The sequence below is a fragment of the Lissotriton helveticus genome, chromosome 9 (assembly GCF_964261635.1).
Source record: "Lissotriton helveticus chromosome 9, aLisHel1.1, whole genome shotgun sequence".
Classification (NCBI taxonomy): domain Eukaryota; kingdom Metazoa; phylum Chordata; class Amphibia; order Caudata; family Salamandridae; genus Lissotriton; species Lissotriton helveticus.
In genome coordinates, this window is record NC_136070.1 from 548154975 (window position 1) to 548410256 (window position 255282).

Here is a 255282-nt window from a genome sequence, read left to right on the forward strand (position 1 = left end):
TCGGTAATATGTTACCTACTCGAAAAATAGGATTTGTACATGGGGCAGACTAATTTTGCGGTCGCAAACGGGCCGATTGCCCGTTTGCAACCGCAAAATATAGTCGTACATCTAGCCCTTAGTGATAAAATGTGCACCACTGCAACTGTTTGTGAGGCCCAGTTGACGGTGTGAGCCGAAACGCATTGGGTGTTCTTATTAAATTGGGTAATCCAAATTCTTCTTGAAACCTTCTTATCTATAACAAGATCATTCCATATCAATTGCCAATTTCTGCTCAGGATGTCCCTTTCTGCATTATGCACAGTGTTATAATCGGTAATGAATCTACCTACTCCTTGTTTGCGAGAATTCTATTTTTATTTTTGACACTTTGAGCTTAGCAGACCTCAGCATCTGTTCTTTCTAACCTTGTTTTTTAAACATCTGTATTATCTCTTTGTCTACCTACTGTTAACTATAGAGTCTCCTGTCCATAAAAAGCTCCCCATAAAGTATACTAGATTTAAGGGACTCAGGATGGAAACTGCTTGCGTGTAGGATGCAAAGTCTTGAGACCCTCATGGGTGATATGTTATCTTTAAAAATCCTTAATTGATTGATTCATTAAGGGTACTATTTCCTGTATTGGGTTTTCTATGTAATGTGCTTCCTCTACCAGGAGTTTCACATCCAGAAATTCATGCTCTTTATTCCCTACTTTGCTGGTAAAATTCAAGTTAAGGTAATTTTTAATTAATTTATTTTTTTTAAACTATATTTTTTCTGGTTTTTACACAGAGACAAAACAGCAATGATACAATGCAGTTGGAAATGCATAGCAATGGTGGAGCGTCATCATGGTAGATCAGGCAAAACACATACACATAGAATAGCAGCCGTAAGTAATGCAATGTGGTCAAAGATTAAAAATGCACCAAGCACACAAACGCACCATAATAATTAAAGAATGAAGTTGCAGCACCCAAACTCCAGTGAGAGGGGTCATGTCGGACAACAGGATGGCTCGGGACACCGTGAGTACACAATATGTAGATCTCCACTCACATATAGAGAGGCCCTCAGCCCACTCCTTCCGGGGTAATGCCAGCCACCACCTGTGAGTCCTGTGCCGCCCTACACCGGGATATGTATTCCTTATATGGGCCCCAGATATCCACTGGCCTGGATGAGCTGGGAAGCAGAGTACTGAATTCCTCACAATTGACATTGCAAAACCCCAGGCTTTTCAACCAGGATTGAAGGGTGGTGGACCATCTGCTACCCCATAAAAGTGCAATCTCACGTTTAGCCAAAAGGAATCCCAGTGCGGCCAGTTTACGAACCTTCCTGGGGAAATTGACAACATAACCCAGTAGTGCAATCTCGGGTGTCGGCAAAAGCTGCATGGACAATATGTCCCCTAACGTAGAGTGCACACTTGTCCAGTACTGATGAATTTTAGGACATGTCCATGTAGACGGGCAAAGTCTGCAAAGGGTGACAAGCATTTCTGACAGTGGTGTGGTCTGGAGTTGTCAATTCGATGGGAGTGGGCGGGGGTAAAGTACATCCTGTGGAGAAACTAAAAATGGAGTAATTTGTGTCTGCTGTTCAAGGAGATGTCACCGGTGGCCCTGCAACACTGCTCCCACTGGTCGTCATTGATAAGCTTGCCCAAGTCAGCCTTCAATGCCGCCCGCACCCTGGAATCATCCACAGGCCTAATCGCGCCACACTGCTTATATAATTTGGAAATCAAATGTGCCCCAGCCGGGCTCTGTATCAGCAGTGTCAGGCTGAAATGCCAGAAACCGGTCCTCGGAAGCTTGTTTCCGGTCCAGCCAGCCCGAACCGCCACTATGTAGCCCCCACACCTGTCCCCCACCCGCGACCCGGATCCTCCCGCAGACCCACCCTCCTAAGCCCGCCGGCCCCAGCAATCCAGGCCCTGGCTCCGGAGCACGCACCAGGCCGCGGAGGCCCGAAACCCGCCCGAGGCCCAGGGACCCGACCGGAGAGGGCGGCGGTCAGGGAGCAAGCAGTGGGAGGGAGACCGGACGGGAAGAAACAGGCAGCGAGGCCGCAAACAGGGCAGCAATGGGCGCGGACTCACCCCACCCTCGGCCGCGCCGCAAGTTTACGATGTAGGCCGCAGCTCCGTCCCGGCCACAGCAGGCATCGGTGCTCCTCCCGGGCAAATCACGCCTCCCTCTCGGACCTCAGATCGTGCTCCACATGGTCCCGGGCACTGAAGGACGGTGCCCGGTTGCTGTAGATCGGTCCTACATCGGGCGTAGAGAAAGCATACACCCCCGACCGGCGGAGCTTCAGGCAGATGTGGCCATCTTGGTCGCCTCCGTGGCCATGCCTCCCCATTTTTCAATAATTTCTGACACAAATTTCTGTGTTAATTCCATGCTTCCTTTCCATACCACAAAGATATAATCTATGGAATGAACTCAAAGAAATGATCACATTTTGCCTTGAGAATAATTTCTTCTTATTTGAGAACAAGTTATTTTTCCAGAGACAGGGAATGTGAAGGGTACCTATTTTGCTCCCAGTTATGCGTGTCTCTTCATGGGATGGTGGGAGCGGCAGGTAGCTGGAGCACTGGAAGTGTTCAATTCTAAGATAATGACATGGTCAAGCTATATTGGTGACCTCTTTATAATCTAAATAGGTACCAAAAGAGAGGCAGAAGCATTTGTCAAACAACTTAATGACAACCTGTACAATATTACTTTTACAGCACATATAGATATCAGGTCTGTTTAATTTTTTGATGCTACTGTGGAGGTGATCAATAAAAGATTAAGTACCAAACGGCACAAAAAATCTCCACACTGGCAAAACACTGCTTCATGCGTCTAGCAGTGATCCTAGGAGCCTGAATAAAAGTATCCCCTGTGGCGAGCCTCTGAGAGCCCATAGGAATTGAAGCAGTGATGCAATTTTTGAGAAAGAGTGTGAAATTATGCTGCAGCACTTCAGACAAAGAGGCTATAAACCAGCTATTCTGGAAACTGCAGTCACTAAAGCATGCATCACCAAAAGGTAGGATATTCTGATCCCCAAAAATCTCAACCTGAAGAATAAGGTTTATCACAATGTATAATAACAGAGATGGCGAGATTAAGAAGATACTGTGCAGACACTGGCCAGTGCTTTTAATTGAACACAGCCTCACAGATTTTTTGGATGTAAATCCTAGAGTCAAATTAAAAAAAGGCAATACACTCAAGGACAGACTGTGCATGAGTGATTTGTGTCTGAATAACAATTAATCTAGGAACGTGAAATGTTTCTTCTTCTGTTTCAAATGTAAGGCATGCAAATATAGCAGATCCGTCACTAAATTTACATCACCACTTAACTTAATTGCACTACTATCAATATAAAATCTCACTTTTCCTGCTCCTCTGATTTCTCCATTTATGTCCTTGAGTGCCTGTTTAAACTCTGATACATAGGAAGCACCACACATCCTACTAAGGAAAGAGTGCTTAAACATATCAGAGCAATTACACACATTAACCATCACTACCGTGTAGCAAGGCACTTTAACACACATCATAACAGGGATGTTTCCAAGTTTACGTTTTTCATAATTGACAGAATACCGGACAATAAAAGAGGTGGGGAGAGAGTGAAAGCACTTAGGGAGCTTGAGTCCCAATATATAGTTGAACTGAACACTAAGACCCTAACGGGTTGAATATGGTTGAAGAACTTGCTGTCCATCTGGGATAAGACACACATCAGATCCTCTGTTCTGTCTAGCTTCACTCTATTTCCTTTCTAGCCTTTAGAGGTTTGTGCCTATTCTCACTGGAACATTTCTTAAATACCGTTGTTTTCCACAGCTGTTTCGTACTAGAGAAGGTGGACGATATGATGACCGACCTGAACGGGTTCAACCTTCAGACTATTGCTCAACAAGATTATACTCTGAAGATCCTAGATTTCGACAGTGTATTCCATATATATTTCACCTTTTGTTTGAAAGTGATCTGTCTTCTCTGTCCTATGCAGTAAACCACATACTGAAAACTGGAGTTCATCAATCAGTTCTTACAGCGAAAGAATTTGTGGAGAAAGTTCAACAAACAGATGAAAATTTAGATGCACAGTTAAATAATTTGATGGCATGTCAACGAGGAACAAATTAGTATTGGTATCATCGTCATGGAGAACTGAAGTGTATGTTATGGAACTTAAGTATAGCAACATGGTCTGTGACACTTAGCTGTGCGGAGTTTGCATAGGAAGATTTGCTTGAATTTTTTCGAGAAGCAAATTCCAATATAACATTTTTTTTAAATGAAGACACCTGGAGAACTGTGTTCTTTGGTTCCTGTAAATGTGTGCAGATATTTTAATCATAGGTTTCAAGCTGTGATGTCTTTTATCTGCAATAAAAAACAAGCATTTGCAATGCAATAGGTCTCGCAGCATTCAAGTTTGAGTTATTGGCATTGTATATGACAATGTGTTGCATGAATTCTTTTGCAAACTCTGTATTGGCTGGTGGTGTTTGTGCCCGGTGAAAGCGTGCACTGACGGATGGTGGTGTTTGTGCCCGGTGAAAGCGTGCACGAACAACTTATGGTGTCTGTGCCTGGTGAAAGTGTGCACTGACGGCTGGTGGTGTTTGTGCCTGGTGAAAGGGTGCACTGGTGGCTGGTGGTGTTTGTGCCCGGTGAAAGCGTGCACTGACGGCTGTTGGTGTTTGTGCCTGGTGAAAGGGTGCACTGGCGGCTGGTGGTGTTTGTGCCCGGTGAAAGCGTGCACTGACGGCTGGTGGTGTTTGTGCCTGGTGAAAGCGTGCACTGATGACTTATGGTGTCTGTGCCTGTTGAAAGTGTGTACTGACGGCCGGTGGTGTGTATGCCTGATGAAACCATATACTGATGGCTAGTGGTGTGTGTGTGCCTGTTGAAAGTGTGCACTGATGGCTGATGGTGTGTGTGCATGGTGGAAAAGCGTGCACTGACATGTTTAGAAGTAAAGTGCGCCATACTGCGATTGCTACAATAGTTAATTGTGGATGTGCTAACCATTGATGCGTGCACTGATGGCTGGTGGTGTGTGTGTGCTTGTAGAAAATGTGCACTGATGGCTAATGGTGTGTGTGCCTGGTGGAAGTGTGCACTGCCAGCTAGTGGCGTGTGTGCCCGGTGAAAGCGTGCATTGACGGCTGATGGGGTGTGCCTGGTGAAAGTGTGCACTGACGGTTGGTGGTGTGTGTGTGCGCCTGGTGAAAGCGTGCACCGACGTCTGGTTCTGTGTGCGTGTGGTGGAAGCGTGCATTGATCGCTGGTGTTGTTTAAATAGCAACATACTTGGGTCCAGCATAAAGAGCACTCTTTTTAAACAGGCATTAAGAGTGAGACAGCACACAATGATCCAATGGTAATTACTAGTTGAAGGCAAATCGCATATAGAACATTAGGAACACTGCAATTCTTTACATTGATTCAGACGGTCCTTGCTGCATTCAGGACATTATCAAAAATCAGTCTGTTTCATGAGAAGTAATACCTTACATCCTAAACAGCTGTTTTAACAGAATGTTCCCGACTTTAAAAAGAGAGATGCCTAAAACGTTGGCAGGGAGGCAGCATCCTGAATTTAGGTTGTATGAATGTCACTTTATTGTTTAACTGAAAGAAAAAAGCTCAACTATAATAAACTCCTAGCCAACGCTGCAACACCATTCTGCCAGCTAAGCAAGCCGAGTAAGAAGGGATGTGCGGACTTCACCCGAAGGTGTCAGAGCGAATTCACAATAGAAACAGAACTGATACATGAGAACATTACTAGTGAACAAAATACAAAAGCAAACGTTACATTACATGAGGCAAAAGTGATAATGATAACAAACCGTGCCTTACACAGTGTGTAAGGCACCTTTTTGTTATCTTAGTCGAAGCCCGCCTGATTCTATGAAATGGCGGCGGGACGCGGGACAGGCCTTTATCCTTTTCTTTCACTTTCCGTTCCGCACTTCCGCCGCCGCGTATGCGCGTGCCGCGTGCGTGGGGGGCGTGGGCAGCAGGGCTGGCTGCTGCTGAGTGGTGGTGAGCAATGCCAGGCAGCCCCAGGGCACGCACAACATCATGCGGGCCAATAAGCAGTAAGCCCCTGTGCATGGCATATGGGGCGCGGCAGGTGGCGCGCATAGCCAAAGAAGAAGACAAGAGAAGAACAACGAAAACTACGAACTTAACTGCCTTCCAAGTCCAAGACAAAGCAGCCAGGCGGCCAGGCCCGCCCACGCTGAGCTGCCCTGTCCGATTTCCGAATCCGAGTCCGAAGACCAAAGTAAGTCACTCAGAGTCTGTCACTCCGTCTCCGTCACCGACCGGCGGGGCAGGGCTGCTGCTGGCTGCCTGCCTCCAGGCCTGCTGCGTGCACTAATTAGTTGCTTTCCTGTCGCGCATTTGCCTGCTTCTTATTTATGTCCCAACTTGTCACTCGTGTTTGTCCCTCCTATAGAACATGCTTTCTCGCTTCTGTACTTCTTTGCTCCCGGGGCCGCACTCAGTGTTGCTCTCTGTTCTTGCCTGTGTGCCGCTTCCCTCCATATTGGGTTCGTCCTTGCACTCAACCAGCCCCCCAACCCCTGTTGCTTCCTCGCCTGCTCCATTTGCCCTCGGCTGCTGCAGAAGCAGGCAAGCCTATATTATAATAGTTACAGTGCGCAACGCACGCCAGGGACGGATGGTAACGGGCCCCGGCCTATAAACATTAATTATGGTGCCGTGGTGCGCACGCCCTACCGGCCTGGCCTGAGCCTTTTTAAAATGAATTAAATAGTTGGTAGTGGTACGCACTGGAGGCGGGCCGGGTCTTCATAATTAAAATGGTGCACGGGAGTGGCGGCGCGCAGAGTAGTGCTATTTTTATTTTGTATAGTGGTCATTTTCCTGCAGTTTTGCTCTTTTAGACTACTGTAAATAAAATGCGCTTTTATCAGCCAACGTAACGGTGTTCAATGCATTGGTCTTGTTAAGATGAATAGCTAAAATACTAGATTGTTATTCCATCATGTTTTTAAATGTTCAGCATCACATGCTTACTTTCGTGAGCTTTCTATGTACTTATGACATATGCATCATCGTTATAGTTGCTTCAGTCAAGGAAAAAATGCGTGTCTCTGCATCAGATGTTTGGTGATTAGCAGCTGTCCTAAGCAGGTGTTACAAAAGGAACCTTACATTATTAATCTAGTATGTTTGCACTCCGGAATTTTTCAAGCTAGCTCAGTTGGTTGATGCACCTGTTACAATGATGCAACTGCAACCTAATGGCCACTAGTTTGGAATCAAAGCAAGTTCGGCTCAGCATTTCATCCTTCTCATGCTGAGAAGATGAGCACCATGCCTCGAAATTGTTTGAACACCTTCTGGGGCCTAATCCATTTTTAAAATAAAACGTGCTCTAGCATCACTTCGTAATGGACATACACAGGTGATATTCACGTGGCTCCTTGCTCGTAGTGGGGAGTAGAATCAGGCCAAGCCCCTCTCCTGTGATAACAAAAACAACACTCGCAGGCAACAAAATACACATAAATGAGAGAGCTGGACCAAAAGCAGCAGAGTGCGGATCATCCTTCTCTTGCTCTGTCAGGGTAAGCTGCTGTCTGCTGAGCTACAAATGGGATCACATCTGAAAAGAACCCACCCGAGAGAGGAAGTGTAAACAAACACAGCGCGGTGTAATTTAGATTGATTATTGCAGTGGATTCTCGTGGATCGAAGCGCTCTCTTGTAGTGGGCTCAGGTGCACCAATTATCCCTAGACACCCGCGACTGACCTCTGTCTTTTGGGGTCATGAGACGATGAGAGAGAGGCAATGTGACCTGTCATCACTCAAAGATCTCTAAGCAGTTGCAAGACCTGGCATCCTTGACGTGTTTTCCTCTGTCTTTTTGCTCTACCACCTGTATTTTTGATGTTATGCTGGACTTCTTTTTTGCTGTTTTATGTACTCCGTACACTTTACCACTGCTAATCAGTGCTCAAGTGCAAATGCTACCTCTGTCATTTTTAATTCTGCTGGGTTCTCCATAATTTGCATATTTGATTTACTGGTAAGTCCCTAGTAAAGTGCACTGTGTGTGCCCAAGGCCTGTAAATCAAATGCATCTAGTGCGCCTGCAGCAGTGATTGTGCCAACCATATAAGCACCCCTGTAAACGTGTCTCCAGCCTACCATTGCAGTGCCTTTGAGTACAGTTTTAAACTGCCAAGTCGACCTGGCAAGTGCAGTCTCTTGCCAGGCCCTAAGCCTCCCTATTACTACATGTTGGACACCCCTAAGGTAAGCCCAAGACACTCCCAGGGGCAGGGTGCAGTGTATGTTAAAGGTGGGACATGTGTAGGTATGTATTACATGTCATGATAGTGAAATACTGCTAATTTCGTTCTTCACTATTGCCAGGACTAGCTCGCCAATAGGATATTATTGGAGCTGCCTTGTATGTTTGCTGACTGGGAACACATTTTAAACCTAGATTGAGGACAGATTCCTCATCCCTTGTCAATACTTTCGTGGATAAATTGACTACTGTCGATGGTGGGATTTCTATGATTTGTAAAAGTTTCTGCGCGCGGGGCGCTGTAGAGTGCGGGGCGCTGTAGAGTGCGGGGCGCTGTAGAGTGCGGGGCGCTGTAGAGTGTGGGGCGCTGCGTTGCGCTGTAGAGTGCGGGGCGCTGCGTTGCACTGTAGAGTGCGGGGCGCTGCGGTGCGCTGTAGAGTGCGGGGCGCTGTAGAGTGCGGGGCACTGCGGGGCGCTGTAGAGTGCGGGGCGCTGTAGAGTGCGTGGCGCTGTAGAGTGCGGGGCGCTGTAGAGTGCGGGGCGCTGTAGAGTGCGGGGCGCTGTAGAGTGCGTGGCGCTGTAGAGCGCGGGGCGCTGTAGAGCGCGGGGCTCTGTAGAGTGCATGGCGCTGCGGGGCGCTGAGAGCGTGGTGCGCTGTAGAGCGCAGGGCGCTGTAGAGTGCGTTGCGCTGTAGAGTGCAGGGCGCTGTAGAGTATGGGGCGCTGCGGTGCGCTGTAGAGTGCGGTGCGCTGCGGGCCGCTGTAGAGTGCGGGGCGCTGTAGAGTGCGGGGCGCTGTGGAGTGCGGGGCGCTGTGGAGTGCGGGGCGCTGTGGAGTGCGGGGCGCTGTGGAGTGCGGGGCGCTGTAGAGTGCGGGGCGCTGTAGAGTGCGGGGCGCTGTAGAGTGCGCTGTAGAGTGCGCTGTAGAGTGCGGTGCGCTGTAGAGTGCGGTGCGCTGTAGAATGCGGGGCGCTGTAGAGTGCGGGGCGCTGTAGAGTGCGTTGCGCTGTAGAGTGCGGGCGCTGTAGAGTATGGGACGCCGCGGTGCGCTGTAGAGTGCGGTGCGCTGCGGTGCTCTGCGGGCGCTGTAGAGTGCAGTGCGCTGTAGAGCGCGGTGTAGAGTGCGGAGCTCTGTAGAGTGCGGGCGCTGTAGAGTGCGGGGCGCTGTAGAGTGCGGGGCGCTGTAGAGTGCGGGGCGCTGTAGAGTGCGGGGCGCTGTAGAGTGTGGGGCACTGTAGAGTGCGGGGCGCTGTAGAGTGCGGGCCGCTGTAGAGCGCGGGGCGCTGTAGAGCGCTGTCGAGTGCGGGGCGCTGTAGAATGCGGGGCGCTGTCGAGTGCGAGGCGCTGTAGAGTGCGGGGCGCTGTAGAGTGCGGGGCGCTGTAGAGTGCGGGGCGCTGTAGAGTGCGGGGCGCTGTGGAGTGCGGGGCGCTGTAGAGTGCGGGGCGCTGTCGAGCCCGGGGCGCTGTAGAGTGCAGGGCGCTGCGGGGCGCTGTAGAGTGTGGGGCGCTGTAGAGCGCGGTGCGCTGCAGTGCGCTGTAGAGTGCGGGGCATTGTAGAGTGCGGGGCGTTGTAGAGTGCGGGGCGCTGTAGAGTGCGGGCGCTGTAGAGTGCGGGGCGCTGCGGGGCGCTGTAGAGTGCGGGGCGATGTAGAGTGCGGGGCGCTGTAGAGTGCTGTAGAGTGCGTTGCGCTGTAGAGTGTGTTGCGCTGTAGAGCGCGGTGCGCTGTAGAGTGCGGGGCGCTGTAGAGTATGGGGCGCTGTGGTGCGCTGTAGGCTGCGGTGCGGGCGCTGTAGAGTGCAGTGCGCTGTGGAGCGCTGTAGAGTGCGGGGCGCTGTAGAGTGCGGGGCGCTGTAGAGTGCGGGGTGCTGTAGAGTGCGGGGTGCTGTAGAGTGCGGGGCGCTGTAGAGTGCGGGGCGCTGTAGAGTGCGGGGCGCTGTAGAGCGCTGTCGAGTGCGGGGCGCTGTAGAATGCGGGGCGCTGTAGAGTGCGGGGCGCTGTAGAGTGCGGGGCGCTGTAGAGTGCGGGGCGCTGTGGGGCGCTGTAGAGCGCGGGGCGCTGTAGAGCGCGGGGCGCTGTCGAGCCCGGGGCGCTGTAGAGTGCAGGGCGCTGCGGGGCGCTGTAGTGCGCGGGGCGCTGTAGAGCGCGGTGCCCTGCGGGTCGCTGTAGAGTGCGGGGCGCTGTAGAGTGCGGGGCGCTGTAGAGTGTGGGGCGCTGTAGAGTGCGGGGCGCTGTAGAGTGCGGGGCGCTGTAGAGTGCGGGGCGCTGTGCGCTGTAGAGCGCGGGGCGCTGTAGAGCACGGGGCGCTGTAGAGTGCGGTGCGCTGTAGAGTGCGGTGCGCTGCGGTGCGCTGTAGAGTGCGGTGCGCTGTAGAGTGCGGGGCGCTGTAGAGTGCGGGGCGCTGTAGAGTGCGGGGCGCTGTAGAGTGCGGGGCGCTGTAGAGTGCGGGGCGCTGTGGGGCGCTGTAGAGCGCGGGGCGCTGTAGAGCCCGGGGCGCTGCGGGGCGCTGTAGAGTGCGGGGCGCTGTAGAGTGCGGGGCGCTGTAGAGTGCGGGGCGCTGTAGAGTGCGGGGCACTGTAGAGTGCGGGGCGCTGTAGAGTGCGGGGCGCTGTAGAGTGCGGTGCGCTGTAGAGTGCGGGCGCTGTAGAGTGCAGGGCGCTGCGGGGCGCTGTAGAGCGCGGGGCGCTGTAGAGCGCGGGGCGCTATCGAGCCCGGGGCGCTGTAGAGTGCAGGGCGCTGCGGGGCGCTGTAGAGTGCGGGGCGCTGTAGAGTGCGGTGCGCTGTAGAGTGCTGTAGAGTGCGGTGCGCTGTAGAGTGCGGTGCGCTGTAGAGTGCGGGGGGCTGTAGAGTGCGGGGCGCTGTAGAGTGCGGGGCGCTGTAGAGTGCGGGGCGCTGTAGAGTGCAGTGCTATGTGATGTAGAATACTGTGTGCTGTAGATTGGTGTACATTGTTGAGTGCTGTATGCCGCAGAGTGTTGTGTGCTGCAGAATGGTGTGTGCTGTAGAATGGTGTGTGTTGTAAAATAGTATGTGCTGCACTGCCCCTGAACCAGTAAGAACAAAAACGAAACTTTAAAACTGCAACAAAGTAGCACACTGTAGAAGCCTGTGTAAAACTGAAACTGACGAGGCAGGAGATGGGCTGTGCGCGCTCACGAGGTCAAATCTCGGCCTGAAGCGCGTGGCACTTTGCAGTCCTCATTCCCCTGAAAGTAACAACATTAGTTGTCTCGCCTTAGACAGCAAAGCTTCGCTTTGCTTTCGTCTAGGCGAGACCTAAAAAGAGTCCACATCTGGGAGAAGTTACTGATTTCTTTTGGAGAAAGGAGTACCAAGCGTTGGGTTCCTCATGTACATATTCTATTATGGATCAAGGATGCACCTAAATTTGGAACTGATTCAGATGAAATAGTATTGTCTTTCATTGAACAGTATATGACATGTGAGGTTCCAAGAGAAGGAGGAGATAGAAGCTTGAGGCAGCAAGTTTTACGTTTCCAAAGTCACCGTTGTGGAAAGTACTGCCGACGAAAATACAAGTCTAAAGGAAAACTTTATACCAAATGTTGGTTTGGATTTCCACGTCCAGTAATTTCTAAATATTGATATTATTATTATTTCAAAACAACAAGAGCGACCCATACGTCCTTGTGAACTGTGTTTGTACTTATGCAAGGGAACAATGTTCACAAGGAACTCATTTCTTTAAAATTAATCTACTATATACAAGCTGAAGTTTACTTGCTTAGATTTTGGCTTAAACATACATTTCCAATAACCACCTCTTAGTGGGTTTATTGTAAAAAATACCTAAGAACATGATAATGTAGAATACAAAACTGTTTTACAGGGACACCTAACATGCCAGAAGGACCCTGGTAGTTACATACAAATTCATACATGATATACACTAACATCTAGACTTTTACTGCACAATGTATAAAGCTGAATCATGTATACTGAATAATGCTACTGGCTCACCAATGTTTTCTTTAATATAAATATGATGCAGAATATATATTGGTATGCACCACTCCACTATTTTGATCCTGGAAAATGAATAACTGAATCACATGGATTTATAACATAAGATCCTATTAGCAACATGTTGATATATGCCATGTATATATTAAGTTCCTTAGACAATGGGGAGAATATTTACAGGTTCTGCCCTAGGGAGGCATTGCTGGAACCCAAAACTAAAAAAACACAAGACCGGCTGGTCTGTGTTACCACCTTTTCGCCAGCATCCAATTCCGTGACGAAGAGTATAAAGAAACACTGGCCAGTGTTAAACGCGGGAGTATTGCAATTGGACAAACCCTTGTTTGCGTTCAAGAAATCAAAAAATTTGAAAGACCACTTAGTGCGCGCTGCATTACCAGTCCCTGATCAGATGTCCACAATTGACACGCTGTGGGGACTCCCTAGGCTTACTGGGCACGCTAAATGCGGCCATTGTTCTATGTGTGACAATACCATTGAAGGCAAAGAATTTATACACCAGAATATTAAATACGCACGCAGGGAGTTTTCCAATTGCAACACTACAAACGTAATTTATGCTATTTTCTGTCCATGCTCTATGATTTACATAGGTCAAACGACACAGAAGGTACGCACACGAATGAGCCAACATAGGAGCAGAATTCGCTGCAGTACCCCCAATGCTCCTCTTGTGCAACACTTCACTGAACTGTCACACACTGAACTTGACTTCACTTGGACTGTGATTACAGTGATCAAACCTCCTATCCGTGGTGGCAATCTACAGCAGCTACTCAATAAAGAAGAACTGCGCTGGATACTGAAGACCAAGAGCCTACACACTGGCTTGAACCGCACTGAGGACTGGACCTCTTTGATCTAGACTATTGTACTTTTAACTATGGTATAACTGCACGATGATACTTGCTAACTTTCGGCCCCTTGCATAAGAACTGTTGTCGGACTCCTCCTTGTCCTTGTAATTATATGTGCCAAACGTGTACCACACAACTCCTCCGAATGCATGCGAGAACCAATCAGTGTTCACTTGTACCCTGACTGCGCACTTATTTACTTTTAATTGTGGTATAACTACACGATGATACTTGCTAACTTTCGGCCCCTTGCATAAGAACTGTTGTCGGACTCTTCCTTGTCCTTGCAATTATATGTGCCAACGTGTACTACACAACTTCTCCGAATGCATGCGAGAACCAATCAGTGTTCACTTGCACCCTGACTGTGCACTTATTTACAATTTCACCTTTACCCATTGCATGCGTGCAATTTTAATCACCATCACTTCTAACACACGGCCCCCACTATGAGCACTTTTGAAATCCTTCATCCTCCGTTCGTTTCCCATTCCAACATGGCCGATCCCTTCTGGCGCTCCCCCATTGGATCCTTTGCCATATCCGACTTAGACGCCGCCAGAGCTAGTGGTGTAGGAATCTTTCCTCCGTGTAAGGACCCCCATTGAGGACCTACGCAATTACATTCCGGTAAGCCCGCTGCGGTCTCCGCATTACCTTGCCCGCCTAGACGCTGTGATCGCATTTATTTCAATTTTTTCCCCCCTGTTTTCTTCCCCCCGCAGATCGCATTCCCTGGGCACCGACCCAGACGGTAAGCATACTGCTTGCTGCATGTCAAGTAATTTGGTTACTTTTAGCCCGGACACCCCTAACCACTCTCCCCTTTTACTCGCAGATTCATTTTTATAACTTGTGCGCTTGTCACGCGGCAAGCCCTCCGGTCACTTATCAATTGTCGACTGGAAATCTCGAAGGACAAATATTCCCTCCTTCTATAATTATCGACTCCGAGCTAAATATACTATTAGCTCTGCCCCATTGGTAAGCCGGACCTCGGTGGGTTGCTTGAGGTCATTTATTGCAAGACAATGCTGATGTCACTGTTCATCTCTGCACAATCCTCATTGTATCGTCTCACCGTGTTGCATGGTCGTCTCCCGAATTACGACTCCTTGTAGGATTATTATCATGGGTTGACGTAGGCCCTCTCACTCCTAGTCTCTCACTTACCGGTACACTGCGTTGCAAAGTGATAATTTCGAGCACTATGTATTCAATTTGCGCGTGTATCACTCCCAGCCTCTCACTTGTCTGATTACTGCGACAAAAACAAACAATTTCGTGCACAATGTATGAATCTGACGTGCACACCACAAAGCCACCTTGGTTACTATGGCATGTTATAGCATGATTTTGACACAACACAACTAGGTTGGCACTACAAAATGAGTCTGGCACTATTGAAAAGTTCTAGGAAGTTATAATTAAGTGTTCATCCAACTGACATGTTTTATCCCCTTTTTAGGTCGAGCTGACGTTAGCATTCATGCGAAGCATGAATGCTGTCAGCTCGACAACTAATGTGATCCGTTTTTAGGAGAGTGGACACCAAAGTGTTACGAGCGTTTTCAGTGCCGGATTTCACCTCGGGAGCGCGCAGCATTGTCTGCAGTGGCAGTGTCAGTTTCGCTTTTTTATTACTTTCGTTTTTCCCGAGGCTGGCTGAGGCTGGCTTGGAATGAACAGGCTTGCCCCCGCGCATGCGCAGAGTAACTCACAGCCCTTGCTTTTACAGACGCAGGCAGGCAGCCCCCACCCCTCTGCATGCACGCACGCACGCACACACAGGCGAGCGCATGCACACGCAGGCACACACATACAGGCACACAGACACTCGCTCACACACACACACCCCCCTCCCCCACAGTCACACGCACGCACACATACATACAAAGCCCGCCCGCCCGCACATGCTTTCCCCGCGCCCCCCCCCTTCCCCGCGCCCCCCGCCTCCCCCTTCCCCGCTCAGCAACGCACTCACCGGCTTCCTTCGTGCGGCGGCTCTCCTCAGCTGCAGGGCCCGGCAGCAGGACTCTTCTTACCTCCTTCTGCACCGGGGCGCAGGGTAGGCTCCTGCCTGCTCCGGTGCTCCAAACACGGCGGCTCCGTCCAATCGCGGCTCTTCCGTGGGAGGCGGGGTAGGCTCCCGCCCTCCTACTTCCTGTTTCCTGTTGACGCGCCGGCCTGCCTGACTTCCTGGTCGCAGGCCGGCAGAGTGACGGCAGTGATTTGCGGTATGTATTTAGTTAGTTATTTATGCATTTTTATATAGCGCGGACTTTACCCGAAGGCGCTATTTATTTATTTATTTTTTTGGGACGCTACCTTTTTATTTAGTTTTAAACATTGATGGCTGAATTTTATGGCACTGTACTTCTGAAGTCCCCTCGAGTTTGGTTACAATACTTTCTATCCAAGCCGATAGCGTAAGGCGTTTGGATATGTACTGATCCTGGACCCCATATCTGAACCGAGTCATCACATAATTCATAAACCGATCGAGCACTCGAAATCAAGACACGGCCCTTTTTTACACCCTTTTTAGTTGAAGTCATTTACTTTGTCCATTACCTCATAAACCGGCTTTAATAATGTTACCGCTCTTTAGGGGCTAACATGCAGAAACCCTGCAGCCTTTCGGGGGGATCCTATTCAGCCCAAGCTCATTACATATCTGCGAGGCATGCTTTATACTCAAGAGCCTCGGGGCCTCTTCGCATTCTGCAGGGGGGGCATCATTTTGCGCTCCGCCACAGCAGGCTGCCTCTCTGTGCCCGTTCTGCATTGGCGAAGGCTTGTACCCCAGCTCTCAGGCAATTCACGGGTGCTCGGACAACGGCTTTTTAACTAATTTAAATGATAAGGTTTGCGGCTATCACTTGTTTGTTTAATATTACGGGCATGTGGGTTGTGTGATGCTGCATAAACAGATGCGTTTGGAGTTTATTTACCGATCCGCTATGGAGGGGCTTTTCTTTAATCTGTTGGTGGCTGTTTTTTTTTTTTAATTTATATTGCGTCTTCATGTACACATGATGTTTGACTTTTTTGAGCAATTCGTTACGTTGGGCTTTTGTATAATTTGATACTAGCTGTTATTTTATTTATATTGCGTCTCCCGATGGTTGTGTGATGCTGCATAAACAGATGCGTTTGGAGTTTATTTACCGATCCGCTATGGAGGGGCTTTTCTTTAATCTGTTGGTGGCTGTTTTTTTTTTTTAATTTATATTGCGTCTTCATGTACACATGATGTTTGACTTTTTTGAGCAATTCGTTACGTTGGGCTTTTGTATAATTTGATACTAGCTGTTATTTTATTTATATTGCGTCTCCCGATGCTGTGTTTGCCTGCCCCGCCAGCTCTCCAAGGTTGCTATTTGTTTCTTTCCCATCTGCGTACATCACTTGCGGGATACAGGTAAATCTGCATTCTAGAGTTGCCTTTATTGTTTTGAGGCCGGGCGCAGGGGCTGCTCCGATGTTATCAAGGCTGCTATCCCACTGCTAAGGCGGTGCTGCACTCACTGCCTTGTTTATATTTGTTTTAGTTCCGTGATGCTCCGATCTTTGCCCCTTCCGAGTGGAGCTTCCGAGTGGAGCTTCCGAGTGGAGCTTCCGAGTGGAGCTTCCGAGTGGAGCTTCAGAGTGGAGCTTCCGAGTGGAGCTTCAGAGTGCAGAGTGGAGCTTCAGAGTGGAGCTTCAGAGTGGAGCTTCAGAGTGCAGAGTGGAGCTTCAGAGTGGAGCTTCAGAGTGGAGCTTCAGAGTGGAGCTTCAGAGTGGAGCTTCAGAGTGGAGCTTCAGAGTGCAGAGTGGAGCTTCAGAGTGGAGCTTCAGAGTGGAGCTTCAGAGTGGAGCTTCAGAGTGGAGCTTCAGAGTGCAGAGTGGAGCTTCAGAGTGGAGCTTCAGAGTGGAGCTTCAGAGTGCAGAGTGGAGCTTCAGAGTGGAGCTTCAGAGTGGAGCTTCAGAGTGGAGCTTCAGAGTGGAGCTTCAGAGTGGAGCTTCAGAGTGCAGAGTGGAGCTTCAGAGTGGAGCTTCAGAGTGGAGCTTCAGAGTGCAGAGTGGAGCTTCAGAGTGGAGCTTCAGAGTGGAGCTTCAGAGTGGAGCTTCAGAGTGGAGCTTCAGAGTGGAGCTTCAGAGTGCAGAGTGAAGCTTCAGAGTGGAGCTTCAGAGTGGAGCTTCAGAGTGGAGCTTCAGAGTGGAGCTTCAGAGTGGAGCTTCAGAGTGGAGCTTCAGAGTGCAGAGTGGAGCTTCAGAGTGCAGAGTGGAGCTTCAGAGTGCAGAGTGGAGCTTCAGAGTGCAGAGTGGAGCTTCAGAGTGGAGCTTCAGAGTGGAGCTTCAGAGTGGAGCTTCAGAGTGCAGAGTGGAGCTTCAGAGTGGAGCTTCAGAGTGGAGCTTCAGAGTGGAGCTTCAGAGTGGAGCTTCAGAGTGCAGAGTGGAGCTTCAGAGTGCAGAGTGGAGCTTCAGAGTGGAGCTTCAGAGTGGAGCTTCAGAGTGCAGAGTGGAGCTTCAGAGTGCAGAGTGGAGCTTCAGAGTGGAGCTTCAGAGTGGAGCTTCAGAGTGCAGAGTGGAGCTTCAGAGTGGAGCTTCAGAGTGGAGCTTCAGAGTGGAGCTTCAGAGTGGAGCTTCAGAGTGGAGCTTCAGAGTGGAGCTTCAGAGTGCAGAGTGGAGCTTCAGAGTGGAGCTTCAGAGTGGAGCTTCAGAGTGGAGCTTCAGAGTGGAGCTTCAGAGTGAAGAGTGAAGCTTCAGAGTGGAGCTTCAGAGTGGAGCTTCAGAGTGGAGCTTCAGAGTGGAGCTTCAGAGTGGAGCTTCAGAGTGCAGAGTGGAGCTTCAGAGTGCAGAGTGGAGCTTCAGAGTGCAGAGTGGAGCTTCAGAGTGCAGAGTGGAGCTTCAGAGTGGAGCTTCAGAGTGGAGCTTCAGAGTGGAGCTTCAGAGTGCAGAGTGGAGCTTCAGAGTGGAGCTTCAGAGTGGAGCTTCAGAGTGCAGAGTGGAGCTTCAGAGTGCAGAGTGGAGCTTCAGAGTGGAGCTTCAGAGTGGAGCTTCAGAGTGCAGAGTGGAGCTTCAGAGCGGAGCTTCAGAGCGGAGCTTCAGAGCGGAGCTTCAGAGTGGAGCTTCAGAGTGCAGAGTGGAGCTTCAGAGTGCAGCTTCAGAGTGGAGCTTCAGAGTGGAGCTTCAGAGTGGAGCTTCAGAGTGGAGCTTCAGAGTGGAGCTTCGGAGTGGAGCTTCAGAGTGGAGCTTCAGAGTGGAGCTTCAGAGTGGAGCTTCAGAGTGGAGCTTCGGAGTGGAGCTTCGGAGTGGAGCTTCGGAGTGGAGCTTCAGAGTGGAGTGGAGCTTCAGAGTGGAGCTTCAGAGTGCAGAGTGGAGCTTCAGAGTGCAGAGTGGAGCTTCAGAGTGGAGCTTCAGAGTGCAGCTTCAGAGTGGAGCTTCAGAGTGGAGCTTCAGAGTGGAGCTTCAGAGTGGAGCTTCAGAGTGGAGCTTCGGAGTGGAGCTTCGGAGTGGAGCTTCAGAGTGCAGAGTGGAGCTTCAGAGTGGAGCTTCAGAGTGCAGAGTGGAGCTTCAGAGTGCAGAGTGGAGCTTCAGAGTGGAGCTTCAGAGTGCAGAGTGGAGCTTCAGAGTGGAGCTTCAGAGTGGAGCTTCAGAGTGGAGCTTCAGAGTGGAGCTTCAGAGTGGAGCTTCGGAGTGGAGCTTCGGAGTGGAGCTTCAGAGTGCAGAGTGCAGATTCAGAGTGCAGATTCGGAGTGGAGCTTCAGAGTGGAGCTTCAGAGTGGAGAGTGGAGATTCAGAGTGGAGATTCAGAGTGGAGAGTGGAGCTTCAGAGTGGAGCTTCAGAGTGGAGCTTCAGAGTGGAGCTTCAGAGTGGAGCTTCAGAGTGGAGCTTCAGAGTGGAGCTTCAGAGTGCAGAGTGGAGCTTCAGAGTGCAGAGTGGAGCTTCAGAGTGTCAAGAGCAATGCCAATAGCTCTAACTTTAACAAAGGCAAAACCATTGCATTGTAAATGCTTGTTATTTTACCGAATCACATGCTCATGCTGCTGCCTGGTTTGTCTACATGCACACAGGCAGAATCACTCGGTACAAAATGGCTCCTGTTCACTCGTCAGTACGGTCTTGCGCCGCCCCACCTTCCCCCTGCCAAATACATTCATTCCAAATACTGCTTATTTTCATATCAGACTGACTTCTCACATCTGGGATAGCAGGGGCACCTTCCACAGTGATTAGTGCTTCACAAAAAATAATTCTCGGCTAGCGCTCAGAAGCCTTGAAGCTTTGATTGAATGACACTGCAGTTTGATGCCCCGCTCGTTTTTTGATGCTATGCGTTCCAGACACTGATTTTATTAAGACTCACTTGGAGCTCTAAACTGTCACTTGATCTTTCTTTGGGTCATTTCGTTTGCCCGGAAGGACTAACATATCTGTGAAACCCTCTTCTTTTATAGTTTGAGCATCGTCTTCGTTTAGCAGGATAACATTATACATTTGAAAATACAAATATCCGGGAAGAGCAGAGAGCAAATCTCCGCGATGTTGGGCATTCTCCTATCATAAAGGAAGCGTGTTGGTGGGACCTGTGGCATCTAACGCATCATTTAACCCTATATGCGTGGGCACCTACCACAATAATGTATAGGATGAGTTTGTTCCGTTCCCGTTTTTAATTTGATGTAAAACTCAAATCACTGCACACTCTCTACTACACACTCTCTACTACACACTCTCTACTACAGTCACTACTCTCTACTACACACTCCCTACTACAGTCACTACTCTCTACTACACATTCTGCTACACACTCTCTACTACAGTCACTACTCTCTGCTACGCACTCTACTCTCTACTACACTCTACTACACACTCTCTACTACACACTCTACACACTCTCTACTACAGTCACTACTCTCTGCTACGCACTCTACTCTCTACTACACACTCTACTACACACTCTCTACTACACACTCTACTACACACTCTCTACTACAGTCGCTACTCTCTACTACACACTGTACTACACACTCTACTACAGTCACTACTCTCTACTACACACTACTACCCACTCTCTACTACAGTCACTACTCTCTACTACACACTCACTACACACTCACTACTACAGCCACTACTCTCTTCGACACACTCTATACTAGACACTCTCTACTACACACTATCTACTACAGTCACTACTTACTACACTCTCTACTACACACTCTACTACACACTCTACTACACACTCTACTACACACTCTACTACACACTCTACTACACACTCTACTACACACTCTACATTACACACTCTACATTACACACTCTACATTACACACTCTACATTACATACTCTACATTACACACTCTCTACTACACACTCTCTACTACACACTCTACACTACACACTCTACTACACTCTACTACACACTCTGCTACACACACGCTCTACTACACACTCTACTACACACCCTCTACTACTCTCTACTACTCTACTACACATTCTCTACTACTCTACTACACACTCACTACTTTCTACTACACTCTACTACAGACTCTCCACTCTCTACTCCACACTCTCTACTCCACACTCTCTACTTCAATCTCTCTACCTCAATCTCTCTAATTCAATCTCTCTACCTCAATCTCTCTACTTCAATCTCTCTACTTCAATCTCTCTACTTCAATCTCTCTACTTCAATCTCTCTACTTCACATTCTGTATTACACACTCTCTACTACACACTCACTACTCTCTACTACACACTCTCTACTACACACTCTACTACACTCCCTACTACACATTCTCCTACACACTCTACTACACACTCTACTACACACTCACCACTCTACTACACACTCACCACTCTACTACACACTCACTAGTCTCTACTGCTCACTCTCTACTACACACTCTACTACACACTCTCTACTACACACTCTCTACTACACACTCTCTACTACACACTCTCTACTACACACTCTCTACTACACACTCACTAGTCTCTACTACACACTCACTACTCTCTACTACACACTCACTACTCTCTACTACACACTCTACTACTCACTTACTACTCTCTACTCACTCTCTACTACTCACTACTACTCTCTCTACTACTCACTATTACTCTCTACTACTCTCTCTACTACTCACTCTCTACTACTCACTCTCTACTGCTCATGACAATGCCATTTATTTATCTGTTTCCAAAACCAACACATAAATAAAACATTTGTCATTTACAATGCCAAAAGCGCTAACTTTTGCAAAGGCGAGACCGTTGCATTGTAAATGCTTGTTTTGTCTCCCTTTTATTTCTGTCATCATTTCTGTTTTGTATGACACAAATACCTTATGTGGTACATGAATATTTTTATAGTGTGACATGATTTGGATTGTCACTTCTTTAGGCAATAATTGTCTGTCCTGAGGATGAACCAAAACGTTGTACGGTTCGAAACGTCGTCGACCTTAAATGCACTAACTGCATAGTTGACAAACAATTGCTCATGCATATGTGTGTACTGTGGATCATCTGTTTATAATTTATGATATTTGGATGACCTTCTTTTGCCTATTATTTGTGTATGTTATGTTTGTGTGTCCATTGGGTTAGTCGGACATCGGCTGGTGTCCCACTTCCACCTTGTGTAAATTTCTTGACGATTAATTTTATTATGATATTAAAACTGTCCGGCTGGATATGTTTCCTAATAATATAGTTCTATTGAGTCTATATTTATTCCTGTAAATATTCTCCCCATTGTCTAAGGACCACTGTTCCTCTTGAATAAATACCTTCCCAAGGTCCTTAGCTTATTGCGCCCTGGGTTCCCTTGTTCCATTTATACAATGTATATATTAAGGACACGCTTTTTGTATTGTCAATAATTGATACACTACTATCCAGACTGCTATCACACAATGTATCTACCAGCACCACATACACTAAATGATGCTACTGATATCCTTTGCTAATTTGTTCCGTGATGAGAACTGATTAACATATTGATTAACATGTACTGTTAACATGCCAAAGATCCCAGTAGTTACATTTGGATATACGCACTGTATATATTAGGGCACAATATTTGCATTACTAATAATTAATTGTCAATTTTTGATACAGCAGAGGAACATGAGTGATATTATTCAGAGTATACATGCTCTAGTTGGTTAGGAGCATTATAAATACTATATTCAAATGTTAGCCACAATGTGTGTGGCTATGATATTAGAGTTATCACTGGTATGCATCAAGTAAAACACAAGCCTCTATACTTAAACACAATAAAAAAAATGTTTTAATGTGCCAGCTGTCGCTTATTAGAATTGAACACCTGATTATATTGTTTTATGACATGTGTCGATAATTGTGGCGGCGAATCAGTTTGAATATGCAGAATACTCACATAGATCCTTGCTTAAAACGTATATAAACCTCGTTTTACTATATTCATGTTTACAGTATGGCACCATGTTTAAATATAGATAGAACCCATTAATACTGGAAAGAGCGCATTGAAGATAGAACTCCTATCCCTATGTAATACGAGTAACTCATGTCCATCATTAACTCCCTGATCACTACAAGATGGCCGCCATTGCCACGTGTAGAACTAGCCCATTATCGCGCATGCTGATGTGACCAATTCCGGTTACACACTTCCACTAGCAGACTACTAAATAACCCTTGCAATACAGGTAGTATTCATGTAGTGCCCCAATCAGCCTGCCATTCTCTGTCCAGTCCTGCAATCATCTTAACAGAACTGTGTCTTTATGTAATCACTGTCCCAAAACCTAGGGATTTATAAATTCAGCATTCTCTTTTGTTGCAGTACTCTAATCATTCAGACAGTATTGATGTAGTTATGCAATGACTCTGGTAGTAATACATCGATATTACAAACACCTATCCAGTATTCATGTAGGCCTCTAAACACATAAACACTACTTATTTTGTCCTTCATTTTTCAAACTACTAACTTTATATTGCAGACAATGGGTTGTGATTTCTAAACAAAGCATAAAAATATTTTTTTATGTAGACGATATTTGTTTAATAATACAATACATTATTTTATAGATTTGTTTTAATAATATATATATTTTTTCAAAAACAGATAGTGTTCATCATCATTACAGAAAAAAGTCACCATGACTAAAAAAACACAAAGAAGGAAACAAAAAAAAGGAGTATTATTTGAAGAAAACAGACCAGCAACATTTAGATGAAGAACATGTGGGAAAATAAAGAAATCTTGCGGTAAGAGAACCAAAGAATTTATTAAAAGACTTTCACAGCCTAGAAACAGTGTGCACAATGTGGAAACTAGAAACAATGCCTCAAGAAGAAAGAACAATAATAAGAAAAAAGGAGAAATTAATGGGAAATTAAGGGGCATTTTATCAACAACTAGCGATATTTATCGCTAAATAAGCTTAGCGACAATTTTTCTATTGCCGTGCATCGCCGGATTTTATCGCAGAGATAACGTGCTATTAGCAACGTTCATCTCATATGCGATAAAATATCCAGTGATAACGGCTTAATGCGTGAATATCGCTGGAAATCCAGCGATATTCAGGCATTAACGCCAATAGGGTCTTAACCTGAATATCCAACTCCCATTGGATATACAGGTTAAGAAGAGTTCTGAGCAAGCGTTAGTTTTCAGCGATATTCGCGCTTAGCGCATATTTTTTCATCGCTACGCCTGCGTTGCTGACTGAAAGCAGACTGAAAGGTTGGGTACGCCCACTTTGCATGTCATTAGCGATAAATATCGCTGACATGCAAAGTGGGCCCCAAACCGCTCGCTATCACCTAAAAGCTGTCCGCTAACTGATGTTAGCGACAGCTTGCTAATAGGGCTATGAATTATCGCCCCTTTGCGGCCGCAAAAGCGGCAAAAATATCATATCGCCCGCCTTGCCCCTAAGTTTTCAAGAAAACATATATGGCAAAAGGAGAGAGAATCAATTTACTGAAATAAGAAAAAGAAAGTTTTATCATTGACTTATTTTTAATTTGTTGAAAGATTGAAACTGTTGTTGAAAAGGCTTTTGTACTGAAAAGGAAATTATTCATTTTAATATTAAATAGAATTAGATCATTAGATAAGCCAATATCTTTTATGAAGGCCGAAAGTAAAAGGAAGGGATTAATTAACAGAAGTAACTTTTGGGATTTTTTTTGGGGTGAATGGAAACACAGTTCAAGTTCAGAGCCTTTTTTTAATGAAGAGAGTTATTTTCAAACCAATACATTGTTGCATGCAGTTGACACCAGTGGTCGTGCTTGTGAGGTTAAAATCGGTTGTCCAATTGAAAAAGAAACAAGTATTAGAAATGCAATCGGGCTCGGATTTATTTGAGTTTGAGCTAATGGCATTGTAAATGGTAATGTATTTTTGGTAAGTGTTATGGAGTGTGTTAATGTGGTGGTGGTAGTGGTAGTACTGGTGGTGGTGGTACTGGTAGTACTGGCGGTGGTGGTAGTACTGTTGGTGGTGGTAGTGGTAGTACTGGTGGATGTAGTAGTGTTAGTACTGGTGGCTGTAGCAGTGGTAGTACTGGTGGTGGTAGTACTGGTAGTACTGATGGTGGTAGTACTGGTAGTACTGGTGGTGGTGGTGGTACTGGTAGTGGTAGTACTGGTGGTGGTGGTACTGGTAGTACTGGTGGTGGTGGTGGTACTGGTAGTGGTAGTAGTGGTAGTACTGGAGGTGGTGGTACTGGTAGTGGTAGTACTGGTGGTGGTAGTACTGGTGGTGGTAGTACTGGTAGTGGTGGTACTGGTGGTGGTGGTACTGGGAGTACTGGTGGTGGTGGTACTGGTAGCAGTAACATTGGTGTTGGTGGTACTGCTGCCCGTAATACTGGTAGTGGTAGTACTTGTGGTGGTGGTACTGGTGGTGGTAGTACTGGTGGTGGTAGTGGTACTGGTTGTGGTAGTACTGGTACTGGGAGTACTGGTGGTGGTGGTAGTACTGTTGGTGGTGGTAGTGGGAGTACTGGTAGCTGTAGTAGTGGTAGTACTGGTGGCTGTAGTAGTGGTAGTACTGGTGGTGGTAGTACTGGTAGTACTGATGCTGGTAGTACTGGTAGTACTGGTGGTGGTGGTGGTACTGGTAGTGGTAGTACTGTTGGTGGTGGTAGTGGTAGTACTGGTGGCTGTAGTAGTGGTAGTACTGGTGCCTGTGGTAGTGGTAGTACTGGTGGTGGTAGTACTGGTAGTACTGATGGTGGTAGTACTGGTAGTACTGGTGGTGGTGGTGGTACTGGTAGTGGTAGTACTGGTGGTGGTGGTACTGGTAGTACTGGTGGTGGTGGTACTGGTAGTGGTAGTAGTGGTAGTACTGGAGGTGGTGGTACTGGTAGTGGAAGTACTGTTGGTGGTAGTACTGGTGGTGGTAGTACTGGTAGTGGTGGTACTGGTGGTGGCACTGGTAGCGGGAGAACTGGTGGTGGTGGTACTGGTAGCAGTAGCATTGGTGGTGGTGGTACTGCTGCCCGTAATACTGGTAGTGGTAGTACTGGTGGTGGTGGTACTGGTGGTGGTAGTACTGGTGGTGGTAGTGGTACTGGTTGTGGTAGTACTGGTACTGGTAGTACTGGTGGTGGTGGTAGTACTGTTGGTGGTGGTAGTGGGAGTACTGGTGGCTGTAGTAGTGGTAGTAGTGGTGGCTGTAGTAGTGGTAGTACTGGTAGTGGTAGTACTGGTAGTACTGATGGTGGTAGTACTGGTGGTGGTGGTGGTACTGGTAGTGGTAGTACTGGTGGTGGTGGTGGTACTGGTAGTGGTAGTAGTGGTAGTACTGGAGGTGGTGGTACTGGTAGTGGTAGTACTGTTGGTGGTAGTACTGGTGGTGGTACTGGTAGTGGTGGTACTGGTGGTGATGGTACTGGTAGCGGGAGTACTGGTGGTGGTGGTACTGGTAGCAGTAGCATTGGTGGTGGTGGTACTGCTGCCCGTAATACTGGTAGTGGTAGTACTGGTGGTGGTGGTACTGGTGGTGGTAGTACTGGTGGTGGTAGTGGTACTGGTTATGGTAGTACTGGTACTGGTAGTACTGGTGGTGGTGGTAGTACTGTTGGTGGTGGTAGTGGTAGTACTGGTGGCTGTAGTAGTGGTAGTACTGAAGGTGGTGGTACTGGTAGTGGTAGTACTGTTGGTGGTAGTACTGGTGGTGGTAGTAATGGTAGTGGTGGTACTGGTGGTGGTGGTACTGGTAGCGGGAGTACTGGTGGTGGTGATACTGGTAGCAGTAGCATTGGTGGTGGTGGTACTGCTGCCCGTAATACTGGTAGTGGTAGTACTGGTGGTGGTGGTACTGGTGGTGGTAGTACTGGTGGTGGTAGTGGTACTGGTTGTGGTAGTACTGGTACTGGTAGTGGTGGTAGTACTGTTGGTGGTGGTAGTTGTAGTACTGGTGGCTGTAGTAGTGGTAATACTGGTGGCTGTAGTACTGGCAGTACTGGTGGTGGTGGTACTGGTAGTACTGGTGGTGGTGGTACTGGTAGTGGTAGTAGTGGTAGTACTGGAGGTGGTGGTACTGGTAGTGGTAGTACTGGTGGTGGTGGTACTGGTAGTACTGGTGGTGGTGGTACTGGTAGTGGTAGTACTGGAGGTGGTGGTACTGGTAGTGGTAGTACTGTTGGTGGTAGTACTGGTGGTGGTAGTACTGGTAGTGGTGGTACTGGTGGTGGTGGTACGGGTAGCGGGAGTACTGGTGGTGGTGGTACTGGTAGCTGTAGCATTGGTGGTGGTGGTACTGCTGCCCGTAATACTGGTAGTGGTAGTACTGGTGGTGGTGGTACTGGTGGTGGCAGTACTGGTGGTGGTAGTGGTACTGGTTATGGTAGTACTGGTACTGGTAGTACTGGTGGTGGTGGTAGTACTGTTGGTGGTGGTAGTGGTAGTACTGGTGGCTGTAGTAGTGGTAGTACTGGTGGCTGTAGTAGTGGTAGTACTGATGGTGGTAGTACTGGTAGTACTGATGGTGGTAGTACTGATAGTACTGGTGATGGTGGTGGTACTGGTAGTGGTAGTACTGGTGGTGGTGGTACTGGTAGTGGAAGAACTGGTGGTGGTGGTACTGGTAGTACTGGTGGTGGTGGTACTGGTAGTGGTGGTAGTGGTAGTACTGGAGGTGGTGGTAGTGGTAGTACTGTTGGTGGTAGTACTGGTGGTGGTAGTACTGGTAGTGGTGGTACTGGTGGTGGTGGTACTGGTAGCGGGAGTACTGGTGGTGGTGGTACTGGTAGCAGTAGCATTGGTGGTGGTGGTACTGCTGCCCGTAATACTGGTAGTGGTAGTACTGGTGGTGGTGGTACTGGTGGTGGTAGTACTGGTAGTACTGATGGTGGTAGTACTGGTAGTACTGGTGGTGGTGGTGGTACTGGTAGTGGTAGTACTGGTGGTGGTGGTACTGGTAGTACTGGTGGTGGTGGTACTGGTAGTGGTAGTAGTGGTAGTACTGGAGGTGGTGGTACTGGTAGTGGTAGTACTGTTGGTGGTAGTACTGGTGGTGGTAGTACTGGTACTGGTAGTACTGGTGGTGGTAGTACTGTTGGTGGTGGTAGTGGTAGTACTGGTGGCTGTAGTAGGGGTAGTACTGGAGGTGGTGATACTGGTAGTGGTAGTACTGTTGGTGGTAGTACTGGTGGTGGTAGTACTGGTAGTGGTGGTACTGGTAGTGGTGGTACTGGTAGCGGGAGTACTGGTGGTGGTGGTACTGGTAGCAGTAGCATTGGTGGTGGTGGTACTGCTGCCCGTAATACTGGTAGTGGTAGTACTGGTGGTGGTGGTACTGGTGGTGGTAGTACTGGTGGTGGTAGTGGTACTGGTTGTGGTAGTACTGGTACTTATAGTACTGGTGGTGGTGGTAGTACTGTTGGTGGTGGTAGCGGGAGTACTGGTGGTGGTGGTACTGGTAGCAGTAGCATTGGGTGTGGTGGTACTGCTGCCCGTAATACTAGTAGTGGTAGTACTGGTGGTGGTGGTACTGGTGGTGGTAGTACTGGTGGTGGTAGTGGTACTGGTTGTGGTAGTACTGGTACTGGTAGTACTGGTGGTGGTGGTAGTACTGTTGGTGGTGGTAGTGGGAGTACTGGTGGCTGTAGTAGTGGTAGTACTGGTGCCTGTGGTAGTGGTAGTACTGGTGGTGGTAGTACTGGTAGTACTGATGGTGGTAGTACTGGTAGTACTGGTGGTGGTGGTGGTACTGGTAGTGGTAGTACTGGTGGTGGTGGTACTGGTAGTACTGGTGGTGGTGGTACTGGTAGTGGTAGTAGTGGTAGTACTGGAGGTGGTGGTACTGGTAGTGGTAGTACTGTTGGTGGTAGTACTGGTGGTGGTAGTACTGGTAGTGGTGGTACTGGTGGTGGTGGTACTGGTAGCGGGAGTACTGGTGGTGGTGGTACTGGTAGCAGTAGCATTGGTGGTGGTGGTACTGCTGCCCGTAATACTGGTAGTGGTAGTACTGGTGGTGGTGGTACTGGTGGTGGTAGTACTGGTGGTGGTAGTGGTACTGGTTATGGTAGTACTGGTACTGGTAGTACTGGTGGTGGTGGTAGTACTGTTGGTGGTGGTAGTGGTAGTACTGGTGGCTGTAGTAGTGGTAGTACTGGAGGTGGTGGTACTGGTAGTGGTAGTACTGTTGGTGGTAGTACTGGTGGTGGTAGTACTGGTAGTGGTGGTACTGGTGGTGGTGGTACTGGTAGCGGGAGTACTGGTGGTGGTGGTACTGGTAGCAGTAGCATTGGTGGTGGTGGTACTGCTGCCCGTAATACTGGTAGTGGTAGTACTGGTGGTGGTGGTACTGGTGGTGGTAGTGCTGGTGGTGGTAGTAGTACTGGTTGTGGTAGTACTGGTACTGGTAGTACTGGTGGTGGTGGTAGTACTGTTGGTGGTGGTAGTTGTAGTACTGGTGGCTGTAGTAGTGGTAGTACTGGTGGCTGTAGTACTGGCAGTACTGGTGGTGGTAGTACTGGTAGTACTGATGGTGGTAGTACTGGTGGTGGTGGTACTGGTAGTAATGGTGTTGGTGGTACTGGTAGTAGTAGTAGTGGTAGTACTGGAGGTGGTGGTACTGGTAGTGGTGGTACTGGTGGTGGTGGTACTGGGAGTACTGGTGGTGGTGGTACTGGTAGCAGTAGCATTGGTGGTGGTGGTACTGCTGCCCGTAATACTGGTAGTGGTAGTACTTGTGGTGGTGGTACTGGTGGTGGTAGTACTGGTGGTGGTAGTGGTACTGGTTGTGGTAGTACTGGTACTCGGAGTACTGGTGGTGGTGGTAGTACTGTTGGTGGTGGTAGTGGGAGTACTGGTAGCTGTAGTAGTGGTAGTACTGGTGGCTGTAGTAGTGGTAGTACTGGTGGTGGTAGTACTGGTAGTACTGATGCTGGTAGTACTGGTAGTACTGGTGGTGGTGGTGGTACTGGTAGTGGTAGTACTGTTGGTGGTGGTAGTGGTAGTACTGGTGGCTGTAGTAGTGGTAGTACTGGAGGTGGTGGTACTGGTAGTGGAAGTACTGTTGGTGGTAGTACTGGTGGTGGTAGTACTGGTAGTGGTGGTACTGGTGGTGGTGGCACTGGTAGCGGGAGAACTGGTGGTGGTGGTACTGGTAGCAGTAGCATTGGTGGTGGTGGTACTGCTGCCCGTAATACTGGTAGTGGTAGTACTGGTGGTGGTGGTACTGGTGGTGGTAGTACTGGTGGTGGTAGTGGTACTGGTTGTGGTAGTACTGGTACTGGTAGTACTGGTGGTGGTGGTAGTACTGTTGGTGGTGGTAGCGGGATTACTGGTGGTGGTGGTACTGGTAGCAGTAGCATTGGTGGTGGTGGTACTGCTGCCCGTAATACTGGTAGTGGTAGTACTGGTGGTGGTGATACTGGTGGTGGTAGTACTGGTGGTGGTAGTGGTACTGGTTGTGGTAGTACTGGTACTGGTAGTACTGGTGGTGGTGGTAGTACTGTTGGTGGTGGTAGTGGGAGTACTGGTGGCTGTAGTAGTGGTAGTAGTGGTGGCTGTAGTAGTGGTAGTACTGGTAGTGGTAGTACTGGTAGTACTGATGGTGGTAGTACTGGTGGTGGTGGTGGTACTGGTAGTGGTAGTACTGGTGGTGGTGGTGGTACTGGTAGTGGTAGTAGTGGTAGTACTGGAGGTGGTGGTACTGGTAGTGGTAGTACTGTTGGTGGTAGTACTGGTGGTGGTACTGGTAGTGGTGGTACTGGTGGTGATGGTACTGGTAGCGGGAGTACTGGTGGTGGTGGTACTGGTAGCAGTAGCATTGGTGGTACTGCTGCCCGTAATACTGGTAGTGGTAGTACTGGTGGTGGTGGTACTGGTGGTGGTAGTACTGGTGGTGGTAGTGGTACTGGTTATGGTTGTACTGGTACTGGTAGTACTGGTGGTGGTGGTAGTACTGTTGGTGGTGGTAGTGGTAGTACTGGTGGCTGTAGTAGTGGTAGTACTGGAGGTGGTGGTACTGGTAGTGGTAGTACTGTTGGTGGTAGTACTGGTGGTGGTAGTAATGGTAGTGGTGGTACTGGTGGTGGTGGTACTGGTAGCGGGAGTACTGGTGGTGGTGATACTGGTAGCAGTAGCATTGGTGGTGGTGGTACTGCTGCCCGTAATACTGGTAGTGGTAGTACTGGTGGTGGTGGTACTGGTAGTACTGGTGGCTGTAGTAGTGGTAGTACTGGAGGTGGTGGTACTGGTAGTGGTAGTACTGTTGGTGGTAGTACTGGTGGTGGTAGTACTGGTAGTGGTGGTACTGGTGGTGGTGGTACTGGTAGCGGGAGTACTGGTGGTGGTGGTACTGGTAGCAGTAGCATTGGTGGTGGTGGTACTGCTGCCCGTAATACTGGTAGTGGTAGTACTGGTGGTGGTGGTACTGGTGGTGGTAGTGCTGGTGGTGGTAGTAGTACTGGTTGTGGTAGTACTGGTACTGGTAGTACTGGTGGTGGTGGTAGTACTGTTGGTGGTGGTAGTTGTAGTACTGGTGGCTGTAGTAGTGGTAGTACTGGTGGCTGTAGTACTGGCAGTACTGGTGGTGGTAGTACTGGTAGTACTGATGGTGGTAGTACTGGTGGTGGTGGTACTGGTAGTAATGGTGTTGGTGGTACTGGTAGTAGTAGTAGTGGTAGTACTGGAGGTGGTGGTACTGGTAGTGGTAGTACTGTTGGTGGTAGTACTGGTGGTGGTAGTACTGGTAGTGGTGGTACTGGTGGTGGTGGTACTGGTAGCGGGAGTACTGGTGGTGGTGGTACTGGTAGCAGTATCATTGGTGGTGGTGGTACTGCTGCCCGTAATACTGGTAGTGGTAGTACTGGTGGTGGTGGTACTGGTGGTGGCAGTACTGGTGGTGGTAGTGGTACTGGTTATGGTAGTACTGGTACTGGTAGTACTGGTGGTGGTGGGTGTACTGTTGGTGGTGGTAGTGGTAGTACTGGTGGCTGTAGTAGTGGTAGTACTGGTGGCTGTAGTACTGGTAGTACTGGTGGCTGTAGTACTGGTAGTACTGATGGTGGTAGTACTGGTAGTACTGGTGATGGTGGTGGTACTGGTAGTGGTAGTACTGGTGGTGGTGGTACTGGTAGTGGAAGAACTGGTGGTGGTGGTACTGGTAGTACTGGTGGCGGTGGTACTGGTAGTGGTAGTAGTGGTAGTACTGGAGGTGGTGGTACTGGTAGTGGTAGTACTGTTGGTGGTAGTACTGGTGGTGGTAGTACTGGTAGTGGTGGTACTGGTGGTGGTGGTACTGGTAGCGGGAGTGCTGGTGGTGGTGGTACTGGTAGCAGTAGCATTGGTGGTGGTGGTACTGCTGCCGTAATACTGGTAGTGGTAGTACTGGTGGTGGTGGTACTGGTGGTGGTAGTACTGGTGGTGGTAGTGGTACTGGTTATGGTAGTACTGGTACTGGTAGTACTGGTGGTGGTGGTAGTACTGTTGGTGGTGGTAGTGGTAGTACTGGTGGCTGTAGTAGTGGTAGTACTCGAGGTGGTGGTACTGGTGGTGGTAGTACTGTTGGTGGTAGTACTGGTGGTGGTAGTACTGGTAGTGGTGGTACTGGTAGTGGTGGTACTGGTAGCGGGAGTACTGGTGGTGGTGGTACTGGTAGCAGTAGCATTGGTGGTGGTGGTACTGCTGCCCATAATACTGGTAGTGGTAGTACTGGTGGTGGTGGTACTGGTGGTGGTAGTACTGGTGGTGGTAGTACTGGTGGTGGTAGTGGTACTGGTTGTGGTAGTACTGGTACTGGTAGTACTGGTGGTGGTGGTAGTACTGTTGGTGGTGGTAGCGGGAGTACTAGTTGTGGTGGTACTGGTAGCAGTAGCATTGGTGGCGGTGGTACTGCTGCCCGTAATACTGGTAGTGGTAGTACTGGTGGTGGTGGTACTGGTGGTGGTAGTACTGGTGGTGGTAGTGGTACTGGTTATGGTAGTACTGGTACTGGTAGTACTGGTGGTGGTGGTAGTACTGTTGGTGGTGGTAGTGGGAGTACTGGTGGCTGTAGTAGTGGTAGTACTGGTGGCTGTAGTAGTGGTAGTACTGGTGGTGGTAGTACTGGTAGTACTGATGGTGGTAGTACTGGTGGTGGTGGTGGTACTGGTAGTGGTAGTACTGGTGGTGTTGGTACTGGTAGTACTGGTGGTGGTGGTACTGGTAGTGGTAGTAGTGGTAGTACTGGAGGTGGTGGTACTGGTAGTGGTAGTACTGTTGGTGGTAGTACTGCTGGTGGTAGTACTGGTAGTGGTGGTACTGGTGGTGGTGGTACTGGTAGCAGTAGCATTGGTGGTGGTGGTACTGCTGCCCGTAATACTGGTAGTGGTAGTACTGGTGGTGGTGGTACTGGTGGTGGTAGTACTGGTGGTGGTAGTGGTACTGGTTGTGGTAGTACTGGTACTGGTAGTACTGGTGGTGGTGGTAGTACTGTTGGTGGTGGTAGTGGTAGTACTGGTGGCTGTAGTAGTGGTAGTACTGGTGGCTGTAGTACTGGCAGTACTGGTGGTGGTAGTACTAGTAGTACTGATGGTGGTAGTCCTGGTAGTACTGGTGGTGGTGGTGGTACTAGTAGTGGTAGTACTGGTGGTGGTGGTACTGGTATTAATGGTGTTGGTGGTACTGGTAGTAGTAGTAGTGGTAGTACTGGAGGTGGTGGTACTGGTAGTGGTAGTACTGTTGGTGGTAATACTGGTGGTGGTAGTACTGGTAGTGGTGGTACTGGTGGTGGTGGTACTGGTAGCGGGAGTACTGGTGGTGGTGGTACTGGTGGTGGTAGTACTGGTGGTGGTAGTGGTACTGGTTATAGTAGTACTGGTACTGGTAGTACTGGTGGCGGTGGTAGTACTGTTGGTGGTGGTAGTTGTAGTACTGGTGGCTGTAGTACTGGCAGTAAAGGTGGTGGTAGTACTGGTAGTACTGATGGTGGTAGTCCTGGTAGTACTGGTGGTGGTGGTGGTACTGGTAGTGGTAGTACTGGTGGTGGTGGTACTGGTAGTGGTAGTAGTGGTAGTACTGGAGGTGGTGGTACTGGTAGTGGTAGTACTGTTGGTGGTAGTACTGGTGGTGGTAGTACTGGTAGTGGTGGTACTGGTGGTGGTACTGGTAGCGGGAGTACTGGTGGTGGTGGTACTGGTAGTGGTAGTACTGGTGGTGGTGGTACTGGTAGTGGTAGTAGTGGTAGTACTGGAGGTGGTGGTACTGGTAGTGGTAGTACTGGTGGTGGTAGTACTGGTGGTGGTAGTACTGGTAGTGGTGGTACTGGTGGTGGTGGTACTGGTAGCGGGAGTACTGGTGGTGGTGGTACTGGTAGCAGTAGCATTGGTGGTGGGGGTACTGGTAGCAGTAGCATTGGTGGTGGTGGTACTGCTGCCCGTAATACTGGTAGTGGTAGTACTGGTGGTGGTGGTACTGGTGGTGGCAGTACTGGTGGTGGTAGTGGTACTGGTTATGGTAGTACTGGTACTGGTAGTACTGGTGGTGGTGGTAGTACTGTTGGTGGTGGTAGTGGTAGTACTGGTGGCTGTTGTAGTGGTAGTACTGGTGGCTGTAGTAGTGGTATTACTGGTGGTGGTAGTACTGATGGTGGTAGTACTGGTGATGGTGGTGGTACTGGTAGTGGTAGTACTAGTGGTGGTGGTACTAGTAGTGGGAGTACTGGTGGTGGTGGTACTGGTAGTACTGGTGGTGGTGGTACTGGTAGTGGTAGTAGTGGTAGTACTGTAGGTGGTGGTACTGGTAGTGGTAGTACTGGTGGTGGTGGTACTGGTGGTGGCAGTACTGGTGGTGGTAGTGGTACTGGTTATGGTAGTACTGGTACTGGTAGTACTGGTGGTGGTGGTAGTACTGTTGGTGGTGGTAGTGGTAGTACTAGTGGCTGTAGTAGTGGTAGTACTGGTGGCTGTAGTAGTGGTAGTACTGGTGGTGGTAGTACTGGTAGTACTGATGGTGGTAGTACTGGTAGTACTGGTGATGGTGGTGGTACTGGTAGTGGTAGTACTGGTGGTGGTGGTACTGGTAGTGGAAGAACTGGTGGTGGTGGTACTGGTAGTACTGGTGGTGGTGGTACTGGTAGTGGTGGTAGTGGTAGTACTGGAGGTGGTGGTAGTGGTAGTACTGTTGGTGGTAGTACTGGTGGTGGTAGTACTGGTAGTGGTGGTACTGGTGGTGGTGGTACTGGTAGCGGTAGTACTGGTGGTGGTGGTACTGGTAGCAGTAGCATTGGTGGTGGTGGTACTGCTGCCCGTAATACTGGTAGTGGTAGTACTGGTGGTGGTGGTACTGGTGTTGGTAGTACTGGTGGTGGTAGTGGTACTGGTTGTGGTAGTACTGGTACTTATAGTACTGGTGGTGGTGGTAGTACTGTTGGTGGTGGTAGCGGGAGTACTGGTGGTGGTGGTACTGGTGGTGGTAGTACTGGTAGTACTGATGGTGGTAGTACTGGTAGTACTGGTGGTGGTGGTGGTACTGGTAGTGGTAGTACTGGTGGTGGTGGTACTGGTAGTACTGGTGGTGGTGGTACTGGTAGTGGTAGTAGTGGTAGTACTGGAGGTGGTGGTACTGGTAGTGGTAGTACTGTTGGTGGTAGTACTGGTGGTGGTAGTACTGGTACTGGTAGTACTGGTGGTGGTGGTAGTACTGTTGGTGGTGGTAGTGGTAGTACTGGTGGCTGTAGTAGGGGTAGTACTGGAGGTGGTGATACTGGTAGTGGTAGTACTGTTGGTGGTAGTACTGGTGGTGGTAGTACTGGTAGTGGTGGTACTGGTAGTGGTGGTACTGGTAGCGGGAGTACTGGTGGTGGTGGTACTGGTAGCAGTAGCATTGGTGGTGGTGGTACTGCTGCCCGTAATACTGGTAGTGGTAGTACTGGTGGTGGTGGTACTGGTGGTGGTAGTACTGGTGGTGGTAGTGGTACTGGTTGTGGTAGTACTGGTACTTATAGTACTGGTGGTGGTGGTAGTACTGTTGGTGGTGGTAGCGGGAGTACTGGTGGTGGTGGTACTGGTAGCAGTAGCATTGGGTGTGGTGGTACTGCTGCCCGTAATACTAGTAGTGGTAGTACTGGTGGTGGTGGTACTGGTGGTGGTAGTACTGGTGGTGGTAGTGGTACTGGTTGTGGTAGTACTGGTACTGGTAGTACTGGTGGTGGTGGTAGTACTGTTGGTGGTGGTAGTGGGAGTACTGGTGGCTGTAGTAGTGGTAGTACTGGTGCCTGTGGTAGTGGTAGTACTGGTGGTGGTAGTACTGGTAGTACTGATGGTGGTAGTACTGGTAGTACTGGTGGTGGTGGTGGTACTGGTAGTGGTAGTACTGGTGGTGGTGGTACTGGTAGTACTGGTGGTGGTGGTAATGGTAGTGGTAGTAGTGGTAGTACTGGAGGTGGTGGTACTGGTAGTGGTAGTACTGTTGGTGGTAGTACTGGTGGTGGTAGTACTGGTAGTGGTGGTACTGGTGGTGGTGGTACTGGTAGCGGGCGTACTGGTGGTGGTGATACTGGTAGCAGTAGCATTGGTGGTGGTGGTACTGCTGCCTGTAATACTGGTAGTGGTAGTACTGGTGGTGGTGGTACTGGTGGTGGTAGTACTGGTGGTGGTAGAGGTACTGGTTATGGTAGTACTGGTACTGGTAGTACTGGTGGTGGTGGTAGTACTGGTGGTGGTGGTAGTGGTAGTACTGGTGGCTGTAGTAGTGGTAGTACTGGAGGTGGTGGTACTGGTAGTGGTAGTACTGTTGGTGGTAGTACTGGTGGTGGTAGTACTGGTAGTGGTGGTACTGGTGGTGGTGGTACTGGTAGCGGGAGTACTGGTGGTGGTGGCACTGGTAGCAGTAGCATTGGTGGTGGTGGTACTGCTGCCCGTAATACTGGTAGTGGTAGTACTGGTGGTGGTGGTACTGGTGGTGGTAGTACTGGTGGTGGTAGTAGTACTGGTTGTGGTAGTACTGGTACTGGTAGTACTGGTGGTGGTGGTAGTACTGTTGGTGGTGGTAGTTGTAGTACTGGTGGCTGTAGTAGTGGTAGTACTGGTGGCTGTAGTACTGGCAGTACTGGTGGTGGTAGTACTGGTAGTACTGATGGTGGTAGTACTGGTGGTGGTGGTACTGGTAGTAATGGTGTTGGTGGTACTGGTAGTAGTAGAAGTGGTAGTACGGGAGGTGGTGGTACTGGTAGTGGTAGTACTGTTGGTGGTAGTACTGGTGGTGGTAGTACTGGTAGTGGTGGTACTGGTGGTGGTGGTACTGGTAGCGGGAGTACTGGTGGTGGTGGTACTGGTAGCAGTATCATTGGTGGTGGTGGTACTGCTGCCCGTAATACTGGTAGTGGTAGTACTGGTGGTGGTGGTACTGGTGGTGGCAGTACTGGTGGTGGTAGTGGTACTGGTTATGGTAGTACTGGTACTGGTAGTACTGGTGGTGGTGGGTGTACTGTTGGTGGTGGTAGTGGTAGTACTGGTGGCTGTAGTAGTGGTAGTACTGGTGGCTGTAGTAGTGGTAGTACTGGTGGCTGTAGTACTGGTAGTACTGATGGTGGTAGTACTGGTAGTACTGGTGATGGTGGTGGTACTGGTAGTGGTAGTACTGGTGGTGGTGGTACTGGTAGTGGAAGAACTGGTGGCGGTGGTACTGGTAGTACTGGTGGCGGTGGTACTGGTAGTGGTAGTAGTGGTAGTACTGGAGGTGGTGGTACTGGTAGTGGTAGTACTGTTGGTGGTAGTACTGGTGGTGGTAGTACTGGTAGTGGTGGTACTGGTGGTGGTGGTACTGGTAGCGGGATTGCTGGTGGTGGTGGTACTGGTAGCAGTAGCATTGGTGGTGGTGGTACTGCTGCCCGTAATACTGGTAGTGGTAGTACTGGTGGTGGTACTGATGGTGGTAGTACTGGTGGTGGTAGTGGTACTTGTTATGGTAGTACTGGTACTGGTAGTACTGGTGGTGGTGGTAGTACTGTTGGTGGTGGTAGTGGTAGTACTGGTGGCTGTAGTAGTGGTAGTACTCGAGGTGGTGGTACTGGTAGTGGTAGTACTGTTGGTGGTAGTACTGGTGGTGGTAGTACTGGTAGTGGTGGTACTGGTAGTGGTGGTACTGGTAGCGGGAGTACTGGTGGTGGTGGTACTGGTAGCAGTAGCATTGGTGGTGGTGGTACTGCTGCCCATAATACTGGTAGTGGTAGTACTGGTGGTGGTGGTACTGGTGGTGGTAGTACTGGTGGTGGTAGTACTGGTGGTGGTAGTGGTACTGGTGGTGGTAGTACTGGTACTGGTAGTACTGGTGGTGGTGGTAGTACTGTTGGTGGTGGTAGCGGGAGTACTAGTGGTGGTGGTACTGGTAGCAGTAGCATTGGTGGCGGTGGTACTGCTGCCCATAATACTGGTAGTGGTAGTACTGGTGGTGGTGGTACTGGTGGTGGTAGTACTGGTGGTGGTAGTGGTACTGGTTATGGTAGTACTGGTACTGGTAGTACTGGTGGTGGTGGTAGTACTGTTGGTGGTGGTAGTGGGAGTACTGGTGGCTGTAGTAGTGGTAGTACTGGTGGCTGTAGTAGTGGTAGTACTGGTGGTGGTAGTACTGGTAGTACTGATGGTGGTAGTACTGGTGGTGGTGGTGGTACTGGTAGTACTGGTGGTGGTGGTACTGGTAGTACTGGTGGTGGTGGTACTGGTAGTGGTAGTAGTGGTAGTACTGGAGGTGGTGGTACTGGTAGTGGTAGTACTGTTGGTGGTAGTACTGCTGGTGGTAGTACTGGTAGTGGTGGTACTGGTGGTGGTGGTACTGGTAGCAGTAGCATTGGTGGTGGTGGTACTGCTGCCTGTAATACTGGTAGAGGTAGTACTGGTGGTGGTGGTACTGGTGGTGGTAGTACTGGTGGTGGTAGTGGTACTGGTTGTGGTAGTACTGGTACTGGTAGTACTGGTGGTGGTGGTAGTACTGTTGGTGGTGGTAGTGGTAGTACTGGTGGCTGTAGTAGTGGTAGTACTGGTGGCTGTAGTACTGGCAGTACTGGTGGTGGTAGTACTAGTAGTACTGATGGTGGTAGTCCTGGTAGTACTGGTGGTGGTGGTGGTACTGGTAGTGGTAGTACTGGTGGTGGTGGTACTGGTAGTAATGGTGTTGGTGGTACTGGTAGTAGTAGTAGTGGTAGTACTGGAGGTGGTGGTACTGGTAGTGGTAGTACTGTTGGTGGTAGTACTGGTGGTGGTAGTACTGGTAGTGGTGGTACTGGTGGTGGTGGTACTGGTGGTGGTAGTGGTACTGGTTGTAGTAGTACTGGTACTGGTAGTACTGGTGGCGGTGGTAGTACTGTTGGTGGTGGTAGTTGTAGTACTGGTGGTTGTAGTAGTGGTAGTACTGGTGGCTGTAGTACTGGCAGTAAAGGTGGTGGTAGTACTGGTAGTACTGATGGTGGTAGTCCTGGTAGTACTGGTGGTGGTGGTGGTGGTACTGGTAGTGGTAGTACTGGTGGTGGTGGTACTGGTAGTGGTAGTAGTGGTAATACTGGAGGTGGTGGTACTGGTAGTGGTAGTACTGTTGGTGGTAGTACTGGTGGTGGTAGTACTGGTAGTGGTGGTACTGGTGGTGGTGGTACTGGTAGCGGGAGTACTGGTGGTGGTGGTACTGGTAGTGGTAGTACTGGTGGTGGTGGTACTGGTAGTGGTATTACTGGTGGTGGTAGTGGTACTGGTTATGGTAGTACTGGTACTGGTAGTACTGGTGGTGGTGGTAGTACTGTTGGTGGTGGTAGTGGTAGTACTGGTGGCTGTAGTAGTGGTAGTACTGGAGGTGGTGGTACTGGTAGTGGTAGTACTGTTGGTGGTAGTACTGGTGGTGGTAGTACTGGTAGTGGTGGTACTGGTGGTGGTGGTACTGGTAGCGGGAGTACTGGTGGTGGTGGTACTGGTAGCAGTAGCATTGGTGGTGGTGGTACTGCTGCCCGTAATACTGGTAGTGGTAGTACTGGTACTGGTAGTACTGGTGGTGGTGGTAGTACTGTTGGTGGTGGTAGTGGTAGTACTGGTGGCTGTAGTAGTGGTAGTACTGGTGGCTGTAGTAGTGGTAGTACTGATGGTGGTAGTACTGGTAGTACTGATGGTGGTAGTACTGGTAGTACTGGTGATGGTGGTGGTACTGGTAGTGGTAGTACTGGTGGTGGTGGTACTGGTAGTGGAAGAACTGGTGGTGGTGGTACTGGTAGTACTGGTGGTGGTGGTACTGGTAGTTGTGGTAGTGGTAGTACTGGAGGTGGTGGTAGTGGTAGTACTGTTGGTGGTAGTACTGGTGGTGGTAGTACTGGTAGTGGTGGTACTGGTGGTGGTGGTACTGGTAGCGGGAGTACTGGTGGTGGTGGTACTGGTAGCAGTAGCATTGGTGGTGGTGGTACTGCTGCCCGTAATACTGGTAGTGGTAGTACTGGTGGTGGTGGTACTGGTGGTGGTAGTACTGGTAGTACTGATGGTGGTAGTACTGGTAGTACTGGTGGTGGTGGTGGTACTGGTAGTGGTAGTACTGGTGGTGGTGGTACTGGTCTTACTGGTGGTGGTGGTACTGGTAGTGGTAGTAGTGGTAGTACTGGAGGTGGTGGTACTGGTAGTGGTAGTACTGTTGGTGGTAGTACTGGTGGTGGTAGTACTGGTACTGGTAGTACTGGTGGTGGTAGTACTGTTGGTGGTGGTAGTGGTAGTACTGGTGGCTGTAGTAGGGGTAGTACTGGAGGTGGTGATACTGGTAGTGGTAGTACTGTTGGTGGTAGTACTGGTGGTGGTAGTACTGGTAGTGGTGGTACTGGTAGTGGTGGTACTGGTAGCGGGAGTACTGGTGGTGGTGGTACTGGTAGCAGTAGCATTGGTGGTGGTGGTACTGCTGCCCGTAATACTGGTAGTGGTAGTACTGGTGGTGGTGGTACTGGTGGTGGTAGTACTGGTGGTGGTAGTGGTACTGGTTGTGGTAGTACTGGTACTTATAGTACTGGTGGTGGTGGTAGTACTGTTGGTGGTGGTAGCGGGAGTACTGGTGGTGGTGGTACTGGTAGCAGTAGCATTGGGTGTGGTGGTACTGCTGCCCGTAATACTAGTAGTGGTAGTACTGGTGGTGGTGGTACTGGTGGTGGTAGTACTGGTGGTGGTAGTGGTACTGGTTGTGGTAGTACTGGTACTGGTAGTACTGGTGGTGGTGGTAGTACTGTTGGTGGTGGTAGTGGGAGTACTGGTGGCTGTAGTAGTGGTAGTACTGGTGCCTGTGGTAGTGGTAGTACTGGTGGTGGTAGTACTGGTAGTACTGATGGTGGTAGTACTGGTAGTACTGGTGGTGGTGGTGGTACTGGTAGTGGTAGTACTGGTGGTGGTGGTACTGGTAGTACTGGTGGTGGTGGTACTGGTAGTGGTAGTAGTGGTAGTACTGGAGGTGGTGGTACTGGTAGTGGTAGTACTGTTGGTGGTAGTACTGGTGGTGGTAGTACTGGTAGTGGTGGTACTGGTGGTGGTGGTACTGGTAGCGGGAGTACTGGTGGTGGTGGTACTGGTAGCAGTAGCATTGGTGGTGGTGGTACTGCTGCCCGTAATACTGGTAGTGGTAGTACTGGTGGTGGTGGTACTGGTGGTGGTAGTACTGGTGGTGGTAGTGGTACTGGTTATGGTAGTACTGGTACTGGTAGTACTGGTGGTGGTGGTAGTACTGTTGGTGGTGGTAGTGGTAGTACTGGTGGCTGTAGTAGTGGTAGTACTGGAGGTGGTGGTACTGGTAGTGGTAGTACTGTTGGTGGTAGTACTGGTGGTGGTAGTACTGGTAGTGGTGGTACTGGTGGTGGTGGTACTGGTAGCGGGAGTACTGGTGGTGGTGGTACTGGTAGCAGTAGCATTGGTGGTGGTGGTACTGCTGCCCGTAATACTGGTAGTGGTAGTACTGGTGGTGGTGGTACTGGTGGTGGTAGTGCTGGTGGTGGTAGTAGTACTGGTTGTGGTAGTACTGGTACTGGTAGTACTGGTGGTGGTGGTAGTACTGTTGGTGGTGGTAGTTGTAGTACTGGTGGCTGTAGTAGTGGTAGTACTGGTGGCTGTAGTACTGGCAGTACTGGTGGTGGTAGTACTGGTAGTACTGATGGTGGTAGTACTGGTGGTGGTGGTACTGGTAGTAATGGTGTTGGTGGTACTGGTAGTAGTAGTAGTGGTAGTACTGGAGGTGGTGGTACTGGTAGTGGTAGTACTGTTGGTGGTAGTACTGGTGGTGGTAGTACTGGTAGTGGTGGTACTGGTGGTGGTGGTACTGGTAGCGGGAGTACTGGTGGTGGTGGTACTGGTAGCAGTGTCATTGGTGGTGGTGGTACTGCTGCCCGTAATACTGGTAGTGGTAGTACTGGTGGTGGTGGTACTGGTGGTGGCAGTACTGGTGGTGGTAGTGGTACTGGTTATGGTAGTACTGGTACTGGTAGTACTGGTGGTGGTGGGTGTACTGTTGGTGGTGGTAGTGGTAGTACTGGTGGCTGTAGTAGTGGTAGTACTGGTGGCTGTAGTAGTGGTAGTACTGGTGGCTGTAGTACTGGTAGTACTGATGGTGGTAGTACTGGTAGTACTGGTGATGGTGGTGGTACTGGTAGTGGTAGTACTGGTGGTGGTGGTACTGGTAGTGGAAGAACTGGTGGTGGTGGTACTGGTAGTACTGGTGGCGGTGGTACTGGTAGTGGTAGTAGTGGTAGTACTGGAGGTGGTGGTACTGGTAGTGGTAGTACTGTTGGTGGTAGTACTGGTGGTGGTAGTACTGCTAGTGGTGGTACTGGTGGTGGTGGTACTGGTAGCGGGAGTGCTGGTGGTGGTGGTACTGGTAGCAGTAGCATTGGTGGTGGTGGTACTGCTTCCCGTAATACTGGTAGTGGTAGTACTGGTGGTGGTGGTACTGGTGGTGGTAGTACTGGTGGTGGTAGTGGTACTGGTTATGGTAGTACTGGTACTGGTAGTACTGGTGGTGGATGAAGTACTGTTGGTGGTGGTAGTGGTAGTACTGGTGGCTGTAGTAGTGGTAGTACTCGAGGTGGTGGTACTGGTAGTGGTAGTACTGTTGGTGGTAGTACTGGTGGTGGTAGTACTGGTAGTGGTGGTACTGGTAGTGGTGGTACTGGTAGCGGGAGTACTGGTGGTGGTGGTACTGGTAGCAGTAGCATTGGTGGTGGTGGTACTGCTGCCCATAATACTGGTAGTGGTAGTACTGGTGGTGGTGGTACTGGTGGTGGTAGTACTGGTGGTGGTAGTACTGGTGGTGGTAGTGGTACTGGTTGTGGTAGTACTGGTACTGGTAGTACTGGTGGTGGTGGTAGTACTGTTGGTGGTGGTAGCGGGAGTACTAGTGGTGGTGGTACTGGTAGCAGTAGCATTGGTGGCGGTGGTACTGCTGCCCGTAATACTGGTAGTGGTAGTACTGGTGGTGGTGGTACTGGTGGTGGTAGTACTGGTGGTGGTAGTGGTACTGGTTATGGTAGTACTGGTACTGGTAGTACTGGTGGTGGTGGTAGTACTGTTGGTGGTGGTAGTGGGAGTACTGGTGGCTGTAGTAGTGGTAGTACTGGTGGCTGTAGTAGTGGTAGTACTGGTGGTGGTAGTACTGGTAGTACTGATGGTGGTAGTACTGGTGGTGGTGGTGGTACTGGTAGTGGTAGTACTGGTGGTGTTGGTACTGGTAGTACTGGTGGTGGTGGTACTGGTAGTGGTAGTAGTGGTAGTACTGGAGGTGGTGGTACTGGTAGTGGTAGTACTGTTGGTGGTAGTACTGCTGGTGGTAGTACTGGTAGTGGTGGTACTGGTGGTGGTGGTACTGGTAGCAGTAGCATTGGTGGTGGTGGTACTGCTGCCCGTAATACTGGTAGTGGTAGTACTGGTGGTGGTGGTACTGGTGGTGGTAGTACTGGTGGTGGTAGTGGTACTGGTTGTGGTAGTACTGGTACTGGTAGTACTGGTGGTGGTGGTAGTACTGTTGGTGGTGGTAGTGGTAGTACTGGTGGCTGTAGTAGTGGTAGTACTGGTGGCTGTAGTACTGGCAGTACTGGTGGTGGTAGTACTAGTAGTACTGATGGTGGTAGTCCTGGTAGTACTGGTGGTGGTGTTGGTACTAGTAGTGGTAGTACTGGTGGTGGTGGTACTGGTATTAATGGTGTTGGTGGTACTGGTAGTAGTAGTAGTGGTAGTACTGGAGGTGGTGGTACTGGTAGTGGTAGTACTGTTGGTGGTAGTACTGGTGGTGGTAGTACTGGTAGTGGTGGTACTGGTGGTGGTGGTACTGGTAGCGGGAGTACTGGTGGTGGTGGTACTGGTGGTGGTAGTACTGGTGGTGGTAGTGGTACTGGTTATAGTAGTACTGGTACTGGTAGTACTGGTGGCGGTGGTAGTACTGTTGGTGGTGGTAGTTGTAGTACTGGTGGCTGTAGTACTGGCAGTAAAGGTGGTGGTAGTACTGGTAGTACTGATGGTGGTAGTCCTGGTAGTACTGGTGGTGGTGGTGGTACTGGTAGTGGTAGTACTGGTGGTGGTGGTACTGGTAGTGGTAGTAGTGGTAGTACTGGAGGTGGTGGTACTGGTAGTGGTAGTACTGTTGGTGGTAGTACTGGTGGTGGTAGTACTGGTAGTGGTGGTACTGGTGGTGGTACTGGTAGCGGGAGTACTGGTGGTGGTGGTACTGGTAGTGGTAGTACTGGTGGTGGTGGTACTGGTAGTGGTAGTAGTGGTAGTACTGGAGGTGGTGGTACTGGTAGTGGTAGTACTGGTGGTGGTAGTACTGGTGGTGGTAGTACTGGTAGTGGTGGTACTGGTGGTGGTGGTACTGGTAGCGGGAGTACTGGTGGTGGTGGTACTGGTAGCAGTAGCATTGGTGGTGGTGGTACTGCTGCCCGTAATACTGGTAGTGGTAGTACTGGTGGTGGTGGTACTGGTGGTGGCAGTACTGGTGGTGGTAGTGGTACTGGTTATGGTAGTACTGGTACTGGTAGTACTGGTGGTGGTGGTAGTACTGTTGGTGGTGGTACTGGTGGTGGTAGTACTGGTAGTGGTGGTACTGGTGGTGGTGGTACTGGTGGTGGTAGTGGTACTGGTTGTAGTAGTACTGGTACTGGTAGTACTGGTGGCGGTGGTAGTACTGTTGGTGGTGGTAGTTGTAGTACTGGTGGTTGTAGTAGTGGTAGTACTGGTGGCTGTAGTACTGGCAGTAAAGGTGGTGGTAGTACTGGTAGTACTGATGGTGGTAGTCCTGGTAGTACTGGTGGTGGTGGTGGTGGTACTGGTAGTGGTAGTACTGGTGGTGGTGGTACTGGTAGTGGTAGTAGTGGTAATACTGGAGGTGGTGGTACTGGTAGTGGTAGTACTGTTGGTGGTAGTACTGGTGGTGGTAGTACTGGTAGTGGTGGTACTGGTGGTGGTGGTACTGGTAGCGGGAGTACTGGTGGTGGTGGTACTGGTAGTGGTAGTACTGGTGGTGGTGGTACTGGTAGTGGTATTACTGGTGGTGGTAGTGGTACTGGTTATGGTAGTACTGGTACTGGTAGTACTGGTGGTGGTGGTAGTACTGTTGGTGGTGGTAGTGGTAGTACTGGTGGCTGTAGTAGTGGTAGTACTGGAGGTGGTGGTACTGGTAGTGGTAGTACTGTTGGTGGTAGTACTGGTGGTGGTAGTACTGGTAGTGGTGGTACTGGTGGTGGTGGTACTGGTAGCGGGAGTACTGGTGGTGGTGGTACTGGTAGCAGTAGCATTGGTGGTGGTGGTACTGCTGCCCGTAATACTGGTAGTGGTAGTACTGGTACTGGTAGTACTGGTGGTGGTGGTAGTACTGTTGGTGGTGGTAGTGGTAGTACTGGTGGCTGTAGTAGTGGTAGTACTGGTGGCTGTAGTAGTGGTAGTACTGATGGTGGTAGTACTGGTAGTACTGATGGTGGTAGTACTGGTAGTACTGGTGATGGTGGTGGTACTGGTAGTGGTAGTACTGGTGGTGGTGGTACTGGTAGTGGAAGAACTGGTGGTGGTGGTACTGGTAGTACTGGTGGTGGTGGTACTGGTAGTTGTGGTAGTGGTAGTACTGGAGGTGGTGGTAGTGGTAGTACTGTTGGTGGTAGTACTGGTGGTGGTAGTACTGGTAGTGGTGGTACTGGTGGTGGTGGTACTGGTAGCGGGAGTACTGGTGGTGGTGGTACTGGTAGCAGTAGCATTGGTGGTGGTGGTACTGCTGCCCGTAATACTGGTAGTGGTAGTACTGGTGGTGGTGGTACTGGTGGTGGTAGTACTGGTAGTACTGATGGTGGTAGTACTGGTAGTACTGGTGGTGGTGGTGGTACTGGTAGTGGTAGTACTGGTGGTGGTGGTACTGGTCTTACTGGTGGTGGTGGTACTGGTAGTGGTAGTAGTGGTAGTACTGGAGGTGGTGGTACTGGTAGTGGTAGTACTGTTGGTGGTAGTACTGGTGGTGGTAGTACTGGTACTGGTAGTACTGGTGGTGGTAGTACTGTTGGTGGTGGTAGTGGTAGTACTGGTGGCTGTAGTAGGGGTAGTACTGGAGGTGGTGATACTGGTAGTGGTAGTACTGTTGGTGGTAGTACTGGTGGTGGTAGTACTGGTAGTGGTGGTACTGGTAGTGGTGGTACTGGTAGCGGGAGTACTGGTGGTGGTGGTACTGGTAGCAGTAGCATTGGTGGTGGTGGTACTGCTGCCCGTAATACTGGTAGTGGTAGTACTGGTGGTGGGCGTACTGGTGGTGGTAGTACTGGTGGTGGTAGTGGTACTGGTTGTGGTAGTACTGGTACTTATAGTACTGGTGGTGGTGGTAGTACTGTTGGTGGTGGTAGCGGGAGTACTGGTGGTGGTGGTACTGGTAGCAGTAGCATTGGGTGTGGTGGTACTGCTGCCCGTAATACTAGTAGTGGTAGTACTGGTGGTGGTGGTACTGGTGGTGGTAGTACTGGTGGTGGTAGTGGTACTGGTTGTGGTAGTACTGGTACTGGTAGTACTGGTGGTGGTGGTAGTACTGTTGGTGGTGGTAGTGGGAGTACTGGTGGCTGTAGTAGTGGTAGTACTGGTGCCTGTGGTAGTGGTAGTACTGGTGGTGGTAGTACTGGTAGTACTGATGGTGGTAGTACTGGTAGTACTGGTGGTGGTGGTGGTACTGGTAGTGGTAGTACTGGTGGTGGTGGTACTGGTAGTACTGGTGGTGGTGGTACTGGTAGTGGTAGTAGTGGTAGTACTGGAGGTGGTGGTACTGGTAGTGGTAGTACTGTTGGTGGTAGTACTGGTGGTGGTAGTACTGGTAGTGGTGGTACTGGTGGTGGTGGTACTGGTAGCGGGAGTACTGGTGGTGGTGGTACTGGTAGCAGTAGCATTGGTGGTGGTGGTACTGCTGCCCGTAATACTGGTAGTGGTAGTACTGGTGGTGGTGGTACTGGTGGTGGTAGTACTGGTGGTGGTAGTGGTACTGGTTATGGTAGTACTGGTACTGGTAGTACTGGTGGTGGTGGTAGTACTGTTGGTGGTGGTAGTGGTAGTACTGGTGGCTGTAGTAGTGGTAGTACTGGAGGTGGTGGTACTGGTAGTGGTAGTACTGTTGGTGGTAGTACTGGTGGTGGTAGTACTGGTAGTGGTGGTACTGGTGGTGGTGGTACTGGTAGCGGGAGTACTGGTGGTGGTGGTACTGGTAGCAGTAGCATTGGTGGTGGTGGTACTGCTGCCCGTAATACTGGTAGTGGTAGTACTGGTGGTGGTGGTACTGGTGGTGGTAGTGCTGGTGGTGGTAGTAGTACTGGTTGTGGTAGTACTGGTACTGGTAGTACTGGTGGTGGTGGTAGTACTGTTGGTGGTGGTAGTTGTAGTACTGGTGGCTGTAGTAGTGGTAGTACTGGTGGCTGTAGTACTGGCAGTACTGGTGGTGGTAGTACTGGTAGTACTGATGGTGGTAGTACTGGTGGTGGTGGTACTGGTAGTAATGGTGTTGGTGGTACTGGTAGTAGTAGTAGTGGTAGTACTGGAGGTGGTGGTACTGGTAGTGGTAGTACTGTTGGTGGTAGTACTGGTGGTGGTAGTACTGGTAGTGGTGGTACTGGTGGTGGTGGTACTGGTAGCGGGAGTACTGGTGGTGGTGGTACTGGTAGCAGTGTCATTGGTGGTGGTGGTACTGCTGCCCGTAATACTGGTAGTGGTAGTACTGGTGGTGGTGGTACTGGTGGTGGCAGTACTGGTGGTGGTAGTGGTACTGGTTATGGTAGTACTGGTACTGGTAGTACTGGTGGTGGTGGGTGTACTGTTGGTGGTGGTAGTGGTAGTACTGGTGGCTGTAGTAGTGGTAGTACTGGTGGCTGTAGTAGTGGTAGTACTGGTGGCTGTAGTACTGGTAGTACTGATGGTGGTAGTACTGGTAGTACTGGTGATGGTGGTGGTACTGGTAGTGGTAGTACTGGTGGTGGTGGTACTGGTAGTGGAAGAACTGGTGGTGGTGGTACTGGTAGTACTGGTGGCGGTGGTACTGGTAGTGGTAGTAGTGGTAGTACTGGAGGTGGTGGTACTGGTAGTGGTAGTACTGTTGGTGGTAGTACTGGTGGTGGTAGTACTGCTAGTGGTGGTACTGGTGGTGGTGGTACTGGTAGCGGGAGTGCTGGTGGTGGTGGTACTGGTAGCAGTAGCATTGGTGGTGGTGGTACTGCTTCCCGTAATACTGGTAGTGGTAGTACTGGTGGTGGTGGTACTGGTGGTGGTAGTACTGGTGGTGGTAGTGGTACTGGTTATGGTAGTACTGGTACTGGTAGTACTGGTGGTGGATGAAGTACTGTTGGTGGTGGTAGTGGTAGTACTGGTGGCTGTAGTAGTGGTAGTACTCGAGGTGGTGGTACTGGTAGTGGTAGTACTGTTGGTGGTAGTACTGGTGGTGGTAGTACTGGTAGTGGTGGTACTGGTAGTGGTGGTACTGGTAGCGGGAGTACTGGTGGTGGTGGTACTGGTAGCAGTAGCATTGGTGGTGGTGGTACTGCTGCCCATAATACTGGTAGTGGTAGTACTGGTGGTGGTGGTACTGGTGGTGGTAGTACTGGTGGTGGTAGTACTGGTGGTGGTAGTGGTACTGGTTGTGGTAGTACTGGTACTGGTAGTACTGGTGGTGGTGGTAGTACTGTTGGTGGTGGTAGCGGGAGTACTAGTGGTGGTGGTACTGGTAGCAGTAGCATTGGTGGCGGTGGTACTGCTGCCCGTAATACTGGTAGTGGTAGTACTGGTGGTGGTGGTACTGGTGGTGGTAGTACTGGTGGTGGTAGTGGTACTGGTTATGGTAGTACTGGTACTGGTAGTACTGGTGGTGGTGGTAGTACTGTTGGTGGTGGTAGTGGGAGTACTGGTGGCTGTAGTAGTGGTAGTACTGGTGGCTGTAGTAGTGGTAGTACTGGTGGTGGTAGTACTGGTAGTACTGATGGTGGTAGTACTGGTGGTGGTGGTGGTACTGGTAGTGGTAGTACTGGTGGTGTTGGTACTGGTAGTACTGGTGGTGGTGGTACTGGTAGTGGTAGTAGTGGTAGTACTGGAGGTGGTGGTACTGGTAGTGGTAGTACTGTTGGTGGTAGTACTGCTGGTGGTAGTACTGGTAGTGGTGGTACTGGTGGTGGTGGTACTGGTAGCAGTAGCATTGGTGGTGGTGGTACTGCTGCCCGTAATACTGGTAGTGGTAGTACTGGTGGTGGTGGTACTGGTGGTGGTAGTACTGGTGGTGGTAGTGGTACTGGTTGTGGTAGTACTGGTACTGGTAGTACTGGTGGTGGTGGTAGTACTGTTGGTGGTGGTAGTGGTAGTACTGGTGGCTGTAGTAGTGGTAGTACTGGTGGCTGTAGTACTGGCAGTACTGGTGGTGGTAGTACTAGTAGTACTGATGGTGGTAGTCCTGGTAGTACTGGTGGTGGTGTTGGTACTAGTAGTGGTAGTACTGGTGGTGGTGGTACTGGTATTAATGGTGTTGGTGGTACTGGTAGTAGTAGTAGTGGTAGTACTGGAGGTGGTGGTACTGGTAGTGGTAGTACTGTTGGTGGTAGTACTGGTGGTGGTAGTACTGGTAGTGGTGGTACTGGTGGTGGTGGTACTGGTAGCGGGAGTACTGGTGGTGGTGGTACTGGTGGTGGTAGTACTGGTGGTGGTAGTGGTACTGGTTATAGTAGTACTGGTACTGGTAGTACTGGTGGCGGTGGTAGTACTGTTGGTGGTGGTAGTTGTAGTACTGGTGGCTGTAGTACTGGCAGTAAAGGTGGTGGTAGTACTGGTAGTACTGATGGTGGTAGTCCTGGTAGTACTGGTGGTGGTGGTGGTACTGGTAGTGGTAGTACTGGTGGTGGTGGTACTGGTAGTGGTAGTAGTGGTAGTACTGGAGGTGGTGGTACTGGTAGTGGTAGTACTGTTGGTGGTAGTACTGGTGGTGGTAGTACTGGTAGTGGTGGTACTGGTGGTGGTACTGGTAGCGGGAGTACTGGTGGTGGTGGTACTGGTAGTGGTAGTACTGGTGGTGGTGGTACTGGTAGTGGTAGTAGTGGTAGTACTGGAGGTGGTGGTACTGGTAGTGGTAGTACTGGTGGTGGTAGTACTGGTGGTGGTAGTACTGGTAGTGGTGGTACTGGTGGTGGTGGTACTGGTAGCGGGAGTACTGGTGGTGGTGGTACTGGTAGCAGTAGCATTGGTGGTGGTGGTACTGCTGCCCGTAATACTGGTAGTGGTAGTACTGGTGGTGGTGGTACTGGTGGTGGCAGTACTGGTGGTGGTAGTGGTACTGGTTATGGTAGTACTGGTACTGGTAGTACTGGTGGTGGTGGTAGTACTGTTGGTGGTGGTAGTGGTAGTACTGGTGGCTGTTGTAGTGGTAGTACTGGTGGCTGTAGTAGTGGTAGTACTGGTGGTGGTAGTACTGATGGTGGTAGTACTGGTGATGGTGGTGGTACTGGTAGTGGTAGTACTAGTGGTGGTGGTACTAGTAGTGGGAGTACTGGTGGTGGTGGTACTGGTAGTACTGGTGGTGGTGGTACTGGTAGTGGTAGTAGTGGTAGTACTGTAGGTGGTGGTACTGGTAGTGGTAGTACTGGTGGTGGTGGTACTGGTGGTGGCAGTACTGGTGGTGGTAGTGGTACTGGTTATGGTAGTACTGGTACTGGTAGTACTGGTGGTGGTGGTAGTACTGTTGGTGGTGGTAGTGGTAGTACTGGTGGCTGTAGTAGTGGTAGTACTGGTGGCTGTAGTAGTGGTAGTACTGGTGGTGGTAGTACTGGTAGTACTGATGGTGGTAGTACTGGTAGTACTGGTGATGGTGGTGGTACTGGTAGTGGTAGTACTGGTGGTGGTGGTACTGGTAGTGGAAGAACTGGTGGTGGTGGTACTGGTAGTACTGGTGGTGGTGGTACTGGTAGTGGTGGTAGTGGTAGTACTGGAGGTGGTGGTAGTGGTAGTACTGTTGGTGGTAGTACTGGTGGTGGTAGTACTGGTAGTGGTGGTACTGGTGGTGGTGGTACTGGTAGCGGGAGTACTGGTGGTGGTGGTACTGGTAGCAGTAGCATTGGTGGTGGTGGTACTGCTGCCCGTAATACTGGTAGTGGTAGTACTGGTGGTGGTGGTACTGGTGGTGGTAGTACTGGTGGTGGTAGTGGTACTGGTTGTGGTAGTACTGGTACTTATAGTACTGGTGGTGGTGGTAGTACTGTTGGTGGTGGTAGCGGGAGTACTGGTGGTGGTGGTACTGGTGGTGGTAGTACTGGTAGTACTGATGGTGGTAGTACTGGTAGTACTGGTGGTGGTGGTGGTACTGGTAGTGGTAGTACTGGTGGTGGTGGTACTGGTAGTACTGGTGGTGGTGGTGGTGGTACTGGTAGTGGTAGTAGTGGTAGTACTGGAGGTGGTGGTACTGGTAGTGGTAGTACTGTTGGTGGTAGTACTGGTGGTGGTAGTACTGGTACTGGTAGTACTGGTGGTGGTGGTAGTACTGTTGGTGGTGGTAGTACTGGTGGCTGTAGTAGGGGTAGTACTGGAGGTGGTGATACTGGTAGTGGTAGTACTGTTGGTGGTAGTACTGGTGGTGGTAGTACTGGTAGTGGTGGTACTGGTAGTGGTGGTACAGGTAGCGGGAGTACTGGTGGTGGTGGTACTGGTAGCAGTAGCATTGGTGGTGGTGGTACTGCTGCCCGTAATACTGGTAGTGGTAGTACTGGTGGTGGTGGTACTGGTGGTGGTAGTACTGGTGGTGGTAGTGGTACTGGTTGTGGTAGTACTGGTACTTATAGTACTGGTGGTGGTGGTAGTACTGTTGGTGGTGGTAGCGGGAGTACTGGTGGTGGTGGTACTGGTAGCAGTAGCATTGGGTGTGGTGGTACTGCTGCCCGTAATACTAGTAGTGGTAGTACTGGTGGTGGTGGTACTGGTGGTGGTAGTACTGGTGGTGGTAGTGGTACTGGTTGTGGTAGTACTGGTACTGGTAGTACTGGTGGTGGTGGTAGTACTGTTGGTGGTGGTAGTGGGAGTACTGGTGGCTGTAGTAGTGGTAGTACTGGTGCCTGTGGTAGTGGTAGTACTGGTGGTGGTAGTACTGGTAGTACTGATGGTGGTAGTACTGGTAGTACTGGTGGTGGTGGTGGTACTGGTAGTGGTAGTACTGGTGGTGGTGGTACTGGTAGTACTGGTGGTGGTGGTAATGGTAGTGGTAGTAGTGGTAGTACTGGAGGTGGTGGTACTGGTAGTGGTAGTACTGTTGGTGGTAGTACTGGTGGTGGTAGTACTGGTAGTGGTGGTACTGGTGGTGGTGGTACTGGTAGCGGGAGTACTGGTGGTGGTGGTACTGGTAGCAGTAGCATTGGTGGTGGTGGTACTGCTGCCCGTAATACTGGTAGTGGTAGTACTGGTGGTGGTGGTACTGGTGGTGGTAGTACTGGTGGTGGTAGTGGTACTGGTTATGGTAGTACTGGTACTGGTAGTACTGGTGGTGGTGGTAGTACTGGTGGTGGTGGTAGTGGTAGTACTGGTGGCTGTAGTAGTGGTAGTACTGGAGGTGGTGGTACTGGTAGTGGTAGTACTGGTGGTGGTAGTACTGGTAGTGGTGGTACTGGTGGTGGTGGTACTGGTAGTGGTAGTACTGGTGGTGGTGGTACTGGTAGTGGAAGAACTGGTGGTGGTGGTACTGGTAGTACTGGTGGTGGTGGTACTGGTAGTGGTGGTAGTGGTAGTACTGGAGGTGGTGGTAGTGGTAGTACTGTTGGTGGTAGTACTGGTGGTGGTAGTACTGGTAGTGGTGGTACTGGTAGTGGTGGTACTGGTAGCGGGAGTACTGGTGGTGGTGGTACTGGTAGCAGTAGCATTGGTGGTGGTGGTACTGCTGCCCGTAATACTGGTAGTGGTAGTACTGGTGGTGGTGGTACTGGTGGTGGTAGTGCTGGTGGTGGTAGTAGTACTGGTTGTGGTAGTACTGGTACTGGTAGTACTGGTGGTGGTGGTAGTACTGTTGGTGGTGGTAGTTGTAGTACTGGTGGCTGTAGTAGTGGTAGTACTGGTGGCTGTAGTACTGGCAGTACTGGTGGTGGTAGTACTGGTAGTACTGATGGTGGTAGTACTGGTGGTGGTGGTACTGGTAGTAATGGTGTTGGTGGTACTGGTAGTAGTAGTAGTGGTAGTACTGGAGGTGGTGGTACTGGTAGTGGTGGTACTGGTGGTGGTGGTACTGGGAGTACTGGTGGTGGTGGTACTGGTAGCAGTAGCATTGGTGGTGGTGGTACTGCTGCCCGTAATACTGGTAGTGGTAGTACTTGTGGTGGTGGTACTGGTGGTGGTAGTACTGGTGGTGGTAGTGGTACTGGTTGTGGTAGTACTGGTACTCGGAGTACTGGTGGTGGTGGTAGTACTGTTGGTGGTGGTAGTGGGAGTACTGGTAGCTGTAGTAGTGGTAGTACTGGTGGCTGTAGTAGTGGTAGTACTGGTGGTGGTAGTACTGGTAGTACTGATGCTGGTAGTACTGGTAGTACTGGTGGTGGTGGTGGTACTGGTAGTGGTAGTACTGTTGGTGGTGGTAGTGGTAGTACTGGTGGCTGTAGTAGTGGTAGTACTGGAGGTGGTGGTACTGGTAGTGGAAGTACTGTTGGTGGTAGTACTGGTGGTGGTAGTACTGGTAGTGGTGGTACTGGTGGTGGTGGCACTGGTAGCGGGAGAACTGGTGGTGGTGGTACTGGTAGCAGTAGCATTGGTGGTGGTGGTACTGCTGCCCGTAATACTGGTAGTGGTAGTACTGGTGGTGGTGGTACTGGTGGTGGTAGTACTGGTGGTGGTAGTGGTACTGGTTGTGGTAGTACTGGTACTGGTAGTACTGGTGGTGGTGGTAGTACTGTTGGTGGTGGTAGCGGGATTACTGGTGGTGGTGGTACTGGTAGCAGTAGCATTGGTGGTGGTGGTACTGCTGCCCGTAATACTGGTAGTGGTAGTACTGGTGGTGGTGATACTGGTGGTGGTAGTACTGGTGGTGGTAGTGGTACTGGTTGTGGTAGTACTGGTACTGGTAGTACTGGTGGTGGTGGTAGTACTGTTGGTGGTGGTAGTGGGAGTACTGGTGGCTGTAGTAGTGGTAGTAGTGGTGGCTGTAGTAGTGGTAGTACTGGTAGTGGTAGTACTGGTAGTACTGATGGTGGTAGTACTGGTGGTGGTGGTGGTACTGGTAGTGGTAGTACTGGTGGTGGTGGTGGTACTGGTAGTGGTAGTAGTGGTAGTACTGGAGGTGGTGGTACTGGTAGTGGTAGTACTGTTGGTGGTAGTACTGGTGGTGGTACTGGTAGTGGTGGTACTGGTGGTGATGGTACTGGTAGCGGGAGTACTGGTGGTGGTGGTACTGGTAGCAGTAGCATTGGTGGTACTGCTGCCCGTAATACTGGTAGTGGTAGTACTGGTGGTGGTGGTACTGGTGGTGGTAGTACTGGTGGTGGTAGTGGTACTGGTTATGGTTGTACTGGTACTGGTAGTACTGGTGGTGGTGGTAGTACTGTTGGTGGTGGTAGTGGTAGTACTGGTGGCTGTAGTAGTGGTAGTACTGGAGGTGGTGGTACTGGTAGTGGTAGTACTGTTGGTGGTAGTACTGGTGGTGGTAGTAATGGTAGTGGTGGTACTGGTGGTGGTGGTACTGGTAGCGGGAGTACTGGTGGTGGTGATACTGGTAGCAGTAGCATTGGTGGTGGTGGTACTGCTGCCCGTAATACTGGTAGTGGTAGTACTGGTGGTGGTGGTACTGGTAGTACTGGTGGCTGTAGTAGTGGTAGTACTGGAGGTGGTGGTACTGGTAGTGGTAGTACTGTTGGTGGTAGTACTGGTGGTGGTAGTACTGGTAGTGGTGGTACTGGTGGTGGTGGTACTGGTAGCGGGAGTACTGGTGGTGGTGGTACTGGTAGCAGTAGCATTGGTGGTGGTGGTACTGCTGCCCGTAATACTGGTAGTGGTAGTACTGGTGGTGGTGGTACTGGTGGTGGTAGTGCTGGTGGTGGTAGTAGTACTGGTTGTGGTAGTACTGGTACTGGTAGTACTGGTGGTGGTGGTAGTACTGTTGGTGGTGGTAGTTGTAGTACTGGTGGCTGTAGTAGTGGTAGTACTGGTGGCTGTAGTACTGGCAGTACTGGTGGTGGTAGTACTGGTAGTACTGATGGTGGTAGTACTGGTGGTGGTGGTACTGGTAGTAATGGTGTTGGTGGTACTGGTAGTAGTAGTAGTGGTAGTACTGGAGGTGGTGGTACTGGTAGTGGTAGTACTGTTGGTGGTAGTACTGGTGGTGGTAGTACTGGTAGTGGTGGTACTGGTGGTGGTGTTACTGGTAGCGGGAGTACTGGTGGTGGTGGTACTGGTAGCAGTATCATTGGTGGTGGTGGTACTGCTGCCCGTAATACTGGTAGTGGTAGTACTGGTGGTGGTGGTACTGGTGGTGGCAGTACTGGTGGTGGTAGTGGTACTGGTTATGGTAGTACTGGTACTGGTAGTACTGGTGGTGGTGGGTGTACTGTTGGTGGTGGTAGTGGTAGTACTGGTGGCTGTAGTAGTGGTAGTACTGGTGGCTGTAGTACTGGTAGTACTGGTGGCTGTAGTACTGGTAGTACTGATGGTGGTAGTACTGGTAGTACTGGTGATGGTGGTGGTACTGGTAGTGGTAGTACTGGTGGTGGTGGTACTGGTAGTGGAAGAACTGGTGGTGGTGGTACTGGTAGTACTGGTGGCGGTGGTACTGGTAGTGGTAGTAGTGGTAGTACTGGAGGTGGTGGTACTGGTAGTGGTAGTACTGTTGGTGGTAGTACTGGTGGTGGTAGTACTGGTAGTGGTGGTACTGGTGGTGGTGGTACTGGTAGCGGGAGTGCTGGTGGTGGTGGTACTGGTAGCAGTAGCATTGGTGGTGGTGGTACTGCTGCCGTAATACTGGTAGTGGTAGTACTGGTGGTGGTGGTACTGGTGGTGGTAGTACTGGTGGTGGTAGTGGTACTGGTTATGGTAGTACTGGTACTGGTAGTACTGGTGGTGGTGGTAGTACTGTTGGTGGTGGTAGTGGTAGTACTGGTGGCTGTAGTAGTGGTAGTACTCGAGGTGGTGGTACTGGTAGTGGTAGTACTGTTGGTGGTAGTACTGGTGGTGGTAGTACTGGTAGTGGTGGTACTGGTAGTGGTGGTACTGGTAGCGGGAGTACTGGTGGTGGTGGTACTGGTAGCAGTAGCATTGGTGGTGGTGGTACTGCTGCCCATAATACTGGTAGTGGTAGTACTGGTGGTGGTGGTACTGGTGGTGGTAGTACTGGTGGTGGTAGTACTGGTGGTGGTAGTGGTACTGGTTGTGGTAGTACTGGTACTGGTAGTACTGGTGGTGGTGGTAGTACTGTTGGTGGTGGTAGCGGGAGTACTAGTTGTGGTGGTACTGGTAGCAGTAGCATTGGTGGCGGTGGTACTGCTGCCCGTAATACTGGTAGTGGTAGTACTGGTGGTGGTGGTACTGGTGGTGGTAGTACTGGTGGTGGTAGTGGTACTGGTTATGGTAGTACTGGTACTGGTAGTACTGGTGGTGGTGGTAGTACTGTTGGTGGTGGTAGTGGGAGTACTGGTGGCTGTAGTAGTGGTAGTACTGGTGGCTGTAGTAGTGGTAGTACTGGTGGTGGTAGTACTGGTAGTACTGATGGTGGTAGTACTGGTGGTGGTGGTGGTACTGGTAGTGGTAGTACTGGTGGTGTTGGTACTGGTAGTACTGGTGGTGGTGGTACTGGTAGTGGTAGTAGTGGTAGTACTGGAGGTGGTGGTACTGGTAGTGGTAGTACTGTTGGTGGTAGTACTGCTGGTGGTAGTACTGGTAGTGGTGGTACTGGTGGTGGTGGTACTGGTAGCAGTAGCATTGGTGGTGGTGGTACTGCTGCCCGTAATACTGGTAGTGGTAGTACTGGTGGTGGTGGTACTGGTGGTGGTAGTACTGGTGGTGGTAGTGGTACTGGTTGTGGTAGTACTGGTACTGGTAGTACTGGTGGTGGTGGTAGTACTGTTGGTGGTGGTAGTGGTAGTACTGGTGGCTGTAGTAGTGGTAGTACTGGTGGCTGTAGTACTGGCAGTACTGGTGGTGGTAGTACTAGTAGTACTGATGGTGGTAGTCCTGGTAGTACTGGTGGTGGTGGTGGTACTAGTAGTGGTAGTACTGGTGGTGGTGGTACTGGTATTAATGGTGTTGGTGGTACTGGTAGTAGTAGTAGTGGTAGTACTGGAGGTGGTGGTACTGGTAGTGGTAGTACTGTTGGTGGTAATACTGGTGGTGGTAGTACTGGTAGTGGTGGTACTGGTGGTGGTGGTACTGGTAGCGGGAGTACTGGTGGTGGTGGTACTGGTGGTGGTAGTACTGGTGGTGGTAGTGGTACTGGTTATAGTAGTACTGGTACTGGTAGTACTGGTGGCGGTGGTAGTACTGTTGGTGGTGGTAGTTGTAGTACTGGTGGCTGTAGTACTGGCAGTAAAGGTGGTGGTAGTACTGGTAGTACTGATGGTGGTAGTCCTGGTAGTACTGGTGGTGGTGGTGGTACTGGTAGTGGTAGTACTGGTGGTGGTGGTACTGGTAGTGGTAGTAGTGGTAGTACTGGAGGTGGTGGTACTGGTAGTGGTAGTACTGTTGGTGGTAGTACTGGTGGTGGTAGTACTGGTAGTGGTGGTACTGGTGGTGGTACTGGTAGCGGGAGTACTGGTGGTGGTGGTACTGGTAGTGGTAGTACTGGTGGTGGTGGTACTGGTAGTGGTAGTAGTGGTAGTACTGGAGGTGGTGGTACTGGTAGTGGTAGTACTGGTGGTGGTAGTACTGGTGGTGGTAGTACTGGTAGTGGTGGTACTGGTGGTGGTGGTACTGGTAGCGGGAGTACTGGTGGTGGTGGTACTGGTAGCAGTAGCATTGGTGGTGGGGGTACTGGTAGCAGTAGCATTGGTGGTGGTGGTACTGCTGCCCGTAATACTGGTAGTGGTAGTACTGGTGGTGGTGGTACTGGTGGTGGCAGTACTGGTGGTGGTAGTGGTACTGGTTATGGTAGTACTGGTACTGGTAGTACTGGTGGTGGTGGTAGTACTGTTGGTGGTGGTAGTGGTAGTACTGGTGGCTGTTGTAGTGGTAGTACTGGTGGCTGTAGTAGTGGTATTACTGGTGGTGGTAGTACTGATGGTGGTAGTACTGGTGATGGTGGTGGTACTGGTAGTGGTAGTACTAGTGGTGGTGGTACTAGTAGTGGGAGTACTGGTGGTGGTGGTACTGGTAGTACTGGTGGTGGTGGTACTGGTAGTGGTAGTAGTGGTAGTACTGTAGGTGGTGGTACTGGTAGTGGTAGTACTGGTGGTGGTGGTACTGGTGGTGGCAGTACTGGTGGTGGTAGTGGTACTGGTTATGGTAGTACTGGTACTGGTAGTACTGGTGGTGGTGGTAGTACTGTTGGTGGTGGTAGTGGTAGTACTAGTGGCTGTAGTAGTGGTAGTACTGGTGGCTGTAGTAGTGGTAGTACTGGTGGTGGTAGTACTGGTAGTACTGATGGTGGTAGTACTGGTAGTACTGGTGATGGTGGTGGTACTGGTAGTGGTAGTACTGGTGGTGGTGGTACTGGTAGTGGAAGAACTGGTGGTGGTGGTACTGGTAGTACTGGTGGTGGTGGTACTGGTAGTGGTGGTAGTGGTAGTACTGGAGGTGGTGGTAGTGGTAGTACTGTTGGTGGTAGTACTGGTGGTGGTAGTACTGGTAGTGGTGGTACTGGTGGTGGTGGTACTGGTAGCGGTAGTACTGGTGGTGGTGGTACTGGTAGCAGTAGCATTGGTGGTGGTGGTACTGCTGCCCGTAATACTGGTAGTGGTAGTACTGGTGGTGGTGGTACTGGTGTTGGTAGTACTGGTGGTGGTAGTGGTACTGGTTGTGGTAGTACTGGTACTTATAGTACTGGTGGTGGTGGTAGTACTGTTGGTGGTGGTAGCGGGAGTACTGGTGGTGGTGGTACTGGTGGTGGTAGTACTGGTAGTACTGATGGTGGTAGTACTGGTAGTACTGGTGGTGGTGGTGGTACTGGTAGTGGTAGTACTGGTGGTGGTGGTACTGGTAGTACTGGTGGTGGTGGTACTGGTAGTGGTAGTAGTGGTAGTACTGGAGGTGGTGGTACTGGTAGTGGTAGTACTGTTGGTGGTAGTACTGGTGGTGGTAGTACTGGTACTGGTAGTACTGGTGGTGGTGGTAGTACTGTTGGTGGTGGTAGTGGTAGTACTGGTGGCTGTAGTAGGGGTAGTACTGGAGGTGGTGATACTGGTAGTGGTAGTACTGTTGGTGGTAGTACTGGTGGTGGTAGTACTGGTAGTGGTGGTACTGGTAGTGGTGGTACTGGTAGCGGGAGTACTGGTGGTGGTGGTACTGGTAGCAGTAGCATTGGTGGTGGTGGTACTGCTGCCCGTAATACTGGTAGTGGTAGTACTGGTGGTGGTGGTACTGGTGGTGGTAGTACTGGTGGTGGTAGTGGTACTGGTTGTGGTAGTACTGGTACTTATAGTACTGGTGGTGGTGGTAGTACTGTTGGTGGTGGTAGCGGGAGTACTGGTGGTGGTGGTACTGGTAGCAGTAGCATTGGGTGTGGTGGTACTGCTGCCCGTAATACTAGTAGTGGTAGTACTGGTGGTGGTGGTACTGGTGGTGGTAGTACTGGTGGTGGTAGTGGTACTGGTTGTGGTAGTACTGGTACTGGTAGTACTGGTGGTGGTGGTAGTACTGTTGGTGGTGGTAGTGGGAGTACTGGTGGCTGTAGTAGTGGTAGTACTGGTGCCTGTGGTAGTGGTAGTACTGGTGGTGGTAGTACTGGTAGTACTGATGGTGGTAGTACTGGTAGTACTGGTGGTGGTGGTGGTACTGGTAGTGGTAGTACTGGTGGTGGTGGTACTGGTAGTACTGGTGGTGGTGGTAATGGTAGTGGTAGTAGTGGTAGTACTGGAGGTGGTGGTACTGGTAGTGGTAGTACTGTTGGTGGTAGTACTGGTGGTGGTAGTACTGGTAGTGGTGGTACTGGTGGTGGTGGTACTGGTAGCGGGCGTACTGGTGGTGGTGGTACTGGTAGCAGTAGCATTGGTGGTGGTGGTACTGCTGCCTGTAATACTGGTAGTGGTAGTACTGGTGGTGGTGGTACTGGTGGTGGTAGTACTGGTGGTGGTAGTGGTACTGGTTATGGTAGTACTGGTACTGGTAGTACTGGTGGTGGTGGTAGTACTGGTGGTGGTGGTAGTGGTAGTACTGGTGGCTGTAGTAGTGGTAGTACTGGAGGTGGTGGTACTGGTAGTGGTAGTACTGTTGGTGGTAGTACTGGTGGTGGTAGTACTGGTAGTGGTGGTACTGGTGGTGGTGGTACTGGTAGCGGGAGTACTGGTGGTGGTGGCACTGGTAGCAGTAGCATTGGTGGTGGTGGTACTGCTGCCCGTAATACTGGTAGTGGTAGTACTGGTGGTGGTGGTACTGGTGGTGGTAGTACTGGTGGTGGTAGTAGTACTGGTTGTGGTAGTACTGGTACTGGTAGTACTGGTGGTGGTGGTAGTACTGTTGGTGGTGGTAGTTGTAGTACTGGTGGCTGTAGTAGTGGTAGTACTGGTGGCTGTAGTACTGGCAGTACTGGTGGTGGTAGTACTGGTAGTACTGATGGTGGTAGTACTGATGGTGGTAGTACTGGTGGTGGTGGTACTGGTAGTAATGGTGTTGGTGGTACTGGTAGTAGTAGTAGTGGTAGTACGGGAGGTGGTGGTACTGGTAGTGGTAGTACTGTTGGTGGTAGTACTGGTGGTGGTAGTACTGGTAGTGGTGGTACTGGTGGTGGTGGTACTGGTAGCGGGAGTACTGGTGGTGGTGGTACTGGTAGCAGTATCATTGGTGGTGGTGGTACTGCTGCCCGTAATACTGGTAGTGGTAGTACTGGTGGTGGTGGTACTGGTGGTGGCAGTACTGGTGGTGGTAGTGGTACTGGTTATGGTAGTACTGGTACTGGTAGTACTGGTGGTGGTGGGTGTACTGTTGGTGGTGGTAGTGGTAGTACTGGTGGCTGTAGTAGTGGTAGTACTGGTGGCTGTAGTAGTGGTAGTACTGGTGGCTGTAGTACTGGTAGTACTGATGGTGGTAGTACTGGTAGTACTGGTGATGGTGGTGGTACTGGTAGTGGTAGTACTGGTGGTGGTGGTACTGGTAGTGGAAGAACTGGTGGCGGTGGTACTGGTAGTACTGGTGGCGGTGGTACTGGTAGTGGTAGTAGTGGTAGTACTGGAGGTGGTGGTACTGGTAGTGGTAGTACTGTTGGTGGTAGTACTGGTGGTGGTAGTACTGGTAGTGGTGGTACTGGTGGTGGTGGTACTGGTAGCGGGATTGCTGGTGGTGGTGGTACTGGTAGCAGTAGCATTGGTGGTGGTGGTACTGCTGCCCGTAATACTGGTAGTGGTAGTACTGGTGGTGGTACTGATGGTGGTAGTACTGGTGGTGGTAGTGGTACTTGTTATGGTAGTACTGGTACTGGTAGTACTGGTGGTGGTGGTAGTACTGTTGGTGGTGGTAGTGGTAGTACTGGTGGCTGTAGTAGTGGTAGTACTCGAGGTGGTGGTACTGGTAGTGGTAGTACTGTTGGTGGTAGTACTGGTGGTGGTAGTACTGGTAGTGGTGGTACTGGTAGTGGTGGTACTGGTAGCGGGAGTACTGGTGGTGGTGGTACTGGTAGCAGTAGCATTGGTGGTGGTGGTACTGCTGCCCATAATACTGGTAGTGGTAGTACTGGTGGTGGTGGTACTGGTGGTGGTAGTACTGGTGGTGGTAGTACTGGTGGTGGTAGTGGTACTGGTGGTGGTAGTACTGGTACTGGTAGTACTGGTGGTGGTGGTAGTACTGTTGGTGGTGGTAGCGGGAGTACTAGTGGTGGTGGTACTGGTAGCAGTAGCATTGGTGGCGGTGGTACTGCTGCCCATAATACTGGTAGTGGTAGTACTGGTGGTGGTGGTACTGGTGGTGGTAGTACTGGTGGTGGTAGTGGTACTGGTTATGGTAGTACTGGTACTGGTAGTACTGGTGGTGGTGGTAGTACTGTTGGTGGTGGTAGTGGGAGTACTGGTGGCTGTAGTAGTGGTAGTACTGGTGGCTGTAGTAGTGGTAGTACTGGTGGTGGTAGTACTGGTAGTACTGATGGTGGTAGTACTGGTGGTGGTGGTGGTACTGGTAGTACTGGTGGTGGTGGTACTGGTAGTACTGGTGGTGGTGGTACTGGTAGTGGTAGTAGTGGTAGTACTGGAGGTGGTGGTACTGGTAGTGGTAGTACTGTTGGTGGTAGTACTGCTGGTGGTAGTACTGGTAGTGGTGGTACTGGTGGTGGTGGTACTGGTAGCAGTAGCATTGGTGGTGGTGGTACTGCTGCCTGTAATACTGGTAGTGGTAGTACTGGTGGTGGTGGTACTGGTGGTGGTAGTACTGGTGGTGGTAGTGGTACTGGTTGTGGTAGTACTGGTACTGGTAGTACTGGTGGTGGTGGTAGTACTGTTGGTGGTGGTAGTGGTAGTACTGGTGGCTGTAGTAGTGGTAGTACTGGTGGCTGTAGTACTGGCAGTACTGGTGGTGGTAGTACTAGTAGTACTGATGGTGGTAGTCCTGGTAGTACTGGTGGTGGTGGTGGTACTGGTAGTGGTAGTACTGGTGGTGGTGGTACTGGTAGTAATGGTGTTGGTGGTACTGGTAGTAGTAGTAGTGGTAGTACTGGAGGTGGTGGTACTGGTAGTGGTAGTACTGTTGGTGGTAGTACTGGTGGTGGTAGTACTGGTAGTGGTGGTACTGGTGGTGGTGGTACTGGTGGTGGTAGTGGTACTGGTTGTAGTAGTACTGGTACTGGTAGTACTGGTGGCGGTGGTAGTACTGTTGGTGGTGGTAGTTGTAGTACTGGTGGTTGTAGTAGTGGTAGTACTGGTGGCTGTAGTACTGGCAGTAAAGGTGGTGGTAGTACTGGTAGTACTGATGGTGGTAGTCCTGGTAGTACTGGTGGTGGTGGTGGTACTGGTAGTGGTAGTACTGGTGGTGGTGGTACTGGTAGTGGTAGTAGTGGTAATACTGGAGGTGGTGGTACTGGTAGTGGTAGTACTGTTGGTGGTAGTACTGGTGGTGGTAGTACTGGTAGTGGTGGTACTGGTGGTGGTGGTACTGGTAGCGGGAGTACTGGTGGTGGTGGTACTGGTAGTGGTAGTACTGGTGGTGGTGGTACTGGTAGTGGTATTACTGGTGGTGGTAGTGGTACTGGTTATGGTAGTACTGGTACTGGTAGTACTGGTGGTGGTGGTAGTACTGTTGGTGGTGGTAGTGGTAGTACTGGTGGCTGTAGTAGTGGTAGTACTGGAGGTGGTGGTACTGGTAGTGGTAGTACTGTTGGTGGTAGTACTGGTGGTGGTAGTACTGGTAGTGGTGGTACTGGTGGTGGTGGTACTGGTAGCGGGAGTACTGGTGGTGGTGGTACTGGTAGCAGTAGCATTGGTGGTGGTGGTACTGCTGCCCGTAATACTGGTAGTGGTAGTACTGGTACTGGTAGTACTGGTGGTGGTGGTAGTACTGTTGGTGGTGGTAGTGGTAGTACTGGTGGCTGTAGTAGTGGTAGTACTGGTGGCTGTAGTAGTGGTAGTACTGATGGTGGTAGTACTGGTAGTACTGATGGTGGTAGTACTGGTAGTACTGGTGATGGTGGTGGTACTGGTAGTGGTAGTACTGGTGGTGGTGGTACTGGTAGTGGAAGAACTGGTGGTGGTGGTACTGGTAGTACTGGTGGTGGTGGTACTGGTAGTTGTGGTAGTGGTAGTACTGGAGGTGGTGGTAGTGGTAGTACTGTTGGTGGTAGTACTGGTGGTGGTAGTACTGGTAGTGGTGGTACTGGTGGTGGTGGTACTGGTAGCGGGAGTACTGGTGGTGGTGGTACTGGTAGCAGTAGCATTGGTGGTGGTGGTACTGCTGCCCGTAATACTGGTAGTGGTAGTACTGGTGGTGGTGGTACTGGTGGTGGTAGTACTGGTAGTACTGATGGTGGTAGTACTGGTAGTACTGGTGGTGGTGGTGGTACTGGTAGTGGTAGTACTGGTGGTGGTGGTACTGGTCTTACTGGTGGTGGTGGTACTGGTAGTGGTAGTAGTGGTAGTACTGGAGGTGGTGGTACTGGTAGTGGTAGTACTGTTGGTGGTAGTACTGGTGGTGGTAGTACTGGTACTGGTAGTACTGGTGGTGGTAGTACTGTTGGTGGTGGTAGTGGTAGTACTGGTGGCTGTAGTAGGGGTAGTACTGGAGGTGGTGATACTGGTAGTGGTAGTACTGTTGGTGGTAGTACTGGTGGTGGTAGTACTGGTAGTGGTGGTACTGGTAGTGGTGGTACTGGTAGCGGGAGTACTGGTGGTGGTGGTACTGGTAGCAGTAGCATTGGTGGTGGTGGTACTGCTGCCCGTAATACTGGTAGTGGTAGTACTGGTGGTGGTGGTACTGGTGGTGGTAGTACTGGTGGTGGTAGTGGTACTGGTTGTGGTAGTACTGGTACTTATAGTACTGGTGGTGGTGGTAGTACTGTTGGTGGTGGTAGCGGGAGTACTGGTGGTGGTGGTACTGGTAGCAGTAGCATTGGGTGTGGTGGTACTGCTGCCCGTAATACTAGTAGTGGTAGTACTGGTGGTGGTGGTACTGGTGGTGGTAGTACTGGTGGTGGTAGTGGTACTGGTTGTGGTAGTACTGGTACTGGTAGTACTGGTGGTGGTGGTAGTACTGTTGGTGGTGGTAGTGGGAGTACTGGTGGCTGTAGTAGTGGTAGTACTGGTGCCTGTGGTAGTGGTAGTACTGGTGGTGGTAGTACTGGTAGTACTGATGGTGGTAGTACTGGTAGTACTGGTGGTGGTGGTGGTACTGGTAGTGGTAGTACTGGTGGTGGTGGTACTGGTAGTACTGGTGGTGGTGGTACTGGTATTGGTAGTAGTGGTAGTACTGGAGGTGGTGGTACTGGTAGTGGTAGTACTGTTGGTGGTAGTACTGGTGGTGGTAGTACTGGTAGTGGTGGTACTGGTGGTGGTGGTACTGGTAGCGGGAGTACTGGTGGTGGTGGTACTGGTAGCAGTAGCATTGGTGGTGGTGGTACTGCTGCCCGTAATACTGGTAGTGGTAGTACTGGTGGTGGTGGTACTGGTGGTGGTAGTACTGGTGGTGGTAGTGGTACTGGTTATGGTAGTACTGGTACTGGTAGTACTGGTGGTGGTGGTAGTACTGTTGGTGGTGGTAGTGGTAGTACTGGTGGCTGTAGTAGTGGTAGTACTGGAGGTGGTGGTACTGGTAGTGGTAGTACTGTTGGTGGTAGTACTGGTGGTGGTAGTACTGGTAGTGGTGGTACTGGTGGTGGTGGTACTGGTAGCGGGAGTACTGGTGGTGGTGGTACTGGTAGCAGTAGCATTGGTGGTGGTGGTACTGCTGCCCGTAATACTGGTAGTGGTAGTACTGGTGGTGGTGGTACTGGTGGTGGTAGTGCTGGTGGTGGTAGTAGTACTGGTTGTGGTAGTACTGGTACTGGTAGTACTGGTGGTGGTGGTAGTACTGTTGGTGGTGGTAGTTGTAGTACTGGTGGCTGTAGTAGTGGTAGTACTGGTGGCTGTAGTACTGGCAGTACTGGTGGTGGTAGTACTGGTAGTACTGATGGTGGTAGTACTGGTGGTGGTGGTACTGGTAGTAATGGTGTTGGTGGTACTGGTAGTAGTAGTAGTGGTAGTACTGGAGGTGGTGGTACTGGTAGTGGTAGTACTGTTGGTGGTAGTACTGGTGGTGGTAGTACTGGTAGTGGTGGTACTGGTGGTGGTGGTACTGGTAGCGGGAGTACTGGTGGTGGTGGTACTGGTAGCAGTGTCATTGGTGGTGGTGGTACTGCTGCCCGTAATACTGGTAGTGGTAGTACTGGTGGTGGTGGTACTGGTGGTGGCAGTACTGGTGGTGGTAGTGGTACTGGTTATGGTAGTACTGGTACTGGTAGTACTGGTGGTGGTGGGTGTACTGTTGGTGGTGGTAGTGGTAGTACTGGTGGCTGTAGTAGTGGTAGTACTGGTGGCTGTAGTAGTGGTAGTACTGGTGGCTGTAGTACTGGTAGTACTGATGGTGGTAGTACTGGTAGTACTGGTGATGGTGGTGGTACTGGTAGTGGTAGTACTGGTGGTGGTGGTACTGGTAGTGGAAGAACTGGTGGTGGTGGTACTGGTAGTACTGGTGGCGGTGGTACTGGTAGTGGTAGTAGTGGTAGTACTGGAGGTGGTGGTACTGGTAGTGGTAGTACTGTTGGTGGTAGTACTGGTGGTGGTAGTACTGCTAGTGGTGGTACTGGTGGTGGTGGTACTGGTAGCGGGAGTGCTGGTGGTGGTGGTACTGGTAGCAGTAGCATTGGTGGTGGTGGTACTGCTTCCCGTAATACTGGTAGTGGTAGTACTGGTGGTGGTGGTACTGGTGGTGGTAGTACTGGTGGTGGTAGTGGTACTGGTTATGGTAGTACTGGTACTGGTAGTACTGGTGGTGGATGAAGTACTGTTGGTGGTGGTAGTGGTAGTACTGGTGGCTGTAGTAGTGGTAGTACTCGAGGTGGTGGTACTGGTAGTGGTAGTACTGTTGGTGGTAGTACTGGTGGTGGTAGTACTGGTAGTGGTGGTACTGGTAGTGGTGGTACTGGTAGCGGGAGTACTGGTGGTGGTGGTACTGGTAGCAGTAGCATTGGTGGTGGTGGTACTGCTGCCCATAATACTGGTAGTGGTAGTACTGGTGGTGGTGGTACTGGTGGTGGTAGTACTGGTGGTGGTAGTACTGGTGGTGGTAGTGGTACTGGTTGTGGTAGTACTGGTACTGGTAGTACTGGTGGTGGTGGTAGTACTGTTGGTGGTGGTAGCGGGAGTACTAGTGGTGGTGGTACTGGTAGCAGTAGCATTGGTGGCGGTGGTACTGCTGCCCGTAATACTGGTAGTGGTAGTACTGGTGGTGGTGGTACTGGTGGTGGTAGTACTGGTGGTGGTAGTGGTACTGGTTATGGTAGTACTGGTACTGGTAGTACTGGTGGTGGTGGTAGTACTGTTGGTGGTGGTAGTGGGAGTACTGGTGGCTGTAGTAGTGGTAGTACTGGTGGCTGTAGTAGTGGTAGTACTGGTGGTGGTAGTACTGGTAGTACTGATGGTGGTAGTACTGGTGGTGGTGGTGGTACTGGTAGTGGTAGTACTGGTGGTGTTGGTACTGGTAGTACTGGTGGTGGTGGTACTGGTAGTGGTAGTAGTGGTAGTACTGGAGGTGGTGGTACTGGTAGTGGTAGTACTGTTGGTGGTAGTACTGCTGGTGGTAGTACTGGTAGTGGTGGTACTGGTGGTGGTGGTACTGGTAGCAGTAGCATTGGTGGTGGTGGTACTGCTGCCCGTAATACTGGTAGTGGTAGTACTGGTGGTGGTGGTACTGGTGGTGGTAGTACTGGTGGTGGTAGTGGTACTGGTTGTGGTAGTACTGGTACTGGTAGTACTGGTGGTGGTGGTAGTACTGTTGGTGGTGGTAGTGGTAGTACTGGTGGCTGTAGTAGTGGTAGTACTGGTGGCTGTAGTACTGGCAGTACTGGTGGTGGTAGTACTAGTAGTACTGATGGTGGTAGTCCTGGTAGTACTGGTGGTGGTGTTGGTACTAGTAGTGGTAGTACTGGTGGTGGTGGTACTGGTATTAATGGTGTTGGTGGTACTGGTAGTAGTAGTAGTGGTAGTACTGGAGGTGGTGGTACTGGTAGTGGTAGTACTGTTGGTGGTAGTACTGGTGGTGGTAGTACTGGTAGTGGTGGTACTGGTGGTGGTGGTACTGGTAGCGGGAGTACTGGTGGTGGTGGTACTGGTGGTGGTAGTACTGGTGGTGGTAGTGGTACTGGTTATAGTAGTACTGGTACTGGTAGTACTGGTGGCGGTGGTAGTACTGTTGGTGGTGGTAGTTGTAGTACTGGTGGCTGTAGTACTGGCAGTAAAGGTGGTGGTAGTACTGGTAGTACTGATGGTGGTAGTCCTGGTAGTACTGGTGGTGGTGGTGGTACTGGTAGTGGTAGTACTGGTGGTGGTGGTACTGGTAGTGGTAGTAGTGGTAGTACTGGAGGTGGTGGTACTGGTAGTGGTAGTACTGTTGGTGGTAGTACTGGTGGTGGTAGTACTGGTAGTGGTGGTACTGGTGGTGGTACTGGTAGCGGGAGTACTGGTGGTGGTGGTACTGGTAGTGGTAGTACTGGTGGTGGTGGTACTGGTAGTGGTAGTAGTGGTAGTACTGGAGGTGGTGGTACTGGTAGTGGTAGTACTGGTGGTGGTAGTACTGGTGGTGGTAGTACTGGTAGTGGTGGTACTGGTGGTGGTGGTACTGGTAGCGGGAGTACTGGTGGTGGTGGTACTGGTAGCAGTAGCATTGGTGGTGGTGGTACTGCTGCCCGTAATACTGGTAGTGGTAGTACTGGTGGTGGTGGTACTGGTGGTGGCAGTACTGGTGGTGGTAGTGGTACTGGTTATGGTAGTACTGGTACTGGTAGTACTGGTGGTGGTGGTAGTACTGTTGGTGGTGGTAGTGGTAGTACTGGTGGCTGTTGTAGTGGTAGTACTGGTGGCTGTAGTAGTGGTAGTACTGGTGGTGGTAGTACTGATGGTGGTAGTACTGGTGATGGTGGTGGTACTGGTAGTGGTAGTACTAGTGGTGGTGGTACTAGTAGTGGGAGTACTGGTGGTGGTGGTACTGGTAGTACTGGTGGTGGTGGTACTGGTAGTGGTAGTAGTGGTAGTACTGTAGGTGGTGGTACTGGTAGTGGTAGTACTGGTGGTGGTGGTACTGGTGGTGGCAGTACTGGTGGTGGTAGTGGTACTGGTTATGGTAGTACTGGTACTGGTAGTACTGGTGGTGGTGGTAGTACTGTTGGTGGTGGTAGTGGTAGTACTGGTGGCTGTAGTAGTGGTAGTACTGGTGGCTGTAGTAGTGGTAGTACTGGTGGTGGTAGTACTGGTAGTACTGATGGTGGTAGTACTGGTAGTACTGGTGATGGTGGTGGTACTGGTAGTGGTAGTACTGGTGGTGGTGGTACTGGTAGTGGAAGAACTGGTGGTGGTGGTACTGGTAGTACTGGTGGTGGTGGTACTGGTAGTGGTGGTAGTGGTAGTACTGGAGGTGGTGGTAGTGGTAGTGGTAGTACTGTTGGTGGTAGTACTGGTGGTGGTAGTACTGGTAGTGGTGGTACTGGTGGTGGTGGTACTGGTAGCGGGAGTACTGGTGGTGGTGGTACTGGTAGCAGTAGCATTGGTGGTGGTGGTACTGCTGCCCGTAATACTGGTAGTGGTAGTACTGGTGGTGGTGGTACTGGTGGTGGTAGTACTGGTGGTGGTAGTGGTACTGGTTGTGGTAGTACTGGTACTTATAGTACTGGTGGTGGTGGTAGTACTGTTGGTGGTGGTAGCGGGAGTACTGGTGGTGGTGGTACTGGTGGTGGTAGTACTGGTAGTACTGATGGTGGTAGTACTGGTAGTACTGGTGGTGGTGGTGGTACTGGTAGTGGTAGTACTGGTGGTGGTGGTACTGGTAGTACTGGTGGTGGTGGTGGTGGTACTGGTAGTGGTAGTAGTGGTAGTACTGGAGGTGGTGGTACTGGTAGTGGTAGTACTGTTGGTGGTAGTACTGGTGGTGGTAGTACTGGTACTGGTAGTACTGGTGGTGGTGGTAGTACTGTTGGTGGTGGTAGTACTGGTGGCTGTAGTAGGGGTAGTACTGGAGGTGGTGATACTGGTAGTGGTAGTACTGTTGGTGGTAGTACTGGTGGTGGTAGTACTGGTAGTGGTGGTACTGGTAGTGGTGGTACAGGTAGCGGGAGTACTGGTGGTGGTGGTACTGGTAGCAGTAGCATTGGTGGTGGTGGTACTGCTGCCCGTAATACTGGTAGTGGTAGTACTGGTGGTGGTGGTACTGGTGGTGGTAGTACTGGTGGTGGTAGTGGTACTGGTTGTGGTAGTACTGGTACTTATAGTACTGGTGGTGGTGGTAGTACTGTTGGTGGTGGTAGCGGGAGTACTGGTGGTGGTGGTACTGGTAGCAGTAGCATTGGGTGTGGTGGTACTGCTGCCCGTAATACTAGTAGTGGTAGTACTGGTGGTGGTGGTACTGGTGGTGGTAGTACTGGTGGTGGTAGTGGTACTGGTTGTGGTAGTACTGGTACTGGTAGTACTGGTGGTGGTGGTAGTACTGTTGGTGGTGGTAGTGGGAGTACTGGTGGCTGTAGTAGTGGTAGTACTGGTGCCTGTGGTAGTGGTAGTACTGGTGGTGGTAGTACTGGTAGTACTGATGGTGGTAGTACTGGTAGTACTGGTGGTGGTGGTGGTACTGGTAGTGGTAGTACTGGTGGTGGTGGTACTGGTAGTACTGGTGGTGGTGGTAATGGTAGTGGTAGTAGTGGTAGTACTGGAGGTGGTGGTACTGGTAGTGGTAGTACTGTTGGTGGTAGTACTGGTGGTGGTAGTACTGGTAGTGGTGGTACTGGTGGTGGTGGTACTGGTAGCGGGAGTACTGGTGGTGGTGGTACTGGTAGCAGTAGCATTGGTGGTGGTGGTACTGCTGCCCGTAATACTGGTAGTGGTAGTACTGGTGGTGGTGGTACTGGTGGTGGTAGTACTGGTGGTGGTAGTGGTACTGGTTATGGTAGTACTGGTACTGGTAGTACTGGTGGTGGTGGTAGTACTGGTGGTGGTGGTAGTGGTAGTACTGGTGGCTGTAGTAGTGGTAGTACTGGAGGTGGTGGTACTGGTAGTGGTAGTACTGTTGGTGGTAGTACTGGTGGTGGTAGTACTGGTAGTGGTGGTACTGGTGGTGGTGGTACTGGTAGCGGGAGTACTGGTGGTGGTGGCACTGGTAGCAGTAGCATTGGTGGTGGTGGTACTGCTGCCCGTAATACTGGTAGTGGTAGTACTGGTGGTGGTGGTACTGGTGGTGGTAGTACTGGTGGTGGTAGTAGTACTGGTTGTGGTAGTACTGGTACTGGTAGTACTGGTGGTGGTGGTAGTACTGTTGGTGGTGGTAGTTGTAGTACTGGTGGCTGTAGTAGTGGTAGTACTGGTGGCTGTAGTACTGGCAGCACTGGTGGTGGTAGTACTGGTAGTACTGATGGTGGTAGTACTGGTGGTGGTGGTAGTGGTAGTAATGGTGTTGGTGGTACTGGTAGTAGTAGTAGTGGTAGTACGGGAGGTGGTGGTACTGGTAGTGGTAGTACTGTTGGTGGTAGTACTGGTGGTGGTAGTACTGGTAGTGGTGGTACTGGTGGTGGTGGTACTGGTAGCGGGAGTACTGGTGGTGGTGGTACTGGTAGCAGTATCATTGGTGGTGGTGGTACTGCTGCCCGTAATACTGGTAGTGGTAGTACTGGTGGTGGTGGTACTGGTGGTGGCAGTACTGGTGGTGGTAGTGGTACTGGTTATGGTAGTACTGGTACTGGTAGTACTGGTGGTGGTGGGTGTACTGTTGGTGGTGGTAGTGGTAGTACTGGTGGCTGTAGTAGTGGTAGTACTGGTGGCTGTAGTAGTGGTAGTACTGGTGGCTGTAGTACTGGTAGTACTGATGGTGGTAGTACTGGTAGTACTGGTGATGGTGGTGGTACTGGTAGTGGTAGTACTGGTGGTGGTGGTACTGGTAGTGGAAGAACTGGTGGCGGTGGTACTGGTAGTACTGGTGGCGGTGGTACTGGTAGTGGTAGTAGTGGTAGTACTGGAGGTGGTGGCACTGGTAGTGGTAGTACTGTTGGTGGTAGTACTGGTGGTGGTAGTACTGGTAGTGGTGGTACTGGTGGTGGTGGTACTGGTAGCGGGAGTGCTGGTGGTGGTGGTACTGGTAGCAGTAGCATTGGTGGTGGTGGTACTGCTGCCCGTAATACTGGTAGTGGTAGTACTGGTGGTGGTGGTACTGATGGTGGTAGTACTGGTGGTGGTAGTGGTACTTGTTATGGTAGTACTGGTACTGGTAGTACTGGTGGTGGTGGTAGTACTGTTGGTGGTGGTAGAGGTAGTACTGGTGGCTGTAGTAGTGGTAGTACTCGAGGTGGTGGTACTGGTAGTGGTAGTACTGTTGGTGGTAGTACTGTTGGTGGTAGTACTGGTAGTGGTGGTACTGGTAGTGGTGGTACTGGTAGCGGGAGTACTGGTGGTGGTGGTACTGGTAGCAGTAGCATTGGTGGTGGTGGTACTGCTGCCCATAATACTGGTAGTGGTAGTACTGGTGGTGGTGGTACTGGTGGTGGTAGTACTGGTGGTGGTAGTACTGGTGGTGGTAGTGGTACTGGTTGTGGTAGTACTGGTACTGGTAGTACTGGTGGTGGTGGTAGTACTGTTGGTGGTGGTAGCGGGAGTACTAGTGGTGGTGGTACTGGTAGCAGTAGCATTGGTGGCGGTGGTACTGCTGCCCGTAATACTGGTAGTGGTAGTACTGGTGGTGGTGGTGCTGGTGGTGGTAGTACTGGTGGTGGTAGTGGTACTGGTTATGGTAGTACTGGTACTGGTAGTACTGGTGGTGGTGGTAGTACTGTTGGTGGTGGTAGTGGGAGTACTGGTGGCTGTAGTAGTGGTAGTACTGGTGGCTGTAGTAGTGGTAGTACTGGTGGTGGTAGTACTGGTAGTACTGATGGTGGTAGTACTGGTGGTGGTGGTGGTACTGGTAGTACTGGTGGTGGTGGTACTGGTAGTACTGGTGGTGGTGGTACTGGTAGTGGTAGTAGTGGTAGTACTGGAGGTGGTGGTACTGGTAGTGGTAGTACTGTTGGTGGTAGTACTGCTGGTGGTAGTACTGGTAGTGGTGGTACTGGTGGTGGTGGTACTGGTAGCAGTAGCATTGGTGGTGGTGGTACTGCTGCCTGTAATACTGGTAGTGGTAGTACTGGTGGTGGTGGTACTGGTGGTGGTAGTACTGGTGGTGGTAGTGGTACTGGTTGTGGTAGTACTGGTACTGGTAGTACTGGTGGTGGTGGTAGTACTGTTGGTGGTGGTAGTGGTAGTACTGGTGGCTGTAGTAGTGGTAGTACTGGTGGCTGTAGTACTGGCAGTACTGGTGGTGGTAGTACTAGTAGTACTGATGGTGGTAGTCCTGGTAGTACTGGTGGTGGTGGTGGTACTGGTAGTGGTAGTACTGGTGGTGGTGGTACTGGTAGTAATGGTGTTGGTGGTACTGGTAGTAGTAGTAGTGGTAGTACTGGAGGTGGTGGTACTGGTAGTGGTAGTACTGTTGGTGGTAGTACTGGTGGTGGTAGTACTGGTAGTGGTGGTACTGGTGGTGGTGGTACTGGTAGCGGGAGTACTGGTGGTGGTGGTACTGGTGGTGGTAGTACTGGTGGTGGTAGTGGTACTGGTTGTAGTAGTACTGGTACTGGTAGTACTGGTGGCGGTGGTAGTACTGTTGGTGGTGGTAGTTGTAGTACTGGTGGTTGTAGTAGTGGTAGTACTGGTGGCTGTAGTACTGGCAGTAAAGGTGGTGGTAGTACTGGTAGTACTGATGGTGGTAGTCCTGGTAGTACTGGTGGTGGTGGTGGTACTGGTAGTGGTAGTACTGGTGGTGGTGGTACTGGTAGTGGTAGTAGTGGTAGTACTGGAGGTGGTGGTACTGGTAGTGGTAGTACTGTTGGTGGTAGTACTGGTGGTGGTAGTACTGGTAGTGGTGGTACTGGTGGTGGTGGTACTGGTAGCGGGAGTACTGGTGGTGGTGGTACTGGTAGTGGTAGTACTGGTGGTGGTGGTACTGGTAGTGGTAGTACTGGTGGTGGTAGTGGTACTGGTTATGGTAGTACTGGTACTGGTAGTACTGGTGGTGGTGGTAGTACTGTTGGTGGTGGTAGTGGTAGTACTGGTGGCTGTAGTAGTGGTAGTACTGGAGGTGGTGGTACTGGTAGTGGTAGTACTGTTGGTGGTAGTACTGGTGGTGGTAGTACTGGTAGTGGTGGTACTGGTGGTGGTGGTACTGGTAGCGGGAGTACTGGTGGTGGTGGTACTGGTAGCAGTAGCATTGGTGGTGGTGGTACTGCTGCCCGTAATACTGGTAGTGGTAGTACTGGTGGTGGTGGTACTGGTGGTGGCAGTACTGGTGGTGGTAGCGGTACTGGTTATGGTAGTACTGGTACTGGTAGTACTGGTGGAGGTGGTAGTACTGTTGGTGGTGGTAGTGGTAGTACTGGTGGCTGTTGTAGTGGTAGTACTGGTGGCTGTAGTAGTGGTAGTACTGGTGGTGGTAGTACTGATGGTGGTAGTACTGGTGATGGTGGTGGTACTGGTAGTGGTAGTACTAGTGGTGGTGGTACTAGTAGTGGGAGTACTGGTGGTGGTGGTACTGGTAGTACTGGTGGTGGTGGTACTGGTAGTGGTAGTAGTGGTAGTACTGTAGGTGGTGGTACTGGTAGTGGTAGTACTGGTGGTGGTGGTGCTGGTGGTGGCAGTACTGGTGGTGGTAGTGGTACTGGTTATGGTAGTACTGGTACTGGTAGTACTGGTGGTGGTGATAGTACTGTTGGTGGTGGTAGTGGTAGTACTGGTGGCTGTAGTAGTGGTAGTACTGGTGGCTGTAGTAGTGGTAGTACTGGTGGTGGTAGTACTGGTAGTACTGATGGTGGTAGTACTGGTAGTACTGGGGATGGTGGTGGTACTGGTAGTGGTAGTACTGGTGGTGGTGGTACTGGTAGTGGAAGAACTGGTGGTGGTGGTACTGGTAGTACTGGTGGTGGTGGTACTGGTAGTGGTGGTAGTGGTAGTACTGGAGGTGGTGGTAGTGGTAGTACTGTTGGTGGTAGTACTGGTGGTGGTAGTACTGGTAGTGGTGGTACTGGTGGTGGTGGTACTGGTAGCGGGAGTACTGGTGGTGGTGGTACTGGTAGCAGTAGCATTGGTGGTGGTGGTACTGCTGCCCGTAATACTGGTAGTGGTAGTACTGGTGGTGGTGGTACTGGTGGTGGTAGTACTGGTAGTACTGATGGTGGTAGTACTGGTAGTACTGGTGGTGGTGGTGGTACTGGTAGTGGTAGTACTGGTGGTGGTGGTACTGGTAGTACTGGTGGTGGTGGTACTGGTAGTGGTAGTAGTGGTAGTACTGGAGGTGGTGGTACTGGTAGTGGTAGTACTGTTGGTGGTAGTACTGGTGGTGGTAGTACTGGTACTGGTAGTACTGGTGGTGGTGGTAGTACTGTTGGTGGTGGTAGTGGTAGTACTGGTGGCTGTAGTAGGGGTAGTACTGGAGGTGGTGATACTGGTAGTGGTAGTACTGTTGGTGGTAGTACTGGTGGTGGTAGTACTGGTAGTGGTGGTACTGGTAGTGGTGGTACTGGTAGCGGGAGTACTGGTGGTGGTGGTACTGGTAGCAGTAGCATTGGTGGTGGTGGTACTGCTGCCCGTAATACTGGTAGTGGTAGTACTGGTGGTGGTGGTACTGGTGGTGGTAGTACTGGTGGTGGTAGTGGTACTGGTTGTGGTAGTACTGGTACTTATAGTACTGGTGGTGGTGGTAGTACTAGTACTGTTGGTGGTGGTAGCGGGAGTACTGGTGGTGGTGGTACTGGTAGCAGTAGCATTGGGTGTGGTGGTACTGCTGCCCGTAATACTAGTAGTGGTAGTACTGGTGGTGGTGGTACTGGTGGTGGTAGTACTGGTGGTGGTAGTGGTACTGGTTATTTACTGGTACTGGTAGTACTGGTGGTGGTGGTAGTACTGTTGGTGGTGGTAGTGGGAGTACTGGTGGCTGTAGTAGTGGTAGTACTGGTGCCTGTGGTAGTGGTAGTACTGGTGGTGGTAGTACTGGTAGTACTGATGGTGGTAGTACTGGTAGTACTGGTGGTGGTGGTGGTACTGGTAGTGGTAGTACTGGTGGTGGTGGTACTGGTAGTACTGGTGGTGGTGGTACTGGTAGTGGTAGTAGTGGTAGTACTGGAGGTGGTGGTACTGGTAGTGGTAGTACTGTTGGTGGTAGTACTGGTGGTGGTAGTACTGGTAGTGGTGGTACTGGTGGTGGTGGTACTGGTAGCGGGAGTACTGGTGGTGGTGGTACTGGTAGCAGTAGCATTGGTGGTGGTGGTACTGCTGCCCGTAATACTGGTAGTGGTAGTACTGGTGGTGGTGGTACTGGTGGTGGTAGTACTGGTGGTGGTAGTGGTACTGGTTATGGTAGTACTGGTACTGGTAGTACTGGTGGTGGTGGTAGTACTGTTGGTGGTGGTAGTGGTAGTACTGGTGGCTGTAGTAGTGGTAGTACTGGAGGTGGTGGTACTGGTAGTGGTAGTACTGTTGGTGGTAGTACTGGTGGTGGTAGTGTGGAAAAGTAAATTTTGTCATGTTCTGTGTCCCTACGTGTCATCCATCATATGTTATGTGTGCATGATTAAATATGCATATGTATTCCCTATGTTCGATTAAAGACGCAATTACAGTTGTGTCCACCTCTAGTATGCCAGTTTCCAGTTCTCGTGAATACTACGAATATCAGGCCCATGTAAAGCTACGTTGCCACGTTTCTCAGTGTGCACGTTATTTCATTGTAAAGTCCCCGTTTCTCGGCCTCAAAAGGGCCCGGACATCAGATTCAGCTCCTGTCTCCTGTCTCCTGAAGCCTCGCTGAGGAGCGATACAGCCCCCACCTGTATCCTCGACCCTTCACTTACTTCCTGCCTCGCAGTGCCTGGTTCAGCCTGGCTCTGCCTCTGAGTCTGCCAAGAGTATGTTATGATTCCAGTTATCAGTTCAGTCCTCCTCCTCTGCATTCTTAAAGCTACTGAATCGCATCAATAGTTTCCGTCATTGTCTAGCTTTTACGTCTCCATGTAAGAGAAATACTACATTTAATGGTTATTTAATATTCTTCATCACGCACTACATGTAGAATAATGCATGCTCCAGTCTTAGAGTCTGTTAGCTTTTCCCCTCCTGACTTCTAGTTTATATCAACATGTTCTCTAAACATCAGATACTAGATACTGCTTAGGTACATGTCGCCCTGACTCTCCAGACTTCAGTCTCTGCTCCTAGCACAGAGTTCATAGCCCCCAGCTTCTCCTAGTGATACGTCATTGCCAGTTTGCGCGCACCATCAGGTTAGAGGTCCCGGCTCCTCAGGTAGCCCCCTCCATGGTTTCCGCCCCATTCATGACATATTCTGTTACGTTTGCATCACATGTCTATGTATACGCCCTGTTACACCCATTTTCACCCTTATCTCTCGCGACTGCTACGCATCACGCCTATTGCCCCACCCACTGCTACGCCTATTGCAATGTAATGCTATGTGTTTGCGTTATGTATATATGATCGTGCACTGTTAGTAAAAGGTGACCTCCTTGTCCCGATTCTGCCCCCGGCAGCGCTGCCATCCTATTCCTGTGCAGGTATTCCTTTATGCTGTAATAAACCTGCAAACTCCTACTACCTCGAATCTTGACTCTTATTTATTGAGCTATCTGTTATTCATTTATGCATTCAAAAATAGGGTATTATTTATTTATTTACCACATAATGGCGCCCGAATAGGGACTTGCCCTTTCCCCACGCGTCGGTGAAGCCACGCCGACCCCCTGACCCTCTGCAGTCGTGACGGAACTCTTCTGCGCACCGGCAGATATTTCTGCTTCAAGTATCCCTCAGGCCCACGGAGGAGACGGAGGAGGCGGTCCAGCATCCAGACGAGACGGTGGAGGAACGCGGCGAGTCCCGACCAGAGCCCAAGCCGAGAGTCCAAGGTCCGAGGTATCCGGAGGTCCACCCGTAACTGAAGTCCGATGTTCGTCGTCCGTCGTCGTAGCAGTCCAGTCCGATCCGAGGCCTTCCGTTCTTGCTGCCCGGTGAGTACCGTCGCTGGGGTAGTATCTAGACAGGGTCAATCTAAATTGACTCTGGTCTGTGGGTTGGTGGTACACAGACCCACAAACGAAGTGTTCACCTAGGTGGATACGGGTCTTGATGCGTCCCTTTATGGGACCGGTATGTTCCGTACTGTTTCAGCAGTGCATCCAGTAACTCTAGTCTGTTCCGTTCTCGAGAAATTCTTGTGTTTCTGTTCTCAGTATTCCAGGTAATATTCTGTCCGAACTGTTATGTTATGATGTTGTTCAATGTATTTCCAATGTCGTGGTATGCCTGAATTGTTCTCCCAATTGTTATTGTTCCTCGTCTATTGTATTGTGTTCCGATTCAAGTTTACAATGTCTCTCTTTTCGAGATTACGTCAGTTAAAAACTAGAAAGGGTTTGTTAGAAGAAGCAGTTCCAGTTCCGCCTAGGGACAGTCCAGGTCATTTTATGTATCAGAAGCATGGCATAAGTGCCATATTATATCTAGATTTATGGGTAGATTATACCAAACAGTTAGAAGAAAAGTATAGATGGCCCGTATCGGGTACATGGGATGCCGAGTGCATCATGAGAGTAGAAGAAGCATTATGGAAAAAGAAAGCCAGACAGTCACAGAAAGATGCCATCGAGTTATGGCGCAAAGAAGCTCATAAAAGAACCGAAAAAGAAATCAGAAAGTCAGAATTAAGTAGAGAATCCTCAGAACGAGCACAAGAAAAAGAATTAATCGAGATAGGTGAACGAATTAGAACTGAACAATCAGAGAGACAGAGGAAGGCCCTCATTAAGGGTATGTACCCTCTTCTTGCCGAGGGCTTGCCAAAAGCGACCCCGGAGGCATCCAGTAATTTTCCGGCACCACTAGTTCCGACCAAGCTACGTCACAAACCGACCGCAGCTGATATTTTTATTTCGTCCTATTTGGACGACACAGTCCCAGAATATGCAAATCCTGTTCCCGCTCCACCAGTCCCCGTAAATCAGGCACTGCCTACCCCTGCTCCTCCAGACACCGGGGCACCCCTTGCAGTACCTGTTACGGTCCCCCCGGTCCAGCCCGCCATACCAGTTCAGCCCGCATCTCAATTTCCTGCCACACTAGTACGAAGAGGATCAGTAGACGATTCTAGTTTAAGGGCCGCAGGAGGAGGTCCTCCTCAAACCCCGCCGCCACACAAGCGTTTAACGACAGCCGAATTACATATGCAAGCTTCACAGCGTACGCCCAGGTATCAGTCTGTTGCAGAAATAAGAAAAGCCCTTAACCAATGTGGCTATGATCCAGTCCCAGGCGAGGATAGTATGGTTTTATATTCATTACGCGTAAGAAAGGTGACCGAGTATCTAGTCACCCTACCGAATATGAAAGAAGACATAGACAGAATATATCGTTTCATCCGTACAGGGGATGATCCAGAAAGCATTGGCGAGGCCATGTCTCAAAGGAAAGCTGAGACCCAGCTCATGATATTAAAGTTTCTGATCAATTGTCTAATAAGAGAACAAGATTACCCGTCCAAAGATCAAGCCGAAATGAGAACCCTGACAAAGTGGAGTGATAATATAGCCGAGGGTAAGCACAAGACTATCGGTGCTATAGAGAGTATGTATAAGAAGATTCGTAAAGAAATAATAAGGATACACGAACAACGTAAAGCAGCACAAGTAAGCGAGAAAGAAAGTAACTCTGATACTGAAGAGGTTGAGGACGAGAATCCCGACAGAATTGCGTATGTAGGAAAATCTAGATTTCCAGATCGCCATTTACGCCTAGAACACAAGTCTACTTTCCATCATCCAGCACCAGAACAAGGTTCTCTAGAGCAAGTATTCCAAGCTACCGATCACATTCTGAAATCACGAATCGGTTACAGTGAGTTAAGTACCATGCATGAACAAGAACTAGTCCGATCAGCAGTCCGATGGATTACTGATTCTACCACTTTTCCAGACGAAATAGTGGCACAAATGTTTCTGAAAATGCCCCCAGCCGAGCAACGACTGGCGGGTATGTATATGATCCAGCACCTCATTACATTGTATGAGGGTCAGCACTCTGATCCAGGCCCGTTACATGATATCCTGAACGAGTTACTCCAGTATAAATGGAAAGGTTTAGGTACCGATTTAATTAGTGTCATTCTAGAACAGCGTCACAAATATAGAACGTTTTTGAATCCGCATTTTGTTCATGTCTCACCCCCAGAAAGTAAACCATTTTACATGGAGAGACAGAATCCGTTACGAGAAGTCCACCCAGTTAGAGGAACGGGTGGCGAACTAGAACGAGTGTTTGTTTACACTCCGATTACAAAGATGGAACTCCTAGAGATGAAGAAATTAACTCCCTGTCATGATAAAGATCCAGCAGGGTTCCATAGAGAATTAAAAGACATGCTCCGTATGGGAGAATACACGTATCCAGATATAATTAAAATGTTAAAGGTTCTGCTGCCCGCAGGGGTGTATGAAAAGCTCAAGGAAAAAGAATGGGAGGTGGGAGAGAAAAAGATCGATTGGGCAGTTCTAGAAGCCGAAGACAAGGCACGAGTACCAGGTACCGGTCTTGGAGCGAAATGTAAAGAATTACCAGAATTATTAATACAAGTTTTACCCAGATTATTGACAACTAGAAAAGAAGACTGGGATGCAATCTCAGCCTGTAAACAGAAACAAGACGAAGACATTAGTGATTTTTATTCTAGATTTGAGAAATGTTTTAGCATCAACAGTGGCCTCAAGACAAGTAGTGAGTCATACCCTCATCTTTTTGTTACTAAATTAGTCGAGAATTCAAGTTCACCAATTAAAAATCGAGTTTTGAAAGTCGAAAGTACCTGGCAAGCTAATACCCCGTCCCAGATGTTACAGATGCTCCAATACCACCAGAATAGAATCAGAGAAGAACAAGAACATGAAAGAAAACGTATGAAAGACACGAAAATGAAAGTACTAGTTGCACAATCAGTTCCTCAAGACAGTCAGAAGAGGGGTCCGAATCAAGCCAGTCATCCTGCAGCTCCCGTTAAAGGGAACTGCAATTATTGTAAACAGCCAGGTCATTTTATAAACGAGTGTGCAGTTCTGAAACATAACATAGCTACCGGTAAGACTAAAGAAAGACCACGTCTGCCTAGACAAGAACAAGTTTCACAGACTCCTCAGCCACAGAATGCACCACAGACAGTTACAGCACCGCAGCCTATCGCTGCAACACAGCACGTCACACAGCAGATGTACCAGTATGCACAGTCTGAGTATCCAGAGTACCAACAGTACTCATGAAACAGCCTAGAGAGGGAGGTAGGCTTGCCTCTCATCGAGATACCGGTAGATCAAGAAGGTCCCTATGTTCACAGTCAAGTATTAGGGAAAGACAGAAAGTTTTTGATCGATACAGGGGCAAGTAGGACCACAATTAGCCACGCCGAAGTTCCAGGGGCTCCGCTCTCAGGCTCAAGAAATGTTTCCCTTGGATTTTCAGGAAAACCTATCGTAAATGAGATATCAAAGCCAGTTACTCTAGAAGTAGGTCCATTGTCCCGTACTACTGATCTGTTACTTACTAAGTCATGTCCAGAAAACCTATTAGGCATTAAAACACTGAAAGAATTAGGTGCAGTTATATGCTGTTCCCCAGAGGGAATACGTCTGTTCCTACGTGACTTTAAGGGTCACTATGTATTACGAGATTTTGATCCCAGATTGTCTAATGTTCCGCAGCATCTATGGGCGCAAGGTCCAACTGATGTAGGGTACATGCAAATCACACCCCATCGTGTGACTCTCAAGTCAGGTGTAGTGTTACCACGAATCAGACAGTACAGATTGCCACCTGAGGCTGTAGCAGCCTTATCCAAAATTATTGACGAGCTCATCGCTCAAGGAGTGGTTGTAGAAACTGACTCCAATGTATGCAATTCTCCGATCATTCCAGTCATGAAACGTACTGATCCGAATGCACCTCCAGTATATCGATTAGTGATTGACCTACGAGAACTTAATAAATGTATTATTCCTCAGTACCCAGTCGTTCCAGATATCTCTTCCCTATTGACCGCCATTGATTCCGAAGCCACATTTTTCACTGTCATAGATCTCAAGAACGCGTTTTTCAGTGTCCCCATTCATCCAGACAGCCAGTTCCTTTTCGGATTTTGTCTAAATGGAAGGAGCTATATGTTCACACGAGCTCCTCAAGGTTTCACAGAAAGCCCTAGTATTTACAGTCAAGCACTTAAGAGACAACTAGACAACATTCACATGCCAACTGACACTGCCCTGCTCCAGTATGTCGATGATCTACTGATCACAGCCCGTTCTGAACGTGCTTGCGAGCGAGCATCCCTTATAGTCTTGTATTTCCTAGCCGAGATGGGGCACAAGGTGTCCCCTTCTAAGCTTCAATTCTGTGTCCAGCAAGTGGTCTACTTAGGACACTTACTGTCCAAGAGGGGTAGGCAGTTGACACCAGACCGTATCCAGTTAATAGCGAGTCTTCCTCAGCCCAAGACCCAGAAGGAGGTACGTGCCTTTATCGGCCTCACTTCTTATTGCAGACAATGGATTCCTCAGTATGCATTTCTAGCCAAGCCACTGATACAGTTAACGACACAGGAGGCAGCCGTACCGACTGTCCTCCCTTGGACATCTGAACATACACTTAGCTTCAATGAGTTAAAGAAAGCTTTATGCCAAGCTCCAGTTCTAGCTACACCAAACTACAGTAAGCCTTTTACACTTTTCGTCACAGAACGTGAAGGTACAGCATTATCTGTTCTCACACAAGATCAAGCAGGACAATACAAGCCCTGTGCTTATTTTTCGAGCACATTAGATCCTGTAGCCCAGGCTCTGCCTGTGTGCCTTAAGTCAGTTGCAGCCACAGCACTAGCTATCAGACAAAGTGATTCCATAGTCTTAGGACACTCCCTGACAGTACAAGTTCCACACTCCGTGGAAGTTCTTTTAAACCGAACACAGACTCAGCACTTGACAATTGCACGTTTAACAGGTTATGAATTGACACTGTTCCAGCCACACATAGAAATCAGACGCTGCAACGTTTTAAATCCTGCTACACTGTTACCATCAGTTACTTCGAATTCTGCCACACATGACTGTGTGGAAGTAGTTAACATTACGACAAAGCCAAGACAAGATCTGACAGATATTCCGTTACCAGACCCCGACCTGACACTTTATGTGGATGGTTCATGTATGAGAACAAGTACAGGAGAACTAGTCGCCGCGTATGCAGTGACTACTGATACTGAAGTTATTGAGACACACCGTATTGACACCCTGTCCGCTCAAGCAGCAGAGCTAGTTGCTCTGACACAAGCCTGCATACACGCCAAGAACTTGAAAGTTAATGTTTACACAGATTCACGCTACGCATTTGGAGTTGTACACGACTTCGGAGTGCTCTGGCAAGAGAGAGGTTTCATGACTTCTCATGGAACCAAGATTCAGCATGGTCTCCTTATTCAAGCTCTGTTAGATGCCATACATTTACCGACATCCATTGCTATCATGAAGTGCAAAGCACATACGAAAGTTACTGACACCATTTCCCAAGGTAATGATCTAGCAGATCGCACAGCCAAGCTTACAGCACAGACTCCAGACATTCCAGTTAACCCAACACAGACACATGCTCCAGATCCGACTACATGTATGACAGTTAAGGACCCTACACAAGATGTCATAGACATACAGTTACATGCTACTCCCGAAGAAATCAAGAAATGGTCCGAACAAGGAGGGGTCCAGACAGATCAAGGATGGTTAACGAAGGGAAAAGCCACATGGTTTCTCCCCGACTCTATGGTTCAAGTCATTATTAATACCGCACATAGTCCAGCACATTTAGGAGAAAAAGCTATGTTAGACAGTATCCAGAACATTTGGTTCAACAAGCATTTACGAGCTGCAGCCAAGCAGAAAGTCCGTACCTGTATGATATGTTGCCAGTTTAATCCAGGTAAAAGTGTCCCGGTGGAACAAGGTGGATTCCAGCCCCCTGACCACCCTTTTGAAGTCCTCCAGATGGATTATATTCAGATGGAGCGATGTCGAGGTTTCAAGTATGTCCTTGTAGTTGTATGCGCTTTGTCCAGGTGGACAGAAGCATATCCAGTCCCAGATTACACAGCCGCGACCACTGCCAAGCAGTTGGTTCGTGAGTTCTTCCCCCGTTATGGACTCCCTAGGGTCGTATATTCTGACAACGGCCAGCCATTCTCATCTGAACTCATGAAGCATGTTTCCCTATTGTTAGGATACCAGTGGAAGTTTCATTGTGTACGCCACCCTGAAGCAGCAGGTCTCGTAGAGAGACATAACCAGACTTTGAAAATCCGTATTGCAAAAGTTTGTCAAGAGAAAGGTGTAGACTGGCTAGTAGCTCTGCCAGTCGCTTTGTTCTATATGCGCATGGTCGCACATTCCAGATCAGGTCTGTCCCCATATGAGGTCGTTTTCGGCCGCCCCCCTAACATGTGGGGTACTCCTAGACCCCGAAGTATTACCGATGTTTCAAGTAATATGCTGACAGATTACCTAGCTTCCTTGATGTCTGCCCTCAACTCTTGTCGTTCACAGGTTGCCGCCGCATTTCCAGACAATACCGAGGTGGCACCGCATGAAATCGTTCCAGGATCCCTGGTTCTTGTCCGCAATTTTGACCGCTCAAGTCCGCTGGAGCCACGCTGGAAGGAGCCCCGACAGGTCCTCCTCGCCACCCGTACAGCCGTGAAGTTGGAGGGTCGCAAAGGCTGGGTGCACCTTTCGCACGTAAAGAAATTTTATGGACTGAAACCCGTCTCAAAGAACATTTCCCAGGATTTGAAGGATTGCCAAAGTACTATTCTCAAGGACTGTCCCGCAAAGAACAATGATACTGCACCCTCCCCGTTAGAGAAAACTCCGCAACAGGAGTATAAGTTGAAACTCCGGTCTAGTAAAATAAGTCAGCCAGTTTGATTGTCTAAGTCCTCCCCTAGGTGAAACGGTTAGACTGTTTCTGACATGTATAAAATAGACCCCCATAGTGAGAGAGTTAGTCAAAACTCAATCCGATGTATCGTTTTTCTATGTTTCATATTATTTCTCAGCATTATGATTTCCTGCACCAGTTATGCATTTTACCTGTATTTTCCAGTTTCTCATGTAAATAAGTCTGCTAATGCTACAGTAGAGCACACGTTTAGTGATCTACCTCCTCATGAACTCTCTTACCGCCTCGCTATGCGAAATAATTCTTTCATCCGCATGTTACATTACTCACATCAGACCAGCAATGCCACTAATTGTTGGGTGTGTGGTCGACTCCCCCCTTTCCAGACGCCGAAGGGAGTTCTGCCACTCTTTCCTTATCCTTTTTCACATAATGGTTCGTGTGGAGCATGGTCCACGTTAACGTCATCCTCAACAGATATGTCTTTTCTTAACAGTACATGTTTTCCAGACAAGCAAGGTCTCCCCCACAGAACCGGGTTAGATCTAGAAAATGAAGTGTATAATTTAGGTAACTATTCTTCGAATCTCATGGTCCTGAATGTTCAGTCTGATACTACTCCAGACTTACCTGCTATTTCAGTACTACCAGTCAAAGGCGAATTATGTGTCCGAAATAATGGTTCCGTACACGTAGGACATAGCGATTGTACTACTATTGTCAAGTATAGTGACAGTGGGAAATCTATTTTCAAAGCTTCACGCCATTCTTATTTTATTTGTGGTCAAACTGCATATGTTCGTCTGCCCCTCGATTGGGAGGGAACCTGTTACATTGCCTTCCTACTGCCACCTGTTTTCCTAGCCCCACCTGATTATCATAGAAACACACATCTAGTACACATTAGACATAGAAGGAAGATCGAGTCCCCCATTGTCGATTATACTGAAACTGCTCTAGAACAGTACACAGATTTCAATAGAGGTTTCTTCTTCTTTATAGGACCTATCCAGAATAGTAAGCTGATCCGTAGGTTAACAAGAACCCTCGAAGCTGTAGTAAATGAGACTGCCTCTGCTCTAGGTAACTTAACCGAAGAGCAATCTGCTATGAGATTTGTCGTTTTACAGAATCGTCTCGTCCTTGACGTCATACTGGCCGATAGGGGCGGGGCCTGTAGAGTCATCGGATCTAGTTGCTGCATTTTCATTCCAAATAACGCGCCGTCTGTTTATTCAGCTATAACCAGACTCCATAAAATTGCCCATCTGTTACACCAAGATCCAGGCACCTGGACATGGTCCGGTTGGTTCTGGAATATAATTTCCGCCTGGGGATGGAAAGTCTTGTCCTTTCTAGGTATTGCAGTAGCGATCATATTCAGCTGCTGCCTCTGTATACAATGTGGCCCTGCGATTTGCGGCCTTTGTGCTACCTCTTGTATTCCTAGTCCCAAGCCCCGTTCTAAATCCCGTTCCAGGATAATTCGAGACGAGCAAATGATACTGTATGAAATGATAGATGGTATCATGAATATTGATGTTTCCTGATGAAACGTAGTGACAAGGAGGGAATGTGGAAAAGTAAATTTTGTCATGTTCTGTGTCCCTACGTGTCATCCATCATATGTTATGTGTGCATGATTAAATATGCATATGTATTCCCTATGTTCGATTAAAGACGCAATTACAGTTGTGTCCACCTCTAGTATGCCAGTTTCCAGTTCTCGTGAATACTACGAATATCAGGCCCATGTAAAGCTACGTTGCCACGTTTCTCAGTGTGCACGTTATTTCATTGTAAAGTCCCCGTTTCTAGGCCTCAAAAGGGCCCGGACATCAGATTCAGCTCCTGTCTCCTGTCTCCTGAAGCCTCGCGGAGGAGCGATACAGCCCCCACCTGTATCCTCGACCCTTCACTTACTTCCTGCCTCGCAGTGCCTGGTTCAGCCTGGCTCTGCCTCTGAGTCTGCCAAGAGTATGTTATGATTCCAGTTATCAGTTCAGTCCTCCTCCTCTGCATTCTTAAAGCTACTGAATCGCATCAATAGTTTCCGTCATTGTCTAACTTTTACGTCTCCATGTAAGAGAAATACTACATTTAATGGTTATTTAATATTCTTCATCACGCACTACATGTAGAATAATGCATGCTCCAGTCTTAGAGTCTGTTAGCTTTTCCCCTCCTGACTTCTAGTTTATATCAACATGTTCTCTAAACATCAGATACTAGATACTGCTTAGGTACATGTCGCCCTGACTCTCCAGACTTCAGTCTCTGCTCCTAGCACAGAGTTCATAGCCCCCAGCTTCTCCTAGTGATACGTCATTGCCAGTTTGCGCGCACCATCAGGTTAGAGGTCCCGGCTCCTCAGGTAGCCCCCTCCATGGTTTCCGCCCCATTCATGACATATTCTGTTACGTTTGCATCACATGTCTATGTATACGCCCTGTTACACCCATTTTCACCCTTATCTCTCGCGACTGCTACGCATCACGCCTATTGCTCCACCCACTGCTACGCCTATTGCAATGTAATGCTATGTGTTTGCGTTATGTATATATGATCGTGCACTGTTAGTAAAAGGTGACCTCCTTGTCCCGATTCTGCCCCCGGCAGCGCTGCCATCCTATTCCTGTGCAGGTATTCCTTTATGCTGTAATAAACCTGCAAACTCCTACTACCTCGAATCTTGACTCTTATTTATTGAGCTATCTGTTATTCATTTATGCATTCAAAAATAGGGTATTATTTATTTATTTACCACAGTAGTACTGGTAGTGGTGGTACTGGTGGGGTTGGTACTGGTAGCGGGAGTACTGGTGGTGGTGGTACTGGTAGCAGTAGCATTGGTGGTGGTGGTACTGCTGCCCGTAATACTGGTAGTGGTAGTACTGGTGGTGGTGGTACTGGTGGTGGTAGTACTGGTGGTGGTAGTAGTACTGGTTGTGGTAGTACTGGTACTGGTAGTACTGGTGGTGGTGGTAGTACTGTTGGTGGTGGTAGTTGTAGTACTGGTGGCTGTAGTAGTGGTAGTACTGATGGCTGTAGTACTGGCAGTACTGGTGGTGGTAGTACTGGTAGTACTGATGGTGGTAGTACTGGTGGTGGTGGTACTGGTAGTAATGGTGTTGGTGGTACTGGTAGTAGTAGTAGTGGTAGTACTGGAGGTGGTGGTACTGGTAGTGGTAGTACTGTTGGTGGTAGTACTGGTGGTGGTAGTACTGGTAGTGGTGGTACTGGTGGTGATGGTACTGGTAGCGGGAGTACTGGTGGTGGTGGTACTGGTAGCAGTAGCATTGGTGGTGGTGGTACTGCTGCCCGTAATACTGGTAGTGGTAGTACTGGTGGTGGTGGTACTGGTGGTGGTAGTACTGGTGGTGGTAGTGGTACTGGTTATGGTAGTACTGGTCCTGGTAGTACTGGTGGTGGTGGTAGTACTGTTGGTGGTGGTAGTGGTAGTACTGGTGGCTGTAGTAGTGGTAGTACTGGTGGCTGTAGTAGTGGTAGTACTGGTGGTGGTAGTACTGGTAGTACTGATGGTGGTAGTACTGGTAGTACTGGTGGTGGTGGTGGTACTGGTAGTGGTAGTACTGGTGGTGGGGGTACTGGTAGTACTGGTGGTGGTGGTCCTGGTAGTGGTAGTACTGGAGGTGGTGGTACTGGTAGTGGTAGTACTGTTGGTGGTAGTACTGGTGGTGGTAGTACTGGTAGTGGTTGTACTGGTCGTGGTGGTACTGGTAGCGGGAGTACTGGTGGTGGTGGTACTGGTAGCAGTAGCATTGGTGGTGGTGGTACTGCTGCCCGTAATACTGGTAGTGGTAGTACTGGTGGTGGTGGTACTGGTAGTGGAAGAACTGGTGGTGGTGGTACTGGTAGTACTGGTGGTGGTGGTACTGGTAGTGGTGGTAGTGGTAGTACTGGAGGTGGTGGTAGTGGTAGTACTGTTGGTGGTAGTACTGGTGGTGGTAGTACTGGTAGTGGTGGTACTGGTGGTGGTGGTACTGGTAGCGGGAGTACTGGTGGTGGTGGTACTGGTAGCAGTAGCATTGGTGGTGGTGGTACTGCTGCCCGTAATACTGGTAGTGGTAGTACTGGTGGTGGTGGTACTGGTGGTGGTAGTACTGGTGGTGGTGGTGGTACTGGTAGTGGTAGTACTGGTGGTGGTGGTACTGGTAGTACTGGTGGTGGTGGTACTGGTAGTGGTAGTAGTGGTAGTACTGGAGGTGGTGGTACTGGTAGTATGGTAGTACTGTTGGTGGTAGTACTGGTGGTGGTAGTACTGGTACTGGTAGTACTGGTGGTGGTGGTAGTACTGTTGGTGGTGGTAGTGGTAGTACTGGTGGCTGTAGTAGGGGTACTACTGGAGGTGGTGATACTGGTAGTGGTAGTACTGTTGGTGGTAGTACTGGTGGTGGTAGTACTGGTAGTGGTGGTACTGGTAGTGGTGGTACTGGTAGCGGGAGTACTGGTGGTGGTGGTACTGGTAGCAGTAGCATTGGTGGTGATGGTACTGCTGCCCGTAATACTGGTAGTGGTAGTACTGGTGGTGGTGGTACTGGTGGTGGTAGTACTGGTGGTGGTAGTGGTACTGGTTATGGTAGTACTGGTACTGGTAGTACTGGTGGTGGTGGTAGTACTGGTGGTGGTGGTAGTGGTAGTACTGGTGGCTGTAGTAGTGGTAGTACTGGAGGTGGTGGTACTGGTAGTGGTAGTACTGTTGGTGGTAGTACTGGTGGTGGTAGTACTGGTAGTGGTGGTACTGGTGGTGGTGGTACTGGTAGCGGGAGTACTGGTGGTGGTGGCACTGGTAGCAGTAGCATTGGTGGTGGTGGTACTGCTGCCCGTAATACTGGTAGTGGTAGTACTGGTGGCTGTAGTACTGGCAGCACTGGTGGTGGTAGTACTGGTAGTACTGATGGTGGTAGTACTGGTGGTGGTGGTACTGGTAGTAATGGTGTTGGTGGTACTGGTAGTAGTAGTAGTGGTAGTACGGGAGGTGGTGGTACTGGTAGTGGTAGTACTGTTGGTGGTAGTACTGGTGGTGGTAGTACTGGTAGTGGTGGTACTGGTGGTGGTGGTACTGGTAGCGGGAGTACTGGTGGTGGTGGTACTGGTAGCAGTATCATTGGTGATGGTGGTACTGCTGCCCGTAATACTGGTAGTGGTAGTACTGGTGGTGGTGGTACTGGTGGTGGCAGTACTGGTGGTGGTAGTGGTACTGGTTATGGTAGTACTGGTACTGGTAGTACTGGTGGTGGTGGGTGTACTGTTGGTGGTGGTAGTGGTAGTACTGGTGGCTGTAGTAGTGGTAGTACTGGTGGCTGTAGTAGTGGTAGTACTGGTGGCTGTAGTACTGGTAGTACTGATGGTGGTAGTACTGGTAGTACTGGTGATGGTGGTGGTACTGGTAGTGGTAGTACTGGTGGTGGTGGTACTGGTAGTGGAAGAACTGGTGGCGGTGGTACTGGTAGTACTGGTGGCGGTGGTACTGGTAGTGGTAGTAGTGGTAGTACTGGAGGTGGTGGCACTGGTAGTGGTAGTACTGTTGGTGGTAGTACTGGTGGTGGTAGTACTGGTAGTGGTGGTACTGGTGGTGGTGGTACTGGTAGCGGGAGTGCTGGTGGTGGTGGTACTGGTAGCAGTAGCATTGGTGGTGGTGGTACTGCTGCCCGTAATACTGGTAGTGGTAGTACTGGTGGTGGTGGTACTGATGGTGGTAGTACTGGTGGTGGTAGTGGTACTTGTTATGGTAGTACTGGTACTGGTAGTACTGGTGGTGGTGGTAGTACTGTTGGTGGTGGTAGTGGTAGTACTGGTGGCTGTAGTAGTGGTAGTACTCGAGGTGGTGGTACTGGTAGTGGTAGTACTGTTGGTGGTAGTACTGGTGGTGGTAGTACTGGTAGTGGTGGTACTGGTAGTGGTGGTACTGGTAGCGGGAGTACTGGTGGTGGTGGTACTGGTAGCAGTAGCATTGGTGGTGGTGGTACTGCTGCCCATAATACTGGTAGTGGTAGTACTGGTGGTGGTGGTACTGGTGGTGGTAGTACTGGTGGTGGTAGTACTGGTGGTGGTAGTGGTACTGGTTGTGGTAGTACTGGTACTGGTAGTACTGGTGGTGGTGGTAGTACTGTTGGTGGTGGTAGCGGGAGTACTAGTGGTGGTGGTACTGGTAGCAGTAGCATTGGTGGCGGTGGTACTGCTGCCCGTAATACTGGTAGTGGTAGTACTGGTGGTGGTGGTACTGGTGGTGGTAGTACTGGTGGTGGTAGTGGTACTGGTTATGGTAGTACTGGTACTGGTAGTACTGGTGGTGGTGGTAGTACTGTTGGTGGTGGTAGTGGGAGTACTGGTGGCTGTAGTAGTGGTAGTACTGGTGGCTGTAGTAGTGGTAGTACTGGTGGTGGTAGTACTGGTAGTACTGATGGTGGTAGTACTGGTGGTGGTGGTGGTACTGGTAGTACTGGTGGTGGTGGTACTGGTAGTACTGGTGGTGGTGGTACTGGTAGTGGTAGTAGTGGTAGTACTGGAGGTGGTGGTACTGGTAGTGGTAGTACTGTTGGTGGTAGTACTGCTGGTGGTAGTACTGGTAGTGGTGGTACTGGTGGTGGTGGTACTGGTAGCAGTAGCATTGGTGGTGGTGGTACTGCTGCCTGTAATACTGGTAGTGGTAGTACTGGTGGTGGTGGTACTGGTGGTGGTAGTACTGGTGGTGGTAGTGGTACTGGTTGTGGTAGTACTGGTACTGGTAGTACTGGTGGTGGTGGTAGTACTGTTGGTGGTGGTAGTGGTAGTACTGGTGGCTGTAGTAGTGGTAGTACTGGTGGCTGTAGTACTGGCAGTACTGGTGGTGGTAGTACTAGTAGTACTGATGGTGGTAGTCCTGGTAGTACTGGTGGTGGTGGTGGTACTGGTAGTGGTAGTACTGGTGGTGGTGGTACTGGTAGTAATGGTGTTGGTGGTACTGGTAGTAGTAGTAGTGGTAGTACTGGAGGTGGTGGTACTGGTAGTGGTAGTACTGTTGGTGGTAGTACTGGTGGTGGTAGTACTGGTAGTGGTGGTACTGGTGGTTGTGGTACTGGTAGCGGGAGTACTGGTGGTGGTGGTACTGGTGGTGGTAGTACTGGTGGTGGTAGTGGTACTGGTTGTAGTAGTACTGGTACTGGTAGTACTGGTGGCGGTGGTAGTACTGTTGGTGGTGGTAGTTGTAGTACTGGTGGTTGTAGTAGTGGTAGTACTGGTGGCTGTAGTACTGGCAGTAAAGGTGGTGGTAGTACTGATGGTGGTAGTCCTGGTAGTACTGGTGGTGGTGGTGGTACTGGTAGTGGTAGTACTGGTGGTGGTGGTACTGGTAGTGGTAGTAGTGGTAGTACTGGAGGTGGTGGTACTGGTAGTGGTAGTACTGTTGGTGGTAGTACTGGTGGTGGTAGTACTGGTAGTGGTGGTACTGGTGGTGGTGGTACTGGTAGCGGGAGTACTGGTGGTGGTGGTACTGGTAGTGGTAGTACTGGTGGTGGTGGTACTGGTAGTGGTAGTACTGGTGGTGGTAGTGGTACTGGTTATGGTAGTACTGGTACTGGTAGTACTGGTGGTGGTGGTAGTACTGTTGGTGGTGGTAGTGGTAGTACTGGTGGCTGTAGTAGTGGTAGTACTGGAGGTGGTGGTACTGGTAATGGTAGTACTGTTGGTGGTAGTACTGGTGGTGGTAGTACTGGTAGTGGTGGTACTGGTGGTGGTGGTACTGGTAGCGGGAGTACTGGTGGTGGTGGTACTGGTAGCAGTAGCATTGGTGGTGGTGGTACTGCTGCCCGTAATACTGGTAGTGGTAGTACTGGTGGTGGTGGTACTGGTGGTGGCAGTACTGGTGGTGGTAGTGGTACTGGTTATGGTAGTATTGGTACTGGTAGTACTGGTGGAGGTGGTAGTACTGTTGGTGGTGGTAGTGGTAGTACTGGTGGCTGTTGTAGTGGTAGTACTGGTGGCTGTAGTAGTGGTAGTACTGGTGGTGGTAGTACTGATGGTGGTAGTACTGGTGATGGTGGTGGTACTGGTAGTGGTAGTACTAGTGGTGGTGGTACTAGTAGTGGGAGTACTGGTGGTGGTGGTACTGGTAGTACTGGTGGTGGTGGTACTGGTAGTGGTAGTAGTGGTAGTACTGTAGGTGGTGGTACTGGTAGTGGTAGTACTGGTGGTGGTGGTTCTGGTGGTGGCAGTACTGGTGGTGGTAGTGGTACTGGTTATGGTAGTACTGGTACTGGTAGTACTGGTGGTGGTGATAGTACTGTTGGTGGTGGTAGTGGTAGTACTGGTGGCTGTAGTAGTGGTAGTACTGGTGGCTGTAGTAGTGGTAGTACTGGTGGTGGTAGTACTGGTAGTACTGATGGTGGTAGTACTGGTAGTACTGGGGATGGTGGTGGTACTGGTAGTGGTAGTACTGGTGGTGGTGGTACTGGTAGTGGAAGAACTGGTGGTGGTGGTACTGGTAGTACTGGTGGTGGTGGTACTGGTAGTGGTGGTAGTGGTAGTACTGGAGGTGGTGGTAGTGGTAGTACTGTTGGTGGTAGTACTGGTGGTGGTAGTACTGGTAGTGGTGGTACTGGTGGTGGTGGTACTGGTAGCGGGAGTACTGGTGGTGGTGGTACTGGTAGCAGTAGCATTGGTGGTGGTGGTACTGCTGCCCGTAATACTGGTAGTGGTAGTACTGGTGGTGGTGGTACTGGTGGTGGTAGTACTGGTAGTACTGATGGTGGTAGTACTGGTAGTACTGGTGGTGGTGGTGGTACTGGTAGTGGTAGTACTGGTGGTGGTGGTACTGGTAGTACTGGTGGTGGTGGTACTGGTAGTGGTAGTAGTGGTAGTACTGGAGGTGGTGGTACTGGTAGTGGTAGTACTGTTGGTGGTAGTACTGGTGGTGGTAGTACTGGTACTGGTAGTACTGGTGGTGGTGGTAGTACTGTTGGTGGTGGTAGTGGTAGTACTGGTGGCTGTAGTAGGGGTAGTACTGGAGGTGGTGATACTGGTAGTGGTAGTACTGTTGGTGGTAGTACTGGTGGTGGTAGTACTGGTAGTGGTGGTACTGGTAGTGGTGGTACTGGTAGCGGGAGTACTGGTGGTGGTGGTACTGGTAGCAGTAGCATTGGTGGTGGTGGTACTGCTGCCCGTAATACTGGTAGTGGTAGTACTGGTGGTGGTGGTACTGGTGGTGGTAGTACTGGTGGTGGTAGTGGTACTGGTTGTGGTAGTACTGGTACTTATAGTACTGGTGGTGGTGGTAGTACTGTTGGTGGTGGTAGCGGGAGTACTGGTGGTGGTGGTACTGGTAGCAGTAGCATTGGGTGTGGTGGTACTGCTGCCCGTAATACTAGTAGTGGTAGTACTGGTGGTGGTGGTACTGGTGGTGGTAGTACTGGTGGTGGTAGTGGTACTGGTTGTTTACTGGTACTGGTAGTACTGGTGGTGGTGGTAGTACTGTTGGTGGTGGTAGTGGGAGTACTGGTGGCTGTAGTAGTGGTAGTACTGGTGCCTGTGGTAGTGGTAGTACTGGTGGTGGTAGTACTGGTAGTACTGATGGTGGTAGTACTGGTAGTACTGGTGGTGGTGGTGGTACTGGTAGTGGTAGTACTGGTGGTGGTGGTACTGGTAGTACTGGTGGTGGTGGTACTGGTAGTGGTAGTAGTGGTAGTACTGGAGGTGGTGGTACTGGTAGTGGTAGTACTGTTGGTGGTAGTACTGGTGGTGGTAGTACTGGTAGTGGTGGTACTGGTGGTGGTGGTACTGGTAGCGGGAGTACTGGTGGTGGTGGTACTGGTAGCAGTAGCATTGGTGGTGGTGGTACTGCTGCCCGTAATACTGGTAGTGGTAGTACTGGTGATGGTGGTACTGGTGGTGGTAGTACTGGTGGTGGTAGTGGTACTGGTTATGGTAGTACTGGTACTGGTAGTACTGGTGGTGGTGGTAGTACTGTTGGTGGTGGTAGTGGTAGTACTGGTGGCTGTAGTAGTGGTAGTACTGGAGGTGGTGGTACTGGTAGTGGTAGTACTGTTGGTGGTAGTACTGGTGGTGGTAGTACTGGTAGTGGTGGTACTGGTGGTGTTGGTACTGGTAGCGGGAGTACTGGTGGTGGTGGTACTGGTAGCAGTAGCATTGGTGGTGGTGGTACTGCTGCCCGTAATACTGGTAGTGGTAGTACTGGTGGTGGTGGTACTGGTGGTGGTAGTACTGGTGGTGGTAGTAGTACTGGTTGTGGTAGTACTGGTACTGGTAGTACTGGTGGTGGTGGTAGTACTGTTGGTGGTGGTAGTTGTAGTACTGGTGGCTGTAGTAGTGGTAGTACTGATGGCTGTAGTACTGGCAGTACTGGTGGTGGTAGTACTGGTAGTACTGATGGTGGTAGTACTGGTGGTGGTGGTACTGGTAGTAATGGTGTTGGTGGTACTGGTAGTAGTAGTAGTGGTAGTACTGGAGGTGGTGGTACTGGTAGTGGTAGTACTGTTGGTGGTAGTACTGGTGGTGGTAGTACTGGTAGTGGTGGTACTGGTGGTGATGGTACTGGTAGCGGGAGTACTGGTGGTGGTGGTACTGGTAGCAGTAGCATTGGTGGTGGTGGTACTGCTGCCCGTAATACTGGTAGTGGTAGTACTGGTGGTGGTGGTACTGGTGGTGGTAGTACTGGTGGTGGTAGTGGTACTGGTTATGGTAGTACTGGTACTGGTAGTACTGGTGGTGGTGGTAGTACTGTTGGTGGTGGTAGTGGTAGTACTGGTGGCTGTAGTAGTGGTAGTACTGGTGGCTGTAGTAGTGGTAGTACTGGTGGTGGTAGTACTGGTAGTACTGATGGTGGTAGTACTGGTAGTACTGGTGATGGTGGTGGTACTGGTAGTGGTAGTACTGGTGGTGGTGGTACTGGTAGTGGAAGAACTGGTGGTGGTGGTACTGGTAGTACTGGTGGTGGTGGTACTGGTAGTGGTGGTAGTGGTAGTACTGGAGGTGGTGGTAGTGGTAGTACTGTTGGTGGTAGTACTGGTGGTGGTAGTACTGGTAGTGGTGGTACTGGTGGTGGTGGTACTGGTAGCGGGAGTACTGGTGGTGGTGGTACTGGTAGCAGTAGCATTGGTGGTGGTGGTACTGCTACCCGTAATACTGGTAGTGGTAGTACTGGTGGTGGTGGTACTGGTGGTGGTAGTACTGGTGGTGGTGGTGGTACTGGTAGTGGTAGTACTGGTGGTGGTGGTACTGGTAGTACTGGTGGTGGTGGTACTGGTAGTGGTAGTAGTGGTAGTACTGGAGGTGGTGGTACTGGTAGTATGGTAGTACTGTTGGTGGTAGTACTGGTGGTGGTAGTACTGGTACTGGTAGTACTGGTGGTGGTGGTAGTACTGTTGGTGGTGGTAGTGGTAGTACTGGTGGCTGTAGTAGGGGTACTACTGGAGGTGGTGATACTGGTAGTGGTAGTACTGTTGGTGGTAGTACTGGTGGTGGTAGTACTGGTAGTGGTGGTACTGGTAGTGGTGGTACTGGTAGCGGGAGTACTGGTGGTGGTGGTACTGGTAGCAGTAGCATTGGTGGTGGTGGTACTGCTGCCCGTAATACTGGTAGTGGTAGTACTGGTGGTGGTGGTACTGGTGGTGGTAGTACTGGTGGTGGTAGTGGTACTGGTTGTGGTAGTACTGGTACTTATAGTACTGGTGGTGGTGGTAGTACTGTTGGTGGTGGTAGCGGGAGTACTGGTGGTGGTGGTACTGGTAGCAGTAGCATTGGGTGTGGTGGTACTGCTGCCCGTAATACTAGTAGTGGTAGTACTGGTGGTGGTGGTACTGGTGGTGGTAGTACTGGTGGTGGTAGTGGTACTGGTTGTGGTAGTACTGGTACTGGTAGTACTGGTGGTGGTGGTAGTACTGTTGGTGGTGGTAGTGGGAGTACTGATGGCTGTAGTAGTGGTAGTACTGGTGCCTGTGGTAGTGGTAGTACTGGTGGTGGTAGTACTGGTAGTACTGATGGTGGTAGTACTGGTAGTACTGGTGGTGGTGGTGGTACTGGTAGTGGTAGTACTGGTGGTGGTGGTACTGGTAGTACTGGTGGTGGTGGTAATGGTAGTGGTAGTAGTGGTAGTACTGGAGGTGGTGGTACTGGTAGTGGTAGTACTGTTGGTGGTAGTACTGGTGGTGGTAGTACTGGTAGTGGTGGTACTGGTGGTGGTGGTACTGGTAGCGGGAGTACTGGTGGTGGTGGTACTGGTAGCAGTAGCATTGGTGGTGGTGGTACTGCTGCCCGTAATACTGGTAGTGGTAGTACTGGTGGTGGTAGTACTGGTGGTGGTAGTGGTACTGGTTATGGTAGTACTGGTACTGGTAGTACTGGTGGTGGTGGTAGTACTGTTGGTGGTGGTAGTGGTAGTACTGGTGGCTGTAGTAGTGGTAGTACTGGAGGTGGTGGTACTGGTAGTGGTAGTACTGTTGGTGGTAGTACTGGTGGTGGTAGTACTGGTAGTGGTGGTACTGGTGGTGGTGGTACTGGTAGCGGGAGTACTGGTGGTGGTGGCACTGGTAGCAGTAGCATTGGTGGTGGTGGTACTGCTGCCCGTAATACTGGTAGTGGTAGTACTGGTGGTGGTGGTACTGGTGGTGGTAGTACTGGTGGTGGTAGTAGTACTGGTTGTGGTAGTACTGGTACTGGTAGTACTGGTGGTGGTGGTAGTACTGTTGGTGGTGGTAGTTGTAGTACTGGTGGCTGTAGTAGTGGCAGTACTGGTGGCTGTAGTACTGGCAGTACTGGTGGTGGTAGTACTGGTAGTACTGATGGTGGTAGTACTGGTGGTGGTGGTACTGGTAGTAATGGTGTTGGTGGTACTGGTAGTAGTAGTAGTGGTAGTACGGGAGGTGGTGGTACTGGTAGTGGTAGTACTGTTGGTGGTAGTACTGGTGGTGGTAGTACTGGTAGTGGTGGTACTGGTGGTGGTGGTACTGGTAGCGGGAGTACTGGTGGTGGTGGTACTGGTAGCAGTATCATTGGTGGTGGTGGTACTGCTGCCCGTAATACTGGTAGTGGTAGTACTGGTGGTGGTGGTACTGGTGGTGGCAGTACTGGTGGTGGTAGTGGTACTGGTTATGGTAGTACTGGTACTGGTAGTACTGGTGGTGGTGGGTGTACTGTTGGTGGTGGTAGTGGTAGTACTGGTGGCTGTAGTAGTGGTAGTACTGGTGGCTGTAGTAGTGGTAGTACTGGTGGCTGTAGTACTGGTAGTACTGATGGTGGTAGTACTGGTAGTACTGGTGATGGTGGTGGTACTGGTAGTGGTAGTACTGGTGGTGGTGGTACTGGTAGTGGAAGAACTGGTGGTGGTGGTACTGGTAGTACTGGTGGCGGTGGTACTGGTAGTGGTAGTAGTGGTAGTACTGGAGGTGGTGGTACTGGTAGTGGTAGTACTGTTGGTGGTAGTACTGGTGGTGGTAGTACTGGTAGTGGTGGTACTGGTGGTGGTGGTACTGGTAGCGGGAGTGCTGGTGGTGGTGGTACTGGTAGCAGTAGCATTGGTGGTGGTGGTACTGCTGCCCGTAATACTGGTAGTGGTAGTACTGGGGGTGGTGGTACTGGTGGTGGTAGTACTGGTGGTGGTAGTGGTACTGGTTATGGTAGTACTGGTACTGGTAGTACTGGTGGTGGTGGTAGTACTGTTGGTGGTGGTAGTGGTAGTACTGGTGGCTGTAGTAGTGGTAGTACTCGAGGTGGTGGTACTGGTAGTGGTAGTACTGTTGGTGGTAGTACTGGTGGTGGTAGTACTGGTAGTGGTGGTACTGGTAGTGGTGGTACTGGTAGCGGGAGTACTGGTGGTGGTGGTACTGGTAGCAGTAGCATTGGTGGTGGTGGTACTGCTGCCCATAATACTGGTAGTGGTAGTACTGGTGGTGGTGGTACTGGTGGTGGTAGTACTGGTGGTGGTAGTACTGGTGGTGGTAGTGGTACTGGTTGTGGTAGTACTGGTACTGGTAGTACTGGTGGTGGTGGTAGTACTGTTGGTGGTGGTAGCGGGAGTACTAGTGGTGGTGGTACTGGTAGCAGTAGCATTGGTGGTGGTGGTACTGCTGCCCATAATACTGGTAGTGGTAGTACTGGTGGTGGTGGTACTGGTGGTGGTAGTACTGGTGGTGGTGGTACTGGTGGTGGTAGTGGTACTGGTTGTGGTAGTACTGGTACTGGTAGTACTGGTGGTGGTGGTAGTACTGTTGGTGGTGGTAGTGGGAGTACTGGTGGCTGTAGTAGTGGTAGTACTGGTGGCTGTAGTAGTGGTAGTACTGGTGGTGGTAGTACTGGTAGTACTGATGGTGGTAGTACTGGTGGTGGTAGTACTGGTAGTGGTGGTACTGGTAGTGGTGGTACTGGTAGCGGGAGTACTGGTGGTGGTGGTACTGGTAGCAGTAGCATTGGTGGTGGTGGTACTGCTGCCCATAATACTGGTAGTGGTAGTACTGCTGCCCGTAATACTGGTAGTGGTAGTACTGGTGGTGGTGGTACTGGTGGTGGTAGTGGTACTGGTTATGGTAGTACTGGTACTGGTAGTACTGGTGGTGGTGGTAGTACTGTTGGTGGTGGTAGTGGGAGTACTGGTGGCTGTAGTAGTGGTAGTACTGGTGGCTGTAGTAGTGGTAGTACTGGTGGTGGTAGTACTGGTAGTACTGATGGTGGTAGTACTGGTGGTGGTGGTGGTACTGGTAGTGGTAGTACTGGTGGTGGTGGTAGTGGTAGTACTGGTGGTGGTGGTACTGGTAGTGGTAGTAGTGGTAGTACTGGAGGTGGTGGTACTGGTAGTGGTAGTACTGTTGGTGGTAGTACTGCTGGTGGTAGTACTGGTAGTGGTGGTACTGGTGGTGGTGGTACTGGTAGCAGTAGCATTGGTGGTGGTGGTACTGCTGCCCGTAATACTGGTAGTGGTAGTACTGGTGGTGGTGGTACTGGTGGTGGTAGTACTGGTGGTGGTAGTGGTACTGGTTGTGGTAGTACTGGTACTGGTAGTACTGGTGGTGGTGGTAGTACTGTTGGTGGTGGTAGTGGTAGTACTGGTGGCTGTAGTAGTGGTAGTACTGGTGGCTGTAGTACTGGCAGTACTGGTGGTGGTAGTACTAGTAGTACTGATGGTGGTAGTCCTGGTAGTACTGGTGGTGGTGGTGGTGGTGGTACTGGTGGTGGTGGTACTGGTAGTAATGGTGTTGGTGGTACTGGTAGTAGTAGTAGTGGTAGTACTGGAGGTGGTGGTACTGGTAGTGGTAGTACTGTTGGTGGTAGTACTGGTGGTGGTAGTACTGGTAGTGGTGGTACTGGTGGTGGTGGTACTGGTAGCGGGAGTACTGGTGGTGGTGGTACTGGTGGTGGTAGTACTGGTGGTGGTAGTGGTACTGGTTGTAGTAGTACTGGTACTGGTAGTACTGGTGGCGGTGGTAGTACTGTTGGTGGTGGTAGTTGTAGTACTGGTGGTTGTAGTAGTGGTAGTACTGGTGGCTGTAGTACTGGCAGTAAAGGTGGTGGTAGTACTGGTAGTACTGATGGTGGTAGTCCTGGTAGTACTGGTGGTGGTGGTGGTACTGGTAGTGGTAGTACTGGTGGTGGTGGTACTGGTAGTGGTAGTAGTGGTAGTACTGGAGGTGGTGGTACTGGTAGTGGTAGTACTGTTGGTGGTAGTACTGGTGGTGGTAGTACTGGTAGTGGTGGTACTGGTGGTGGTGGTACTGGTAGCGGGAGTACTGGTGGTGGTGGTACTGGTAGTGGTAGTACTGGTGGTGGTGGTACTGCTGCCCATAATACTGGTAGTGGTAGTACTGGTGGTGGTGGTACTGGTGGTGGTAGTACTGGTGGTGGTAGTACTGGTGGTGGTAGTGGTACTGGTTGTGGTAGTACTGGTACTGGTAGTACTGGTGGTGGTGGTAGTACTGTTGGTGGTGGTAGCGGGAGTACTAGTGGTGGTGGTACTGGTAGCAGTAGCATTGGTGGTGGTGGTACTGCTGCCCATAATACTGGTAGTGGTAGTACTGGTGGTGGTGGTACTGGTGGTGGTAGTACTGGTGGTGGTGGTACTGGTGGTGGTAGTGGTACTGGTTATGGTAGTACTGGTACTGGTAGTACTGGTGGTGGTGGTAGTACTGTTGGTGGTGGTAGTGGGAGTACTGGTGGCTGTAGTAGTGGTAGTACTGGTGGCTGTAGTAGTGGTAGTACTGGTGGTGGTAGTACTGGTAGTACTGATGGTGGTAGTACTGGTGGTGGTAGTACTGGTAGTGGTGGTACTGGTAGTGGTGGTACTGGTAGCGGGAGTACTGGTGGTGGTGGTACTGGTAGCAGTAGCATTGGTGGTGGTGGTACTGCTGCCCATAATACTGGTAGTGGTAGTACTGCTGCCCGTAATACTGGTAGTGGTAGTACTGGTGGTGGTGGTACTGGTGGTGGTAGTGGTACTGGTTATGGTAGTACTGGTACTGGTAGTACTGGTGGTGGTGGTAGTACTGTTGGTGGTGGTAGTGGGAGTACTGGTGGCTGTAGTAGTGGTAGTACTGGTGGCTGTAGTAGTGGTAGTACTGGTGGTGGTAGTACTGGTAGTACTGATGGTGGTAGTACTGGTGGTGGTGGTGGTACTGGTAGTGGTAGTACTGGTGGTGGTGGTACTGGTAGTACTGGTGGTGGTGGTACTGGTAGTGGTAGTAGTGGTAGTACTGGAGGTGGTGGTACTGGTAGTGGTAGTACTGTTGGTGGTAGTACTGCTGGTGGTAGTACTGGTAGTGGTGGTACTGGTGGTGGTGGTACTGGTAGCAGTAGCATTGGTGGTGGTGGTACTGCTGCCCGTAATACTGGTAGTGGTAGTACTGGTGGTGGTGGTACTGGTGGTGGTAGTACTGGTGGTGGTAGTGGTACTGGTTGTGGTAGTACTGGTACTGGTAGTACTGGTGGTGGTGGTAGTACTGTTGGTGGTGGTAGTGGTAGTACTGGTGGCTGTAGTAGTGGTAGTACTGGTGGCTGTAGTACTGGCAGTACTGGTGGTGGTAGTACTAGTAGTACTGATGGTGGTAGTCCTGGTAGTACTGGTGGTGGTGGTGGTGGTGGTACTGGTGGTGGTGGTACTGGTAGTAATGGTGTTGGTGGTACTGGTAGTAGTAGTAGTGGTAGTACTGGAGGTGGTGGTACTGGTAGTGGTAGTACTGTTGGTGGTAGTACTGGTGGTGGTAGTACTGGTAGTGGTGGTACTGGTGGTGGTGGTACTGGTAGCGGGAGTACTGGTGGTGGTGGTACTGGTGGTGGTAGTACTGGTGGTGGTAGTGGTACTGGTTGTAGTAGTACTGGTACTGGTAGTACTGGTGGCGGTGGTAGTACTGTTGGTGGTGGTAGTTGTAGTACTGGTGGTTGTAGTAGTGGTAGTACTGGTGGCTGTAGTACTGGCAGTAAAGGTGGTGGTAGTACTGGTAGTACTGATGGTGGTAGTCCTGGTAGTACTGGTGGTGGTGGTGGTACTGGTAGTGGTAGTACTGGTGGTGGTGGTACTGGTAGTGGTAGTAGTGGTAGTACTGGAGGTGGTGGTACTGGTAGTGGTAGTACTGTTGGTGGTAGTACTGGTGGTGGTAGTACTGGTAGTGGTGGTACTGGTGGTGGTGGTACTGGTAGCGGGAGTACTGGTGGTGGTGGTACTGGTAGTGGTAGTACTGGTGGTGGTGGTACTGGTAGTGGTAGTAGTGGTAGTACTGGAGGTGGTGGTACTGGTAGTGGTAGTACTGTTGGTGGTAGTACTGGTGGTGGTAGTACTGGTAGTGGTGGTACTGGTGGTGATGGTACTGGTAGCGGGAGTACTGGTGGTGGTGGTACTGGTAGCAGTAGCATTGGTGGTGGTGGTACTGCTGCCCGTAATACTGGTAGTGGTAGTACTGGTGGTGGTGGTACTGGTGGTGGTAGTACTGGTGGTGGTAGTGGTACTGGTTATGGTAGTACTGGTACTGGTAGTACTGGTGGTGGTGGTAGTACTGTTGGTGGTGGTAGTGGTAGTACTGGTGGCTGTAGTAGTGGTAGTACTGGTGGCTGTAGTAGTGGTAGTACTGGTGGTGGTAGTACTGGTAGTACTGATGGTGGTAGTACTGGTAGTACTGGTGATGGTGGTGGTACTGGTAGTGGTAGTACTGGTGGTGGTGGTACTGGTAGTGGAAGAACTGGTGGTGGTGGTACTGGTAGTACTGGTGGTGGTGGTACTGGTAGTGGTGGTAGTGGTAGTACTGGAGGTGGTGGTAGTGGTAGTACTGTTGGTGGTAGTACTGGTGGTGGTAGTACTGGTAGTGGTGGTACTGGTGGTGGTGGTACTGGTAGCGGGAGTACTGGTGGTGGTGGTACTGGTAGCAGTAGCATTGGTGGTGGTGGTACTGCTGCTGCCCGTAATACTGGTAGTGGTAGTACTGGTGGTGGTGGTACTGGTGGTGGTAGTACTGGTGGTGGTGGTGGTACTGGTAGTGGTAGTACTGGTGGTGGTGGTACTGGTAGTACTGGTGGTGGTGGTACTGGTAGTGGTAGTAGTGGTAGTACTGGAGGTGGTGGTACTGGTAGTATGGTAGTACTGTTGGTGGTAGTACTGGTGGTGGTAGTACTGGTACTGGTAGTACTGGTGGTGGTGGTAGTACTGTTGGTGGTGGTAGTGGTAGTACTGGTGGCTGTAGTAGGGGTACTACTGGAGGTGGTGATACTGGTAGTGGTAGTACTGTTGGTGGTAGTACTGGTGGTGGTAGTACTGGTAGTGGTGGTACTGGTAGTGGTGGTACTGGTAGCGGGAGTACTGGTGGTGGTGGTACTGGTAGCAGTAGCATTGGTGGTGGTGGTACTGCTGCCCGTAATACTGGTAGTGGTAGTACTGGTGGTGGTGGTACTGGTGGTGGTAGTACTGGTGGTGGTAGTGGTACTGGTTGTGGTAGTACTGGTACTTATAGTACTGGTGGTGGTGGTAGTACTGTTGGTGGTGGTAGCGGGAGTACTGGTGGTGGTGGTACTGGTAGCAGTAGCATTGGTGGTGGTGGTACTGCTGCCCGTAATACTGGTAGTGGTAGTACTGGTGGTGGTGGTACTGGTGGTGGTAGTACTGGTGGTGGTAGTAGTACTGGTTGTGGTAGTACTGGTACTGGTAGTACTGGTGGTGGTGGTAGTACTGTTGGTGGTGGTAGTTGTAGTACTGGTGGCTGTAGTAGTGGTAGTACTGATGGCTGTAGTACTGGCAGTACTGGTGGTGGTAGTACTGGTAGTACTGATGGTGGTAGTACTGGTGGTGGTGGTACTGGTAGTAATGGTGTTGGTGGTACTGGTAGTAGTAGTAGTGGTAGTACTGGAGGTGGTGGTACTGGTAGTGGTAGTACTGTTGGTGGTAGTACTGGTGGTGGTAGTACTGGTAGTGGTGGTACTGGTGGTGATGGTACTGGTAGCGGGAGTACTGGTGGTGGTGGTACTGGTAGCAGTAGCATTGGTGGTGGTGGTACTGCTGCCCGTAATACTGGTAGTGGTAGTACTGGTGGTGGTGGTACTGGTGGTGGTAGTACTGGTGGTGGTAGTGGTACTGGTTATGGTAGTACTGGTCCTGGTAGTACTGGTGGTGGTGGTAGTACTGTTGGTGGTGGTAGTGGTAGTACTGGTGGCTGTAGTAGTGGTAGTACTGGTGGCTGTAGTAGTGGTAGTACTGGTGGTGGTAGTACTGGTAGTACTGATGGTGGTAGTACTGGTAGTACTGGTGGTGGTGGTGGTACTGGTAGTGGTAGTACTGGTGGTGGGGGTACTGGTAGTACTGGTGGTGGTGGTCCTGGTAGTGGTAGTACTGGAGGTGGTGGTACTGGTAGTGGTAGTACTGTTGGTGGTAGTACTGGTGGTGGTAGTACTGGTAGTGGTTGTACTGGTCGTGGTGGTACTGGTAGCGGGAGTACTGGTGGTGGTGGTACTGGTAGCAGTAGCATTGGTGGTGGTGGTACTGCTGCCCGTAATACTGGTAGTGGTAGTACTGGTGGTGGTGGTACTGGTAGTGGAAGAACTGGTGGTGGTGGTACTGGTAGTACTGGTGGTGGTGGTACTGGTAGTGGTGGTAGTGGTAGTACTGGAGGTGGTGGTAGTGGTAGTACTGTTGGTGGTAGTACTGGTGGTGGTAGTACTGGTAGTGGTGGTACTGGTGGTGGTGGTACTGGTAGCGGGAGTACTGGTGGTGGTGGTACTGGTAGCAGTAGCATTGGTGGTGGTGGTACTGCTGCCCGTAATACTGGTAGTGGTAGTACTGGTGGTGGTGGTACTGGTGGTGGTAGTACTGGTGGTGGTGGTGGTACTGGTAGTGGTAGTACTGGTGGTGGTGGTACTGGTAGTACTGGTGGTGGTGGTACTGGTAGTGGTAGTAGTGGTAGTACTGGAGGTGGTGGTACTGGTAGTATGGTAGTACTGTTGGTGGTAGTACTGGTGGTGGTAGTACTGGTACTGGTAGTACTGGTGGTGGTGGTAGTACTGTTGGTGGTGGTAGTGGTAGTACTGGTGGCTGTAGTAGGGGTACTACTGGAGGTGGTGATACTGGTAGTGGTAGTACTGTTGGTGGTAGTACTGGTGGTGGTAGTACTGGTAGTGGTGGTACTGGTAGTGGTGGTACTGGTAGCGGGAGTACTGGTGGTGGTGGTACTGGTAGCAGTAGCATTGGTGGTGATGGTACTGCTGCCCGTAATACTGGTAGTGGTAGTACTGGTGGTGGTGGTACTGGTGGTGGTAGTACTGGTGGTGGTAGTGGTACTGGTTATGGTAGTACTGGTACTGGTAGTACTGGTGGTGGTGGTAGTACTGGTGGTGGTGGTAGTGGTAGTACTGGTGGCTGTAGTAGTGGTAGTACTGGAGGTGGTGGTACTGGTAGTGGTAGTACTGTTGGTGGTAGTACTGGTGGTGGTAGTACTGGTAGTGGTGGTACTGGTGGTGGTGGTACTGGTAGCGGGAGTACTGGTGGTGGTGGCACTGGTAGCAGTAGCATTGGTGGTGGTGGTACTGCTGCCCGTAATACTGGTAGTGGTAGTACTGGTGGCTGTAGTACTGGCAGCACTGGTGGTGGTAGTACTGGTAGTACTGATGGTGGTAGTACTGGTGGTGGTGGTACTGGTAGTAATGGTGTTGGTGGTACTGGTAGTAGTAGTAGTGGTAGTACGGGAGGTGGTGGTACTGGTAGTGGTAGTACTGTTGGTGGTAGTACTGGTGGTGGTAGTACTGGTAGTGGTGGTACTGGTGGTGGTGGTACTGGTAGCGGGAGTACTGGTGGTGGTGGTACTGGTAGCAGTATCATTGGTGATGGTGGTACTGCTGCCCGTAATACTGGTAGTGGTAGTACTGGTGGTGGTGGTACTGGTGGTGGCAGTACTGGTGGTGGTAGTGGTACTGGTTATGGTAGTACTGGTACTGGTAGTACTGGTGGTGGTGGGTGTACTGTTGGTGGTGGTAGTGGTAGTACTGGTGGCTGTAGTAGTGGTAGTACTGGTGGCTGTAGTAGTGGTAGTACTGGTGGCTGTAGTACTGGTAGTACTGATGGTGGTAGTACTGGTAGTACTGGTGATGGTGGTGGTACTGGTAGTGGTAGTACTGGTGGTGGTGGTACTGGTAGTGGAAGAACTGGTGGCGGTGGTACTGGTAGTACTGGTGGCGGTGGTACTGGTAGTGGTAGTAGTGGTAGTACTGGAGGTGGTGGCACTGGTAGTGGTAGTACTGTTGGTGGTAGTACTGGTGGTGGTAGTACTGGTAGTGGTGGTACTGGTGGTGGTGGTACTGGTAGCGGGAGTGCTGGTGGTGGTGGTACTGGTAGCAGTAGCATTGGTGGTGGTGGTACTGCTGCCCGTAATACTGGTAGTGGTAGTACTGGTGGTGGTGGTACTGATGGTGGTAGTACTGGTGGTGGTAGTGGTACTTGTTATGGTAGTACTGGTACTGGTAGTACTGGTGGTGGTGGTAGTACTGTTGGTGGTGGTAGTGGTAGTACTGGTGGCTGTAGTAGTGGTAGTACTCGAGGTGGTGGTACTGGTAGTGGTAGTACTGTTGGTGGTAGTACTGGTGGTGGTAGTACTGGTAGTGGTGGTACTGGTAGTGGTGGTACTGGTAGCGGGAGTACTGGTGGTGGTGGTACTGGTAGCAGTAGCATTGGTGGTGGTGGTACTGCTGCCCATAATACTGGTAGTGGTAGTACTGGTGGTGGTGGTACTGGTGGTGGTAGTACTGGTGGTGGTAGTACTGGTGGTGGTAGTGGTACTGGTTGTGGTAGTACTGGTACTGGTAGTACTGGTGGTGGTGGTAGTACTGTTGGTGGTGGTAGCGGGAGTACTAGTGGTGGTGGTACTGGTAGCAGTAGCATTGGTGGCGGTGGTACTGCTGCCCGTAATACTGGTAGTGGTAGTACTGGTGGTGGTGGTACTGGTGGTGGTAGTACTGGTGGTGGTAGTGGTACTGGTTATGGTAGTACTGGTACTGGTAGTACTGGTGGTGGTGGTAGTACTGTTGGTGGTGGTAGTGGGAGTACTGGTGGCTGTAGTAGTGGTAGTACTGGTGGCTGTAGTAGTGGTAGTACTGGTGGTGGTAGTACTGGTAGTACTGATGGTGGTAGTACTGCTGGTGGTGGTGGTACTGGTAGTACTGGTGGTGGTGGTACTGGTAGTACTGGTGGTGGTGGTACTGGTAGTGGTAGTAGTGGTAGTACTGGAGGTGGTGGTACTGGTAGTGGTAGTACTGTTGGTGGTAGTACTGCTGGTGGTAGTACTGGTAGTGGTGGTACTGGTGGTGGTGGTACTGGTAGCAGTAGCATTGGTGGTGGTGGTACTGCTGCCTGTAATACTGGTAGTGGTAGTACTGGTGGTGGTGGTACTGGTGGTGGTAGTACTGGTGGTGGTAGTGGTACTGGTTGTGGTAGTACTGGTACTGGTAGTACTGGTGGTGGTGGTAGTACTGTTGGTGGTGGTAGTGGTAGTACTGGTGGCTGTAGTAGTGGTAGTACTGGTGGCTGTAGTACTGGCAGTACTGGTGGTGGTAGTACTAGTAGTACTGATGGTGGTAGTCCTGGTAGTACTGGTGGTGGTGGTGGTACTGGTAGTGGTAGTACTGGTGGTGGTGGTACTGGTAGTAATGGTGTTGGTGGTACTGGTAGTAGTAGTAGTGGTAGTACTGGAGGTGGTGGTACTGGTAGTGGTAGTACTGTTGGTGGTAGTACTGGTGGTGGTAGTACTGGTAGTGGTGGTACTGGTGGTTGTGGTACTGGTAGCGGGAGTACTGGTGGTGGTGGTACTGGTGGTGGTAGTACTGGTGGTGGTAGTGGTACTGGTTGTAGTAGTACTGGTACTGGTAGTACTGGTGGCGGTGGTAGTACTGTTGGTGGTGGTAGTTGTAGTACTGGTGGTTGTAGTAGTGGTAGTACTGGTGGCTGTAGTACTGGCAGTAAAGGTGGTGGTAGTACTGATGGTGGTAGTCCTGGTAGTACTGGTGGTGGTGGTGGTACTGGTAGTGGTAGTACTGGTGGTGGTGGTACTGGTAGTGGTAGTAGTGGTAGTACTGGAGGTGGTGGTACTGGTAGTGGTAGTACTGTTGGTGGTAGTACTGGTGGTGGTAGTACTGGTAGTGGTGGTACTGGTGGTGGTGGTACTGGTAGCGGGAGTACTGGTGGTGGTGGTACTGGTAGTGGTAGTACTGGTGGTGGTGGTACTGGTAGTGGTAGTACTGGTGGTGGTAGTGGTACTGGTTATGGTAGTACTGGTACTGGTAGTACTGGTGGTGGTGGTAGTACTGTTGGTGGTGGTAGTGGTAGTACTGGTGGCTGTAGTAGTGGTAGTACTGGAGGTGGTGGTACTGGTAATGGTAGTACTGTTGGTGGTAGTACTGGTGGTGGTAGTACTGGTAGTGGTGGTACTGGTGGTGGTGGTACTGGTAGCGGGAGTACTGGTGGTGGTGGTACTGGTAGCAGTAGCATTGGTGGTGGTGGTACTGCTGCCCGTAATACTGGTAGTGGTAGTACTGGTGGTGGTGGTACTGGTGGTGGCAGTACTGGTGGTGGTAGTGGTACTGGTTATGGTAGTATTGGTACTGGTAGTACTGGTGGAGGTGGTAGTACTGTTGGTGGTGGTAGTGGTAGTACTGGTGGCTGTTGTAGTGGTAGTACTGGTGGCTGTAGTAGTGGTAGTACTGGTGGTGGTAGTACTGATGGTGGTAGTACTGGTGATGGTGGTGGTACTGGTAGTGGTAGTACTAGTGGTGGTGGTACTAGTAGTGGGAGTACTGGTGGTGGTGGTACTGGTAGTACTGGTGGTGGTGGTACTGGTAGTGGTAGTAGTGGTAGTACTGTAGGTGGTGGTACTGGTAGTGGTAGTACTGGTGGTGGTGGTTCTGGTGGTGGCAGTACTGGTGGTGGTAGTGGTACTGGTTATGGTAGTACTGGTACTGGTAGTACTGGTGGTGGTGATAGTACTGTTGGTGGTGGTAGTGGTAGTACTGGTGGCTGTAGTAGTGGTAGTACTGGTGGCTGTAGTAGTGGTAGTACTGGTGGTGGTAGTACTGGTAGTACTGATGGTGGTAGTACTGGTAGTACTGGGGATGGTGGTGGTACTGGTAGTGGTAGTACTGGTGGTGGTGGTACTGGTAGTGGAAGAACTGGTGGTGGTGGTACTGGTAGTACTGGTGGTGGTGGTACTGGTAGTGGTGGTAGTGGTAGTACTGGAGGTGGTGGTAGTGGTAGTACTGTTGGTGGTAGTACTGGTGGTGGTAGTACTGGTAGTGGTGGTACTGGTGGTGGTGGTACTGGTAGCGGGAGTACTGGTGGTGGTGGTACTGGTAGCAGTAGCATTGGTGGTGGTGGTACTGCTGCCCGTAATACTGGTAGTGGTAGTACTGGTGGTGGTGGTACTGGTGGTGGTAGTACTGGTAGTACTGATGGTGGTAGTACTGGTAGTACTGGTGGTGGTGGTGGTACTGGTAGTGGTAGTACTGGTGGTGGTGGTACTGGTAGTACTGGTGGTGGTGGTACTGGTAGTGGTAGTAGTGGTAGTACTGGAGGTGGTGGTACTGGTAGTGGTAGTACTGTTGGTGGTAGTACTGGTGGTGGTAGTACTGGTACTGGTAGTACTGGTGGTGGTGGTAGTACTGTTGGTGGTGGTAGTGGTAGTACTGGTGGCTGTAGTAGGGGTAGTACTGGAGGTGGTGATACTGGTAGTGGTAGTACTGTTGGTGGTAGTACTGGTGGTGGTAGTACTGGTAGTGGTGGTACTGGTAGTGGTGGTACTGGTAGCGGGAGTACTGGTGGTGGTGGTACTGGTAGCAGTAGCATTGGTGGTGGTGGTACTGCTGCCCGTAATACTGGTAGTGGTAGTACTGGTGGTGGTGGTACTGGTGGTGGTAGTACTGGTGGTGGTAGTGGTACTGGTTGTGGTAGTACTGGTACTTATAGTACTGGTGGTGGTGGTAGTACTGTTGGTGGTGGTAGCGGGAGTACTGGTGGTGGTGGTACTGGTAGCAGTAGCATTGGGTGTGGTGGTACTGCTGCCCGTAATACTAGTAGTGGTAGTACTGGTGGTGGTGGTACTGGTGGTGGTAGTACTGGTGGTGGTAGTGGTACTGGTTGTTTACTGGTACTGGTAGTACTGGTGGTGGTGGTAGTACTGTTGGTGGTGGTAGTGGGAGTACTGGTGGCTGTAGTAGTGGTAGTACTGGTGCCTGTGGTAGTGGTAGTACTGGTGGTGGTAGTACTGGTAGTACTGATGGTGGTAGTACTGGTAGTACTGGTGGTGGTGGTGGTACTGGTAGTGGTAGTACTGGTGGTGGTGGTACTGGTAGTACTGGTGGTGGTGGTACTGGTAGTGGTAGTAGTGGTAGTACTGGAGGTGGTGGTACTGGTAGTGGTAGTACTGTTGGTGGTAGTACTGGTGGTGGTAGTACTGGTAGTGGTGGTACTGGTGGTGGTGGTACTGGTAGCGGGAGTACTGGTGGTGGTGGTACTGGTAGCAGTAGCATTGGTGGTGGTGGTACTGCTGCCCGTAATACTGGTAGTGGTAGTACTGGTGATGGTGGTACTGGTGGTGGTAGTACTGGTGGTGGTAGTGGTACTGGTTATGGTAGTACTGGTACTGGTAGTACTGGTGGTGGTGGTAGTACTGTTGGTGGTGGTAGTGGTAGTACTGGTGGCTGTAGTAGTGGTAGTACTGGAGGTGGTGGTACTGGTAGTGGTAGTACTGTTGGTGGTAGTACTGGTGGTGGTAGTACTGGTAGTGGTGGTACTGGTGGTGTTGGTACTGGTAGCGGGAGTACTGGTGGTGGTGGTACTGGTAGCAGTAGCATTGGTGGTGGTGGTACTGCTGCCCGTAATACTGGTAGTGGTAGTACTGGTGGTGGTGGTACTGGTGGTGGTAGTACTGGTGGTGGTAGTAGTACTGGTTGTGGTAGTACTGGTACTGGTAGTACTGGTGGTGGTGGTAGTACTGTTGGTGGTGGTAGTTGTAGTACTGGTGGCTGTAGTAGTGGTAGTACTGATGGCTGTAGTACTGGCAGTACTGGTGGTGGTAGTACTGGTAGTACTGATGGTGGTAGTACTGGTGGTGGTGGTACTGGTAGTAATGGTGTTGGTGGTACTGGTAGTAGTAGTAGTGGTAGTACTGGAGGTGGTGGTACTGGTAGTGGTAGTACTGTTGGTGGTAGTACTGGTGGTGGTAGTACTGGTAGTGGTGGTACTGGTGGTGATGGTACTGGTAGCGGGAGTACTGGTGGTGGTGGTACTGGTAGCAGTAGCATTGGTGGTGGTGGTACTGCTGCCCGTAATACTGGTAGTGGTAGTACTGGTGGTGGTGGTACTGGTGGTGGTAGTACTGGTGGTGGTAGTGGTACTGGTTATGGTAGTACTGGTACTGGTAGTACTGGTGGTGGTGGTAGTACTGTTGGTGGTGGTAGTGGTAGTACTGGTGGCTGTAGTAGTGGTAGTACTGGTGGCTGTAGTAGTGGTAGTACTGGTGGTGGTAGTACTGGTAGTACTGATGGTGGTAGTACTGGTAGTACTGGTGATGGTGGTGGTACTGGTAGTGGTAGTACTGGTGGTGGTGGTACTGGTAGTGGAAGAACTGGTGGTGGTGGTACTGGTAGTACTGGTGGTGGTGGTACTGGTAGTGGTGGTAGTGGTAGTACTGGAGGTGGTGGTAGTGGTAGTACTGTTGGTGGTAGTACTGGTGGTGGTAGTACTGGTAGTGGTGGTACTGGTGGTGGTGGTACTGGTAGCGGGAGTACTGGTGGTGGTGGTACTGGTAGCAGTAGCATTGGTGGTGGTGGTACTGCTACCCGTAATACTGGTAGTGGTAGTACTGGTGGTGGTGGTACTGGTGGTGGTAGTACTGGTGGTGGTGGTGGTACTGGTAGTGGTAGTACTGGTGGTGGTGGTACTGGTAGTACTGGTGGTGGTGGTACTGGTAGTGGTAGTAGTGGTAGTACTGGAGGTGGTGGTACTGGTAGTATGGTAGTACTGTTGGTGGTAGTACTGGTGGTGGTAGTACTGGTACTGGTAGTACTGGTGGTGGTGGTAGTACTGTTGGTGGTGGTAGTGGTAGTACTGGTGGCTGTAGTAGGGGTACTACTGGAGGTGGTGATACTGGTAGTGGTAGTACTGTTGGTGGTAGTACTGGTGGTGGTAGTACTGGTAGTGGTGGTACTGGTAGTGGTGGTACTGGTAGCGGGAGTACTGGTGGTGGTGGTACTGGTAGCAGTAGCATTGGTGGTGGTGGTACTGCTGCCCGTAATACTGGTAGTGGTAGTACTGGTGGTGGTGGTACTGGTGGTGGTAGTACTGGTGGTGGTAGTGGTACTGGTTGTGGTAGTACTGGTACTTATAGTACTGGTGGTGGTGGTAGTACTGTTGGTGGTGGTAGCGGGAGTACTGGTGGTGGTGGTACTGGTAGCAGTAGCATTGGGTGTGGTGGTACTGCTGCCCGTAATACTAGTAGTGGTAGTACTGGTGGTGGTGGTACTGGTGGTGGTAGTACTGGTGGTGGTAGTGGTACTGGTTGTGGTAGTACTGGTACTGGTAGTACTGGTGGTGGTGGTAGTACTGTTGGTGGTGGTAGTGGGAGTACTGATGGCTGTAGTAGTGGTAGTACTGGTGCCTGTGGTAGTGGTAGTACTGGTGGTGGTAGTACTGGTAGTACTGATGGTGGTAGTACTGGTAGTACTGGTGGTGGTGGTGGTACTGGTAGTGGTAGTACTGGTGGTGGTGGTACTGGTAGTACTGGTGGTGGTGGTAATGGTAGTGGTAGTAGTGGTAGTACTGGAGGTGGTGGTACTGGTAGTGGTAGTACTGTTGGTGGTAGTACTGGTGGTGGTAGTACTGGTAGTGGTGGTACTGGTGGTGGTGGTACTGGTAGCGGGAGTACTGGTGGTGGTGGTACTGGTAGCAGTAGCATTGGTGGTGGTGGTACTGCTGCCCGTAATACTGGTAGTGGTAGTACTGGTGGTGGTAGTACTGGTGGTGGTAGTGGTACTGGTTATGGTAGTACTGGTACTGGTAGTACTGGTGGTGGTGGTAGTACTGTTGGTGGTGGTAGTGGTAGTACTGGTGGCTGTAGTAGTGGTAGTACTGGAGGTGGTGGTACTGGTAGTGGTAGTACTGTTGGTGGTAGTACTGGTGGTGGTAGTACTGGTAGTGGTGGTACTGGTGGTGGTGGTACTGGTAGCGGGAGTACTGGTGGTGGTGGCACTGGTAGCAGTAGCATTGGTGGTGGTGGTACTGCTGCCCGTAATACTGGTAGTGGTAGTACTGGTGGTGGTGGTACTGGTGGTGGTAGTACTGGTGGTGGTAGTAGTACTGGTTGTGGTAGTACTGGTACTGGTAGTACTGGTGGTGGTGGTAGTACTGTTGGTGGTGGTAGTTGTAGTACTGGTGGCTGTAGTAGTGGCAGTACTGGTGGCTGTAGTACTGGCAGTACTGGTGGTGGTAGTACTGGTAGTACTGATGGTGGTAGTACTGGTGGTGGTGGTACTGGTAGTAATGGTGTTGGTGGTACTGGTAGTAGTAGTAGTGGTAGTACGGGAGGTGGTGGTACTGGTAGTGGTAGTACTGTTGGTGGTAGTACTGGTGGTGGTAGTACTGGTAGTGGTGGTACTGGTGGTGGTGGTACTGGTAGCGGGAGTACTGGTGGTGGTGGTACTGGTAGCAGTATCATTGGTGGTGGTGGTACTGCTGCCCGTAATACTGGTAGTGGTAGTACTGGTGGTGGTGGTACTGGTGGTGGCAGTACTGGTGGTGGTAGTGGTACTGGTTATGGTAGTACTGGTACTGGTAGTACTGGTGGTGGTGGGTGTACTGTTGGTGGTGGTAGTGGTAGTACTGGTGGCTGTAGTAGTGGTAGTACTGGTGGCTGTAGTAGTGGTAGTACTGGTGGCTGTAGTACTGGTAGTACTGATGGTGGTAGTACTGGTAGTACTGGTGATGGTGGTGGTACTGGTAGTGGTAGTACTGGTGGTGGTGGTACTGGTAGTGGAAGAACTGGTGGTGGTGGTACTGGTAGTACTGGTGGCGGTGGTACTGGTAGTGGTAGTAGTGGTAGTACTGGAGGTGGTGGTACTGGTAGTGGTAGTACTGTTGGTGGTAGTACTGGTGGTGGTAGTACTGGTAGTGGTGGTACTGGTGGTGGTGGTACTGGTAGCGGGAGTGCTGGTGGTGGTGGTACTGGTAGCAGTAGCATTGGTGGTGGTGGTACTGCTGCCCGTAATACTGGTAGTGGTAGTACTGGGGGTGGTGGTACTGGTGGTGGTAGTACTGGTGGTGGTGGTACTGCTGGTGGTGGTACTGGTAGCGGGAGTACTGGTGGTGGTGGTACTGGTGGTGGTAGTACTGGTGGTGGTGGTACTGGTAGTGGTAGTAGTGGTAGTACTGGAGGTGGTGGTACTGGTAGTGGTAGTACTGTTGGTGGTAGTACTGGTGGTGGTAGTACTGGTAGTGGTGGTACTGCTGGTGGTGGTACTGGTAGCGGGAGTACTGGTGGTGGTGGTACTGGTGGTGGTAGTACTGGTGGTGGTAGTGGTACTGGTTATAGTAGTACTGGTACTGGTAGTACTGGTGGCGGTGGTAGTACTGTTGGTGGTGGTAGTTGTAGTACTGGTGGTTGTAGTAGTGGTAGTACTGGTGGCTGTAGTAGTGGCAGTAAAGGTGGTGGTAGTACTGGTAGTACTGATGGTGGTAGTCCTGGTAGTACTGGTGGTGGTGGTGGTACTGGTTATGGTAGTACTGGTACTGGTAGTACTGGTGGTGGTGGTAGTACTGTTGGTGGTGGTAGTGGTAGTACTGGTGGCTGTAGTAGTGGTAGTACTGGAGGTGGTGGTACTGGTAGTGGTAGTACTGTTGGTGGTAGTACTGGTGGTGGTAGTACTGGTAGTGGTGGTACTGGTGGTGGTGGTACTGGTAGCGGGAGTACTGGTGGTGGTGGCACTGGTAGCAGTAGCATTGGTGGTGGTGGTACTGCTGCCCGTAATACTGGTAGTGGTAGTACTGGTGGTGGTGGTACTGGTGGTGGTAGTACTGGTGGTGGTAGTAGTACTGGTTGTGGTAGTACTGGTACTGGTAGTACTGGTGGTGGTGGTAGTACTGTTGGTGGTGGTAGTTGTAGTACTGGTGGCTGTAGTAGTGGCAGTACTGGTGGCTGTAGTACTGGCAGTACTGGTGGTGGTAGTACTGGTAGTACTGATGGTGGTAGTACTGGTGGTGGTGGTACTGGTAATAATGGTGTTGGTGGTACTGGTAGTAGTAGTAGTGGTAGTACGGGAGGTAATGGTACTGGTAGTGGTAGTACTGTTGGTGGTAGTACTGGTGGTGGTAGTACTGGTAGTGGTGGTACTGGTGGTGGTGGTACTGGTAGCGGGAGTACTGGTGGTGGTGGTACTGGTAGCAGTATCATTGGTGGTGGTGGTACTGCTGCCCGTAATACTGGTAGTGGTAGTACTGGTGGTGGTGGTACTGGTGGTGGCAGTACTGGTGGTGGTAGTGGTACTGGTTATGGTAGTACTGGTACTGGTAGTACTGGTGGTGGTGGGTGTACTGTTGGTGGTGGTAGTGGTAGTACTGGTGGCTGTAGTAGTGGTAGTACTGGTGGCTGTAGTAGTGGTAGTACTGGTGGCTGTAGTACTGGTAGTACTGATGGTGGTAGTACTGGTAGTACTGGTGATGGTGGTGGTACTGGTAGTGGTAGTACTGGTGGTGGTGGTACTGGTAGTGGAAGAACTGGTGGTGGTGGTACTGGTAGTACTGGTGGCGGTGGTACTGGTAGTGGTAGTAGTGGTAGTACTGGAGGTGGTGGTACTGGTAGTGGTAGTACTGTTGGTGGTAGTACTGGTGGTGGTAGTACTGGTAGTGGTGGTACTGGTGGTGGTGGTACTGGTAGCGGGAGTGCTGGTGGTGGTGGTACTGGTAGCAGTAGCATTGGTGGTGGTGGTACTGCTGCCCGTAATACTGGTAGTGGTAGTACTGGGGGTGGTGGTACTGGTGGTGGTAGTACTGGTGGTGGTAGTGGTACTGGTTATGGTAGTACTGGTACTGGTAGTACTGGTGGTGGTGGTAGTACTGTTGGTGGTGGTAGTGGTAGTACTGGTGGCTGTAGTAGTGGTAGTACTCGAGGTGGTGGTACTGGTAATGGTAGTACTGTTGGTGGTAGTACTGGTGGTGGTAGTACTGGTAGTGGTGGTACTGGTAGTGGTGGTACTGGTAGCGGGAGTACTGGTGGTGGTGGTACTGGTAGCAGTAGCATTGGTGGTGGTGGTACTGCTGCCCATAATACTGGTAGTGGTAGTACTGGTGGTGGTGGTACTGGTGGTGGTAGTACTGGTGGTGGTAGTACTGGTGGTGGTAGTGGTACTGGTTGTGGTAGTACTGGTACTGGTAGTACTGGTGGTGGTGGTAGTACTGTTGGTGGTGGTAGCGGGAGTACTAGTGGTGGTGGTACTGGTAGCAGTAGCATTGGTGGTGGTGGTACTGCTGCCCATAATACTGGTAGTGGTAGTACTGGTGGTGGTGGTACTGGTGGTGGTAGTACTGGTGGTGGTGGTACTGGTGGTGGTAGTGGTACTGGTTATGGTAGTACTGGTACTGGTAGTACTGGTGGTGGTGGTAGTACTGTTGGTGGTGGTAGTGGGAGTACTGGTGGCTGTAGTAGTGGTAGTACTGGTGGCTGTAGTAGTGGTAGTACTGGTGGTGGTAGTACTGGTAGTACTGATGGTGGTAGTACTGGTGGTGGTAGTACTGGTAGTGGTGGTACTGGTAGTGGTGGTACTGGTAGCGGGAGTACTGGTGGTGGTGGTACTGGTAGCAGTAGCATTGGTGGTGGTGGTACTGCTGCCCATAATACTGGTAGTGGTAGTACTGCTGCCCGTAATACTGGTAGTGGTAGTACTGGTGGTGGTGGTACTGGTGGTGGTAGTGGTACTGGTTATGGTAGTACTGGTACTGGTAGTACTGGTGGTGGTGGTAGTACTGTTGGTGGTGGTAGTGGGAGTACTGGTGGCTGTAGTAGTTGTAGTACTGGTGGCTGTAGTAGTGGTAGTACTGGTGGTGGTAGTACTGGTAGTACTGATGGTGGTAGTACTGGTGGTGGTGGTGGTACTGGTAGTGGTAGTACTGGTGGTGGTGGTACTGGTAGTACTGGTGGTGGTGGTACTGGTAGTGGTAGTAGTGGTAGTACTGGAGGTGGTGGTACTGGTAGTGGTAGTACTGTTGGTGGTAGTACTGCTGGTGGTAGTACTGGTAGTGGTGGTACTGGTGGTGGTGGTACTGGTAGCAGTAGCATTGGTGGTGGTGGTACTGCTGCCCGTAATACTGGTAGTGGTAGTACTGGTGGTGGTGGTACTGGTGGTGGTAGTACTGGTGGTGGTAGTGGTACTGGTTGTGGTAGTACTGGTACTGGTAGTACTGGTGGTGGTGGTAGTACTGTTGGTGGTGGTAGTGGTAGTACTGGTGGCTGTAGTAGTGGTAGTACTGGTGGCTGTAGTACTGGCAGTACTGGTGGTGGTAGTACTAGTAGTACTGATGGTGGTAGTCCTGGTAGTACTGGTGGTGGTGGTGGTGGTGGTACTGGTAGTGGTAGTACTGGTGGTGGTGGTACTGGTAGTAATGGTGTTGGTGGTACTGGTAGTAGTAGTAGTGGTAGTACTGGAGGTGGTGGTACTGGTAGTGGTAGTACTGGTGGTGGTAGTACTGGTGGTGGTAGTACTGGTAGTGGTGGTACTGGTGGTGGTGGTACTGGTAGCGGGAGTACTGGTGGTGGTGGTACTGGTGGTGGTAGTACTGGTGGTGGTAGTGGTACTGGTTGTAGTAGTACTGGTACTGGTAGTACTGGTGGCGGTGGTAGTACTGTTGGTGGTGGTAGTTGTAGTACTGGTGGTTGTAGTAGTGGTAGTACTGGTGGCTGTAGTACTGGCAGTAAAGGTGGTGGTAGTACTGGTAGTACTGATGGTGGTAGTCCTGGTAGTACTGGTGGTGGTGGTGGTACTGGTAGTGGTAGTACTGGTGGTGGTGGTACTGGTAGTGGTAGTAGTGGTAGTACTGGAGGTGGTGGTACTGGTAGTGGTAGTACTGTTGGTGGTAGTACTGGTGGTGGTAGTACTGGTAGTGGTGGTACTGGTGGTGGTGGTACTGGTAGCGGGAGTACTGGTGGTGGTGGTACTGGTAGTGGTAGTACTGGTGGTGGTGGTACTGGTAGTGGTAGTAGTGGTAGTACTGGAGGTGGTGGTACTGGTAGTGGTAGTACTGGTGGTGGTAGTACTGGTGGTGGTAGTACTGGTAGTGGTGGTACTGGTGGTGGTGGTACTGGTAGCGGGAGTACTGGTGGTGGTGGTACTGGTAGCAGTAGCATTGGTGGTGGTGGTACTGCTGCCCGTAATACTGGTAGTGGTAGTACTGGTGGTGGTGGTACTGGTGGTGGCAGTACTGGTGGTGGTAGTGGTACTGGTTATGGTAGTACTGGTACTGGTAGTACTGGTGGTAGTGGTAGTACTGGTGGCTGTTGTAGGGGTAGTACTGGTGGCTGTAGTAGTGGTAGTACTGGTGGTGGTAGTACTGATGGTGGTAGTACTGGTGATGGTGGTGGTACTGGTAGTGGTAGTACTGGTGGTGGTGGTACTGGTAGTGGTAGTAGTGGTAGTACTGGAGGTGGTGGTACTGGTAGTGGTAGTACTGTTGGTGGTAGTACTGGTGGTGGTAGTACTGGTAGTGGTGGTGCTGGTGGTGGTGGTACTGGTAGCGGGAGTACTGGTGGTGGTGGTACTGGTAGTGGTAGTACTGGTGGTGGGGGTACTGGTAGTACTGGTGGTGGTGGTACTGGTAGTACTGGTGGTGGTGGTACTGGTAGTGGTAGTAGTGGTAGTACTGGAGGTGGTGGTACTGGTAGTGGTAGTACTGTTGGTGGTAGTACTGGTGGTGGTAGTACTGGTAGTGGTGGTACTGCTGGTGGTGGTACTGGTAGCGGGAGTACTGGTGGTGGTGGTACTGGTGGTGGTAGTACTGGTGGTGGTAGTGGTACTGGTTATAGTAGTACTGGTACTGGTAGTACTGGTGGCGGTGGTAGTACTGTTGGTGGTGGTAGTTGTAGTACTGGTGGTTGTAGTAGTGGTAGTACTGGTGGCTGTAGTACTGGCAGTAAAGGTGGTGGTAGTACTGGTAGTACTGATGGTGGTAGTCCTGGTAGTACTGGTGGTGGTGGTGGTACTGGTAGTGGTAGTACTGGTGGTGGTGGTACTGGTAGTGGTAGTAGTGGTAGTACTGGAGGTGGTGGTACTGGTAGTGGTAGTACTGTTGGTGGTAGTACTGGTGGTGGTAGTACTGGTAGTGGTGGTACTGGTGGTGTGTGGTAAATAAATAAATAATACCCTATTTTTGACTAGGCATATATCATAACAGATAGCTCAATAAATAAGAGTCACTTCACTTTAATTAGTCTTTATTCGATATATTTCAATCATAAAAGACAATTTCCAATACAAAAACAAAATGCGTTGTTTTTTTCCCACCCCATCCCCCCACCCCACAGAAATACAGAATCCACATCAATTAATATAATAAATAAGCAAAAAAAAAAACAAAATATTAAAAATCTTCCTATCTCATGCTATTTACACTACTACTATATATACTATTTACATCTTTACACAATCTTACAACATCCTATTTACATTTTTGCCCGATCTTAAAATATCCAGCTAAGTTCATTAGAATCCAATCAAACAAGGATAAAAAACATCAACTATATGTTGGAAATTACATATTTTATCACGTAAAATGTAACTTAAGAGAAACTTAAATAAGTGCAAACTGTGCGGCATCGAATAGAGATCCTAACTCATTCCAAACAGATTTTGCGTGCCCGAATTATCCACATCCAGTGAAGGAACTTTGCCATAGCTATAACAACAGGCTGGGAGAGATCTGTCCTTAAAATCCTAACAGCCTCATTTGACGTCTTTATACCTAGCTGGATGCAAATTGGTTTAAGCCATGATTGTCTCGGTATTCTATATTCAGGGCAGGCAAATAACACATGACCAATGTTTTCATTATGGTCCGAACAGAAGGGGCACCTTGGAGTTTGTGCTTTATACCATTTCGCTATTAGGGCATTCAGTGGGAGTGTCCCCACCCTCATCTGATGGTACCTCTTCCGATCCCCTGGGACCGTAATCCAATCCCAGTATAATTCTAGGGCCGGCGAGTGTTTGAGCTCCAAATAGTCATATGTAAAAGAACGGTCAATGTGATTCCTAAAGCACTTAATCTCCACCATACTCCAGTAGAGTTCACGAAGTATCTTTTTTGATGGAAAGACACTATTTAGTGGATCATCCCACATTTGGGATAGGCCCAATGCCCTATATAGAAGCTTAGCCTCTTTCAACCAGACTATCTTATTAGCAGTATCTAGGGATCTCACCTCCAGGAAGCCTTGGGCATACTGAGAGAGCTCCGGAGTTGTCCATAACCTTCTCCAGTAGGCCACAATTCTATACTTGGCTATGTCACTAAAGCTGTAGATTCCCAGATCATACTTTAAAGGTATCAATGGGGTTGACATTGGTAGCCCAGTAATGTTGCGGAGAAATTTATTCTGTGCAACCGTCAGCTTATTCAGATTACTGGACCCCCATAATTCTGCTCCATAAAGAACAGCTGCTCCCACCTTAGCATTGTAGATTTTTAAGACAGGTCTAATTGGTTTAGTGTGAGATGAAAAAAGCTCCTTTGTGAGAGCTCCTGCAAGTTGAGCATGCTTTGTGTCTAGTTCGTTAGTATGGTGTTTCCAATCTAGATTGTAAGTCAGATTGATGCCAAGATACTTAAAGACCTGGGTCTGCTCAAGCTGAACCCCATCCATAATAACTCTGCCTCTAATGTGTTTTCGTTTATGCATGACCATAAACTTGGTTTTGCTGGTGTTAATTACAAGGCCATGATCCTTGCAAAAACCTTCAAACACCCTGATGGCCTTTTGTAGCCCCTGCTGCGTCTTTGATATCAGCAAGGTGTCATCCGCAAACATCAACAGGGGGATCGGCCTTCCTGCCAACCTAGGGGCATCCGTGGGCTTTTGTTCAAAATAGCCGATCACCCTGTTGATGTAAAGCGAGAAGAGAGTTGGTGCCAACACGCACCCTTGACGTACCCCCCTCGCTATAGGGAACTTCTCAGTAGTACTACCCTGCTGATTCCATCGGACTTGCGCGAAACTATTTTCGTGCATCCTAATCAATAAAGACAGGATTTCTATTGGGATGCCCTGATCGTGTAGGATATTCCACAGTTTGTGGCGGGGAACTAAATCAAAAGCTGATTTTAAATCAACAAAAGCTGCAAAAAGCATCCCGCCTTCTAATAAAACTGTGCGCCAATATAATAAAACAAATCTAAAAATTTGATCAATAGTGCTGGTATGACTACGAAAACCAGCCTGCAGGGGAGATAGTATATCATTATCATCTATCCACCCATGGATTCGCTGTAATAATAGTCTTGCCACAACTTTTTGCATACATGCAATCAGGCTAATAGGCCTATAATTGCCTGGATCCGAGCATTCCCCCTTTTTAAAGATGGGGATAATCTCGGCTCCCTTCCAGGTCTCAGGGATAGGCGAGCCCTTTGCGATAGCATTGGCTAACAGCTGAATGTAGGTGGCCCATAGATCCTTGTCATGCATAAACAAATCTGCAGGGATAAAATCTAGGCCCGGAGCTCTGGCTTTAGGTATACAGCTCAGAGTTTTTAAGATATCATCTTTTGAAAAGACTAAAGGGCTCTCGAGGATATCTTCAAAAACTAGACATTCCTCTTCGACTTCATCCTCAGCAGAAAAGTGGGTAGAAAAATGGGATACCCAGGCTTCTGGTAGCACATGGTTAATGGGTTCTCCTCTACTAGAGCCCCTTCCCCATTTGACGATATTCCAGAAGGGTGTCATGGATCTTTCCCTACTGGCATCAAGCAGGTCCCTCCAGTAGCCTTCCTCCCACTCCCTTTTTGCACTAAGTTGCACTTTTTTGTACATAACTCGTGCCTCCCTTATTTTAGTTTTGTCTCGCGATTTTACCGCATCTGACAATAGTCTATAGGTAGTCCTGCAGGTCTTGTCATACCACTGATCCTCCTTTCTAATTGGTCTATGTGGCTTTTTCTTAGCTTTTTTTACAAAAAATGATTTTAAATTGTTAAAAATTTTTTCGTGGATCCTGCTAATTTCAGCTATCGGGGTATTATTTTCAAGTGTATCCTGGACTTCTTGAATGGCCAAATTTGTAAGGTCCTTTATGGCTACCATGCTTTCCTCATTAGCTGCACAAATTGCCCATCTAATGTGTCTTTGGTCATTAGTGAGGTTTATCTGGACAGTTTCCCTCTCCTCCTCATTTGCCATCAGATCGAACAATTTAAAGGTTAGAATCAGTGGATCATGATCGCTTTCCACCCTAGTCTCAACCCTCATATCAAGAACTTTCCCCCAATTCTCTTTATTAATTAATATATAATCAATACGGCTTTGCGTAGTTCCATTAGAGAAAGTAGGGGCGCCCTGCTTGTCCGATGGCGTTCTTCCATTAGTGGCCCTCAACCCAGACTCGACACATAATACCTTTAACTGTAATGCAGCCTCAGTCCATCTTTTGATGGGTATCAGGGAAAGCTGTGGGATTTCCCAAATGAAGTCCTCTTCAATAGTGAGGTCAACATCCTGGTTATCAAGTGGTTCAAAACAACAATTAAAATCACCACCAATAATGATATCAGCATTCAAACAGTGTTGATTTAATAGTATATCCAATAACTCGACCGCCTTGGTGGATTTACCACCCGGTAGGCCCCTTGAGTAAATATTAAAAATAAAGATGTCCCTACTTGGCGGTCGCTGTAGTTTGACCAGTAATATATCAGGACTATTGGTATCTATTTGTAACACTGTATAGTCATTCTTCTGCTTGATCCATGTAACCAAGCCACCTTTTGCCCTTCCCCTTAAACACGGGGTGGCTGGAGTAAAATAATGTAAATATCCCTGGATTGGATCCGGTTCTATCTGCCAGGTCTCCTGCAAAAGGATTATATCCTTAGAATCCAGGAAGTTTAGCAGATCCTGTGATAAAATCTTGTTTTTTAACCCTGCCACATTCCATGACAACAAGGTACTTTGTATATCAACATTGTCACTAATAGGTTTTGTAATGTTGGTTAGACCTTTACCATGTCGCTGAGTAAAAATATATTCACATGCATTACCTTCTATAGTACCCAATTCAGGGGAGAGAATCTCATATGACTCAAGTATATCATTATTTGAAGTGAGTTTGGGACATTCAATACACTGTTCAGCATTAATCACATTACCAGATTCGACCTGAGTGCTACTTCCATTGCTCAGAACATCAGCTAATCCAGTATTTAAACGGTTGCCCATTTCCCTAGCCTCATAGGTGACAACAGGAATTGAAGAATTTTCAAGACTATTACCCAGTCAATCACAGTCATTTAGCCCTGATAAAGCATCATATCTATTACCTAGAACCATACCCCAATCTTTTTGGGGAACACCTTGACCTCTGTTGTTTCTCACAGTGTTCCACATAGGTCCGGGGGTCCTAGGAAAAGTCACATTCTCTTGCTCTCCGTAAAAGAATTTTAACGTAAGGGGAACAACAGATCCTGCTCTTCTTTGGGGGGGATTGATATGTTTTAGAAGATTAGGCAGAACACCTGGGTGAAAAAAAGTCACTAAAACACAATCTCCCTTAAATACTTTCGGTCGATTTCCAATCCACGCCACCCTCTTAGTAGATTTAATCTCAGACGCAAGTTGATGTTTACCTCCTGGTGCCATTTGCATGTTATTTGTTAACCAATGGAGGGCTTTGCTAGACAAAGATTCCGATGTTTCAGGTTGTGCATCTGCTGGCGAGGGAACATTTGCCAGAACCAGGACCACAGGAGACGCTTCCTCAATAAATTGGAGTGGATCTGTTTCCTGACAGTTTAATGGCAAGTTTTTCGGTCCTGATACCCCGGCTATGTTTGGAGGTCGAGTGATAGGATGAGTTTCATTCCCAACTGTGCTTTCTGGGAGCATAGGACTTATCTCCTTTTCTATAGGGCTCTTTGCCTTGGATTCAATTGATTTTACCATTTGTGTTACTAAAGTATTAACCGTCTCTGCCCCTTCCACAGCTTTAACTTGAAGAGTAGTCATCTTTTTTACCTCCGCATTCAATTTATCGATCTTAGCGATCAAAGGCTTTATGATAGTTTGGATTTTGGAATCAATAATGTCTGCTATTTTCTGAAGCAAATCATCTTCGTTATAGCTTTTTCCATGATTGCTTTTATCAAAGACATTATTATCACCATCATCTAAAGTTTTTGACTTGTTTTGACCTGTAGGAGAAACATTTTTCCTCCTATTACTGGAACGTAACCCCATCCGTTTTTGGTGAGTTCTCCTATTTTTCCTTGTAGGTCGAATTTCCTGTTCAGGAGAAAATAAATCATCAGCATTATGCACCAAGATCTCATGGTCATGATCAGTGTTTACTCCTTGGTCTAGTTGTAAGGCATTAGCGGCATCATCCAGATTGAGACTAATCTGATCGTCCAAATTTGGAGTAGGATGAACCGTAATGTCTATTAGGTTTGGGGTATCATCCAGTACTAGAGAATCTGAATGTTGAGGACTTTGAATTGGGCTTAGTAACTGTAGGTCAGGCGACTGACTTAATCCCAATGATTCTCTTCTGTCTTTATTTATTTTGGTAATGACTTGAAGCATGTAGTTTTCAATGGGCTTAGAGTTGACTATAGGCCTAGAGCTAGCAGGAGGCTGTTTTTTGGAATTCTTTTTAGACATATTAAAAATATGTAGTCAGTTGACCAGGAATTATATGAACTTTGCCTGTACACACCGGGTACTTGTATTAATCCTTACGTGATGACACTATGTAGGAAAGTCAGTAAAGAAGAAGATTTGCTTACTTGCTTGTGTTGGAGACGTTAGGGGGGTTGCCCAGTCCAGTCCCGGCCAGTCTAGGACTGTCTAAGACTGTCCCGCCCTTGTCCCGGGCTTCTCCCGGGCGCTCCCGCGCGCGACTCGCGGGTGCGAGGGGCGTTCCGGTCTTTCAAGCGCCTCCGGGCGCTCGTGCGGCGTCAGTTCCGCCGCCGGGGCACCTGGGAGTTGAAGTGCTGAAGCGCTATATGGCTGAGCGCTGGTAACGCTGGCCGTTTCCCTCACGGCGTCGATAGAGCGCTGGAGCGCTATGCTGGTAAGCTATCCTCGTCCTCGATGGCCGTTCACCTCACGGCTTTTGGAAAAGTGAAATGTCCCGCCGGAGCTCAGGGCGCTCCGGTCTTTCAAGCGCCTCCGGGCGCTCGTGCGGCGTCAGTTCCGCCGCCGGGGCACCTGGGAGTTGAAGTGCTGAAGCGCTATATGGCTGAGCGCTGGTAACGCTGGCCGTTTCCCTCACGGCGTCGATAGAGCGCTGGAGCGCTATGCTGGTAAGCTATCCTCGTCCTCGATGGCCGTTCACCTCACGGCTTTTGGAAAAGTGAAATGTCCCGCCGGAGCTCAGGGCGCTCCGGTCTTTCAAGCGCCTCCGGGCGCTCGTGCGGCGTCAGTTCCGCCGCCGGGGCACCTGGGAGTTGAAGTGCTGAAGCGCTATATGGCTGAGCGCTGGTAACGCTGGCCGTTTCCCTCACGGCGTCGATAGAGCGCTGGAGCGCTATGCTGGTAAGCTATCCTCGTCCTCGATGGCCGTTCACCTCACGGCTTTTGGAAAAGTGAAATGTCCCGCCGGAGCTCAGGGCGCTCCGGTCTTTCAAGCGCCTCCGGGCGCTCGTGCGGCGTCAGTTCCGCCGCCGGGGCACCTGGGAGTTGAAGTGCTGAAGCGCTATATGGCTGAGCGCTGGTAACGCTGGCCGTTTCCCTCACGGCGTCGATAGAGCGCTGGAGCGCTATGCTGGTAAGCTATCCTCGTTCTCGATGGCCGTTCACCTCACGGCTTTTGGAAAAGTGAAATGTCAAGAGTCAAGATTCGAGGTAGTAGGAGTTTCTGCAGGTTTATTACAGCATAAGGACAGGATCAGGACAACCTGCATAGGATGACCCAGCAGCTGCTGGGACCGGGTCTGGGATGAGCGCGCTAACTTTTAATAACAAAACACAGGCATATATACATAGCGCGAACACATAGCATTACATTGCAGTAGGCGTAGCAGTGGGTGGAGCAGAAGGCGTGACGCGTAGCAGTCGCGAAAGATAACAGTAAAAGTAGGTGTAACTGGGCGTATACATAGACATGTGGTGCAAACGTAACAGAATATGTCAGGAATGGGCGGAAACATAGGAGGGGGCTACCTAAGGAGCCGGGACCTCTAACCTAATGGTGCGCGTAAACTGGCAATGACGTGTTACTAGGAGAAGCTGGGGGCTATGAACTCTGTGCTAGGAGCAGAGACTAGAGTCTGGAGGGTCGGAGCGACATGTACCTAAACCCTATCTGGTATCTGATGTTTAGGGAACATGTTGATATAAACTAGAAGTCATGAGGGGAAAGGCTAACTTGATTCTAAGACTGGACCATGCATTATTCTACATGTAGTGCGTGATGAAGAATACTAAATGACCATTAAATACAGTATTTCTCTACCATGGAGCCGTGAGGGCTAGACAATGACGGAAACTATTGATGCAGTTCAGTAGCTTAGGAATGCAGAGAAGGAGGACTAAACTGATAACTGGAACTATAACATACTTTTGGCAGACTCAGGGGCAGAGCCAAGCTGCACCGGGCACTGCGTAAAAGGAAGTAAGTGAAGGGTCGAGGATACAGGTGGGGGCTGTATCGCTCCTCAGCGAGGCTTTTAGGAGACAGGAGCTGAATCTGTTGTCCGGGCCCTGTTGAGGCCTGGAAACGGGGACTTTATAATGGAATAACGTGCACACTGGGAAACGTGGCAACATTACTTTACATAGGCCTGATATTCGTAGTATTCACGAGGACTGGAAACTGACATACTAGAGGTGGACACAACTGTAATTGCGTCATTAATCGGACATGGGGAATAACATATGCATATTGGTCATGCACACATAACATATGATGGATGAGGCGTAGGGACACAGAACATGGCAAAATTTACTTTTCCACATTCCCTCCTTGTCACTACGTTTCCATCAGGAAACATCAATATTCATGATACCGTCTATCATTTCATACAGTACCATTTGTTCGTCTCGAATTGTCTTGGAACGGGATTTAGAACGGGGCTTGGGACTAGGAATACAAGAGGTAGCACACATGCTGCAAATCGCAGGGCCACATTGTATACAGAGGCAGCAGCTAAATATGATCGCTACTGCAATACTTAGAAAGGACAGGATTTTCCATCCCCAGGCGGAAATTATATTCCAGAACCAACCGGACCATGTCCAGGTGCCTGGATCTTGATGTAACAGATGGGCAATTTTATGGAGTCTGGTTATAGCTGAATAAACAGACGGCGCGTTATTTGGAATGAAAATGCAACAACTGGATCCGATGAGTCTACAGGCCCCGCCTCTATCGGCCAGTATGACGTCAAGGACGAGACGATTCTGTAAAACGACAATTCTCATAAAGGATTGCTCTTCAGTTAAGTTACTTAGGGCAGAGACAGTCTCATCTACTACTGCTTCAAGGGTTCTTGTTAACCTACGAATTAGCTTACTATTTACAACTGTGCCTAAATAAGGGAAAACACCTTTATCTATATCAATGAATTGCTCTGCAGCGGTTTCAGTATAATCGACAATCGGGAGGTTTCTCTTGTGTCTAGTATGCACTAGATGTGTGTTTCTATGATAGTCAGGTGGGGCTAGAAAAACAGGTGGCAGTAGGAAGGCAATGTAACAGGTTCCCTCCCAATCGAGGGGCAGACGAACATATGCGGTTTGACCACAAACAAAATAAGAATGACGTGAAGCTTTGAAAATAGATTTCCCACTGTCACTATACTGGACAACAGTAGTACATTCACTATGTCCTACGTGTACAGAACCATAACTACGGACACATAATTCGCCTTTGACTGGTAGTACTGAAATAGCAGGTGAGTCTGGAGTAGTATCAGACTGAACATTCAGGACCATAAAATTCGACGAATAATTACCTAAATTATACACTTCATTTTCTAGATCTAAACCTGTTCTGTGGGGGAAACCCTGCTTATCTGGGAAACATGTACTGTTAAGAAAAGACATATCTGTTGAGGATGACGTTAACGTGGACCATGCTCCACACGAACCATTATGTGTGAATGGATAAGGAAAGAGTGGCAGAACTCCCTTCGGTGTCTGGAAAGGGGGGAGTCGACCACACACCCAACAATTAGTGGCATTGCTGGTCTGGTGTGAATAATGTAACATACGGATAAATGAATTGTTACGCATAGCGAGGCGGTAAGAACATTCATGAGGAGGCAGATCACTAAACGTGTGCTCTACTGTAGCATTAGCAGACTTATTTACATGAGGAACTGGAAAATACAAAAAAAATGCGTAACTGGTGCAGGAAATCATTATGCTGATGAATAATATGAAGCTTAGAAAAACGATACATCTGATTGAACTTTGACTGACTCTCTCACTATGGGGGTCTATTTTATACATGTCAGAAACAGTCTAACCGTTTCACCTAGGGGAGGACTTATACAATCAAACTGACTGACTTATTTTACTAGACCTGAGCTTTAACTTATACTCCTGCTGCGGAGTTGTCTCTAACAGGGAAGGGGTTGTAACAATGTCTTTTGCGGGACAGTCCTTTAAAACAATGTCTTGGCAGTCTTTAAAATCCTGGGACTCCTTGGAAATGTTTTTAGAAACGGGTTTCAATCCATTGAAAAGTTTTACATGAGAAAGGTGGACCCACCCCTTCCTGCCTTCCAGCTTGACGGCAGTACGGGTGGTCAAGAGGACCTGACGTGGCTCCTTCCAACGAGGTTCCAGCGGACTTGATCTGTCAAAATTCCGGACCATCACAAGGGAACCTGGAACGATTTCATGCGGTGCCACCTCGGTATTGTCTGGAAAGGCGGCAGCAACCTGTGAACGACATGAGTTGAGGGCAGACATCAAGGAAGCTAGGTAATCTGTCAACATATTACATGAAACATCGGTAATACTTCGGGGTCTAGGAGTACCCCACATGTTAGGGGGGCGGCCGAATACGACCTCATACGGGGACAGACCTGATCTGGAATGTGCGACCATGCGCATATAAAATAAAGCAACTGGCAGAGCTACTAGCCAGTCCACACCTTTTTCTTTACAGACTTTTGCAATGCGGATTTTCAGGGTCTGATTATGTCTCTCTACGAGACCGGCTGCTTCAGGATGGCGTACACAATGGAACTTCCACTGGTACCCTAACAACAGGGAAACATGCTTCATTAACTCTGAGGAGAATGGCTGACCGTTATCAGCATATACGACTCTAGGGAGTCCATATCTGGGGAAGAATTCACGAACCAACTGCTTGGCAGTGGTCGCGGCTGTGTAATCTGGGACTGGATATGCTTCTGTCCATCTGGACAAAGCGCATACAACTACAAGAACATACTTGAAACCTCGACATCGCTCCATTTGAATATAATCCATCTGGAGGACTTCAAAAGGGTGGTCAGGGGGCTGGAAACCACCTTGTTCCACTGGGACACTTTTACCTGGATTAAACTGACAACATATCATACAGGTACGGACTTTCTGCTTGGCTGCAGCTCGTAAATGCTTGTTGAACCAAATGTTCTGGATACTGTCTAACATAGCTTTTTCTCCTAAATGTGCGGGACTATGTGCGGTGTTGATAATGACTTGAACCATAGAGTCGGGGAGAAACCATGTGGCTCTACCCTTCGTTAACCAGCCTTGATCTGTCTGGACCCCTCCTTGTTCAGACCATTTCTTGATTTCATCGGGAGTAGCATGTAACTGGATATCTATGACATCTTGTGTAGGGTCCTTAACTGTCATACATGTAGTCGGATCTGGAGTATGTGTCTGATTAACTGGAATGTCTAGAGTCTGTGCTGTAAGCTTGGCTGTGCGATCTGCTAGATCATTACCTTGGGAAATAATGTCAGTAACTTTCGTATGTGCTTTGCATTTCATGATAGCGATAGATGTCGGTAAATGTATGGCATCTAACAGGGCTTGAATAAGGAGACCATGCTGAATCTTGGTTCCATGAGAAGTCATGAAACCTCTCTCCTGCCAGAGCACTCCGAAGTCGTGTACAACTCCGAATGCGTAACGTGAATCTGTGTAAACATTAACTTTCAGGTTCTTGGCGTGTATACAGGCTTGTGTCAGAGCAACTAGCTCTGCTGCTTGAGCGGACAGGGTATCAATACGGTGTGTTTCAATAACTTCGGTGTCAGTAGTCACTGCATACGCGGCGACTAGTTCTCCTGTACTAGTTCTCATACATGAACCATCCACATAAAGTGTCAGGTCGGGATCTGGTAACGGAATGTCTGTCAGGTCTTGTCTTGGCTTTGTCGTAATGTTGACCACTTCCACACAATCATGTGTGGCTGGATTTGAAGTAACTGATGGTAACAGTGTAGCAGGATTCAGGACGTTGCAGCGTCTAATTTCTATGTGTGGCTGGAACAGTGTCAATTCATAACCTGTTAAACGTGCAATTGTCAAGTGCTGAGTTTGTGTTCGGTTTAAAAGAACTTCTACGGAGTGGGGGACTTGCACTGTCAGGGAGTGTCCTAAAACTATGGAATCACTTTGTCTGATAGCTAGTGCTGTGGCTGCAACTGACTTGAGGCACGCAGGCAACGCCTGGGCGACTGGATCTAATGTGCTAGAAAAATAAGCACAGGGCTTGGATTGTCCTGCTTGATCTTGTGTGAGAACAGATAATGCTGTACCTTCACGTTCAGTAACGAAAAGTGTAAAAGGCTTACTGTAGTTCGGTGTAGCTAGAACTGGAGCTTGACATAAAGCTTTTTTTAACTCGTTGAAACTAAGTGTATGTTCAGATGTCCAAGGGAGGACAGTCGATACGGCTGCCTCCTGTGTCGTTAACTGTATCAGTGGCTTGGCTAGAAATGCATACTGAGGAATCCATTGTCTACAATAAGAAGTAAGGCCGATAAAGGCACGTACCTCCTTCTGGGTTCTGGGCTGGGGAAGACTCGCTATTAACTGGATACGGTCTGGTGTCAACTGCCTACCCCTCTTGGACAGCAAGTGTCCTAAGTATACCACTTGCTGGACACAGAATTGAAGCTTCGAAGGTGACACCTTGTGCCCCATCTCGGCTAGAAAATACAGGACTGTAAGGGATGCTCGCTCGCATGCACGTTCAGAACGGGTTGTGATCAGTAGATCATCGACATACTGGAGCAGGGCAGTATCAGTTGGCATGTGAATATTGTCTAGTTGTCTCTTGAGTGCTTGACTATAAATACTAGGACTTTCTGTGAAACCTTGAGGAGCGCGTGTGAACATATAGCTCCTTCCATTTAAACAAAATCCGAAAAGAAACTGGCTGTCTGGATGAATTGGAACACTAAAAAATGCATTCTTGAGGTCTATGACAGTGAAGAACATGGCTTCGGAATCAATAGCAGTTAACAGGGAAGAGATATCTGGGACAACTGGGTACTGAGGAATAATACATTTATTAAGCTCTCGTAAATCAATCACTAATCGATATACTGGGGGTGCATTTGGATCAGTACGTTTCATGACTGGAATGATCGGAGAATTACATACATTGGAGTCAGTTTCTACAACTACTCCTTGAACAATGAGCTCGTCAATAATTTTGGATAAGGCTGCTACAGCCTCAGGTGGCAATCTGTACTGTCTGATTCGGGGTAACACTACACCTGGCTTGAGAGTCACACGATGGGGTGTGATTTGCATATAACCTACATCAGTTGGACCTTGCGCCCATAAATGCTGCGGAACATTAGACAGTCTGGAATCAAAATCTCGTAATACATAGTGACCCTTAAAGTCACGTAGGAACAGACGTATTCCCCCTGGGGAACAGCAAATAACTGCACCTAACTCTTTCAGTGTTTTAATGCCTAATAGATTTTCTGGACATGACTTAGTAAGTAACAGATCAGTAGTGCGGGACAATGGACCTACTTCTAGAGTAACTGGCTTTGATATCTCGTTAACGATAGGTTTTCCTGAAAATCCAAGGGAAACATTTCTTGAGCCTGAGAGCGGAGCCCCTGGAACTTCGGCATGACTAATTGTGGTCCTACTTGCCCCTGTATCGATCAGAAACTTTCTGTCTTTCCCTAATACTTGACTGTGGACATAGGGACCTTCTTGATCTACAGGTATCTCGATGAGAGGCAAGCCTACCTCCCTCTCTAGGCTGTTTCATGAATATGGCTGATACTCTGGATACTCAGACTGCGCATACTGGTACATCTGCGATGTGACATGCTGTGTTGCAGCAATAGGCTGCGGTACTGTAACTGTCTGTGGTGCATTCTGTGACTGAGGAATCTGTGAAACTTGTTCTTGTCTAGGCGGACGTGGTCTTTCTTTAGTCTTACCAGTAGCTATGTTGTGTTTCAGAACTGCACACTCGTTTATAAAATGACCTGGCTGTTTACAATAATTGCAGTTCCCTTTAGCGGGTGCTGCAGGATGACTGGCTTGATTCGGACCCCTCTTCTGACTGTCTTGAGGAACAGATTGTGCAACTAGCACTTTCATTTTCGTGTCTTTCATACGTTTTCTCTCGTGTTCTTGCTCTTCTCTGATTCTATTCTGGTGATACTGAAGCATCTGGAGCATCTGGGACGGAGTATTTGCTTGCCAGGTGCTTTCGACCTTCAAAACTCGATTTTTAATTTGAGGGCTTGAATTCTCGACTAATTTAGTAACGAAAAGGTGAGGGTATGACTCACTACTTGTCTTGAGACCACTGTTGATACTGAAACATTTTTCAAACCTAGAATAAAAATCACTAATATCTTCATCTTGCTTCTGTTTACAGGCTGAGATTGCATCCCAGTCTTCTTTTCTCGTTGTCAATAATCTGGGTAAAACTTGAATCAATAATTCTGGTAATTCTTTACATTTATCTCCAAGACCGGTACCTGGTACTCGTGCCTTGTCTTCAGCTTCTAGAACTGCCCAATCTATCTTTTTCTCTCCCACCTCCCATTCTTTTTCCTTTAGCTTTTCATACACCCCTGCGGGTAACAGGACCTTAAACATTTTATCTGGGTAAGTGTATTCTCCCATACGGAGCATGTCTTTTAATTCTCTATGGAACCCTGCTGGATCTTTGTCATGACAGGGAATTAATTTCTTCATTTCAAGGAGTTCCATCTTTGATATTGGAGTGTATACAAACACTTGTTGCATTTCGCCACCCGTTCCTTTGACTGGGTGGACTTCTCGTAACGGATTCTGTCTGTCTATGTAAAACGGTTTACTTTCTGGGGGTGAGACATGAACAAAATGCGGGTTCAAGAACGTTCTATATTTGTGACGTTGTTCTAGAATGACACTAATTAAATCGGTACCTAGACCTTTCCATCTATGCTGGAGTAACTCGTTCAGGATATCATGTAACGGGCCTGGATCAGAGTGTTGACCCTCATACAGAGTAATGAGGTGCTGAATCATATACATTCCCACCAGTCGCTGCTCGACTGGGGGCAATTTCAGAAACATTTGTGCCACTATTTCGTCTGGAAAAGTGGTAGAATCAGTAATCCATCGGACGGCTGATCGGGCTAGTTCTTGTTCATGCATGGTACTTAACTCACTATAACCGATTCGTGATTTCAGAATGTGGTCGGTAGCTTGAAATACTTGTTCTAGAGAACCTTGTTCTGGTGCTGAATGATGAAAAATAGACTTGTGTTCTAGGCGTAAATGGCGATCTGGAAATCTAGATTTTCCTACATACGCTATTCTGGCGGGATTCTCGTCTTCCTCTTCAGGATCAGAGATACTTTCTTTCTCGCTTACTTGTGCTACTTTACGTTGTTCGTGTAACTTTATTATTTCTTTACGGATTTTCTTGTACATACTCTCCATGGCACCGACGGTCTTGTGCTTACCCTCGGCTATATTATCACTCCACCTTGTCAGGATTCTCATTTCGGCGGAATCTTTAGACGGGTAATCTTGTTCTCTTATTAGACAATTGATCAGGAACTTTAATATCATGAGCTGGATCTCGGCTTTCCTTTGAGACATGGTCTCACTAATACTTTCTGGATCATCCCCTGTACGGATGAAACGATATATTCTGTCTAGATCTTCTTTCATATTCGGTAAGGTGACTAGATACTCGGCCACCTTTCTTACGCGGAATGAATATAAAACCATATCATCCTCGCCTGGGACTGGATCATAACAACATTCGGCAAGGGTTTTTCTTATTTCTGCAACAGACTGATATCTAGGCGTACGCTGTGACGCTTGTGCATGTAATTCGGCTAACGTTAAACGCTTGTGTGGCGGCGGGGTTTGAGGAGGACCTCCTCCTGCGGCCCCTAAACTGGAGTCGTCTACTGAGGCTCTACGTCCTGGCAGAGTGGGAAATGGAAATGTAGGCTGAACTTGTATGGCGGCCTGGACCGGGGGTACCGTAACAGGTACTCCGGTGTCTAGAGGAGCGGGAAGTGCCTGATTTACAGGGACTGGCGGAGCGCGAACAGGATTTGCATATTCTGGGACTGTGTCGTCCAAGTAGGACGAAATAAAAATATCAGCTGCGGTCTGTTTGTGACGTAGCTTGGTCGGAACTAATGGTGGCGGGAAATTACTAGATGCCTCCGGGGTCGCTTTTGGCAAGCCCTCGGCAAGGAGAGGATACATACCCTTAATGAGGGCATGCCTCTGTCTGTCCGACTGTTCGGCTTTGACTCGTTCACCTATCTCGATTAATTCTCTTTCTTGGGCTCGTTCTTGGGATTCTCTACTTAACTCTGACTTTCTGACTTCCTTTTCCGTTCTTTTATGAGCTTCTTTACGCCATAACTCGATGGCATCTTTCTGTGACTGTCTGGCTTTCTTTTTCCATAATGCTTCTTCTACTCGCATGATACATTCGGCATCCCATGTACCCGATACGGGCCATCTATACTTTTCTTCTAACTGTTTGGTATACTCTACCCATAAATCTAGATACAATATGGCGCTTATGCCATGTTTCTGATACATAAAGTGACCTGGACTGTCCCTAGGCGGGACAGGAACTGCTTCTTCTAATAAACCCTTTCTAGTTTTTAGCTGACGTAATCTTGAAAAGAGCGGCATTGTAAACTTGAATCGGAACACAATACAATACACGAAGAACAATAACAATTGGGAAAACAATTCAGGCATACCACGACATTGGAAATACATTAAACAATATCATAACATAACAGTTCGAACAGAACATTACCTGAAATACTGAAAACAGAAATACAAGAATTTTCTCGAGAACGGAACAGACTAGAGTTACTGGATGCACTGCTGTAACAGTACGGAACATACCGGTCCCATAAAGGGACGCATCAAGACCCGTATCCACCTAGGTGAACACTTCGTTTGTGAGTCTGGGCACCACCAACCCACGGACCAGGAGTCAATTTAGATTGGTCCTGTCTAGATACTACCCCAGCAATGGTACTCACCGGGCAGCACGGAACGGAAGGCCTCGGACGGGACTGGACTGCTACGACGACGGACTTCGGACTTCAGTTACGGGTGGGCCTCCGGATACCTCGGACCTTGGACTCTCGGCTTGGGCTCTGGTCGGGACTCTCCGCGTTCCTCCACCGTCTCGTTCGGATGCTGGACCGCCTCCTCCGTCTCCTCCGTGGGCCTGAGGGATACTTGAGCAGAAATATCTGCCACTGCGCAGAAGAGTTCCGTCACGACTGCAGAGGGTCAGGGGGTCGGCGTGGCTTCACCGACGCGTGGGGAAAGGGCAAGTCCCTATTCGGGCGCCATTATGTGGTAAATAAATAAATAATACCCTATTTTTGACTAGGCATATATCATAACAGATAGCTCAATAAATAAGAGTCAAGATTCGAGGTAGTAGGAGTTTCTGCAGGTTTATTACAGCATAAGGACAGGATCAGGACAACCTGCATAGGATGACCCAGCAGCTGCTGGGACCGGGTCTGGGATGAGCGCGCTAACTTTTAATAACAAAACACAGGCATATATACATAGCGCGAACACATAGCATTACATTGCAGTAGGCGTAGCAGTGGGTGGAGCAGAAGGCGTGACGCGTAGCAGTCGCGAAAGATAACAGTAAAAGTAGGTGTAACTGGGCGTATACATAGACATGTGGTGCAAACGTAACAGAATATGTCAGGAATGGGCGGAAACATAGGAGGGGGCTACCTAAGGAGCCGGGACCTCTAACCTAATGGTGCGCGTAAACTGGCAATGACGTGTTACTAGGAGAAGCTGGGGGCTATAAACTCTGTGCTAGGAGCAGAGACTAGAGTCTGGAGGGTCGGAGCGACATGTACCTAAACCCTATCTGGTATCTGATGTTTAGGGAACATGTTGATATAAACTAGAAGTCATGAGGGGAAAGGCTAACTTGATTCTAAGACTGGACCATGCATTATTCTACATGTAGTGCGTGATGAAGAATACTAAATGACCATTAAATACAGTATTTCTCTACCATGGAGCCGTGAGGGCTAGACAATGACGGAAACTATTGATGCAGTTCAGTAGCTTAGGAATGCAGAGAAGGAGGACTAAACTGATAACTGGAACTATAACATACTTTTGGCAGACTCAGGGGCAGAGCCAAGCTGCACCGGGCACTGCGTAAAAGGAAGTAAGTGAAGGGTCGAGGATACAGGTGGGGGCTGTATCGCTCCTCAGCGAGGCTTTTAGGAGACAGGAGCTGAATCTGTTGTCCGGGCCCTGTTGAGGCCTGGAAACGGGGACTTTATAATGGAATAACGTGCACACTGGGAAACGTGGCAACATTACTTTACATAGGCCTGATATTCGTAGTATTCACGAGGACTGGAAACTGACATACTAGAGGTGGACACAACTGTAATTGCGTCATTAATCGGACATGGGGAATAACATATGCATATTGGTCATGCACACATAACATATGATGGATGAGGCGTAGGGACACAGAACATGGCAAAATTTACTTTTCCACAGGTGGTGGTACTGGTAGCGGGAGTACTGGTGGTGGTGGTACTGGTAGTGGTAGTACTGGTGGTGGTGGTACTGGTAGTGGTAGTAGTGGTAGTACTGGAGGTGGTGGTACTGGTAGTGGTAGTACTGGTGGTGGTAGTACTGGTGGTGGTAGTACTGGTAGTGGTGGTACTGGTGGTGGTGGTACTGGTAGCGGGAGTACTGGTGGTGGTGGTACTGGTAGCAGTAACATTGGTGGTGGTGGTACTGCTGCCCGTAATACTGGTAGTGGTAGTACTGGTGGTGGTGGTACTGGTGGTGGCAGTACTGGTGGTGGTAGTGGTACTGGTTATGGTAGTACTGGTACTGGTAGTACTGGTGGTGGTGGTAGTACTGTTGGTGGTGGTAGTGGTAGTACTGGTGGCTGTTGTAGTGGTAGTACTGGTGGCTGTAGTAGTGGTAGTACTGGTGGTGGTAGTACTGATGGTGGTAGTACTGGTGATGGTGGTGGTACTGGTAGTGGTAGTACTAGTGGTGGTGGTACTAGTAGTGGGAGTACTGGTGGTGGTGGTACTGGTAGTACTGGTGGTGGTGGTACTGGTAGTGGTAGTGGTGGTAGTACTGTAGGTGGTGGTACTGATAGTGGTAGTATTGGTGGTGGTGGTACTGGTGGTGGCAGTACTGGTGGTGGTAGTGGTACTGGTTATGGTAGTACTGGTACTGGTAGTACTGGTGGTGGTGGTAGTACTGTTGGTGGTGGTAGTGGTAGTACTGGGGGCTGTAGTAGTGGTAGTACTGGTGGCTGTAGTAGTGGTAGTACTGGTGGTGGTAGTACTGGTAGTACTGATGGTGGTAGTACTGGTAGTACTGGTGATGGTGGTGGTACTGGTAGTGGTAGTACTGGTGGTGGTGGTACTGGTAGTGGAAGAACTGGTGGTGGTGGTACTGGTAGTACTGGTGGTGGTGGTACTGGTAGTGGTGGTAGTGGTAGTACTGGAGGTGGTGGTAGTGGTAGTACTGTTGGTGGTAGTACAGGTGGTGGTAGTACTGGTAGTGGTGGTACTGGTGGTGGTGGTACTGGTAGTGGGAGTACTGGTGGTGGTGGTACTGGTAGCAGTAGCATTGGTGGTGGTGGTACTGCTGCCCGTAATACTGGTAGTGGTAGTACTGGTGGTGGTGGTACTGGTGGTGGTAGTACTGGTAGTACTGATGGTGGTAGTACTGGTAGTACTGGTGGTGGTGGTGGTACTGGTAGTGGTAGTACTGGTGGTGGTGGTACTGGTAGTACTGGTGGTGGTGGTACTGGTAGTGGTAGTAGTGGTAGTACTGGAGGTGGTGGTACTGGTAGTGGTAGTACTGTTGGTGGTGGTAGTACTGTTGGTGGTGGTAGTGGTAGTACTGGTGGCTGTAGTAGGGGTAGTACTGGAGGTGGTGATACTGGTAGTGGTAGTACTGTTGGTAGTAGTACTGGTGGTGGTAGTACTGGTAGTGGTGGTACTGGTAGTGGTGGTACTGGTAGCGGGAGTACTGGTGGTGGTGGTACTGGTAGCAGTAGCATTGGTGGTGGTGGTACTGCTGCCCGTAATACTGGTAGTGGTAGTACTGGTGGTGGTGGTACTGGTGGTGGTAGTACTGGTGGTGGTAGTGGTACTGGTTGTGGTAGTACTGGTACTTATAGTACTGGTGGTGGTGGTAGTACTGTTGGTGGTGGTAGCGGGAGTACTGGTGGTGGTGGTATTGGTAGCAGTAGCATTGGGTGTGGTGGTACTGCTGCCCGTAATACTAGTAGTGGTAGTACTGGTGGTGGTGGTACTGGTGGTGGTAGTACTGGTGGTGGTAGTGGTACTGGTTGTGGTAGTACTGGTACTGGTAGTACTGGTGGTGGTGGTAGTACTGTTGGTGGTGGTAGTGGGAGTACTGGTGGCTGTAGTAGTGGTAGTACTGGTGCCTGTGGTAGTGGTAGTACTGGTGGTGGTAGTACTGATGGTGGTAGTACTGGTAGTACTGATGGTGGTGGTGGTACTGGTAGTGGTAGTACTGGTGGTGGTGGTACTGGTAGTACTGGTGGTGGTGGTAGTACTGTTGGTGGTGGTAGTGGTAGTACTGGTGGCTGTAGTAGTGGTAGTACTCGAGGTGGTGGTACTGGTAGTGGTAGTACTGTTGGTGGTAGTACTGGTGGTGGTAGTACTGGTAGTGGTGGTACTGGTAGTGGTGGTACTGGTAGCGGGAGTAGTGGTGGTGGTGGTACTGGTAGCAGTAGCATTGGTGGTGGTGGTACTGCTGCCCATAATACTGGTAGTGGTAGTACTGGTGGTGGTGGTACTGGTGGTGGTAGTACTGGTGGTGGTAGTACTGGTGGTGGTAGTGGTACTGGTTGTGGTAGTACTGGTACTGGTAGTACTGGTGGTGGTGGTAGTACTGTTGGTGGTGGTAGCGGGAGTACTAGTGGTGGTGGTACTGGTAGCAGTAGCATTGGTGGCGGTGGTACTGCTGCCCGTAATACTGGTAGTGGTAGTACTGGTGGTGGTGGTACTGGTGGTGGTAGTGGTACTGGTTATGGTAGTACTGGTACTGGTAGTACTGGTGGTGGTGGTAGTACTGTTGGTGGTGGTAGTGGGAGTACTGGTGGCTGTAGTAGTGGTAGTACTGGTGGCTGTAGTAGTGGTAGTACTGGTGGTGGTAGTACTGGTAGTACTGATGGTGGTAGTACTGGTGGTGGTGGTGGTACTGGTAGTGGTAGTACTGGTGGTGGTGGTACTGGTAGTACTGGTGGTGGTGGTACTGGTAGTGGTAGTAGTGGTAGTACTGGAGGTGGTGGTACTGGTAGTGGTAGTACTGTTGGTGGTAGTACTGCTGGTGGTAGTACTGGTAGTGGTGGTACTGGTGGTGGTGGTACTGGTAGCAGTAGCATTGGTGGTGGTGGTACTGCTGCCCGTAATACTGGTAGTGGTAGTACTGGTGGTGGTGGTACTGGTGGTGGTAGTACTGGTGGTGGTAGTGGTACTGGTTGTGGTAGTACTGGTACTGGTAGTACTGGTGGTGGTGGTAGTACTGTTGGTGGTGGTAGTGGTAGTACTGGTGGCTGTAGTAGTGGTAGTACTGGTGGCTGTAGTACTGGCAGTACTGGTGGTGGTAGTACTAGTAGTACTGATGGTGGTAGTCCTGGTAGTACTGGTGGTGGTACTGGTAGTGGTAGTACTGGTGGTGGTGGTACTGGTAGTAATGGTGTTGGTGGTACTGGTAGTAGTAGTAGTGGTAGTACTGGAGGTGGTGGTACTGGTAGTGGTAGTACTGTTGGTGGTAGTACTGGTGGTGGTAGTACTGGTAGTGGTGGTACTGGTGGTGGTGGTACTGGTAGCGGGAGTACTGGTGGTGGTGGTACTGGTGGTGGTAGTACTGGTGGTGGTAGTGGTACTGGTTGTAGTAGTACTGGTACTGGTAGTACTGGTGGCGGTGGTAGTACTGTTGGTGGTGGTAGTTGTAGTACTGGTGGTTGTAGTAGTGGTAGTACTGGTGGCTGTAGTACTGGCAGTAAAGGTGGTGGTAGTACTGGTAGTACTGATGGTGGTAGTCCTGGTAGTACTGGTGGTGGTGGTGGTACTGGTAGTGGTAGTACTGGTGGTGGTGGTACTGGTAGTGGTAGTACTGGTAGTACTGGAGGTGGTGGTACTGGTAGTGGTAGTACTGTTGGTGGTAGTACTGGTGGTGGTAGTACTGGTAGTGGTGGTACTGGTGGTGGTGGTACTGGTAGCGGGAGTACTGGTGGTGGTGGTACTGGTAGTGGTAGTACTGGTGGTGGTGGTACTGGTAGTGGTAGTAGTGGTAGTACTGGAGGTGGTGGTACTGGTAGGGGTAGTACTGGTGGTGGTAGTACTGGTGGTGGTAGTACTGGTAGTGGTGGTACTGGTGGTGGTGGTACTGGTAGCGGGAGTACTGGTGGTGGTGGTACTGGTAGCAGTAGCATTGGTGGTGGTGGTACTGCTGCCCGTAATACTGGTAGTGGTAGTACTGGTGGTGGTGGTACTGGTGGTGGCAGTACTGGTGGTGGTAGTGGTACTGGTTATGGTAGTACTGGTACTGGTAGTACTGGTGGTAGTGGTAGTACTGGTGGCTGTTGTAGGGGTAGTACTGGTGGCTGTAGTAGTGGTAGTACTGGTGGTGGTAGTACTGATGGTGGTAGTACTGGTGATGGTGGTGGTACTGGTAGTGGTAGTACTGGTGGTGGTGGTACTGGTAGTGGTAGTAGTGGTAGTACTGGAGGTGGTGGTACTGGTAGTGGTAATACTGTTGGTGGTAGTACTGGTGGTGGTAGTACTGGTAGTGGTGGTGCTGGTGGTGGTGGTACTGGTAGCGGGAGTACTGGTGGTGGTGGTACTGGTAGTGGTAGTACTGGTGGTGGGGGTACTGGTAGTACTGGTGGTGGTGGTACTGGTAGTACTGGTGGTGGTGGTACTGGTAGTGGTAGTAGTGGTAGTACTGGAGGTGGTGGTACTGGTAGTGGTAGTACTGTTGGTGGTAGTACTGGTGGTGGTAGTACTGGTAGTGGTGGTACTGCTGGTGGTGGTACTGGTAGCGGGAGTACTGGTGGTGGTGGTACTGGTGGTGGTAGTACTGGTGGTGGTAGTGGTACTGGTTATAGTAGTACTGGTACTGGTAGTACTGGTGGCGGTGGTAGTACTGTTGGTGGTGGTAGTTGTAGTACTGGTGGTTGTAGTAGTGGTAGTACTGGTGGCTGTAGTACTGGCAGTAAAGGTGGTGGTAGTACTGGTAGTACTGATGGTGGTAGTCCTGGTAGTACTGGTGGTGGTGGTGGTACTGGTAGTGGTAGTACTGGTGGTGGTGGTACTGGTAGTGGTAGTAGTGGTAGTACTGGAGGTGGTGGTACTGGTAGTGGTAGTACTGTTGGTGGTAGTACTGGTGGTGGTAGTACTGGTAGTGGTGGTACTGGTGGTGGTGGTACTGGTAGCGGGAGTACTGGTGGTGGTGGTACTGGTAGTGGTAGTACTGGTGGTGGTGGTACTGGTAGTGGTAGTAGTGGTAGTACTGGAGGTGGTGGTACTGGTAGTGGTAGTACTGGTGGTGGTAGTACTGGTGGTGGTAGTACTGGTAGTGGTGGTACTGGTGGTGGTGGTACTGGTAGCGGGAGTACTGGTGGTGGTGGTACTGGTAGCAGTAACATTGGTGGTGGTGGTACTGCTGCCCGTAATACTGGTAGTGGTAGTACTGGTGGTGGTGGTACTGGTGGTGGCAGTACTGGTGGTGGTAGTGGTACTGGTTATGGTAGTACTGGTACTGGTAGTACTGGTGGTGGTGGTAGTACTGTTGGTGGTGGTAGTGGTAGTACTGGTGGCTGTAGTAGTGGTAGTACTCGAGGTGGTGGTACTGGTAGTGGTAGTACTGTTGGTGGTAGTACTGGTGGTGGTAGTACTGGTAGTGGTGGTACTGGTAGTGGTGGTACTGGTAGCGGGAGTAGTGGTGGTGGTGGTACTGGTAGCAGTAGCATTGGTGGTGGTGGTACTGCTGCCCATAATACTGGTAGTGGTAGTACTGGTGGTGGTGGTACTGGTGGTGGTAGTACTGGTGGTGGTAGTACTGGTGGTGGTAGTGGTACTGGTTGTGGTAGTACTGGTACTGGTAGTACTGGTGGTGGTGGTAGTACTGTTGGTGGTGGTAGCGGGAGTACTAGTGGTGGTGGTACTGGTAGCAGTAGCATTGGTGGCGGTGGTACTGCTGCCCGTAATACTGGTAGTGGTAGTACTGGTGGTGGTGGTACTGGTGGTGGTAGTGGTACTGGTTATGGTAGTACTGGTACTGGTAGTACTGGTGGTGGTGGTAGTACTGTTGGTGGTGGTAGTGGGAGTACTGGTGGCTGTAGTAGTGGTAGTACTGGTGGCTGTAGTAGTGGTAGTACTGGTGGTGGTAGTACTGGTAGTACTGATGGTGGTAGTACTGGTGGTGGTGGTGGTACTGGTAGTGGTAGTACTGGTGGTGGTGGTACTGGTAGTACTGGTGGTGGTGGTACTGGTAGTGGTAGTAGTGGTAGTACTGGAGGTGGTGGTACTGGTAGTGGTAGTACTGTTGGTGGTAGTACTGCTGGTGGTAGTACTGGTAGTGGTGGTACTGGTGGTGGTGGTACTGGTAGCAGTAGCATTGGTGGTGGTGGTACTGCTGCCCGTAATACTGGTAGTGGTAGTACTGGTGGTGGTGGTACTGGTGGTGGTAGTACTGGTGGTGGTAGTGGTACTGGTTGTGGTAGTACTGGTACTGGTAGTACTGGTGGTGGTGGTAGTACTGTTGGTGGTGGTAGTGGTAGTACTGGTGGCTGTAGTAGTGGTAGTACTGGTGGCTGTAGTACTGGCAGTACTGGTGGTGGTAGTACTAGTAGTACTGATGGTGGTAGTCCTGGTAGTACTGGTGGTGGTACTGGTAGTGGTAGTACTGGTGGTGGTGGTACTGGTAGTAATGGTGTTGGTGGTACTGGTAGTAGTAGTAGTGGTAGTACTGGAGGTGGTGGTACTGGTAGTGGTAGTACTGTTGGTGGTAGTACTGGTGGTGGTAGTACTGGTAGTGGTGGTACTGGTGGTGGTGGTACTGGTAGCGGGAGTACTGGTGGTGGTGGTACTGGTGGTGGTAGTACTGGTGGTGGTAGTGGTACTGGTTGTAGTAGTACTGGTACTGGTAGTACTGGTGGCGGTGGTAGTACTGTTGGTGGTGGTAGTTGTAGTACTGGTGGTTGTAGTAGTGGTAGTACTGGTGGCTGTAGTACTGGCAGTAAAGGTGGTGGTAGTACTGGTAGTACTGATGGTGGTAGTCCTGGTAGTACTGGTGGTGGTGGTGGTACTGGTAGTGGTAGTACTGGTGGTGGTGGTACTGGTAGTGGTAGTACTGGTAGTACTGGAGGTGGTGGTACTGGTAGTGGTAGTACTGTTGGTGGTAGTACTGGTGGTGGTAGTACTGGTAGTGGTGGTACTGGTGGTGGTGGTACTGGTAGCGGGAGTACTGGTGGTGGTGGTACTGGTAGCAGTAGCATTGGTGGTGGTGGTACTGCTGCCCGTAATACTGGTAGTGGTAGTACTGGTGGTGGTGGTACTGGTGGTGGTAGTACTGGTAGTACTGATGGTGGTAGTACTGGTAGTACTGGTGGTGGTGGTGGTACTGGTAGTGGTAGTACTGGTGGTGGTGGTACTGGTAGTACTGGTGGTGGTGGTACTGGTAGTGGTAGTAGTGGTAGTACTGGAGGTGGTGGTACTGGTAGTGGTAGTACTGTTGGTGGTAGTACTGGTGGTGGTAGTACTGGTAGTGGTGGTACTGGTGGTGGTGGTACTGGTAGTGGTAGTACTGGTGGTGGTGGTACTGGTAGTGGTAGTAGTGGTAGTACTGGAGGTGGTGGTACTGGTAGGGGTAGTACTGGTGGTGGTAGTACTGGTGGTGGTAGTACTGGTAGTGGTGGTACTGGTGGTGGTGGTACTGGTAGCGGGAGTACTGGTGGTGGTGGTACTGGTAGCAGTAGCATTGGTGGTGGTGGTACTGCTGCCCGTAATACTGGTAGTGGTAGTACTGGTGGTGGTGGTACTGGTGGTGGCAGTACTGGTGGTGGTAGTGGTACTGGTTATGGTAGTACTGGTACTGGTAGTACTGGTGGTAGTGGTAGTACTGGTGGCTGTTGTAGGGGTAGTACTGGTGGCTGTAGTAGTGGTAGTACTGGTGGTGGTAGTACTGATGGTGGTAGTACTGGTGATGGTGGTGGTACTGGTAGTGGTAGTACTGGTGGTGGTGGTACTGGTAGTGGTAGTAGTGGTAGTACTGGAGGTGGTGGTACTGGTAGTGGTAGTACTGTTGGTGGTAGTACTGGTGGTGGTAGTACTGGTAGTGGTGGTGCTGGTGGTGGTGGTACTGGTAGCGGGAGTACTGGTGGTGGTGGTACTGGTAGTGGTAGTACTGGTGGTGGGGGTACTGGTAGTACTGGTGGTGGTGGTACTGGTAGTACTGGTGGTGGTGGTACTGGTAGTGGTAGTAGTGGTAGTACTGGAGGTGGTGGTACTGGTAGTGGTAGTACTGTTGGTGGTAGTACTGGTGGTGGTAGTACTGGTAGTGGTGGTACTGCTGGTGGTGGTACTGGTAGCGGGAGTACTGGTGGTGGTGGTACTGGTGGTGGTAGTACTGGTGGTGGTAGTGGTACTGGTTATAGTAGTACTGGTACTGGTAGTACTGGTGGCGGTGGTAGTACTGTTGGTGGTGGTAGTTGTAGTACTGGTGGTTGTAGTAGTGGTAGTACTGGTGGCTGTAGTACTGGCAGTAAAGGTGGTGGTAGTACTGGTAGTACTGATGGTGGTAGTCCTGGTAGTACTGGTGGTGGTGGTGGTACTGGTAGTGGTAGTACTGGTGGTGGTGGTACTGGTAGTGGTAGTAGTGGTAGTACTGGAGGTGGTGGTACTGGTAGTGGTAGTACTGTTGGTGGTAGTACTGGTGGTGGTAGTACTGGTAGTGGTGGTACTGGTGGTGGTGGTACTGGTAGCGGGAGTACTGGTGGTGGTGGTACTGGTAGTGGTAGTACTGGTGGTGGTGGTACTGGTAGTGGTAGTAGTGGTAGTACTGGAGGTGGTGGTACTGGTAGTGGTAGTACTGGTGGTGGTAGTACTGGTGGTGGTAGTACTGGTAGTGGTGGTACTGGTGGTGGTGGTACTGGTAGCGGGAGTACTGGTGGTGGTGGTACTGGTAGCAGTAACATTGGTGGTGGTGGTACTGCTGCCCGTAATACTGGTAGTGGTAGTACTGGTGGTGGTGGTACTGGTGGTGGCAGTACTGGTGGTGGTAGTGGTACTGGTTATGGTAGTACTGGTACTGGTAGTACTGGTGGTGGTGGTAGTACTGTTGGTGGTGGTAGTGGTAGTACTGGTGGCTGTTGTAGTGGTAGTACTGGTGGCTGTAGTAGTGGTAGTACTGGTGGTGGTAGTACTGATGGTGGTAGTACTGGTGATGGTGGTGGTACTGGTAGTGGTAGTACTAGTGGTGGTGGTACTAGTAGTGGGAGTACTGGTGGTGGTGGTACTGGTAGTACTGGTGGTGGTGGTACTGGTAGTGGTAGTAGTGGTAGTACTGTAGGTGGTGGTACTGATAGTGGTAGTACTGGTGGTGGTGGTACTGGTGGTGGCAGTACTGGTGGTGGTAGTGGTACTGGTTATGGTAGTACTGGTACTGGTAGTACTGGTGGTGGTGGTAGTACTGTTGGTGGTGGTAGTGGTAGTACTGGTGGCTGTAGTAGTGGTAGTACTGGTGGCTGTAGTAGTGGTAGTACTGGTGGTGGTAGTACTGGTAGTACTGATGGTGGTAGTACTGGTAGTACTGGTGATGGTGGTGGTACTGGTAGTGGTAGTACTGGTGGTGGTGGTACTGGTAGTGGAAGAACTGGTGGTGGTGGTACTGGTAGTACTGGTGGTGGTGGTACTGGTAGTGGTGGTAGTGGTAGTACTGGAGGTGGTGGTAGTGGTAGTACTGTTGGTGGTAGTACAGGTGGTGGTAGTACTGGTAGTGGTGGTACTGGTGGTGGTGGTACTGGTAGTGGGAGTACTGGTGGTGGTGGCACTGGTAGCAGTAGCATTGGTGGTGGTGGTACTGCTGCCCGTAATACTGGTAGTGGTAGTACTGGTGGTGGTGGTACTGGTGGTGGTAGTACTGGTAGTACTGATGGTGGTAGTACTGGTAGTACTGGTGGTGGTGGTGGTACTGGTAGTGGTAGTACTGGTGGTGGTGGTACTGGTAGTACTGGTGGTGGTGGTACTGGTAGTGGTAGTAGTGGTAGTACTGGAGGTGGTGGTACTGGTAGTGGTAGTACTGTTGGTGGTGGTAGTACTGTTGGTGGTGGTAGTGGTAGTACTGGTGGCTGTAGTAGGGGTAGTACTGGAGGTGGTGATACTGGTAGTGGTAGTACTGTTGGTGGTAGTACTGGTGGTGGTAGTACTGGTAGTGGTGGTACTGGTAGTGGTGGTACTGGTAGCGGGAGTACTGGTGGTGGTGGTACTGGTAGCAGTAGCATTGGTGGTGGTGGTACTGCTGCCCGTAATACTGGTAGTGGTAGTACTGGTGGTGGTGGTACTGGTGGTGGTAGTACTGGTGGTGGTAGTGGTACTGGTTGTGGTAGTACTGGTACTTATAGTACTGGTGGTGGTGGTAGTACTGTTGGTGGTGGTAGCGGGAGTACTGGTGGTGGTGGTACTGGTAGCAGTAGCATTGGGTGTGGTGGTACTGCTGCCCGTAATACTAGTAGTGGTAGTACTGGTGGTGGTGGTACTGGTGGTGGTAGTACTGGTGGTGGTAGTGGTACTGGTTGTGGTAGTACTGGTACTGGTAGTACTGGTGGTGGTGGTAGTACTGTTGGTGGTGGTAGTGGGAGTACTGGTGGCTGTAGTAGTGGTAGTACTGGTGCCTGTGGTAGTGGTAGTACTGGTGGTGGTAGTACTGATGGTGGTAGTACTGGTAGTACTGATGGTGGTGGTGGTACTGGTAGTGGTAGTACTGGTGGTGGTGGTACTGGTAGTACTGGTGGTGGTGGTACTGGTAGTGGTTGTAGTGGTAGTACTGGAGGTGGTGGTACTGGTAGTGGTAGTACTGGTGGTGGTAGTACTGGTAGTGGTGGTACTGGTGGTGGTGGTACTGGTAGCGGGAGTACTGGTGGTGGTGGTACTGGTAGCAGTAGCATTGGTGGTGGTGGTACTGCTGCCCGTAATACTGGTAGTGGTAGTACTGGTGGTGGTGGTACTGGTGGTGGTAGTACTGGTGGTGGTAGTGGTACTGGTTATGGTAGTACTGGTACTGGTAGTACTGGTGGTGGTGGTAGTACTGTTGGTGGTGGTAGTGGTAGTACTGGTGACTGTAGTAGTGGTAGTACTGGAGGTGGTGGTACTGGTAGTGGTAGTACTGTTGGTGGTAGTACTGGTGGTGGTAGTACTGGTAGTGGTGGTACTGGTGGTGGTGGTACTGGTAGCGGGAGTACTGGTGGTGGTGGTACTGGTAGCAGTAGCATTGGTGGTGTTGGTACTGCTGCCCGTAATACTGGTAGTGGTAGTTCTGGTGGTGGTGGTACTGGTGGTGGTAGTACTGGTGGTGGTAGTAGTACTGGTTGTGGTAGTACTGGTACTGGTAGTACTGGTGGTGGTGGTAGTACTGTTGGTGGTGGTAGTTGTAGTACTGGTGGCTGTAGTAGTGGTAGTACTGGTGGCTGTAGTACTGGCAGTACTGGTGGTGGTAGTACTGGTAGTACTGACGGTGGTAGTACTGGTGGTGGTGGTACTGGTAGTAATGGTGTTGGTGGTACTGGTAGTAGTAGTAGTGGTAGTACTGGAGGTGGTGGTACTGGTAGTGGTAGTACTGTTGGTGGTAGTACTGGTGGTGGTAGTACTGGTAGTGGTGGTACTGGTGGTGTTGGTACTGGTAGCGGGAGTACTGGTGGTGGTGGTACTGGTAGCAGTATCATTGGTGGTGGTGGTACTGCTGCCCGTAATACTGGTAGTGGTAGTACTGGTGGTGGTGGTACTGGTGGTGGCAGTACTGGTGGTGGTAGTGGTACTGGTTATGGTAGTACTGGTACTGGTAGTACTGGTGGTGGTGGGTGTACTGTTGGTGGTGGTAGTGGTAGTACTGGTGGCTGTAGTAGTGGTAGTACTGGTGGCTGTAGTAGTGGTAGTACTGGTGGCTGTAGTACTGGTAGTACTGATGGTGGTAGTACTGGTAGTACTGGTGATGGTGGTGGTACTGGTAGTGGTAGTACTGGTGGTGGTGGTACTGGTAGTAGAAGAACTGGTGGTGGTGGTACTGGTAGTACTGGTGGCGGTGGTACTGGTAGTGGTAGTAGTGGTAGTACTGGAGGTGGTGGTACTGGTAGTGGTAGTACTGTTGGTGGTAGTACTGGTGGTGGTAGTACTGGTAGTGGTGGTACTGGTGGTGGTGGTACTGGTAGCGGGAGTGCTGGTGGTGGTGGTACTGGTAGCAGTAGCATTGGTGGTGGTGGTACTGCTGCCCGTAATACTGGTAGTGGTAGTACTGGTGGTGGTGGTACTGGTGGTGGTAGTACTGGTGGTGGTAGTGGTACTGGTTATGGTAGCACTGGTACTGGTAGCACTGGTGGTGGTGGTAGTACTGTTGGTGGTGGTAGTGGTAGTACTGGTGGCTGTAGTAGTGGTAGTACTCGAGGTGGTGGTACTGGTAGTGGTAGTACTGTTGGTGGTAGTACTGGTGGTGGTAGTACTGGTAGTGGTGGTACTGGTAGTGGTGGTACTGGTAGCGGGAGTACTGGTGGTGGTGGTACTGGTAGCAGTAGCATTGGTGGTGGTGGTACTGCTGCCCATAATACTGGTAGTGGTAGTACTGGTGGTGGTGGTGGTACTGGTGGTGGTAGTACTGGTGGTGGTAGTACTGGTGGTGGTAGTGGTACTGGTTGTGGTAGTACTGGTACTGGTAGTACTGGTGGTGGTGGTAGTACTGTTGGTGGTGGTAGTGGGAGTACTGGTGGCTGTAGTAGTGGTAGTACTGGTGCCTGTGGTAGTGGTAGTACTGGTGGTGGTAGTACTGGTAGTACTGATGGTGGTAGTACTGGTAGTACTGGTGGTGGTGGTGGTACTGGTAGTGGTAGTACTGGTGGTGGTGGTACTGGTAGTACTGGTGGTGGTGGTACTGGTAGTGGTAGTAGTGGTAGTACTGGAGGTGGTGGTACTGGTAGTGGTAGTACTGTTGGTGGTAGTACTGGTAGTGGTAGTGGTGGTACTGGTGGTGGTGGTACTGGTAGCGGGAGTACTGGTGGTGGTACTGGTAGCAGTAGCATTGGTGGTGGTGGTACTGCTGCCCGTAATACTGGTAGTGGTAGTACTGGTGGTGGTGGTACTGGTGGTGGTAGTACTGGTGGTGGTAGTAGTACTGGTTGTGGTAGTACTGGTACTGGTAGTACTGGTGGTGGTGGTAGTACTGTTGGTGGTGGTAGTTGTGGTACTGGTGGCTGTAGTAGTGGTAGTACTGGTGGCTGTAGTACTGGCAGTACTGGTGGTGGTAGTACTGGTAGTAATGATGGTGGTAGTACTGGTGGTGGTGGTACTGGTAGTAATGGTGTTGGTGGTACTGGTAGTAGTAGTAGTGGTAGTACTGGAGGTGGTGGTACTGGTAGTGGTAGTACTGTTGGTGGTAGTACTGGTGGTGGTAGTACTGGTAGTGGTGGTACTGGTGGTGGTGGTACTGGTAGCGGGAGTACTGGTGGTGGTGGTACTGGTAGCAGTATCATTGGTGGTGGTGGTACTGCTGCCCGTAATACTGGTAGTGGTAGTACTGGTGGTGGTGGTACTGGTGGTGGTAGTACTGGTGGTGGTAGTGGTAGTACTGGTGGCTGTAGTAGTGGTAGTACTGGTGGCTGTAGTAGTGGTAGTACTGGTGGCTGTACTACTGGTAGTACTGATGGTGGTAGTACTGGTAGTACTGGTGATAGTGGTGGTACTGGTAGTGGTGGTAGTACTGGTGGTGGTGGTACTGGTAGTGGAAGAACTGGTGGTGGTGGTACTGGTAGTACTGGTGGCGGTGGTACTGGTAGTGGTAGTAGTGGTAGTACTGGAGGTGGTGGTACTGGTAGTGGTAGTACTGTTGGTGGTAGTACTGGTGGTGGTAGTACTGGTAGTGGTGGTACTGGTGGTGGTGGTACTGGTAGTGGGAGTGCTGGTGGTGGTGGTACTGGTAGCAGTAGCATTGGTGGTGGTGGTACTGCTGCCCGTAATACTGGTAGTGGTAGTACTGGTGGTGGTGGTACTGGTGGTGGTAGTACTGGTGGTGGTAGTGGTACTGGTTATGGTAGTACTGGTACTGGTAGTACTGGTGGTGGTGGTAGTACTGTTGGTGGTGGTAGTGGTAGTACTGGTGGCTGTAGTAGTGGTAGTACTCGAGGTGGTGGTACTGGTAGTGGTAGTACTGTTGGTGCTAGTACTGGTGGTGGTAGTACTGGTAGTGGTGGTACTGGTAGTGGTGGTACTGGTAGCGGGAGTACTGGTGGTGGTGGTACTGGTAACAGTAGCATTGGTGGTGGTGGTACTGCTGCCCATAATACTGCTAGTGGTAGTACTGGTGGTGGTGGTACTGGTGGTGGTAGTACTGGTGGTGGTAGTACTGGTGGTGGTAGTGGTACTGGTTGTGGTAGTACTGGTACTGGTAGTACTGGTGGTGGTGGTAGTACTGTTGGTGGTGGTAGCGGGAGTACTAGTGGTGGTGGTACTGGTAGCAGTAGCATTGGTGGCGGTGGTACTGCTGCCCGTAATACTGGTAGTGGTAGTACTGGTGGTGGTGGTACTGGTGGTGGTAGTACTGGTGATGGTAGTGGTACTGGTTATGGTAGTACTGGTACTGGTAGTACTGGTGGTGGTGGTAGTACTGTTGGTGGTGGTAGTGGGAGTACTGGTGGCTGTAGCAGTGGTAGTACTGGTGGCTGTAGTAGTGGTAGTACTGGTGGTGGTAGTACTGGTAGTACTGATGGTGGTAGTACTGGTGGTGGTGGTGGTACTGGTAGTGGTAGTACTGGTGGTGGTGGTACTGGTAGTACTGGTGGTGGTGGTACTGGTAGTGGTAGTAGTGGTAGTACTGGAGGTGGTGGTACTGGTAGTGGTAGTACTGTTGGTGGTAGTACTGCTGGTGGTAGTACTGGTAGTGGTGGTACTGGTGGTGGTGGTACTGGTAGCAGTAGCATTGGTGGTGGTGGTACTGCTGCCCGTAATACTGGTAGTGGTAGTACTGGTGGTGGTGGTACTGTTGGTGGTAGTACTGGTGGTGGTAGTGGTACTGGTTGTGGTAGTACTGGTACTGGTGGTGGTGGTAGTACTGTTGGTGGTGGTAGTGGTAGTACTGGTGGCTGTAGTAATGGTAGTACTGGTGGCTGTAGTACTGGCAGTACTGGTGGTGGTAGTACTAGTAGTACTGATGGTGGTAGTCCTGGTAGTACTGGTGGTGGTGGTGGTACTGGTAGTGGTAGTACTGGTGGTGGTGGTACTGGTAGTAATGGTGTTGGTGGTACTGGTAGTAGTAGTAGTGGTAGTACTGGAGGTGGTGGTACTGGTAGTGGTAGTACTGTTGGTGGTAGTACTGGTGGTGGTAGTACTGGTAGTGGTGGTACTGGTGGTGGTGGTACTGGTAGCGGGAGTACTGGTGGTGGTGGTACTGGTGGTGGTAGTACTGGTGGTGGTAGTGGTACTGGTTGTAGTAGTACTGGTACTGGTAGTACTGGTGGCGGTGGTAGTACTGTTGGTGGTGGTAGTTGTAGTACTGGTGGTTGTAGTAGTGGTAGTACTGGTGGCTGTAGTACTGGCAGTAAAGGTGGTGGTAGTACTGGTAGTACTGATGGTGGTAGTCCTGGTAGTACTGGTGGTGGTACTGGTAGTGGTAGTACTGGTGGTGGTGGTACTGGTAGTGGTAGTAGTGGTAGTACTGGAGGTGGTGGTACTGGTAGTGGTAGTACTGTTGGTGGTAGTACTGGTGGTGGTAGTACTGGTAGTGGTGGTACTGGTGGTGGTGGTACTGGTAGCGGGAGTACTGGTGGTGGTGGTACTGGTAGTGGTAGTACTGGTGGTGGTGGTACTGGTAGTGGTAGTAGTGGTAGTACTGGAGGTGGTGGTACTGGTAGTGGTAGTACTGGTGGTGGTAGTACTGGTGGTGGTAGTACTGGTAGTGGTGGTACTGGTGGTGGTGGTACTGGTAGCGGGAGTACTGGTGGTGGTGGTACTGGTAGCAGTAGCATTGGTGGTGGTGGTACTGCTGCCCGTAATACTGGTAGTGGTAGTACTGGTGGTGGTGGTACTGGTGGTGGCAGTACTGGTGGTTTTAGTGGTACTGGTTATGGTAGTACTGGTACTGGTAGTACTGGTGGTGGTGGTAGTACTGTTGGTGGTGGTAGTGGTAGTACTGGTGGCTGTTGTAGTGGTAGTACTGGTGGCTGTAGTAGTGGTAGTACTGGTGGTGGTAGTACTGATGGTGGTAGTACTGGTGATGGTGGTGGTACTGGTAGTGGTAGTACTAGTGGTGGTGGTACTGGTAGTGGGAGTACTGGTGGTGGTGGTACTGGTAGTACTGGTGGTGGTGGTACTGGTAGTGGTAGTAGTGGTAGTACTGTAGGTGGTGGTACTGGTAGTGGTAGTACTGTTGGTGGTAGTACTGGTGGTGTAGTACTGATAGTGGTGGTACTGGTGGTGGGGGTACTGGTAGCGGGAGTACTGGTGGTGGTGGTACTGGTAGCAGTAGCATTGGTGGTGGTGGTACTGCTGGCCGTAATACTGGTAGTGGTAGTACTGGTGGTGGTGGTACTGCTGGTGGTAGTACTGGTGGTGGTAGTGGTACTGGTTATGGTAGTACTGGTAGTGGTAGTACTGGTGGTCGTGGTACTGGTAGTACTGGTGGTGGTGGTAGTGGTAGTACTGGTGGCTGTAGTAGTGGTAGTACTGGTGGCTGTAGTAGTGGTAGTACTGGTAGCGGGAGTACTGGTGGTGGTGGTACTGGTAGCAGTAGCATTGGTGGTGGTGGTACTGCTGCCCGTAATACTGGCAGTGGTAGTACTGGTGGTGGTGATACTGGTGGTGGTAGTACTGGTGGTGGTAGTGGCACTTGTTATGGTAGTACTGGTACTGGTAGTACTGGTGGTGGTGGTAGTACTGTTGGTGGTGGTAGTGGTAGTACTGGTGGCTGTAGTAGTGGTAGTACTGGAGGTGTTGGTACTGGTAGTGGTAGTACTGTTGGTGGTAGTACTGGTGGTGGTAGTACTGGTAGTGGTGGTACTGGTAGCGGGAGTACTGGTGGTGGTGGTACTGGTAGCAGTAGCATTGGTGGTGGTGGTACTGCTGCCCGTAATACTGGTAGTGGTCGTACTGGTGGTGGTGGTACTGGTGGTGGTAGTACTGGTGGTGGTAGTGGTACTGGTTGTGGTAGTACTGGTACTGGTAGTACTGGTGGTGGTGGTAGTACTGTTGGTGGTGGTAGCGGGAGTACTGGTGGTGGTGGTACTGGTAGCAGTAGCATTGGTGGTGGTGGTACTGCTGCCCGTAATACTGGTAGTGGTAGTACTGGTGGTGGTGGTACTGGTGGTGGTAGTACTGGTGGTGGTAGTTGTACTGGTTGCGGTAGTACTGGTACTGGTAGTACTGATGGTGGTGGTAGTACTGTTGGTGGTGGTAGTGAGAGTACTGGTGGCTGTAGTAGTGGTAGTACTGGTTGCTGTAGTAGTGGTAGTACTGGTGGTGGTAGTACTGGTAGTACTGATGGTGGTAGTACTGGTAGTACTGGTGGTGGTGGTGGTACTGGTAGTGGTAGTACTGGTGGTGGGGGTACTGGTAGTACTGGTGGTGGTGGTCCTGGTAGTGGTAGTACTGGAGGTGGTGGTACTGGTAGTGGTAGTACTGTTGGTGGTAGTACTGGTGGTGGTAGTACTGGTAGTGGTTGTACTGGTCGTGGTGGTACTGGTAGCGGGAGTACTGGTGGTGGTGGTACTGGTAGCAGTAGCATTGGTGGTGGTGGTACTGCTGCCCGTAATACTGGTAGTGGTAGTACTGGTGGTGGTGGTACTGGTGGTGGTAGTACTGGTGGTGGTAGTGGGACTGGTTGTGGTAGTACTGGTACTGGTAGTACTGGTGGTGGTGGTAGTACTGTTGGTGGTGGTAGTTGTAGTACTGGTGGCTGTAGTAGTGGTAGTACTGGTGGCTGTAGTACTGGCGGTACTGGTGGTGGTAGTACTGGTGTACTGATGGTGGTAGTCCTGGTAGTACTGGTGGTGGTGGTGGTACTGGTAGTGGTAGTACTGGTGGTGGTGGTACTGGTATAGTAGTAGTGGTAGTACTGGAGGTGGTGGTACTGGTAGTGGTAGTACTGTTGGTGGTAGTACTGGTGGTGGTAGTACTGGTAGTGGTGGTGCTGGTGGTGGTGGTACTGGTAGCGGGAGTACTGGTGGTGGTGGTACTGGTAGTGGTAGTACTGGTGGTGGGGGTACTGGTAGAACTGGTGGTGGTGGTACTGGTAGTACTGGTGGTGGTGGTGGTGGTGGTACTGGTAGTACTGGAGGTGGTGGTACTGGTAGTGGTAGTACTGGTGGTGGTAGTACTGGTGGTGGTAGTACTGGTAGTGGTGGTACTGGTGGTGGTGGTACTGGTAGCGGGAGTACTGGTGGTGGTGGTACTGGTAGCAGTAGCATTGGTGGTGGTGGTACTTCTGCCCGTAATACTGGTAGTGGTAGTACTGGTGGTGGTGGTACTGGTGGTGGCAGTACTGGTGGTGGTAGTGGTACTGGTTATGGTAGTACTGGTACTGGTAGTACTGGTGGTGGTGGTAGTACTGTTGGTGGTGGTAGTGGTAGTACTGGTGGCTGTTGTAGTGGTAGTACTGGTGGCTGTAGTAGTGGTAGTACTGGTGGTGGTAGTACTGGTAGTACTGATGGTGGTAGTACTGGTGATGGTGGTGGTACTGGTAGTGGTAGTACTGGTGGTGGTGGTACTGGTAGTGGAAGTACTGGTGGTGGTGGTACTGGTAGTACTGGTGGTGGTGGTACTGGTAGTGGTAGTAGTGGTAGTACTGTAGGTGGTGGTACTGGTAGTGGTAGTACTGTTGGTGGTACGACTGGTGGTGGTTGTACTGATAGTGGTGGTACTGGTAGCGGGAGTACTGGTGGTGGTGGTACTGGTAGCAGTAGCATTGGTGGTGGTGGTACTGCTGGCCGTAATACTGGTAGTGGTAGTACTGGTGGTGGTGGTGGTACTGCTGGTGGTAGTACTGGTGGTGGTAGTGGTACTGGTTATGGTAGTACTGGTAGTGGTAGTACTGGTGGTCGTAGTACTGGTAGTACTGGTGGTGGTGGTATTGGTAGTACTGGTGGCTGTAGTAGTGGTAGTACTGGTGGCTGTAGTAGTGGTAGTACTGGTGGTGGTAGTACTGGTAGTACTGATGTTGGTAGTACTGGTAGTACTGGTGATGGTGGTGGTACTGGTAGTGGTAGTACTGTTGGTGGTGGTACTGGTAGTGGAAGAACTTGTGGTGGTGGTACTGGTAGTACTGGTGGTGGTGGTACTGGTAGTGGTAGTACTGGAGGTGGTGGTTGGTGGTACTGGTAGTGGAAGAACTTGTGGTGGTGGTACTGGTAGTACTGGTGGTGGTGGTACTGGTAGTGGTGGTAGTACTGGAGGTGGTGGTACTGGTAGTGGTAGTACTGTTGGTGGTAGTACTGGTGGTGGTAGTACTGGTAGTGGTGGTACTGGTGGTGGTGGTACTGGTAGCAGTAGCATTGGTGGTGGTGGTACTGCTGGCCGTAATACTGGTAGTGGTAGTACTGGTGTTGGTGGTACTGCTGGTGGTAGTACTGGTGGTGGTAGTGGTACTGGTTATGGTAGTACTGGTAGTGGTAGTACTGGTGGTCGTGTTACTGGTAGTACTGGTGGTGGTGGTAGTGATAGTACTGGTGGCTGTAGTAGTGGTAGTACTGGTGGCTGTAGTAGTGGTAGTACTGGTGGTGGTAGTACTGGTAGTACTGATGTTGGTAGTACTGGTAGTACTGGTGATGGTGGTGGTACTGGTAGTGGTAGTACTGGTGGTGTTGGTACTGGTAGTGGAAGTACTGGTGGTGGTGGTACTGGTAGTACTGGTGGTGGTGGTACTGGTAGTGGTAGTAGTGGTAGTACTGGAGGTGGTGGTACTGCTAGTGGTAGTACTGTTGGTGGTAGTACTGGTGGTGGTAGTACTGGTAGTGGTGGTACTGGTGGTGGTGGTACTGGTAGCAGTAGCATTGGTGGTGGTGGTACTGCTGCCCGTAATACTGGTAGTGGTAGTACTGGTGGTGGTGGTACTAGTGGTGGTAGTACTGGTTCTGGTAGTGGTACTGGTTATGGTAGTACTGGTACTGGTAGTACTGGTGGTGGTGGTAGTACTGTTGGTGGTGGTGGTGGTAGTGGTAGTACTGGTGGCTGTAGTAGTGGTAGTACTGGAGGTGGTGGTACTGGTAGTGGTAGTACTGTTGGTGGTAGTACTGGTGGTGGTAGTACTGGTAGTGGTGGTACTGGTAGTGGTGGTACTGGTAGCGGGAGTACTGGTGGTGGTGGTACTGGTAGCAGTAGCATTGGTGGTGGTGGTACTGCTGCCCGTAATACTGGTAGTGGTAGTACTGGTGGTGGTGGTACTGGTGGTGGTAGTACTGGTGGTGGTAGTGGTACTGGTTGTGGTAGTACTGGTACTGGTAGTACTGGTGGTGGTGGGAGTACTGTTGGTGGTGGTAGCGGGAGTACTGGTGGTGGTGGTACTGGTAGCAGTAGCATTGGTGGTGGTGGTACTGCTGCCCGTAATACTGGTAGTGGTAGTACTGGTGGTGGTGGTACTGGTGGTGGTAGTACTGGTGGTGGTAGTGGTACTGGTTGTGGTAGTACTGGTACTGGTAGTACTGGTGGTGGTGGTAGTACTGTTGGTGGTGGTAGTGGGAGTACTGGTGGCTGTAGTAGTGGTAGTACTGGTGGCTGTAGTAGTGGTAGTACTGGTGGTGGTAGTACTGGTAGTACTGATGGTGGTAGTACTGGTAGTACTGGTGGTGGTGGTGGTACTGGTAGTGGTAGTACTGGTGGTGGTGGTACTGGTAGTACTGGTGGTGGTGGTACTAGTAGTGGTAGTACTGGAGGTGGTGGCACTGGTAGTGGTAGTACTGTTGGTGGTAGTACTGGTGGTGGTAGTACTGGTAGTGGTGGTACTGGTGGTGGTGGTACTGGTAGCAGTAGCATTGGTGGTGGTGGTACTGCTGCCCGTAATACTGGTAGTGGTAGTACTGGTGGTGGTAGTACTGGTGGTGGTAGTGGGACTGGTTGTGGTAGTACTGGTACTGGTAGTACTGGTGGTGGTGGTAGTACTGTTGGTGGTGGTAGTTGTAGTACTGGTGGCTGTAGTAGTGGTAGTACTGGTGGCTGTAGTACTGGCGGTACTGGTGGTGGTAGTACTGGTGTACTGATGGTGGTAGTCCTGGTAGTACTGGTGGTGGTGGTACTGGTAGTGGTAGTACTGGTGGTGGTGGTACTGGTATAGTAGTAGTGGTAGTACTGGAGGTGGTGGTACTGGTAGTGGTAGTACTGTTGGTGGTAGTACTGGTGGTGGTAGTACTGGTAGTGGTGGTGCTGGTGGTGGTGGTACTGGTAGCGGGAGTACTGGTGGTGGTGGTACTGGTAGTGGTAGTACTGGTGGTGGGGGTACTGGTAGAACTGGTGGTGGTGGTACTGGTAGTACTGGTGGTGGTGGTACTGGTAGTACTGGAGGTGGTGGTACTGGTAGTGGTAGTACTGGTGGTGGTAGTACTGGTGGTGGTAGTACTGGTAGTGGTGGTACTGGTGGTGGTGGTACTGGTAGCGGGAGTACTGGTGGTGGTGGTACTGGTAGCAGTAGCATTGGTGGTGGTGGTACTTCTGCCCGTAATACTGGTAGTGGTAGTACTGGTGGTGGTGGTACTGGTGGTGGCAGTACTGGTGGTGGTAGTGGTACTGGTTATGGTAGTACTGGTACTGGTAGTACTGGTGGTGGTGGTAGTACTGTTGGTGGTGGTAGTGGTAGTACTGGTGGCTGTTGTAGTGGTAGTACTGGTGGCTGTAGTAGTGGTAGTACTGGTGGTGGTAGTACTGGTAGTACTGATGGTGGTAGTACTGGTGATGGTGGTGGTACTGGTAGTGGTAGTACTGGTGGTGGTGGTACTGGTAGTGGAAGTACTGGTGGTGGTGGTACTGGTAGTACTGGTGGTGGTGGTACTGGTAGTGGTAGTAGTGGTAGTACTGTAGGTGGTGGTACTGGTAGTGGTAGTACTGTTGGTGGTACGACTGGTGGTGGTTGTACTGATAGTGGTGGTACTGGTAGCGGGAGTACTGGTACTGGTAGTACTGGTGGTGGTGGTAGTAATGTTGGTGGTGGTAGTGGTAGTACTGGTGGCTGTAGTAGTGGTAGTACTGGAGGTGTTGGTACTGGTAGTGGTAGTACTGTTGGTGGTAGTACTGGTGGTGGTAGTACTGGTAGTGGTGGTACTGGTGGTGGTGGTACTGGTGGTGGTGGTACTGGTAGCAGTAGCATTGGTGGTGGTGGTACTGCTGCCTGTAATACTGGTAGTGGTAGTACTGGTGGTGGTGGTACTGGTGGTGGTAGTACTGGTGGTGGTAGTGGTACTGGTTGTGGTAGTACTGGTACTGGTAGTACTGGTGGTGGTGGTAGTACTGTCGGTGGTGGTAGTGGTAGTACTGGTGGCTGTAGTAGTGGTAGTACTGGTGGCTGTAGTACTGGCAGTACTGGTGGTGGTAGTACTGGTAGTACTGATGGTGGTAGTCCTGGTAGTACTGGTGGTGGTGGTGGTACTGGTAGTGGTAGTACTGGTGGTGGTGGTACTGGTAGTAATGGTGTTGGTGGTACTGGTAGTAGTAGTAGTGGTAGTACTGGAGGTGGTGGTACTGGTAGTGGTAGTATTCTTAGTGGTAGTACTGGTGGTGGTAGTACTGGTAGTGGTGGTACTGGTGGTGGTGGTACTGGTAGCGGGAGTACTGGTGGTGGTGGTACTGGTAGCAGTAGCATTGGTGGTGGTGGTACTGCTGCCCGTAATACTGGTAGTGGTAGTACTGGTGGTGGTGGTACTGGTGGTGGTGGTACTGGTGGTGGTAGTACTGGTGGTGGTAGTGGTACTGGTTGTGGTAGTACTGGTACTGGTAGTACTGGTGGTGGTGGTAGTACTGTTGGTGGTGTTAGTTGTAGTACTGGTGGCTGTAGTAGTGGTAGTACTGGTGGCTGTAGTACTGGCAGTACTGGTGGTGGTAGTACTGGTAGTACTGATGGTGGTAGTCCTGGTAGTACTGGTGGTGGTGGTGGTACTGGTAGTGGTAGTACTGGTGGTGGTGGTACTGGTAGTGGTAGTAGTGGTAGTACTGGAGGTGGTGGTACTGGTAGTGGTAGTACTGTTGGTAGTAGTACTGGTGGTGGTAGTACTGGTAGTGGTGGTACTGGTGGTGGTGGTACTGGTAGCGGGAGTACTGGTGGTGGTGGTACTGGTAGTGGTAGTACTGGTGGTGGTGGTACTGGTAGTACTGGTGGTGGTGGTACTGGTAGTACTGGTGGTGGTGGTACTGGTAGTGGTAGTAGTGGTAGTACTGGAGGTGGTGGTACTGGTAGTGGTAGTACTGGTGGTGGTAGTACTGGTGGTGGTAGTATTGGTAGTGGTGGTACTGGTGGTGGCAGTACTGGTAGCGGGAGTACTGGTGGTGGTGGTACTGGTAGCAGTAGCATTGGTGGTGGTGGTACTGCTGCCCGTAATACTGGTAGTGGTAGTACTGGTGGTGGTGGTACTGGTGGTGGCAGTACTGGTGGTGGTAGTGGTACTGGTTATGGTAGTACTGGTACTGGTAGTACTGGTGGTGGTGGTAGTACTGTTGGTGGTGGTAGTGGTAGTACTGGTGGCTGTTGTAGTGGTAGTACTGGTGGCTGTAGCAGTGGTATTACTGGTGGTGGTAGTACTGGTAGTACTGATGGTGGTATTACTGGTGATGGTGGTGGGACTGGTAGTGGTAGTACTGGTGGTGGTGGTACTGGTAGTGGAAGTACTGGTGGTGGTGGTACTGGTAGTACTGGTGGTGGTGGTACTGGTAGTAGTGGTAGTACTGTAGGTGGTGGTACTGGTAGTGGTAGTACTGTTGGTGGTAGTACTGGTGGTGGTAGTACTGATAGTGGTGGTACTGGTGGTGGGGGTACTGGTAGCGGAAGTACTGGTGGTGGTGGTACTGGTAGCAGTAGCATTGGTGGTGGTGGTACTGCTGGCCGTAATACTGGTAGTGGTAGTACTGGTGGTGGTGGTACTGCTGGTGGTAGTACTGGTGGTGGTAGTGGTACTGGTTATGGTAGTACTGGTAGTGATAGTACTGGTGGTCGTGGTACTGGTAGTACTGGTGGTGGTGGTAGTGGTAGTACTGGTGTCTGTAGTACTGGTAGTACTGGTGGTGGTGGTACTGAAAAGAATACGCTCTTAGGAACTGCTGGAGCTTTAGGACCCTATCCCTCTCCCACATTACCAAATGCCATCAGTTTAATTAAGCCAATCATACGATGCCACCCAATAGAAAAGAGCAACAGCAAAACAATTAAAAAATGTAGCATAACAAACAGAACTGTCGCCATTAAAAATGCTCGATTTACGGTACCATCTTACCAGCATATGCTTCTAAGCATCAATTAAACTCCCCGTGCCTAATAAATGTAGCTTAGTTTAATTTAATATCATCTACTACCTTCAGATCGACTTCACGTTACATAAAACTGCAAACACCAAATATAGTCGGAAAAAAATGATTTTGACACTAAGACAGACTACGCACGCACCTACACTTCCCTGCTTCACAAATGACCTGGTTGTGCAATGACTCCAAAAAATGACACACCAAACGGGAAGCTGTGAAAACCACTCGCACTCGGCACAAGGCACGGAGCAAGAAACGTTCCCGTCTTAAGAATCTTCTTGTCTGCACCAGGCTGTGATGCACACCAGAGAAATGTTGTGCTTTGCATGGCGCGCGCCCACCAAACGCACTGCAGAATCGTGAACGCGCCCACAGCATCTGGATTCCATTACAGCACCTCCCTGACAGCTCCAAATTGATATTTATGGACGGCCGTGCGCATAACCGCACAGAATATGCCAACAATGGTGACCGGAAATAACATGTAGCCTATCGCGTCAAGGCTACTAAAAAGACAGCACAGCGAAGACGAATCACTATGCCGATGCCAAACAAAATGACTGAAAAAGCTTGCGCACTGAGGAATTTATCCGGCACAAAACAGAATACCCTTTACAATACGGCTCGCAGCTCCGCCCCACTTCTGACGAAGTGGTGACGTCGCCGAGCCCGTAAAAATGATTCCTAGAAATGTAGAGGAAATGGTAGCTGATGAAGTTCTAGGGAGACATACTAAAGCCCCAGTATATACTTGGGATTGTAGTAGCATATGCAGTATACGTCAGGATTCTATTGATATTTTTCGGACTTTCTTATTAGTTTATAGTAAAAAAAAGTCTTAAGCAAAAGATCAAGATGTTGCAAGGTCTAGATCCTTGCAGAGTGAGAAAAAATACTAGTTTGCAAGGTCATTCTCTAGCTTGTCTTTCTAGAAAACTATGTCAAAGTGTTTTTCATCATTTTAGAATGTTAGCAGTGCATCATTCTCAAATGCGGAAGTTAGTCAGAAGATTGTATTACGCAAAAAGTCCAACAATATTTTTAAATGAATTAAACAGTGGACTTGTGCATGGGTTAGTATCAGATGTAATAAAAGTTTGTGATGAAATAGAGTTTCGTTACTTTGGTCCTGAAGAGGAGAGGAGAGAAAGTGAGACATTGATAGAAGTAGACATTGAAGAAACGTGGAAAAGATTAGCGCAGAGAAATTTGGAGAAGAAATGTCAAAGTTTAAGGTTCATGTGAAAGACCAAATTATACATTTATTTGTTGTCGACGAACTGACTATAGGAATGTTGATCTGTATTTAAAAAGTGAAAAAGAAGATAATGATAAGTGGAAGGAATTTGCAACTTTTTTGTTGGTAGAGGATTGCTTTGATTTGGGTACTAATGAACGTATTTGTAAATATTGTTATAACAAATTAGAGGATAATAAAATGCCAGGAAGAGCTGTGCATAATGATCTGGAGTTGGTAGATATTTCTCAAGAACTGATGAATTTAAACACGTATGAGTTTATCCTGATTCAGTCTGTACACCCGTTTCAAGCTATTGTTCGTAGGTAGCCTAAAACAGGTAAATTGCCTCCCACATATTTACAGGGAGGAGTAAAAGGAACAATTGTATATGTACCTCTAGATTTAAAGAAAAATATTGAAACTATTGGTGTAGAGAAAGAAAAAAGTGAACCATTAATTATTCTAGTGAATGGTGTTCCTACTAAGAGTAAGAAAAATCTGTCAGGAATTAGTGGATGTCAGCAAAGTGCAAAAGGCAACATTGTATCTTATAAAAAACAATGATTTGTACAAGAATGTGTATGTTGAAGAAGAAGAAATACTTTTAGGAGATGATAGCGAAATGTCAAGTGGTTAGATTGGGAAAGTGGACATGTCGAAAACTGAAGAAATTTATGAACATTATAGTGTATATCCTTTACATTCTAAAGAAGTGTTGGGGAACACTATTGAATTATTCCAAATAAACAAAGCGAAGGGGAATCCCTTAAGTGTTTGGGAAAAGACTTTGGAAGCTTATTGTTTTCCCCAGCTGTTCCCAACTGGAAAAGGTGGACGGTATGATGAACGACCAATACAGATTCCTGCGTCAGAATATCAGACAACAAGATTGTATGCAGCAGATCCTAGATTTCGACAATGTATCCCATATATATTTCATCTTTTGCTTTTAGATTGACTTGTCTGGACTTTCATATGCAGTCAAACATATATTTAAAACAGGAGTACATCTGTTACTGCAAAAGAATTTATGGAAAAAGTACATCAGAGAGATGATCATTTGGAGTCTCAACTGATTAATTTGATGGCATGTCAGCGTGGTACAAATGAGTATTGGTATCGTTGTTATGGAGAACTTAAATGCATGCTAAGGAATTTAGGAACTCCAACGTGGTTTCTTACCCTAAGCTGTGCTGAATACGCATGGGATGATTTACTTCAATTTCTTCGAGAAGCAAATTCAAACATTCAAAATATTGAATTCAAGACTCCTGGAGAATTGTGTTCCTTGGATCCTGTTAATGTATGCAGATATTTCAATCATAGGTTTGAAGCTATGATGTCTTTTTTCTGCAACAAAAAGAATCCTCCTCTTGGAGAAGTTATGGATTTTTTGGGGAGGAAGGAGTATCAAGCTAGAGGTGCTCCTCATAAACATATGCTTCTATGGATCAAGAATGCACCCAAATTTGGAACTTATTCAGATGACACTGTTTTATCTTTTATTGAAGATTATGTTACATGTCCTTTACCTAAAAGAACAGAAGAAAACACTTTAAGGCAACAAGTGCTACGATTCCAAAGTCATAGATGTGGAAAATACCATCAACGGAAATACAAGTCGAAGGAAAAGTTTTATACCAAATGTCGTTTTGGATTTCTACGTCCAGTAATAACCAAAGGAAGAGTGAACAGTTTCATGTCAGCGGTGAGACGTACTATCACTAGAAAATCTCCAAAAAACACTTACAATTTGAGAAGAAGTGAAGAATTGAAGTATATAAATGATTATAATCCAGTTATTCTGTCAATGTGTAATGCTAATATGGATATTCAATATGTTGCGGATAATTCCACTGCTGTGGCTCGGTGTGTAACATCATACATAACAAAATCAGAAAAGATGGAGTTGAAAGAAATGTGAGAAGACATTTCCCATGAGAAGAGTCTCAGTAAGAAATTGTATAGCTTTAGCTTGAAGATGCTGTCACATCGAGAAATTGAATCGTACGAATGTTCGGATCGGTTATATTCAAAGTCAACAGGAATTATTTGGGTTAGTATTGGGTTAGTCTAAGTCTTGCTGCAACGCGAAATCGAGTACTTAAATCAATCCAGGAAATTGAATATTTAGCATTCAATGAACCGGAAAACACATATATAGTCAAAACAAACATGTTGGATACATACTATCCAAATAGAAGTCTTCATCTTGAGAACATATGTCTCTATGTAGTACTGCAATATTACAGTTTTAAGAGAAATACTACAGAAAATATCAAAGGAGGAAAATATGCAGTGATTGGTTCAGAAGGATGTTTGGTGAAACATACTGAAGGAAATTTGATTAATCATAGGAATCTAACTTGTGATACTCCTGATAAAAGAGAATGTTATTATTTGGCACTTTTACAACTCTTCAAACCTTGGGGTACAGAACTGGAATTACTTGGAGATTTTGAGTGCTATAAAGATTCTTTCAATGCATGTAAAGATAGCATTGAATGCACAGTTTTTGCAAATTATCTGAAAATGTTGAATGAAGAAATTGATCAAGAAGCTACTATTGCAGCTGAGATTGCTAGAGATAGTTTTCAAGATAGTCAAAGTTCTGCTCCACTGAATCAGGATCCTCTAGGAGAACCAATTCTTGAAAATGAGGCAGCTATCGTCAGGAGTGAAGTGGAAACAGCAATGCATTGAGCTCAAAAAGATATGATGTACTTGGGAATGTTGGAAGAATAACTAAATGTTGAACAGAAAGAAATATATCAGCAAGTGAAAGAACAGATCGACCATGGTTTTCTTCATGAAAAGAAAGAATGTACATGCACATCATTTCAACCAATCCAAATGTATGTCAGTGGTCAAGCTGGTACAGGAAAAAGTTTCTCAATTAATGTTTTGACCACTTATCTACAGAAAACAACAGACTCAGATTTGTCTTGTGTTGTAACTGCTCCAACTGGGTTGGCAGCACACAACATTAAAGGAATTACATTGCATGGTTTACTTATGCTCCCTGTAGAGCATGAAAATAAATTGGAATATCACAAGCTATCTGAAGAAGCTTGTTATGAAGTTTCAAGAGTCCTTAAAAAAAATTAACTTTTAATTATTGATGACGTGAGCATGGTCTCAAACTTAATGCTTGCCTTTGTGCATTTAAGAATGCAGCAAATTCTAAAAACAGAATACGATGTGTTATTTGGAGGAAAACATGTAATAGTTTTTGGTGATCTACTTCAACTCACTCCTGTAAAAGGACTACCAGTATTTAAAACACTTCAGCATGAAGATACCAGAAAGTCTTTGGGAAGCATTGAAAACGTTAACATTTGGTCATATTTTGAATACAAAGGGGCAGATTTATGATGACTGGCGCATCCCCAGGGATGCGCCAGTCATCCTGCGCCGCTGCTCCGCCACCCATGGTACGCCGCATTTACAATGCGGCGCACCATGGGGCAAAAACCGCACAGATGCGTGACGCATCTGTGCCGTAAAGGTGGTGCATTGCTGGAGCTGCGTCGCAAGCGCGACGCAGCTCCAGCAAGGCTCGGGGGTGCCCCATCTCCACAATGCTGCGTCAAGACCTACGCCTGCTTCAAGCAGGCGCAGGGTTTTGACGCAGCATTGTCCTGAAAGTGACTGAGTGAAATCTTATAGATTTCACTCAGCAACTTTTAGGAGGCGTTCCTGCGCAGGAACGCCCCCCCCCCTGCGCAGGAACGCCTCCTTATGGCGCAGGGCTTTACAACGTGACGCATCTCCTAGATGCGTCACGTTGTAAATAGGGCGCATTGTTTGCGCCGCCGTTGCGGCAAATAAAGTGACGCACCGGCGGCGGAAGGCCGTCATAAATTTGCCCCAGAGAATTTACTAAAAATATGAGACAGGCAAATGATATAGATTATGGAACTATTCTTCAAGATATAGGAACTGGAGTATTGACAGAACATGGCAAACAAGCTTTGGAAAGTCGTCTACTTACTACCTCTTTTGCAAAAGAAAATATAGTTCCTGAAAAAATATACAAGAAAATTGCAGAAAAAAAATCTGTAATCTACCTAATGCCGACACTACAAGAGTGTTCTACATTCAATTAACAACTCTTAAAGCTTGAAAACTAACACATAATAAAAATGGAAGCCATTGATAAAATAGAGCATGAAGGAGTTACTATTATTTTAACAGAAACATTACAAACAACTTTGGATTCTTTAGAAACATCTATATCTAAATTAGCTGGTTTAGAAAAAATGTTTTATGTATGTGTAAATTGTCGGGTCATTTTACGACGTAATTTGAAGGTGGAAAAAGGTTTAGTAAATGGGGCAATGGGAAAAGTGGTTGAATTTGTCAATTATCAAAAAAGAGATGGGATTGAATCTTTAAAAATTAAATTTGATCAGATTGAAGAAGTAAAGCAAATTGATTGTTGTTCAGCTCGTTTTTTGCTAGTTAAAGATCTGTATATTCGTAGGAAACCGTTTCCTCTTTCTTTGGCATATGCAGCGACTATTCATAAGTCTCAAGGTTTAAGTGTAGACAGTGCTTTGGTAAACATTGGGAGTACCGTATTTAAAGAGGGTATGGCATATATTGCTTTGTCACAAGTCAGAATTTTATCTGGATTGTATTTGATTGATTTTGATGAGAGAAATATTAGTGCAGATTCAAATTGTGTAAGAGAGTATAATCAATTAAGAAGACTATATGCTCCCAATTTAGGGGAATATCCTGTATATGAAAAGCGTGTATTTGGTCGAAAACGGAGATATGAGAATATCTGTAGTGAAGTTAAAGTGAAGAAAAATATAAAGATAAATTCAAGATTCCAACAAAAAAGCACAAGGAGACTATTGAAGAGATTGTTGGATATCAGTTAGAAAATAGTTCAGGTATCAACTTCTATGCAAATGTAGTGGTAAATGTTGTATTTTCTTCATAATATCTGCAACAGCAAATTATGGAGCATCGAGAAAAATGGTTTTGTTCTTTGTTGAATTCTATTTTTAAATTTAAATTTAAAACTGAGAAAAGTAAAATCCAAAGTGTTTCTGATTTTTGGAATCTTCTGGATATATGTAGTGGATGTACGCAATTTACACAGAATGTACAACAAGATGCTCAGGAATTTCTAATGTATATGCTTGTAGTATTGGAAGATGAAGGAATAGAAATTGATAATCTATTTGGACTTCGATATAAATGGGAACATCAATGTGGAAATTGTAAATTTACTTCTACCACTAACATACACACTGAGCAATTCATATATTTGACAATACCGGACTGTAAAGGAGTATCGTTCAACAAATTAGTTAAAGCAGCAAATCAAAACATGGAGTGTAGCCAATGCAAATCAGAAATGTTATCAACATTATTTATAGAAAGAGTTGGACAATATATAATTATAATGTTACAATGTTGTACAGCTGATGGAAGAAAATTTGAAACTTTAATAAAAAAATGTGTAGCAAGTCAACTATCAATATCAGGAAGAACTTTTGTAGCAGTAACAATTATTTTCCACAATGGACCTTCAACAACATCTGGACATTACACAGTCTATTTAAAATTCAATAAAGGATGGCCATATTATAATGATACTCTCTTGGTTTTTAAATATCGTTTGCCTAAGGAATTACCAAATTCATACCTAATATTTTTAAAGCCAAAGTTCTAAGAACATAGTTTGGTTTATTGGGGATATATTACTATGTATTAATAAGAACACGTTGGACAATTTCTGTATGAAGGATTTCAGGAATATAATTTGGCCTACAGAAAAGATATTAATATAAATTAAGCGGTTTTTCAGAGATATTCTGTCAGCAAATATTTTAAATGACATCTTTTAGAGTATATGGAAATTTTAAAGAAGTGTTGATTTAATTATTGTTTATCTTTTTTGATATTATATCCACAAAATTCTCTTAGAAAGAAGCATTTTATATATACTAGAGTTGCATTATATACTATTTTATTCAGGATGTTATTTATATACAATGTGCAGAGATAGTTGACTATGTTTAAAATATTTTTGACACAGATGTGTTTTTTTAAACAATCTTATTGATTGTTGGTTTTTTTTGCCCGCTGTTATGTGATGAGTAACATTGAAATCACTATTAATGGTGAAATTCAATATATATGTAGAACAGCAAAAAAGGCAAACTAAATCATTTATATAATGGAAAAATTATGTTGTGTTGTAAAAATTATAAAATTATATATCATAACTTTATTTTCTCTTCTCTTTTATAGATCCTAATTCTAAATACGTACAATGACTCAGTTATTAAAACACAAAGTGCTCCAGTCAAATATGCACAATCTATGCAGGCCTTTAACCCCCAGGAGAGTAGTGATTCACCCTTGCTATAAGCCAGGTAGTATTCATGCAGTGCCCCAATTAGATTGTCAGTCTCTGTCCACTCCTGCAATCATACTGTCAGAAGGATGTCGTTATCTAATCTCTGTGCCAACACAGAAACACTTATAAAGTCTACCTGCAGTCAACTAGCAGCAGTGTAAGTATCCAGCCACTATGCATGCACTTGTAGGATGACTAAGGTATTAAGACACATAGTGGTACAGTAAAATGTCCACAAACTATGCAGGCCCCTAACCCCCAGCAGAGTACTGATTCATCCTTGCTATAGGTCAGGTAGTATTTATGCAGTGCCCCAATCAGACTGTCAGTCTCTATCCACTCCTGCAATCACACTGGCAGAAGCATGTCCTTATGTAATCTCTGTGCTAATACATGAGCACTTATAAACTTTCCCTGCTATCAACTACCAGCATTGTAAGTATGCAGTCACTATACATGCACTTGTAGAAGGACTCAGGTATTAAGACACGCAGTGCTACAATCAAATGTGCGCAATTTATGCAGGTCCATGACCTCCACAAGACTACTGAATCAGTCTTTCAATAGGTCAGGTAGTATTCATTTGGTGCCACAATCAGACTGTCAGTCTCTGTCCACTCCTGCAATCATACTGTTAGAAACATGTTCTTATGGAATCTTTCTGCGAACACACAAGCACCTATAAACTCTTTCAACAGTGAAGTACCAGCATTGTAAGTGTCCAGTCACTATCCATGCAGTTATAGAGCTACTCAGGCATTAAGACAAGCAGTGCTACAATCAAATGTGCGCAATCTATGCAGGCCAGTAACCCCCAACAGACTACTGAATCACTCTTTCAATAAGCCAGGTACTATTTATGTAGTGCCTCAATCACACTGTCATCCTCTGTCCACTCCTGCAATCACCCTGATAGAAGCATGTCTTTATCTAATTTCTGTACCAACACACAAGCACTTATAAGCTGTTCCTAATGTCAACTAGCAGTACTCTAACTATCCAATCACAGTCCATATACCTGTACAATGCCTCAGGCATTAAGACACACAGTGCTACTGTTAAATTTAGAAAATATATGCAGTCCCCTAACCCCATGCAGACTACTGATTCACTCTTCAAACATCCAGGTAATAGCTATGCAGATCTGCAATCACAGTGTTATTTTCTATTCACTCCTGCAATCATCCTCACTAAACCAAGACCTTATATAATCTCGGTGCCAAAACACAAGAACTTACAGCTTTTCTTCTCCTTGTCCTTGTAAATATGGTCCCATCACACGCAGCACTTGGCATTGTAGGGGTGTTCCATGGGTGTTGCTGTGTATGTTCCCACAGAAAACCCATGGAACAACACACATCTCAAGATGTACAAGAAATTGCAAATCTGGCGATGCGTGTGAAAGCTGCACCACCCTAGAGGTGGCGTAGCAAGGCACAACGTGTACAAATGTTTTCATTTTTCCTAATTTTTTTCTCCTTCAGTGCATGCTGCATTCCACAGCATGCATTGAAGGAGGAAAATGCCTTTAGTGATTGTTTTTCTACAGGAAGGTGTGCCTTCCTGCCCAAAAACAATCTGCCCATGACCCAGGCATTCTTTCACCGTGGTGCCTGTGCCAGTGCACGGCTACAGTTTCTGCACTAATGCAGAGGGAAGCCCAGAGATGCGACATATTCATGTAAATATGTCACATCCCTGTGCTTCGGGAGTGCAGAAGCGCGGTGCAGCTAAAGAGCTTGCAGTATCACGCTGCAGTACTTCCTTATAGATCTACACTTATACATTCACCATACACTACTAATGCATTATTTCAGTCATTTCATTTCATTTCAAATAACTTTATTCGATTCAGAAAAAAGAATCATAAAAGTATACTATTAAAATAACAAGTATCATACATTCAATCACAAACGGTATTTCACAGATCATATACAGGGTTCCAAAATTCACGTACAATAAACACTAAAAAAATATACATTAATGGGGTGGGACGTTGAATGGTACTAGTTATAATCTTTCACATAGACCTCCCGTGGTCGCTTAAAGTGCAGTGCATTCACAATATACAAAATATCATATTTAAAAAGACATAAAATCAATAAAAAAGTTCATAATTCATAGTGATTTCTAATCGAAAGTGCAGATCTAATAAAGCTAAGCATAGAGCTACATATAACCAAAGATTATAATGATCTCAGATACTCGAAACCTTCCATATATGTACAAGGTCTAATATCCTTCAAAAGGGTTTGATAAAATGGTCTCTTGGGACTTTATAAAGTGGACAGAAGAGAACAAAATGCACTGTAGATTGTTGGGCTGTATTATTACATGGACAAGGGGGAAGTCTCTCACACCAGCCCCCTTGTTTCGGAAAAGCAGCCAAAAAGTGCAATATTTGTAACCGAAATCTAGTCAAATAGAAATGCCATTGTGTGTGCGTGGTAAAAGTCAAATAAAACTGTTGTTGTAATATGACCGCTTGATTTGATGTTAATATTTCTTGCCAATGCGATCCTTCAACGGTACAATAAGCATTCTTAATGACCTTCTTCATGTTCAAATTAATAGAGAGCGGATCATCATAAAAACTTTCTAGCTCTAGTTTATAAAAAGTTTCCTTTACATAGCGTAACCAGGGGATCGACATGGCCTTGTCGAGATTCATGCAATCCTTTAAAATTTCTTTTGAGAATAACAAATCCTCAGAGGTCCATATTTTTCCCCAGAGGAGTAAAGGGGACACATGAATTATGTCCTTCACAGGTTGCAATCCCACCTCTGTATGGCAGAAAACATTTGAAGAGCTGTTGGGGATTGATAATAAGCGCTTTAAAAATGTATTCTCCATGATTTGGATCTTTTCGCTTTTATGGCACCCCCATACCCCTGCCCTGTAGGTCGCCACAGACACACACTTTGATTTGTACAGGGTCATCAAATCCCCTATTGGTTTTTGCCCCAGTTTATTAGCAAAACGAAAAAGGGCCTCTACAGATCTAGATGTTGTTTGGATCCGGGTGTTTATCAATTCATCCCAATTCAATGTTCTATTAAAAAGATTTCCTAAGTAATTAACATTTGTGACTTTTTCAATGACCATATTGTCCACAGTATATTTACAGGTCTTAATTCTGCCTGGGCCACAAGCCATAGCATATGATTTATTAAAATTGACCCTGAGATCTAGGTCCAACATGAATTTGTTAAAGGCATCCAGACATTTTTGCATGCTGTTAGCCGTTAGAGTCATCAAAACAGTATCATCCACATATGACAGCAGTGGTACATATTTGCCGTTTATCTTGGGAAAATCTAAGCATTTTTGCATTAAAAACTGTTCCAAACCATTGGTGTAAATTAAAAACAGGCTGTGGACGCCTTCAGATGAGGCAATTTTCGCCGTTTTTTCACCGCCTGCGCCATAGCGTACAGCAACAGAAGTTGCAGAATGCAATCTACGTAACAGGGTGACCAATGGCTCCTCGAACCCCATAGACTCCATTAATGTCCAGAGCTTTCCCCTACAAACAGTATCAAAAGCACTGGATAAGTCCATGAAGGCCAAATGCATTGAAACACCCCTGACCTTCATGTACTTACCCATAATCATAGCTAAATTTAGGCACTGTTCTGTGGTCCCCCTGCCTCTCCTAAAGCCGTATTGAGAGTCCACAATAATGCCTCTCCCCAATAGTTTACAAGAGGCATCTATTAGGGAGATCGGCCTATAGCAACGGGGGTCATCTTTTTCTCTCTGAAGATGGGAACGATTACCGCCTCTTTCCATGATGATGGGATGCGTCCCACAATAGTTTCTTTAAAAACATTTAGCAGGAGGGGTGCCCAACGTTGAGGATTATTTTTAAACAAGTCCAATGGTACGGCATCAGGCCCTGGGGCCTTCAAAGCAATACCTTTTCTTAAAGCCTCCTCCACTTCTTCCAGGGAAAGCGATAGGCTAAGCTGCCGTGCAGATTCAACATTTAAAGGAATGTTATCCTCACAATCATTTTCTATTAAAATACCCTTTGGATTAAATATTTTCGAGTAGTGGGTCTCCCAAACCTCTCTTCACTGATAAAAAGTGGGCGGTTTATGACCTCCCAAAACAACCTACTATCTTGCAGGTCACTGGCTTTTTCCAAATCATCCCAGGCCTTCACCTTTAGTTCTATTTTTCTCTACTCAACTGCTTTTCTATACATTTGCCTTGCATTCCTAACCATTTCTTTATCCCGGGGTACCACATGGAGAGCTGTCCCAAGCACTGTTTGTGCTTTGGAACATTCCCCATTAAACCATTTCTTATCTTTAGTGAAACCTTTCTTAACTGGTTTAAGTATATTTGTGGCCACACTCTTAAAAAGGGCCTCAAAACTTTGCACTATCTTCTCTGGATCAGAAGTGGCTGTTAGGCATGTCATTATTTCTAATGCATTAACTTCAAGGATCCGTTCCTCCATTTTCTCGGGATTGATCTTATCCCATTTTATTCTAACCCCTTGATTATGATTATATGTTATTGGTTGTTCTAGGGGCATTATCCTTGGTATCACTATACTCGATAGTGTTAGGGGGTTATGATCACTAGCCGGGTTCGGTTCTACCCTAAAGTCATCAACTAAATAAGCATAACTACTGGAAATTAAGTTAAAATCTATTATACTCGTCCACCCTCTAGCCCCCTGAAAAGTTGGAATGGGGGCCACTAACCTATCGGTTGGGGTATCAAGTATACAGAGGTCATTTACCACGATGATGTTGTTTAAGGCATCTCCCTGTGTAGTGTGCTTAAAATGGGCCAAAGGTTGTTCATCAGTGTCCGATAACCCACAAACGTGGCTCCCGCTAAATGGACATAGATTGCAATTAAAATCCCCAAACCACATAATACATAAGGGTGAAATCTTTCCAGTAACTTTAGTGATTTCCACCTGCAAAGTGTCAATGACAAGCGACACATGTGTATCAAAGATATTATAATACCAGTTAACTACAAGCAAAGGTACAACAATCAAATTAGTGCACAAGATCAATTGATACCATGGAGAAGAACATATTTTTTCTATCCTTAATGACATATTACGTATTGCGATTGAGGTCATTAGGCCTCCCTTTGCCCTTCCAGAGGGGGTGGGTTCAGCAGCAACAGACAAGGTATTATAACCATCTAAGAAAAGATTCTCTCTTTCGTTTCATGGAGACAAATTATGCTAAAGGATTTGATGTAATTAATCAATGCCTCATCTGATAGCCTAGTTGAAATACCCGTTACATTCCATGTCTATTTGCTAAACTAGTGGATTTAGTCGACCGATTCCTTTCTATTATATGATCAGCTTGGATCATAGTCCGATCTTCCTCTCTGTCATTATTTCAGTCAATCATGCTCTACACATTTATTCAATCAAACTTCCAGACATTACCATGCAATAAAAGTTCTTTTTTTAACCAGATTAGGTAGTTCTGAGAAGAACTTTTTTTTCTTCCTTTTTTGTTTTGTATTTTTTTTGTACTTTTTAAGCAATTTTGTATTTTTTTGGTGTTTTCTAAAAAATTAACGAAAAAGGAACGAAGTATACAGCTACAATTTGGAATTAAACCATTCCAAACACAAAAAGAATATACATTTGTGGTTGCGCTGTGCTGCACACACAGCATCCACCGATTGTTCTCCATAGAAAATTATGGATTTGCACTTTGTGCAGTGCTGTTGCAGAAAAGCAAATTCTGGACGAATGTCCATTGGAGGTGTAGATATAGACGCTCCAGAGGTGCTAGCAATTGATTGTGGTGGATTCTTTGCTGCACGCCTCATCTCTTCTCTTGCCAGATTCTTTGGATGAATGGTCCTTAGATGTTTTAGCATACTTGCTGTCCCACAAGAGTATTGTTTTTGAGTGCCTCGAGACAGCAGCTTGTCACACAGCAAGCATGTGACTTTGGTTGCGTTCACCTTTTTTTCTCCGGCCGGAAAGCTGAAAAATTTCCACACGACTGATGTAGGTCTGTCCTTGCGTGGATCTTCCGCCAAGATATCTTCATCTGAAGAATGATGAGAAGTTTGAGAAGCAGATGCTATTCCTTCAATGCAATTTTTGGAAAACACCAAAAAAAATGCAAAAGCAGCTCTGGAAGGAGAAGAGATGTCTCTCTTGAGCTACTCCAAACAGAATGATGGAAATGGGTGGGGTCCTTCAATACTTACAGTGGGAAATGTTATGAACCAATCAAATCCTTATTTTTGAGGTCACATGGTATCCGCTCACCGTGCGTTTACGGAGCACGCACCCTACACGACTTCGTGAAAATAGATTTAAAAGTAATATATCTTTACTACAAGTAGAACTATATTATTTTTATAAATACCTTAGATAATGTCTAGCCCTAATCTATATATATAAAAACGAAAGTATGTCTGTCTGTTTGTCCTTTATGCATTACTACACCATTCATCCAATCGCCATGAAACTTTGGGAAGTTGTTGAGTATACTCTCGCGAAGGTTTCTGGCATAATTATTTTTTTAATATCGGCCCCCCAGGGCCCTCATAATCTTTCGAGTACTGATGTATGCACCAGACGGAAAAACATCAATTCGTGTATCCACAAGCACTCGAATAAATAAATAGAATTAAAACACTATTCATCCGATCGCCCTGAAACTTTGGTAAGTTGTTGAGTACACTCCCGCAAAGGTTTCTGGCATAAATGTTTTTTAAATATTGGCTCCACCGGGCCCTCATAATCTTTCGAATACTGATGTACGTACCAGACGGAAAAACAAAAAATCGTGTATCCACAAGCACTCGAATAAATAAATAGAAGTAAAACGACACTTTGAAATGTTTGCCATATTAAAATGAATACTTTTCAATAAAAATGACACAATGTAAATTGAATGTTATCATAACGAGTTTCCTTGAATTTTCTTCCTTCGGAGATCGCAGCAACGCGCAACGGGTAAGCTAGTATGTATATAAAAGAGACATACATATCATTTTAGAACATAAACAAATTTGCAGAAGTCGCTCACCCAGCACGTCCGGTACGTGTATGACGTCATGTACGGCGCTGCACTGCGCAAGCGTCGCGTACTGTAATGCGCATGTGTCGCAAATGCGCGGGAGCAGGAGTTGCGGACCGGTCGCATACAGGGCGCGCACACCACGTAACCAACGTGTATAACGTAACTGCACAACGCGAACCCATTGCACTCCGTACGCGGATCCTTCATGACTTTTCTAAAATGGCGGCTTGGATTCGCGTATCCGCCGTGCTCGGTGCGCTTTCAGTGCGCGACTCCAACATTTTTTAATTAAAAAACAATTATATATTAAAATAAAAAATAAAACAAAATAATTGCACTATATTTTACTTTTACATTTCAAAAAAATGCAAATGCCAAAAGATTTTTTTTTTTTAAACAGTTTAAAAAGTCCAGAAATTCAGTACAAACAATATATGTAAAACTACTATTACACTTAAAAAATACCATTTAAAAAAGCTTAGAAATTCACTGAAAAAACCATAGGTTTCAGACACGTTATAGTGTAGTGTAGTTCCTATATTCCCAATAGGCTCTGCGCAGTGAAATAATATATCCTATAGATTAGACGTAGGACTGAGGTCGACTAGGTCTCTATCGAATATACTAAACTTACTTGTGAGTGCCAGCTAGCTCAGAGGTCACTAGAAACTTTCTCGAATTCACAAGAAGGGATTAGTTTCTGACAACCGCATAAACATGACAACTTTGTTTCCCAAGAATAAGAAATATATCTCTAGAGTCGTGGAAACAATAGATAATTATTTCACTCAGTCAATCGTTCATGCTTCGTTTCAACAGAGTTGCAGATAAATAGAGAGACAGGGGTTTTCAATAAAAAGGTTTATTGAACAGTCTTCTTTCTCATGCAAGAGAAGTGAACTGCTACAATAGTTAAGCAGACTGCAAAGTATAATGCGTACAGCGAGAATAGTATTATAAAATAATACTGTAAAAGCATTGTATGGTTTCCAAGCCATATAAAAATACATACATAAATAACATTGACTAAAAATACTCAACTGGTGCTTCTAAATACGCCTACCCCAATGTACCTAACCTAAGTCTAGTACGCGTGAAGAAGTAAGTATTGGGTAGCATAGGTTTAGTTGTTTTTGCCAAGAATCTACCAAAAGTTTCTCTAGGTTCTAATCAGCTCCATACCTTGGTTTAGAATGAAGGAGGTCTGGTATCTCTGTCTCTGGACTCGATTTCCCAACACCCTGCAAGGGGAGCTTGGAAACACTGGAGCTGGATTCTCGGTGAGAGAAAGACAGTCTCTTGATCAGTGCGTCAGCTGGGGGGTCGGCTTCCTTCTACACTTACTGTAGCGAGCTGCGTCGGGCAAGTAGATAGTCGAACTGCTCCGAACCACCGTAGTTTGCCATAGCAAGGGAAAGCATATTTATAACTTGAAGGTGTTTAGGAATGCCATAGCTTGACGTAAAGTCGGGCATAATAATGTCAGGAAAGAACCCCTAGGGAATAGTTGTTCTTTGCAAAGTACGAGTTCTTGGACAAACCAATATTTAAGCAAGGGGAAGTTCCCTAACTGCTTAAGCTGATTTTCCAAGAAATTGTCGTGACGTTTTGTACGGGTGGAAGTAGCCATGCCTGTATTTGGGTAGCATGGGCTATGACTAAATAAGGGATTGATTTCTATGGCTATATAAGGGCAATGTGAATTGTACCTATAAAAGGGCATGAATCGGGAAAATTCACTTGGAGCTTAAAACGCCACACAACAATAGTTAGGAATTAGCATTTAAAAAACTTTTGAAATTCACTGAAAAAACCGTAGGTTTCAGACAAGTTATAGTTATAGGGAGACAGACCGGTGCACGAGCCGCTTAGGGCGCGTGGACGCGCTTCCCGCGCACACACACAGCGTTACTGAGGCCGGCCGGCACGCACACACGCGCATACACACACAGACACACATACACACACACCGCCGCCCCCCCATGCACGCACACACACAGACGCACACATATACACACACCGCTGCCGCCATGCACAGAAGCCAATAAATACCCTCAGGACCTACGGTCCCCTCCCAGGCGTCCTCTGTACTGCGCCATACGTACTCCTGGGACCTTCTCCCCGTCAGGGCGTTGTACTCTCTTCTCCCTCCGCCTCCTCCTCCTGCGCCAACAATTGAGAATCCCGGGAAGTCGAGGGCTGCTCTCCGTCCATCTCTACGGGGGTGCAGCTGGCTACCTCCAGTCTGTCAATGCTGTCTGTACGTGTGACGTCAGCTCATTACATGCCGCGTCGACTGTCTGACTCATCGTCAAGGAAGGTGTGCTGCTGCAGGAGTCCGCTTTAATTTTTTTGGTCTCTTCTGCAAGACCATTTTTAGATTGAGCGTCAGCTGTAGCAAGGTCTGCTTTAAACACTCTACCATAGTGTAATCTGGCAATATGGCCTGCTTCTTGCAATTGGCATTTTGTTTCCTTGGTCCTTATTTGTTCCTGGTCCAATACATCATTTCCGATTTTACCCAGGGAGCACCGGCTAATTATTGTTCCCTTACTCTCGTAAGTGTTATTGTGTTATTTGGGGACTACTTGTTTATTGAATTTAATGCTAGTGAGTTTTTGATTTATAGTATGTGCCTTTATTTGGACTTTTTTGTTTACACTGTTTACTTTAATTTGCTTGGCTAGAAATCAAACCAGCTCCAGCAATTGTTTTCTTCACACTCTGCATTTACGTTTATTTTTTGGGGGAGAGACACATGCTTATTGTTGTGTCTAGGCTCTAAAACAAACGTGCTCCGCTGAAGGCATTTTTTTTTTAACACAAATGGCATTCACTTTTAATTTTAATTTTCAATGGGGAGAGCTGATGCCGAGAACCCGTCCACACTCTGTTAACACTGTACAGGAAGGTATTAGAGACTAGATGTAGCTTTCCATTGTCACCGCTAGCTGCAGCCTCCCCTTTTGCGCTCCTCCTCCCCCAGACTCATTTGCTCCAGAGCCAAAACACCGGCCAGGAAAGCAGACCACCACTTCCTGGTGAAGTCCTGGCCCTAGCATTCAGAGTCCCTGTGATAATGTGAGCAGTCTAGTTGTTGGGATGGGAGGAGTTACGGGTTGGAGGAAGAGGAGGAGTCAGAGCATGGAAGGGGCAGTTAGAGTAGGGACAGGGACGAGGCAGGAGTGTGATAATAAAGCTCCTTGAAATATAAAGTAAGTGTCAGTCATCTTTGTGCCCAAGACACTACAGCTGGCGACGACGGTGGGATGAAGTGACCTGCCATCCCTTCGTGAACAAAGAAAGCGTCCTGTCCCTGGGCAGCATGAAAACGTGGTCGCTGTCGCGACATGTGTGCCCCCAAAGAGATCGCCGCCTAAAGACACAGGCCAGTGATAATTGCGCCAGCTCCGCGATTTGCTGATCGCGTGGAGCCCTGCCTGACTAGCGCGATCGAGCGCTGGAAGAAAGCACAGCCGTCCGCCGATTCGTGCCAAAACTGGGAGCTTACCCCAGATGCGTGAGACGCGGCACGGCGTCGGAAGTGGCCGGTGAGTGCAGCGGAAGAGTCGGGAGCCCACCCCGACCCCCCTTGGAGGGTTCAGCGGGCAGAGGTGCGTGGAACGCCGTCACCGTGGTGTTGTCTGCAGGACCGGCGATCCAGTGAGTCCCAGTGAAGAGTCGGCGTGAGGGAAATGAATGAAGTCAAGATCTCGCGAGAGCTGAGATTTCCCTAGCGGCGGCCATCTTAGAACCAGGCAGCCGTCAGGACAATTCCCCTGTGCACTGTGGAAGCGTCCATTTTGAGGTCAGGCAGTACAAGACCTAGGCAAATGCAAAACAAGCACTGGTAAATGCAAAAGAAGCACTGGCAAATGCAAAAGAAGCACTGGCAAATGCAAAACAAGCACTGGCGAATGCAAAACAAGCACTGGTAATTGCAAAACAAGCACTGGTAAATGCAAAACAAGCACTGGTAAATGCAAAAGAAGCACTGGCAAATGCAAAAGGAGCCCTGGTAAATGCAAACAAACATTGTTACATGCAAAACGAGCATTGGTAAATGCACGCAAGCACTGACAAAGACAAACAGCAAGCAAACAAGCACTGGTAAAGGCCAAACAAGCATTGGCGAAAAGAAACAAACACTAGCAAGTGGAAAAGTGACATTGATACACCCGTCCAGAAATGTCAAATTCGCCGCACCGAAATGATGGTGGTGCAGCAGCGGCCGCCCCAGTTGCAACTAGAGTTTCACATCTGCGCCCCCCGGAATCACTAACCCTGGTGGCTGGAGGCATGGGCCCCAGATGGCAGGAGTGGCTGGAGGATTTCGAGGACTATCTTGAAGGATCAAAAGTCACAGGAGACAGAAACAAATTAATTGCCCTACGCAATCTGGTCGGTAAAGAGGTTTGCAAATTGATCAAAGAGTTGCCGACAGATGATAAAGGAACATATGACAAAGTGCGAGATGCGGTAAACAGAAAGTTCGTACACAAAAGAAATGTGGATTACGAGAAATATGTATTCCATCAAGCCCGTCAAGACAAGGACAAAATGATGAGTACATTCATATCTAGACTACGCCGACTGTCTCAGTATTGCAACTTTGACGCGTTCTCGACGGAGGATGCCATCCGACTATGAGTTATCGAGGGTTGTCACTCAGAGACTCTCCGAAGGAGGCTGCTAAGGAAAAGTCATAATCTCGACGAAATAGAGGAAATGACTAGGGTGCATGATCAAGCGGCGGAGCATGCCAAAAGTATGTAGACGGGGCGTAGTGAGAGAAGATAGCAAGCATATTGGATGCAGACTAACAGCACTCGCAGAAGATCAAACGAGCGACAGAGAAGGTCCCGACCGGCGTCCCGTCATCAATACAAAGGTCGCCGACGCTATGAGTCTGGTCGGAGAGACAAGAAATCAGACCATGCCAGAAAACCAGAGCGCTCAAGAAAATGCTATGGATGTGGGTACGACTTCCCTCATACAGATGTGTGTCCAGCAGTGGGTCAACAATGCCGAAAATGTGGACGAAAAAATCACTTTGAGGTGATGTGCGGAGTATATAGCAAGGAAAGAAGGAGTGAAACAACAAAGTCGTTTCGCCCAGATATCAAGCGACATCACGCAAAAGCTGTACAGGATAGAGCAATGTCATCCTCTGTCTCGTCACATTCCAGCAGGGAGTCTCGCAAATCCCAATGGACAAGAAGGTCGCTGAGACGGTCATCGTCGAGAGAATCGAGATCGACATCTCGGGAGTCAGTATACACGGATGAATATATCTGCATGGTAGCAGACCCGGACCAGTTAAAGAAATATCCCCATTAGACATCAAGGTGGGGACACATGCGACCAAGTTTGTTTTAGACAGCGGAGCGTCATTAAATTATATGCCCGTGACCGAATATAACAAAATGAAGCCACCACCCCTCCTGAGTCCAGCACATGTCAGGTTGTTCACCTGGATGGCGAAAAAAACACTTCCATGCCTGGGCAAATTCACAACAACACTCAAACATGAATCTACTTCTGTGTCGGCATATATTCATGTCATCGAGGGCCCGGAGGCTGATTGTCTCCTCAGTTTGCCTACAGCGGAGGGCCTCCGACTGGTTGAGATCTTATATCGAGTCAGTGATAATCCGGACATTGTCCGTAAGTTTCCCAAGTTATTCACTGGGCTCGGAAAAATGAACAAATGTCTGATTCGCCTGCACATCAATGATCAAGTGCGCCCTGTGGCCCAACACCCCAGGCGAGTGCCTTTTCATCTTCAGCAAGCCGTAGAGGATGAAATCCAGGAGTTGTTACAAGCCGACATTATTGAAAAAACGGATGGTCCCACGCCATGGGTGTCACCAGTTGTCATTGTCCCAAAGAAGGGCACTCCTGAAAAGGTACGTTTATGTGTGGACATGAGGCTTCCCAATACAGCCATAGAAAGATAGCGTCACCCAGGGCCTCACCTGAGTGACATGATATCAGCATTGAATGGAGACAGGGTATTTTCCAAACTTGATCTAAATAAGGGATACCACCAGCTGGAATTACACGAAAAGTCAAGGTACATAACGACATTTGCCACTCATCTGGGTTTGTTTCGATACAAACGGCTGAGTTTTGGTATCTCCTCTGCGGCGGAAATATTCCAAGAAGTCATCCGTCAGACCATCAGACACATACCAAATTCACTGAACTATAGTGATGATATTCTGGTGTATGGGTCGAACACACAGGAACACGACAAAGCGTTGGATCGAGTATGTATATGACAAGAGAACTGGGAATTTAAGGAACAATCTGCACTACTATTAAAATACCGTGCGCTATATAGGAACTGAAGGTGCTAGGTCCAGACACGTGTTCCCCACACGGGCCTTAAGGAAGATAGGCAACCTACCACCCAGAAAAACTGATTTTTGAAATTGGACAGCACCCTTCAAGAGTTATGCACCATTGCAAAACAATTGTTAAAAAAGAACATACAGATAAACAGAGTATTGGTTTTCCCAAACGTACACAAAATACACACAATGTTGTAACTTTGATTTTCTTTCTTTTATTCAGTTTTTATTCTTTCTTTTCTTTTTTTGATAGTTGCGAATAGCCGACGCGTTTCGTCCGTTGCCGGACTTCTTCAGGGCTTAAAACAATCTTTCTGATTTCGCTTTTCACATATGTCCCGGTCAGGTTTTTCGGGGATTTTCTATTATTAATTGAAAAGTCATAAACAGGATCACAGATCCTAGCAACGGTCAGTGTAGACAAAGGACAAGAGCAGGCCCACAGTGAGGTCAAGGAGCTGGAACGTACAGGAGCATCGCGTTGTGGCCTTCTGGTACCTGAAGAAGTCCGGCAACGGACGAAACGCGTCGGCTATTCGCAACTATCAAAAAAAGAAAAGAAAGAATAAAAACTGAATAAAAGAAAGAAAATCAAAGTTACAACATTGTGTGTAATTTGTGTACGTTTGGGAAAACCAATACTTTGGATCGAGTATGTCATGCTCTCCTAGAAGCTAATCTTACTCTCAATAAGGACAAGTGTGAGTTCCATCAATCCACTCTTAAGTTCTTCGGACATGTGTTCTCGGGGGCTGGGATGAAGCCCGACCCTGAGAAAGTGACAGCGCTCAATACCACCAAGAGCCCTCAAGATGTGAGTGATATCTGATCGTTTATGGGCATGGCGAGCTATTGCGCCAGATATATAAAGGACTACACCACCATCAGTCACCCACTCCGTGCCCTCACCAAGCAAGGACAACCGTTTGTCTGGAGCCCTCAGTGTGAGCGGGTGTTTCAAGAAATTAAACAGGCGGTGGAATCAGCCGATAATCTAGCATACTTTAACCCCAAGAGGAAGACGGAGATAACGGTGGATGCTAGCCCAGTGGGGTTGGGTGCAATCCTAGCTCAGTACGACAATGACACTGATCGACGACACATCGTGGCTTATGCCAGCCGCAGCCTATCAGACACCGAGAAGGCATATTCCCAACCAGAGAGTCTCGCGGTCGTATGGGCCTGCGAGCATTTTCATGTGTTCATCTATGGCAAACATTTCACCATGGTTACGGACCACCAGGCGCTTGTCACCATCTTTGGCAATCCCAAAGCCAAGATGCCACCTCGCATTGAACGGTGGGGTCTGCGCCTGCAAGAATACACCTACACAATAATACATAAACCGGGAAAGGCAGAGAATCCTGCGGACTACATGTCCCGACACCCTCAAGCATCTCAGGCCTCACCTCCTTCAATAGCCGAAGAATACATACACTTTGTAGTGGGCTTAGCCCGTCCACCGGCAGTCCCTTTGGAAGCGATACAGGAAGCCACTGCGCAAGACAACATCCTTCAGAAAGTAGTGCGCCGACTGCGCACACATCGCTGGAGACATGACAGTGAAGAGGAAAAGAATAATCCTCAAGTTCGTCAGGAAATGCAAGCTTTCAGGCATATCAGTGAAGAGTTATCTGCTACCTCAGAGGGGCTCCTACTGAGAGACCATCGGATTGTCATCCCGAGGCAGTTACGTCAAGGTGTGATTAACCTAGCCCACGAGGGCCATCGTGGAATTGTTGCGACAAAAAGAGCTCTCCGGGAGCGAGTATGGTTCCCACTACTTGACCAAATGGTGGAGCTCACCCTAAAGGATTGCCCCCAGTGTCAACTGGTGAGGCACGGGGATTCTCCAGCTCCTCTTCAAATGACCAAGCTACCCAGAGGGGTATGGCAAGAACTTGCCATGGACTTTTATGGACCACTCCAGTCAGGCAAATACGTGTTGGCTATTATGGATGAATACTCGAGGTTTCCAATAGCACAGTTTGTGTCCTCCACCAATGCCTCCAGCACGATTGCCGTACTAGATTAAGTGTTCGCCGCCTGGGGTGTCCCCAAAGAACTCAAAACAGACAATGGTCCCCCCTTTAATGGACATGACTTTAGTGAATTTGCAAAACATCTCAACTTCCGACATCGCAAGGTCACGCCTTTGTGCCACAAGCCAATGGCACCATTGAACGGTTCATGGCAACGTTAAAGAAGACATTTCAACAAGCCACCTTGGAAAAAAGAGATTTACAAGTGGCTCTTAATGAGGTCCTGAGAGCGTATAGAACAACACCACATGCTACTACAGGAAAGTGTCCTGCCACCCTCATGCTGGGGCGACCCATTAGAACACGGATCCCGACATGGGAAGGAGCTCTGCGATCAGTGTCTCCGGCACGTGTCCATCGAGAACTAGCGTTGGCTGATCAAGCCGGCAAGAGCAAAATGAAATCGTATGCGGACACTCGACGGAAAGCAAAGTCTCCATCTCTGCATACAGGAGACCTTGTGGTTTTTAAACAAGAACAGTCAAAGAAAACGGATTGCAGATTCAAAGATGAACCTTTGGTTATCACCCAGCAGAAGGGTACCATGATTACTGCAGAGTCTGAGAACAGACGGGTTACCCGAAATGTTTCCCATTTTCAAAAGTGTACCCCAGCTATGAAAGAGGTCCTTGACAGAGCCACGGATAAACGAGATGCAGAAGGACCTAGTCAAATGGGTGCAACACAGAGACCTGATCATCAGATAGAAGTTACATCTGAAGATACCGGCGTGAGTCTCCGACCTCGAAGAGACATCCACAAGCCCAAAAGAATGATTGAAGAACTATAATCAAGTCAGTTTCGTTCTTTTGTTAACAAAGGGTGAGATGTGATAATGTGAGCAGTCTAGTAGTTGAGATGGGAGGAGTTACAGGGTTGGAGGAAGAGGAGAAGTCCGAGCAGGGAAGGGGCAGTTAGAGTAGGGACAGGGACGAGGCAGGAGTGTGATAATAAAGCTCCTTGAAATATAAAGTAAGTGTCAGTCATCTTTGTGCCCAAGACACTACAATCCCCTTCCACCAAAGCTAGTTCTCCCTCCGATTGTTTGAATGGCTTTGGGCTTCTCCAGAGCGCCCTTCCTGCAGCTCCAATGAAGATAGGCAAGTTATAAGCAGCTGCCTTAAAGTTACAACAATGCACTGGGCGCACATAGAGACATGACCACATTTACTCCTGCCAGGCTGGCCGTAGGAACCTTGTGCTGCACGCAAACACGCTGTGTAGGGCGCCTCGCCAGCCGCCCAATAATCATTACCAGCAGTGCAGCGCGTTAGTCAGAGTTGAGGGGTTGGTGTGTTGTACTTTATTGTTATCGTCGATTTGGAGTGACTTGATCGGCACTCTTAATAAGGGCAGCTTCTAAGTCACAGGTATGCGTAGCTGACTAGAGGGTCGGCATTTTGTGGCAGGTGATATCTGTATGTTTGTGTTTTTAGTCTGTTTTCACATGATGTTTACTTCTTTTTCTATGTTTTCTATGTAGCCTGAGCTCGAGTGGAAGCTATTGAAGGATTTTACAAAAGCAACACTTATATAATAGAAGGGCACGTTCATTTTGCTTTAGGCACGGGGAAATCAAGTGACTTGCCTAGAATCTCAGGGTTTTGAACAGACGCAAGGACTAAAACCTGGTTCCACAGTTCCAAAAACGGCAGCCGTAGCCCTTCCTACAACTGCTCAATACGTCAGTTGCAGCATCTCACCCTCACATTATCCAGTGCAGCATCTCACCCTCCGTTACTCTTTCTACATGTTTTCACCCATCCCCTATGTTCCTTCCCCCTCCCGTGCCCCCATCTGGTTTTACCAAACGCTGTCTGTAATTCCTTACAACCCCCACTTGTTATTGCTCTCTTCTCCAGTTCCACAGTTTTGTTTTTCTATACCAGTCCAACTCAAAGCAGCAAGCAAAATCTGTTTTTATTTAAAACTGCCTGTGTCATGTTGTAGTTGCATGCATTTTTTTGCTTGCGCCTGCAAATTACAAAGCCGACTGCGTGTACCCTTTTTCCTGTTATTAAAATAAAAGCAGCGCTGTACAGGGATGCTGTACGACAGGGCTTACAATCTTAGCAACGTCAATTGGGGCAAGGGCGAGATGTATTGACTTTGCCAAGAGCGGTTTTTGTACTAATCTCCCCTTCTCGGACATCTCAGACAAGCCCAATAATCCCTATAAAATCTCACTTATCAGCAAATCTCATGTTGAGGCGATTACTATTAGGTCTTCTCTCTGGGACTTTGCTTATAAAGCTCCACTGGCTTCCTGTGGAGAAGAGAATTCATTTTAAGACCTTATGTCTTGCTTTTAAGATTTTGAAAAATGCGTCACCACCCATGCTATGTCCCTTAATGACTATGTATACTCCCCGGAGAGCCCTCAGATCAGAAGGACAGTCTCTGGCTACGGTTCCGCGAGTAAAGCGTGCCCGGATGGGAGGACGCTCCTTCCGGTACTTGGCCGCAAAACTCTGGAATGCACTACCATCACAGATACGTGGCTTACATGACCTCCTGGCCTTTAGAAAGGCAATCAAGACTCACCTCTTCTGTTAGGGCTGGTTATGTTATGCTCTCATGTCCATCGGCGGCGTTTGCCCTTTTCTTCTTTTGATAAGCGCCGGGACACCCTTTGCTGGGGCAGCCGTGCGCTATATAAAAATTTATAACATAACATAACATTATCACACATGTTGGTGTTACAGAGAGAGCCATCAGTGTCTATGTATCACTTTACAGTTGTTTTCACTACACCCTGTGATGTTTTTTCACATGTTCATACTGGGGACCCAAATGTTTGGGTTATGCTTTACAAGGGTTTCGATACGCTCTGATTTTTTTTAAAATAATTAACAGACGTTTTTACTAGCTTATGTGTTTTATTTGACATGTTCACCATGGGGATTTTGGGAATTCCACTTTAAAAAGCTTTACTACACCTTAAGGTCTTAATACTCCTTATGACGTTTTTAACCTACTTGTTTTTGTGCAACTGCGGATTCCAGTCCAAGGCAATAGGTCTCGCATTTTTTAAACTTTGACCTATTGGTATTGTAATTGACAATGCCTTTTATTATAGCAGGTTTTTAAACCTATAAATAAAAGGCATTGTCATTTACAATGCCAATAGATGAAAATCTCACAATTGCGAGACCTATTGCATGGCAAATGCTTTTTTTACAGTAGCCACTATCCGTGATGCTATTTTTTGTAATATTGCGCTTTGAACCCTCTTGCATCTCCGAATGCCATGTAAAAGACCAAGCTAAGATTCAACATAAGGATTTAATTATTGGCACAATGGACTGGGACTTTGAGACTTCTTTTTTTATTTTTTTATTATTTAACTTGAGCTCTTCATCTCCTTTTGTGGGCGCAGCATTATCGCCTGTATAATTCTCGTCCTTCCTCAAAATTCTGGCCAAATAATTCTGACATATCCTCTGACAATGCTTTTCATATTCAAACGTTTTTATTCGTTCCCATCCTCAATCCATTATTTTGGCTGTGAATAAGACATGGTGATATAAGCATTCAGGAGTTACCACGGAGGGGGATTCAATGCATCAAAATTCCTGGCCTTTTTGAAAATTTGTTTTTTAAGTTGCTAGGCCTTGGAGATGCTGGCAAACGAAATACAAACCAGCCAATCACCAAGTTAAATACATTCAAATTAACACTCTTTTTCCTCCATAAAACACCATATGCAGCGCAGGATACATCAAGTGCTCCTCCAGTTTCAGGCTCACATTTCCATTACAAGCAGGAGCTGGCTTGGCAGGATATTTTACTATATGAAGCTCTCGTGACACAAAAACCCAGTGAATGTAGAAAAGGGCTTTGTGTAGTCAAAAGATGCCTTTCACAAGTGTAGATATGTATTGCAAATAGTAATTGACCTATTATTTAAAACATAACTTCATTTATATAGATTATTGGGCATAACAGAGGATCAACTGGATTTTATTATGTTACTGAAATTGTACAACTTAGTGACTTTCGTAGATGATTATTCTTCAGAAATCCAATTCTCTTAAAGTGTTTCTTCACATGTTTCTGTAATTCACTCATTGTGTTACAAGTCCATTTCGAATCGAATTCCTCTTTTACTGACCATCAATATGAATGCATCAGTTTTGTCAGATAATGCAAAATGGATCAATTAATAGTTGTTGCACTAATGTTTTTGTTGCTGACTTAGGAGCCCATTAGGATCGCGGACTGACTTGAGTCCGTCCGCGACCCTTGAGGAGGAGGGAACGTTCGCATGGGCTGCTGCGTTCCCCCCTCTGCAATTAGGATGTGACCGCCACCCTAAAAAAAAAATAATGTCATGAGCAATGCCAATAGCTCTAACTTTCACAAAGACAAGACCATTGCATTGTAAATGCTTGTTGTCGTTTGAGATGGAACTGAAAATGAGGCTGTTGAATTTGTGAGAGAACTTATCATCAATACGTTCAACTTACAGTTTACTGCACAATGGTCCAAACATACACTTGAATTTTTGGACCAAAAACTAACTGTGTGTGACAATAGACTGGAAAGCTCGTTGTTCAGAAAAAGCACAGCTGGAAATAGTCTCATGCATTCTAGGAGTTGTCATTCGAATGCTTTGATTCAAAGCATTCCTTTAGGTGAGCTCCTCAGAGCAAGAAGGAATTGTAGTACCGTAACTAATTATCAAAAATAAGTTACCATCATGACAAAAAGATTCCTAGAAAGAGGCTATTCTCAATCCACCATTTATACAGCACTGAATTAAGTATCTAAAAGAACAAGAGAGTCACTCCTTAATGAGAATGATACACAGCAAAACAAGATGAAACACAGGTCATTCATTTCATAACAACATACAATAGACAGGACGAGTCAACGGAGGAACAGGGGGAAGAGGCTCTTTCAGAGGTGGCAACAGAGGCAATGCAAGGGGCAACGTGGGAAACATGAACACACGCTCCAGAGGAAAACAATAATGGATCATGATCTGGTAAATAAAACGATCATTAACTTATCCAACAGAACTATGAATGATATTGAAAAAACTACTCTTTGTTTGGGACTTTCGTTTTGCCCGTCTATGCCCTTAAACTACAGCGAATCTAGACTTGATCTTTTTAGATTTGTTCGTAAGCTGAAACTCAAGAAATGGCATAAGCTTAGAGCCCTGGGTGGCCACACCACTTTGAAACCCCAACCGCACATTAATGATACTTTCAGGATTGGCGATGTTGACGCGCTGATTAGCATCGTAGAACTTGAACAAGAATGCGAGAGGGAACAGTCCCGAGGGGATTCTAGCTTTGAAGAAAGGGAAGTTGCTTCCCACAGTAATACACAGCTCCTTCGGGAGGCAGACTTTACCATTGACAGTAGTGCGGCTTCAGGATTCAAACCGAAATCCACTTTCATCCCTACCATGGCACACGATGCCATAGATACATTTCATGAGTGCGTTAACAAACAACTGAACACGTACCGCCATACCAAGAGAAAACAGGGACCTATGCCTAACAATCTGTCCTTGAGTCAGAGGAATGCCCTCAAGTCCCTGATTGATGATAAGAATGTTGTGATTTGCCCAGCTGATAAGGGGGGCAATATTGTTATCCTAGACAGAGAGCATTATGTAGCGGAGGCACAAAGACAACTACCTGTACAGAAACAGCATTACTGAGATGTGGGAAAAACTTAGCACATGGAAGGATAGGGGTATTTTAGAATGGGAAGAATACAAGTTCTTGAAAAACGATAATCCTATTCTCCCCGTTCTATACCTCTTACCCAAAGTCCATAAGAGTAAGGACAATCCCCCCGGGAGACCTATTGTGTCCTCGAGGGGTAGTGTGGCCGAACACGTATCCAAGTACGTGGACCATTATCTACGTGAATGGGTACATGCTCTCCCTAGCTACATCAGGGATACCAAAGATTTTTTGACGAAATTGCAGGACGTGACATGGGATGAAGAATGTCTTCTCATCACCATGGATGTTCAGGCCCTATATACTATTATCAACCATCAGCAGGGCCTGGCAGCATGTAAACATTTTCTTGACTCACGTCCACTGCGTTTCCGAGAGAACAGTAAGATGCTGTGGGATATGATGGAATTTTGTCTCCTGAATAATTTTTTCCTTTTTGACGACGTCCTGTACAATCAAGTGACTGGGACCGCGATGGGTTCTTGCTTTGCTCCCAGTTTCGCGAACTTGTTGATGGGGTACTGGGAGCAGAGCATTTTTGCGAACCCAACTTTGGCAGAATACATCAGTCACGTGGCGCCCTGGTGGCGCTACATTGACGACCTGTTTATGGTGTGGAGGGGATCGTCAGAAGGAGCTCAGAGTTTTATCGATTGTCTTAACATCAATGACAAGAATATAATTCTGACCAGTAGCATTAGCAAAGTGACAGCTGAATATCTTGATGTCAAGATCAACATCATTGACAACAAGATACACACTTCTCTTTTTAGGAAAACCACGGCCGGTAACAGCGTGTTACACGTCCTCAGCAGTCACCCTGAACCACTCAAATGGAGTATTCCGTATGGTGAGCTGCTGAGGGCGAAAAGAAATTGTAACACAGAGGCCAGTTACCAACAAGTTGCCTCTGAAATGTTGGATCGCTTTACTCAGAGAGGGTATCCGTCATTGGTTTTAAAAAAAGCTAAGGCCAGGGCAGACGCCACACTGAGAAGCACAACCCTTCAAGTTACCACAGCTGAAGAAACTGATAAGGATGACAATAACACACGACTGATCTTGACTTACAACAGAGAGTCACGGCAGGTACAAAAGATTCTAACCAATAATTGGAATATCCTTAAGAGTGATGGCACCATAGGTGACTTGATTTCCGATAGGCCGAGCATCACCTATAGGAAGGGCAGAAACATCAGGGATCTCTGTGTCCACAGTGACATTACCATCTATCCCACATATCAAGGCCTTGGCCTACAAGGGTTCTTTCCTTGCAGTCACTGCAAGGCGTGTAAAAACAGTACCCTTGTCAAGAGAGTAGAGTACAATGGCATTAAGAGAGAGATTACACAATTTCTTAACTGCAATACCATGTTTGTAGTCTGCGTGATTGTTTGCCCTTCGGTCTTTGGTACATTGGGAGTACTACTGCCCAGGCCAAAAAGCGCATATTGGAACACTATCGTGCCATAGTCCACTGTGATGTCAAGTATCCCGTGGCTAGACACTTTAGTGAGTACCATTTCTCCAATCCTGCACTTATGAAATTCTTCATCCTAGAACAGATCAATAGGAACCCCAGGGGTGGAAACAGAGTTCTCAAGTTGAGACAGGAGGAATCAAAACATATCATCAATTTCCAGACCAAGACCCCGGGGGGGCTTAACTTTGATGAGGAACTTTCTGTTCATCTCAAAGATAACTAACCCCATTAGTGATCTGATCTTCTTGTTGATATCTGTACATTATCTTGTATTTATATAGATGTATTTTCTTTTGTCTTCTGTGCATCTCCATGGTTGTTTATTGTAAGTGCATACATACTTGTTATCATGTTATCTTACATCTTGTTCCTTTTCCCTTTAGGTGTAAAGGTGGGGACTGGGTCACGTCACAGCACCACTGTTCCAGCCCCTTGAATTGTCACTCCTTCATCATCACTTATGAGCACGCCCATTTTGGGCTTCCATCTAGAAGGTTTTTTTGGACTGTACTGTGGGCTTTGGGGCTACATACGCAAGTAAGAACAGCTTTTAGCGCCTCTGTACGAGGCTCTCTTTCAGTGTATTTCACTGTAGGTGTCTCACTATGTAGTGGCCATGGTGGTATTTTACCTGGTTACTGTGTCACTATCTTCCCCGTTGGTCACTCCCCTTGGATTAAAGGTATGTGTGTCTCCCGGTATCTTTACTCGCCCACCCCCCCTCCCCTTTCCCTTGTGAGGCTCACTTCAGAGTGTGGGTTTGAGTTCGGCCATTTATTTTATGTGTAAACCTTGTGTGACATCATTACTGTTTACTGCAATTTGCTTAATTGTTCCTTTACACGTTTTATATACTTTTTGATTGACATGGTTCTGACATTTCTTTGCTTTACAACCTTGCATTATGATTTGTCTGATGTGCAGCGCGTTTTTACAATTATGCTTTTGCATTTTCTATCGAATTTATAGCGGTGTGCCTGTTTGTTTACTGTTCCAACATGTCTGCCGTTATTTTGGTCCCAGTCCACTTTCTATGTCCATACCTTCTTGTTGCAACTTTATTTATTCTGTATGCACGATTCTTTGCACTAACGTGAGCAAGGCCTTTGTCTGGCCGAAACATGTAGTTGTGTGAATAAACACCCTTGAACTCGGCATATGGTGTTCTTTGTTGGAATCTGAGAGCGTGTTGGACGTCTTTGAGTTTTGGAGAATATGTATATATATATATATATATATATACACATACATACACATACACTGGCTGTTCGCTGTAGTTGTTATAGTTAGGAACTAGTTTCCATAGGAAAAGCAGACATACAGGCAGTGAAAGAGATGAAACTACTGATCCTGCATGTAGTGAGCTGCCTTTCTTGCAGCTTCCTTCATGTGAGAGCAATGCTGGCTCCATCAAGAGGCGGGGAGCTGGCTGGGACCACCGGGGTGTTAAGGGTGTCATGAAGTCCCAGGGGTAAAGAGGAGAAAGAGGCAAAATAAAGGTGCAAAAAACGAGAAAAAAGAGGCATAATAAATGAATAAACTAGCAGAAAGAGGCAGAATAAAGGACAGAGATGAGCAGAAAGAGGCAGAATAAAGATAAAAAGTGAGCAGAAAGAGGCAAACTAAAGATGAAAAACAAGCAGAAAGAAGCCGAATAAAGGTCAGAAAAGAACAGAAGTAGGCAAAATAGAGGTCAGAAACAAGCAGCAAGAGACAGAATAAAGGTCAGAAATGAGCAGAAAGAGCAGAATAAAGGTCAGAAACGAGCAGAAAGAGGCTGATTAACAGTCAGAAATTAGCAGAGAGAGGCAAAATAAAGGTTAGGAGCGAGCAGAAAGAGGCAGAATAAAGGTGAAAAATGAGCAGAAAAAGACAGAATAAAGGTCAGCAACGAGTAGAAAGAGGCAGAATAACAGGGAAAAACGAGAAAAAGAGGCAAAATAAAGGTCAGAAGGGAGCAGAAAGAGGCAGAATAAAGGTCAGAAATGTGCAGAAAGAGGCTAAATAAAGGCCAGGAGTGAACGGAAAGAGGCAAAATATTGGCCAGAATGAGCAGAAAGAGGAAATAGAGGTGAGAATCGAGCAGCAAGAGGCAAAATAGAGGTGAGAATTGAGTAGCAAGAGGCAGAATAAAGATCAGGAGTGAGCAGAAAGAGGCAACATGACAGACAGTTCATGTAGAAAGAGGCAACATAGAGGGCAGGAGCAAGCAGAGAAGAGTCAGAAAAATGAGCAGAAAATTAGCAGAGGAGGGATAAAACTGAAGGCAGCAGAGGGTAGCAGACTGCAGGCAAGCCAGACAGTAGAATCATCACGGGGGAGCTGGCATGAGTACCTGGTCCCATGTGCCCCTTACTTTATTTTATTGCACTGACAAACCCACTCAGCCAACCACCAACTCATAGCCCCACTCACAGACTCACAAACCCCCTGACAGATGCACTCAGATACTCATGAACCCACTCACAGATCCATTCAAGCACTCATTCACCCACTCATAGAACCATTAAAAGACTCACACGCACACACACACACATACACACACTCACAGACCCAGAGACTCACACACCTACTCACAGATCTACTCAGACACTCACTCACCATATCACAGACCCACTCAGCTACTCATGCATTAACTCGCAGATCCACTCAGAGACTCAAGCACCCAATGACTGACCCACTCAGACACTCACTCACAGACCCACTCAAAGACTCACACAACCACTCTCAGATCCATCCAGACACTCACACACACACCCACTCACTCCAGTGAGTGCAACAGTAGGAAAAATGTTGGATAGAGGGGGGGTAAAAAATTACTATTCCCACTCCAGTGAGTGCAAGAGTAGGGAAAGTGCTGGCTAGCGCAGTGGCAAAAACTACTATTTCCACTCCAAAAAGTGCAAAAGTAGGGAAAGCGTTGGCTAGCGGATGAGTAAAAATAACGATTCCCACTGCAGTGAGTGCAAAAATAGGGTAAGTGTTGGATAGCGGAGTAAATAAATCCACTATTCCAACAACAGTGAGTGCAACAGCAGGGAAAATGTTGCATAGCGGAGGGGTAAAAATTACTCTTTCCACTCCTGTGAGTGCAATAGTAGGGAAAGTGCTGGATAGCAGTGGCGAAAAAATTACTATTCCCACTCCAAAGAGTGCAACAGTAGGGAAAGCGTTGGCTAGCGGATGGGTAAAAATAACTATTCGCACTGCAGTGAGTGCAAAAATAGGGTAAGTGTTGGATAGAGGAGTAAATAAATTCACTATTCCCACTCCAGTGAGTGCAACAGTAGGGAAAGTGTTGGATAGCGGAGGAGCAAAAAATACTATTCCCACTCCAGTGAGTGCAACAGTAGGGAAAGTGCTGGATAGTGGAGGGGTAAAAATTACTATTTCCACTCCAGTGATTGCAACATTAGGGAAAGTGTTGGATAGCAGAGAAACAAAATTTACTAATGACACTTAAACAATTGAAAAAAAACTAAAATATATTACAATTTTTTTAACTCATCAAAATAAATAATATTTAAAAAATATAAAATTAAATATATTTATAAACAATAATTATTTAAAAGTAACACATATTAACAAACAAACAAATTATGTAAAACAAAAATGTATTGACTTTATTTTCTACCCTATAACACCAAACCAATAACAAAACACTTCAATATGTTTAATTTAAATGTATTTCTATAAGTAACAGAATTAATAATCAATTAAAAAAACGTATTAATAACAAAAACATATTAAACATTAATTGAGCACACATGCTTTAACACTATAATATCCATATCCACACACACACCTAAATTAAACAATAAAATAATAAAACACAATTCAATATTATTTTAAAAGAAAAACTCTTGCTATTAACAACTTATAATTAAATAATTAAAAATTTATTTACTACCCACCTTTTACTCCTTTAAAAGTAAAAACAACACACATAAAATAAACAATTACACATAATAAGTATCAAATAATTAACACTAATTAACAACTATATAATAATTAATTTAACACCCCCCTTTACATCTATAAACACTACAAAACACACCTAAAATATTTACACAATTACCATAATTAATTACTTATTAATTAAAATTAATTAACAACTAATTATTAATTCGTCAATTAATAATACATTACTTCCCGCCCTTCCCACTCTTCCCACCTATAAACACCACAACACACACCTACAATAATTACATAATTCCCATAATAAATTACCAATTAACTATTTAAAATTAATTAACAACCAATTATTAATTAATTGATAATAAATTACTTGACTCATTTAACACAATAACATCTCAACTAAACTAATAATAATAAATAAAATATTCAATACATTCAATATAATTAAATTACTTCCCACCCTATTGCCCTATAAACCCACCTCCCACTATGGAACTAAAAACACTAAATTCAAATAAAAAAATATTAATTACTACTAAAAATGAACGCATATATTAAAAATACCAACAAATCTTATACAAAAAATACATCACATACATATAAAAATGTACTAAAATACATAACATTAATAAAAAATCGATATTTTTAACAACTATATTTTTCCACACGATATTTTACAGTTCTATATTTTTAACATCGATATTACTTACCTAAATTCGATATTCTTCACCACCAGAATTTGTCTGTCGATATTTCGGACCCCTGATATATTTTATTCAATATTTGTGTAAATTGATATTTTTGAATCGATATTCTGTCTCTGCACCATCAAAGGTAGACTTGTATCGGATAATTCTAGACTCTTTTTAGGGCTCTGGTCTACCGTCCCACTGCGTCAGCAGTGGGCGTGGCCCAAGAGTCCTGTAGTCAGGGCTTCCGAAAACGTACCTAACAAATTCCAGGCTGCTCGTGGTTTTTCGTGTTTTTTTTGGTAGCTGCATTGCTGTTGGCCTTCGTGTGAGTGTCTGTTAGAAACAGAACACGCAATAGGCCATAGGCGGTCGAGTAGCTCCGCCTATGGCCTATTGGTGTCTGTTACGCGCACCAGAAGGCCATATATCTTCAATTATATCGGCCGTCACGGCGGAGATAATTCAAGACATATGGTGGCAGTGGCGAGCGCGCGCGCACCATTTGACTGAGTACATTTGCAATTCTTGTTTTTCAAGCTCTTGGGCCAGAGATCGCCTGATATTTATTTATTTAGCTGGCTTCAGAGAGTTAAGCAATATCTACAAACACACATGCCTTTGAGTTGCTTAATAAAACATATCCTCAGAGGTATAGTGGTAGCATTTGATCTGGATGGGAAACTAGCAAAATCTCTGCGTGGTGTTGACATACATTAAAATACAAAATTAAAGAAGAAATTGCTCATGGAAGGAAAGGAGCGCGTTTTCGCATTTCCGCACCCGTTCTCGTTCCTGCAGAAGGTCAGAGAACATGTCCCCTTTTCCACAGCACATTAGTTTAAACGGCATTATTCTTTTTAGTCCATTGTATGCAAGGACCGTCTGTGGCCATGATGCCTCTTACCGCTGCAGAGTGCAGTGTTGGCTCTCAATATTGGTGCAAAGTAATATATCTTAATAGAGAAAGTAACCCCCAGGTTGGCCTTCTACAGCGGTGACCTTGACTCCCGCCACACCTAATAATTAAAAAAAAAGCACATTGGCTTTTAATCGCGATGTTATTCTATCGTTTCCTGACGTTTTGCTCCTTGCTTGCTGTCTTCATTTATTTTAGCCCTGTTGGTGTGGTGGCATCTCTGTACATTGCAGAGTGTGAGTGCAGATTGAAGAGTGTGAGTGCAGAGTGAGTGCAGAGTGTGAAGGCAGAGTGTGAGTGCAGAGTGTGAGTGCAGAGTGTGAGTGCAGATTGTGAGTGCAGAGTGTGAGAGCAGAGTGTGAGTGCAGAGTGTGAGTGCAGATTGTGAGTGCAGAGTGTGAGTGCAGAGTGTGAGTGCAGAGTGCGAGTGCAGATTGTGAGTGCAGAGTGCAGAGTGCAGAGTGTAGAGTGCAGAGTGTAGAGTGCAGATTGTGAGTGCAGAGTGTGAGTGCAGAGTGTGAGTGCAGAGTGTAGAGTGCAGATTTTGAGTGCAGATTGTGAGTGCGGATTGTGAGCGCAGAGTGCAGAGTGTAGAGTGCAGATTGTGAGTGCAGATTGTGAGTGCAGAGTGTAGAGTGCAGATTGTGAGTGCAGATTGTGAGTGCAGAGTGCAGACTGTAGAGGGCAGATTGTGAGTGCAGAGTGTGAGTGCAGAGTGTGAGTGCTGAGTGTAGAGTGCAGAGTGTAGAGTGCAGATTGTGAGTGCAGATTGTGAGTGCAGAGTGCAGATTGTGAGTGCAGAGTGTAGAGTGCAGATTGTGAGTGCAGATTGTGAGTGCAGATTGTGAGTGCAGATTGTAGAGTGCAGATTGTAGAGTGTGAGTGCAGAGTGCAGAGTGTGAGTGCAGAGTGTGAATGCAGTGTAGAGTGCAGATTGTGAGTGCAGAGTGCAGAGTGTAGAGTGCAGATTGTGACTGCAGATTGTGAGTTCAGAGTGTGAGTGCAGAGTGAGTGCAGAGTGTGAGTGCAGATTGTGAGTGCAGATTGTGAGTGCAGAGTGCAGATTGTGAGTGCAGAGTGTAAAGTGCAGATTGTGAGTGCAAATTGTGATTGCAGATTGTAGAGTGCAGATTGTAGAGTACAGATTGTAGAGTGCAGATTGTGAGTGCAGAGTGTAAGTGCAGAGTGTGAGTGCAGAGTGTTGAGTGCAGACTGTTGAGTGCAGAGTGTGAGTGCAGAGTGTGAGTGCAAAGTGCGAGTGCAGAGTGCAGAGTGCAGAGTGTTGAGTGTTGAGTGCAGAACTCTACCCTCAAACTCCAACTCTACCCTCAAACTCCAAATCTACCCTCAAACTCCAACTCTACCCTCAAACTCCAACTCTACCCTCAAACTCCAACTCTACCCTCAAACTCCAAGTCTACCCTCAAACTCCAAGTCTACCCACCAAGTCTACCCTCCAAGTCCACCCTCCAAGTCTACCCTCCAAGTCTACCCTCCAAGTCCACGCTCAAAGTCCACCCTCCAAGTCCACCCTCCAAGTCCACCCTCCAACTACACCCTACAACTACACCCTACAACTACACCCTCCAACTCCAACAATAGGAACAGTAATGATACATGAGGAGAAAATTACAAGTGAACAAAGTAGAACAGCAAACGTTAAGTTACAAGGTGCAAAAGTGACAATTGTGAGCAAACAAAAATAAAAGAGGTAGCAAACTGTGCAATACAGGAGGAAAAAGTGACATGTGTGCAGGTTACAACAGCGAACAAAGTACAAGTAGAGGTATAATACTGTCCACCCTCCAACTCCACCCTCCAAATTTTCACCACGCTCACACACACCACCAGCCGTCACTGCACGCTTTCACCAGGCGCACACACACACCACCAACCATCAGTGGACACTTTCAGCAGGCATACACACACCACCACTCGTCAGTGCACGCTTTCACCAGGCACAAACCACCACCTGTCAGTGCACACCAACAGCCATCACTACACACATCAATTGTTAACGAATCCACAATTAACTATTGTACCAATAGCAGTATTGCAAACTTTACTTTTAAACATAACCATCTAAAGCTCAGCATGCTACCATTGCTACAATTCCAATCCAAACCACATAATTCCATTACACACTACATACATACACTCCATAACACATGGCGAAAAGACATTGCCATGTACAATGCCATTTCCTCTAACTCAAATAAATCCGAGACCTTTTGCATTTCTAATGCTTGTTTAATGTTCTCAACAAGGCATACTCTTTATCATTTCCCCATGCAGCAATTTCCATAGCTTCGGAATTAGCATTTTATCGTATAGACTGGTCCTATACGGAGCCCGGGGCAGAACGGGGGTGTTAACTAGCTGGCATCTTACATGAGGCAGCGAATCTGGCCACTTCCTGGTATACACCCGGCCAATAGCCTTGTGTAGCTAAGGATAGGTACAGTTTGGACACTTTTAGATAGACTGTATAATGCCCTCTCCTTCCTTTTTTCACTATGCGTTAGTACCCTTTTTGTGGTAGCAGGAGCCCTTATGTCGTTGTTAGAAAAGGATGCTCTCTCTAACCACTCCACTAGTGGGGCAGGGGGACTCAGTGAATGTAGATACTCATTGAACCTAGGCAGATCAGTTCCCAAGAGGGAAACGCTTCCGGATACCTGGTGGCGTAGTCCACAAAGACAAGTATGAACTGGTGGCCTCTGGCAGAAGGCACCAAAAGACCCCCCAAGTCCATCCCAACTTTCCTAAAGGGTACATAAATGATTGGAAGGGTTGGCGTGGAGCCCGGGCTAGAACGGGGGTGTTAACTAGCTGGCATCTTACACGAGACACAGAATCTGGCCACTTCCTGGTATACACCAAGCCAATAGAATTTCTCTAGTAAATATTTGAGGGTGTTCTCCTTCCCATAATGGCCTCCCCCGGTTTGACAATGGGCTAGAGATAGCACCTGTTCTCGAAATGTTTTGGGGACCAACAATTGTTCTTTCCCATGGTTATTCTCGTGTGTATCCCTGTAGAGAAGGTCCTTTCTGACTAAAAAATAGGGACCTACCTTTCCTGGTTGCTCGTCTTGAACTTGTCCCCAGGCATTTTGCAAGGTGGAGTCATCCCTCTGGCCCTGACGAAAGTTTAGAGGAGGATCTTGAGGAGTCTCTGAGGAGCTAAGCATAGGCACAGGTAGGACACTTTTAGATAGACTGTATAATGCCCTCTCCTTCCTTTTTTCACTACGCGTTAGTACCCTTTTTGTGGTAGCAGGAGCCCTTATGTCGTTGATAGAAAAGGGTGCACTCTCTAACCACTCCACTAGTGGGGCATTGGGACTCAGTGAATGTAGATACTCATTGAACCTAGGCAGATCAGTTCCCAAGAGGGCTAACTCGGGCAACTCAGGAATGACTCCTACCTTCCTCAATTGGGGTTCCCCGTTGATCTCTGTGATTCAGGAATAAGCTCTTTGGAGATGACAGTATTATGGCAACCAGTGTCAAGGAAGGCTGTTACTGCTTTTCCATTTATATGGATCTTCAACCTGTATGGAAGGGGGCTGCCGCCTGTGACCATTACCCGCCCGTGTGTATATCCTACCTCCATGGGTTCCGGGGTGGGGGGTGCGTGTCGGGCAGTGTCGGGCTATATGCCCCCACTCTACACAGTAGAAGCATTGTGGTCCCTGTGTCGGTGTTGTGATGGGAAAAGGTTTTAGGAGGGTGTTCGGAAAAAGGGGTCCCTTGGACTCTATCTGGTGTGTGGGGATTCTATTCAGGGGTTTCGGGGAAGAAACAGAGGGTCGATGGATTGGGTATTTGAAATTGGGTAAGCGCTGGTAGGCGCAGGCCAGGTCTACTGCTAAAGTCAACAATAGGTTGGGGTGCTGTTTGATCCATGCTTGGGTGTTGCATGGGAGAGCATTGAGATATTGTTCCAGGTATATCTTTTCCGTTATTTCATCCGGGGTTGCTACTGAGGGTTGTAGCCAGCAGTTCCCAAGGTCCCTGATACGGAAGTATAGTGCTCGGGGGTTGTCTCCTGTACTCCACTTCTCTTTCCTGAACCGGCTACAATAATATTCTTGATCATATCGGAGCCATTCGAGTATGGCTTTTTTTATTTCGGGGTAGCTGGTTGTTCCAGCCGGATTGGCGGCCTCATAGGCTGCTTGTAATTCTCCGGAAAGTAGGGGGGCTATATACTGGCCCCATCTCTCCGCGGGCCAGGAAGCTGTGGTTGCAACACGCTCAAAATTAACAAAAAAATAATCGCGATCGTCCCCATTCTAGAACTTCTGTAGAACTGGCCCAGGTACATTGGGATGTATTCTAGTACTAGAAGTAGCGTGTGCAAGTCTCAAGATAGCGGTGTCTTGTACCTGCTGGTTATTGGTCAAGAGGGTGGCCAGGTCTTTGAGAGCTGCCTGAAACTCCTCCCGGTCTTTTCTTGCGTGTTTTGTCTGCTGTTCCATGACCAGTTGTAGATGGCGTTGACCCTCAGCTAACTGTGTGATGAAGGCCTCCATAGTTACGGATTGGGTCATTATTTCAGGACCGTATATCCCACTTCTGACACCACTGGGATGATTTTTCCCTGCTGGGAGGTTCCCCACCCCCTTTTTACTGCGATAAAGCAGAGATGCTTGACTAGATGCAAGGGATTGTTTTGTTTTTAAGTCATCAGACTCTCCTGTTGTCTCAATAAAGTGAGTCCCAACACAAAATAAGAATAAAAAGTCCTCTTCTTCTTTAGACCGGTTGCCTCTGGGTTTGTTGGGGTTCTTCTTTGGCTATAGTTTGGTCACGGGGCTCTCTTATCTGTGCCGTATGACTCCGAGGGAAGATCAGGGTAAAGTAAAACAAAAGAAAGAAAAGAGAGTCTTTAGGCAACTGTCTTGCACACGGGGAGGGGGGAATGGGGATCTGTGCACCTCCACCAGGGTCCCTAACTGTGCAGTGCCTTGGGTGAGAGACGTTCAATGTGCTGAGTTTGGTGTGGCCCTTAGTCCCGCCCACCAGCCCCTAAAGGAAAACGGGTGTGCAGACACCACTTGCCTGTATCCAGGTCCCTACGGGGCCGTGGTACGGGGGAAACCCGTCTTCTTGTCCCTTCTTGGAGAGCCGGCCTCGTTCGCGTTCGTTGGGGAGTCTTCTCCTGTGTCCGTAGGTCTGTCCATTTGGATGTCACCTTCCATGGCATCCCGCGGGGTGTCCTCACCAATGGAAACCACGTCGATCTTCTCCTCAGCTCGCTCCGTCTGCATGGTACCTCCGGTCGAACGCGTCTTCCCTCTCACTCCCTGGGCTTCTTCCTTTATCCAGGCCTACGGTTCCGGCACTCAGAGATGAGACAGCTAGACCGTCACCACTGCTTCCTGTTGGTGGTGTTTCGGCGACCATATTGGAATTCTCAGCGTTCCCTATATTGAACAGGGATGGGACCTCGGTGTTTCCATCACACTGCCCATTATATCCTCTTTTGTTCAGGCTAGCTCTTGAACCCTTTCTCTCTCGTATTAGGAATAATACAGAAATGCATGTTTCCATTTAAGGAGATAACCATCTGAAACTTTCTGCTTATGTGGATGATATTCTCCTCTTCCTATCTAATCCTGAGCTTTCTGTACCGGCTTTGATCTAGGAAATATCTGCTTTTTCCTTAGTCTCAGGGTATAAGATAAATTCAGACTAAATGGAAATCCTTCCTCTCACTAAATTCTGTTTTAAACAACCCTTTATTGCCACAGATTTTCATTGGAATAAGTCCAAGATTGAAAATGTAGGTATTTAGTTGACTTCTGCCATTAAGAATTCTGTCATGGTAAATACTAAAGATTGCTTGCAGAGGGTAGACAAACGTCTTTCATCATGGAACTCTCTTTTTCTTTCTTGGTGGGGTTCTATTGACTCCATCAAGATGATGATTTCAGTCTTAGTTTTATATATTTTGTCTTTGACTCTAATGTCCATGCCTGCTACATATTTTAGAACGTTAGATTCCAAATTATCCAAATTTTTTTGGTCTAACAAATAATCTAGGATATCTTTTATATATTACCTACAGGCGGTCGCCAGTAGGTAGTTATAGTTAGGACCTAGTTTCCATAGGAAATCTGCAACATTCTATTGAGAATAACTTTGGCGCCGGTGGACGAATCTTTGCGAATTTCTCAAAGAAGATGGCCTGCTCCGCTCCGCTCCTTCCCTGAAAGTTTGGGGGGGATTCGTCAAGTGGGGGCTGAGATGAAAGGGGGGTCCCAAAACGTGTTTTCCCCATGTTATTTTCCATAGGACGTTGAGACACGGCTACAGCTCGAAAGGCTGAATGGATTTATAAGAAATTTGGTAGAAAGGTAGAGTCCGGCTCGCAGATTACGCTTTTCTTTGAATGGTGTAAATCTGTTCAGTAGTTGCTGAGAAAATTAACTTTGAAAAAATATATATTGGGCTACATTGGGCTATATATATGTTAGAGCCCAAATGTAGCCCAATGTAGCCCAATGTAGCCCAATGTAGCCCAAAGATGGCCACCAGAGACAAAAAAAACCAAATGTAGCTCAAATATCAGCCAGATGTAGCCCAACTATAGCCCAATGACAGAATGTCCCAGAGTGTTCTAAAGAACAACTAGAGCGCTAACAGTCTTACTTATGACAAAAGTATGGCACACCTGAAGTCATCTTGATTGGAATAAAGTGTTAACACTTAAAACATTTAATTTGCAAAGGAACAAAATGAGGGTGTTCATTTTGCCATAGAAATTATGATTAGTGCTGAAGAAAGAAGAATTAGGGTACATTTTGAGTGACTTCTCAAATCCTCTTATATTTCATTAAAAAAAATTCTGATATGCAGTCTCCCAAGATGGCCACCAGAGACAAAAGAGCCCAAATGTAGCCCATATATCAGCCAGATGAAGCCCAACTATAGCCCAATGACAGAATGTCCCAGAGTGTTCTAAAGAACAACTAGAACGCTAACAGTCTTACTTATGACAAAAGTATGGCACACCTGAAGTCATCTTGATTGGAATAAAGTGGTAACACTTAATACATTTAATTTGAAAAGGAACAAAATGAGGGGTTTCATTTTGCCATAGAAATTTTATATATATATATATATATATATTCACTGAAAAAACCATAGGTTTTAAACACGTTATAGTTAGGAAGTAGCATTTAAAAAACCTATGAAATTCACTGAAAAAACCATAGGTTTTACACATGTTATAGTTAGGAAATAGCATTTACAAAACCTATGAAATTCACTGAAAAACCATAGGTTTGACACCAGTTATAGTTAGCTGGATATTTTACTCGCATAAAACCAATGAAATTCCCACGTTATAGTTAGTTGGACTCACTATAACTTGCGCGTGCAATGCACTGCTGATGACGTCACATATTACATCACTCATGACATGGTCAGTGACATCAGTCATGACATCACTGATGACACCATCCTTGTGACAGACCTCTTTTCACTGTAATGTAACCCTTGAAACACATATTCAAAAATAGAAACTAACATTTTCAAAAAAATGGAGATACCCATACCAGTTACAACAACCAATTCAATAATTCCACCATCTATATACACATCCACTCATTGATCAACAGTTCTATATAGTCACTCGTACATATACTCACTCATGATATGTAGTGATACACCTATACATCCTGTTACACACCGACAGTCATCCAAAAGATACTCTCACACATATTCACACATGCAAATAAATTATTGAACATCCATTTATTTGCATATACAGCTATACACACACAACCACCTTACTTCTATGGAAACTTACACATACTTACTCTCTTAAACAATTACTTATAGAAACACATATTTATCTAAACAGGAACTCTTACAATCTCTTTCTCTCACATATACTCACTTATATACATCAATATTCACATATATTAGATTAAAACCTATGTAGTTACTGATAAAGACACTAGTGAGACAGTCATTCACTCACTAAGACACACATATACACACTCTTCCACCCATACAGTCCTGCACATATGCTGTCTTCAAAACACATACAAAGAGAGTCAGTCATTCATGCATCTATGTGTTAAGTAATACCCCCCACCAAACCATACAAACACTCATACTGATACTAACAAAAACATCTAATAACCCATATACATACACATGTAGCTACTCACCAACCCATGCAACCACTTATACACAAAGTGAAACACTAATACATATATTTAAATATTTAAACATTACTCTCTAATATATGTATTCACTAAGATACACTTAATAAACCAGTTAACCAATCATTTTTTTTTTAAAACATCCAAGTAATCACTTATTTAAACATGTATTCTTCCATCAACTTTTACATATACATATATAACACATATTTATTTTTTTAAAAGACACACATTCACTGGATAGTGTCATCAGTGATGTCATGACTGATGTCACTGACCATGTCATGAGTGATGTAATATGTGATGTCATCAGCAGTGCTTTGCACACGTAAGTTATAGTGAGTCCAACTAACTATAACGTGGGAATTTCTTTGTTTTTTTGCGAGTAAAATTTCCAGCTAACTATAACTGGTGTCAAACCTATGGTTTTTTCAGTGAATTTCATAGGTTTTGTAAATGCTATTTCCTAACTATAACGTGTGTAAAACCTATGGTTTTTTCAGTGACTATATATATATTTAGGCCCAGATCCTTGTACTGGGGTGAATGTATGACATTGTTCTACATTCTGTCCATCAACTGTGTTTTTTAGGATATCTTTTGGGCACCTCTGTAAATGTAAGCAGCAGGATAGGGTTAATTTTCCAGATCTTCGGTTGTACCATAAAGCTTTCTGTCTAAGACAAGCTTCTAAATGGCTTTCTTTAATGCATATTTTGTTTACTGATTTGTGATTGGATATTGAATGTTCCTTCCTGGCTCCTTTTTCTTCCAGAGAAGTTGTGTCCTTTTCCTCTAATACATGCAACACTTCTTCCCTTCTTCTTAAGCATACTTGCACCATTTAAAGCCTTATTATCGATCATAAATTACAACTCAAGATTCTTTTCTACATTTTCCTCTTTGGTATAACCGTGTCATCACCATAAACAATAAATAGTTATTTTGGAAGTCCTGGAGACAAAAAAGGATAGCATAGGTTAAGGATTTATTTGATAATGATGCTCCTCTTTCTTTCTCACAATTTCAGCAAATGTTTAACTGTCCTCGTTCTTTATTGTCTAGATACCTGTTCCTCATAAACATTCTTCTGGGCGTCCTTCATTCGTTGCCATCCCCTTCATCCTCACCATCATCCCAATCCTGTCTTTGTTTGATTCTTCCTTCTATTCCTGAGACTTCCCCTATTTACAAATGCCTTCGCTCTTCTATTACTACAAGACCAAAAACTAAAGTTGAGGCTCAAAGGGAATTGGATTTGGGATGTACCTGGACTATTCCTTTTTGGAATAAGATATGGAAAAGAATGCACAACATTTCCAGAACAGCCTCTACCTCTCAATCTTTGTTTTTTTCTCTATAGACTTTATCTTACCCCTTCTACCACTGCTAAATTCTCAACAAACTCAACCTCGAAATGTTTGTCATGTGATCATCCATATGGGGATACCATACACCTATTACTTCATTGTCCTCCCACAGCCTCTTTATGGGAAAAGGTCTGGTCCCAACTCACCTCAATTGTTCACTTCCAGGCCCCATTAACTCCTCTGACACTTTTTCTTGGTAGCCCATCTGAAGATATCACTCACTTTTTGACAATTTAAAGCTGTTAGACCTCATGTTGGCCTTAGATTTTCAACAAATTGCACTTAATTGGAAATGTTCCTCAAATATTTTTTATAAGGCTTGGTGGTATAACGTGTGCCATTATCATAGGTTAGACAATGTATTTGCTTTGTTCTACTGTCCTTCTGTAAATAGAGAGTTATATTGGCTATCATTAACTTCATTTTCAGATACTGTTGCTCATAATTATCTTAAATGTACTTCCTCTGAAAATTTTACTCTGCAATAAGTTGTTTATTTCTCTGCAATCTGTTTCTCAATGTTTATTTAACTTTTTGTTATTTTATATATTTTTGCTCTATTCTACTGTGTATATTGTAAATGATGGTAGGAGTTGGTCTTCCTTTCATGCCCTTCCCTTTTCCTTTCCCTTACAACCTTTAGTCCCCAATATTTTTTAAAATGGTTGAACAGCTTCCCTTATTCTTTATAAATTTTTAAACTTTAGGGGCAGATTTACAGGAAACTGACACATTTGTATAGAGGCATTAGTTTCCCTGCGCCTCCATACGAAACCCTTGCACCACCATGAATGTGCCATATTTACAATAGCGATACAAAAGGGGATGATGGACGGAGCATTTGAGCAAATCAAACACTCACCCCCAGTCAAACGATCTGGGTTTAATCCATCACCATTCTTTATCTCACTCCGCCACCCCAGTTCAGACATGGCCATATGCAAATCAGTCTGACCCTGTGCCTCATGGGAACAGTCCAGCCCGAACTGCCAAAGCCATGTCTTCCCTGGGACCGGAAACAAGCATCATGGGACCGGTTTCTGGCATTGCAGCCGTAATCAGCCAGGCTAGCTTGAATCCAGTGGCAAACTGATCATGAGACTCACGTCTGAGCATACTCTGCCAACTTAGGGTGAACAAAGCGATACAAAAGGGGATGATGGACGGAGCATTTGAGCAAATCAAACACTCACCCCCAGTCAAACAATCTGGGTTTAATCCATCACCGTTCTTTAGCCCAATCTGTATAGAAAATAGAGAGGTACCCCTTAATTTGTCAAGGGAAATGAGGTTCAACAACCTAAAACAGTACTATCCCCTTGATATTACTATAATGTTCCACCTATAAAGAAAAAAAACATTGGCTTCGGTGTCTGACCTAATTACATAACTGAACACAACCTTTGCTAATAAACAGACTTGCAAAAAACATCACTGTATATTTCTAGGAAAAATATCTGTGAGCAAAAAACCACACTTATCTCTGAGGTAGAAGTATGCGATCCTAAATCATTGAGACAGTGAACTTTCCTTCACTTGTATAAACATCACTGTAGATTTCTAGGAAAATTATGTGTAAGCAGAAAGCCATCCTTATCTCTGAGTCAGAATTCCGCAACCCTAAATTATTGAGACCGTAGACATTCCTTCGCTCCCCAGATCTATGCGCACGAGGCAGTAGCCCGGATGGAGAAAAACAAATCACACTCTCCCCTTGAAATGTGAAACACTTCACAGTACATGATGCTGAGGAAAGAAAAGGTACTCGGGGCCTCATTTATGAAAAGTGACGCATCGCTACGTGAAAACAGTGATGCGTCACTTTTCACTGCGCCCTCCTTGCGAGACCAATGATGCGTCATATTTACGGTATGACGCATCATGGCGCAAGGAGTTACAGATACGTCAGTATTTCTGACGTATCTGTAATCGCAAAAGTCACGCATTGCTGGAGTTTGTCACAAAAGTGACGCAACTCCAGCAATGCGTCCTTTCACATGGGGAAAGCCCCATGTGAAAGGGCTTGTGTCATTCTTACGCCTGCTGTGAGGCAGGCGCTAGATTTTGACGCAACAGCGTCCTAAAAGTGATGCAGTGAAATCTCATAGATTTCACTGCGTCACTATTACGAGGCTTTTTGCGGGGGAACGCCCCCTCTGCATACATTATACCTGATGGAGGTATAATGTAGCGCAGGGGTTTACAAAGTGACGCATCTGCTTAGATGCGTCACTTTGTAAATAGTGCGCAACAGGAGGCATATTTTATGCTGCGATGCGTCACAAAAAGTGACGCATCGGAAGCGCAAAACTGACGCAAGGCATCATAAATGAGGCCCCCAGACTCTAACTCTCTACCTTCCCGATTGAGCACCGCCTTTCTTATCCTTAGCTTTACAGACTCTCATACCACAGGAAGGATGAACGTGTGCCCTGCACCAAGAGGAATTTACACAGAGGGGGGTGAACAGCAGATCTCCGAGATAACAAAACACCAATATCGGGTGAAACGTGTCAAACAAAGGAGGCAGCAGTAATTGATTACCACTTGGCTTGCACTTCCGTCCCGGGCCCAGTGATCTGACAGAACTCTCCCCCATCCATGAGTCGTGGTCAGGACCGAACCTGACAAGCATTAGACATAACCTGTAACGTCCATAGTTATGCTCCAGTGAAGAAGCCCACAGTTCTAGCGACGGGATATCTGGCTGTTATGAGCCACAGGGAAGGTACGCCAGGGTTCCCTTAACACCCACGGGTCGCTCACCTGGTACTAGGAGATCCTGAGTAGATTAGTGCTCTGGGCAGCAGGCAGCAGACAGGAGTACCTTCGATGGGGGCATGCTGAAAGGAAACCCATCAGAGAGGAGGAAGCACTCAGCCTAGGGGGGGTTTAAATCCCTGCATCCAGACACACCCTTGATAACCAGTTCCAGCCAAGGGGCACAGGTCAGGTGGCCCTGCCTCTGCACCCATCCACCATGCTATTCTGCCTGTCCTCCACAACTTCCACGTTGGAGCCATCTGTGGTGCGCTTCTTCCAACATGCACATATCTGTCTCAAGGCCAGATGAATGGACCTTGTCTTCTGCATATTAAGCTAGCATTCTTACATTTATCAAACCGTGCCTTATGAAGTCCCACCCCTTGCTCTTAGAGAATGGTCAAAATTGCTATGATGAGAATCTTGAGGGATTTCTCTGATGCACCACACAGGTCCTCTCCATTGAATCAGGTGAACAGTGCCAAATGTGGAAATGTATTTCCCTCTGCCCGTCAAAAACCACGTCAGTCTTCCGTCTTGGTTGCGAAGGATCACCTTTTTTAATGGCAGGGAGGCCTCTTGAAGTATCACATGCAAAGATACATTCAACAAGTCTCGAAGCACATCGGATTGCGCATAGCTTATATATATTTACTCTCACATTGGATACAATGGTGGCCTCTTGGCCACAATCTGTTGCTCCCCACGCGCACATCTGCTGATCATAAAAGTCACACCATCGTGTTTGTGCTGTGAGTGACTTGTATTCATGACTGAGCTAATCCCTGACTTCCCTCAAGCCCATATATGCTCAGCTGAGTGCTAAAGTCAGTAGGTTATTTCTTGGAACTGTGTGTGTTCTTTTACCAGTGATCACGACCCCGAACCCCATGACTAGCCCATGTATTGAAACTCCGGTTTCAGCACATATTTTACTGGGTGTCTATTTCTGTCTTACGTATCTCTTTTATATGAAGGGGAGTCTGTTCACAAGATAGAGTCATTGTAGGTATTTCATTTTCCGCATCAGTTGGGACCATGTGATCATACAGAAGCCCAGCAGCTTAGCTGTTGTTACTAAATTAGCTTCAAGTCCAACATCAGCTGCTGCCTGCTCAGGGTTGTGAGTTTGTTAGCAAACACAAGGAGGTAACATCCCTCATCGGCCAGGCAAGTTCAAATCCAGTGCCAAAGTGAGCACGGGAATCACATCTGGGCAATTCCTACCTACTTATGGCAAACAAAGAAACCACAAGGAGATGATGGACGAAGCACTGAAACTTTTCAGACAGTCACCCCAGTCACAAATCTGAGTTTATCCTTTGTTGTTCTTTAGCTCGCTTCTCCTCCCCAGTCCAGACCCAACCATATGCAAATCAATCTTGATCCTTTCTTTCATGGGAACAGTCCAGCCCGAAACGCCAGGCCAGGTCTTCCCTGAAATGGAACCAAGCATCCTAGGACCGGTTTCAGGATAGCACCCCTCATCAGCCAGGCTAGCTCAAATCTAGTGCCAAAGTGAGCAAGGGACCCACATCTGAAACTTTCCAGACACTCATAATCAGTCACCTTGAATCCATCATTTACCTTTAGCTCACTTCGCCACCACAGTTCAGACCCAGTCATATGCAAATCAGTCTTGACCCTGCTCCTAATGGGAATAGTCCTGCCCGAACTGCTAAACCAGGTCTTCCCTGGACCAGAATCAAGCATCCTGGGACCGGTTTCAGAATAATGCCCCTCATCAGTCAGGCTAGCTTGAATCCAGTGGCAAAATGAGCAAGGGACCCACGTCTGGGCATACCCAACTGATTTAGGGCGAACAAAGCAAACAGAAGGGGATGATAGACGGAGTGCTGAAACTCACCCCTAGTCACAAATCTGAGTTTAATCCATCATCGCTCCTTAGCTCACTTCGCCACCCCAGGTCAGAACCAAATGCAAATCAGTCTTGACCATATGCCTCATTGGAACAGTCCAACTGAAACTGCCAAGCCAGGTCTTCCCTGGACCAGAAACAAGCATACTTGGACCGGGTTTGTGATAACTCCCCTCATCAGCCAGGCTAGCTTGAATCCAGTGGCAAGGTGAGCAAGTGACCCACACCTGGGCATACACTGCCAACTTAGGATAAACAAAAATAAAAACACAAGGAAAAGATGGACAGAGCTCTTTTCAGACACTCATCCCCCAGTCACAGATCTGGGTTTAATCCATCATCAATTTTTAGCTCACTTCACCACCCCAGATCACACCCAGCCAGATGTAAATCAGTCTTGACCCTGTTCCTCGTGGGAACAGTCCAGCCCGAACTGCCAAACCAGGTCTTCGCTGGACCAGAAACAAGAACCTGGGACTGGTTTCAGGGTGACGCCCCTCATCAGCCAGGTTAACTTGAATCCAGTGGCAAAGTGAGCAAGGGACCTACTTATGAGCATTCCCTGCTAACTTAGGGCGAGCAAAGCAAACACAAGGAGATGATGGACGGAGTGTTGAAACTTTTCAAGCTCTCACCGCCAGTCACAGATCTGGGTTTAATCCATCATCGTTCTTTAGCTCACTTTGCCATCCCAGTTCAGACCAAGCCATATGCACATTAGTCTTGATCCTGTTCTTCATTAGCACATTCCAGCTCAAACTGCCAAGCCGGGTCTACCCTGGACCTGGGAACAAGCATCCAGGGACTGGTTTTGGCGTAACACCCCTCATCAGCCAAGTTGACTTGAATCCAGTGGCAAAGTGAGCAAAACACTCATGTCTGGGCATACTCTTCCAATTTAGGACAAACAAAGCAAACAAAAAGGAGAAGAAGTACGGAGCTCTGAGACTTTTCAGACATTCACCGCAATTCACAGATCTGGTTTAATCCATCATCGTTCTTTAGCTCACTTCACCACCCCAGTTCAGACCTGGCCATATGCAAATCCGTCTTGACCCTCTTACTCATGGGAACAGTCCAGCCTGAACTGCCAAGCCAGGTCTTCCCTGGACAGGAAATAAGAATCTGGGACCAATTTCGGGGTATCACCCCTCATTAGCCAGGTTGAATCCAGTGGCAAAGTGAGCAAGGTACCCAATGTCTTGGCAAACCCTGCCAATTTAGGGCGAACAAAGCAAACACAAGGAGCTGATGGACAGAGCACTGAAACTTTTCAGACACTCACCCCCAGTCACAGATCTGTGTTTAAACCATCACCATTCTTTAGCTCACTTCACCGCACCTGTTCAGACCCATCCATATGCAAATCAGTCTTGACCCTGTTCTTCATGATCTCTCGACTTTCATTATTCCTGGACAGCAGATAGTACATATTTCTGTTTCTTTTTAAATAGATTAACTTTTTTTAAAGAGACAATTTATAGTGCTGCATGCTTTTTTCGCTCTTTGTTTGAATCACAGTGTAACGACTCAATACTATGTCCAATGCCAGTTAATTGAAAAAATTGGGGACAATTATATGTGACAAAAACTATTGAAGATTTACTCGCAGTCACTCTGTCCAGATAACACCTCTACACAAGGTGAGATGTAACCTGTGATTTTTATATAAAGTAGGACTGTAAATTTATTAAACAGGGTCCTTACAAGATTTTGTTGTTTTGACAGGTATACAAGCTTGAGTTTGGTGCACGATACCACCCTGATTCGAGACTACTCTATCATGCCGCAAAATTGAAATAACTGGACCTAATTTGGATATAAATAGATCTGAAAGTGATTCGTAAGTTTGATAACCTTTATCAATTTTTAAGTAAGTTTTATGAGAGGATGTTTGACACCTAAAAGTAATAATTCACACTTGGGGGGCCACTAGGATGGTGGGCGGACTTTCGTCCACCCACCACGCTAGCGGTGGTGGGACCGACCGCCACCGCCGCACCGGCGATTAGGATGCCACCGCCACCGTGGCATCCTCCATTACCAGCATTGTGGTCGGCGGTGCTCACAGCACCACCCACCACAATGCTGGGAATGCACTGTGTGCATTGTCATGCACAAGGTGACAGGTACCGTGAAGTGCCTGCCACCATGTCCATGCAAGGGGGGGTACCATAGGTATCTCCCATGTGCACCCCCCATGTGGAGAAGTGTGGCTCACTGGTTAGAGGAGGCAGAACCTGAAGCAGAGGTCAGACCCGGGACCAGGGTTCAATTCCCGACGCGGCAGGGTCTTGAGCCCAAATGTCCATGGACTCGATAATTCTCGCTTCGGTGCCGACTCGAATCACGGGTTCACACTCTGCAACTCTGGGCAATAGCTTGCTTAATCTCCACTACGGCCCCCCCGTGGCGGGATGCCTGGCTTTCACCTTGGGGATGCCCAGTAGGGGTTATCTCACAGGGAAAAGCCAGGACGGGTTCCCAAAGCAAGCGCCTTGAGACCTATAAGGCGCTATATAAGAACATTTGACATTGACATTCCCCAGATTCCCTGGGGGCTGATACGGGCCCAATGTAAAAGACCACATGCCTATCCATGGCAGCATTGCCTCAACAGAAAGGCAAATCCCTGCATGCATCCTGATATGGATGGTGATGTCTAACAGACACCGCCACCATATTAAAAACTTGTCCACCCGGTCGATGAGTCGACTGGGCGTAAAACTGGTGGACGGTCTTTCCATAGTAATATGGCAGGGGAAATGGCATGTGGGCGGGAGAGAATGTCGGGTGGATCGCCACTGCCATGTGGGCGGTGGCGATCCGCCCGACATTCTAATGGGCCCCTAAGTATTTCTTTGTTAGATAACATCAAGATGTTAATTCTTTTTCTAGATTCCCATTAATTCATCATTAATTAGTAAGACAATAGGATCTTCCCGAGGGTGGATAAGAGATCACCCCATCTTACGGTCCGCAAGGAAAGAGATGGATCACATATAGCTTCCTGTTCTGGTCAAGAAAGGAAAGTCTGTTTTAATAAAGGTAAGTTTTTGGGTTATCAAGATATTAGAACACTAACAGACCCTCATTTCTTAGCATGAGACTATAGAGCATTCAGGTATCTCCTGTGAGTCAGTTCTGGCATAGATACCAGATTATTTTTATAAATCGGTAGTACTGACCCAATGGGTATTTTATTTCTTGGTTTTAAGTATTGTTTTTATAGCAAAATATTGGTCTTTTCACGTGAAAAAATGAGTGAACATTTAGCTGATTTTGTGCCAAGGTCAACAAATTCTGGGCTAAAGTCTTCAACTTCATAAATAAAACACTAGTTTGTACAATCAAACCAGAATTTGCCTCCTAGTAACTGCATTCCTAACCAATGAGCTAGACTCAAGACAAGACAGGGACCTGGTAGATCTACTAATCACAGCGGCAGTAAAAACAGTCCTAGCCAAATGGAAGGACACTACAAAGGCAATGTTCAAGAGCTGGCTCAACTGGGTCACATACCTAATGGGGGCAGACACAATCACCCTCCAACACTCACCCTGGAAGCAACCACACAGGGACCTGTGGGAGACCCTGGGCAAATTCCTGGACTCTTATGACCCGCCATAAAGAAGAACAACCCTAAGCCAACAGCCTGAGTCCTGCATGCCCCCATTGTAGGGAGCCGTGGCAAAAGCAAGAATAACAACCTTCTTGTTTTTTTTTCTTATCACTTTCTCCTTGCCTCTTTCCTTTCCTCTTCATACCTCCGCCCCACCCTATGAGGGGACAGTTGGATAAGGGGATCAGCCTAGCATGTGTATACATCTGTAAAGTAGAGCTACATGACCCAAAAAGCCTGGTCAGAAACCCTGGAATGAGTTATCCATTAAACATGTATGCTATATGTCTTATGTGTATGTGTAAAAAACAATAAAAATCTACTGAAATAAAAAAGAAATGATGTTTGAGTATGAAAAGTCATTGCAAAACTTTTTGATATGTCCTTGGTTTTGCTTTATAGTGATAATGTTTCAATGTTTATCATCTGTCCTGAAGAAGGTGATGAAAATGTGATTTTTCACTGAAACACCGCCTCAACAGATTTTGGTATAGGGAGCTCCAAAAGAGTTTTTCCAAGCACAACATTTTTTTTTTATTGTAGGAATTTTGTTAGCAATATTGATTGTTATGCTTCTTAATATAAATTGATTGGTAGGATAATCTATGTATTAGGTGATTTGGAATATTCATCTTGTGTATAAAATCCAAATCACTTGCACTAGTAATTTATGGAATCTGTTCTTTGTATTAAATGCAATTATGAAACGTATTTATTGGTTTTAATGTAACAATCAAATGTTTTAACTGTGGTGAAAAAATGTATTACTCATATATATATATATGTTCTTATATTTAATGGTTCTAGCGTGATTAATGGCTTTGCAGTGTTATTAAAGAGAAATATTTTATGTTCACTTCTTTTTTCTTGTTTTCTTGTTTCTCTATAATAGATATAATATAATAGGGGGTCCTGGCTACTACTGTTTTACAAAAAATACTCTCTAATATTAGATATCTTTTATTTTGGCACCACACCATAAAAAGTTTGCATAAATAAGACCACTAACAAAAATCATCATACATACAAAGTTATTGCATATAGGGAGATACAGATAAAACCATCTTAAAAAGGCAAAATAGTGGATAACCATCATTAATAATACAGTCGATCATGGCATATTGCTGCTATATAATAATTCTGTTTCTTTATAAAATGAGAATGTATCCTCTTGTACAACAAACAGTCTAAAAAGAGAAGATATCATGTTATAGATATAAACCACATTCATATGTCAATCTAAAAAACAGTTCATAAAGATATTGCACCAATCAATATCCTGAGTGTAAAAAAGGAGAAGGCAGACTCTAGACAGCCTATTTGAGTTTTGCTCGGCAGTTTAGCTATGATAATTAGGTTTTATCTATGGCCTTCTTTCTTAGTTTCCACGCACAATGCAGATACCGAGATATTGCAAATGCTAGTTGTTCACTAGTGTCACTCTTGAAGAGTCTCATGGCTTCCCGATAGTGTCTCAGGTCCAAGAGTTTACATACAGCTATGAGCCATTACTTTTTGGGCGAACCAATATGAAGGGCAGAAAAACATAAAGTGGACCTCTGATTCTTTGATATTAAAGCAGGTAGGACAAAATGTAGATGAAGAAGGCACAATGGTCCATGCCCAAGTATGAATTCTCAGGTGTAGAAACCAACATCTGAACTGAACATATAGGCGTTTGGATTGGAAAGGGTACATTCTAGCCATATAGGGTTCAAAGCTTGGGAGACACTTATGATTCGGGAACTGGCCTGTCAGGGTACTATCCAGGTATGTTTCCCATGTTTGGATAAAAACTGCCTCCCAATATAGATGTTTTTCTTTTTGTGCATCACCCTAAACGATCGACTCAGGGGATGTCCATAGTTCATCCATGCCTATTGTATGTGATGTTTCTTTAATATGTTCCAGCCATGGAGTGCACAGTGACCTATCAACACCAATAAGGTCTCTAACGCAGTCTCTATTGGCTCCTAATTCTTGTGTAGACTACAATCTAATCCAATATAGCAATAGGTTTTATTAGGACTGTTAGGTGTATGGGACTAAGTGCTAGGTCTAGTTGTAATGGGGTGGTGGGCGCGCTTGGGGGAAGTTTAAATAGGCTTTTAATAAACGTATTTTCAATCATAGGGGCCGTCCGCCACCATAGAGTAGGAGGGAACCTTCGCATTGCCTGCGGAGTTCCCTCCTGTGCAATTAGGATGTGACCGCCACCCTGGCGGTCACATCCTCTATTTTTACCATTGCAGCGGGTGCGGCTTCAAGCTGCACCCGCCGCAATGGTAAAAAATGCATACATTGCATTTGTATGCAGAAAGCGGCAGGCACCGTGCGGTGCCTGCCGATTGCTGCATACAAATGCAGGGGGGTACCATAGGTACCCCCCATGTGCATCCCCCACCCCCCCTTCACCAAGGGGGCCCGCAACGGGCCCCCGAAGTCAATGTCCGTATGCTTTTCCACGGCGGAAAAGCCGCCGTGGAAAAGCATATGATTTTCGCCATCCTAATATGGCTGGCAGTGTCTGATAGACACCGCCAGCCATGTTAGAGCTTTTCCGCCGCGGCCGGAAGGAGACCGCGGCGGAAAAGCTGCGGACGGATTTTGAGACCCACCGCCATCCTAATTTGGCGGTGGGTCTTTTGTGCCTCCCCAGCGGTTTTCCCGCATCCTCCGGGCCGGGGGTGGCTTCCGCCGCCCCGGACGATGCGGGAAAACCGTGATCCTAATCGAGCCCTTAGTTAGGGACACTGAAGTAGCATAGCCCAATATCTCTGCTCCAAATATTTCCAATGGTACCACTGCTGCTCTGCTATTGCTCAAGATACCGTAAGAACAGGGGACATGGCACCTCCTGATGTGACCCTGTATTTCCTCACTATTGCAGAGGCTTTCTGATGGAGTATGACTTTCCTCTTTTCCAGCTGCATTCCCCATATTTGGCTGTCGCCTAGCCGCACCCCAAGATAATCGCAATGGGACACTTTTTCTCGAGGAAGTCCCTCAATAAGCATGTTCCCTTGATATTTTTTGTGGGGTTTTATTATCATAATCGTAGACCTGAAAAGATTTAATTCAAGCCCTCCATCCTTGCAAAAACTATCAAAAGCATTCATTTCAGTTTGCAGGCCCATAGGCGTACGAGAAATTCACAAGGTGTCATCTGCAAACATCCGGATAGGGGTAGGGACACCAGCTAGTTTAGGGGCATCATTCATGCATTCCTTCAGCTTCCACGCTACGCCAATATTATATAAACTAAAAAGTGATGGAGGGAGGACACACCCTTGTCTGACTCCTTGCTTGATCTGTATCCTTTCTGTCAGATTGCCTACGTTGTTCCATCTAAACCTTGCATAGGTGGTAGCCTGAAGCTCTATCAGTATTCCTAGTAGCGCTGGGGGGGGATACCATATCCTTCCAATACTTCCCACAGGGTTTTTCTTGGCACCGGGTCGAATGCCGCTCTCAGGTCGATGAAAACGACATATAGATGGTCACGCTTCAAGGTGAAGTATTTCCATGTTATCACTTTGAAGCGGTGGACCTGGTCCAGTGTGCTGACCTTTGTTGTAAACCCTGCTTGCACCTCATCAAGGATGTTATTATGTTCGATCCATTCGTTCAATTTACAGAGGATCTGTCTGCAAAATATTTTTTGTGTATTCTCTAGAAGGCTTATGGGTCTGTAGTTGGAGGGGTTTGTTCTGTCACCTTCTTTATAAACAGGTTTTATGACGGCACTGTGCTATGTTGGAAAAATGTAATTGCATTTTAATATACTATTGAATAGGACATTCAAATATGGACACCAGATGTCAGGTTGGGAAAAGAAAAGTTCACCAAAGACACCATCCATTCCTGGGGCCTTGTCCTTTTTTTGTTAGTTTCACTGCTTGGAAAGTTCCTGATAGAGTAAAGGTGAGTTGGGCTTCACCTATAGCAGTCTTTTCCGTCTCATACTACATTGGGGAATGGCCATAAGCTCCGTCTGGGAAGGCCTTATTACATTACTTTGTGAATGTGTGCCACTATACAGGCTGCTGAAGTGAGTGACCCAGGTTTCAGGTTTAATTACTGGGTCTAGATTGTTACCACTGGCCTGATTGACTGATAACAATATACAGAAGCTTTTAAGGTCTCCCTTCTCTAGTATTTCAGCAATGGGCAACCATGGTTTATCCTCCCATTCCCTTTTTGCTTTAAGTAGCAGAGTTTTATAACTGTGCCTAGCCTTGATAATATCTAGCCTTGATCCCTTTTTGACAGCTAAGTGAGATTTCCCTAGGCGGCAAGTTTTATTAAAACCAGGATGGCGTTTTTCTGTTAGCTGCTCCTCTTCTCTGTTCACTCATAAAGCATGGCCTTAGTTCTTCCATGAGTTCACAATGTATAACAACAAAGTTAGTATTCTGGACATTAGCAAGGTCTATCTGGGAACCGTTTATGCACAAAAAGTTTATAAATATATATATATATATATATATATATATATGGCGTAGATTGTCACACCGAACCGCAAAAAGTCCAATATTAGCAACAATATATATATATATAGTCATTTTCTTTAGGTCCATTAGCAGGTCTGCCCATTTAACATTTCTAAGATTGTTTGTAGTATACAACGATTTCCATCTTTCCATCTTTAAAAGGGATCATCAAAAGGGTTGCACTTAATACTTGGTGGTCACTATCTGGTCGAGGGACAACCTGCTTATCAATTAAATCAGGCCATAACTCATTGTCCAGCAATTTATAATCAATCCTAGAGGTGCTAGGGCCTCTTTTAAAAGTGGAACTGGATGGGCAATCACATTCCATGTTGCCATTAACAATTCTCAACCCATGAGATATAGTACAATTTAATAATTGGGCACACACTGTGGATATTTTAGTTGCCTTTTTATACTCTTTCTTCTTACTTTTCTCATTCAGGGATGCCTTATATAACTTCATTGTATATTTCACAGAGTTAATCCAATCTAAAGTAGTCAGAGGGACATTTTTGATCCAATATTTACAAATTTCCTCCGAACAAGTAAGACGAAATGAAACATAATTTTTTTTTCTATGGATATAGATTCATGAATTACCATAACCCCAAAAAATACCAGCATTACACTTACCTGAAGGTCCACCCCAAGTATGGCTGAAATATTATTACTTACATTGGGACAGAAATGTTGTAACATTGGGCAGCCCATAAACATAAGCACATCATCTGCCTTTTCTTGGAAACATTTAGGGCATTTTGGGGTGGCACCCTTACTGAATTAGGAGAGCCTTAGAGGAGACCAATACACTCTATGCAGACAAAAGATGTAATTTCGCCTTAGGCTTGCAGCTTGGACTGTGGAATACAAAGTGTTACATGATACTTGCCATAATTCTTCTAGATGGATCCCATGCAAGCTCTATCCCCACAGCTCCAGTGGAAGGTCAAAGTCACCCTCCGCAAGATCGATCAGGAGCCAATATAGATTTCCCACCTCTTTTCGTTGCCTTCTTATACTCTTGTTGGGGAGACATTTCTGCGGGAATACACCCAGCATTTGTCAGGATATTGGTGTTGCTGTCTCCAACTACAATTGTTAACTTGTTAGGGTGGTACTGACTCATCAGTTCTTCAAGTCTAATTACAGTCAGGGATTGTGCATTTGGGGAACTGATCTAATATATATGTTCACCAGGGTTATCTATCTAGTACCTGTTTGGGTGGTGACTTTAATTTACATGGCCAATAGATCTCTAAAGTTAGTGGGGATCGTTTTTACCTCAGGAAATAAGTCCAGGCTTAGTCAGATCAGGAGACCTCCAGATGGGCGTCCAGCTGGGGAGGGAGCTGCATTTTCAGTAAATGTCAGGAAACCAGGGAGAAGTACTGGATTACTGGCCCACACTTCATTCCATGATAACAATCTTAAACAATCACATTCTATCAGGCCTTGGCAACAAATGTTTGGCTGTATGCAACCTCCCAGCAATAATGTGTGATTCTTGATATTATTGCTGTAATCAGTTCCCTCCGGACTGCCAATGCCACACGTCATAGGGGGTATGTTAGAAAAGGGCTCTTCGATAGGAGGAGACTGGTATCCTTCTAAAAGGAAGTCGGAACTGGCGTTATTAAGTCAATCTATATATGAGGAGAAGCGTGGCTCAGTGGTTAGAGGCGGCAGACCCGGAAGCTGAGATCGACCGTGGACCAGGGTTCGATTCCCCGCCTCGGCGGGTCTCGGGCTCAAAAATTCCACAGACTCGACAATTCTCGCTCTGGTGCCTACTCAACTTATGGGGTCACACTCTGCGACTCTGGGCAATCGCTTGCTTAATCTCCACTATGGCCCCTCGCGGCGGGATGCCTGGATTTCACCTTGTGGACACCCTGCCGGGGTTTTTCACAGGGGAATACCAGGACGGGTTCCCTAAGCAAGCGCCAGGATGCTTACGGGCAGCTGTGCGCTTTACAATTCCAGCACATTTACCATTTACATTTGAGGTGTTGGAAGCGCTACATACTTTCCTTGGGTTTGTCTCACCCCTCCTAGGCGGAGATTTGTACTTTCTTTAATCCCTTAGATCTGACCTAAATTCTTGGGGCTGTAGTTTCAGTCGTATTTGGGTGTCATAATCTGGTCTGATACACAAAGAAGGGACAAGGGGGCTTTTGAGAGTTTCCAGCATAAATGCCACCGAGCAAGTATAAAGAAAAAGGTTCTGCTGTTCCTTTGGGATGAGAGTCAAACGAAGGGAATCTAAGCCAACCCGACCAGAGTGGTTAAAAGTTGGGAATCCATGTATTGGATTATAATGCCCTCACACACCCAGTAGGGTGTCATGCTTCATCATTAGGCTGCTCCTCGTCAGGTTGGCAGTGTAATACCTGACGGGCTCCCTATAGTAGGGGCACTTTAGCTGAGAACTTTTTCCAACAGCCATAAGGCGAAGTGGGGGTGAGGGGCCAAGTGTGTGTAGATGAATGTTTTGAGTGAATATAAAATAGGGTTGGGAGTACCAGCGAAAACAACTTTAATCAATGGGTCCCCTACCCTAAGTAAAAGTAATTATTAAGGCGCTAGGCTAAGCTTTATGTCTTAGGTTCAAGCGTTCTTATTGGTGACAGGTCAACATGTTTCTCGCCAAGTGTATAGTCTACGGGCGATTCATCAGGACCAGAAAATAAATCTATCTACAACTCAAAAACCTAACATGGTGATGTGGATGCATACTCACATCAACCATACAACTAACTAGTTGAGTAACTGTTAGTACTGGAACTACCTGTGAAGGGAGAAAATGTGACACTGGTTAGATCAATACAATTTCAAATGTGTGTATTTTCTCGTTTCCCTTGTGAAACTGACTCTTTAAATTCAGTGGTGAACATGAATTAAAATCAAATAAAAATAAATTAAAATGGTGCCACACAGTGAGTGCACAAGGTGAACTAGCGTGAACTTCAGCCCTTGTGGCACAAAACAAAGTGGCAGAGAAACTCTGGGTACTCAACCAATGATTAGGACTAACCAGGCTTCAACAGTACCCCATAGGTCATACACAAGTGTTCCTCATGCACTGGGGCGAGTGAGTAGGGAAAAATGAATAAATATTCGCATTAGTCACACGTATATTGCACGTACTGTGCAGTAATGACCATTCTTCTTAGCATAACCGACATACTCATCATCATACAGCCATTTCAGTGAGTTAGCTTTGACTAATACCGCTCCTCTCAAAATGCTCTCAAACAATATACACTTATCGTAGTATGGGAGCAAGTTAGATTAGCATGGGTCAAACTCCTGCTTCTGAAATGTGCTTGTGAAGTTGGCAGGGTATGCCAAGACGTGGGTCCCTTGCTCACTTTGCCACTGGATTCAAGCTAGCCTGGCTGATGAAGGGTGTTACCCAGAAACCGGTCCCAGGATGCTTGTCTCCGGTTCAGGGAAGACCTGGCTTGGCATTTTGGGCTGTACTGTTCCCATGAGGCACAGGGTCAAGGCTGATTTGCATATAGCTGGGTCTGTACTGAGATGGCAAAGTGAGCTAAAGAATGATGATGGATTCAACCCAGATCTGTGACTGGGGGTGAGTGTCTGAAAAGTTTCAGTGCGCCGTGTGTCATCTCCTTGTGTTAATGCACATTAGGGAACATTTGATCAATGCACAGGTGTTTGCTTCTTCACTGGCATAAAATGCCTTAAATGTTCTCGGCAAAAAAAATTGCAATGTAGTGCAAGAGCATGTTATTGAGGCTTGCTTTACCAGTTTATTTTAGTAGCATTTTATTGAACATTACACTGTTTACATTTGAATTGATAAGTGAGGTGCTGATAAAAATAAGTCCTTCGCATCACAGCTGTTACAACATATCGTCCAAATCAGTCAAATCAGCCCATGCCTCTGTGGGCAAAACAAATGGGCTTTGTTCTCAGTAGAATTGTTAGCGAATGTAATTTGCAACTTAATTTTATTTGCCAAAGTTGTTTTCCTTCCTTGTTTCTGCTTACTTTGACGTGTGTTTAAAGCGCACTCCAGCTGCTTGATAAATCTATGTTGCCAGCTCAAACATAATTTTAACATCTGCAGAAACGCCATCGGTATTGACACAGGAGGTTGTGCCACACTAAAGCGATAGGTACTTCTGAGTAATCAGAAGTCAAGCCCTCACACTTATCTTTGGCACTTCATCACTATGAATGACAGAGCTCACACGTTTCCCTGGTTCCTGTGTGAGTAGCTCAGGCAGCACAGCTTTTGTCTGTGTATTCTGGAGCCAGCAGTCCTCTTGGTTACATTTTAAAACTCTACTAGTCCCAGAATACAAAGAACAAAACTAGACTGGCCCAGCTACTCATGCGTGCGCCCTTGAAACTTGAGACCTCTAGAATTTGTGCTGGCCCTAGTGCATTGGCGGCTCCTCCGCTATGGCGGAGGAGCATCGCCCACCACAGCAGTGCCAACTTTAGACATAAAATTATATTAACTGTTAATATAATTTTATGGTTTGTGTCCGTCTGTGTTGCGGTTGGACGGTGCTGCTCTGCTCTGGGACCTGCTTATTGCCCACTCCTAAGTGGGCAATGACAGTTTGGTCAGCCCTCTCGGACGCCCAGAACAGTCATGCACACTTCCCTGCATTGCAGCCTGTATGGAGAACATGAACACCCCTCCAACCCCTGGCTGAGCACCATGTCACAACCAGGGCCGGACTGACTACCAGGCGTTTTGGAATTCTGCCGAGCTGGGGGCTGATTTCACTGTGGTGGGGGCTGATTTCGTTCATGGAGACCTGCGTGTACTGCGAAATAATTAAAGCAAAACAAATTTTGTTCAGTACACGCAGGCCCCCATCAACTAAATCAGCCCCCATCTCAGCAGCATTCCAAAACGCCCGGTAGCCAGTCCGGCCATGGTCACAGCACTCAGACAAATTACAACGCTACATTTTAGCATTGTTATTGGCTTAGGGGAGGGAGCCTGGCTGCCTGCCTCCTGTTCTTGTAGGTGAACGCAGGAGAGCAGGAGCAGAGAAGCGGAATTGGCCTCAAGGTAAGTTTATTTATTTTTTTGTCTCCCCCCGCGACCTCATGCAACTCCTCCGGCGACAGCCCCGTCACCCGCAAGCCACACCAACCGCCACTGCCCGAGCGTTGCATTTACTTGAGGGAGACCTAGATGAGTTGTGAGCTCGCGCGGGGCTCTGTCCATCTTTCATGCCATCAATTTTCTGTCTCACCTACAAACAGCCTCTGCTGTAGTCCTTTTGTATCCAATATACACTTTAAAAGTCGGCTTTTGGTCCACCCCTCGTTCATGATACAATGGCTTTCTTGTCCATCTTAGTTCTCTGCTCTTGAGTTGATGACTTTTTGTCTCTATTCTTGAGTTTGACACGCCTAGTTAACATTTCAGTCTCACTGTGTCTTGATTATCGTTCCATTACTCACATAAGGGCCTTGTATTTTGGTGCTTGAGGGACCAGCTTCTCTCTCCATGCGCTCCCTGCTGACTACTTTGCCACTTCTGCTTGTACTATTTAAAAAATATGGGCCTAGATGTATCAAGATTCCATTTTGCGAATCTTAAATAGCGATTTTTAGCGAATCGCTATTTAGAATTCGCAAAATGGAATGTATGTAAAAAATCGCTTTTTTTTAGAGAATCCTTATTATTCCTTATTTGCGAATTCGCATTTTGCGAATTCGCAAATAAGGAATAATTTCCCATGCATTCCTATGGTCCAGGAGGCCCATAGGAATGATTGTTAAGTAATTCTCAAATTGCGAATTCGCAATTTGCTAATCGCAATTTGAGAATTATTTCAAGGGTGCAGGGGTGTCTCATGGACACCCTGCTGCACCCCTGAAACTTACATGTGTGTGCATATGGCACACATACATGCCCTATGTGCATGTATGTGTGTCACATGCCACCTTCAAAATTGTCATATTTTGGTTTTTGAAAGGATATCGCAAATTAACACAAACCTCAAATTGGTGTTAATTTGCGATTCCTTAACCTGAATTCGCAATGTAAAAATGTTTCATACATGGCATTTAAGGAATCGCAAAATAGCGATTCCTTAAATGCTTATGCAAAATAAGGAATCGCAATTTTTTGCGATTCCTTATTTTGCTAATTTCTCATACATCCCAAAAGATGCAAAATGTCCGTTTGCGATTCGTTAAGGCCGAAATTCTGCGAATTTCGGCCTTAACGAATCGCAAAAAGCTTGATACATCTAGGCCATGATCTCTCCAAGTGCCTACATGCCCTGCCAGCATTCCATCTGCCGCTAATATAGTTTAAACCATTGCAGGCTGGCTGCCCATGCGTTCGTTCACATGGCTGTCTTGGGCTGTCTTGGTATACGTCTGGGAATGGTTTTCATAAAAAAGAAAAAGTATTTAAAGATGGTCGTCGTGCATGCACACACATACATAGGTAGTCATCTTAATGGTTTTGGCCATAGACATGGTAAAAACCAAAACAAGCATGGGCAAAGCCAGTAGATTGCATCCTGGTGCCAAAGGCAAGATTATTGACTTTGCACATGCTTGGGTTTGTTAGCCTCAAGATTATCCAGGTCTATTTCTTTTATTATGTTTTTTTCTCCAGGAATAAAGTAGACATCGTAGCAAGCGGATCTCCTCAAATTCTCAAATACCTGCTCTGTCAGCAATATATTCACAATATGATGCATGCAGGGCCACTGGAATTGCAAGGCAGTGGGTGACCAAATTATTTATTTGGGTTGACTAAAATATAAAACAAAAAGCAAAGTATATGCCATAATGAGCACATTCTATGGCACTATTTTTTCTCTACTGCTATCTGGGTACGTTTTACCTGTTTAGAACAAATTTGACACCATATTTCAGCTGCCAGCTACAGAAAGGCGAATCTGCAAATGATTTGACAATTTATGACACCATGTATGCCCAATTTTGTAGTACCTTTTGCTCTCTTTGACCTTCGTACTATTTTGTGTTGTTATCTGCTACTGACGGATTATGTGGCATTGATAGTAAATCCATAATGATATGGAAAGCTCAGTAACCATAAAATTGCATAATTCCTCTGTTCCCTGCTATTTGTGAAGCTAACAGCATGTGAATAGCAGGTTTGCATTGTTATAGGGCTCTAGGTATACATGCGAACATTTAGTAACAAATAAGACAGAAATTTAGAAAAATAATAACGGTAATGTTGTTTTACCGTTAAGTTACATAGAAGTGGAAGACGTCTTAGGCAAGAGACAGCTGAAACTAGGCATTTTTTTTCCTTAAAAATCACGGGCCATATTTACTAAGCCCTTGAGTTGCCATTGGTCACGCAAGGCGACAAAGGTCAATGCAGGTCCTTAAGTCAGATTTACTAATCCATACAGAGTCAACACATCATTCAACATGAAAGAATATGAAGAAAAATAAGACTGCACCACATATGAGCCCACCATATGTTTCAGTAGATGGGCACATGCTCAGAAACCAGACACATGCTTTAAATCATGAAAATAGTCCCAATATCACAGAACATGGCTGGGCTTCCATACAACACCTTTACATTCAATGTATATTATGAAGGAAAAGGCATTTACTCTATAAATACTCACCTTCCAGGGGCATTTCTGACACTAGGGAGTCTAGTTTAAATGTACAACTTTTCTTTGTATGTCATTTTACCGCTACAACTTTTTAAATATCATTGTTTCCGAAACCCATGATAGTTATACTTAATAAACACATATGAAAAAAAATGACAGCAAAATAGTACCTCTGGTTTTTCAGATGGCAAATATCTTTCAGGTTCCACAAGCCTTGTTATCTGAATACCAACCCTATTATACTAAGAAGTGGCAGGAGACTCAAATTCAGTTCTTTAATTCAGAGTGGGGAGCTCTCCTTGTCTAGCCTCTGTTTAAAGTGCCTGATATCTTGTGTTAGACTAACAATTCCAGAGTTCTGCTTGCCACAATCTGTACATCAGACCGAGGCCTGACACACAGGTGCCATACATAGAGGATTAAAATGTATTTCACCAAGGCACCTCACTGTCAAATTCCCCTTGAGAGTCTAAGTTAGAGTACACATCAACTGCCTCCTGGTATAACCCTTCTACCCACTTTGATGCAAAACCGAGCAGCAGCACCTTTCTCCAATACTGCACGTTCGTGGTGCTTAAGCCAAGGACTGCTCATTTCTTAGTGCTTTCAGCTGGAGCATACTGCATCACACCACACAAGTACCTAAACAAGATTAGCTGAGAAATCTTTCCTTGACATGTAGTATGTGACTCCTCCGGTCCCGGTAAAGAACACTGCACACGGTCAATGTCTCTGTGACATGCTCTTCCTTGAACATGAGAGAATGTATCTTAAAACGGATGAAGTACCACTCAATTTCCCAACCATCAGTCAGTTCTCATCTCTAAGCATTGGAAATGGATAAAATATCCCACTTGGGCCCCAAAACTCCTCATGCCGACACGGCTTCTGTGTGCTGCTTCTCCCGGTACACCATTACAATGCTAGTAATTCAGCCCTTCGCTTGTTGCAGCTGTTTTTCAGTAAGTCTACTCAGGGCTACCTGATGCTGTGATAGAGCAAGATTTCGCATATTTCGCGACTTGCTTGAGTCATGAACCTCGAATCTGTTATAACCCGGTAATCCAATTTGTATGTTGTACTAATTTTCCTTCACTTTTGAATGCGCGTGTATCTTAGTGATGCTTGCCTATGTGTTTTACTAATATGATTAATCTGTGTCTTTAAAATGGCCGCCGTTTAGAATATTGCTTCTGCGCATGCGTTAGTCACACTCACGTGACGTGACGTAGTTGTAATTCTGGAGGGAAAGGGTGCGCATGCGTAATAGCCACAAGAGGGCTGCTTGTGTAATAATGTGGTGAAGCTTGTGCAGATGCTCTCGTGTTATTGTGTATTGCACTAAAATATAACCGCATAGTATATTTTTATAGTGATAAATCATAAGTACACAATCATGTTATGTAGTTTATTCATTTATTTCTACGTTTTAATTTGTTTTCGCTTACTTTCCATGTATCCTCGGTATGGAGGGGTGATGGGGTGCTTGGGAGTCCATTTTGGAGTGCAGTACTGCGCAGGACCAGAAGTAGCGAGGTGGCATTGACACAGCGCCAAGAGAAAGTTGCTGCCAAGACGTGCCTGGGAAGATGCACCTCCACCCAGCCAGAGAAACTGAAATGTGTTACATTATTAACAATGTATTTCTTCCTATTGTATTCAGTGCGAATTCTCATGGGAACCCCAATCTTGCTAGGCGGTACCCAAGAATGTAAATTTAGGCTTACAGTAGTCTGTTCTGATTGGTGAGTTAAACCTAGCCTACTTTGGGACCAATCGAAATTGGGGATTCTGACACTTTGCAACATTTGGGGGTGGTACACTGACCCGAAACCAGTATAACTAGCCTAGGTTTAGCTATAGAATTTGTCCGACTTGTCCGAATAGCTGACCTGTCACTGACCCATCGCACTCAATAGGTGACTTGCTACAGAAGTGCTGTGGAGCACTCTGTCCGAATTTGACCATAGACTTCAAAGGTTTTACTAAACCTTAAGTGCTGGCGAAGCACTTTGCTGAGGAGTTCGCAAACCCAATCGAGGTTCTGACTGATAGCTGCAGAGAGGGTGGAGCGCAGGCGTTGCTTCCAAACTGCGGGTGCTGGTCGTTTCCTGGGGGTCCTGTCCTGATCCTAATCGGGGTATCCTGTCCTGTCCTGGGGTGTCCATTCTGCACCTGCTGTCCTATTGAGGGTTATCCTTCCTTGAGGGTTTTCCTGTCCTTGACTGACCCGTGGCCAGGGTTGGTTTTCACACCAGTCTAGGTAATTATAAGAGCGAAACTCTAAACTGCACCTTTCTATTTTTCTGTCTTTGCTTCAATAAAGACATACTTTGCATTCGTAAAGATTTTTCCATGCTTTCCGCATATCTACTATATGAAAAATTCATTTGCATTATTTCTATAGCATGTTCCTATGTTTCCCTACCTTTTAGAACACAATTTCTCCATACTGTTTATGAATTAATTGAAGTGGTTTATAATTTTCTAAATCCTGAATTGAAGTAATAATGCTAGACCTATAGCGTGATTCACTTTTCTACCCCTCCATAGGTTGTATAGGGGTTTCCTAGATACTCACTCTTGAAGTACATCCAATATAGTGTAATCTTATATGTGCATAGTTTGCCCATTTATAGATGTCCATTCTTGCGTTACAATTTTACTCTACTTAGCGTGTTCCCTGTCACTCTATTTACAAACTTAAATGATTGCCCTTACACTTTTCTTGTATGGTTTCGTGTTTTCCGTTATCCTGATTATTGACTGCCTTGTAACTATAAGCCTAATGCTCTCAGAAACTGATTTCTAGATAAAATCTTTAAACTTCTCAGTTGTCCGTGGTCATTTTATGAAAATCAAAGTTTATGAAGTTGGGTTTGTATTTTGCCTGCCTTTCTTTACAGCTAGCTCCCTGATCTATCGTGGTCATAGGTACCCGTAACGGTGGATGGTAAGTCGGGTACACTAGAATACAATAGGAAGGAATCAGGGTTACTGGTGGTAGGTTTGTGAGGTCATCCGATTAATGTATATGATAAATTAAATTTTATGGGCCCGAAAACTATATGGTGAAATTATTGGTCGGGGGACCCACGATCTCTATCAGTAATTTTCTGGTAGCAGAGGTAATGGTTAGGGACTAGTTAAAGTCAGGTAGGACTAGTTAAGCTAGATAAGTTGGATGCTGCTAAAAAGGTTTTTTTTTTTTCCCCGTGTTTATGCTGCTATGAAAATCATTCTAGTGAACTGATCACTCACGTGAAATGTTTTTTCTTTGAAAAATTATGAAATGTTTTAAATTGTTTTTTCTATTATTGTACTGATGTATGTATTAACACAATTTGTAAGTTAAGCGTTTTATGTGGTTGAGAATCCCCGGGGGATTGAATAGCGAGTGGTGAAGAGAATTCACTCGTTGTGAGGTCACTGACTCTAAGGAAAGTTGGTGCAGGTTAGGTAGAACTGGAAGCACTAACTAGGGTTTTTTCCGAATGCATGTTTGAATAAATGTTAGCAACGAGATCATTGGCAAAACTTCTAGCGTGATACAACCTATTTAGGGTCACATTGGAAGGAGTAGCAGGTTCGTAGGAGCTTGGGTGATAGCAAAGGGGTTCGCGGGTGAAACTTTAGACTTAGAAAATATCCCAGAAAGTGGATGAGTCTGAGGAAGTAACAGGTTCCCTAATGCTTGAGTGAAGGGTAGGCGGAAGAGATCTATCCGTAGTGTGTGAAAAGTAAATGGAAGTAGTTTACTTGCAGTAAAACAAAATTCTTTTCTGTCTAGACACTTGAGTACAGTGGCGAATGTGTATTCGTTGTTAAATAACCGAGCACTAGCACTTTAGAAAGAAAGAAAGTTTCCGTTACCTTGTGAAGGAGGGAGTCAGTCGCGAAGCTGCTCTGACGTCACTCTGTGCCGCGCTGGGATTGGTAGACGCAGCGGGTGCGTAGCGGAGCTGGAATTGTAAAGGAGGGGTGAGTGCCGAAGCGTGAGAACCTGTCTCGCGAAAGGCCGCGCACCCATTGGTCAAGAATATATAAATTCATGCATTTCATTGTCGCACGAAATTAAGAGACGCACTTGGATTGGGGTGATTTGGTAAACAAAGTCACTTGCAGAAATCGTATGTGGCATTCGTACAGACCGCATACTAGACCTGATCCGTGACATTTAGGGTTTGAGAACGATCAGTGGAAAGGTGTTAAAAACAACATTATGTACGGAAACAAAAGAAAAGTGTCCCTTGTAAATAAAGTAAAGAATTTTTTCAAAAAGGACAAACCGATTAGAACCAGAGAAGGTGTTGTCATCCCGCCACCGAATACTCCCGCATCTTTCATGATGTTCGATAAAGGGTAACACTCGTGTGTATGGTTGGAAAATTGGGTGGAATACACGAAGGATGACGGAGTATTGGCTTTTCCGTTAGAAGGTACATTTAATGGCAGAATTCTATTTAATTTGAGAACCCGAATGAATGATTTACATCCCAGACCTAGACTAACGCAGTATGAAGCACTAGAAGAATGGGAAATTGAAGCTTTTGAAAGGGATAAGCCACGGATGGATAAAGGGTTAACTAAATTTTATCCGAAACTAAAACAAGAGACCCGTGACAAAAAGATGAAACAGTGGAGACAGAATATGATTGTGGAAGGACTGTTTCCAATGATGCCAGTGGGTGGTCCTCCTGCAGGGGAGAAGAAAACAGAAAAGTGCAAACATTGGGTGCCTATTGGAGAGTCGGATGATGAATTGTTAGATGACCTGTTTTTAAGAAGTCCACCTCCTTATAATGAAGGACACCGGCCTTCTAGTTAAGGGGATAATTCTCGAAGACCTCCGCCCCAGGAAGAGGCCAGATCTGCCAGTGTGGGAGGGGGTTGCTTCATGCCTCCCTATACCGAGAGTTTAGGTCCCATGGATGCAAGGGATATTTATCCAAGAATGTCAGCTAGTGGGGACGAAAGATACTCCAGTGAAAGAGACTTTTGCTCTAGATATCCCTACGAAGGTGAGGCAAGACCATCCGGTTCAGGTAACCCGTTCCTAAACCCTCCGTATGAGGAAGAAACAAGATCCCTAGGCACAGGTACTTTGCCCCCTAGACCTAGTTATGGTGAAAGACCCAGAGAGACACCTCCCACTGCCCTGAGTTGTGCCCCAATTTTAACCCCACAAGTATTACATGACAATTCCGTTGAAAGGATATTGGAGGACAGAGAACGAGAAGCACTAGTTAAGCAGAGAACTGAAATAATTCAGAGGATTTCTCAGTTAAATGCAAGTCCTGAGTCTTTAACAATTCCGGTTACTATTGGACCAGTGGTTCCATTGTATGGGGATCGACAGGGAAGTCCGAGAACTCCAGTTATTACCCTAGTTGTAGCCCAACCGAGATCAGAGCCCTTAATTGTAGACGACTTAACAAGTGAATGTGAGTCTGAAGTGTCGCTAATGGATCTGCCCATTAGGGAACCAGGAAAAAGGATGCAGAAAAGACATAATCCTTTCAATACGAGGAAGATTAAAATGGAATCAACTTCGGGTACTAAGAGTGACACGGTAGTAACTCCGGAAGAAATTGAGAGATGGAGTCGAGAATTAGAAAAACAAACTCTTCAGTCGAAACCTCTAGATCTCTACAAACTGAGAGTAGAAATAGAAGAACTTATGGCAGGAAATGTAGGATTAGATCGATTAAATACCTACTCAGAAGAAGAGCTGTTATTCATCTGCAAGAGCCTTACTCGAAATGCCAGGGTACTCCATGAAAAACTAACTGACACTGCAGCTAGTATGGGAATAGATATCTCGAAATCAAAACCTTTGCAAAAACCGTACAGAGCAGATTTCTCAGACAAAGATCTGGAAAACCTGAACATGTCAGGGAAGAAGGCACAGGTCAAAGAGTTATTGACAGTATTACAGAAATGGGGAGATGTGGACAGGTGGAAAGCCAGGTGGGCAAAGAAGAAAGAGGAGGCTAGATCCAAACAAGTGACTCCTCAGTTCGTTCTAAAAGAAGCTGATAAACCCGAACAGTTATGTCCATTGCGTGAAGTGCCAGGTGGAAAATACGTACATGTTCCATGGTCCAGACAGGATATTGTGTCCTTTACAAATGATTTCTCAAAATTACGGGAGAAACCTGTGGACTGGTACAGGCAGGTGGAAAGGTTTGTAAAGGTTCAAAAATGCCTGTGGAAAGATTTGGATGGGTTCTTTGATATCGTGGTTCCGGTAGACTTATGGACCGAGTGTAAAATAGCCATAGCTTGGCCTAGTGAGGAGTACCCGAGGGACTCTAGAACAGGGGAACCCTCTAAAGAAGTGATGAGAAAATATGATCAAGTAATTCAACATTTGAAGCTAAAAGTGCCTGCAAAGGAAACTGATTGGACAAAAATAGATAGAACCACGCAGGAAAGGGACGAGACTGTGCACTCCTTTTATGAAAGACTGTTACAGGTGTTTAAAACATACAGTGGTATAGATAACATCGAGATGAAGGATATGACCCACTTCATTTACAGGTTTGTAAATGGTCTAAGACCCGAAATTTGTCAGTGGATCAAAGATAACAAAATCTGTTGGCAGTCCAAGAAAATAGACGAGGTCCTACGGTATGCAAAATACTGTGAGGACGAGATGGCAGATAAGAAAAAGGCACTCAAGGAAAAGGTGATGTGGGCACAGGTAAAGCTCGCAGAACAACAGGAAAAGCAATTTAGTAAATTGAGTAAAAGTACCCAAAATCAGGGCCCTGGGGGTGGGGGAAAGCCCAAAGTAAAAATGAGTAGAGAAGAAGCTAAAAAGAAATTCCCCTGCCACCAGTGCGGGGAAATTGGACATTGGCGAGACGAGTGTCCGTATTTACAGCATGATAATACCCAAACCCCTGATTTAATTCCACAGACGCAGAATGAAAGACCAAGAAAGACCCAGCAACAGGTAAAAACAATCCAAGTGCCCCGAACGCCAAAACCTAATTTTAAGGGAAAATCACCGCAGGGTGACGACATAGAAATTTGGGGAGGTAATGAGAACAGAAATGCAGCAACTTTGCAGTATTTGTTAAATGACACTTTTCTCTGTGACGACGAGTACTGACGGGGCCTGAGAGGGGAGGACAAGGAGTGTGTACTTGGCGCCTCCTTGCGGGTAGACCAGTCAGGGCCATACATTGAAGGAAAGGTTGATGGAAATGATGTCATCTTTCTGTTGGACACTGGTGCTACCCGTTCTACTGTGAGAACAGTGGACGTTCCAAACCTACCCCTCTCGGGAGAAGCAATCCAGGTAGTAGGTGTATCTAATCAATTGATTAGTACCCCAGTTACTGAGCCCATGGAGATTACAATAGGGAACTTTAAGGAAATGCATAGATTTGTCGTTTGTGACACCAGTCCAGTAAACCTACTGGGACGTGATTTGTTGTGCAAAATGAACTGTGCTATCTTTTGCACACCAAAGGGCGTTGAAATTCAGACCCCAGACGAAGATGGCATCTACAAGTTAATGTTAATCAGACCTGACTCAGAGATTAAACGAATGACTGTACAAGACTTACCCGAAGAACTTCAAAGGACAGTGAAATCAGTTTGTGACACCAGTCCAGTAAACCTACTGGGACGTGATTTGTTGTGCAAAATGAACTGTGCTATCTTTTGCACACCAAAGGGCGTTGAAATTCAGACCCCAGACGAAGATGGCATCTACAAGTTAATGTTAATCAGACCTGACTCAGAGATTAAACGAATGACTGTACAAGACTTACCCGAAGAACTTCAAAGGACAGTGAAATCAGAAGTATGGGACTTTACTGGAAAGGATGTAGGATTAATTTCAAATGTAGATCCCATACAAATAGCCATGAAAGAAAATGCAGTTTACCCCAATACCAAGCCTTACAGAATGAGTGCCGAAGTGAGAGCAGGAGTTGCCATTGAAATACAGAAATTGCTAGAAGCAAATATCATACAAGAAGTGATGAGCAGCCCGTGTAATTCCCCCATAATTGGAATCAAGAAACCTAGTGGCAAGTACAGAGTAGTGCAGGACCTGAGAAAGGTAAACAAGATCGTTGTTGCTTGCTGTCCTATTGTCCCGAACCCCGCAGTAATCCTGTGTCAAATTCCTTGGGATGCTGAGTGGTTCACCGTGATTGACCTATGTCATGCATTCTTTTCGATCCCATTGCATCCAGACAGCAAATTTCTTTTCTCATTTGCTTTCAATAGTCACATGTATGTTTGGAATCGTGTCCCCCAGAGGTACACAGAAAGCCCCTCTATCTTTAATCAGATCCTGAAAAAGTGTCTTGAATCCTTAGTCTTACCTGGGAAGTCTGTTTTGGTACAATATATACATGACCTTTTGGTGGCGTCTAAAAGTCATAGAGATTGTGTGATTGATACCATTGCGTTGCTGAATCACCTAGGTGAGAAGGGTCATAAAGTGGCCCCTGAAAAGTTGCAGTTCTGTTCAAAATCGGTGAAATATCTGGGGCACCAGAAGAAAAAGGCATCAGAAAGGTCACCTCAGAGAGAGTCAGAATAATTCAAAAGATGCAGTTGCCCTGTACTCAGAAAGAGATCCGAATGTTCCTTGGGGTGGTAGGTTACTGCAGGCAATGGATTGTGGGATTTGCAGTCCTGGCAAAGCCTTTCATACATATGACAAAGAAAGGAGCAAAAGACCCAGTAGAATGGGATGATGAAAGCTTAACTGCATTCACTAAATTGCGAGATTGCTTGTGTACAGCCCCTGCTTTAGGGATGCCTGACTATTCCAAGGATTTTGCCCCATTTTGTGACACTCGAGATAATTGTGCATTGTCAGTTCTAACTCAAGAGCATGGCCTGACTAGACGCCCCGTGGCATATTTTTCTGCCACTTTGGATCCAGTGGCTGCTGGATTACCTGGGTGTCTGAAAGCGGTAGCTGCCACTTGCACGAGCTTAGAGCAGAGTGAATCCGTTGTAATGGGACATCCTGTAACTGTGTATGTTCCACATGCAGTTGTAATTTTACTGACTCGAACAAAGACCCAGTATCTCACCCCTAGTCGGCTGACTAAATACGAGAGGATTCTCGTGGGTGTTGCAAATGTAGTTATTACTCGGTGTAATATACTGAACCCAGCCACCTTACTCCCTGACTCAATGGTTGTAGAAGACCAGGGAGAGAACGAGCATGACTACATTGACCTGACAGAATTCAGTACTAAACCCCGCCCAGACATAAAGGAAACACCTTTGCCAGTACATGATGAGGAGTTCTTTGTGGATGGCTCATGTATGAGACACGAACTTGTAGGCCTAAGCGCTGCTTATGCTGTAGTCTCTTTGGACAGCATTAAAGAAGCATCATGTTTATTTGGTGTAAAGTCTGCACAAGTAGCCGAATTAATAGCATTGATAAGAGCTTGCAAATTGGGAAAAGACAAAAAAATAACAGTGTATACTGACAGTCAGTACTGTTATGGGGTTGTGCATGACTTTGGCCAATTATGGCTACAAAGAGAATTCCTGACTTCATCAGGTACCCCCATTCAGAATGGAAGGATTGTACAAAATTTACTGGAAGCAATCCAATTACCAAAAGAATTAGCAGTGGTCAAATGTGTTGCCCATAAAAAAGGCCTTGACGCTGTATCTTTGGGAAATGATTTTGCTGATCAAGTGGCAAAACAGTGTGCTAAAGATTGCATGTCCATAAATATCAAACTGGGAGGGACTGGAAACAGCTGCCAACTTATGGTGTTTGAAGAAGTGCCTACCTGGGATGAAGTGAGAGAGTGGCAGAATGCTGTGCCATCGGGAGAGAAAGAGAAGTGGAGGAAACTTGGTTGTCGACCAAGACGTGAGGATGGTGTCATTGTGGGCCCAAATGGTATGCCTGTGTTACCTAGGCACCTGCTTGCATCTATGGCCAGACTGATACATGGAAATTCACACACTGGTAGGGATGCCATGGTTCTGGTGTTTCAACAGACCTGGTTTAACCCGAAGTTCAGGAAGGTAGCAGAATCACTCTGTCAGAGGTGCTTAACATGTCAACAATTCAACGCTGGAAAAAGAACAGTAGTTGAACTGGGGAAAATTGGAAAATCAGGGGGTCCCTTTGTAAGAATTCAGATTGACTTCATCACCATGCCTCGTTGTGAGGGAAAAAGGTATGTCCTTGTCATTGTCTGCCTGTTTTCAAAATGGGTGGAAGCTTACCCTGCCACACAGAATGATGCCATAACCGTAGCCAAACTGTTACTGAAAGAATTGATACCTAGGTTCGGGGGTTCCAGTCACTATTGGATCAGATAGAGGCGGACTTTTTCAGAATGAGATAATAGCTCAGCTCTGTAGAGCATTTGGAATTACACAAAAACTGCACTGTGCACATCGTCCAGAGGCTTCTGGAGTAGTAGAGCAAATAAATGGCACTATAAAATCGAGGTTGGCAAAAATGTGTGACTCTACTGGCATGAATTGGATTACTGCCTTGCCTCTTGTTCTGATGGGACTCAGAAGTATTCCAGACCGGAAAACAGGCCTGAGCCCCCATGAAATCCTAATGGGAAGAGTGATGAGACAAGCATGGGTACCAGGATACAAACTGTTAAGCATTACTGATGATTTGGTACTTGAATACTGCAAGCAACTGGGTGACCAAGTGCGTTCTATCTCTCGCCAGATTGGGGAAGACGCCGTCGCCAACCCGACAACTCCAGTTCACAAGTTGGTTCCTGGTGACTGGGTTAGAATCAAGAAGCATACTCGTTCGAGTTGCCTTGCACCAAGGTGGGGAGAAAAGCACCAGATAATACTGGTGACCACAACAGCAGTGAAGTGTGCAGGCGTTCCCAAGTGGATCCATGCCAGCCATACACAGAAAGTAGTTCCGGACAAAGAACCTGGAACTGAAGGTTGTCCAGCTGAGGGGTCTGCAGACGCCGGTCCTGAAGTAGCTGATGACGAACAGCCGAGCACCAGCCAAGATGATTGGATACCCATAATCGACTTAACTGAAGACCCAATCAGAACAAGAGAGCGGAGCCAAGAAGATAGAGAGTGGAGTAGAGAGGAAGAGATAGGCCCAGGCGAAGACCCTCAGATCATTGAGATTCACATCAAATCTGAGGACGAAAAGGAAGGTCAGACAGGGACAGAACAGGTGATCGATACTCCTCCACTGACTCCTGAAATTGAAAAGGGACAGACTAGAACTAGTACAAAAGTTCGAGCAGAAGAGAATCAAGAAATCGAAGTGCTTGAACAGGATCAGATAGAGTTAGCAGAACGTGTTCAGGACACAGAAACAGAGACACTCAAAAGCCAAAATCAAAATTCACCTGAACCAGGCCAGCTTAGTAACCAGGCAGAAGAGATTGATACAAGACCTGGAATTAGTCAGATAGGAAGGGAAGAGTCAGAAACAGAAGTGCCGCAAACCAACGAAAATAAAAGAGCGTTAGAAGAAAGCCAAAACACAGTGCCCACTAAAAGACTCAAGAAAAAGAAAAATATTGAACCAGGCTTTATTAAGAAACTGAGACTGAGAATAAAAACAGTAGAAGAAAAACTTGCAGAAAGAAGGAAAAGCCCACGAATTACAGGGCAAGCTGGAGAAAGCTCCAAAAGAAGGAGTGATCGAATAAAAAGACTCAACGAAAAGTACCAAGATCCTGAATGGACATTTTTAATTTTGGAGGATTTTGAGGATCTTGATATAACTGACGAAAGTGACGGAGAACCGATTGCTGATCAGTCTACAGAAGAGGAAGACGAATTAACCTGAAGTTGCGCAGAGTAAGTTAACTGTGCAAAGTTACAGAGAGGGGTTGAGAAATCTTCTTCTGAACGAAAAATGTCTGATTCAAACGTGAATGGAAGGCCTAGACGCAGTTGCTGCAAAACATGCTGCAAAGTATGTATATGTAGTATAGCTATAGTGATAATAATTTGGATAGGACTAACAGTTTTCATTCCTTTTATGGTAAGCAAAAATACTAACATTGACCCTACTCAGACTGTGACTACTGACACTGAAGAACTGACAACACAAAGTGTAGAAAGACGTGAAAAGGCACTCAGACAAACAAAACGCGACTTAGAAGCATCAGATGAGGAAGGACTACATTATCATGGAGTTAGAAACCAGACACAGTTAAATGTTTTCGCTAATCTGTTAGTGCAGTATGTAGAAACTATGGAAATAGAAGACTGCTATGTCTGCATGAAGCTACCTACTTCTGTAGCTGAAGGCGTGACTTATCATCACCTACACTTGACTTATGGAATTTCCTGTAGTATTTTAGCAAGCTTGTTTTACAAAAGAGGACCGTTACAGTACTACTACTCTAACGCAGACGTAATATTTTCTGAACTTCCTATACGTGGAAATCTGAATCCTGTACATACAAAAAGTGACGTTACGCGTTATATGGGAGAATACTTTCTGACTATAGGTACTATAGACTTAAATGAAGCACACAGAGACAACTTGACCTGTTCATTACATGAACTAGAGAAAATATTGTTAAATATGGCCGAGAAAAGAAGGGAGAGTTTCCAAAGAAAGGCTAATGACAAGAGACAGAGAACTCCTAAATGGGCTGAGAACATGGAGAGCACCTCAAGTGATGGGGCTGGTCCTGCTTTGTTGCTGGATTCGAAAGAAAAGGGAAACTCTGTCTGCACCGCGAAAGGACTAGTTATTATAATAACATTTTCATTGGTTCCAGTCAATGTGAACACAATTATAAGGTAATTGGAGGTTGGGGTTTCAAAAATGGGTCAGAACCTGTGTTTCCCGGAATTTATTATATATGTGGAAACAAGGCTTATTTCAAATTGCCGGATCACTGGTATGGAAGCTGCTACTTTGGCATTGTTTTCCCGAAAATATACCATGTGAAAGAAATTGCTGGAAGCAATGAAAACACTAATGGCTTAGTGCGTAGTAGAAGAGAAAGCGTAGGTGAAATAATGGGTAGTATTTTTAGTGCACTGATACCTGGAGTGGGAGTGGTTCTGAATACACACAGAATTTGCAAATTATCCACCATAGTGGATGTGTTGTCTACTGACACAGCTCATGGATTCCTGCTGGTCAATACCGAAATGGTTGCGATCAGATCAATGGTTTTGCAGAACAGACTTGCTCTTGATACCTTATTAGCAAAAGAGGGCGGAGTCTGCCGGATGCTGAAAGCGCAACATTGTTGCACTTACATACCGGACAAAAGTGTACAGATCAAAAGGTATGTGAAAAACATTACTAATTTGGAAAAAGAACTCAAACCACTGGAGGTTGACAGTGCCTGGAAGAGACTCGTTGATGGTCTCTCAAATGTAGGTAATTGGTTTGCTAATTTAGGTAAAGGTTTATTGTTCAAGGTACTGATGCCAATTGGAGTGATAGGCTTCATCATATTCCTCATATTTGTCTGTTGCAAATGTCGCAAACACACAAAGAAATACACTATGAATAGAAGGGGTGTGAAACGGAGTGTGGATGAGCTTGAATTGGAAGAAATGAATAATCAGATTTACAAAAAGGTGAAAAATTCTCACCCTGATAAAGATGTGAAAGAGAAATTGAATCGCTTGTTGGAAGAGATTGAGATGCATAAGGTGTGAGAAAAGTTGGCATCTGGTTCCATTTTTATTTGTGATGATAGTAAATATCATCAAAGAGGGGATTGATAGAGCAAGATTTCGCATATTTCGCGACTTGCTTGAGTCATGAACCTCGAATCTGTTATAACCCGGTAATCCAATTTGTATGTTGTACTAATTTTCCTTCACTTTTGAATGCGCGTGTATCTTAGTGATGCTTGCCTATGTGTTTTACTAATACGATTAATCTGTGTCTTTAAAATGGCCGCCGTTTAGAATATTGCTTCTGCGCATGTGTTAGTCACACTCACGTGACGTGACGTAGTTGTAATTCTGGAGGGAAAGGGTGCGCATGCGTAATAGCCACAAGAGGGCTGCTTGTGTAATAATGTGGTGAAGCTTGTGCAGATGCTCTCGTGTTATTGTGTATTGCACTAAAATATAACCGCATAGTATATTTTTATAGTGATAAATCATAAGTACACAATCATGTTATGTAGTTTATTCATTTATTTCTACGTTTTAATTTGTTTTCGCTTACTTTCCATGTATCCTCGGTATGGAGGGGTGATGGGGTGCTTGGGAGTCCATTTTGGAGTGCAGTACTGCGCAGGACCAGAAGTAGCGAGGTGGCATTGACACAGCGCCAAGAGAAAGTTGCTGCCAAGACGTGCCTGGGAAGATGCACCTCCACCCAGCCAGAGAAACTGAAATGTGTTACATTATTAACAATGTATTTCTTCCTATTGTATTCAGTGCGACTTCTCATGGGAACCCCAATCTTGCTAGGCGGTACCCAAGAATGTAAATTTAGGCTTACAGTAGTCTGTTCTGATTGGTGAGTTAAACCTAGCCTACTTTGGGACCAATCGAAATTGGGGATTCTGACACTTTGCAACATTTGGGGGTGGTACACTGATCCGAAACCAGTATAACTAGCCTAGGTTTAGCTATAGAATTTGTCCGACTTGTCCGAATAGCTGACCTGTCACTGACCCATCGCACTCAATAGGTGACTTGCTACAGAAGTGCTGCGGAGCACTCTGTCCGAATTTGACCATAGACTTCAAAGGTTTTACTAAACCTTAAGTGCTGGCGGAGCACTTTGCTGAGGAGTTCGCAAACCCAATCGGGGTTCTGACTGATAGCTGCAGAGAGGGTGGAGCGCAGGCGTTGCTTCCAAACTGCGGGTGCTGGTCGTGTCCTGGGGGTCCTGTCCTGATCCTAATCGGGGTATCCTGTCCTGTCCTGGGGTGTCCATTCTGCACCTGCTGTCCTATTGAGGGTTATCCTTCCTTGAGGGTTTTCCTGTCCTTGACTGACCCGTGGCCAGGGTTGGTTTTCACACCAGTCTAGGTAATTATAAGAGCGAAACTCTAAACTGCACCTTTCTATTTTTCTGTCTTTGCTTCAATAAAGACATACTTTGCATTCGTAAAGATTTTTCCATGCTTTCCGCATATCTACTATATGAAAAATTCATTTGCATTATTTCCATAGCATGTTCCTATGTTTCCCTACCTTTTAGAACACAATTTCTCCATACTGTTTATGAATTAATTGATGTGGTTTATAATTTTCTAAATCCTGAATTGAAGTAATAATGCTAGGCCTATAGCGAGATTCACTTTTCTACCCCTCCATAGGTTGTATAGGAGTTTCCTAGATACTCACTCTTGAAGTACATCCAATGTAGTGTAATCTTATATGTGCATAGTTTGCCCATTTATAGATGTCCATTCTTGCGTTACAATTTTACTCTACTTAGCGTGTTCCCTGTCACTCTATTTACAAACTTAAATGATTGCCCTTACACTTTTCTTGTATGGTTACGTGTTTTCCGTTATCCTGATTATTGACTGCCTTGTAACTGTAAGCCTAATGCTCTCAGAAACTGATTTCTAGATAAAATCTTTAAACTTCTCAGTTGTCCGTGGTCATTTTATGAAAATCAAAGTTTATGAAGTTGGGTTTGTATTTTGCCTGCCTTTCTTTACAGCTAGCTCCCTGATCTATCGTGGTCATAGGTACCCGTAACGGTGGATGGTAAGTCGGGTACACTAGAATACAATAGGAAGGAATCAGGGTTACTGGTGGTAGGTTTGTGAGGTCATCCGATTAATGTATATGATAAATTAAATGTTATGGGCCCGAAAACTATATGGTGAAATTATTGGTCGGGTGACCCACGATCTCTATCAGCTGTATCTTTCCACATTGCAGGCTCTGGAACAACAAAAAAGCTTCCTTCTTTAAACATCTTATTTTTGCAGCTTTTCAGTTGCTCTTCTGAGGACTCACTGGTACGGCCCCGCTTCACAATCACCATACTAAGCATCACTGCCCTACTTGACATGGACACCTTTTACATTCCAATCTTCCTTGCAGTTCCTCTCCCTAAAAACTGACAAAGAAACCGTGAAGGCTTTAGTTGAAGTTCCCAACGAGTTGGATGCAGCTTTCTTCTTCTGCAAGGCCGGCAGAAGTGTGGTCACTGGTGGGGACTTTTCTTGTTTTTCTTGTCCAACATCTTCTCTTGTCCTTCAATTTTGGTTTCTTTAGATCCATGTTGTAAAGTTCCCTTCACTTCTCCCCGTCAGCACTGTTGTATTCGCAGTAAGAGGTTTTCACATGTTCAGGTACAACATAGAGTGAGTTTATTTGTAGGTACAGGTGGCATATAGGGTTCAAGTACCTAGGTTCCAATAAAGCCTATCAGTAGCTACTGAAGTTACCACCTCAGCCTCCAGGTCCTCTCTGACCTTTCTATCGGACACTGGTGAAATAAGTAAAAAGGAACATTCTATCCACACTGACCATTTCACGGCCTAGAACACTGAACCAGGCTAGAGACAGGTTACCATAATCATCCAGCTAAAGAACAGTATTGCAACCACCCAAGCATGGTTGTTGAGGACCTATCTCAAAATAAACCCATCAAAGACCAAACGTGTACTGTTTGCAAATGACCAAGTCAAACATGGCTAGACGAATGGGAGCTTTAAGACTTGGCTTTTCGATCTACAGAAATTTCATATTTAAAAGGCAAAAACCACCTGGCACTAATTCGCACTGCTCCGAAGAATAAATTAATTCCTTCAAGAAAATTAATTTGGGTAGGCTCATTCAAATATCCTTTCCCTCCCACCTCGATATTGGCAAGTCTTGCTTGTTGCATCCCGGATACAAATCTGCACTTCATGACCCTGAGATTTGAGTGACAAATTGTCAATGTGTTTCTCCAAATTACATTGCCATAACTCAGTTCACTGCCCCAAACTACGAGGCAGGTTGCATTCTTAATCCTAATTGCGCCCCTGTAGGGCTTAACTCTCAGTCAATGTGTAGCCTTTTGTCTGATCATGTCTCAGCTGAGATTTAGATCCTCATAACTTTCATAATTCGCCATCCGTCCTACAATGCTTTTTAACAACATAAGGAATTGCGAGCTAGTCTAGTTCTTTGATTTGTTCCAACTTAACTTCTTTCTTAGAACGTGATGACTCTGTCAATTGATCTCTCGGCTACTTTGCTTACTGCAATTAATTTAATGATGCTCTTTGGTCCATTGCTCTCCCGTATTGAGGTCTGCTTAAGCTAAACAAACCACGGTGTTCTGGTTTTCTGAGGATTTGCTGAAATTAATATACACTGCAAGACATGAAAAAAGCACTGATGTCATGACTACAACTTGGACACAAAAATTAAGATAAAAAGTACCTTCAGTTGTAGAAGTCTGAACTGAGGAAAACACAAAGCACTTATTGCAATAGACTGGGGCAGTTCTCAGCAAGCAGTGTTCAGAATTGCTGATTTCCTCATGGCAACATCAACTTTTACTCCATCATCCCCACCTACCTCGCTTTTTTGGAAAAATTTCCATCTTTTTTATTTCCAAAATTTCTACCATGGACTTCCTGATACCTTTACTCAGGTCATGTATCGCTTGCCATTAGATCCCTTCCCATACAGTTTCATCAGTCAAATTTCTTCTAGCGTTAATTGCACCCTTGCTCTTTTTTAAACCTTCTTTGATGAAGGAAAATATTCTTAAACCATTAAAGGAATACATAATTATCCTTTTACTCTAAAATTTACATGAATTATATGGGCCAGATGTACAAAGCACTAGCCACAAAATTATGGCTGCAAAATACAACCAGTATTTTATAACCAATGCAAAATTTACAAACCGACCTAAGCACTAATTGGTCCACGCACAAAATTCTGAATCATAGTGGGTTGCAATCTAATTGACCGTATCAGTATTCAGAAGCTAAGACGCAAATTACAACTCACTGCGATTGGTGGCTGTCACAGGCATGTCTGTGACCTTTTTAAACAATTTTTTTAAATGCAGCCTGTTTTCCTTAAAAGAAATGGGCTATGGTAAAAAAAAAGTTTTCATCTTTATAATAGTTGGTTTGATAATAGGCAGTGGTACTCTGGGCGACTCCCTGCTCCCCTGAAAATGTTTTGTTTATATTCACAAAGGGTTCCAACCTATTAGATTTGGGGGTCTCTAGTTGGCAGAGGTAGGTACCTTTGACCAAATAGGGACCCTTGCATCTAGTCAGGGCAAGGGGGTACACTCCTAAAAAAAAACCTGCTCACCCCGTTGGTAGCGTGGCACGAGCAGGCAGGCTTATCTCAGAGGCAGTGTGTAAAGCATTTGTGAACACATACAGTACCGCAGTGACTACACTACTGATGAACACCACACAAGTTGTAGTATTAAAAGAAGTATTTATATATAGACTTAACACAAGACCACAAATGACAAAAATCCACAATACAGTACTTTAAAAATGGTAGAAATAGCTCAGTTCCCTAAATGTTAAAATGCGACACTTTGAGCCAATGTACCTTACGATGCGTAATGCTATCCAACAAAAGTGTTGCAGGGAAGGTGATGCGTTGGTTCCTTACACGCAAGAACGGTGATGCGTCGGGTCCCTACTGCTGCGTTGGTTCTTCTCTGCGAGGGGAGGTGATGCGTCGGTTTCTTACTGCACTTCTGTATCGTGCGGCCCGCAACGCTGTGATGCAATGAAGATCCGGTGCAATAAAACAAAAAAATGGCATCTTCTCTTGGATGCGACACGATGCGTGCAAGCCCGATGCCCGTGCAGCGACTCAACAATTCCTCTGAGCCGCAACAGGCCCTGCGACACGCTTCCCAGTGATGTGGTGGTGTCTGATGCGACGTCGATCCTCTTCTCCGGCGATGCGAGGTGCTTCGGCAATGATGCGGCAGCTGCAGCGGTGGCGACATGCTTCTCCGTTGATGCGGCGGCGTCTGATGCGACATCGATCCTCTTCTCCGGAGATGTGACGACAGCGGCTGCGGCGGCGACACACTTCTCCTTCGGGAGTCGTGCTTCTAGCTCTTTGTGACACGCAGTTCCTCAAAAAGCCCAACACAACTGTAGGCACTTCCAAAGAACTCTTGGGGAGCGAGTGGGTGAAGTCTGTTGTCCCTGAGGCTTTAGCAGGAGGCACGCTCTTTCTCAAGCCCTTGGAGATCCTTCACAATTTGATGAAAGTACACACAAAGTTCCTCTCTCCTTTCTTTGGCAGTCAGGCAACCACTACAGGCCAATCCCCCAAGCAGCACTCCAGCTTAGGTATAGTCTCTCCTCAGTCTCTCCAGTTCCTCTCCTCAGCAAAGGTTTCTTCTTGTTTCCCAAAAGTGATCTAAAGTTCTGGGGTCTGGGTCCCCTCTTTTATACACATTTTCTTTTTGTTCTCCGAAGGCAGAGAGACCTTTGCCTAGTCCAAACCAGTACTGTTCAATCCTGGAGCACTCTGTTCACATGACTCCTTCTTTTCTTTCACAGTGCAGGGCAGAGACATCAGACGCACCACAGGAGGTGGAGTCAGCATTGTGGAGGGAAGGCAAAGCCCTATTCAGGTCCCAGGTGCAACTCCTCCCTCTCATCTGCATGCAGATCTCTCTATTCAGGCCCGGTGCTGACTCACCCTGTCTCCTGGAATCCCCCAGCCCCTGTCACTCATACTCCAAACAAGGAATACACAACCTAGCAGAGGCAGGCTTGGATAGTTAGGGAAGAAAATACCTACTTTCTAAAAGGGGTATGTTCAAACACAGAATGTTAAAACCAACTTCACTAAAAGATGCATTTTTATCATTCTGAGTTCAGGCATACTAAACTCGAATTTCAACCTAGTTCCCTGAGTAATAATCAAACTGCCCATTCTGGCCTATGGGGAATAGGTAGCCTTGCAATAGTTAAAAACTAAAATGATTGTAATTCACTATTAGGACATGCCATACACATCAGGGCTTGTCCTACCTTTTACCTACAATGTACCCTGATCTTGGGCCTACCAAAGGGGGGACTATTATGCAGAAAAGAGAAGGTTTAGGGACTGGTAAGTGAATGCACTTGCCCAGTCACCATGGCAGTACCAGACTGCACACAGGCTCCGCAATGGCAGACTTGAGGCACAATTTTACAGGCTGCTTCCGTGGGTGGCACAACCAGTGCTGCAAGCCCACCAGCAGCATTTGGTTAACAAACCCTGGGCACACTCAGTGTACTATACAAGGGTCTGACAAGTAAACCAAACCAGCCAATCATGGAGTCACTAATACTAATCCATACATCAATTTACAAGAGAGAGAGCATATGTACGTTATCACTGATCAGCAGTGGTAAAGTGCCCAGAGTCATAAAACCAACAAAAACAGGTCAGACAAAATACAGGAGGAAGGCAAAAAGTTCAGGGATGACCCTGCAAAAAGGGCCAAGTCCTTCCCTTTTGCGATTGGTTTACCACCCCATGTTGGGAGTCAGTAAAATTTCAAAGTCTTGCGACTGGATTTCAGTCTCTAAAAATGTATACACACCATAACAAATCAGTATTTGGAAAGGGCGACCTAAATACATACCTTCCAAACAGCAATTCACTATGCCCCTCTAAACCCATTTTGCCATTAAGTAACCTGTTACTGTATCAAAAATGGGGTTGCTACATTCCAAAAGCCATTTAGAAAATTGCAGGGTTTGCAACCCATAAATGGCTTTGTACCTTGAGCATGGAGTAAAGCAAATCTGTACCTTCTTTGAAAACTTCTTAACTCTAAGAATGCCTAATCTGGATTCCACCCTTGATGCAGCATGAACGCCAAACTTGTTGCCTCTGTAGAATACCTTTGTCTTAAGGTGGACCAGGACAGTTTTAACACTGTTATTCTGTTATTTCTATCAGCAGCATATGACACTGTCAATCATGGGCTGCTGTTGAACAGGCGTGGTTTCATATGTTTTGTTTAACTGCACACCAAATATAATTCTTGGACATTTTGTGTCTTCCACTACACCCATTTTGTGTGGTGTGCCACATGATTCAGTTCTTTCCCCGTACCTCTTTAGCATGTGTATCTCTCCTTTTTCAAACCTCGTTTGACCCTCAAGTTTATAGCTACTCTACATATACCCAGCTTCAATGCAGGCTTAGTTGTCATTGCCTGGGTGACTGGAGCTTTGGTATGCCTGCTTGGTGTCAAGAAGTAGATAGTAAGGCATTATTTGAAATTGAAATACAAATAGTTGAGACCTTGGTTTTTGTTGGAAGCATAACTCCATTGCAACACTGACATAGGCCTGTGGAACTTGGCTTTTGTCCTATTACTTTTTCTACTGTTAATCAGGCTTCAAGTTGTTTGCAATACCTATAAGTTCGCCTAAATCATTGCTGTAGAAAGTCAACTTGCAACTATCAGATGGGAAAGCTACACAAGATTCTTCCCTTGTTGACATTGCAGGTTCTGCAAGATTCTGTATCCTCTCTTAAGATTAGACTAATGCAGTTCACTCTACCTTGGCATTTCAGATTGTTTTATGAGACACATTCATATCTTACAGAATGGTCTTAAATTTGCTTCACTGTCTTCCAATACATGCTAGAGCTTCTCTGCCCTGGCCCCCATTTATGTAACTCACTCTCTTCCTTGTTAAAGATGGAACCTAATTACCTGAGGTTCAGGGAGCTTTTGAAGGCCTGGCGGTTTAAGCAAGCTTTTGATTAGCCTGGGTCATCTCTCATGTCCCTCCAGGGACTGTATTAGTTATGGGATGCAATTTTCTGGTTAGCACTGGTGGCAACCGGCAAATGCGCCATATTAGCATGAATGCGCTGCCCAAGGTCAGTCGCAAACTCGAGCTGCCATGGTGGTAGCATATTCAGGTGAAAAACTGAGCTGCTGCTTTGAAGCCGCTCTGTGTTTTCACTGTGCAGGTTGCAACATACATGCACTTTTAGAGAGGATTTGAGATCCCCTTGCAGGTGGGTGCAGTGAGTGACTCTACCAGCCTGAAAGTAGATGTCTGGGGGGTACATGGGACCCTGATTGCAGATGGCTGCAATCAGGTGGTTCACTGACAGTGTGCCTCCTGAGAGCTTCTTTGCCTCTATAATACGGTGCAGGTGCAAAGGCGAATGGATTCTCTCATTTGCATAGGGACATGCCCCCATACAAATGAGGGAACGCTCTCTTGAGGAAGCTTTGGCACTGTATGTGTACCAGCGCTTTCAGTATTACAGAAGGGACTGCACAAGAGTCTGTTGCCCCTTCTGTAATACCAAGTGCCCCAGAAGGGCGCAAAGACTGGGCATATGCCCATTGTTCCCCCGGGCACACAAATAATATGGCCTCTGATTGTCACAGAGCCAAAAAACCCTTGGCTGTACTTGTGCTCTATACGTTTTCATAGCATAACATAATCTGCAGTTCATTAAATTTCCTAAAATCTAATCTAATTGGATACACTCTTTCCATATCTCTGTGTTCTAAGCGCTCTATCATCCTTTAAGTTCCATGCTTTAGGATTTCCTCCTTGGTGATAGCTCCTTTTCAGTTGATAGAGCGTCATGTTATTCTGATAATTGTAGGGGTACATCATAATCACAGATAGTTAGCACCCGCATATCTAAAGTAAAGTATTGACGTGTGGTCCTTAGAAATATAGTAGCATAGCAGCATATATTAGTGCGAATAGAAATGTAACTATGTCATTTATGAAGTTCAATGTAGTGTTTAATTGAAAAGGTATTTTAGATGATACATAATGAATTAGTTGACGTATAAAGTGATGCATTAGGGGTAAACGTGCACCGTATTAGTCTGCACATGCAGTTTTGCTTATTCATGTATGCAGTGTAATGTAATCAATGCATAAAATGTGAATTTGGAGATGTATGCTTAAACATGTAAAGACCTAAATGATTTCCTATGCTTTGCAATGAGAAGCCTGTTTGTGATTTCTTATGTTAGCTGAATATTGCAGGCCCGAAATTTATTTTTCCTTGGGAAGGCTCTCAGGCAAAGGTAGTCAGCAGATTTTGTGTGCGTGCAAGGTTGTTTGGCTCACATGCTTTTTGTTGCAGTTGCAAGGACACGTATCTCATTAGGCAGAATAACCCTTTTGTTTAGGAGTTAGGATGGTAGTAGAAGTGTATAACACAAAACAGATAGTGGAGGGTCTAAGGGATAGTTTAGTGACCCAACAATACTAATATCCCAAAACCATATGCACAACACACGATAGTAAGGGGTCAAAACAAAAATTCTAACTGAATTGGATCTCTACAACACCTGAGCGGAACTAGAAGACAGACAGGAAAAACAGGAAAGAAATAAAGAAGTGTCAATTAAATCACACCCAGGGTCTCCTGTCACTAAGGAGAATTCCCATCAGTCACCACTCGGATCCGCCCTTCATCATCTGGGATCCTGCACCCTCTGAGCCACAGATGTATAGACCCACAGTGGATTGGCAGATGTCTAAATGCCTAATCCTACATGTGGCGGACCAACAAGAGGGAGAACATAGGTATTTTGGTGGTGACTTGAAGCAGTGCTATAAGTGCAAAAAACGTGAAGTGCACGGTGAATAGTGAAAAACTGGTTATAAAATTAGGTAAAGAAGCAAAGAGGAAATTTATTAGAGTTCGCTTCTTCCCTAAATGTTAAAAGAAAGGAGTGCGTGGTGGTTTGAACAAATATCCACCGTTGGAAAATAGGGTCGACATGTTTCTGCAGACTTATCAGATCAAACAATATCCAGCTGCTTCTTCAGGACCAAATTACGCTACTGCTTGTGCAAGGAATGAGTGGGAAAACAAAAAAGTAAATGGATATCACCTGTAAAGTAGCGATACCATCTTTCTCCTGGCTAACTGGCAGGAGAGAAAGACCCACCTCACCTGGCTACAGCGCAGGTAAAGCGAGGCACCGCTCTGACCGTCGGTACCCCGGGCGTCCCTCTGGGCTGACGTGGGCCCTGCACTGTAGCCAGGTGAGGTGGATATTTGTTCAAACCACCACGCACTCCTTTCTTTTAACATTTAGGGAAGAAGCGAACTCTAATAAATTTCCTCTTTGCTTCTTTACCTAATTTTATAACCAGTTTTTCACTATTCACCGTGCACTTCACGTTTTTTGCACTTATAGCACTGCTTCAAGTCACCACCAAAATACCTATGTTCTCCCTCTTGTTGGTCCGCCACATGTAGGATTAGGCATTTAGACATCTGCCAATCCACTGTGGGTCTATACATCTGTGGCTCAGAGGGTGCAGGATCCCAGATGATGAAGGGCGGATCCGAGTGGTGACTGATGGGAATTCTCCCTTAGTGACAGGAGACCCTAGGTGTGATTTAATTGACACTTCTTTATTTCTTTCCTGTTTTTCCTGTCTGTCTTCTAGTTCCGTTCAGGTGTTGTAGAGATCCAATTCAGTTAGAATTTTTGTTTTGACCCCTTACTATCGTGTGTTGTGCATATGGTAGTAGAAGTGACCATGGGAGTGTACAGGAATGCAGATCTAATTAAGCATGGGCGTAAAATCCGTTCCGCTCGCGGATTTTGCGGATTTTCGGCAAATTCACAATCCGCGAACTTACCGAAAATTCGTAAATCCGTGCGAAGCGGATTTTTTGCTTGGTCGCACTTGCCAACTAGAATACTATACAATTTCGCGGGAGTAAACACTTGCGAACACGTAGATGCGGCGGGCAGCGACAATCTCGCAATTGCGAGATTGCAAAATTTGCAATTTCGCACAAGAAATCCACCAGCAGGCAGCATAAACCTTGAAAATTATGATTTTAATCAGAATAACTCCTCAGGTTGAGATTTGCCTGCACTTTTTTTTGCAAGGAGTCCATTTTTGGGGGGGGGGGGTGGGAGGAAGGAAGTGCCCCACAGTCTCCAACTTCCTGTTCCTGTCCAGCAGGCTCCTCCCAGTGCTTTCTTTGCTGGTCACTTTGATTTGGATCTTGACCTGGAAGGATTACTTTTTGTGGATGCTGCTGGATATTTTGATTTTTGCAAAACTGAAAGCACTCAGCAGGTGCAAAAGTTCAATCTTATCATTAGTAACCATTCCCTGTAGTGCCTGGAAGGATTACTTTTTGTGGATGCTGCTGGATATTTGGATTTTTGCAAAACTGAAAGCACTCAGCAGGTGCAAAAGTTCAATCTTATCATTAGTAACCATTCCCTGTAGTGCTTCCTGAGGGGCCCCTTCAGAGTTCAGTTGCCTACTTGCAACTATTCTATGACCCTGCTCTGACCCTCACAGCAGGCTCAGAGAATAGCTACAAGTATACAACAAAGGTCCTGTTAAAAAAATTACACTGCAACAGAAAGCAATTACAGATAAGGAAGCACCTGCCAGCCTGGAAGTTCAAATTCAGTGACACATTAATCAGCCCCTAATTCATTCATGTCAGTTGAGGCAGGGCAGGTGTGCTTTTCCCACCATAATCTACAGTGATGAACTAGAGGGTGGCATGGGTGAGCCAGAGGGTGGCATGGGTGAAACAGAGGGTGGCAGTGGTGAAACATAGGGTGTTGTGATGAATCAGAGGTAGAAACAACATGGTCGCGACTGTTGCTACCCGACAAGTAAGTTCGCGTTTGCGAACTAGTAAAAAACCCTCGCGAAATGGCAGAAACACTTGCGAACACAAAAAAACAAAAGGAATCCGCAAAATTCGTGAGAGTTCGCGGATTTTGCGGATTGCGAATCCGTAAATACGCAATTTCTCGGATTGCCAATTAGCAAAATCCGCCCATGCTTAGATCTAATACTTTCAGCGGAGAAGGTGCCTGGGACCCAAGGACACACCAACGGTTTTTGGATGAAGTCAGAGTCTCAATGGAAAAGTACAGGAAAGAAGACCTGTCCGAAGGGGCGTGTAAAGGGTGTGTTTAATGTTTAGTAATTTTGTATTAAGGTTAGTTCCCTGGAGGGTGGTGAGTTGAGGACTAGAGGGGAAGCTAGCAGGAGCACCTTAGAACGAGCTCTGTAGCTTTGGCTACTTATCTATGCAAAGTGAGTGTACATCTGAAGAAGTCTTCACTATTGACACATGTTCCTCTCTTGCCTGGGAATGATGCTAAGTAGGGATGTCACTTCAGCGACAGTGTAGGGACAGATTAATTGATTTTCTTTTCTAGGTTAATGAATTCTAAAATAAAGATTGGAGCAGTCATCGCGTTTCTGATGCTTCTAGAATTTACTATTCTTCTTATTCTGAGTTTGATGAGACTCTTGCATAGGATTATGTTTGTATTAGTGCCCATTTATTTTCTTAACCTCGTGTTGAGGTGTTTGTATGTTCAGTTATTTTTGGCTTTGTAACAAATCCCTTAACATTTGATTTCGAAGTAAGTGATCCTTCAGAGTGCATGATTTATTTTGATTGATTATGTGGTAAATTTGAGTTTTTCCCCTTTACACTTCTTAGCAGATAATAAAGATCCAGTTGACCAAGTATTCTTAAAATTAGTAAGAGATGATAAAAGATAAGATAAGAATCTGGTGTTATCAGTTGGTAGCAGAGTAGGATGGCTATCTCGAGAGCAAGGGGCAGTGGCGTCATTGAGAGCCCATAGTCGTAGAGCCCAAGTGATGGTTGTCCGACGGATCGTTAGCAGAGGACGACGGCGTTTGATGGAAACTGACAGAGAGTGACGTGCGGCGAAAGCAGCAGTTCGTGGAGAGTGAGTATGAACAGAGTCATGTGTTGTTAGATTGTGGTGTTGTTTTGATGGTGTGATGTCTTGTGGAGTTGGAGTGAGTGTTGAGTGATTGTGAGATCAGGCTGTGAGCGTTCTCAGCCTGGGAGACCTTAGGCTCGAGTAGTAGCCTGAGAGATTGTGGTGTAAAGGACACCCAGAGAGTAGTTGTTGACCAGTGACTGGGGAGTCGTGAGACATCATCGATTACCCCACCCGAGATATGGAGCGAGAGAGTGAGTGAGTGACTAACGCAGGTCGTAGGTCACTGTGCATGCATAAATGAGTGATTGAATCCTATCAGTGATTAGTGCGGCTGTCCTGTCTTTTCGGGGACAGGCAGTTGCCAGATTGAGGTTGACAATTACAAGAGACTGTGGAAGGACAGTCAAAGAAGTGACTAGTTGGTCGTTTTGCAGACACACAGTCATTTCAGAGTATGAAAGGGACGTGTGAGTGAATACGAAAAAATTGTAAAGGAGGGGAACTGATGCGAGCGGAGGAAAAGTGACATTAGAGGGTGCCGCGCTGTGATAGGTCAATTGGTGTGAAGCCACACTGGTATTGGTAGATAGTCATCAGGAAGTAAAAGTGCGCTGCTAAAGGAGGAAAGTGATTTCATCACGAAGTGTTTTAAAGTTTTACGAGATATGTGTAGAGGAGACAAAAGGGTGGTTACTCAAGGAGGAAAAGAAGCTCCGCCCGAGGATACCCCAGCTCATTACATGGCTACGAATGTGGGATTGCATACTATACTTTGGCTTGAGAATTGGCACAAAATGACACAAAATGACAGAAGGAAATGAGGAATTGACTTTTCTCTGTTATGGGACTTTTAGGCAATTATGGCTTCTTTGAGACCTTTACCTAGACCATACAGTTAGAAGTGCTACTTGCAAGGATTAGGGCAGCCCATGACAGAAAGAGAGATTGAAGTCAAGAAAGAGAGAAAAAGTTGATAAGGGCCTTTCAGTATGCGAGATGGAATGCATTGACTAAAAGGTGGAGAGTGCAAGTCATTGAGGGGGATAAGCTGTTCCCGTTGTTGGTAAAGAAAGGAGATGCCCAA

At 47.3% G+C, this 255282-nt stretch overlaps 1 long non-coding RNA gene across 1 annotated transcript; it reads left to right on the forward strand.

The window, feature by feature from the left end:
* Positions 1-6166: 6166 nt before the first annotated feature.
* LOC144782828 (uncharacterized) lies at positions 6167-193212 on the forward strand. Its single transcript, XR_013601280.1, has 3 exons — positions 6167-6309; positions 23281-23423; positions 192457-193212. It is a non-coding gene; the product is annotated as an uncharacterized LOC144782828 (long non-coding RNA).
* The last annotated feature ends 62070 nt before the right edge of the window (positions 193213-255282 follow it).